Source organism: Macaca fascicularis, chromosome 8, assembly GCF_037993035.2.
Source record: "Macaca fascicularis isolate 582-1 chromosome 8, T2T-MFA8v1.1".
Lineage (NCBI taxonomy): Eukaryota > Metazoa > Chordata > Mammalia > Primates > Cercopithecidae > Macaca > Macaca fascicularis.
The window spans coordinates 14,732,646-14,999,790 of NC_088382.1; the positions used below are offsets into that span (position 1 = coordinate 14,732,646).

Consider the following 267,145-nt stretch of genomic DNA (forward strand, 5'->3'; position numbering starts at 1 on the left):
GCTCTGTCATCCAGGCTGGAGTGCAGTGACACTATCATAGCTCATTGGAGCCTTGAACAGATGGCTCAAGCGATCCTCCCATCTCAGCCTCCTGAGTGGCTAGGATTGCATGCACACACCACCATGCGTAGCTAATTTTAAAATTTTTTGTAGAGACAGGGTCTTCCTTTTTTGCCTAAGCTGGTCTTGAACTCCTGGGCTCAAGTGATCTTCCTGCTTCAGGCTTCCAATGTGTTAGACGTGGGCCACTGCATCTGGTCTAATGCATTTTTTAATTTGCGAGTTTATATTATTTAATATTTTTAAGTACTGAATGTGTTGAACAACCAACTTGCAGAATTCCTGAACAATGGACAGTCAGCTGTCATGTCCTGGTTCAAATTGCCCCAGCACACCACGGCTAGAAACCTTTCAGCCAACTTCCGCTTATGTCTCCCGGGGCAGGACAATGTCACTTGGCCAATCCCCACTAAGAGGAACTCTGGAAAGGCAAGAAACTATTCTGTTCTCTACAATGGAAGGTGACCAGGGAGAAGGCAGCTGGGAGGGCCAGCTGGGCCCTGCAACCAGCAGCGTCCAGCATCAACCAACTGCCCTAGAGCTACACCGTGCTGGGCATTTGGGGCACTGTTATGAGCAAGAGTTTCCATTTTTCTTCTCATGGGACCTTCATGCTGGTGGCAAGAGACAATTTTTTTTTTTGAGACAGTTTTGTTCTTGTCACTCAGGCTGGAGTGCAATGGTGTAATCTTGGCTCACTGAAACTTCTGCCTCCTGGATTCAAGCAATTCTCCTGCCTCAGCCTTCCGAGTAGCTGGGATTACAGGATTGCACCACCACATCTAGCAAATTTTTGTATTTTTAGTAGAGATGGAGTTTCATCATGTTGGCCAGGCTGGTCTGGAACTCCTGAGCCACTGCACCCAGTCAAGAGGGACATTTTAAATCAATAAGTATAATTGTGATGAATGCCAGAAAGCAGAATGTGTGTGATGGGGAAGGGACTTAAGTTATTGTCTCATATTTTAACACTTTCATAGGCAATAACTAAAAACTTAGAAGCTTAAAAAAACACACACCTTTAAGCCAATTTTGGCAAGCTAGGAGTTGAGCACATTTTAGCGGGTCCTGTGCTTGGGATCTCACGCTAAGCAGCTGGGCTGCATCCTCATCTGAGGCTCCACCAGGGCAGAATCCATTTCCAGGTCCGCCGAGGTTATTGGCCGAATTCATTTCCTCGGACCCGCTTGGCAAGGGCCCAGCGTTTTGCTTCCTTGCCTACGGGGCTCCTCCAAAGGTCCTTTCTCAGCACAGCATCTCCCTCCTGCAGCGCCTGCAGGCGGAACCGTTCTCTCTAGTGTGCGAAGGTGACGCACTGTGACATTGACATCCCATTGCTTTTGCCAGGCTCTATGGGTTAAAAGCCAGTCACCGGTTTTGCTCGTACCCAAGGTCAGGAAGACTATGCAAGGTCATAGGTCATTGGGGGGACAGTCACTTTAGGGTGTGGCTGCCACCACTGAACTTGGTGAGACTTTAAGAGTTGGTAGGAGCTGGCCAGGTACAGGGGTCAGGCAGGGGTGAGGGCATGGAGGCGGATGCAGAGGCCTGCACCCTGGAATGTCCTTTCACTCCCTGAGGTTTTGTTCTCCTGATCCCTGAGTACATCCCAGAACACGGTGGGGCCCTAGCAGGGGAGAGGTAGGGAAGCATGTGTTGTTCATCCGGGGACCTTGTTAGGCAAATCAGATTAGGGGCCAGGCTTTCAGTGGTGGGTGCGAGCGTGGGAGTAATGAGGGTGCAGGTGTGTGTGGGAAGAGCGATGGGGATGGGGTCAGCCCCAGCCACCATGAAGACTTTAACTGTGCATCCACCCATCCCAGCAGCCTCCCTGGGTGAGTGCCTTCAGGGTGCAGGTCCTGTTTTACACATGAAAGTGAATCAGAGTGGGACACTGCCTTGCCTTAGGTCACACTTCGTCTCCTTCTTCTTCTTTTTTTTTTTTTTTAAATTTGCGACAGATTCTCACTCTGTTGCCCAGGCTGAAGTGCAGTGGTGTGATTGGCTCACTGCAACCTCTGCCTCCCAGGTTCGAGCAATTTTCCTGCCTCAGCCTCCTGGGTGGGGTAGCCGGGATGATAGGCACGCATTACCATGCCTGACTAATTGTTGTATTTTAGTTTCACCATATTGGCCAGGGTGGTCCCAGTCTCCTGGCCTCAAGCAATCTGCCCGCCTCAGCCTCCCAAAGTGCTGTGACTACAGGCGTAAGCCACCACACCGGGCGAGAGGTCACACTTCATGCCATGTGGGTGGCAGCCACTCAGACAGCACCCCAGCCGGCGCTGGGAGTGAGGGGTGCTCAGTGTCCTAGGAAGGCAGAGGGCTGCATGAGAGGTTCTGGGAGGAAGGACTGGAGGAGGATTTGAGATTTTCACCTGAGCAGCTGGGTGGATGGAGGGGCTGTTTACAGAGAATCACAAGAATGTGGATGAGCAGGTTAGGGCACTAATAAAGCACTCTGTTTTGGCCTGTGGAAAATTTGAGATGCTTCCCTGCGTCCAGCTGGAGCTTTGGGAAGGTCAGGGCTGGGCATCTGATGGGATGGATGTCTCTGGCAGGCAGCAGAGCATGTGGATGGTTTGTGAAGCCCGGAAGGGCATGAGATTTCCTGTGGCAGTGCCCACTGCAAATGGAAGGGCATTTGGCCTGATTCCAGACATATACAAGTTGGGCAGAGAAGGGGGTGGGTCCCTGGGACCCACGGAGGAGCAGCTATGGAAGTACAGGGAAACCAAGGGTGTGGGGTCACATGAAGCAGGAAGCTCAAATAAGATGAGGAAAGAGGTTTTAAAGACGATCAGGGCTGGGGACAGTGGTTCATGCCTGTAATCCCAACACTTTGGGAGGCTGAGAGGAGAGGATAGCTTGAGGCCAGGAGTTTGAGACCAGCCTGGGCAACATAGGGAGACCTCATTTCTATAAATAAATAAATACCATTGGTACTTGCCATTTCAGGCGGGGAACAGCAAACACATGAAAGCTCTGAGGCAGGAAAGGGAAGTGATTAGTGCTCGCTCCTGGTTCCTTTATCAGACCTTAAAGAGATGCAGAGACATTTCAGGTACTCCTTGGCCGAGCTCCTTCAGGGAAGGCCTAAGTTCGCTTCTACTTCCCATCTATTAATTTTTTTTTTGGAGACAGAGTCTCACTCTGTCGCCCAGGCTGGAGCACATGCAGTGGCACCATCTCAGCTCACTGCAACCTCCACCTCCCAGGTTCAAACGATTCTCCTGCCTCAGCCTTCCCAGTAGCTGGAATCACAGGTACGCGCCACCACGATCGGCTAAGTTTCTGTATTTTTAGCAGAGATGGGGTTTCATCTTGTTGGCCAGGCTGGTTTCGAACTCCTGGCCTCAAGTGATCCACCTGCCTCGGCTCCACAAAGTGCTGGGATTGCAGGCGCGAGCCACCGCGCCTTGCCCTACTTCACTCCTAACGCCCACCATCGTGCTTCCAAATGTTTGCTGAATGACAAGGTGAACGAGTGAATGGGACTACGTGACTTCGGGCAGCAGGCAATCCTATTCCTTGGACCTCAGTTTCCCTTTTTGTAAAGCAAGCCTGTCTCTCTCTCTCTGCCCTAAAAGCCTGAGTTCTGGGCTTGAGATGAGCGCGTCCTGTAGAGCAGACTCCAGGTGGATGTTGAGCTGGGTCCTCTAGGAGGCCAGGATCTGGCGGGCTCTTGGGTCCCGTCCTCCCGCTGGACCCCGCACGCCCAGTCCCAGCGCCGCCCCGCCCAACCTCCCTTTGTTCCCCCAGGCCCCGCCCTCTCCGCGCAGCTCGCTCCGCCTTGGCCGGGGGACGGGCCCTGGGCGCCCGGCTCCGCTGGGGGCGGGGCGGCGGGAGGCGGGCGGGGCCGTGTGCACCTGCACGGTGTGTTTCCCGGCCGCAGCCCCGCGCCAGCTGCAGCTCCTTGATCCAAGCCGGATCCTGAGCGGGGAACACGAGCTGAAGCGGCGGCGGCGGCCCCGCCCCGGGGCTCGGTTGTTGAGGCTGCCGCGGCTCTGTTGGCTGCTCAGCTGCGCTCCAGTCGGCCCAGGCGCCCAGGTGAGGAGGGAGCGCTGCGAGGCGGCGGCTTGAGGTGAGACGACGCCACGGGCGACGGGGTCTCCGGACCGGGCGGGGGTCTCTGCCCCGGGCGTGGCGGCTCCAAGCTGGGCTCCCCAGGGTCCGAAGTCGGGATCCGGGGTCCTTGCGGCTGGGCTTTGTCTCGGCCTTGGGCGGCACCGGGGGCTTAGAGCCTGCTGCGATACGGCGTGGGCCCGCGCAGGGGTCCTGGTCGCCCTGCGTGTGGGGGCCGGTCCCCACTGCTCCCCGGCTCCCCGCGTCTGCCGCGGAGGGGACTGCATGGACCCGGGCGCTGGCTTCTGCCCAGTCCCCCGCGGCGTGGCTGGTCCCCGCGTGCGGCAGAGGGGGCCCTGCGAGGACTCACTCGTGGGGCGGGGTCCGGGTCACGGCGAGTGGGAGACTCCGCCGCCCTCCCCGCCCTCCATCGCGCAAGACTGCTTCGCCAGACTCACCGAGGGGACTGCGCGGACCCTCGGACGAGGGAGTCCGTGACTCTGCGTGGGGGCTCTTTCCCGGCCCCGCATGACGGCTTCCTGAGTGTTTTGTCACCTATATAGGTGGCTGCGTGGACCCGCGCGCGTGGGTCCTGGCCGTCCTGCTAGTGGGGCTGTGCGGCGCCCCGTGGCTCGTCTGGGTCGACCCCGCCTGGGACGCGCGTGTAGTGGAGGTCCGTGCGCGGAGGGCGCGGTTGGTGGGGGCGCACTGCCCCCGCCCCATGGTTTATCCTCTCACTTGCCTGGCGGGAGGAAGCGAGAGGCGCGGGCCCGGAGCTGTCGCGCAGCGGCCACACAGACCCCACTGACCTCTGCCCTGGCCGGCGGGTCCCCGGGGTGGAGGGGCTGTCGCCGCGCGTCCCACCGCTGCACTTCCTGCTCTGGCCCCGGGCTGGGCTCTTATTGGCGGGAGCAGGGCGCTTCTGCCCGGCGCTTCTTGATTTTTTCCGTTAGTAATGGGAAGAAAAAAAAAAATCTGTAAAGCCAGATTGAACTTTGTAGCTCTCAGCGCTTGGAGAGTGGAAGAAACTCTCCCAAGAATTTGGCGGGCTGGAAAATGCGTTTCAAGCAGGAGCATCCACACCCATGGAATGAGACCAAGGCAGTTACAGTTAGAGGTCAGATTTATGAGGGGAGAGCGAGGGTAAGGTCCTTGGGTGGGGAGACTCCGACCTCAGCTTGATGGGAAGACCTGATGCTGCCCCTCAGACGCTGTATTTCTCAGCCACCAAAGAAAGTGGAATCACTCCTTAGTGAATGCTTTCATCAAACTTATGAAAAACCTGTAATGTCCCGGGAAGCAAAATCGAACTGGACAGTTTTCCCCTTTTAAGAGTGTTAACCGTCGCGGAGACAAACAGCAGAAGGCTCAAGGAGTCCAAATACTCAACCTGAAGTTCTTTCTGAACAAGAGATGGTGTATAAGTAACAGGCATACAAGACAAAACTGAACTAATGACCGCAGCTGTGGCTCCTAGCCCTGTAGCGTGTCATGCAGGCCCTTTTGCCTTCTCTGCCCTCCGCTATCCCAGACCCCAAGGCTACCGCGCACCTCCAGTCATCAGCTCCTGCCGACCCATTGCTATGAACTCTGTTTCGGTGGCTCTCTTCTCTCTGAAGTTTTGCTTGTTCTCCTGAAGTCCTGGTCTTTAAGAGCTTATGATTTGCAGGGACAGATTGGCTTTGGGCAGTACATAGTTAACTGTAGCACAGCTTGAAAAATGCTCTGATAGAAGTGCGCAGGCAGTTTGTACATACGGGTAAATGCGAGGTCCTTTTTCAATACCATGAATCCAAGTATTCATGCTATTTTAAATCTGCGATTCTTTGACTCTCCAGAGGGTTTTTAGATTAATTTTTTTTTCTATTACTTCCTAGTGTTTGTTGCATAGTTCAGAATACTTGATTAAAACTTACCAGGTTGGCCGGGTGCGGTGGCTCACGCCTGTAATCCGAGGACTTTGGGAGGTCTAGGCAGGCGGATCACTTGAGGTCAGGAGTTGGAGACCAACCTGGCCAACATGATGAAACCCTGTCTCTACTAAAAATACAAAAATTAGTTGGGCGTGGTGGTGGGCGCCTGTAATCGCAGCTCCTCAGGAGGCTGAGGCAGGAGAACAGCTTGAACCCAGGAGGCGGAGGTTGCAGTGAGTGAAATAACTGCACTGCACCCCAGCCTGGGCCATAGAGTGAGACTTCCTCTAAAAACAAAAACAATGTACTGGGTCTACCTCCGGCTCTGGAATTCTCCTGGAAGGCCTTCACTTCTGGGCTTCATTTTTCTCACTTTTGAGGATCGTAAACTGAATAATTCCCAAGAATTTTTGCCCTACACCTTTAATTCTTTCAAGCAAATATAGCAGAGAAAAATTCTCTTCCCCGCAATGGTGTAAATAATGGAGGCCTTTGAAAATGTGGATTCTAAAGTGGAAGTTCTTTTTCTTCTTCCCCTTTGTTTGCTTTTAAACGAGTTTAGTTACATGAGTATATACTTTATCTCAGAGTTAAGGACAAGTATCTATGATGAAACCTTAAGCAGCTTTTTGGCAATATCTTGCATATTCTTCACAATTGTGTTTTATGTGCAGCATCTTCCCTATATCCAGTTGGTGTTTTTTTTTTTTTTCTCATTAATGGAGTTGTTGAGCTCCGAACTTTTCAGGAGCATTTTGTTGATCTTTTAAGTGTCGTGTGAAATATGTTCCAATTTAACATTTTATTTTGTCGAGTAAAATGGGAGTAAATGGAAACTTGAGAGTGCCTTGAGTAGATGTACTTGGCTTTGTGTAATGGTTTGAAGCATAGTTGAAAATTACCACTTGTGGCCGGATGTGGTGGCTCACACCTATAATCCCAACACTTTGGGAGGGCAAGGCAGGCAGATCACGAGGTTAGATGATGGAGACCATCCTGGGTAATATGGTGAAACACTGTCTCCACTAAAAATACAAAAAATTAGCTGAATGTGGCGGCACACACCTGTAGTCTCAGCTACTCGGGAGGCTGAGGCAGGAGAATCACTTGAACCCGGGAGGTGGAGGTTGCAGTGAGCCGAGATTGCACCACTGCACTCCACCCTGGGTGACAGAGTGAGACTCCATCTCAAAAAAAAAAAAAAAAAAAAACCACTTGTAAAAAATTGCATCACATGTTGAATGACCTATAAAGGAGTTACAATTCTAAGGAATATGCTAATTAATTCTTTAAAAGAGTCAGGCCGGGTGCTGTGGTTTACACCTGTAATGCCAGCGCTTTGGGAGGCTGAGGAGCGAGGATCACTTGAGCCCGATTAGAAGCTGCAGTGAGCTATAATCATGCCACTGCACTCCAGTCTGTGTGACGGAGTGAAACCCTTTCTCTAAAAAATAAAAAGGTAAATAAATAATTTAAAAATAAAATACTAAGCTCCTTTCCAATTTATCTGTTTGGTAAGGTGGGAATTTGATGTGCTTGAGTTTCTTAAAGCCACGTGTCTCTGTAGAAAGGAGATACAATTTTCTCTGCTATTCCTAGTTATTTGGATGATTATAGGGATTAAAAATAGCCATTTGGTCAAGTCTTGAGCTACTGAATTACAATTTTTGCTTCGCTCAGTAGGATTTTGCCTTTATTTTGATTTGCATTCTTATCTTAGTTTAGGAAAAGATCTTTGTTATATGCCCCATGCACTTTGTTCTTTTGGGGAATCTGATCTTAGGAGAGGGCGTCAAAACGCGACCAGATTTTCTTTATGGTTTTCTAGATTTTATTAATGTCTTAATAAAACTTAACTAGTTAATGCTGCTTCTGTGTCGAGGTATTTTTCATTTAGAGTAGGCTTGATTTTTATATGGTTTAAATGAAAGGAAGTCTCTCACGGAAGGGGACACATGGGTATGGAGAAGACAGAAGGTATATATATATGTTTTTTTTTTTTTTTTTTTTTTTTTTTGAGACGGAGTTTTGCTCTGTTGCCCAGGCTGGAGTGCAGAGGCAGGATCTCGGCTCACTGCAAGCTCCACCTCCTGGGTTCACTCCATTCTCCTACCTCAGCCTCCCAAGCAGCTGGGACTATAGGCGCCTGCCACCACGCCCGGCTAATTTTTTGTATTTTCAGTAGAAACAGGATTTCACTGTGCTAGCCAGGATGGTCTCCATCTCCCGACTTCGTGATCTGCCTGCCTCAGCCTTCCAGAGTGCTGGGGATTACAGGTGTGAGCCACTGCCTGTGGCCGACAGAGGATGTATTTCTGAGCTCTACATTTCAGAGTTCTTTTCTCTAGCCCTGGCCTGGGTCCCAAACAGGGAACTTAATTCACTCTATCACTGAAGTATACTCTTGCTTTGATGCCATTGGTATGTTGTCCTAGAGATTTGCTGTGGCTGCTAGGAGTGTTTCAGAGTTAAGAACTGATGCAACCTCTCTTTTGTCAGATTTTGAGCCTATAAACCATCTTGTTTCCTTTAGCGTTATCTCCCTGGAACTGGAAGGTCAGAGATGAAGTTTTGTTAGATTATAAGTCTCAGCCTTTGCTATCTACCTTCGTCTGTCTCCCATATCACCTGCTGTTTTTTTCCCCGTTTTTCATTTTAATGTTTTTATTGGATAGGTGTCTATTATTGCAGGCTACCTCAAAACATTTTTGGATATTGACAGGATATAAGTATGAATAATATGTAAAAGATAACTTATTCTAGTTCTTTTGAGCAGAGGATTTGGTTTCGATATGTGGCCCTATTAAAGCTTTTGTTAAGCCCAAGTACTTGCTGAACTTCATTTCCCTTACCTGTAAAATGGAGTTAGTTGTTAGTAATACCTGTTCTGCCTAACTCAGGAGATTGTTTGGGGATCAAATGAAATTATGAATGTAATGGAATTTTGTAAATTTTAAATGAAATATTGTATTACCTAAGATTTTTTTTTTAAACGTCGTATTAAGAATGGAATGAATCTGGGTTTTCCTTTGAAATCCCAAATGTTTAATGTACAGAGAAGTTTTAATGTGTCTGTCGGGGAGCTTCATTAGGATTGTTTTCTATCTTTAATTGGCCAGTATTGTTTTATATCTTAGCATTTTTGGGGAACATCAAAATTTGTGTTTCAGTTATCATTAATATTTTACAAAGTTATTGAATGTGCATGATTTAGTCTTTAACAATCTCTTCAATTATTTACATTCCCATGTAAAAAATGCAATAATGAACGTCCATGTAAATAACATTCCCATGGTTCAATGAAGCATAATTTCTTGACATCTCAGTTTCTAAGTGCCCTGTGTTGAGGTTGGGAAAGCTAAAGGGCAGTCAGAGGTCAAGGTCAGCAAAGCGTCACCTTTGACATTTGAAATCCAGCAGCAGGTATCACAGTGAACCCCTTTCCAGCATCCAGGAAGTTTCTCTGTCCTGCCTCTCCTCCAGCCACCTCCGAATCTGTGTCTGCGGTGTTGGTCCTGCTTTCCTCTCTCTCCTCTGCCTTTTCTTTCTCTTCACCAACTACTACCGAGTGCCTCTGATGTCTCAGACAGTGGCAGTGGGATTACAAAGGCTAATAAACTCAGCCCTGGTCCTCAAAGAATTGATGTTTTCTGTGCAGATATTAAGTGACACTGTCATACATAGTGTTGACAAACATTGATACAGATTTCCTGTGAAGTGCAGAAGCACCATCCTAGAAGCAGAGATGCGGAGGCAGCACTGGTGACTCACACATGGAGAGCTGGAGTTCTTGGTCTAGTGGGATAAACTGACATGGACATCATTTCAGTGCAGCGGAGTGAGTGCTGGGACGGGCTCCCTCGGGGCATCTGGGGCTGGGTTTGTCTGGTGTTTAGTCTCCTGCCTGGTACTTAGAGTTTATCAGTAAGATGAGCATTGGGAGGCTTCTAAGTGAAAAGAAAGGCAATCACTTACCTGAAACCTAAAATTTGTAGGTGTTCTGGGCCATTTATAATTCACTGAATCTTTTTTGTCAGAACAAGTCTATCATCTATTGTTTTGGATGGAGTGTGGCCAGCCCTGCCTTGCGATGTAAGGAAATCAGGAAACGCTTGTCAGGTGTCAACACTGTGCCAGACACTCTTCTAGGGGTTTCCACGTGAATCACTGTATTCATTTCTGTTGCTTTACCACATTTCCACAAATTTAGTGACTTAAAACAATTGAAATTGTATCATCTCACAGTTCTATGGGGCAGAAGGCTGACGTGGATGTCACTGGGCAAAAATCAGCATGTTGGCTGGGCTGCATTCCTCACTGGAGAATTGTTTCCAAGTGCTTTTGGCCAAATATAGTTCCTTGTGGTTGCAGGACTGAGGTGTCTGTTCCCTTGCTGTCCATCTGTTGGGAGCTGCCCTCAGCTCCTGAGGCCTCTATCTGGTCTTTGCACATGGTCCCATCAGCTCAGGACTAGCTAACCCAGGGACCTGGTCAGGCTCTCCAGTTCCCCTGTGTGCATTTCTCTTCTTGCACTCGGAGAAAGTTCTATTCCCTATTTTAAAATATTTTTTTGAGATGGAGTCTCGCACTGTTGCCCAGGCTGGAGTGCAGTAGCGTGATCTCAGCTCACTGCAACCTCTACCTCCCAGGTTCAAGTGATTCTCCTGCTTCAGCCTCCTGAGTAGCTGAGACTACAGGTGCCCGCCATGATGCCCGACTAATTTTTGTATTTTTAGTAGAGATGGGATTTCACCATTTTAGCCAGGATGGTCTCCATCTCTTGATCTCGTGATCCGCCTGCCTTAGCCTCCCAAAGTGCGGAGATTACAGGCATGGGATTAGATTGGACCTCCCTGGATAGCCCAGGATACTCTTCCTAAGGCCTGTGGCAAAGCCCTTTTGCTGCATGACATAGTCACAGGTCTCAGGGGTTGGAATCTCCCACCACAGTTACCGATCCACTTACTACAGCAGCCTGGGAGGTGCTTTTTATTGCCTCTGGTTAACAGATATGAATCTTTTTTTTTTTTTTTTTTTTGCAAATTGGCAGGAACATGAAGATCCTTCTTTTTTTTTTTTTTTTTTTTTTTTTTTTTTTTTTTTTTTTTTTTGAGACGGAGTCTCATTCTCTTGCCCGGGCTGAAGTGTAGTGGTGCAGTCTTGGCTCACCACAACTTCCACCTCCCGGGTTCAAGCAGTTCTCCTGCCTCAGCCTCCTGAGTAGCTGGGACCACAGGCACGTGCCACCAAGCCTGGCTAATTTTTGTATTATTAGTACAGACGGGGTTTCTGTATGTTGGCCAGGCTGGTCACAAACTCCTGACCTCGTGATCCGCCCACCTTGACTTCCCAAAGTGCTGGGATTACAGGTAAATACTCATTTTTAGCAAAGTTGTACAGGCCTACAGCTCTAAGAGTCAGAAATTAAGAAGGCTTAGGACAAAACCCAGCAATCTCCTACCTTACCCTTCTCCACTCTGATCCCTGCTCCTTGGAGGTTACTGTGTTTATGTTTTAGCTCGTTCTTCCAGATTGTGTGAAAGACAGGGAGATGTCCTACTATGGAAGGCAAGGATTCAGGCTGCTTACCTTCCCCGCTCCTCCTGTTGCCCATGTTTTTCTCCCCCATCCTCTCAGTATAATCATTGTGATAGTGAGGCCAGGCACGGTGGCTCGTGACTTATCCCAGATTTTTGGGAGGCCGAGGCGGGCAGATCACTTGAGGCCAGAAGTTGAAGGCCAGCCTGGCCAACACAGTGAAACCCCGTCTCTACTAAAAAATACAAAAATTAGTCAGTTGTAGTGTTGCACACCTGTAGTTCCAGCTACTCAGGAGGATGAGGCACAAGAATTGCTTGAACCTGAGAGGTGGAGGTTGCAGTGATCTGAGATCGCACCATAAGCTGAGATCACACCACTGCACTCCAACCTGGGCAACAGAGGTAGACTCTGTCTCAAAAAAATTTATTGTGATAGTGGGATACATAGTACAATAGTGTATATATTTAGTATTCTTCCTGGTTTTTGGCCCAGAGCTTCTAAAACCCTTGTAATTTCCTGAGTGATAGGAACATCATTGGTTATAATATTTGGTCTTAGGTTTCAAGACCTGACACAAGAGCTTCTAAGACTTTTGGAATCTCTGGGGTGATAGGAGTGTCTTTTGTGTGATAATGAGATGACAGGTGGCTTCGGCCCCTAGACAGGTTCAGGATCAGGGCTGGTTGCCAGAAAGATGAGTCATGAGTATAGAGTTGGACATGTCAGCCCCACCCCTACCTCTGGGAGGGGAGACGAGACAGGCTGGAGATTGAGCTAGTCACGGGTAGCCAATGACTTAATCATGTTGATGTTATGAAAACTCCATAAAACCCTCTAAATACTGGGTTTGGGGAGCTTCTGGTTTGGTGAACTCATTTGGTGCTGGGGAGGTGGCACTTCCAGGGATGGCATGGGAGCCCCGACGTCTCTGCTCCGTGGTGTGCCCTGTGCATCTCTTGCATTTGGCTGTTCCCGTGTTCTCTTCTTTGTAATAAACCAGTAAGAGTAGGTAAGTGCCAAGCACTTTGAGTCTGTCACCTCACTTACTTTTTCAGCAACACTGTGTGGCAGATAATGTCCTCATTTTGCCGGTGATAAAATGAGACTGACGCATTGAGTAACTTGCTCAAGGTCACATAATAAGCGGAATTCAAGCTCTGACTCCGAAGCCTGTGCTTTTAACCAGCATGCTGCATACGTGGCCTCTTTATTTGTTAGGAGTTTCGGTGTCTCTAGGGCCTGACACCAAGTTGACGTTGAGGCCTAGAGCTGTTATAACGGAGCTTTTAGCGGCCCTGCTGAGAACAGAGCCAGCACCTCCGGATTGGCAGGGCAGGGGCTGTTCCTGCTGGGAGCTGCAGGTCACTCCCTGTAGCCCTTGGCTGATCTTGCTCATCCACTCCCTCCCTCATTCAGTAGTTCCTGAGTGCGGCCTCTGTGTGGAGGAGAAGGAGGCAGCCTTCCAGCCCAGGTGGGGCCTGCAGGTACAACACAGGGAGACGCAGCTGTGCACTGAGCTGGCTGTAGGCTGGGACAGCGTGGCTCCAGACGTGGCGATAGAATGCTCTGGGGCTGCAGAGGGAACACGTGCTTGTGAAAGGGAGGAAGGGGCAGGCACCGCAGAGGAGGTGTACTTGAGTTAGACTTTGAGGGAGGAGTTGGATTTCCACAGTGGAACCGAGAAGCTGAGGCTTTCTCAGCAGCTGAAGATTACAGCCAGCCAGCCTCAAATGTTCAGTTTCTCCTGAATTCCCTTTTTTAAGAGAGTGCAGTAAGTTTTCAACAGAGATAAAGCGGTCACCTCCATGTCATTCATGTTCTGCGAATCCTGTGTGTAGTTTTTGATGCTTAGCAGATGGGAGCAACCTGGGCCATAAGAGAAGAGCCTGTGTGTCCACTTGTTTGGACATCAGTCAGGTGTGGCACAGGGCAGTGATCACTGCCTTCCCCTGAGGAACTCAGTTGTACTTTTATGTGGAGAAGACAAAGAAAGGTGTTGTACAGGGGGCAGGAGACATTTCACCTGCAAAGCAAGGCACAAAATACATAGTCTTTGCCCTGCATGAGAAACCTAGCAGAACTGTGTGCTGATTCCCACCCCTGCCTCCCCTGCTGAGAGCGAACCATCCATTGTACCATGGCGGAGGGCATATCTGAAGCCTCTGCAATCGGAGTGATCTGTTACTTGCCCATTGAGCCTTAGGGGCAGCAACCAGATGGGGTGGCTGAAACACAGGCCTTGGCCAGACGTGGTTGGGCATGTTGGTTCTGCCACTGATTGTGAATTACAAAACCTTGGAGAAGTCGTTGTCTTTGTCTGTGCCTCTCATGTAAGATGGGGAACACTGTGGCCATTGCAGAAAAGCAGATAGGTGGAGTGAGTATGGAGTGCTTTGTGTGTGTGTGTCATACGGTGAATGAAATGGCACTGATTGACATTATTGATAGTAATAACAGGTTTAATTCAGGAATAAAACTGGTAAAGTAGGCCAGGTGCAGTGACTCACACCTGTAATTCCAGCACTTTGGGAGGCCAAGGCGGGCGGATCATGAGGTCAGGAGTTTGAGACCAGCCTGGCCAATATGGTGAAACCCCATCTTTACTAAAAATACAAAAATTAGCTGGGTGTGGTGGTAGTCCTGGGTGTGCCTGTCGTCCCAGTTACTTGAGAGACTGAAGCAGGAGAATCGTTTGAACCCGGGAGGTGGAGGTTTCAGTGAGCCGAGATGGTGTCACTGCACTCCAGCCTGGGCTAGAGAGTGAAACTCTGTCTCAAAAAAAAAAAAAAAAAAAACCTGGTAAAGTATTTTACCCAGCCTAGGTACATGTGGTAGAGCCGAATGAAAGCTTAGAAAAAGATGACTTGAGAACTAGCCGAGCAGAGGAATCAGGCGGGATGTGTTGTTACTAAGTTAAATTTCCACCTGTTTTCTCCCAGGCCTTGCTGAGTTGTGTACAACAGAGAGGTCAGGTGTTGGGGGCAGTGGACCCGTTGAAGAATGCATTGCTATTATGTGAGGAACATTGGGCTTTGAAAAAGCAGAACTGGATCCACGTTCTTGCCTGGTAACTCTAACTATCATCTAGTTTGTAAAGGGGAATGCAGTTCACTGAAAAATTCTTATGACAGTGGGGAAAGGATTGGGGCGTCTGCATTGGTGTCTGTAATATAGTTCATATGAAAGAGCATTTAGGCTGGAGGGAGATTTTCATCTCTATAACTTTCACAGAACAATTCCATCATGATTTGAAGATTTTTGAGTCAAAACTACATTGTTCTGCTATGTGTTTTGGGGCAAATTTATATATACAATTTGCTTAAATATTTCAGATGATACAAGAATATATGTGTAGCATAAAAAGCTGAAATTTGCATTTCCCCTTCTCTAGAAGTAACCATTGTGAATAGGTAAGTCTGTATTCCGCTATTTTGTGTATTATAAATACACTGTGAATATATGATTGTATATATACATATATGTTACAGAAACACATTTTTAGAGATGGAATATTGCTGTGTTGCCCATGCTAGTCTCAAACTCCTGGGCTCAAGTGATCCTCTCGCCTCAGCCTCCCAAAGTTTTGGAATTACAGGCGTGAGCCACCGTGCCTGGCCTGCATGAATATATTTACTAATTGCTAAGTTACTCTGTTCATTACGTGTTTATTGAACTCCCCCATGTGCCAAGCATTGTTCTGAATACCTTATATGCACGAATTCACTTAACTTTGAGAGCAGCTCTATTATTGTGGCCCTTTTACAGTGAGGAAACGGAACCACAGAGAGGCTGGGGACGTTGTCTAACATCACACAGCCAGCGCTGTTGGAATTGAGGTTTGAACCCAGACAGCTGGCTTCAGATCTCTTAGCTGTTATCATAGATGGCACACCCAAACCTTAGGGCCGCCTCCCAAGCCTTGCCTGAGCTCTGCCTGAGCTCTGCGAGAGCCATATATGTGAGGTTTCTTTCCTCTTTAAGAACACAAGTTTTGGAATTGTCCCAGACGCTGGTAGGACCTCTTGAGGACCAAAAAACAGGGATTCTTCAAGCCTGCCCCAAGGCCAGAACTCTGATTTAGCTACTTGGAAGGTAGACGTGGAAGAGAGTAATTTTGCCAGAACAAAAAGTCAGGATGGCTGGGCTGACTCAGCCAGATGCAGTGGCTCATGCCTGTAATCCCAGCACTTTGGGAGGCCGAGGCAGGTGGATCGCCTGAGGTCAGGAGTTCGAGAGCAGCCTGGCCAACAAGTTGAAACTTCGTCTCTATTAAAAATATAAAAATTAGCTGGGTGTGGTGGTGGGTGCCTGTAATCTCAGGTACTTGGGAGGCTGAGGCAGGAGAATTGTTTGAACCTGGGAGGCAGAGGTGGCAGTGAGGTGAGATTGCACCATTGCACTCCAGCTTGGGTGACAGAGTGAGACTCCATCTCAAAAAAAAAAAAAAAAAAAAAGGGAAGGAGAATGGCTGGGCTGTCTCATCCTAGGGAAGAGACCCTACAGCAGCCGTAGGACCTTGGCCACTTGGGTGGCCTGCAAAACCACACTAAACAGTCTGCAGAAACTGCCGGGCGCGGTGGCTCAAGCCTGTAATCCCAGCACTTTGGGAGGCCGAGACGGGTGGATCACGAGGTCAGGAGATCGAGACCATCCTGGCTGACATGGTGAAACCCCGTCTCTACTTTAAAAATACAAAAAACTAGCCGGGCGAGGTGGCGGGCGCCTATAGTCCCAGCTACTCGGGAGGCTGAGGCAGGAGAATGGCGTGAACCCGGGAGGCGGAGCTTGCAGTGAGCTGAGATCCGGCCACTGCACTCCAGCCTGGGCGGCAGAGCGAGACTCTGTCTCAACAACAACAAAAAAAAAAACAAAAAAACAGTCTGCAGAAACCACACTAAACAGTCCACGTCCTGGAGCCTGGCCACCCCATTTGCTTCTCTTCTCCTTGGGTAGAGGGTGTGGGGAGATTTCTACCCTGGAGGCTGAGCAGTGCAGCTTCTAACCAGGGTAGGCATTTGTCTGTCCCTGGGAATACAGACAGCATTCTCATAAGCAGCCCAAATCCTCCTGAACAGCTTTTTGTAGGGTGGGGCAGGGCAGGGCAGAGGGTCATTTTGACTCATAGGTACCATTTCCACTTTCACTGCTGATAACTGTGTTACAGATTAAAGTTTTGTTTTTGATACTGAAGAGGATTTAAGAGAGTGAGGTATTATGGCACATCTGAGTCTGCTAAAATAGAACCACGGGGTAGTGTAGGAAAATCTCTTCTAAATTATGGATCATATATGGTGAACGTTAGAAGCCATGTGTACCTAAGTTGAAAAATCAAAACGTGGCTTGTATTTGGGCGACCCGGGTAAGTCTGGATCCCACTGCGCCTTGTGTGAACACAAGATGCTGAGGTGTAGGGATCAACAGGCTTTTTCTGGACATCTTGCGCTTCTCCCTTGGGGTAAAGTGGGGTGGCAGTAGGAGCACACAGCTGTTGGGTCCCTAATATTTGTCAGCTGTTTTACATGTGGGATTCCATTTAATGCAATCTTGGAAGTAAAATTATTTTATTGAAGATGAAGATAGAGGCTTAGACAAGTTAAGGAAATTGTTCAAGGTCACGTCATTTGTTTTGTTGTTGTTGTTGTTGTTCGTTTTTGTTTGTTTGTTTGTTTGTTTTTGAGACAGAGTTTTGCTCTTCTTGTCCAGGCTGGAGTGCAATGGTGTGATCTCGGCTCACCACAACCTCTGCTTCCCAGGTTCAAGTGATTCTCCTGCCTCAGCCTCCCGAGTAGCTGGGATGACAGGCATGCGCCACCACACCAGGCTGATTTCATATTTTTAGTAGGGACGGGGTTTTTCCATGTTGGTTAGGCTGGTCTTGAACTCCCAACCTTGGGTGATCTGCCCAACTCGGCCTCCCAAGGTGCTGGGATTACAGGTGTGAGCCACCACGCATGGCCAAGGCCATGTAATTTGTTAAGTGGGAAGATGAAGTACTTGATGAACTCAGAAGTTTGACTTCAAGGCCCTTGATCTTTCCATAACACGTGGTTCCTTCCCTGGTTGGTGGGGAGTGACTGAAGAACTCAAGGAAGCTGTGTTTTGTGGAAAGAGGACCTGAGGGGTGTATGGTCTTTCCAGGCTTGGAATTGCCATGCTGGGCTTCTGAATTGTATAGCTTGGCCATATAGAGAGAAGCCCCTCATTGAAGACTTATTCTTCGAGGGAAACAAAGGAAGGACGCCCACATGAGACAGGCAGAGGCAACTTTCTCAGTGCTGCTGTGGCAAGGGAGTCAGCACTGTCACTTGCGTGTGGCAGAGACTGACATGCAAGTGAGTGGCGGATGAGGAGTGGGGAAGCTTCAGGATGGAAAAGAACGACTCCCAGTGGAGGCTGTTGTGGGGGCTGGAGGCGGCTGTGCAGAAGTGGGGTATCCTATGTGATTGGTTAGGGGCGTATTTGGCTTTGTCTGAATTATCCTAACTGGAAATAGGGGCCAAAATTAGGGTGGCTGTCAGTTTTGAGTCAAGTCCTGGCCACGTGGGACAGAGTTGTGGTATAGTTTCTGGGTTGTGGAGAGAGAGCAGTCTGGCTTCCTGTCTGATGTGCTAGCCTGGCTGGCCTCCTGGCTGTTTACTGTAGATAGGGGATTGGTTTCCTGGGTGGGCAGCTACCGGTTGTGGTCTGAGTTCTGTCTTTATACATATGATCAGGCATGGTCTGTTTGTATATTCAGTCCCTCATTTTTCTTGTCAGTAAATATATCAAATGACAAATTGGATACATTGAGAACTTTTTAGATGTCTGCGTCCCCTGGAGGAAGTTTTCACGTTCACATTTAACCAGAATGAATATAAACAATTGGGCCATTTATCTTGAAGATGTAAAATAGGAAATCTTCAACAATACTACCTCGGCGCCATTGCCTGTCTGTCCATCGTTAGGGAATGTGTTTTTATCCCCCGCCGGCTCATCGTCCACCAGTTTGTGGTTGATCCACTTCTCTATACGTCTTGTCTTGTGTGCATCTCATTGTTTGCTAGTGTTAGCTTTCCCCTTCGTCAGTGTAGTTTATTTGTGTAGCCTCTGTTGGTAGGAAGTTATTTGTGGAATTTGTGAATGGAAGGGACCTTGGAGGTCTGCTAGATCAGCCCAGTGATTTTCAAGATAAACGGAAATACAGGGAAATGTTCCAGCTTCTTTGGTGGCAAAACCAGGAATAGAAAGCAGTGTTCTTTGTGCCACAATGTCATTGGAAGACAACTCAATGTGGGCCTATTGGAAGATAACTCAATGTGGGCCTAAATTGTAGAGTAACTAACTTTCATGTATCTCTGCTTCTGACTCTTGTTATCAGACATTTTAAATTGACCTTAATGTATTAGCAGAAATATGAAAATTCCTGACTTGTTTACATATAAGGTACTTCTTCGCCTACTCATTTGGTTGCTTTTTTCAACAGGATTGAAAAGACATCGTTATAAACTGAATGTTTATGTCTCCTCCAGATTCTTGTACTGGAGCCCTAACTGCCAGTGTGATGGTATTAGGGGATAGGACCTTTGAGAGGTGATTAGGGTTAGATGAGGTCATGAGCATGGTCCCTGGTCTGACAGGATTAGTGCTCTTAGAAGAAGAGAAACAAGGCTGGGTGTGGTGGCTCACACCTGTAATCCTAGCACTTTGGGAGGCCGAGGTGGGCAGATCAGGATGTCAGGAGATTGAGACCATCCTGAAACCGTTTCTACTAAAAATACAAAAATTAGTTGGGTGTGGTGGCACGTGCCTGTAATCCCAGCTACTCAGGAGGCTGAGTCAGGAGAGTTGCTTGAACCAGGGAGTCGGAGGTTGCAGTGAGTTGAGATTGTGTCACTGCACTCCAGCCTGGTGACAGAGTGAGACTCTGTCTCAAAAAAAAAAAAAAAAAAAAAAAAGAGAAAGCAGAGAGCTCCCAATGCCCTGGTGTGAGGAAACAAGAAGAAAGGTGGCTATCTGCAAGCCAGGAAGAGGTCCCTGTCCCAGAACTGAGTTGGCTGACACCTTGATCTTGGACTTCCAGCCTCCAGAGCTGTGAGAAATAAACTAATGTTTAAACCACACAGTTTTTACATTTTTTAATGGTATTTGCCTATAGTATTTTTATGGTGTTTTTTATGGTATTTGCCTATAGTATTATGGCCATCTGATTTGACTGATACAGAGATGGTTCCAGAATACTGTAGCCTGTATCTAAGTTGGTGATGCCATGAAAATAAATGTGGTAGTTTATTCCTTTATATAAAGATAGGGCTGTGAGCCCAGGGCCTTTGCTCGTGTCTTAGTTGAGTCTTGTCTTCTTATAATAGCTTCCTAATTTCTCTTTTCCCCCTCTAATTTATATTATATATCTGGATTAAATAATATATGGTATGATTTTATACTTTATGTCTATACAACCTTTAATGATTTTATTTCATTTCTTTTATTTTTGAGACATGCCCTTGCTCTGTTGCTCAGGCTGGAATGCAGCAACAGAATCACAGCTCACGGTAACCCTAAATTCCTGGGCTCAAGTGATCCTCCGGCCTCAGCCTCCTGAGTAGCTGGGATTACAGGTGTGCTATCCTGCCTAGCTAATTTTTAAATTTTTTGTAAGGACAGAGTCTTGCTGTGTTGTCCAGAGTGGTTTCAAACTCCTGGCCTCAAGCAGTCCTCTCGCCTCAGCCTCTCAAAGCACTGGATTAGAAGCATGAACCGCCGCACCCGGCCCAGTGATTTTTCGTTGTTAAGATCAAGGAGGGCTTCCCTGGCTTGGCATTCAAGGCTCATGATCTGGGCGTGATATGCAAGTTGGGTTTCAGTGTTTCTGTTCCCGCCATCAGCCTTGCATTCCAACTTGTTGCCTAAGCCCTGTTCTGAAGCCCAGCCTGAGAGCTGCATTTAGAATTTATACCTTCTCATTTCTTCATTTTCTTTGCCTATGTTCTTATCTCCATCTGGGACATCATCTTCACCTGTGTTCTTATTTCCGTCTGGGACATCGTCTTTGCCTATGTTCTTATCTCCACCTGGGACATCGTCTTCGCCTATGTTCTTATCTCCATCTGGGACATCATCTCCACACTTCTGCCTCTTTAAATCTTCTCCATCCTTCAAGACTTGAAATACTCACTTCCTTTACATGATCCCCGCTCTGATATCCAAGCTAGAATTAATCTTTCTTCCTTTGAACTCTGATAGTGATTAATGTTTTTCATCCTTTAATTATGCAGCAGTCCTGTGTGTTAGATATTATTATTTCCCCAGTTTTTCATAGTTACTCTGAAAATATTTACTGTAGTCATATATTTTGAGTATGTAATATGAGCGACATTCAAAAGGTCCTGGAGAGTGAAAGGCAGTCCTACTCCCATCACTGTTCTGTGACCACTGTTGACAGTTTTGTTTGTTTGTTTGCTTGTTTGTTTTTCCAAGATGGAGTCTTGCTCTGTCACCAGGCTGGCGTGATCTCAGCTCACTGCAACCTCCACCTCCTGGGTTCAAGCGATTCTCCTGCCTCAACCTCCTGAGTAGCTGGGACTACAAGCGCACGCCACTGTGCCCAGATTATTTTTGCATTTTTAGTAGAGACGGGGTTTCACCGTGTTGGCCAGGATGGTCTGGATATCTTGGCCTCGTGATCCACCTGCCTCAGCCTCTCAAAGTGCTGGGATTACACACGTGAGCGACTGCGCCCAGTCTATGTATCTTCTTTTTAAAAACACAGATGTTGGCATAAGATAAACAGTGTTCTTCACCAGTTCCCCACTGGTAAATATTTAGGTTATTCCCAACCGTTTGGATTAATCAATGCTGAGTTGTACGTAATTCTTGCATATTTGCGTCAATATACTCATAGGATGCATTGCTAGAAATGGAATTGTGGGATCCAGGGTTCTGCGCATTTTAAATGTTGATGGGTGTTGCTCGATTCCCTTCTGTTAGGGCCATACCGTTATCTCACTGTCAATGTGTAAGGACGTCTATTTCTATTTCCTTGCCAACAGTTTCTTCTGACATCACACACACACATAAAAATAGCCCTTTGTTCCAAAAACATGGACATTTTACGTTTCTACTTAAAGTGTGCGCACACTGACTGAAGCTCTGTGTTGCAGTGATATGTGCTGCTAGGATTGTGGCTCTGTTTTGAATTTGCTAGCCAGGCTATGGCTTTCCACTCAGGTATTTTTTGTTTTGTTCATGTTGTTGCTGCCGTTGGGCCCGGGTAACCTGTGTGAATTTCCTTCTACTGCCCAGCCAGATTTCCTTTCCAGTGGACGTGATTAGTGTCTCATCTGGCTGCCCTGTTTCCTGGTGATCTGGGCTGAGTGGCTCCATGAGAAGTTGCACCCATCTTCTCCAGTAGTGCGTCTTTTCACAGCAAGCAAAACATTTTCACCACGTTTCTAGCGGGACAGGCACTAGCTCTTTTCTGGGCATCAGGAGACCTGGCTTTGTTCTGGTTCAAGCAACAGCTGGTGAGTTACCAAAGACAAGTCGCATCTGGCCCCTGGTCCTTTGCTTTATAAGTAGAATCACAGTCCGAGTGGGCATCACTGCCCTGGTCTCTATGTGGTGCTGAGTGTTGTGGGGATGATGGCTAAGTGTCCGGGTGCATTTCCACCACTAGGGGATTACAGGCCAGCCAAAGACACAGGAGGAAAGCTAACAGCCCTGGGCAGGTACACACAAGGAGAGGAGCCTGGGCAACAGCGTGAGACTCCGTCTCAAAAAAAAAAAAAAAAAAAAAAAAAGGGGTGGTTCCAAGCTCCTTGGTGTGATTGATGTGATCACAATAAGTCTTTTATCTCTAAGTCTTGGGCCATTGGACCAAGAGAAGAGAGAGCTGGTGTTGAGTTGTAGTGAGAGGTGCGTGGTTCGTGAGCCTGCTGAGCCTGGCTGGGACTCAATTCCATTGAGTCCCATTCCATTTTACCTTCTGTTTCCACCTTTTTCGTGCTCCTGCTTGTTTCTCCAGAAAAAAATGCAATAAATTCCTTTCAAAAACTTTACAAAAGCCATAGATGCTTATTGAAAATAGTTCAAATGATTTGGAAGACAGAAAGATAGTGAATGTTTTTCTCCTGTGTGTTTGGATGAATGTGTCTTTGGCGTAGTCACTATTAACACTGGGTGTATTTCCTTCCAGATCTTTTCCAGTGTACCTACAAATATACATGTACACATTGTAAAAAACAAAATAGTACCTGATAAACATTGAGTTCCCCTACTCCCACTCCGCAGTCTACCTGGACATCCTTTCATGGTGATACGATGAGACTTGATCGACTCCTTTTGTTCGCTGGAGTGGCAGGTAATAATAGCTATAGATAACTCACCTTCAGTGGGCATTTACCATGTGACAGGGTCTGTGCTCCAGGCAGGCTACATGAAGTGGGTCTTAAGGCTTTTTACTACAATGCTATGGGTGAACACAGTAATTGTTAACATTTTGCAAATGATAGAATTGCAGTAGAGAGAAGCAAAGCTGCTTGCTCAAACTCATGGCATGATTCCTGAGAGACAGAGAGAGAACACTTTTAAAACAATTGTTGTTATAGTCAGGTGATTTATGATCATTCAAGAAATAGTGCATTCAGCGAATACATTTCAGGGTCTGGTACAGTCTGGGAGCTGGTCCTGGAAATGCACTGGGCTAGAGGTAAGGGAGCGGTCCATTGGCCTTGGAACCCTAGTGCAAGGAGGGAGGTCCCGGGGAGAGGGGTCATGGAGAGGAGGTCTCTGAACAAACCTTGCAACATCCATTTCGGCTGAGTCTGGTCCGAGGTCTGGGTCTTGACATGTACACTTTTCAGAGATACTTGGTTTTGATTTTTATCATGGCTCACCTGAGCAGCCATGGTTTCAAACTGCCTGGAGATGTGGTCTGGCAGGCCAGTGCTCTGCCCATCCTTCCCGCTCCTGCAGGAGGGGAGTCATCCTGGACTAGAGGGCTTCGCCTGTAATCAGCTATCTCATAATAAGTGGATTTGATGCTGGTTTCGCTAGGTCAGGAAATTTCCCATTTGGAAGGAAAACTGATACTTGTTTTTGGGTTTTGCTGAGGAGCCACAGGGTTTAGAGCAGGGACTGGAAGTTTGTTGAGACACATGTGAGTGCACTCAAACATCTTCCATGAGACGTGGAAATGAAGACAGTGTTCCAGAGAGGTCCCTGGCTTTGGGATATAAATATTTCTGTAACAGAATGGCACTGGATGTCTGCTGTATTTTTTTCTCTGCTATTTTGGCAAGTTTTACCTGGGTGTGTGTCTCCTGTACAGAAGGTATGACATCCGTTTTTGCCACCAAGGGTTTACAGCGGTTGGTCCCTCCTATGTGGGTCACTTTTGTGCCGTGGTTTCTTTGGGGAAATTGTAGGTCTCCTACCCAAAGCACATTGCCCATTTCAAGGTGTTCCTGGTTTCTGAACACCTGTGGCAGTGCCTTCCCTGTAGGTGAAGCCAGCGCAGAAAGTACCCCTCCCCAGGAGGTGGGGACTGGTGATTGCCTGAGTGAGGAGGCTGGGGATGAGCCCTGGACTAGAACTTGTGACCGGCTGCTTTTCCTTCCCCTCCTCTCCCTCCTATTTTGCCACCACCCCCTCTTTATAAAATTTATTAAAAATTAAGCAATTATTTTGGTTTCCTTTATTCGCTATTCCTTGCTAATCGCATGCAGAGTGAGCCTGGGACAGTGGAAAGGAAAGTTGTATTTGGCTTCAGATGATCCTTCCAGCCCCGCATTGAGGGGCTTCCGCCAGGCGGCATTGTCAAGTGGCGTTGTGGAGGTTCTCCTTTCAGTCCTCAGCGTTAACCAGCAGAGGCAGGTGGTACTTATTCCTGGTTAATGTTGAGGAAGTTGAGCTCAAAGTGGCTAAGGGAACTTCCCAAAGTCACATAGGAAGTAGCAGAGTAGAACCAAACACAGATTGTCTCTGAATCAGGCAGGTCGTCCGATTCCAAAATGGACTCTTAATTTTTGGAGGTCAAAAAGCTGAACAGGGTCAGGAGATCGAGACCATCCTGGCTAACATGGTGAAACCCCGTCTCTACTAAAAAATACAAAAAAAACTAGCCGGGCGAGGGGGCGGGCGCCTGTAGTCCCAGCTACTCAGGAGGCTGAGGCAGGAGAACGGCGTAAACCCGGGAGGCGGAGCTTGCAGTGAGCTGAGATCCCGCCACTGCACTCCAGCCTGGGAGACAGAGCGAAACTCCGCCTCAAAAAAAAAAAAAAAAAAAAAAAAAAAAAAAAAAAAAAAGCTGAACAGACACAGATATTTCTCTCTCTCTCTTTCTTTCTTTCTTTCTTTCTTTCTTTCTTTCTTTCTTTCTTTCCTTTCTTTTTTTTTTTTTTTTTTTTTTGCTAGGGTTTTGCTATGCTGCCTAGGCCAGTCTAGGGTCAAGCTGTCCTCCTGCCTTAGCATTCTGAGTGCTGGGCTTACAGGTTTGTGTCACCACACCCAACAGAGCAGACATTTCTTGAAGGAAGACATACAAATGGCCAAAAAATATGTGAAAAAAATGCTCAGTATCGCTTATAATCAGAGAAATGCAAATCAAAACCGCAGTGAGGCATCATCTCATCTGTTAGGATGGGTATTATCGAAAAGACAAAAAATAACAAGTGCTGGCGAGGATATGGAGAAAAGGGAGCGCTTACACACTGTAGGGGGGTGTAAACTAGAGCAGCTGGGTGAGGGGCGCACGCTGACATCCCAGCACTTTGGGAGGCCGAGGCGGGCAGATCACCTGATGTCAGGAGTTTGAAACCAGCCTGGCCAACATGGTGAACCCCGTCTCTACTAAAAACACAAAACTTAGCTGGGAGCGGTGGATCACACCTGTAATCCCAGCACTGTTGGGCAACTGAGGTGGGCGGGTCACTTGAGGCCAGGAGTTCAAGACCAGCCTGGCCAACGTGGTGAAACCCCATCTCTACTAAAAAATACAAAAATTTGCCAGGTGCAGTGGCGGTTGTCCGTAATCCCAGCTACTCGGGAGGCCAAGGCATGAGAACCACTGGAACCCGGGAAGCGGATGCTACAGTAAGCAAGCCAAGATTGCACCACTGTACTCCAGCCTGGGCAACAGTGAGACTCTGTCTCAAAGAGAAAAAAGAATAAGAGTGAGTAAGCTAGGGCACCCACTATGGCAAAGAGTATGGAGGTTTCTCAGAAAACTGCAAATGAAATTACAGTGTGATCCAGCAGTCCCACAACAGTGTAGATACCCAAAGAAAAGGAAATCATTGTCGAAGGGGCATCTGCACCTCTGTGTTTCCTGCAGCACTGTTCACCATAGCCAACATATGGAATCAGCCTCGGTGTCCAACAGCAGATGATGGATAGAGAAAATGTGGTCTTTATACACAGTGGAGTACTATTCAGCCATAACACAGGATGAAGTCCTGTTATTCTCAGCAACGTGGATGGAACTGGAAGATATTATGAAATAAGCCAGGGACAGAAAGTTACACAGCCCATGTTCTCTTATGTGGAAGGCAAAAGAGAGTGGATCTCATGAAAGTTGAAAGTAGACAGAGGATCCTAGAGGGTGAGAAGGGTGGGGGAAGAGGGAGATAGGGAGAAATTTGTTAAAGGATACAAAATTATAGCTGGATAGGAATAAGTTCTAGTGTTCTATAACATAGGATGACTATAGTTAACAAGAATATATAGTTTCAGGCTGGGCGCAGTGGCTCATGCCTGTAATCCTAGCACTTTGGGAGGCTGAGGTGGGTGGATCACCTGAGGTCAGGAGTTTGAGACCAGCCTGGCCAACGTGGTAAAACCCCATGTCTACTAAAAATACAAAAATTAGCCGGGCATAGTGGTGGGTGCCTGTAACCCCAGCTCAGGGAGGCCGAGGCAGGAGAATAGCTTGAACCTAGGAAGCAGACGTTGCAGTGAGCTGAGATCACACCACTGCACTCCAGCCTGGGCAACAGAGCAAGACTTTGTCTCAAAAGAAAAAATATATATATATATCTATATATATAGAGATATATATATAGTTTCAGATAATTGGAGGAAGGGTATTGAACGTTACCAACACAAAGAAATGATAAATGTTTGAGATGGTGGATATGCTAATTACACTGATCACATACATTACATGTATTATAACATCACTATGTGTACTCTATACGTATGTACGGCACACAATTATGTGTCAATTAAAAAAGAAAAAGCTGAACTTAGATTGGAATGGCTATGAAGTAGCTAGCTTTTTCATATTTTTGATATAGACCCTAGGCATTTATTTTGAGTTAACTACCCTTGGCTTCAGAAAATGTTTAGTATTTGAATTTTAGCCTTGCATTTTATAATACAGAGAAGTAAAACTGTAGGCTTGCTTTAGATACAGTCACAGGGGTTTGCTGTGATGACTTTTTTATGTAATAAGGGGGAAATATACCTCAATTAATAGGCATACATGCTCATTTTTCTCCCTCATACACATTTTTAGTTGTTGTCCAGACATTGTGATACTTATGTAAACAGTATGCGATATCTTAGGTCGGAATCAGAATTTTAAGTTAAGAATACTTATATATTTTTCAAGCTTTCAAACTGGACATTTTACATGTCCATTATATAACTGTAATTAAATTTTCAAAAAAACAATACCTGTCTTTAATATGGGTGATGCTCTAGCTTTTTTTTTTGTTTGTTTTTTTGTTTTTTTTTGGAGACAGTGTCTCACTTTCTCCCAGGCTGGAGTGTAGTGATGCGATCATGGCTCACTGCAGCCTCAGCCTCATAGGCTGCAGAGATCCTCCCACCTCAGCCTCCCAAGTAGCTGGGACTGCAGGTGTACAATACCATGCCCAGCTAATGTTTAAAATTTTTTGCAGAGACAGGGCCTCCCTCTGTTGCTCAGGCTGGTCTGGAATTCCTGGGTTCAAGTGATTCTCCTGCTTCATCCTCCCAACGTGTTGTGATTACAGTCATGTGCCACTGCCTGGCCCCATATAAGTGGGATGATGACTTTAGTCTAGGAGTTCCACACCAGCCTGGGTAACATGGCTCAAGACCCCGTCTCTACAAAAACTAAAAAAAATTAACTGGTCATGGTGACACCTGCCTGTGGTCCCAGCTACTCCAGGAGGCTGAGGCAGGAGGATAACTTGAGCCCAGGAGTCAAGGCTGCAGTGAGCTCTGATCCTGTCATTGCATTCCAGCCTGGGTGACAGAGTGAGACCTTGTGTCTTAAAAAAGTTACTGGCTACCTGATTATTCATAGGAAAAAAACCTGAACTCTGATCTAAACCTCATACCTCGCACAAAAATTAACTCACAATGGATTATGGACTAAAATGTAAAATGCAAAATAAAGATGAAAAGAGGAGCGAGAGACTGGGAGAAACTATTTGCAAACCACATGTCTGATAAAGGACTCATATCTATAATATATTTAAAACTATCAAAATTCAGCAGTGAAACCAAATCATCTACTTTGAAAATGAATAAAAGACCTGAAGAGACATTTCAGATAACATATAAGCACATGAAAATTTGTTCAACATCATGAGCCATCAGAAAAAGGCACACTAAAGCCACGTCACTATACACCTATCAGAAAGCCTAAAATAAAAAGTAGTAACAAGGCCAATGCTGGTGAGGATGCGGGGAAACGGGATCACTCACACTTGGCTGGTGGGAATGGAAGATGGTACAGCCATTCTGGAAAACAGCTTGACAGTTACTTAAAAAACTAAATGTGCAATTGCCATAGGATGCAGCACTCACATTCATGGGCAGTTATCCCAGAGAAATGAAGACTTATGTTCACACAAAAGCCTTTATGTATCTGTTCATAGCAGCATTGTTTATGAAGGCTAGAAACTGGAAACAGCCCGGAGACTGCTCGGCAGGTGAATGGTTAAACAAACTGGTGCACCCAGGCCCCAGATACCACTCTGCAGTAGTTAATGACATCCGTGTTCATCAGTCTTTCAAACTAGAAACCACCATCATGCTTAATCCCCTTTATTCCATCCTGGGTCTGAGTGGATTTCATTTTGCATTTCTTTCCAATGCATTTTCCCTCTGTCCTTTCTAGTTGCACCTCATGCCTCATTTGAACTGTTGTAAGAGCCACCGAATTGTTTCTCTGCCTCATCATGGAATCCTTTCCACACTTCATGCCCCGCATTGCCATTGGAACAATCTTTCCAAAACATGAACAAACTAACTTAAAAGAAATATCCCAGGTAGCCTTCCAAATAAGTATAAGCTTTCTGTTAGAAGTTTGACTTCTTGTCTATAGGGAACCCCAGGACTGTAGAGAGACAGATTTGCTGTCTGCATTTTAAGATCAGGCAGAAATCCCTGGAGGGGCCCATGTGGAACAGTGGCACAAATACTGGTTCTAGAATCAGAAGCCCTCATATCCTGGTTCTAACACTAGCTGGATGTTCTTGGGAAAGTTTTGGTTTCATAACCTCAGAAACTCCATTTCTTAAGAAATGGAGATGAGGAAGCATACTGAAGGGATCACATAAGGCTGCTGGGAGGAGCGGATGAGGGGCTTGGTGAACATGCTGTGTAATCCATGAAGCACGTCGTATGTGTGAGAAGTGGAGCTGTGTGAATAGCGGTTCTGGAATCATTGTATGAAAACGATGGAAAGCACATTCGTAGTTCTGCCTGATGATACCACTGGGCACCTGTGTTGTACATGCCTGCAACATGGGTGAGGCCCGAGTCAGTACAACTCCCAGTTTGGTTTTCATGCAGTTAGAAAGGCCCGAGAGGACCCTTCCCCCCTCCAGCTGTAGGAAGGAGGTGGCTGTCTCCTGCCTATATTTGGTGGGATTGTCTGTGGCTCCTTAGGGACAGGAATGCAGGGAGTGGGGGAAGAAAGCCGGCCTGACTGCTCGCTAGTCAGCCTTCCCCAGGGAGGCGTGGAGGATTCATTTCGTGGTAACTTGCCAAGTCTTTCTTAACCCATCTTTTAGAAATGACCAGCATGACAAGTAAAAGACCCGTTCGAGACAGATGGGCTGTGTGTCCCCTGCGTTTATGGCTTTGTGGCCTCAGAGCTGCCAGAACTCAATAGATTTCTGGGGAATGCTGTGTCAGCCAAGGGGCTGAAAATAGTGAGAGGAAGAAAATTCCCCCTCGCTGCTCTGGTCCGGGAGTGATTACTAAGGAGAGCAGCATGGAGGGTCCAGCCGTGGGGTTCCTCTCAAGCACGCCCTCACCGCAGTGGGAATGCGGTTCTCAACCTCCCTAGGCCTCCGTGATTTTCATCTGTCACATAGTCACCTCCAGCAGGGATGTCTATGGTGATGAGATGAGGGAGCATCATAGCACATGTGGCACTTAGTACGCTTGCGGTGAGTGGACGCTGGCGTCAGTGGAACAGGAGACTGGGCGCTGCGTGTGGACGCACTCACGTGCTGCTGGCATGGGTGGACAGAGGAGAGAGGGACGCTCTGCAGTTCTCCTTTTGGTCTGTCACCCCCGCTGTTGTGAACAGAATCCGTGAGTGTATTCTGTTGCCCTAGTTAACTTGGTAGGCTGATTGCTCAACTTTCTGCTTCCACCTTTGATTTCTTAAGAATAGGAAAAGGAATATTTCAGTTACTTTTCAGGTTGATGGCATACATTCCTTGATATCACCTTAATGCTTTTTAATTTCTATGTATTTTGGATGCTGGAGCTTCCCTGACATCTGTGTTTTTATGCCTCACCCTCTCGTGTAACTGTTGGCCACACCAGGACCAGAGAGAAGTGACCAGAGCGATTGGTAGCAGGGCTAGGACTGGTATTTCCCAGCCTTTTGCCACCCAGCAGGCTCTGTTTTCTGTATTGCACTGCTCTTCCCTATTTCGACCCCTGTTAGGACAGTGGATGTGAAATGTAGCTGGGCGCTTTTGGGGGTGTGCTAGGAGTGTGGCAGATGCCTCAGACTGGCATTTTCCCCTGATTCTGAATTCTCATGACTCAAAGTCAGTCTCTAGGCTACTGACCAGGAAGATACAGGAAGTTGTTTAGTGTGGCAAACTATGCCAGGGCATTTTTTTCACCCGGCAATTTATTTGGTTTGGACTGGAATAAATCTTTGATATTGATTTCTTTGCCAATATTATTAGGGAGTGGGGCCTGACTTGTTAACTTAGCCCAGTTCATAGTGCTTAGAATCTCAGTGAGTGCGTGTTGAACTGAGCAGAAGTGTGAGAGCCACTTGGACAGTGGTTTGCAAACCTAGCTGCATCTGGAGGGTTGTTAAAAAAGCATGCGTGCTTACTCCAGACCAGTTGAAATAGAATCTGCAGGAATGGAGCCTGCGCAGCTATAGTGCTGTTAAAAACCCCCAGGTGGTTCTGATATACCGTAAAGGTTGAGATCCACTGATCCACAGTGAATTGGAGTCCTGGATCATAAACATGCCTTATGCTTTCACCAGCTTATAATGGTTCTTGTGCTTTAGAACTGTGAAAAAAAGTGTTATGCAAACAAATGTGGAAATAGCCTAAATGCCACATCCTGTTACTACCTGCCATGAAGTATATTTACCAGTTATTCACTCTATTCTGATCTCTACCCATTCCACCTTTTCTTCATGGAACAATAATTTGACAGTTGGTTAGGCAGAACCAGAGTAAGTCTAGTTTGATTCGTGGGAAACGATTTTGGGTATGAAGTGCTCTTTAGGCATTTATTGAACTCTCGTTTGTACCACCGCTGTGGTGGACAGTTTATAAATATTACTTCTTTAAACAAGGCCTATGGATTCAGGCTGCCTGGGTTTTGCTAACTAGCTGTGTCATTTGGGCAAGTTTTTAAGCTTATATAAACCTGACTTTCATCTATGAAATGGGATGACAAGGGGTCATTATCATCTCACAGGATCGTGCAAATGTGTGTGTAAAGTGCTTAGTTTGGTGCCTAACACATAGTAACTACTCAGTAAACTTATTATTACATCATCATCATATTCAAATGTAAATATTAAGAGCTAATAAATTTGTAAAAGGTAGTATACCCTTACCCCTTGAACCAAAGACTACTTTAGTTTTAAGTGTTTGGGATAATTTATCACTTAAATATTGGCCTCTTGAATACCTTGAATTTAAATTGAACATAGCCAGAGGATTTCATAATTGGACCGTTGCCTCTGGAAGTTGGAGCTTTGTTTGTTTTTTGGTTTCACTTCGTACACTAAGCATGTGGCTGTGCGCACCTTTCTGGTGACTTCTGGTACTGGGGAATCAAAGCTTCATTCGCTTCTTTGGAGGAGATGATCTTACGCTATACGAAGCACTCAGACTTTGTTAACTATGTACCATCCAGACAAGACCAGGTGCTTCCCATGGCACCCTGTCCTTTTCTTAGCTCTCTCATCAATCTAGCCTGTTCCTTCTATTCCTCTTTATACTAGAACTTCTCTTTGAACAAGGAATGTTGTTTTGTCAGTGCTAGGTCCCCAGCAGTTAGTAATGCCCAGCACATACTAGGTGCCTCCTGAATGTTAATAGGTGATAATCTAGCAGAACACAAGATGAATCCGCAGGTTGAGATTTAAGCTGTGTGGTATGAACGCTGCATTGGCAGACTTACTGAATCAATTTTGTTAATACAAGTTTAAAATGTCTTAGTATCTGACTTAGTTCAGGAATCATTTACTGAGTGTCTTCTAGGCCAGACATTGGGGACAGAAAGGTAATAATATATGATCCCTGCCTCATGCACAGGAAGTCTAGTGCGATGGACAGACACATGCCAATGGCTGCCATGGAATATGGTGAGTATTAAGATAAAGGGGCACCCTGTGTGCCCTTGGAGCATAGAGCAGGGCTTGTGTTCTGGGAACATGGGCTCCATGTGAAAACACAATTTAAATTAATTTTCTTTTTTCTTTTCTTTTCTTTTTTTTTTTTTTTGAGACAGAGTCTTGCTCTGTGGTCCAGGCTGGAGTACAGTGGTGTGATCTCAGCTCACTGCAACGTGCTCCCCCCAGGTTCAAGTGATTCTCGTGCCTCAGCCTTCTGAGTAGCTGGGATTACAGGTGTGTGCCACCACACCTGGCTAATTTTTGCATTTTTAGTAGAGATGGAGTTTCACCATGCTGGCCGGGCTGGTTTTGAACTCCTGACATCAGGTGATCCTCCCGCCTCAGCCTTCCAAAGTTCTGGGATTATAGGTATGTATGTTTTCATCCTTTTAAATATCTGTGGGTAGCACTTAACTTTAAATGGGTACTAATTAAACTATTGAATGACTTTAGTATGGATTGAATGACTTTGCTCGGGCCTCGTTTTTAATTTCCTTCATTAGAGGAAAAAAAAAAAAAATGCGGGTTGAATATTCCTCATCCAAACTGCTTGGAACCAGAAGTGTCTCAGATTTTTTTACATTTTTGGATTTTTGAATATTTGTATTATACTTGCTGGTTGAGCATCCTGAATTCAAAAATCCAGAATCTGAGCTGCTCCAATGAACATTTCATTGAGCATCACGTCGGCACTGAAAAAGTTGTGGATTTCAGAGTTTCTGGTTAGGGAGACTCATCCTATATGGGTGCTGGATTGTCACAGGACTTCTGGACCAGAGGTTAGGTGACTAGGCTTTGGTTTTCGCTTTGTTACTAAACAGGCTGTTTTCTTCCATAAGCTCAGCTTTAGATCCCCCGGTTGTCAAAGAAGGGGATGGGCCATCTGATGTTTAAGGCCTCTGTTAGTTCTGACTTGGAGACACCTGGCTTCAGTTCATCTTCCTTAGGAGTGGACAAAGAATATGGGAATTTTGAAATTGTTAGTCAACATCTACAGGGTCGTTGCAGCCTGGTTTTGGGTAAAGGTCATCTTTAGTGAGCCCAGGGAGAAGCACTGGTTTAGCTGTCAGCTGAGAGGGGTAAGCGGTCCTATTAATTTTCCTCTGTGGTAGTGAAAGCATTGTTAAGGGTCACAGCGTTAGTGGAGCTGGATGGAAAGAGGAGGGGAGCTCACTGTTACAGGTTATACTGAATGTCTTTTCAGTCACTAAATGCTTTTTATGATATGTTTTTCAGGATTTCAGTGTTGCATGATTTCTCTGTGTTTAGCACAGGAAATTTAACATCAGCAAAAAAGAATGCTCTTTCTTTTTTTTTTTTCTTTGAGATGGAGTTTTGCTCTTGTCACCCAGGCTGGAGTGCAGTGGCATGATCTCAGCTCACTGCAACCTCAGCCTCCTGAGTTCAAGCTATTTTCCTGCCTCAGCCTCCCAAGTAGCTGGGATTACAGGTGCCCGCCAGCATGCCCAGCTAATTTTTGTATTTTTAGTACAGATGGGGCTTCGCCATATTGGCCAGGCTGTTCTTGAACTTCTGAGCTCAGGTGATCCTCCTGCCTCGGCTTCCCAAATTGCTGGGATTACAGGCATAAGCCGCCACGCCTGGCCTTAAATGTTCTTTCTATGGGAATCTACAAAAGCCAGCTTTTGAGCCTAGTGGCAGAAAACCTCTTCTCCGTTGTTTAGCTGTGCTGTGAGCTTGGAGGGCTTCAAGCCCAGCTGAAAAATCTGTAGTATTTTCTGTCAGTTGGCTCTCTTGGAGAACTTAGTGAGCACTGGGCTGGAGTGATACTGTCAGAGTTCATGAGCTGTTTGAGGCTCTCGAAGCCTAGATACTGGGGTTGCCCAAATACATCAGCTGGACTCACTATTTCTCTGGGGAGTCGGGGGGTGGAAAATGCTGTGGTCTTAACTCTGCTCTTAATTTGACAGTGCTGTTGTTAATGGTAAGAATGATGTCATGCGTTTGTATTTTGTTTCGTAATTCACAGAGAATTTAAAAATCCATTATCTGATTTTATTCCCTCAGCAGTTCTGTGAAAAAGGCAGAGCAGTTTTCATATCTTCTGTTTTCCCGTGATTCTCTTGTGGCTCACAGAAGCTAAGAGCCTTCACCAAGGTCATAGGGTGAATGAGTTGCAGAGCTGGGAGTAGAGGCTCAGGCTTCTAGTGACCCTGTTTCTTCCTGGATAGCTCGCTCTGGTGGCGCTATGCTCAGGTAACTGCGCATGCTCGGGTAACTGCGCATGCTCGGTTTGGTCTTTTGTAAATTCCTGCCCCATTTTGGGGGAGGTTCTTGGGAGGCTTCTATTCATTTTGGAGCATTTATGTATCTTGTCCTCTCTCCCTCCCAGATGCATGGGCATTTCTGCAGGCCTCCGGGCTGGCCCTTGTGCGTGGGGGTGTCTCCTGCCTCCACGTTGCTTGCATGCCCCCTTCTGAAGGTGCTCTTCCCCACATGAAGCCCCCTCGTGCCTGCCTCCACACTGCAGGCTGTTCGGTAAATGTTACTGACTCAGCATCGTTGTTTTCTAGAAATGGGACGGGGTATGGATGCCAAGTTCGTTTGTGTGTGAAGGCTGCGATGGTATCATCTTGCCTTCCCCGTGTGTGCTCTTTGAGGGTGTCGCTGTGCTGCAGTCATCTGTGTTCCCTAGGGTGCCTCCCTTGGAGTCCCGGCCGTAGCAGACATGAAGTCAGTGCTCATGGTCTAAATAAGAGGAAGGCCAACAGAGCCATTAAATCTGGAAAATGACAAGTGAGGGAAAGGAATTTTTATTGAAGGTATGTGAAAAAGAAACCTTTTTAGGAAATTTGACCTGTTTCTCAGCTGGAGCTGAATTTCAGCTCAGAAAAGCAGCTGTGTGCCCAGAGGGCTTTGGGATTTCAGTTTGGACAGATGAATTTAATTTGTTGTTGTATTACCCTTTGGGGTTTTATTAGACCTTTCTCCCAAATGGAATCGATTTTTCTATACAAGTCACACTTCCTTTTTGAGAAGTGTAACACTAATTGTATGGGATGGTCTCCCAAAAGATTACCTGCCAGGAACCAAACACACTGCCTCAGACTCACGGCCCCTGGTTTCTGCCTGTGCAGCTGCAGGGGAGAGATGCACGCTCGAGCTGAAATCAAGACGCATGTCTGCATCTTCTCTTTCTTGACTGCTGTTTCGTCTCTGAGCTGGCCTGCCTTCAACGTCTAGGAGCTTGGTGGGTGTAGACACATTACGGTATGGAGGAGGGATATGGTGTTGCAACAGCCAGGAGACTCACTGAAGTCTCTGTTCTCTTCCTGCTCACTGCTCTGACTTTGTACAAGTCGCATTTGTAGGGCTGTGCACAGTGGCTTACACCTGTAATCCCAGCACTTTGGGAGGCCGACCTGGGAGGATCTCTTGAGCCCAGAGTTCGGAACCAGTCTGGGCAACATGGTGAAACCCCATCCCTACAAAAAATAAAAATTAAAAAATTAGCCAGGTGTGGTGGCTCATGCCTGTAATCCCAGCTACTGTGGAGAGGCTGAGGTGCGAGAATCACTTGAGCCCGGGAAGTCGAGGCTGCAGTGAAACATCATCACTCCACTCCCTCCAGCCTGGTCAGAGCAAGACCCTGTCTCAAAAAAAAAAAAAAAAAAAAAAAAAAAAAAAAAAAACAAACAAACAAACAGAAACTCATTTGTAATAGTGGCAGTAGTTAACTTTTGGAAGTTTGGAGAAAAGTTCCTAAATAAGCTGTGACCATGGACAACTTACTTAGCCTTTCTATGCCTGAGTTTCCTCATCTATGAAAAATGAGAGAATATGGTACTGATCTTACCGGATTTCAATGAGAACTCAACGAGATCAAACTCAGAGCCTGGCACCTCGTGAGTGCACACTCAATGTTATTATTTCAACATTTTAGAGGAAAAAGAATGCTAATGGGTCATTATGGCCAAACGTAGTCTATCACTGGCATTACTATGGTATTGGAAGGAACTTGAAATCTATATAGATAGTGTGATGGAGAAAGTATTTTGGGGATTGGCAGCATTTATTCAAAGGACAAAGGACGTGTCTGTCCTGTGTGGAGAGCTGTTTCCGCTTGTTTCTTTAAATGCTATGGGAAAAGCAGTTGGCCCTGTGCTCTCTGCCGGACAGCTTCAGTCTCCATGTGTTGATTTGGCCAATTGTCGCTCGCTGTCATCATGGGAGCAGCAGTTGAAGGGACACCTTGTCTTGATTTGCATTTTTGGGTGTTTGTGCTATTTATAGACAATTAAGACATGAAAGCCTGTTTATGGTAAGCTGGCAAATTCAGCAAAACACGGAAAAACCTGTTAGCACAGTTTGCACGTGTGTGGGCACAGAGCAGCCAAATAAACACACATGTTTTCCTGTATTTTAAAAACCCTCTGGAAAAAAAAAAAAAAAAAAAAAGACATTAAACCATTGCCCAGATGGCTTATAGAGCTAGAGCTTTCTCCTTGAAGTACATGAGTATGGCTGTCCGACATCTGAAACCCAAAGCCATCTTAAAACATCACCATCATTTTGATGCTACCCCTACCCGCCGTGTTTTTCCATTTGTAAGGGACAAGGATCCAGGAAGGAAAGTATCAGCTTACAAAGGCTTTTGTTACAATTAATCGTTCATGTTCTTTCTTTTGGTATCTTATTCTCTGTTTACATTTTATTTTTATTTTTACTTTTTTTGAGACAGAGTCTTGCTCTGTCACCCAGGCTGGAGTGCAGTGGCACGACCTCGGCTCGCTCCAACCTCTGCCTCCCGGGTTCAAGTGATTCTTGTGCCTCAGCTTCCTGAGTAACTGGGATTACAGGTGTGTGCCACCACGTCCAGCTAGTTTTTATGTTTTTAGTAGAGACAGAGTTTCGCCGTATTGGTCAGGCCGATCTTGAACTCCTGAACTCAGGTGATCCACCTGCCTCAGTCTCCCAAAGAGCTGAGATTACAGGTGTGAGCCACCGCGCCCGGCCGCTGTTTCCATTTTGTAACGCTAGCCTCACCCCAGTGTAGGGTGGTTGGGGTATTGTTCTTCCTGCTTCCTGGTGTATTTTCCTCTGCAGCATTGATCACTCTTTAACATACTTTTTGGTTGTCTGTCTCTACCTACAAAACTATATGTTCCCTGGTATATCACCAGTGCCTGACACGTAGTCAGTCAATATTTGTTGAATGAATGAATGAATGAATGAATGGGCTGAAAGGACCTTCTTCTTCTTTCTTCTGTCACTTCACACCAAATGCTTTTGGAAAATGCTATGTGAACGGGGATCGTAAGCAGGAGAGGTTACACACATTGCTGTGGGATAGCCCATCATCCTCTGATACTTGTCTGGAAGGAGGTGGAGTGCTTGAGTAGAAATGATACAAGACAACTTCTTCAGGAAATCAGCCAAGTGTCACAGCTTTTCACATAGGTGTGTGATGTTTGCGTATGTATGTATGAAGAGCTGTCGTGTTCTAGAATCACGGGCCTTTAGATCCCTTGTACAGATAGAAAAGTAAAGGTCGAGGCCCAGGAGTGCTGCAGGCCACTGAGGTAGAGTCCCTGTCTGCCCTTCTCAGTGCCCGGTCACTTCTCACTGCACTCCCCTCTTTACTGCTAAAGCCACTTTCCCTGACTCTGAATGTGTAACCACGAGGGAGAAAATGTACTCCAGGCTCACAGTTTGTGGAGAAAAAGCCCAGCAGCTGAAAATCATGTTCACAAAGTTTGTACCTAGAAAAAGTGGCCATTTCTATCATGTCTTTAAATTTCCCTGTTTCTCGTACATTTTATGAACAAGACAGTAGAAGGAGATTCGGGAACAGCAACTTTAGAACAAGGGGGAAAAAATCAAATCTAGAACATTTCAGTTTCTGTTTTCTTCTCAGTTTAGGGCTGAGGCACTTTAGCTTTCTGTCTAAAGGACCACTCAAATCTGATTAGAAGCCATTGTGGGCTGGTAATTATCCATAATTTTAGAAAGATGCAGCACCAACTCTGTTCTCTAATAGCAGGCTTATTAATTTTAAATTTGCATGGCAGGAGAAGCAGATGGTGAGGTGGGATAAGCGTTCAGATGCTTGGTCATTGATAGTTTTTTACTTCCATGTATCACATGGGGATTTGGGACCCGGGAAGCCCCCTGAGAAGTGATGATTTTCTGTCCCCTAACCAGCTGGGTTCTTTTTCATCCTGAGCTCAGAAAGATTGCTCCTACTGCAGCCAGGGAAGACAGGTGGTTGACTGGTTAGAAATCACGGCAGGTTATTTTCTCCATGGGCAGTTCGCATTTGGAAAGCAGAGCTATCAAAAAGTTGTCTTCTCTATTGTATTTCAAATCTGGGTGTTTAAAACATTGTGTAAGCAAATTAAGCGTTTCTTTAATGGTAGTTGTGTGTGTTCTTGATGTGAATGAGAAGTGTATTCCCTTGTGAAATCCCTAGGACTTTATAGGAGGATGTGAGCCTTAGAACAGTAGTTGGTTTTCTAGATGATCATGTAGACATGATGCTGAGCACCAGACAAAGATGTCAAGTGATTTAAAAAATTTTTGTCTGAGTTCAGATTTTACACCAATATTTAGAAAATCAGCAAAAGAACTTGGAGGAATGTTCTCAGGCATCCAGTTCAGCCTCCTGCGCACATTGTCATAAAATCCGAGCGTGTGTACAGGGAGGCACATTCCTTTCTATTCTCATCACAGATCCTTCCCTGGCTCTGCACCTGCGTGTCATGCGCGTCCCTGTGAAGAGACCACCAAATAGGCTTTGTGTGAGCAATAAAGCATTTTAATCACCTGGGTGCAGGCGGGCTGAGTCCGAAAAAGAGTCATCGAAGGGAGATAAGGGTGGGGCCGTTTTATAGGATTTGGGTAGGTAAAAAAAATTACAGTCAAAGGGGGTTGTTCTCTGGGCAGGAGTGGGGGTCACAAGGTGCTCAGTGTGGGAGCTTTTTGAGCCAGGATTAGCCAGGAAAAGGAATTTCACAAGATAATATCATCACTTAAGGCTAGAACCGGCCATTTTCACTTCTTTTGTGGTGGAATGTCATCAGTTAAGGTGGGACAGGGCATTTGCACTTCTTGTGTGATTCATCAGTTACTTCAGGCCATCTGGGCATATACGTGCAAGTCACAGGGGATGCGATGGCTTGGCTTGGGCTCAGAAGCCTGACATTGCCCTCTTCCCTACCTTCCCTAGCTTTTCCCTCCTGTGCGGTTCTCTCACAAAGTGAATGGCCTCAGCCACAGCTTCTCTGCAGCTGCATCAGACTGTGGCGACAGGAGTGGTGGCTGCTGCAGGGTCTGCTGTCCCCACGGAGCCCAGTCTTGCTTGCCGCTGCAACCTGGTCACCATTTTGCCCCGAAAGTATGTAATTCTACAGAATGAGAGCCCACATGCTGGGGATGGAGGCGTCTTTATCACGGTGCTCTGCATATTTTAATCTTGGGTGGAAAGTATGGAAAAGTATGTGATACCTGTGGTTGGATGTCAGAAGGACGTTGTGAACTTGATGTGGACTGAGGATGTTAAGGTGCAACAGGCACCCCGGCTTCATTAAATGAGACTTCCCCATCTCCCTGCCAGGCACGCACAGGTGTATGGCCACGTCTTATGTGTTATCCTTATCTAGAGTACGCCTTGTCATCATGCTTAACATTACATGATGATATTCTGCCTCATAGAGTAGGTCCCAAACTGCATTCAACACAGAAATGTACTCTTGCTATTATACATAGAAAATGCTTTCATATACCAAGTGGGAGAGCAGTCCTAAAATCTGGGCTGAAATCGCAGAAGGAAGGCATTGGAAAGCAACAGATTCCCTAGTCCAAAGCTGGTTTTTGATGAACCTAGAAACAGGACCAAGAGAAGTGAATTTGCCTAAGGCCCTGACAGTGTCTCACGGTAGCATCTGAACCTAGCAGTTTCTTGACCTATTTCTTTAAATGATTAGTCAAGCTTCCTCTGATTCCTATATAAACATATTCCTCATTCATTCTTTTGTTTCAGTGAATTATTGCAGTGCTACCACGAAACAGTATTTGAGTCAAAATGTGGCAGTGTTGATCCCTTCCCAAGGATTTTAGTTGCACAGTTTTTCAAAGTTGTGCTTACAGTTTCTTGTTGGTTGCAAGGTGTCCTTTCAGAAGCCAATTGTGTGGTGTATTTATGTTGATTGTTGGAGGTAGTTTGGTTAGAACCTACTTCGAGTGGCTGGCGTGGGCCTGGGGGACAGTGACAGCTGCCTGCTTCATGGGCAGAGATGAAGTAATTGCTTCCTGGGAAGTACCATCCTCCTGGCCACACTCTCCAGCCCATTTCGTTTGTGTTGGTTTCCTTGGCATCTGCACATTTCTGGCTTCATGTGAGTCTCATTGATTTTAGCGTATGACTTCAGGCTGTGGGGAAGAATGGCCATTTTAGCACAGAGATGCACACAAAGGAACAACTGGCTAAATGTGAGTGAAGACATTTTTGGGGGGATTTCATTTCTTTTATTTTGTAACAGGCAGTCTGGGAAGCAGTCTGGACACGTGGCCTGCGCTGTCACAGTTCCTCCTTGTAGGATCACAGATGTTTGGAGATTGTAGTGATAACTGTTATCATTGAGAATGTCATTCTCACAGGCTCTAATAAGTCAGGATGTATTCAGTGTTAATTTGTTAAAGACAACTGTATTTCTAGCCAAATCCATGTGAGACGTTTCTCCTGGCAGTGTTGCTGGGGGGGTATTCCCGTGGCTTAGTCTTAGGGAAGCACACGCCTTTGAATACTGCTGAAGCTGTGAGTACCCAAAGCGCACCGGAGTACTTTTACCATACGGGGTGTTAGTCACTGATACACATCTCAGTCAGACCTGATGGATTCTTGACCCCTTCCTTTTTTAATTTTTTAGTTTTTAATTTTAATTTTTGTTTTTTAAGAGCACAACCCCTCAGGTGGCCACCATGAATCTCTGGTGTTTTCAGTTGGCTGCAGCCTATTTGCCATCTCTGGTTCAAACATATTCGAAGCCTGATGATGCTTTCCTCTGTTCTTCTGCTGTGTGACCCCCGCGCCCACAGGGTTCAAGACTGTCAGAGCTGGGAGCCACCTTCACAACTACCAGGGTTTCCAGAACCTCCTTCCTCTAGCCCTGGGGATGGAAGAGATGTCATCAGAGGTGAAGGCTTATTAGGTTTACATGCCATTGATAACGAATGAGGAGGTTTTCTTTTATATAAGGGGAGCTTCTTAGAACGTGCTTTAGTAGGGTAAAGAAGCTTTTGAGGTTTGCTTTCTCTGGAAAGATAATTTGTGATCCTGCCCTTGTTTTCAACAAAAATATAATTTGCATACCAGTGCATGTTATGTTACTGGGCACTGGCTGACAAATGGTTCTTAACTTGTCATTCACTCAGCCACTGTTTCTTGAATGGCATATGTGTGCCAGCTGTAGTAGGAACTCGCTGGGCTCTAGGACTAACCCTTATGAAACAGAGGTCCTGGGGGAAGCAAAAGCATATAACTATAAACGTTTGAGGTGATATCAGAGGGGGTGCCTATAGGTGCAAAACTTCGTTCATTCATTGCCCCATCTAGGAGGTTTTGTGTCTTAGCAGCGTGTTCCATAGCAACACATCCCTCGATCAAAATATTCATCATATTGTTTTGAAATTCTCTGCTTACGTATGTGTTTTTCCGACTAAGTTTAAAACAGGTTAAGGACAGGCTATGGGGTATGTACTATATATATCTACACACACACATATATTTATATTTATATACATTACCAATGTAAATATACTATATATATAAACACATAAGTATTTCTCCCTCTCTCTATATACACACACACACCACACACATATATACACACACACACATATATATGAAATACACACACACACACACTTCTACTGCCAAGCACAGAAAGTCAAAACTAGGCAAGGGTTCTTTTAGTGTTCATGAAAAAATAGATGTGTTAGTTGAGAGCGTCCTTCAGTTGCCAGGGGAAAGACAGGATGGGTTCACAAAGGGAGACAGTGTTTTAGTTTTGTTTTTGTTTTTGTTTTTTCTTTGTTTAACTCTTGAATTCAAAATACTCCAGACTTATGGAAAAGTTGAAAAAATAGTACAGAGAATTCCCATATACTCTTCCCTCAGATTCCCCAAACATTTCACCCCATTTCTACTTTCTCTTTCTCTCTCTGTGGATATAATTTTTTTTTTTCTGAAATGTTTGAGAGTGGAAGGTAGAATGCAGGGCAGGGTGAAAGGTGGAAGGAGAGACGTGGGTTGGGAGGCTTTTTTTTTTTTTTAACATTCTGAGATGGAGTTTCGCTCTTGTCACCCAGCCTGGAGTGCAATGGCACGATATCGGCTCACTGTAACCTCTGCCTTCTGAGTTCAAGTGATTCTCCTGTTTCAGCCTCCTGAATAGCTGAGATTACAGGCACCCACCACCATGCTTGGCTAATTTTTTGTATTTTTAGTAAAGGGGTTTCACCATGTTGGCCAGGCTGGTCTTGAACTCCTGACCTCTGATGATCCACCCACCTTGGCCTACCAAAGTACTGGGATTACAAGCATGAGCCACTGTGCCTGGCGATTTTGGAGGCTTTTGCAGTAACCCAGAGCGCTATGATGAGGGCTGGACCTGGTTGGAAATGATGAGAAAGGTGAGAAGTGGTTAGGTCTGGCATAGAGTTTGAAAGGAGAGTTTAAATGGGTTAGATGACAAGAGAGAGACGTGGCTCTGAAGGCATAGTAGCCCTTGCCCTGCTGGGCCGGACGAGACAGGCAGCCTAGGGCTACTACCACACCCTGCGGGCAGCTCAGGACCTGGGCCAGCGGAGGAACCAGGCAGTGGTGCTGGCCAACTTCGGGACCCTGTGCCTGCACGCGGGTGCCAGCAGCATGGCCCAGCACTACCTCCTGGAGGCCGTACGGCTGTTATCGAGGCTGTCCTGCAGGGAGTGTGGCCGGGACTTCACCACGTGCTCCTGCAGCTGGGCCACCTCTGCACCCACCAGGGTCCGGCCCAGCAGGGCAAGGGCTACTATGAGTGGGCCCTTCTGGTCACTGTGGGGATGGGCCATGTGGAGAGTGAGTGCCCCGGTTCCTCATGTGCTCCTTCCGGGGCCACTCAGGTCAGGGCACACCTGGGGTTTGTGATTCAGAAACAAGTGGTGGTTTTTCCACCATTGAAAGTGCTGAGTCATGGCCAGCAGCAGATGTTGGCAAGCGCCCTGGAGACAGGCGGTTCCCACACAGGGCTAGGCTGTCTGCCCTACTGGGGCAGCCAGCTCTTCCCAGTTTGCCCAGGGACCATGCTGCCTTGAGCACGGAAAGTCCTGCGTGCTGGGAATCCCTAGCCATAACCCTGGGATCAAGGCAGGCTCTGCTGAGCTGGGACTTGGGGCCCCTCCATGAGCCAGGCCGTGAACGCCGGTTCTTGTGCCCGTGTTATCTGCTTGGTATGTTGGCAGGCTGCGCACCTGTCATCCCACTTCACAGAGGACACGGGGCGGGTGATTGCCCAAAGCCGCAGAGCAGTTCATGCAAAAGCAGCTCGTTGTGCACTGTGTGCCAGGCCCCACCCACAAATGGGGCTTGTGGGGTCCTCGGGTGGCAGGGACTGAGCGTGGGAATGTGAGCTTTAGGCCAGAGAAGCCACAAAAGGGTAAGTGGTGTGATGGCGGGGCAGCACTTGGCCCCGGGTTAGGGAAGCCTCTTTAGTCTGGGACCAGAGGGTTGAGAGGATTTAGTCAAGTAATAGGTGGTGGGGGAGGGGCTGGTGGTGTAGCCTGTGTGAAGGACCAGGGATGAGCGAGTGTGGGTGAGTGGTGGTGAGTGAGTGGGGGTGAGGGAGCGGAGGTGTGATTGGGGTGAGTGAGTGGGAGTGTGAGCGGGTATGAGTGGGGTGTGAGCAGGGGTGAGCGAGTGGGGATGAGTGAGCGGGGATGAAGGGGGTGTGAGCGGGGGTGATTGAGTGGGGGTGGGTGAGTGGGGGTGAGTGAACGGGAGAGAGAGCGGGGATGAGTGAGTGGTAGTGAGTGAGCGGAAGTGTGATTGGGGTGAGTGAGCAGGGATGAGTGAGTGGGGGTGAGTGAGCAGAGGTGTGATGGGGGTGAGTGAGCAGGAGTGTGAGCGAGGATGAGTGGGGTGTGGTGGTGTGAGTGGGGGTGAGTAAGCGGGAGTGTGAATGGAGATGAGTGGGTGGGGGTGAGTGAGTGGAGGTGTGATGGGGTGAGTGAGTGGGAGCGTGAGCGGGGATGACTGGGGGTGAGTGAGCGGAGGTGTGATTGGGGTGAGTGAGCGGAAGTGTGAGCGGGGATAAGTGGGGTGTGAGCGGGGGTGAGTGAGCAGGGCTTATGCAGGGAGGTGCAGAGTTAGGAGTGGGTGGTTTGGGTGCTGGATGGTGAGAAGCTCTTCTGGAGAGCTAAGCAGGGCCTGGGGCCTCAGGCTGTGGCTTGGCCTTTTCCCCAAGAGCTCTGGGGAGCCATGGAGTGCAATCGAACAGTCACTGCAGACTGAGCAGTGAACAGACAGACAGTAGGTGGGCAGGGCTGTCTGAAATCTAGGCCGCAGAGGATAGATGAGGAAGTTGAGTCCAGGGAAATGGCCGAGACAAGGGATACTGTTGTGGGTCCCCTCTGCCTTGCAGCGGTTTGTCATGGCATAGTGAGACCACTCAGAGATGCCTCCTGTGGCCTGGACCAGAGTCCCAGGGGCTGTGGCCAAATCTGCCCATTTCCCAGCACAGGCCTGGCACCCACTCCTGGCCCTAGGAGGGATGAGATTTTGGAAAGGACCGTGTGAAGGGGCCCCGGTTCAGACCCAGGCTTCTTCCCCAGGGGCATTCTCTGACTGGAAGGAGACCCTCCAGGAATCCAGCGCCCCAGCCCCCACTGCAGCCTCCGGTTGCTCGTGGCATAATAGCCTGTGGCACCTCCTCCTAGGAGGCCCTCCCCAGGGTGCTGGGGGATTCAGACTTGGAAATGCAGGCCAGGGAACGGGGATCATGCTTTCCTGTCTCCCCACCCCGCGCTGAACGGTCGAGGAGACCGAGGGCGGGGCTGCTACCCCACATGCTTACTCGGGGTCATTTTTGAGTCACTTTTGGTAGTTTGTGTCCTTCTAGGAGCTTGGCTGTTGTGTCTAGATGGTCTGATTTGTTGGTGTACAATTGTTCGTAGTGTTTTCATGGAATCCTTTTATTTCTGTCAGGTCGGCAATAATGTTTCCTCTTTCATTTCTGATTTGAGAAACTTGGGTTTTTAATTTTTTATTTATTTCTTTTTATTAGAGATGGGGTCTCATCATGTTCCCCCAGGCTGGTCTTGAATGCTGGCCTCAGCGATCCTTCCACCTCGGCCTCACAAAGCTCTGGGATGACAGGCGTGAGCCATGGAGCTCAGTCTCTGATTTTAGTCATTTGTGTCCCATCTTTCTTTTCTTGGTCAGTCTGGTGAAAGATTTGTTAATTTTGTTATTTTTTTCAGTAAACTCACTTTTGGTTCTGTTGATTATCTCTTTTGTTTTTCCATTCTCTGTATTTTTACTTCCCATTTCCACTCTCATGTTTATTATTTTCTTCCTTTTATTTGCTTTGGGTTTAGTTCATTCTTTTTCTAGTTTCTCAAGGTGGAAGGTTAGGTTTTTGATTTGAGATTTTTCTTCTTTCTTTGAATGTAGACATTTACAGTTATAAATTTCCCTTTCAGCACTGCCTTAGCTGCATCTTGGAATTTTTGATACACTGTGCTATTTTTTTTTTTAAAAGGCAGAATTTTGCTCTAATGCCCAGGGTGGGATGCAGTGGTGCAATCTTGGCTCACTGCAACTTCTACCCAGGTACAAGCCATTCTCATGCTTCAGCCTCCCAAGTAGCTAGTATTACAGACGTGCACCACTGCACCCGGCTAATTTTTATATTTTATTTTTTTATAGAGACGGGATTTCACCATGTTTCCCAGGCTGATCTCAAACTCCTGGACTCAAGCGATCCTCCCACCTCGGCCTCCCACAGTGCTGGGATGACAGGCGTGAACCACTGCGCTGTCCCGGGCTGTGCATTTGTTTGCATTCTTCTCAAATTAGTTTTCAGTTTCCCTGATGGTCTCTTTGACTCACTGGTTGTTTAGGAGTGTGTAATTTCCACATATTTTTGAATTTCTCACATTTCCTTCACTGTTGATTTCCAGTTTCGTGCCAGTACAGCTGAAGAACACCTCTGCTTCGGTCTCAGTCCTTCTCCATTCACTGTGGCTCATTTTGTGGCCTGGCACATGGTCTGTCATGGGGAATGTCCCCTGGGTGCTCGAGAGGACTGTGTATTCAGCTGTTGTTGGGTGGCGTGTGTAACAGATGTCCATTTGGCGTACCTGGTTTCCTGTGTTAATCTCCGGAATGTTTCTGGCACTAGAAAATCAGAAACTTTCCACCGTTCCCAGCGCCCTGGCTTTGGGAGAGGCCAGTGAGCATGTGGCTTGGGAGCCTGGTTGCATGAGAGAAGCATGTGTGGGAACACCAGGGCCCGGCTTTGAACCCCATTCCCCCAACATGATGCCATGTGTGGCAGACATGACGCTTGGCTTTGCTCTCTCAGCGTTCCATCGGCGACAGGGGCTACTTGTGCCCCTGGCCTCATCAGCTCAGGCTGAAGGCAGCCCTGGTCCTGGCCTGAGGGGCTTTGTGAAGCAGAAATAGATGGCCTGGTGCAGGGGCCGAGCCTGGCCAGGACCTCGGCCCTGGGAGTTGTAAAGAAGGCTGGCCTCTACCATGAGCCTCTGCACCAAGGTGTGCCCATGTGACTGTGTGCTCGGCGTCTGCCCTGGCACGGGTGCATGGCCTGTCTGCGCTCAGTCTCCCCGCCTATGGGGCCCAGGCTCACAGAGGTGTGAAAGAGGCAAGCACGGCGCAGGGGCCTCCGAGCCCAGCCAGCCTCGCTTCGATGCTGGGAGACTAACGTCTTCCATTTTGTCTTCTGCCCAGGCCAGTTGCGGGCCGTCCACCGGCTGTGCTACTTCTACAGCACCGTCATGCCCACCGAGGCCCAGTGTGTCATCTACCATGAGTTCCAGCTCTCCCTGGCCCGCAAGGTGGCCGGCAAGGTGCTGGAGGGGCAGCTCCTGGAGACCATCAGTCAACTCTACCTGTCCCTGGGCACCAAGCGGTAAGGGCTGGCTTTGCAGTGGTGGAGGTGGGGGTGGGCAGGGCAGGGAGGGGGGCAAAGGGAAGCTGGCCCAGGACACCAGCAACCCCTCTCCTTTTGATCATTTGGTTCCTTGGCATCAGATGTTTTGAGCTGGTGGGCCTGGGGTCGTCCCAGGGCTGCTGCTGGCCCGTGAGTCCCAGCTTGAGCCTCCCTTGTTGGGTCAAAGGTCATCTCAACCCCAGCAGAGGCAGTACGTGCACTCTGGGCTGTTCTTCCTACTATGATGGCTTTTGTCCTCTGACCTCTGCCTGCCCTGAATCTTCACTCCTGGCCTTCATCTGTCCCCTTAAATGTGACCACAGCAGCCACCTGTGGCTTCTCTCCCACAGAAGACAGAGCCAGTTGTGTCACCTGCTTCCCTGGGACAGGGTTTCAAGGTCTCACGTCCCATATGTGGCCTACTCGGCTTCCCCCAAGCATCCTGACCTGGTGGGGTAACCATGGCCCTGGCCACCCCACCCACAGGGCCCAGTGACATTGCTGCAGTCACACCCCCTCGAGTGTCAGACTTACTGAGAGGGCAGGGAAGGAGCCAGATTCCATGGGGACCCGGGAGACTGCCTCCAGTCTTGGTCTCAGGTTCACAGAAGGAAAATGGGCCAGTGTGCTAGAGCCATGCTTCTCAAAGTGTAGTCCCTGGACCAGTAGAACAGCATCCATGTCACCTAGGAGCTTGTGGCAAGTGGGAGTTCTATGGCCTGCCCCAGGCCTGTGGAGCCGGAAGCTCTGTGGGCAGGGCCAGCAAGCTATAAGGACTGGCCTCCAGGTGACTGTGATGCCTGCACACCTTGAGAACCATCGGCCCAGATAGCCTCTGAACACTAACGGCTCCTGGTGCGTCTGGAGAAGACACAGGTCATGTCTGGGAGGCAGGGGAGATGGACTAGCACACTCCTCCTGCCACAGGGCAGCATGATGCTCGATTCCCTCTGAAGGATGTCCTTCATCTTTTCCATGCCATGTGTGTTCACCCTGGCCCTCCCAGCAGCCTGGGAAGAGCAGAACACTGCACACACAAGAGGGCCGTTCCCAGTCCGCACATTCTAGATTCATCTGTCACCAGACCCACGGGAGGAGGCAGACTGGTTCCAGGAGGATGAGAACCCTTGTTCTGACACCTGTGTCTGATTCCAGGGCCTGCAAATCCACTCTGGACTACACCAAGGAAGTCTGGGGATTTTCATTGACCTTCAGAAGGAAGAGAAGGAGGCGCATGCCTGGCTGCAAGCAGGGAAGATCTATTACATCCTGCGGCAGAGCGAGCTGGTGGACCTGTACATCCAGGTGAGTGGCAAGGGATGCAGGAGGACCCCTGTGTTGTTGACTCTCCATCCACCCATCCATTCATCCTTCCATCATCTATTTACCTGCTCATCCTTCCATCTATACATCCATCATCCATCCATCCATCCATCCATCCATTCTTCCGTCGTCTTCCCATACACCTGTGGGTCCTTCCATCCATCCATCCTTCCATCCTTCCATCCTTCCATCATCCATCCATTCACCTGTTCGTCTTTCCAAGCATCCATCCATCCATCCATCCATCCATCATCCATCCCTCCATCCATCTATCATCCATCCATCCTTTTATCATCCATCCATTCACTTGTCCATCCACCCATTCACCTATTCGTCCATCCATTCACCTGTTCGTCCATCCATCCATCCTTCCATCTATCTTTCCATCATCCATCCAACTGTTCATCCTTCTATCCATCCATCCATCCATCCATCATTCTTCTGTTCACCTCTTCGTCCATCCATTCACCTGTTCGACCATCCTTCTATCCATCCTTCCATCCATCTTTCCAGTATCCATCCAACCATCTTCCATACATCCATGATCCGTCCATTCACCTATCCATCCATCCCTCCATCCATTCTTCCATCCTTCCATCATCCATTCACCTGTTCATTCTTCCATCCATCCATTCATCCATCATCCATCCATCCATCTATCATCCATCCATCCTTCCGTCATTCATCCACTCGCCTGCTCATCCTTCCATCCATCCATCCGTCCGTCCTTCTAGCATCCATCCATTCACCTGTTCATCCATCCATTCACCTGTTCATCCTTCCATTCACCTGTTCTTTCTTCCATTCATCCATCCATCATCCATCCATCCATCCATCCATCCATCCATCCATCCATCATTCATCCATTCTTTTATCATCCATTCATTCAGCCACCATCCATCCACCTGTTCGTCCATTCATCCATCCATCCTTCCATCATCCATCCATCTTTCCATCATCCATCCTTCCATCATCCATCCATTCACCTGTTCATTCTTCCATCCATCCATCATCCATCCATCCATCCATTTATCCATTCATCCATCCATCATCCATCCAGCCATCATCCATCCATCTGTCCATTCATCCATCCATTCTTATATCATCCATCCTTTTATCATCCATTCTTATATCATCCATCCATTCATCATCCATCCATTCACCCGTCTATCCATCCATTCACCTGTTGATCCATCCATCCGTCCATTCATCCTTCCATCAACCATCCATTCACCTGTTCATCCTTCCATCCTTCCATCCATCGACTTGTTCATCCTTTCATCCATCCACCTGTTCATCCTTCCATCCGTCCAACTGTTCATCCTTCCATCCATCCACCATTCATCCATCCATCATTCATCCATCCATCACACTCACCTCCTGTTCATCCTTCCATCCATCCATCATTCATCCATCTATCCATTTATCCATTCATCCATCCATCCTTCCATCATCCATCCATTCATCTGTTCATCCTTCCATCCATCCATCATCCATCCATCCATCCATCCATCCATCCATCCATCATCCATCCATCCATCATCCGTCTATCTGTCCATTCATCCATCTGTCCATTCATCCATCCATCATTCTTCCATCCTTTTATCCATCCATTCACCCGTCTATCCATCCATTCACCTGTTCATCCATCCATCCGTCCATTCATCCTTCCATCATCCATCCATTCACCTGTTTATCCTTCCATCCATCCATCATCCATCCACATATCCATTTATCCATTCATCCATCCATCCATCATCCAACCATGCTTCCATTATCCATCCATGCTTCCATCATCCATCCATCCACCTGTTCATCCTTCCATCCATCCATCATCCATCCACCCATTCATTCATCCATCCATCCATCATCCATCCTTCCATCATCCATCCTTTCTCCCATCCATCCATTCACTGTTCGTCCATCCATCCATCATTCATCCATCCACCCACTACTCTACCTATTACTCCATCCCTCCATTCATCTATCTGTCCATTGGTTTATCCATACATTCGTCTATCCACCATCTAGCCATCAATATGCACATACATCATCTACCCTCCACCCATCCATACATTATCTACCCACCCATACATACATGCAGACATACATACATCATTCCACCCACCCACCCATCCATCCATCCATCCATCCACCCATCCGTCCGTCCATCCACCCATCCGTCCGTCCATCCACCCATCCGTCCGTCCATCCATTCATCCATCCATCCATCCATCCATCCACCCATCCATCCATCCCAAAATTAATCTATCCACACACCCATCTATCCATCCATGTGTCTACATCTCCTCATCCATTCATCCATCCATCCACTCATTCCTAAGCCACTGCTGAGCACCTGTTGTGTGCCTTTTCCCTCCCTCCAACTGGTTCCTGCACATCCTCCCCCAGTGGCCAGCATCTTCTCCCTGAGGGCAGAGGCGCGGCCCCTCACAGTGCCCAGCACCTGCTGGTGTACAGCACATGCTCAAATAATGTGACCACTCAGTTAACACACAGAAGAACTTGCTCCAAGCGACACGTGGCACATCTCCTTACAAAATGAATCTATCATAGTGGCTGTTTTCAGCGGCTTTCCCAAACACAGTGTGATCTGGAACAAATTGTGAAGCTCACCAGCCTGGTGAAGCTTTCGTGATTGAGCACCTGCTATATACCTCCTTGAGCTGAGGAGAGGGATCAAGAGCTCATGGCCAAGAGGGGACCAGGCCCACCCACAAACACTGTTGATGTGGCAGGGATGTGGCAACCCAGAAAGGAGCCAGGGGATGGGGTCCCAGCTATCTGGGGGCCACGGAGACTGGTTTGAGTACAGGCGGAGTGGGCTAGGCCTAGCCCTGGTGGTAGGATTCACGGGTGTCGGGCTCCTGGGCTGCAGCTGCTCAGTCACCTCCTGGCACTCAGGTGCATCAGTTCATTGTCCTCACGCCAGTGGTGGGGGCATCCCTAATGCACAGAGCCTGAAAAATGCTCAGGTGTACCTGTAGTGTGTGAGAGGAAGGAGGCTTGCAAAGGTGGGCGTGGCCACCTCGCCAGGTGTGGGTCTTGAGGGAACTTCTGTCTCCTTTCAGGTGGCACAGAATGTGGTCCTGTACACAGGCGACCCCAGCCTGGGGCTGGAGCTGTTTGAGGCAGCTGGAGACATCTTCTTCAATGGGGCCTGGGAGCGGGAGAAAGCCGTGTCCTTCTACCGGGTGAGTTGGCCTGTGGGCTGATGTGGGTGGGCCTCAGGGGAGCACCTGGAGGGCTGAGGCACAGGTGTGGCAGGGCAGAGGCCTCCCACCTGGAGGCAGGGCCACCCATGCACATGCTTAGTTTCCAAGTGGTCTCACCGGGAATGATATTGACCATGCCCCTGCCCGGGACAAACGTTTGGGGCCTGGATGTGACAATGGCTCTACCCTTGTACCTGATGATCTCAAGCAACCATGAGCTGGAAGTTCTGTCCCCATCTTCCAGATGAGGAAACTGAGGCTCAGAGAGGCACAGGGACATGTCAAAGGACACACAGCATGTCAGTGGGAGGCCCAGGTCTGCTTGCACCCCGAAGTGGGACGGCTTCTCCCTTCCTCTGAGCTCACGGTGTGGCTCAGCCCTGGGCACAGATAAATGCGGTGTTTTTAGAGCAGAGAGGAGTGCTGGCTCCCCCCAGCCAGACCCCCTGGTGCCCAGGTGGGAAAGGCTGGTCTGAGGCTGCTGGGTGTAGCTGGATGGGCCTCAGGTGACTCTTCAGCCCCCAACTTGGGTGTCTGAACTGTGTGTTATCCCAAAGCACAGAGCTGTGTGGAGGTGCAAGGGTAGCTGGGGCGTGGGAAGCTCCAAGCACATGTTTGAGCTCTGAGGAGGGCACTGGGCAAGGTGGGTGCTGTGGGAAACCTGAGCCACCTGCCTGTGTGGTAGGACCGGGTCCTGGCCCTGGCAGTGACTACGGGCAACTGCAAGGCGGAGCTGCAGCTACAGCTGTGCAACAAGCTGGTGGCACTCCTGGCCACACTGGAGAAGCCCCAGGATGGCTTGGAGTTTGCCTACATGGCCCTAGCACCCAGCATCACTCTGGGTAAGTCCCCTGAGCCCCCACCCTGCCAGGACCCACACTTTGCCAGAGCCCAGCCTCCAGGTCTGCAGGGCAGGAGCTGAAACAGCTGCTGGATTTTCCTGGTCTCCTGTCCAGGCAGGCAGATCTGCCCAACTGGCTTCCCCGTCTAGCTGTGGGGCACGGCCCGAGGTGTCTCACGCAGTGCAGAGCTCCCTGCCTGACTGAGCTCTGTTTCCTCTGCCTGTTCCCGCTGCTGACCACAAGGGCCGCCCAGTGTGCCCTCTGCCTTCCAGACATGCCAGGCATCTCGTTGGTCCCTGTATGTGCCAGGCTGAGTGGCACATTCCCTTTCTCTTGTGCCCTACCCAACCTCATCAACCACACGGCTCTCTGGCTGATAAAATCCCAGTTCTCCTTCCAGCAGTCGGCACCTTAAGGCCGGGCATCCCCTGGTGCTGTGCCAGGGTCGTCTGTCCCCCTCCAGAGACAGGGAACCCTAGGCAGGCCGCATGCCCCAGCACCTTGTGCCCCGTGGCCCAGTACACAGTAGGTGTGCAGCTGACTCCCCAAAGTAGGGGGCTCTGATTGTGACACACGCAGGAGGAGTCGGATGTCACGTCTGTGGGTTGCCTGGAGCCGGGGTACCCGGGAGCACCTGGACTGCATGGCTTTTGGGCTCCCCTGGTTAAAACCAGTGAGCAAAGGCAGGTGGCTATGTGTAGGCACAGAGCTGGGCCATCCAAGTCCGACTTTGCCAAAGCCTCACAGTAGACAGGGGCAGGCCTTATTAGTTCTGCTTTGCAGATGGGAAAGTGAGTCTGGGAACCTGGAAGGGACTGGCCAGAGCTGCCCAGGTGACTGCAGGTGCCTGGAGGCAAGCCAGGTGCTGCCCGGGGTCTGCATACCTGCTCCTGAGGGGCCTGTGCCCTCCCTGCCCCAGGGAGCCACTTCCTCACACCTGCCCCTTTGGCTTGCACCCCAGGGGACGGGCTGAACGAGCACGTGGCCTACCACCGCCTGGCCACCCTGCACCATCAGCTGGGCCAGGGCAAGCTGGCGGAGCACTTCTACCTCAAGGCCCTGTAGCTCTGCAACTCGCCACTGGAGTTCGACGAGGAGACCCTCTACTACGTGAAGGTGTACCTGGTGCTCGGTGACATCATCTTCTATGACCTGAAGGTGGGTGGGGAAGGGCAGGGCTCGGGGTGTTCCCGGCCCCCTTGGAGTGGGATCTCCACCCAGACCTCAGAGGCCTGGGTTCCAGCCTACCTTAGGAATGGCCCAGTGGCCTCCCTGGAGCTCTGCATGCGGCTGGAGGAACCGGCAATGTTAGCAGATACAACCCAGCTCCCAAGCTGGCCAGGCCCCACCCTCAAGAACTCAGTCTCAGCCAGGGAGGCTGACACATGAGTGGGCAATGGTGGCCCCTGGGTAAAGAAGGCGGATTGTAGTCAGGGGGACCCTCCTGGAGGAGGTGACACCAAAACTGAGTCTTGACAGTCAAGTGTCAAGTTGCATTTAACAAAGAAAACAGGGTCAGGAGAAGGACATTTCGGAGGACCACATCATCCTGACATTGAATCCACGTTGCAAGATCCAACCCAAATCCTGACGCCTCCTCTAGGAAGCCTGCCCAGGGTGCCAGCCTGTACTGAGCAACTCCTTCCTGGAGTCCCGAGACACCTTGAACCTTCACATCACCCAGGAAGGGTGGGGTGGGACCAGTGTCTTACCATCGGGTTCACAGACAGGGAAACCCCAGCTCAGGGCAGGTGCAGTGGGGCGGGGCCCCAGCCAGCCAGGCTGAGGCCTTGCTGGGTCGGGTCTGTCTGGAGCGGAGGTGCTGTGCTCCCTCTGCCCCCAGCCCTGCAGGGGTGGAGAGCTGGGACTGTCAGGTTCAGACCTGGCGTGTCTCCACCCCTCTGCCCAGCAGGCACCGCCCCTCCTCAGCATCGCACCGGCACCGCATCAGTGCTCCTTATGGGCTGAGGGGCCAGGGCACTCCAGTCCAGGGGCCGAGATCTTGGGGTCCTTAGAACAACATGAGGATCTGGGGCAGCCCTACGACCTCGCCCCGTATCCCCCACCCGCAGGCCTGGGGCTGCCCGGGAGGCCCCCGCCCAGTGCTGGCGACACCTGGTGGTCAGAAGTGGTCCCTGTGGCCTCCCAAGTCCCAGCCAGACAGGGAGGTGCCAAGTGTCAGACCCAGAGGGACGCTGCTCACCACTCAGGGGCTCGCCTGGGACCCAGGGGGACGGGCCTCCCAGAAGAGGCCTTTATCTCTCTTGGTCAAGGCTGCCGCCCACTCCGCCTGCCCAGGAGGAAGGAAAGGGCCAAGTAGTACCTGAGAGGCCAAAGTCCACGGTTGGGGTTGAGGGGCAGAGGCCTCCTTCACCTCCTTCCCATGCACAGCCCTCTGGGCCTCATCGTGACTATGCTGTCAGTGCAGGCCAGCTTCCCACAGGGAGGTCCCCTTGGAATTCCCTAAGGGCGGCTGTCTTTCCAAGGCTACACCCTCCTCCTTGTATAGGAGGCTCTGGACCCAGGGCCCAGAGGAGTAGGAGAAAACTCCGGGCTGCATGGGGCCTGGAAGGCTGGCAGAGAGGCAGGGGTAAATGGGCATCTTTGCCGATTGCCTCTAAAATGGGGTCGCCTTTAGTGTACACGTGAGAGTGAGCCCTGGAATAGGGAAGATTAGGTGTGTCCTGGCTCAGCCTGCCACTCACTAGCTGTTGCACACACTACAGGCACATGGAAATGCACACGCAAATGCACACGGGCACAGGCACACGCACACACAGGCATGCACACAGGCACACAAACGCACAAGCACACGCACAGGCACATGCAGAGACATATGCATTGGCTGGCTCCTTCCTGTTTAGTTGGGTTGCCCCCACCCCTTCAGGAAGCCTTTGCCTTCCACCCCCGGCTGAGTCTGGGGCCTCCTGGGCCCCCCACAGGCTCCTGGGCTTCCCTCTGCCACAGCCTGGGCCACCCTGTGTGGTCAGTGTTTACTCCCAGGTCCCTCAGACTGGGAGCAAGGACGTTAGGCTCAGCCACGCACCCAGCACAGAGTCCAGTGTTCGGCTGGGCCGGGGGCGTTGGATGAGCAGTGGCGGTGACTCGGGGCCTTCTCACGCCCCTGCTCCGTGTGTGGGGCGGGGCAGTGGGGGAATGGACTTGCTGCATCTTGGACTTTGTCCTTGACCCTGGGAGCCATCTTGAGATGGTAAAGAGGGACAGGCCAGGCATAGGTCTCAGAGAGGTTCCTTGGGTGACCCCCATGTGGAGGAGGCGCCTGGGGAGAAGCCGGGTGGGGGATGGGAGGGTGAAGGAGGAGGTCTGGGAGGCGGCATCCCAACCCAGGGATGGTGAGTTTGGGCCAAAGATGCATTGAAAATGGGACTGGATGTCTGGGGCGTCACACTCCGTCAATATTTCAGGGAACATTGCCAGAGAGGACACCTGTGAGATGGTTTTGTACCTGGCCTGTCCCGTGGAGGGCCTGGAAATGGTCAGCATGGACAGGGGCCAGAGGGGAGCCTGGGTCACTCAACGCTGTGCCCCTGCTGTGGCTCGGAGCCACGGGTCCTGCATGGAACTCTCAGAGCAGGCAGGATCTGCCCTGACCTCAGCCCATGGGGAAAGCAGCCACTGCCTGCGGAGAGGGTGGCACTGGGGCAGGACGGTTGGGGTGAGTGGGGCGTAGGGGCAGTCAGGAAGGCTTCCAGTGGTGTCAGGGTCATCCCCACTTCCTGCAGCTGAGACCACAGCAGTGTAACAGGTTTCGGGGCTCATGGGGTGAGCCAGCATTGGCTGGACACGTGGAATGACCTGGAGACAGGAACGGCCTCTGGGAAGACGGGCTCCGAGTCTCCCTTTTGCTGAGCATGACCTGTCCCCTTCAGGACCCGTTTGAGTACTACCAGCTGGCACTGGCAGCCGCCGTGGACCTGGGCAACAAGAAGGCACAGCTGAAGATCTACACGCGGCCGGCCACCGTCTCCCACAACTTCCTCCCGGACCGTGAGAAGTCGCTCCTCTTCTACCAGAAGGCCAGGACCTTTGCCACAGAGCTCAACGTCCGCAGGGTCAACCTGCCTCCTCTGCCACTCTGCGGGTGGGCCCCCTGGTTGGCCCCCAGCCACCCTCACTGAGGACGGCATCCGAGGGTGTGGGTTTTGTGCAAGGAGGACGGTCTCCTCCCTCTCCTGGTGTCTCCCGTGGCTCATTTTCTGGGAAATGGGGCATGAAAGCAGGGTTCAAATAGCAATAAATTTTTCTTTGCAATAACATACCGAAGTCCCCAGGGCATCCTTCCCTGTGTGCTTCCTGGGCTGTGTCTAGGGGCCAGCTCCTTCCCTGGTGGCAGCCCTCTGATCTTGGGGATGAGAAGGACCATGAGTCCAACAGACCTGGGCCAGGTCACCATGAACCTCGGTTTCCTCGGTGGCCAGAGGGGAGATGGTGGTGGAACTCTCTGGGCAGCTCCCTGCCCTCCCTGCTCAGAGCTTTTGCTGTAGGTCTCGTGCCGCCGTTGACTTTAACCTTCAGGCCACTGTGCCCAGATGTGGGGGCTGCTAGTGTCCCTGTTTGCCATTGAAGAAATAGAGGCACAGAGAGGTTAGGTGTCTGGCCCACCGTCACACAGCAGGTAGGGGCGGAGACGCAGAGCCCAGTACACTGACCACCACACCACCCTGCCAGCCTGCAGCCAGGAAGGTGTCCCCCATTAGGACCCAAGGTCAGCTCCTGGACCTCTCTTGTGGTGTCGGGAGAGCCACAGGCCAGTGACGGTGGCCCCGGGGATCCCTCACTCAGTGTCCTCTGCTCCCAGACTTGGTTGGGCTGAGCCTGGCCAGTCCCACCTCTGGCCACTGGTCATCCCTGCGGGAAGTGAGATGCAGGGATCTCTGCCTGTGTAGATGCTGCTGCCCAGTATTGAAAGCCTTATCTGGGCTGCCCCCAAGCCATCCCCACATACCCCTCCCCTTCCGGTCCCCGGCCCTCATCCCAGTCCCTGGAATCCCAGGTTTTCCTTGTTGGAATCTCTTGACCTTAGGGAACACAGCTCACACGGTCTCTTTGCCAGTTTACGGCAAGGAAACCGAGGTTCAGAGACTGTGGGTGTCCCACGTGATTCTCACATACACTGCACTCTCCCAGGCCCCCCTTTTAAACACTTTAAATGAGGTGACATTCACATCGCATGCAATGAACTATTTCAACGCGAATAATGTGGTGGCATTTGTGGATTCACAGTCCTGTGCAACCACTCACGCCATCTAGTTTCAAAATGTTTTCATCTCCCCAGAAGAAATCTGCCATCCTCACTAAGCTGTTACCCCTCCTTGGTATCCCCCAAGCCCCTCGTTTAATGGAAGGGGAAACTGAGGCCCGGAGAGAGACTTGCCAGTGGGCGGAGCTCTGATCATAAGGAATCAGGCAGCCATCTGCTGCTTCAGTCCTGGGTTGGTTTGCCACCCAGCAGAGGTGACAGAGCCAGGAGGTTCTGGGAGCGCCACAGGTGTCACTGGTTCAGTCCTGGGTTGGTTTGCCACCCAGCAGAGGTGACAGAGCCAGGAGGTTCTGGGACCCAATGCTTGCAGCCAGAGCCCTGCCCCGAGCCTCCCCACCAGGGGGCAGCAGAGAGCTTTCCAGAACTGGCCGCGGGACTGGCGGGAAGCAGCGGGTCAGAGCTGCTGACAAACCTCACGTGGACCCCAGATCGCTGTCTCTGTGGGTCGGGCTTGGGAATTGGAGAGGAGGCCGTATGATTGGAAACGTGAAGACGGCACGGCCTGGCTGGAGGAGTGGGAAGCGCCGTCACGTTGAGGACACAGACCTCCTGCCCGCTGGGCCGGGTCTGCAGCCATTCTTCTCAGGGTGGGGTCCGCAGGTCCGGCTTGCTCTCGGCCCCCGACCTGCCTCAGAGTCCGGGGGGCTTTGGAACTGTGCCTTCCCATCTCCACCCACCCTGGCTGGTGCCATGAGGGGCCTGGATCCTGGGATCCTGTTCCTCTTGGGCAGCAGAGACTGGGGGACCAGAGGAGATGATGGGTCTTCAAGCCCCACATTCCAACCCCAGCCCACCACTGACAGTCTGGGGGTTCGAGATGAGGGAGTTGATGTCTCTGAGCCCCAGTTTTGTCACCACTAAAATGAGGCCGACATACTGGGGCAGAGTGCCAGCCCCAGGACTAACAGAGGCCTGTTTCCTACTGACAATACCTCTTACTCCTAAAAACAGCTCCAACAACCACACACTAGGAAACACTCAACCCAGGCCAACTTGTCAGAGGCACGAGAACCAGAGCGACTCCATCTTGAATGGGGCCTGGGTAAAGGGAGGCTGAGAACTGCTGGGCCACATTCCCAGGAGGCTAGGCATTCTTCGTCACAGGATGGGATAGGAGGTCCCCACAAGATACAGGTCATAAAGACCTTGCTGATAAAGCAGGTTGCAGTAAAGAAGTTGGCCAAAGCCGCAAACCCAAGATGGCCACGAGAGTGACCTCTGATTGCCCTCACAGCTCATCATGTGCTAATTATAATGCGTTAACTGCTACAAGGCACTCCCACCAGCGCCACGACAGTTTACAGATGCCATGGCAACATCTGGAGGTTACCCTACATGGTCTCGGAAGGGAGGGCAGAAACTCTCAGTTCTGGGAATTGCCCACCCCTTTCCTGGAACACTCATGAATAGTCCAACCCTTGTTTAGCGTATGATCAAGAAATAACCATGAAAATGGGCAACCAGCAGCCTTTGGGGCCACTCTGCCTATGGAGCAGCCATTCTTTTTTTTTTTTTTTTTTTTTTTTTTTTTTTTTTTTTTTGTGAGATGCGGTCTTGCTCTGTTGGCCAAACTAGAATGCAGTGGCATAATCTTGGCTCACTACAACCTCCGCCTCGTGGGTTCAAGCAATTCTCCTGCCTTAGCCTTCCTAGTAGCTGGGATTACAGGCACCTGCCACCACACCGTTAATGTTTTGTATTTTAGTGGAGACAGGGTTTTGCCGTGTTGGACCAGGCTGGTCTCGAACTTCTCACCTCAGGTGATCCACCTGCCTCGGCATGCCAAAGTTCTAGGATTACAGGAGTGAGCCGCTGCTCCCGGCCATAGAAGCCGTTCTTTTATTCATTTTCTTTCCTAATAAAGTTGCTTTCACTTTAAGGACTCACCCTGAATTCTTTCTTCCGTGAGATCCAAGAAACCTCTCTTGCGGTCTGGATTGGGACTCCTTTCCAGTAACAAACTTTCTTAACCTCTCAGACCCGTCGTCTCTTCATCTGTAACCAAAGACAAAGCCTCCCCCGAGGTTCCAACAGTGAGGAGAGAACACATGGGAAACGAGGGGCACAGAGTTGGTGTGCAGAACCAATATCACAGACTGAGTGTCAAGCCACTGTCATATTGGAAGTAATATCATGCTCTCCCCTACAAGTTATGAGGAACAATATCACAGGGGGGTGTGTACCTTCTCCAGTAGTGGGAGTAGTATCATCATCTCTTCCTTTAGATGACAGGAACAATATCACAGGGTGGGTGTACACCCCGTGTGTTTTTGGAAGCAATGTCATTCTCTCTTGTTCTAGGTTTTATGATTCATGTCACAGGTGAGGTGTACACATCATCCACTCACCCCCTGGATATCAGCAACCATATCACAGAAGAGGTGTCCACCCCCTTCGATACTGTCAGCCATATCATCTTCCTCTCGCCTGGATATTAGGAACAATACCCCGGGGTTGGGGGCGGTGTACACCCACTGTGATATCGAAAGTAAACTCAGCCTCTTTCCCGCTGGATATTAGGAACTATATCACAGGTGTGTGTGCACCTTCTGGGATATTGGGAGTACTGTCAGCCTCCAACCCACTGAATATTAGGGATAATATACAGGGGACAGGGTGGTTACATCCCCTGCGATATTGAGAGCAATATTCTTCTCTTTCTCCTGTACATTAGGAACCACATCACAGGGGTATGTACACCTTCTTCGATATTGGGATTAATGTTTTTGTCTCCCCCAACTGACCGTCAAAAACGATATCACAGAAGGGTGTACACCCCCTGCGATATGGCCAGTAATATCATCGTCTCTACCTTTGGATACTAGGAACAACATCACAGAGGGTGTGCATACTCCCCAGCAATATTGGGCATAATGTTATCCTCTCTTCCCCTGGATATTAGGAACGATATCCCTGGTGGTGGGAGGTGGAGTACATTCAGAACAACATCACTGAGTGGGTGTCCACCCCCTGCGGTATTGGGTGTAATATCATCCTCTCTTCCCCAGGATATAAAGAACAATATCACAGGAGGGGTGTACAGCCACAGCCCCTGCGTTATTGGGAGTAATAGCTTCTTTTCCCACTCTCGATATAAGGAACAATATGCTAGGGTGGGTGTACATCCCCTGTGATATTGGGCATATTGTCATCGTCTCCCAACGTGAATATTGGGCGTAGTGTCCCAGGGGGATGTACGCCTTCTTCCATATTGGGAGTAATATCATCCTCTCCCCTCAGGATTGTAGGCAAAATATCGAAGGGGTTTTACACTTTGTACGATATGGGCAGTAACATCATCCTCTCCCTACCTGGATGTAAGGAACTATATCACAGCCGGCTGTACACTTCTTGCCATATTGGGAGTCTTATCATTCTCTCCCATCATGGATATTAAGAAAAATATTACAAAGGGGGTGTACACCCCCTGAGATATTGAGAGTAATATTATGCTCTCCCCTTCGGGATATTAGGAACAATATCGCAGGAGGTGTGTACAACCCTTGCGATATTGGGAGTCATATCATCCTCTCCCCCTGAATATAAGAAACAATATCACAGGAGGATGTACCCCCCCATGATATTGGGAGTCATATCGTGTTAGTCGGAACAATAGCACAGTGGGTGTGTACATCCCCTGCGATATTGCCACTAGTAACATCGCCTCCCTCCCAGGATATAAGGATGAATATCCCAAGGGGGTGTACACCCCTGCGATATTGGCGGTAATATCTTCCTCCCCCCGGCTGGCTATTAGGAACAATGTCACAGAAGGGGTGTACACCCCCTGCTTTATTGGGAGTGATATCATCCTCTCCATTCCTGGATATTAGAAACAATACCACCAGGGAGTGTACACCTCCTGCAATCTTCAGACTGATGTCATCCTCTCGCCATCTGGATATTAGGAAACATAGAACAGGGGTGGTGTACAACCCCTGCGAAATCGGAAGAAATATCACCCTCTCTACCTTTGGATGTTAGGGAAAATATCACGGTGGAGGTCCACGCCCACAGTGATATTGGGAGTCATATCATCCTCTCCCACCTTGGAAAGAAGGAACAAGATGTCCGACGGGATATACCCACACTACAGTAGTTTTAATACTATCCTCTACCCCCTGGCTACTAGGAATAACATCATAGAGCAGCGTACACTTTCTGCGACAAGGGGAGTAATATCATCCTATCCTGGCCGGATATCAGAAAAAAGGCTATTAATTACTAATATTAATAAATATAAATGATAAATATTAATTATAGATATTAAAATCACAATTAAGATACTAAAATTAACACTGCTTAAAAAAGTTAATCATGAGTATTAATAATTAATATTTAATAATAATAAGACAATTAATAATAAAATAATATCAACAATTAACGTTACTTAATACTAAGTGATATTGGCTATAAAATAATAATAATTATTAAGAAATATTATTATTGATAAATGACATTGATATTAAAAATTAATCCTTGGAGTAGATCATAACCTATTCAAACAATTATAATAATTACCAGCTGGCTATTAGGAACAATGTCACAGAAGGGGTGTACATCCCCTGCTTTATTGGGAGTGATATCATCCTGTCCGTCCCTGGATATTAGGAAAAACATCCCCAGGGAGTGTACGCCTCCTACAATACTGGGACTGATATCATCCTCTCGCCATCTGGATATTAGGAAACATATCACAGGGGTGGTGTACAAACCCTGCGAAATCGGAAGAAAGGTCAACCTCTCCGCCTTTGGATGTTAGGGAAAATACCACGGTGGAGGTCCACGCCCACGGTGATATTGGGAGTCATATCATCCTTTCCCATCCTAGATAGAAGGAAGAAGATGACCGACGGCATGTACACACACTGCGCTACTTTCTTTTTTTTTGTTTTGTTTTTTTTTTTTTTGAGACGGAGTCTCGCTCTGTCACCCAGGCTGGAGTGCGGTGGCCGGATCTCAGCTCACTGCAAGCTCCGCCTCCCGGGTTCACGCCACTCTCCTGCCTCAGCCTCCCGAGTAGCTGGGAATATAGGCGCCCGCCACCTCGCCGGGCTAGTTTTTTGTGTTTCTTAGTAGAGACGGGGTTTCACCGTATTAGCCAGAATGGTCTCGATCTCCTGACCTCGTGATCCGCCCGTCTCGGCCTCCCAAAGTGCTGGGATTACAGGCGTGAGCCACCGCGCCCGGCCACTGCGCTACTTTCAATGTCATCCTCTACCCCCTGGCTACTAGAATTAACATCATAGAGGACTGTACACTTTCTTCGATACTGGGAGTAATATCATACTCTCCCGGCCAGATATCAGGAAGAAGACTATTAATCATTAATATTAATAAACATAAAAATGTATATTAATCATAGACATTAAAAATCACAATTAAGATACTAAAATTAATACTGGTTAAAAATGTTAATGATGAGTATTAATAATTAATAATATTAACACATTTAATAATAAAATAATGATATCAACAATTGCTGTTACATAAATCAATACTAAGTGATGTTGGCAAAAAAATAATAATTATTCAGAAATATTAATATTGATAAATGATATTAATATTCAAAATTAATTCTTGGAGTAGAACATAATCTATTTAAAACAATAATTAAGAATTAATGGTAAACTATTAATTGATAGTATTATTGATAATTAATAAAATGGATCCTTGATGTTTAATAATTAATTATATTACTGCTCCCTGAGCAATACACTGAACGTGTACACCCGTCTGTGAAACAGTTCATTATTTCCAGAGAGGGAGACGAAACTACTCACAATATCGTCAACAGGCTGAGAATCCAACATGCCTCCCAATAGCCAAGGGGGGGAGAGGGGGTGGCTATTGGTCCCAACCTCGTGGGGGGTGGCTCACCCCCCCGCGAGGTGGCTCCCAATAGCCAAGGGGGGGAGAGGGGGTGGCTATTGGTCCCCACCTCGCGGGGGGGTGGCTCACCCCCCTGCGAGGTGGCTCCCAATAGCCAAGGGGGGGAGAGGGGGTGGCTATTGGTCCCCACCTCGCGGGGGGGTGGCTCACCCCCCTGCGAGGTGGCTCCCAATAGCCAAGGGGGGGAGAGGGGGTGGCTATTGGTCCCCACCTCGCGGGGGGGTGGCTCACCCCCCTGCGAGGTGGCTCCCAATAGCCAAGGGGGGGAGAGGGTGTGGCTATTGGTCCCCACCTCGCGGGGGGGTGGCTCACCCCCCTGCGAGGTGGCTCCCAATAGCCAAGGGGGGGAGAGGGGGTGGCTATTGGTCCCCACCTCGCGGGGGGGTGGCTCACCCCCCTGCGAGGTGGCTCCCAAAAGCCAAGGGGGGGAGAGGGGGTGGCTATTGGTCCCCACCTCGCGGGGGGGTGGCTCACCCCCCTGCGAGGTGGCTCCCAATAGCCAAGGGGGGGAGAGGGGGTGGCTATTGGTCCCCACCTCGCGGGGGGGTGGCTCACCCCCCTGCGAGGTGGCTCCCAATAGCCAAGGGGGGGAGAGGGGGTGGCTATTGGTCCCCACCTCGCGGGGGGTGGCTCACCCCCCTGCGAGGTGGCTCCCAATAGCCAAGGGGGGGAGAGGGCGTGGCTATTGGTCCCCACCTCGCGGGGGGGTGGCTCACCCCCCTGCGAGGTGGCTCCCAATAGCCAAGGGGGGGAGAGGGGGTGGCTATTGGTCCCCACCTCGCGGGGGGGTGGCTCACCACCCTGCGAGGTGGCTCCCAATAGCCAAGGGGGGGAGAGGGGGTGGCTATTGGTCCCCACCTCGCGGGGGGGTGGCTCACCCCCCTGCGAGGTGGCTCCCAATAGCCAAGGGGGGGAGAGGGGGTGGCTATTGGTCCCCACCTCGCGGGGGGGTGGCTCACCCCCCTGCGAGGTGGCTCCCAATAGCCAAGGGGGGGAGAGGGGGTGGCTATTGGTCCCCACCTCGCGGGGGGTGGCTCACCCCCCTGCGAGGTGGCTCCCAATAGCCAAGGGGGGGAGAGGGGGTGGCTATTGGTCCCCACCTCGCGGGGGGGTGGCTCACCCCCCTGCGAGGTGGCTCCCAATAGCCAAGGGGGGGAGAGGGGGTGGCTATTGGTCCCCACCTCGCAGGGGGGTGGCTCACCCCCCTGCGAGGTGGCTCCCAATAGCCAAGGGGGGGAGAGGGGGTGGCTATTGGTCCCCACCTCGCGGGGGGGTGGCTCACCCCCCTGCGAGGTGGCTCCCAATAGCCAAGGGGGGGAGAGGGGGTGGCTATTGGTCCCCACCTCGCGGGGGGTGGCTCACCCCCCTGCGAGGTGGCTCCCAATAGCCAAGGGGGGGAGAGGGGGTGGCTACTGGTCCCCGCCTCGCGGGGGGTGGCTCACCCCCCTGCGAGGTGGCTCCCAATACCCAAGGGGGGGAGAGGGGGTGGCTATTGGTCCCCACCTCGCGGGGGGTGGCTCACCCCCTGACAATATCACGGTTGCGTGTGCACCACCTGTAGTTCAATGAATGACATTATCTTCTCTCCCTTTAGCCCTGAGAACGATATCACATGACGGAGGACACCCCCAGCAATATTCGGAGTAGTGTCATTTTCTTTTCTTCTGGATAGTTGAAAAAATATGTCCGGCGAGTTGGACAACCCTTTTATTGAAGGTAGTATCATCCTCTTCCAAGGTGGGTATTTGGAACCATATCACAGGGGGCGTTTTGGCTTCCTCGGTATTCGTCGTGAAGTCATCCTCTCCTCACTGGGTATAGGAAACAATATGACAGCCGCAGTAGACACTCCCCGCGACCTGATGTGTAATATCTCTGCCTGGATATTAGAATCCACGATGGACCCACAGCGTTTTTACGATTTTTTGTGTAATGTCATGTCCTCCTCTAGACATCACGAACAGTATCAAAGACGGGTGTACACCCTCTCCAATATAGGGAGGAACATCATCCTCTTTCTGCCTGGCTATTAGTAGCAAAATCAAAGTAGTGTTTATAACCCCTGCGATATTCTGAGTAGTATCATCCTCTCCCAGGTGGAAATTATGAACAGTATCACCGGTGGCGTGTACACCCCCGGCGATATTGAAAATAGTATCATCCTCTTCCCTCCCGGGTCATGGGAACATCACTGGGGGGTGTACACTTTCTGTGATATTGGGTGTAAGATCATGTTCTGTGCCTTGGAATATCAAGGGCAATTTCACGGGGTGAGCGTGTACATCTTTTGCAATATTGGGAATGAAATTATCCTCTCTCCCCCTGCAAATTAGGAAAGATATCACAGAGTGTGTTTTCACCTCCTGCGATATGGGGATGAATACCATCTTCTCCCCTTCCGGATATCAGGAAGAGTATCACACGGGGATGTACAGTGTCTGCGATACTGGGAGTAATATGAACCTCTCGGCCTTGAGATGTTAAGAAGAGTATCACAGGGTGAATGTTCACCCCTGCCATATTGGGAGTAATATCAGCCTCTCCACTCCACGGATATTAAGAACAATATCCCGGGCTGGGTGTACGCCTCCTGCTCTATGGGGAGTCATATCATCCTCTCCCTTCCAGGATGTTAATAACAATATCACAGGGCGGTTGAACACAGCCTGCGCTACTGGAATTATTATCATCCTCTCCCCCTCCGGATACCAGCAACAATATCCGAGAAGAGTTGTACACTCCCTGCGATATTGGGAGTGATATCATATGCTTCTTCCGTGAATATTAGGAGCAATATCACCAGGTGGCTGTCCATTCGTTGCTATGTTGGGAGTCATGTCATACTGTATCACCCTAGATATTAGGATCGGTGTCACAGCGTGAGTGTACACATACTACGATATTAAAACTAATATCATGCTGTCCGTCCCTGAATATTAGGAACGACATCATAGGTAAGTGTACACCCCTTGCGGTATTAGGAGTAATAATATGATTAGTTATTAAACATCAATGATTGATTTTAATAATTATCAATGACAGTATTAATTAATAGGATACCATTACTATTTATGGATAATTATTTTACATACATGATTATGCACACTTAAAATTAATTATTAATATTAATGTCATTTAACAATATTATTAGTTCTTAATATTAATCATTATTTTATTACCAACATCTCTTACTATTGACTTAAGCAATATTAATTGCTGATATCATTAATTATTAATAGTGATATTATTATTAATTATTAATACTAATTGTCAACATTTTAACCAGTATTAATTTTTACTATCTTTTTTATGATTATTAATATTGATGATTATTATTAATTTTTATTATATTTATTAATATTAATAATTAATAGATTTGTTCCTGATATCCGGCGGGGAGAGGATGATATTAGTCCCAACATCGAAGAAAGTGTACACCCCTCTATGAGTTATTCCTAATACCCATCGGGTAGAGGATAACATTATTGAAACTATCACAGTGGGTGTATATCTCCTCGGTCATCTTGTTTCTTATATCCTGGGTTGGAGAGGATGATATGACTCCCAATATCGCAGGGGTTGTAGACCTCCCCCGTGATATTGTCCCTAACATCCAAAGGTGGAGATGATGATATTTCTTCCAATTTCGCGATGGATGTACACCACCCCTGTGATATGATTCCTAATATCCAGGGGGCGAGAGGATTAGTCTCAGTATTGCAGGAGATGTTCACTGCCTAGTGATATTGTTCCTAATATCCAGGGAGGGAGAGGATATCATCCCCAATAGAGCAGGGGGTGTACACTCCTGTAACATTGTTCGTAATAGCCAGCGGGGGAGAGGAAGACATTACTCCCAATATTGCAGGGGATGTACACCCCCTTGGGATATTGTTCCCTATATCCTGGGAAGGAGATGATGATACCAGTGGCAATATCGCAGGGGGTGTGCACCCTTCTGTGATATAGTTTTTCACTTTCAGTGGGGGAGAGGATAACATGAATCCCAATACCGCTGAAGGTGTACAGGCCCCTGTGATGTAGTTCCCAATGTACAGGAGAAAGAGAAGAATATTGCTCTCAATATCGCAGGGGGTGTAACCACCCTGCCCCCTGTATATTGCTCCTAATATGCAGCGGGGTGGAGGCTGAGAGTACTCCCAATATCCCAGAAGGTGCACATACACCTGTGATATAGTTCCTAATATCCAGCGGGAAAGAGGATGATTTTACTTTCGATATCACAGGGGGTATACAGGGCCACCAACCCTGGGATATCGTTCCTAATATCCAGGCAGGAAGAAGATGACATGGCTGACAATATCGAAGGGGGTGGACACCTCTTCAGTGATATGGTTCCTCTTATCCAGGGGGTGAATGGATGATATTACTCCCAATAAAGTAGGAACCGTACAGCCACCCTGGGATTTTTGTCCTTAATAACCACAGGGGAGAGGTGATATTACTACCAACGTTGCAAGGGGTGTACACCCCTCCTGTGATATTATTTCTTATGTCCAGGAAAGGAGAAGATGGTATTAGTACCAATATTGAAGGGATGGACAACCCCCATGGGATAGTTTTCTAAAGATACAGGTTGAAAGAGGATGAGATTCCATCCAATATAACAAGGGGTGTACATCCTGCCTGTGATATGAATCCTAAAACCTAGAAGAAGAGAGAATGACATTGCTTCCAAAAACACACAGGGTGTACGCCCACCCTGTGATATTGTTCCTGTCATCTAAAGGAAGACATGATAATACTACTCCCACTACCGGAGAAGGTACACACCCCCTGTGATATTATTCCTCATAACTTGTGGGGGAGAGCATGATATTACTTCCAGTATGACAGTGGCTTGATACCCAGTCTGTGATATTGCTCCTAATTTCCAGTAGGTAAAGTATGATGTTCCTGCCAAGAGAGTAGTGGGTGTACAACTGCCCTGTGATATGTCTCCGAATATTCAGGGAAACACAGGGCGACATTACCTCAAATCTCCCAAAAAGTGTACACTCATTGTGTGATATGGTTCCTAATATCCGGAGGTGCAGAGGATGGTGTTCGTTCTCCTGTCGCAGGCTGTGTATACACAACCTGTGAAATTGTTCCTAATATCCTGAATAAAAGAGACTGCTAATAATGGACACACATTGCAGGGGGGAGTAATTGGCTATTACGATCCACATCGCAGGGGGTGAGGCACTCCCCATGATATGGGGAGTAATAGCAACCCCCTCTCCCCCCTGGCTACTACGATCCACATCGCAGGGCAGTCCAGGACACCACCCCTGCCCCAACCTTGACCGAGACAGTGAGTGTCATGGGACCACCTCAGGGCGGGTGGCAGCTCAGCTTGAAGGTATCCCTGCTTCCAAAAACCAACTGCTCCTGCTAGTTTGAATCTGGCCACAGGGTCTCTGTTGGTGAGACAGGTGACCATGAGGCAGACATCGTGAAATCTAGCACGACAGAGCTCAATGCCCCCATGAGAGGCACCATAGCACTCAGACTTTGCAGACATACCAGCGAAGGCCACAGCAGGCCCTGAGGGAGGAACAAGCTGACCAAGATCCTGGGGTCCTGCCACACAGCCTTTAAACCAGGGACTGGAAACTGTTTCCCTAAAGAGCCAGGAGTCAGTATTTTCAGCTTTGCCAACTGATCTTTGCCTCAAGAATGCAACTCTGCCATGGCTACACCACAGCAGCCTTCTGCAGGTGGCCTGTGAAGAGATGGGCATGACTGCACCCACATCAAACTTTACTTATGGACATGGACACTTCTCAGTGTCATGAATTGTTATTTTTTTTATTTGTTCAGCCATTTGGAAATGTAAAATCCATTCTTGATTCACGGGCCACAAGAGCAGGCAGGTACGGGCTGCCCCTGGCCGACCTCTGGAATGAGCTTAGAGAAGGAAATGACAGGCTGGGCCAGTGCAGCCTCCTCACAGCAGATTCGCTGCAGGAGGGTCCTGCGTAGCAACCACTTCTCATCCTTCATCTTGGCTTCAAGTGCAGCTCAGGTGGAGAAAGAGGGAACAGAACAGGCCTCAGCAACAAGAAGGAAGGAGATGCAGGGTCAAGCAGCCGTGTGGATCCATCACACTCAACATTCACACCAAGCGGAGCACAGGCAGGACCAGCCCAGGGGGGGCTGAAGTGGAGGCTCTGTGGGGTGGGGGCTCTCTTGGTGGGCAAGATTCTCTACCTAAAACTCAAATAGAAGATCTACACAGCAGTAGTTACAGAAAACACACACCAAGAAAAAGGCCAAAATAAAAATAGGACACCAAGTTTGGCCAACCGGGTCTCACAAGCCAGTAGGTAAGAAAACCCAGGAGGGCCCACCAGAGGGGCTGGGGGTGGGTTCCTGCCTGCAGGGGGCCTGGGACACCCCATTCCCACAGACGAGGACCCAAGCTTTGGGGAGGAAGCTGTCAGAGTCATCAGTGAGCTGTTCAGAGCTGGAGCCATAGAGCAGGGGAGGAGCCCTGGCCACGTCCCTGTGCAGGCTCAGAAGCTGGGGTAGAGGCACAGCCCCAGGGGCCGATGCAAACAGTGGACCGCTGGCCCTCCTCCTGCCCAGAGGATACTCAGCTCCCAAGGGGCCACCAAAGTCTCAAAACCAGGGACACACCACCTGACCCTCATGCCCAGGCCTCCTGGACCAGGCAATGTCCAATACAGGCAGGCAGTCTGGGCTTGGAGCCAGGACAGGGATGGACGGTCCTGCTACGCAGGCCTCCTGTTCCCTACCAGCTGGGCTGGTTGCACTGTAGTTTTGTTCTGGCAACATATTGCTACCCACTTTGGCCACACCAGTCCTCGGCTCCCTGGCTAGGCCCAGTGCTGTCCAAACCACCTACACAGGCCCCACACACCCAGTGCCCACCAGTCTCCCATCAGCCAGGAGGACCCATGCTCACCCCCCGAAGTATCCGTGGGAACCTACATCCCACAGGGACCCACAGCTCAGGGCCAACCTCCATGGGGCCTCTTGGTTGTGGTGGTAGAGGTGGGGGGATTTGACCTCCAGCCCTCCCTTCCTGGCCACTGTGTTTTGTGGGGATCATTCAGTCCTGGGAGCTTCCTAGGGACCGCAGAAGGAAGAGAACAGGGTGGTCATGGCGGCCTCAGCCCCAGGCTCTGGGCCCAAGTGCAAGAGTCTTTCGCTTCTGGTTTGATCTGGGCGGTAACAACAGGTCAAGTCATTCATACAAGGATTGGCTTCAATATAACGCATCAAGGGACTGTGGAGGACACAGATCAGCCTCCAGGCCAGTTACACCTGGTGACTTCGCCAGTGCAGGCTGGGGAGTGGAAAAGCTGAGCCCTGACCTCCCCACCTACCCTGCCCACCAGATGCCAGTAGCGGCCAGGGATCCCTGACTTCAGGCAGAGGCAGACAGCACAGTTGCTGCCTCCTTTGATCCCATCCTAGGGCCCACAGGGCCTGGAGAAACCTGGCAGGGGCTGAATTGGGAGAATCAGGCAGGGAGATGCCAAGTGAAGAATGTGAGGGACTGGGTATGAGGGGCACTAGGGCACAGGGTCTGCTTCCCCTGGAGAGGTGGCAGTGAGACATAGAGTAGCCAAGCCTCCGCAGGCGCCACCCTGCTGCCCGGCACGTGTGGTGCCCAAACCCACCCCAACGGCTGCAGGAAGGTTCTTCATCAACAAAAGGGGAGGATGCACCCACACCTATATAGGCATTGGTGCCCACACACATCAGAGAAGAAAATTACTGCTGTGCTCAAGGTGTGGGGAAAGGGGCAATGTCCCCTTCCTCCCCATGGTGGGTCCAAAGTTACCTGCTCCTGCCAGCACCCCCACCCCCAACTCCACCGGCTGCTGACCTCCACCACAGTGCCATGTCACGTGCCAGGAACAGCTCAGCGGTACATCCCAAAGGGTGCTATCCTGGAGCGGCTGTGCTGGGCAAGTGACACCTTTCCTAGTCACAGAGGTTTTCTTTCTTTACCGCTCCTGGCCCTGGGCCTCGGTTTCCCCCACTGTGGCACAGTGTAAAAATCCCATCTTAAAGGCTAGGAACCCAGAAAGGTCACCACACCTGGTGAAATGGGCGGTGAAACTCCCTGCCTTGGACCTCTTGCTCCAGGACTGATGTCCATTGGGACACGGCCAGGCCAGCATCCTGGGGAGGGCTGCATTCCTTGCCTGGGGAACCTTGCTCCCAGTTAGGAATCACTGGAGTTGAGGCCCCTAATGGATTGGGGGAGGCACAGGGGTAGAATGGAGGTAGCCCCATCATATGGTCCTGTGTAGACCCCAGAAAACAAGCATTGAGTTCAGACTCTTGTCTGGAGGTGGCCACATGAAAGGATTTGGGCTTTGGGGTGTGATGAGGGTCTGGGGTCAGGGAACAAAGTATTCTGGTTTGGACACGCAGGATGTTCTCTGCAGCTCACTCAGGTACAGAGTGTGTTGCTAAGTATATGCTTTTAAAAACCCTAGGAGGAGGGGAACACAAAGGGCCCTGAAGTCAAGGGCATGGTCCAGTCTTTCCACCTCCCCAGCTGAAGACAAGCTGAGGACAATTCTCTGAGTTTCATAACAAAGAAGAGAAGAAAGAAATCAAAAAGACCTGGAGGATAGGCAAGCCAATGAGGGCTGACTGGGATTACCCTGCCTAATCCTCAAAACAAGCCTTCCCTATCTGTCCTCTGGGCCAGGTGAGGAAACAGGTCACAGTAGGACATTCAGACCCTGGGCAGGCAGTTGGCAGCCTGGAGCCCAGGAGGTGCAAACACATTTTTACTGAGGCACATCCTGCACAGCCCTAAATCCATTAAAACTTGAGGCAATACAGCACATGCTTCTGTGAGCACAGGGTTGGGGCTGGGGTTACAGATTAACAGCATCTCAAGGCAGAAGAATTTTTCCTAGTACAGATCCAAATGGACTTTCTTATGTCTTCATCTTTCTCCATAGACACAATAACAGTCTGATCTCTCTTTCTTTCCCCCACACAGAGAGTGTCACCACTGTATGTCCGCCACTAGGGGACAGGCTTCGGCCTCGCCATGCCGGAGACCTTTCAGGACAGACCTGAGGAAGGTGGGCAGAGTGGGTAGGGAGAGGAGGGCCTGGCCTGAGGAAAGAGCAGGCTGGGCCTGAGGTTGTCGGGGGCCTGAGGTTGTTGGGTGCCCGCATGGGCCTCTGGGCAGCACCAGGATCTGATGGGACCAAAGGACAGGCCAGTGGGCCGTGTGGGGCCTGTGACTCTGAGTCAGCAGAGAATATGCCTGAATTACATCCTGAAAGGTGCACCCTGACTCTGAAGCTGAGGACACCTAAGGCATGGAGGTGGGGTGGAGGTGGGGGCAGAGCAGGGGATGGGGAGGGAGCCTGTGCCGGTCCAGGTCAGAGGTGGTGGCTTGGCCCCAGTGGCTCCAGATGCAATGAAGAGCCAAGAGGGACTTTCCTGAGGGACTTAGATGCCGGGGTGGAGGAGCACTGCAAGGTTTCAGCCTGAGTCCCCGGGAGGATGGAGTCACCAGGAGCTGAGGTGAGGAAGACTGAGCGGTGGGGGGTTGTGCGGGGGTGCAGAGGCCTGAGCTCAGTTTGGCCCCTGCAGATTTGAGACGCCCACTCCATGCACAGGCAGAGACGGCAGGGGAGGGGAAGAGGCTGCAGCTCAGGTAGCCCTGGAATGTGCAGCCCGACATGCTGGGGCACTGGGTCCTGGTGCCCTCATGGCTGGGAGCTGCTTCCCTCCTGGGATGCCACAACTCCTTTCGGGCACATCTGCAGCTCCTGTGCCCACCACAGAGGGGAAGTGGGAAAGGCATCTGTGCCTATGCATGTTCTCCTTCACCTTGTCCTAGGCAGGTCCCAGGCAGCACCTCCCCTCCCAAGTGGCTCCCCTTGGCCCCTGCCCCTAGTGTTCACAGACAGACCCTCGAAGAGTTCTGGAGTCAGCGGCTCACTTCTAATGAATAGAACCAGGCAAAAGAGATGGCGGTCTCTCCTGAGATTGAACTGGAGGGGGGTGCCGCAAGTTTTGTCCACTGGAACTCTCCCCCTGGCTCTTGATAGGTGCTAGTTCTGGCAAAGCCAGTCACCTGCCCAGGGCAGAGGGTGGCCTGAAGCTGATGCCACGGAGAGACTGGGGCCTTCAGTCCAACAGCTTGTAAGCAACAGAATCCTGCCAGCAACACAGAAGCGAGCGTGGAAGCAGCTCCTCCCCTGATGAGCCTGAGCCTTCAGAAGACACGGCAGCCCTGGGCAGACACCTGCTGCAGCCGCGGAGAGCCCCTGGCGCAGAGGGCTCAGTGAAGCCTGCACTCCTGGCCCCAGGAGTAATCATTCCTGTGGTATAACTGTGTGCTGGTGTGGCTGGGCCACAGTTTGGAGTAATCTGTCAAGGGACAATAAAGAACAAACACACACCTCAGGTCCTACTGGGTGGAAGCTGTACGGTCAGCACGGCATGTAATATCTTCCTCTTGAATTAGAAGATTCATTGCTAAGGCCAACGATTAAAAAAAAAATACCTCTAGTTGTAGCACCATTAAAATACATGACTTGCAAAAAACAAAACAAAACAAAACAAAAAAACTAAAAAAGAGCCATAGCTATTCTCTTCCATCTTAGCTACAGGAATATATTAATATATGTTAATTCCTTGACTGACTGAGCAATGGGCCAAACTCATGAGAACAGATATGTGAGGACCGTCAGTGACCGCCCTGACCCCAGCCCTTACATACACACAAACTGTTCAACATAAGCCGTAACCTGGGGGGTCTTGACACTCTAAATTTTATTGTTTTTAATTAACTATTTCTATTCCCTAAACAATACCTGTTCATCGGAGAGAAAAATAGCATTACCTATACTAAGCAAAAGAAAGGAAATAAAATGCTCAGAAACATTCACATATGTATGCAGACTCTCACACACACACTCACACACCCACGCACAGGCTCACACTGTGTCTAGGACTGCCTTTTCACTTATTTCTATGTCCTGAACATATTTCCACGTCAGTAGACATTTATCCTCGTAGCAGTAACAGCAATTAAATATTATTACAGCGTCTATTTTTACCATCATTTATTTAACTCATCATGTTTGAACTGTTAGGTTGTATCTATCGTTTTTTGTAATACAGGCAATTTGATGACAAATGACCCATCCCCTAATGTTCAATATAAAATATCAATTATATAAGGAGATAAGGGGTATTTGGCTAAAATAAAATTCAGCGTGCCCCACCTTCTCCACATGTACTATGCTCTAAAAAGGCATGAGTAATTAAATTAGCCCTTCTATTCTCCAGCACAGATCCTGAGCCCAGCGGTGGGTGCGGGTGCTTAGAGCACCGGTCTCCTCTCCTACCCGCCAGAAGGCAAAGGCCACTCAACTGCCACCTTAAGACACCCAGGATTCTCCTCTTCTTTTTTATTAATAGAATAAAGCTCAGGCTCAGTGCATGGGAGCAGCGCTCTCCGACTTTGCATTCATCAGAGTAACCTAGGTGGCCTGTTTAAAAATACACATTCCCTGGCTGCGCTCGCAGAAACTGGACCTCAGTGGTTTAGTGGGGGTGTGCATAGGCCAGGTGATTCTGAGGACCACAAGGGGTTAGGAATTGCCCCGTTAATTCTGGCCAAGGGAGAGATCAGACCATCCAGTATAGTCCGCAGCATATTTCTTTTCCCTCTTTTGCAATGAATATTTGATTCTCAGCGGGATGAGCCCCAGGATGAGGCACACATCCAAGAAAAATCCATGCCTCTCCATCTTTTCCCCAGGATTGCCCTTTGGCGAGACTCTCCTTTGCGACTGCTTCACTTTCCCTGGTTCATAGAACAAACCTCTTCTTAGTCTCTTTTGTTGTCTCTTATCTGTTCAACAAACACCCACTGCACAGGACCATCCTCCGGTAAGCCGTCGAGTGGGGCCGTTTGGGAGCCCTTCTTCGTGGGGTGAGCCCTGAAGGAACCGGGGCCCCATAAGCCCGTGCTTTTGTGGGGGTTGCCCCCTCTCCCATCGCAGGGTAACTGGCACCAGGCTGTTAAGCTGCGGATGGGCAACCGCACATCCCATTGGGTGTGCGTATTTCAGCACGTGGAGTTGGCCAGTGAAGCCGGCCGAGGTCGGCACAGCGTACAGCAGCGGGCCTGTCCGTGGGGAGGAAGGGTCGTCCCGCCTCCCCTCCAGGCTAGTCCTGTTGCGCCTCCTCCTGCCTCACTCTGACTTTCGCGCACCCAGGCGTCTCTGAGGGTCGCGCCCCGATACCCTCCTCCACCCCAAGGCTTCTTCTCCCCAAGGGCCAGGTTGGGGGCCCAGGAGGGCCACAGCCTCCGTAGGCCCGGGAAATCGCAGCTTCGTCAAAGCTAAGCCCGCCGTGCTCAGCTTTTCCCACCACCTGGAGGATCCACTCTCCGTCCGTCCTTCCCGACCTCAGGCTGCACAGAAAACTTGGGGGCGGGGATCGAGGAAGCCGCGCCCCGAGGCTCCCAGCGCAGCCCCAGGAGGAATCCTGCCGGCAGCAAGAAGCTGTGCGCGCGGCCGGGCGCGAGCCTCCGCGTCCAGGTGGGGTCTCCGCGCCCCAATTCCACCACGCCCCGCCATCGGCGCTCCCCGCAACTGCGGGGTTTCCACCCGTCCTGGCGTTCGCGCCCACTCAGGGTCTCCCTCGCCCCCCCCCCGGTAGATGCTCCCCGCGTTCTATCCCGCCCCGCCCTGGCGCGCCCGGTAAACGATGTTACCCCGCCCCCCTGCAGTCTCCCCTCCCCAGGACGCTGCCCCTGCCCCCACTTGTGGTGCTCGGGGCATCTCTAAAGCCCCCAACCAGAGTCCTCCAACCCACCCGCGAGGGTCGCGCACCAGCAACGCGGCCCAACCCTCAGGGACCTCGCCCACCTGTGGCTCTACCCCCGCCTCTGCGGCCTTCCCCACCGCTAGCGCGGCCCCCACCTACGACGACCCCCGCGTAGGCCCTCCTGCCCACACGTGTCCCCCCGCTAGCCCTTGCCCCTACCCCTGCCCCTAGCCGTGCCCCTGCCCCTAGCCGCTCCCCCTCCCCCGCAGCCCCTCCAGTGCGCTCGGGCCCCGCCCATTGGCGCTGGGGCCGAGCAGGGGCGCTGGCCTGGCGGCGGTTCCGAGTCGGGCGCGCGCGGGCAGGGTCCCCACTGCCTGCTGCGCAGCCGGACTAGCGGCTGCCCTCCGCCTTCTCGCCATGGACGCGGACGACTCCCGGGCCCCGAAGGGCTCCTTGCGGAAGTTTCTGGAGCACCTCTCCGGGGCCCGCAAGGCCATCGGCATGCTGACCAGCGGCGGGGATGTTCAAGGTGCGCGCGCCCCCACCGGCGGCGAGGGAGGGACGGACGGAGAAGGGGAGAACAGGGCGAAGTGGATGTGGCAAGGGCCGCGAAAGACAAGAAACCTTTGGCGAGGGAAGAAGAACCGATCTCTGGAAGTCACCAGGGCGGGTGGAAGGTCAGGGGTTCAAGGTTATTTTGGAATTTAGGTGCTGTGCTTCCTGCACGGTGGCTCATGCTTGTCATTCCAGTGCATTTGGAGGCCGAGGCAGGAGGATCGCTTGAGCCCAGGAGTTCCAGAGCAGCCTGGACAACATAGTGAGACTCTGTGTCTACAAAAAATAAAAAAACAAAGAAAAACACATTAAGATGCTGTATGTATTGGAAAATATTTATAGGTCATTCTTTTGAGCTCCATGTCCAAAAGCTTGCTAAAATGCTTGGGAGTTTGTGTACAGGCACGTGAGATTAGGATACATTGGCAGAATCGCGGTGTTCTCTGTTACCCTGGTTTTGCCACCTGGGAGGAGTTACACATATTGAAGGTTAGTAAGTCCACGCCTCTTCTCTTCTGGGGAAAAAGGTACTTTGGAAACCAATATTATGTGGGAACGTGGCTTGGTTGGTACAGCCTCGGCTTAACAGGAGACAGCTGCCCTCAGCCCTGCAGGTGGCCTCAAATACTGTGGCCTCGAGCCCACATGGGTCACACCTGGGCTGTCCCTGGGGAAGCCCGCCACAGCGGGTCGCCTGGGCATTCTTTCCCTGGCAGAGCTGAAGTCACAATTTTTTTGTAGACTCTGTAAAGAGCTTTACCCTTCCGAGATATGATCTTGAACCTGTTGGAGCATTTGGACGCATTTCTTTTAAGGAAGTTCACCTCCAGATGTGCTCAGAGGGCCTGGTCTTAGCTGCCACAGATTTACAAATTCTTACAGTAAGTAGGTTATTCCTCGAGAATTTATCTGTTGTGCCCCCATTCTTTTTGCCATTTTATTCTGATTCTATATTAGTACTTGATTTTCCCTGACGTAGAAGACTATTGCCTGTAGCTAGAGATCAGAGAACACATTCCCATTCAAGTATTAACTTCAGGGGAATTATCTGTCAGATGTGAAATTATGGTAAAATTCCATATATTAAAATGACCATAGCTACCATTTTTTGAAAATATTTTGTATACTAGGAGCTTTACAATTCTTATCTCCAAGCCTAGATACATGATCCCAAGAGAGGCATGCCCTCATTTTGGAAGTGGGGAGAAAGACTCACAAAGAAAAATAACTTAGTTAAGGGCATGAGGTGCGTATGTGATTGTGGTAGGAGCAAAACAGATCCTAATTCCAAATATTGTACTGTCCCTTAGACCACCAAGAGTACTTATGTCTGGCTCTGTCACCCAGGCTGGAGTGTAGTGGTGCCATCATAGCTCACTGCAGCCTCAAACTCCTGGGCTCAAGTGATCCTCCTGCCTCAGCCTTCTGAGTAGCAGGGAAGACAGGAATGCACCATCATGACCAGCTAATTGTTATTATTAATATTATTATTATTATTTATGTAGAGACAGGATCTCACTATGCTGCTGAGACTGGCCTTGAACTCCTGGCCTCCTCTAGTGAGCGTCCTGCTTTGGCCTCCCAAAGAGCTGGGATTACAGACATGAGCCATCATGTCATGCCTCCACCATGCTTTTCAGGGGTGTTTCTTGGTGAAGCTCCTTAATCTAGTTAATGCTCAAAAGTGAGCAAAACCAACTAGCTCAAAATTACACAGATATTCTTTGGGTGGTTTTGTGAGGGGAACGGAAAGTAACTTTTTATAGCGATGGGAGTCAAGGTGGCAAAAATCATATTAAGGCTTAATACCAACGCCATGGGCTGCTTTTCTTCCCCCAGTAGAGTTCATATTATTTAATTATAAGATAAAATTGAAAATCTCTTTCCTATATTCCTGACTCCCCAGGCCTTGAATGAAGAAAGTGTTTCTCAGGCTAGTTTTTTTTTTTTTTTTTTTTTTCCCCTGCTTCTTTGGGTATATTCTGTTGTCCCAAGACATGTCTGGAAACTGAAATTAATTTTCGCTCAACCTAAAATAAGCTCCGCAGCTCTGGATCACGGACTGACCATGACTAAGTGCCCACCGCCACGTCACGCTGTGCCACACACCAAGAGTGACTCATTGTCTTCGTCACAGGTTGTGGCTTCTGCAGGGCCTGATGCCTGATGGAGCTGAGTGTACTAGGAAGTCCAGGTGCATCCTTAGGGTGGGCTGGATGCGAAAGCGGTGTCCTTTTTGCCTGTGGTGACATGAACATCAATACAGTATTTATAGAAAGTTCATATAAGTATCAACCTTTCCAATCCTAGTGAGAATAGCTAGCGTTTAGTGACTCTGTTATGTGGCAGGCCCTCAGTGATGCTGGTCACTGACTTATCCCGACTTTACACATGAGCAAGGGATGCCTGAGATGTTCCAGCTTCCGTGAGTTCACAGAGCTCCGTGGTGTGGCCAGGCCCTGTGGCTGCAGCAGGGATGTTCAGGGCTGCGTGTAGCTGTGTCTTCACTGGTGACCTTCCCTCGCCCAGCACCACGCCTGGCACTTGACAGGAAAGCAAGTGTTTGCTGCCTGCCTCCTGCTTGGAATCTCCACTGAGGAGCAGGAAACCAGGGGTTCTAGCTGTCTTCTTCATTTATGAAATCCTTTACAGGAATTCAACCCTCTCTAATCAAAAGTACCCAACATCCTCAGGTCTATATGTATAAACTGTTAAGACTTCAAGATTAGCACCTTAAAACCGAAGTCAGAAGTGTGAAGTTTCAATTGACTGAACATGCATTAGGTCAATGACACACATATTTATTGGACACCAGGCTTGAGCCCACATGGGCACCTTTGGTGTCTAAAGCAATATTCCTTGGGTGGTTTTGTGAGGGCAACGGAAAATGACTTTTTATAGCTATAGGAGTCAAGATGGCAAAAATGATATTAAGGCTTAGTATCAATGTGATGGGCTGCTTTTCTTCCCCCGGTAAAGTTCATATTATTTAATTATAAGATAAAATGGAAAATCTCTGAAGCAATGCTTCAGAGCCCAGTAGGAAGGAAGGGGAAACTGAGAACAGTGCCATTTCGCCTCACACAGCTCCGGCGCCCCTCACCATCCTGTGCACACACATTCTTTGATGGGATCTTTTCAGTGTAAAGTGCGGTAATTGATTTTGCGGAAATTACTGGGTCTGGGAGGCAGATGATGAGTGATAGTGTCACCCCGTGGCACAGTGGGAGATTTGTGTGATGGCATCATTTTCTATGAATGCAGACCGCTTTGTGTGCCATACTCGGAGGACCCTTCGAAGCTAGACAGTTTCTCATCTTTCAAAAGAAGCATGTTTTCCTTCTTGGTTACAGAAAACTAAAAGCTTTTGATACAGGACTCCAACTTTTTATCAGGGAGAATCAGGGCTCTTTAAATAAGCTCTACCAATCGGATGAGCCGTCAGAAACAATTAAAATTAGAAAGATGAAGATACGGTAACAACGTGGTCAGGGCAAACCTCAGGATACCAGATTGCACGTTCACAGTTGCCTTTCTGCTAAGAACGTGCGGGTGAAAATGGAACAGAGGGCCATGTGTCAGTAGTTGGGTTGTGTTTTGTGTTTCTTTTCTACAAGCCCTTTCTGGTGTGTTTGTGTATATTAGAGAGTAGCTGCCCAGAGGCTGTCGTTTCCCTCCCCACTCCTGGGTTCTCTCCATCTTCACCCCCAACTCCCAGTGCTTTGTTTGGAATTGCAGTCATTGTGCTTGTCAGGATGGAAGAGGCAGCCAGACACATGGCAGACCAGAGCACTGAGAGGCAGAGACTTACTTATAAGTCCCGCCCTGGCCCTGCAGTCTGGAGTGCTGATTAGGGTCTCAGTGTTTTCCTCTGCAGAATGGAGGCATCACTCGGTCTCTGTCTTCTCTCCCTGTCTCTTTCTTCACTCCCCTCTTCCCTAACACACATCCACAGTGAAAGTCTTCAGGAGCCAAAAGAGAAAAGGCTGGACTGTGCTGGGCCCCCCCGACCCCAGGGCCCATTTGCTGTCTTTCCAGCTTCCATGTGCCCAGAGTCGCCTGGGGCAGCCTTCGGAGGTGCAGATCCTGACTGTGTGGGTCTGAGTGAGGCTCCGACTCTCACCGGTAGGGGGAGGGCGCCGGTGCTGTGGGTCCCCCTGGGGCCAGTGTGGCGGTTTCCACATCGTGCAGATCAGCTTCTCCACTTCTCCAGATTTCTCCAACGTGAGATGCTCCCAGGAGTCCTTTGGGATTGTTTTCTGACTTTGACCAGGATTTTGACGGAGAAGATTCATTAATATAGGACCCCTTGTCTTAACGTATATATGTAAATGATCTGATCTGAAGTTTTCTGAATGGAAAATGATTGAAAGGTTGGCATGTAGTAGACTTGGGGAGTCATTCCTTCATATCTTTTCAGCTGTGTCTTACCACAATTAAGATTTTGTTTCTGTGTGTGTGGGGTTTTTTTGAGATGGAGTCTCCCTCTGTTGCCCAGCCTGGAGTGCAGCGGCTTGATCTGGGCTCACTGCAACCTCTGCCTCCTGGGTTCAAGCGGTTTTTCTGTCCCAGCCTCCCAAGTAGTTGGGATTACAGACTTGCGCCACCACGCCCACCTGGGTTGTGTGTGTGTGTGTGTGTGTGTGTGTGTGTGTGTGTGTGTGTGTGAGTGTGTATCTTTAGTAGAGATGGGGTTTCACCGTGTTGGTCAGGCTGATCTCGAACTCCTGACCTCAAGTGATCCACCCACCTTGGCCTCCCAAAATGCTGGGATTACAGGCCTGAGCCACCACACCTAGCCTTATTTCAGTGTTTCTGTAATCATTTCACACATTAACGGACCACCTTCGGTGAGTCAGAGCAGGCTTTAGGCAAAGGAACCAAGCCCTTTATGCCCCTGGAGCTCTCACTCCTGCGGTGAGATGCGGGTACAATGTGCCTGTAGCTGGACCTGAGAAGAAAAGTTCCTGTCTTATGAAAGGGCCCAGGGGAGCCTCTAGTTGGGGTCCTTTGACCTGACCCCACGGTGAGGGAGGAGTCAGTAGAGGAGGGTGGCCCAGAGGAGGACCTTGGATTTGCCTTAGGGGAACTGGGAAGCAGGTGGAGGGAAGCCAACTGACTGGGAAGCAGACTGACTGTCTCCGATAAGGGTGGCTCTGTGGAGAGGAGAGGACAGGACCGGAGGTCATGAGTTTAGGGTCTCACAAGGAGCGGCCACAGATGAAAGCTTATGGGGTTGGGGCATGTGGCAGGGCAGCCCTATGCCCACAGACACACCCTGCCGAGGAGACCCAGGGACTTGAGTGTGTTGGGGCGGCGGGTAAATGGGCACTCAGCTATTACCGCTGGAAGGCAGAGCGTGTGAGCTGCGGCAGACAAAGGCAGGTGGGGTAAAAGGAGAGTCTTCACAGCAGTGCTTAGAATAGTAGAAAGTGGGAAAACCAGCAAAAACCTATCAATAGGAGATTAATGAATCCATTATGACACCTGGAATGGAAGGAATTTTTGTCAGCGTTTAATAAGGAGCTTTGTGCTGGTCGAAAGTCAGGAGGTGCACAGTACACTCAAGGGCGGTATTGAAGAGCCGATTCCAGAGCAGCTCTGCACAGCAGATCCCCCTGGGGCCAGAGGGGCCGTTTGCAAATCCAAGCAGATCCGCTTCTTGGAGGTTTCTCCAACGGGAGCATCTCCCAGGATTGGGGCCTGCGTGGGTGGTTTGTGTTATTTATGCAATTTTAAATGATCTAGTTGCCACATTAAAGAAAGGCTGGCCGGGACAGGGGGACACTGGGTGCCATGACTCACGCCTGTAATCCCAGCACTTTGGGAGCCCAAGGCAGGTGGATCACTTGAGCCCAGGAGTTTGAGGCCAGCCTGGAGAGCATGGAGAGACTCAGTCGCTACCAAAAATACAAAACAATGAGTCGGATGTGGCGGTGCACACCTACAGTCCCAGCCCCGTGGGAGATTGAGGTGGGAGGATTGCCTGAACCCAGGAGTTGGAGGCTGCAGTGAGCTGTGACTGCACAGCTTCACTCCAGCCTGGGCAACAGAGTGAGACCCTATCTAAAGAAAAAAAAGTAAAAAAAAAAAAAAGCAAAAAAAAAAAACCTGTTTTATATTCAGCATTCAGCCCACTATTTTGATAACAATCAGTTATTGTGTTGATTAATATTTTACACCGTTTTCCGTACTAAGTCTTTGAAATCCATTGTGTAAAGAATCTTAAAGTTCATCTCCATGTGGACGGGGTGCACGTGGCCAGCGACTCCTCTGAGGGACAGTGTGGTCACGGCGATGGGTGGCGTGTCCTGCCTGTATGTAGAAGGTCCCCGTGTGGGTGTTTCTGCGAAGGCCCTGAGGGATGTGCAGGGGAGGGCTGACACCCTGCCACGCAGAGGACCCTGGAATGCAGCACGCTGCCAGTGCCCCCCCGCCCCAGCCCCTCTGCTGCCTGAGCTCTTTCCCAGATGTCCACTTAGCTAACCTCCCTTCCCTTCTTCCCTTTCCTTCTTTCCCCAAACGTCACTCTCAGGCAAGTCTGCAGGCTCTCCGATTGTCAATGGCAGCCCTTCCTCCTCCCCACCCTCTTAACACCCCCACCCCACTTGTTATTTTTCTCCGTAGTGCTTATGGCCATCCACCCCTGGGCATCATGCATTTGTTCACTGTGTTTCTTGCTTTCGGGTCTCTCCTGATCGGAAGAAGCTCCGCCGGGACCAGAGACTTTCTATTTTCTCACCGGCACATCCACATAGCGCCCGGCAGCGATGGCGCTTGGGGCACTTGAGGTGGACAGTGAGCCGGTGGTTGAGTGAAGGGCACTACAGATTTATCTCAAGCCCTCCCCTGACCCTACCGGAAGACACGGTGGTCTGCACAGTCCAGATAGTCAGAGAGGCCCCCGGCTCGATGACTTTGACCCGGCGGGGGTGGGGATGGGGGAACAGCACGTTGACAGAATAGCCCCTTGGTATCCCACCTCCCCATGCCTACATAATCCCTCCATTGTCAAAGGAGAGACCCCTAGAAAGAGCTTCGGCAGCAGGAGTGAGATCAGCGCAGTGCAAGTTCATTTTCTGACAAACCAGTGGCAGCAGTCGGCAAACTGACTTTATTTCTCAAAAAGAATGTTTGCATCGAAATTAACAAGTGAGTGATCAGCAGTGTGGGAAAATTCAGGAAAACCAGTTCAGTGCTGTGAGAGAGGGCGAGGTAGGGAGCTTTAGTACTCCAGACAACGGAGGAGGTAAAAGGATAGAACTAGATTATTTCATTAGATTTCATCTATTCTTACTTTTTTTTTTTTTTTTTTTTTTTTTTTTTTTGAGACGGAATCTCGCTCTGTTACCCAGGCTGGAGTGCAGTGGCGGAATCTCGGCTCACTGTAACCTCCGCCTCCCGGGTTCAAGCGATTCTCTTGCCTAAGCCTCCCAAGTAGCTGGGACTACAGGCGCATGCCACCACGCCCGGCTCAGTTTTCTTTGTATTTTTAGTAGAGAAGAATTTCACCCTGTTAGCCAGGATGGTCTCAATCTCCTGACCTCGTGATCTTCCTGCCTTGGCCTCCCAAAGCCCTGGGATTACAGGCATGAGCCATCGCGGCCAGCCTATTCCTTCCTTTTTTTTTTTTTTTTTTTTTTTTAAGTACAGTTTGGATTTTATCAGAGCAGAATCCCAGGAAACTGAGATTTTTAAACTGGGAAATCCAGCTCCTCCAAGTAGCCAGGAAATAAGGGTGACCTTGTTGGAACCGAACTGTCGATTCCCTCCTGGGCAGGGGTCGCTGCGAAGGATCACCGACACGAGATTCACAGCAGAGAGTTATTTATTACTAGCGCGCTAGGGTCCCAAGCTCTAAGTTGGCCCTGGGACCCCGAGTGCTTGTTACAGGTTGTTTATATAGGCAAACACAAGTTCAAACACAGCTTAAGGCGCGAAATTCAAACAAAGCTTTAGGCGCGTGGTAATTGGGTCTAGCTATGGCCTGAGCAAGGTGTCTTGTTCTAGTTGGTTAGAGCAGGACCTTATGAGGTTTTTTCTTGGAGTTGCTGATTCCGGGAACTTCGAGGCAGGGTGGGACCCCCGGAATTGGCAGGGTGGGACCCCATGAGGTTGTTTCCCGGAATCGGCAGGGTGGGACCCTATCAGGGTGGGACCCTATCGAGGCAGGGTGGGACCCTATCCAGAGCCACCTGGTGTTAATTTTTTCTATATGGGGCCTAGTTTCTAAATTTTATGAGGCCTAGTTTCAACCTCAGTCATTCTTGCTGGCCCTGGTGTGGGCCGGGGATGACTCTGACTCAAGGAAGAAGCGGTCTTGTGACTGTCTTACCCGCACTGTGGTTTAGTAAGAAGGTGTTAAAAAGTGTGTCATGTGAAGAAAGTGATTTAATAATTGGTCAGAGTAATGACCACGTATTTCCTATGTAACCACTCCCTCGTTATCTCCAACTTTATCTTTGGTTCTCATGACAAGATTATCACTTCCCTGAAAACCGGGGTTTTTGCAAATGACGAAGAGGTGCTTTTCCAAATGGTAAGGTTGTTATTTGGTGGGAAGATGTTTTCTCCTGGAAAACCTTAGGAAAGTTATTTGGTTCTGGGGTTGGGCTCCCAAAACCAAAACGAAACGAGATGGATTATCCCCAGGATACCTGAGATATAAGGACAATCTGTAGCTTGAGTGTGGAGTGAAAGACACTGAAACTGCCCTTTGTCCCAAATAGCTGTGTGCTGGGGCCCTAGAGAGCCCTAAGGAGATGGTGAAACAGGTGACGTTTGAAAGCCCGTACTGCAGGTGTGCATGTCTTCCTCCCTGTCCTGTGGGTGAAGAGCCTTCCAGTAAATGCTGGTGCATTTCCTTCTTACTTTTCATCCAACCATGTTCTCCTCCAACCTAACCCCTCACTGAATGTTCCTGGGGCTTCCTCAGGTTTCACCCTGCAGGGCCCAGCAGGAGGCAGCTGATTTGCCATCCTCACCATTCAGAAGTACAGAAGGAGGGCTTAGAACCACACAGGCTCCACCCCCAGGCAATGAAGTCAGCATCTGGCCTCACAGGCATTATTTTCCTTCAAGTTCCCATTGATGACTCTAAGGCACAGGCATTGTAATAGAGGAAATCAGGAAGTCTTGAAAGTTAAAATGAAATAAGACTAGGGTTTACACTGCAGCTTCAACACTTCACTAAGGTCATTACCTTCCAGTAATCAGTTTATCCCCCTCAGAGCCTCAGCTTTCTCATCCCTCCAGCGAGGTGTCAGGAGCTCTGCAGGCTTCCTGTGAGAATTATCCCGGTGAGGGCTCTGGCTGTGGGTGTGCAGTCAGCAAGGGACGCCCTACTAGGTCCCACCAAGTGCTGCCACCCCTTGAGCTCAAGGACGACACGTGAAGAAAAGCCCTTCGCAATGTAGGGCTCCATCCCACCAATGTGCAAGTGAATAGACGTCCTTTCAGGACCTAGTATTGTGTATTTTTAAGTGTGGTGCCCTGTCACCTGGAAATTGCTAGAAATGCAAGTTCCCAGGCTCCCTCTCCACCTGTGAAACCCTGGGGGTGGCCCAGCTACCTGGGGTGCGGTGGCCACCGCTGGTGATCTCCTGCTGTGGGGTGATGTCACTGTTCTTTCTGGGAGGGTGCAGGTGGACCCAGGGGTGGGAGGTGGGGAGAATCCCGCAGGGACTTCAGGGACTGAGTTTAGTGCTGGGGTTCATTTTTACTCTGCACAGGAGTCTCCTGGGGTCACCTTGTGTATCATGTCCAGCCTTTTTTTTTTTTTTCTTTTGAGAGAGTGTCTCGCTGTGTCACCCAGGCTGGAGTGCGGGTGGTGCAATCTCCGCTCACTGCCAGCTCCTCCTCCCGGGTTCATGCCATTCTCCTGCCTCAGCCTCCTGAGAAGCTGGGACTGCAGGCGTCTGCCACCACGCCCGGCTAATTTTTGTATTTTTAGTAGAGATAGAGTTTCACCATGTTGGTTAAGCTGGTCTTGAACTCCTAATCTCAGGTGATCTCCCCACCTCGGCCTCTCAAAGTGTTGAAATTACAGGCATGAGCTACCACGCCCAGTGGGCTAATTTTTAAGTTTTACAGATGGGTTCTCACTGTTACCCATACTGGTCTCAAACTCCTGGCCTCAAGCAATCCTCCCATCTTGGTCTCCCAACGTGCTTGGATTTGCAAGCATGAGCCACCACACCTAGCCAAACATTGATCTTTCATTTTAAACTTCATCTAGAGATGTGACAAAAACCAAATGAGGTATTTGTTAAAATACTTTATAACCCTAGTACAGTAATAGAGTAATCCAACTGACAGTTTCACAAAACTCCATTTTTGGCAACAAGTTCAAGGTTATACATGTTAATAAAGATAACATTTATTCAACCAGAGGAAAAAGGTTACAATGACAGAATTTATCTTTTTCTTTACTGTGTTGCCTGAGCTATGGTTAAGGTTTGAGGAACTGGTATCTTAAAGAACCTTCAGAAATTTCTCATTCTAGAATTTAGAAACAAACTTTACACTCTCGGGGTTGAGAGAATCCAGAAGCAATCACCACCCCTAGTGTCCAGATGCTACTCTCCAAAGGCCCTTCCCCACTAGCCACAGAAATCAGAGCTCCCTGGGAAACAGACAGTTGAGCCTCTGGAGCAGGGAGGGCCTGCTGTGCATGCTTTAGGGAGGTGGGAGTCGGGGTGTAGAAACCAAAGAAGTGAGACCAAAACGGGCGAACAGCTGGGGCAAATGTGGACATAAAACTAAATTCCATCTGATCACATAGTCTCAAATATGTACATATACAGAAATATTTCTGTGAGGTCACGGGGTACTAAAAAACAAAACAAAAGACTGGGCGGGGGGGGGAAGAAGAAAAGAAAGAACTCTCTTCCCCATGGTGGGCGCAGTGGCTTACACCTGTAATCCCAGCACTTTGGGAGGTCAAGGTGGGCAGATTGTTTGAACTCAGGAGATCGAGACCAGCCTGGGCACCATGGTGAGACTCTGTCTCTACAAAAAAATATAAGCACTAGCTGGGCATGGTAGTGCACACCTGTAGTCCCAGCTACTCAGGAGGCTGAGGTGGCTCAGGAGGCTGAGGCTGCAATAAGCTAAGACCATGCCACTGTACTCCAGCCTTGGGGACAGAACCAGACCCTGTCTTTAAAAAAAAAAAAAAAAAAAAGACAGCCTCTTCTGTCATCATTAGAGGTAGCTCCCGCACCACCCTAACTCCTCCTCAAACTGGACTTCCCAGGGAGAGCAGCCGCCCCTGCCTTTTCCACAGAACCATATTTCAAGATAACCCGACAGCCCCAGCTGATGTGGAGCTCTTCTTTGAAGAAGTCCAGCAAACGAATGAAGAATTACAGAATTTGAAAACTTCACAAACTTTAATAAATGATTCAGGCAATAATCCTCAATGAATATGAAAACCATTAATAGGTTGATGAGGAACTCATTATCACAGGACACCAGAAACTCAAGTGCACCAGCTGCTCCGTGGTTGAAGGGAGAAGGCAGATCTTCACAAGACAGTGGCCGACTCTCAGCATGCACCCCGCTGGCGTGAGACCCCCAGTGGAGGCAAGCAGGCCTCACACGAAGGTAGAATGTGGCCATCTATGCAGAACTCCCCACGAGGGACTCTGCCTGAAAAGGCACAGCCTGACTCAAACTAAGTCTTTGGATCTAACTTCCAGTTCTCAGGAAACACAGGAACATGGCACCCAACACCACACAGGAGCAGCCAGGACACCTGGAAAGTGAGAGCGCCCGGAGGAAACCCGGCCTGCACACTCCTCTGGCGTCTGAGAGGGGGCCCAGGAGAGACCCGGGCTGAGCAGCTGTGATCTGTGGGACCCTGTGCCACAAACACTTTGAGGCCAACTAGAAAATTTGAATATGGAATAAGAAATAGGCAGTTTTAAGAAAGTATGTTTTATTCTATTAAAACTGAAAATGGCATTAGCTCATGTAAGAAATAATCTTCATGTTTTAGGGTCATAAATTCAAATATTTAGGAGTAAATGATGACGTTTATAATTTACTTCCAAAAACTTCACAAGGAAAAGGATATCTATTATGTGATAAGTGTTTAGGGGCTCATTATCCTAGTCTACTTTTCTGTATGCTTGAAAGTTTTCATAATTCTTTTTATGTAAAATAATCTTGGAAATACGTTTTTACATTAGCATTTATATGGAAATTATTAGTATTTTATATAAAACATATAACTATATTATTATGATAATGACCTTATATTAGTGACATAAGAAACAAGCGATGTATCAGAAAGTGAGGATGTAATTAAGGTTCTGTGACTGCATCCACTATCGGAAGAGCACTTCTCCATGCCAAGGACAGGCTCGAAGCTTCACACACCCTGGGTCGGGGTGGGCACCATCCATGCACCCCCACTCTCCATGCAACAAAGCTGGAAGTGAGGCAAGAAGCTGGGGGCCAGGACCCTTCTCTGGGCTTCTCTAAACACCGTGTTTGTAACCACCATGCTGAGCCCACTGAAGGCTATCATTGTAAATGTCCAAAATTAATGTCCAAGTAAGATAGGCAAACTTAGGCCAAGAATCTTACCTACACTTAGATATTTCTTAAGCATCGCTAACTGTGAGAGAAGCCATGTCATGAAAATGTAAGAATACAAACAAGTCAACTTTTCACAATCCACCATCAAACTTTTCCAACAAAATATTACCTAGCATTGCTTGGGTGATCGTGAGTGGCATGAAATTGCTTCAGCTGCTCCCACGTAAGCTCCGGGATGCACATTGGGTCACCCCCAGAGACCACTGAGTACATGTGGTGGGGAAGAAGTCTGTTTTGAAGGTGCTGGGAGAATATCCTCTCATTGTCTGTCTTGAAATGTGAAGTAAATAAATAAGAATATGTACATATAAAATAATACACACATGCTACATTACTTACAATATGGCCAATTGATCATATTCTGGTGCATATGCCTGTAATACTTTGCAAATAAAACTCTTCTAATGGTAAACAAACAAACAAAAGACAACCCTGCAGGCATTGTTTAACACTGTATTCAATCACTCATCACCCACGCACAGGACCCAAGGATTGAGAACAATGGACATTTTGATGTGTGTTGCAACAACGCATAGCCGAGGGCTGTAAATCGGAGGGATCATCAGGTCTGCCTTCCAGCCACGAGGGAAGTGGGGAGAAGCAGTCACCCCAATTTGAGTTTCAAGAAGACTCCTTGGAAGAAAAGACCACCAAATTGAGAATGAAAAGCTAAGAAATAGTTCACCAGCTGAGGGGGGCTATGGAAATCAGAGAGCAGGCCACCCATGAGCCTCAGGAACACCAGCACAGGCAGGTTGTCAAAGTCACAAGGGGACATGAAGACACTGGCCCAGGACAGCAGCTCTTAATCCAAAATGGTCTCAAGATTCCTTTACACTCTGAAAAATTAACCCATTTATTCCTGAGGTTGCAAGTTTTTTTGTAAAAATCAGACTTTGGCAATGACCTTGAGCTGTAGGATATAAATAACTCCCAGAAGCTTAGGATTCCAATAATGGAACACTAGGCACAAATGGGTTTTAATGAGGACCCAAACAGCTTTTGATTATGTGGGCTTTTTTTTTGCCTGTGTAGGTACCTGTGTGTGTTTATATAATTTTTCTATATTCTAAATTAAAGTTGATTAAAAAATTAAAGTATTAAAAATACTTATGCATTAAGGTAAGCCATCATTACATGTTAATATAAATATGTTTGAAAAATACTTCTCATAACAAAGTAAAAAACCGACTACTTAGAGTGATGCTGTGTTGCCTTTTTTGCAAATCTCTGTAGTGTCTGGCTCAGAGGTGAAGCTGGACTCCCCCATCTGCTCTGTATCCAGCTTGCTGTGTGTCACACACCTCACCACGCAGCCTCTAGAAAGTACACCATGTACTTGGGCAAGAATGAGTGAAAAAGACAATGTGTTGATAGTGGTATGAAAATAGCATTTCTCTTACTGCAGATCATACACGGGGGTCATCAGACATGGTCTGAGACCTGCTGGGAAGAACAGCAGCCTGGCCCTGCTACCCCCTGGCTTCTGCTCACAGCACTGACCCCAGCTAATCCAAGAACATGTCACCTATAATGAGAATATTGAAGAAAAAGCAACCATCTTTCAGATGTGTCCATATCATGATACGGTACATGGGTAAGGTAAGCTGAACACAACATAAAAAAGAAAACTTACAAACCCTCCCTTCATCTCATTAAAGATGACTCCTTTAAAGACCAAGGGCATCTGGGGGTCGCTGGAGTTCTCATGTTCCAGCCGCCATCCTTCCTGCCTGAGGACAAATAATTATAAGCGGACAGTGACTCAAATACTAAAGTCTGTATCAACTAGTTAATCACTCATGACATACCAGAAATCCAGCTCACGTAAACCTGGGAAAAAGGTGGCATCCAAATACACTGAGAGGAGATTCTGAAAATCCTTGGGATTTTGTGTGGAAAATGGATCCAGAGTATAATCACTAGCTGGGTACAAAGGAAAAGTGAAATTGTAAAATTTAACAGATTTCTACTAAAATTATTGAATCTCAAGCCTCATTTCCCCTTTGTACTAGGACAGTAAATTGTAGCTATTCTTGAGATGGGGCAGTGGCTCCATGCTCTGGCCTCCGACCTCAGCAGCTGTCCCAGCTCATCACCCTGAGTGCCGGCTTTCCCATCCCGTCTCAGGATCTGCACTGGACGGGCACCAGGGCTTTCTTCAGCGAACATCTAAACTCTCTCAAGTGTCTCCAGAGACTTTCACACGTCTACAAAGATGACCTCATTCTGTAAGAGCGTGGATTTAACTTGCTCTTCGATGTCACTCCTTCACAGAGTGCACTGTTCATCGTCACCCTATCCACTAGCGTCAGTCTTACTAAAAGTCAAACATCAATGTTAGTGGTAACTCTGGAGGCCTGGCATTGTAATGATATCCCCAAGAGAAAATTGTTTTGAACCTTTCTAGGAAAAGTTCACGTACGTTTTATTCAAATGCCAGTTTTTATAATCTCGCTACCATGTGGCTTTCCTGAAGAATGAAATTTCTAACGTCCTTCAAGTAGAGAGAGGTAAAACTTTTTCTAGAACATGAATTGCCCACTCCTGTCATCCCTTCTCAGAAACTAACTGAATTCCAGTGGGTGCGCCTGGCAAACGCAAACACGGTTTTCCGTTCAGGATGCTGGTCTTACCTGTGAAGGCGTTCATGAACGTGGAGAGGGGCCGGTTCAACATTTTGAAGAAAGGGTCTCTGCACGGATATTTCCGAGACCCACAAAGGACGGTATGCTCAAGAATGTGAGGAACACCGGTGCTGTCCATGGGAGTGGTGCTGAACTGCACGCTAGGGAAGAAGGAACGGCACGCCAGGGAAGGGGGACGAATAAGGAACAGAAGGCCAGGAATGGGGAGGAACAGAACGCTAGGGAAGGAGAATGACTAGAATACAAAACGTTCATCTTAGTGCTGCGGACACAGTTCCCAGATGCATCATCACCTCAGGCTACTAGAAGTTATCATTCTGACACCACAATCCTCCAACACAGGGTTTCCCAACTCTAATGTAAATCATTGATTCAGACTATAACATTGTATTTTGATGAGATTGTAAGTCCGTGTAAGCTTTTCCTTATTTTTCAAGATGCTCTGTCAATAAAAATACTAGTGAGATGATATTTAAACCACGTAACATACAGTCAGTGCTTTAAACCAAGCTAGTCTAACCCACAGCCTGCAGTCCGCATGCTCAGGATGGCTTGGAATGCATCCCAACACAATCCCTACACTTTCTTAAAACATTGATGTCCTCTATTTATTTATTTTTTTTTTAGCTCATCAACTGTCCTTAGTGTTAGTGTATTTAGTGTGTGGCCTAAGACAGTTGTTCTCCTAATGTGGCACAGGGAAGCCAAAAGATTGGACATCCTTGATTTAAATAAAACTTTCAAAACCATGTTCTTAAAATGCACGACATACCTGAACAGATTATTCCTGTCTTCTCTGGCCAGGTGTAAATACCTGGCTCTTGTGTCATCGTGGCTGAGCTTCATGGCCATCAGGAACGGCTCGGGAACAGATGTCACCTGAGTTAACCAGAAAAACACGAGCAGTTAAACGTAGACGAAATAGCCTGTGAAATGGTGATCTTCGACACACTGAGAAAACTGGATTTTCTGCCTGAAATTAGATGATGCCGGGAAGCCAGTATTTCAGAGCTGGAGAGAACAGAACCATCCTGTCCAAGTCCCTTATCCTACAAACAAGGAAAGAAAGACCTAAAGAAGGCAAATGAGAATGTGTGTATATATATGTATATTTTTGAGTGCTTATTACTGGCTAGGTATTTTCCATTTTTTTATTTTTTAATTTTTTATTCTTTTTTGGCTAGGCATTTTCTAATCATGTCACATAGAATCCTGTGACGGAGGTATTCTCATCCTCATTTACAGATGAAACAACTGAGGCTCAGGGTGATGAAACAAGCTGCCCGAATCAGAGCCAGGATTCGCCCTGGTGTCTGCCCTTCCCACGGTACTGTGCTGCACCTAAGTAACACAGCACCCTTTACAACACCTGCTGAGTGCCTCCTGCTTTTGTGTACTGCACCTCAGTAACACAGCACCCATTCCAACATCGGCTGTGTGCCTCCTGTTTCTGTGCATATAATCTCCTGTAGTGCGAAGCACGGGCCTGCAGGACGGGCAATGCTGGAGTGGGCTAGCCGGCGACAGCGGGGAGAGGGTCCAGGATCAGTCTTTGCTTCTCCTAGTTTGGGATGGATTCTCGGTGGTAGCTGTAAGCACTAAGCTGGGGCTTCCAGAACAGCTGGAGGGGCTGGGAGGATAGAAATGCCCCCCAAAAAGATGAGACTCCCCACTCCTGGGGCAGGGTGGAAGATCTTCTCCTACCTTAGGCAAGCCTCCTGGTAAGTGTCCATACTCTTTGGTATGAAAGAAACTGTCTTCTCTTCCAGTCAGGCCAGCCGGCCCAGCCCTCTCCCGCAATCACATACCACGTCCCTGTGATCACCACGCCACTTGCCACTCCCTCCGTCCAGGTGCCATGAGTCACCTGGCCAAGCACACACAGCAAGTCACTGGCAGAGGTGAGACCTCGGGTCTCCTCAGCCCAATCTAGGGAGCCTGCCATCCAACAGTCATGCATAAAGCGGCCCACTACGACCTGCATTATCTACCGCTGTTAAATTACTTGTTTCCAAGCTTACCGTACTTTGTATCAGATGATCAATGCATTTAAAATCAGCAGATACAGTGAGATGTCTGCTTTCTAATAATATATAGCTTTAATAATAGCATTCATGGTAGCTATTTCTCAAACAAGAAACGTGACTTATCATAAGTTTCTATGGCTGGACACAGTGGCTCACACCTTTAATCCCAGCACTTTGGAAGGGCAAGGTGATATGGTTTGGCCACATCCCCACCCAAATCTCATCTTGAATTGTAGTTCCCATAATCTCCACATGTTGTAGGAGGGACCTGGTAGGAGGTAACCGAATCATGAGAGCGGTTCCCCCATGTTATTCTCATGACAGTGAGTATGTTCTCATGAGATCTGATGGTTTTATAAGGGGCTTCTCCCTTCACTTGTCATTCTCTTCCACACCACCCTGTGAAGAGGTGCCTTCCACCATGATTGCAAGTTTCCTGAGACCTCCCCAGCCATGCAGAACTGTGAGTCAATTAAACTTCCTTACTTTTTAGCTCATTCATTATAAATTACCCAGTCTTGGCTATTTCTTCATAGCAGTGTGAGATTAGACTAATACACAAGACAATAGGATTACTTGAACTCAGGAGATGAGACCAGCCTAGACAACAAAGTTTCCACCTACACCTACACCTACACCTACACACACACACACACACAAAATGAGCCAGGCGTGGTGGCACCTTGTCCCAGTTACTTGGGAGACTGAGGTGAGAGGATCGCTTGAGCCCAGGAGTTTGAGGGTGCAGTGAGCCAAGATCATGCCACCGCACTCCAGCCTGGGTGACAGGGTGAGTCCCAGTCTCAAAAATAAGTACATTTCTATAGAATTTGAAAAATAAAGGAGAAGAATCTACCACTCTGGGTGAGGCCCTTATTAATAGTAGCCAGTACTATAAACCCAGGTGTCTGCCCGGCCTTTGCAAGATTCACAAAGGCACTAAGTCTGTTGTCAGGACACCCATGCCTGGACATTGCCTGGAACCCCCTAGTCACTTCCCTGGCTCCCTTGCTGGAGCCCTGCCCAGAGGCAGCTGCTTTCTCACACCACCCTCTCCAGCTCTTCTCTCTCCCCCCAGCAGCAGCAGCTCCCACTCCTCCTCCCGCCCTTGTCCTTGGCCCTCTGCATGGCATCCACCATGTGCCTCCAGTCACAGCCGCATCAGTCTTTCTAGACAGTAAGCTGTTTATCTTTTACATTTGCTACAACATCAAGCATAGCACAGAGCCAACAGCTGGCCAAATATGTGAAGTGTTGTCATTTTTAGTTACTATACTAAAAAAAAAAAAAAAAAAAAAAAATGGAAAAGGTTTAAGCAAATAACAAAACAAAAAAACAAATGAATCCATTTTAATATAAACCCAAGTAAGTATAGGTCCACAATTTCTTCGTTATAATTTTGAAACCCAAATGGCTCAGAAAACTGAAAGATTCTGCAGAAGTTTAGAGCAAACTATTTGATGGCAAAACCTGACTGAACAGATCAGGACACTGAGTCTTCGTGCTCACACTCAGAGAATCATCAGGTTTGGCGGCAGAAACCCTAGTGTGTCTAGGGTTTCTAGAAGGGCGTGCTATGTTGGGCGGGGCTGTGCAAGTGATGGGAGGAGCTTAGTGAGGGGTGGCTCTTTGCAGGTGAGGAGTGAAGCCTAGTAGGTGGGGATGCAGGTGAGCTGGGCCTTGAGGATGGGGCTTGCAGGAGATGGGGTGGAGCCAGTGGGGCGGGGCTGCAGGCAAGCTAGGCCTTGGGGGCGGGGCTTGCATGCGAGAGGCGGGGCCTTGTGGGGGCAGGGCTGGCAGAAGAGGGTGGGGCTTGGTGATGGACCGGGCTGTTCAGGTGAGGGTAGTGGCCTAGTTGGGGGCTGCCGGAAGCTGGGCCAGGTGAACCTTGGTAATCCTCTGTGGCCTTGGTCCTGTGTCTCAGGCTGTGCCCAGCAGGGAGGCCGGCCCGATCGAGCTGCGGTCTCCTCCCTGAGAGCGAGGGCTCCTTCCCCCAGCGCGAGTTAAAGCACCGTGTGTCCACCTGTGCAGTGGCTGGTCCCCATGTGACCTGGAGGGCAGAATCCCTGGGTCCTGCCTCTGGTCCGGGGCTTCTGCTTCCCCTTCCTGCAGTTCCTGGGAGCGTCTGTGTGTCCAGGGGGCTCTGATCCCTGTCTAAGGACCACGGGTGAGGGGTCAAGATCGCCGGCTGTGGAGCTGGCCTGGATCTTGGTTCTGTGGATCCTCGCTGTGTGGTTCTGGAGCAGTTCTGTCCTCAGGAGAGGGATCCTCACAGCTGCCTCTTGGTGCCGTGAGAAGAATTAATAGGACGACCCCCGGGTACCTGCTCGTAGCCCTGGGCAGGGCCAGCCCTGTGTCTCCACCAGTTCCTTCCCTCTGTGCTCCCCGACACTGTCACATCGCCAGCCTTCATTTCCTTTTCCTTGGACCCAGGCAGCGAGTGCCCCGCTGGCCTTGGCAGCCCCTTCTCTAATCTGTCATCAAATCACTTCCTGACGGACAGCACTGACCAGCCATTGGCATCACCAAAGCCCTACAAAATAGAACCCAACTTTCGTATTAAGCTGTGCAGAGCTGTCCCAGCCCCACTTCCCACAGGCTGGCCTCATTCACCATGGGATCCGTGGTTCTCACCTGGGGCTGGGGGTGCCCCTGGCATCCGGTGGAGAGTGTCAGGGATGTCCCTCCAGGCCCAGTACAGTCCCCCAGCCAGTGGCCGGCAGATAGCAGCACCCAGCCTGATATCTCTGTGGCTTCCGGTTCCCCGAGGCCAGCTGTGCTTTGCTGCCTCTTCATCCTCTCAGACGGGCGCCCTCTCTCCACCTTCGCTGGTTAGCAGGTTCCATCCATTAGAGCTCAAAGCACTGCCTCCCGGCAGCGCAGCCCCTTCTCCTGGCCTGCCGTCTGCCTGTGCCCCGTGGTCTGTGACATGTCCTCGCGGGCCCATCAGAGCGAGGCTCCCAGGGACGGAGCGGTTCCTGTTTGTGTCTCTGTCCCACCTTCTCTGGACCTGGCACCGTGTCCTTTGCTGACAGAGGTCTTGGGTTGATTGTCAGCAAAGCAGACAATCTATATGGCTCTAAATGGCTGTAAACATGCTTGATTGGAGTATTTTAAAAATAATTGGATATGTAAACATTTGAGTGTGACACAGGTGGATTTTTGGGCGAATGGTCTTGTTCTTCAGGGAATAACCACAGGCCCATCCACAAGGACCATTTCCAGCTGATTTATGGAACACTGTTCTACCTAGTTAATTTTTAACCTTATCTCAGCCTGAGAGGTAGGTCAGCATGTGACGAAGATCACTGGTTTGAATACTATCCTGCTCCTTTGGAGCTAGACCTTCCATGCCTCTGTTTCTTCCTTGGTTAGGTAGGAAAGGTATGAGCTACCTCAGAATTGTGAGGCCTGCATCGAGTGACCACATTAAAGTGCCAAGAACTGCACCCAGAATGTTGGTACTTAAAGACCTTTAAACATTCCGATGTTGCATTTTAGTACCCGGGTAAAACAGCAAAGTTATGACAGAGGCAGACGCAGACCCTCGGTGAGGTGATGGCAGGAGGTGGATCACCGACCCTGGAACGAGGGCGTGGTCTGTTCGAGGCTGAACAAAGTGCATGTCGTTGTGTGTGCCACGGAGGTCCCTCTGGTGAAGTCCTGGAAGGGTCCATGTGGCTGAGCCGTGCAGTCTTTCCATGACGTCCGGCAGGAGCAGAGCTTTCGGGTGCAGCCTTGCTCTTGTGTGCACGGCCCTCAACTGTCTCAAAAGTCTGAGGCTTAAAGCAGGCTTGGGGTTTCCTTACACCTCCCAGACATCTAATTTGCCTGGCAAACATGTTTTTCTTGGGTGTAAAGGTGAAGGAGTGGGTGACTCTGGTGAAAGTGTACTAATTACTGCACTTCTGGGTCAGTGACGCTTGGTTGAAGACACTATCTGCCCTGGGTGGACATCTCTGGGGTGGTGAAAACCGGTGGCTGGATGTCACGGGGTTGCCAAGAAGATGCCAGCTTTTTCCTTTTTCCTCAGTAACAACACCCTACTTTGTTTAGGGAAGCAGCACACCCAGCTGAAAATCCAATTCTCTTGTACGGCGAAGCGGCTGGTGACACAGGTCCAGATGCTGGGATGCTGATGGGGGTTCCTGGAGTGGGAGGTGTCGGGAGGCTTTCTTGACCCACAGCAGCCCTGAGCCCTTGTCCGGCCGTCTTGCCTGGGGCATGATGCCTGGAGGGAAAGCAGCTTTGGGGACCCAAGTGCCAGAAGCCAGAGTCTTGGCCTGTGGGGCAGGCCTGGGCCAGGCTCCTCAGAGGATGTCACAGAGCTGCTGCCCATGCGGGGACCACCCACCTCTGAGCCCCATGCAGATTTTCCTCTGTAGCCAAGTGAAATGCTGGTACGGCGAGTGAGGCAGTCAGAGGCACCTTTTGTGGAAGGAAGACAAAGCTGGAGAGAAAGAGGTTTTCCTAAAAGGTAAAAGGAGCTGATACTTCGTTAGGGATAAGTCCTAGGAGTGTGGTTGCTGATGGGTGGAAAACTGTAGCCAGAGAATAAGTGGGAATAGCCCTTGTTGGTATTTAACTGATTGGTTCACGAATGGTCTGAACAGTTCTAGTGAAAAGAACATTTTGGAAACAGAAGTTTTCATCCTGCCTGACAAGCAGCATGACCGTGGGCTGTTTCATCCTTCCTGGGCAACAGTGAGAGGGTCTCAGGCCCTTCTGGCCCTGTGCTGGCATTTCCTCAGGGTGTGTGTCCCATCCCGAATAGGCTGGAATGCCTCTGGGTGCAGCTGAGCCTCTTGAAAAGGGAAGAGTCATGTGACGTGCTCTGGGTGAACAGGAAAATGAGGGAGGACAGGAAGAGGGGCCTGGAGGTGAGGAGGATGGTGAGCAACCTGGGGACAGGTGACGGAGGGTAGCGCAGGGGACAGGGGATGGAGGGTAACACCACTTCTCCAGGTGCCTTTGGGGGATGCTGCCACCTCTCGCACCCCAGAGTGAAGTCAACAGGATTCTGTTCCCAGGAGCCCCAAAGCCTGGCAGCTGGGATTGGCCCAGTATGAACCACCGTTCACTGGCTCTGCACCCTGAGACAGGCTCCCTGGTGTTTCCACCCTGGCTTCCCATCTGGACAGTGGGACCCTGAGTGTCACCTTCACAGCTGCGCCCGGAGTCCTGGACTCCAGCGTGTCGTCGGCACTCGTTAGCGTTTCTTTTGTTGTGGTCCGTGGATGAAGTGGCTCTTTCTTTATGTGTTCACAGCCCTCCTGCTCACTTTACCTTCTGGGAACACTTTTTAACATAGCTTCGTATGTGGGGAGGACTCGAGTGATTAATCGAATGTTTCGTCAGGTGCGGTTCTTCTGTTTCCCAGTTTTGACACAACATTTGGTGAAATTTCCAGGGACTCCTGTGGTCAGCCTCACAGTTTCACTCTGTCACTTTCTAATGCAGTATTCTTTGGGAGTCTTTTAAATTAAGTACCATCATTTCAAAATAAGTTTTATAATATGCAGTTTCAGGTTAATTCTTTACCTTTGTGTGTCAGGCAGTGGCTCTCCACCTGTGAGTAGTCAGAAAGGTTCGCGCAGTTTTCCAGGGCGGCCTTTGCATTTACTGGAACTATTAAGAACTGTTTCCTGCTTAGGCCGTGGTTGACACACAGTGCGCGTGAGGCCATGCGTGGCTTAGCGTCTTCTGCAGGCTTAGAGGTCACTTTCTGTTCTTCCCCAAGCCTGCTCTGCTGTGCCGAGTGTTCACTGCGGGCGACGGTCACACTGTCTGGCACAGGCCACCGAGGCCACAGGGCGGACTCCACCTAGCGGAGCCTGCAGAATGGCAGAGCCCAGCCCTTCACAGGGAGCAGAAAGCGCAAGCCTGTGATCAGAGCTGTGCTAGCCCAGAAAGCCTCCGAACAGGTTTAATTTAGGAATCAGCTCCTACCAGCTGCCCATGTTTAGGATGTGTTTGAGATTTTGTGATTTTTCCTGCACTGAAGCTACTGGGCTGGCTCTGAGTCACCGTCATGGGACTTCAGGTTGCCCCGACGGGAAGCGGCGGAGGCGGAGGGCCGCACAGAGGCTTGCTGCCGTGATAATGAAGGGCTTGTTGCCTCTTGGAACAGCGAGTTCAAGCTCTTTGTAATTGTCAGCGTAAATAGTGACCCGCTGAGGACATGGCTGTAATTCAGGGTGGCATGGTTGATTGTCATCATTGATATCAGGTACCTGCCTGTAAAATGATGGTACCCATAGTGCGGCTCCAGGAGGGCAGCTCCTGCCAAACACACGTGCTCCTGGGCCCCCGCAGGCAAGGTCGTGCTGCCAGCCAGGCCTGCAGCGGTGGGTGCAGGGGGTCTTCATGGCACTGAGGGCCTCCCTCGTTTGCTTGTGGGGCCCAGCCCTCTGTCCCTCCCTGTCCCCATTGCGGTTCCTCCCTGGGTTCTCCCAGCCCCATGCACACCTCCGTCTTCACAGCTTCCGTAGTTTTCTCGTGGGAGCCCCACGTGGGCGCCTGGGCAGGGATCGTGTGTTAGTCGAGTTCTCTCCAGCCATCCCTAGCTCATGGCTCAGCAGGTCCCTTCAGATGAGTCAGTCAGCTGTGTGGCTGCATGTTCAGGATACTTGTCAGGGGCCTTCCTCAGGTCAGAGCAAGACCTACGCTCACCTCCTCCGCGGGACTTTGGAGCCTGCCCTGGAGAGACGCCAGCCACGTCCAGAGGGGCCGCCCGGGTCCCCGCGGGCTGGTGGGAGTGACTTCTGAGCCACTCGAGGCCCCACTTTGTGTTCCTACACCCCACAAAGCCACTTAAAGCACCATATTCTGGTGCCGTGTGCCTCTCGAGTGTGGCACACAAGCCTGGACGGGGATGTGAGCGGGCACTGCCTTCCTCAGGCTGCACTTGTGTTTTGGGGCCCCTGGAGCACTCCTGCCTGTGATTCTCGCTGCTGTCTGGGCTCCCCTAGAGGGTCTCACCCGCAACCTGAGGGCCACATTGGCAGCCACTGAGGAACCGGCAGGTCCGGCGTTGGTCCCACTCAGTCCTTCTGGACTTTGGTGACAGAGGAGACAGCAAAGCTTCAGCTGGGAACCCCAGACCTTCTCTGCTTGGGACCCTGGGACTGAGATAGCACAGATCCTGCCATCCACGTGCTGGGGTCCCCCCTGTGCAGCTCCCTCCTCTGGTCAGGGGCCGCGCCCTTGGGCTGGGCAGCTCCGGGTCCTCACACTCAGGGGCTCAGGGCGGGTCCTGGATGCAGAGAGAAGGAAAAGGACGGCGGTTTGAGCCCAATTGTGTTGGCTTCATCTTCTGCCTCTTGTCCCTAAATACATTTGCAAAGTTTTCCAGATGAAAACTCAGAAGGGATTTTTAATGACTGGAATCTGTGAATTCCATGGAAGCCAAGTCTGTCCTCAGCTGGTCACTGTTTATGCTAACAGTTATAAACAGCATGAACTTGCTGTCCTGAGAGGCAACACACCCTCCATTCTCTCTGCAGTGCAGCTGTCTTGGTGGATGGAACATGCCCCTCCTCCCTCCCTCTCCCTTCCTCTCTTCCTCCCTCCCCCCTCCCCTCTCCCTCCCTCCCCCTCCTCTCTCCCCCTGCGCCCCCCATCTCCCTACCTCTCCCCTCCTCTCTCCCTCCCTCCCTCCTCCTTCTTCCTGTCTTCTCTCACCTTTCTCCCCTTACCTTCTCTTCTGGGTGAGGGACAGAAGAGAAGAGACCTCCGGAATCTTCTTCTTCATCCAAGCAGCTTGGGGGCAGCATCAACAGCTGCAATTTGCCTGTCCCAGCAGGTGCCTCAGGGCAGTCTTTCTAATGGGAATCCTGGAATCATGTCTTTCCTTAATGTGTCCTAAAGGCTGGAGGACATGAAGTGAAACAATGCTCCATGCTCAGTCCTGTGATTTTGTGTATTTATTGGACTTACTTTGAAATTAAACTAAATGATACCCAAGGTAGAGCATTAAAAAAAAAAAAAAAAAAAAAAAGAAAGAAAAAAACAGGCTATGGTGTTTGAAAAACAAACAAAACTGTTTGGTTTGTTGGTTTGTTCTTAGACCTTCACAGGCTCCTAGGTCACACGTTTCAGTTTCTCAGCGAGTGACTTTCTCTCTGGAAGCCATGTCAGCCTCTTGTTTGAGGATGTCAGCCACAGCAGAAAGAAGCACTCTATAGACCCTGTGCTCAGCACCTTGGCATGAGCTCCTGCCATCTTCTGTTCATGCTCATCACAGCTCTGTGCAGTGGGCGTCCTCCCGATCCATGTGGGAGGACAGAGGATGGAGGCGGAAGGGTGGGTGACGGCAGGATCACATGAGGCGTCTCTCCTGAGGTAGGGAGGGGAACCGGCCCAGGACCTCAGTGCCCATCGCGTCCTTCCTCCTCCTCTTCTGCCTCTCTGTGACTGTTTGACTCAGGCTGCAGGGACAGACATGAGTATGTGCAGAGCGTGTGTGCACCCCTGGGGGTGTGTGCTGGTGTTGGTGGGGACAGATGTGTACAGAGCGTGTGTGCACCCCTCGGGGGTGTGTGCTGTTGTTGGCATGGACAGATGTGAGCATGTACAGAGCGTGTGTGCACCCCTGGGGGTGTGTGCTGGTGTTGGCGGGGACAGATGTGTACAGAGCGTGTGTGCACACCCGGGGGTTGTGTGTGCTGTTGTTGGCACGGACAGACGTGAGCATGTACAGAACATGTGTGCACACCTGGGGGTGTGTGCTGGTATTGGCATGGACAGACGTGAGCGTGTACAGAGCATGTGTGCACACCTGAGGGTGTGTGCTTATGTTGTTTTGTAAGCGGCAAATATGTGGCCCTTGCGTCAGGCGGCCCTGCACCCATGCTGAGTCCATCAGTGGCCCTGGGGTTGGGGTCTCCATCTCCCCAGACAGCACTCGAGTGTCTTGAGGTTTCAGATTCTTCCTCTCTGGGTACTTGGGCCTCCTCAGGACCAAACATCAGAACCAGCCAACTGCAAACTGCGAGAATGTTCAAATCCATCTTCAGTAGGAAAACAAAAGCAATTGGAATAATTTTCCAACATGATCCCGTGGTTAAGCCATTAGATACTCCAGCCAACAGATTGAGTCACTTTAAAATTCACACCGATTAAAATGGTTTTGAGGGTTGCAGAGCTTTACCACTAAACCTTGAAATAATTGAAGCGTTCTGCTCCACTTGCTTACTAACTAGGGTTGGGGATAACTTTCAGTCCAAAGTAACAACCTTCTAAATCCAGCTTCGATGCAAGGCTCCCACTGACACAGGAAGAGACAGTGGCCCTTGTTTATTCTCCTGTGTTCACATACTTTGTCATTTTTTTTTTGTATCCTGATCATCACTTCTGCTTTTCCAATTCAAACTAAAGGGAGTTTAGTTCTGTTTTGGAGAAGCTGTGGTTAGTGGTTTCTTTTCATGGTTTGCTTAATCTCTTAAGTCTGGTGCTTACGTTTACCCAAATGCACTTTTCTTTAGTAGGACAGTGCAGTAGCCCAGGGCTTCTTCCTCCATATCTGCTCCCCAGGAGGCCCCCTAGGAATGGGCACTGGAGATCCAGCCGCTCTCCGTGTGCCGTTTTTTTTTTTTTTTTTTGAGACGGAGTCTCGCTCTGTCGCCCAGGCTGGAGTGCAGTGGCGTGATCTCGGCTCACTGCAAGCTCCGCCTCCCGGGTTCACACCATTCTCCTGCCTCAGCCTCCCGAGTAGCTGGGACTACAGGCGCCCACAACCGCGCCCAGCTAATTTTTTGTATTTTTAGTAGAGACGGGGTTTCACCGTGGTCTCGATCTCCTGACCTTGTGATCCGCCCGCCTCGGCCTCCCAAAGTGCTGGGATTACAGGCGTGAGCCACCGCGCCCGGCCCGTGTGCCGTTTTCTTTGAGTCCAATGTAGGTTTGGCTCAGAGAAGAAAAGAGGCCTCCAGGTTAGGTACCTCTGGCTGCTTGCTTGTGAAATGTTTAATTTTACACATTGATAGTTGTAGCTCGCAGTATTACTGCAGTCATAAGAACAAGAAACACTCCCATAAAGTAGATAGGCAGAAAAAAGCCATAAAAATTTAATAAAGTGCAAATAAAATGATGTTGTAAGAATGTACAGTGGGAAATGCTCTCAGTCCAGCCAGATTGGCTGCGGCGTCCTCTTGTAAATACATTCAGCCACGTGTGGCCCTGATTGCAATCACTACTGTGAATTGTGATCCAGAATGTTCTTGGGGGGCCGATGCCTGGACTGTGCCAGCAGCTGAGTCTGATTGGGTGTCACGGCGGTGATGTGCTTAGTGCGGCCAGCTGGGCTGAGGGGTGGCCACCCATGCACTCGCCACGTGCAGTCGTTATTCTGGTGATGGAGTTGCACGCGGCGCCGCTTGTCCACCTGGGCTATTTAAAGTACCGGGAACCCGACCGTGGGCGGGTGCCTCCTGATATGGGAGCTGTCTTTTTTATCCAGGGCCCTCTGGCGCTGCAGACCCCGGCTGCTGGTTCCTGAGCCCATAGGGAGGCACTGGAGGGCTCTGTTGGGCCATGGAGGTCCCCGAGCAGGTGGTCACTCATTGCTTGTGGAGTGGTCCATGGCCTGTGAGTTTATTCCCGGGGTCTGTGTGGGCAAGACTAACCATTTCACAGCTGGGCACTTACACAGGTGACACTAGTTAAAGTGGAATCTATATTAGCTTGCACGGGCGTGCGTGAGGAGCTGGGAGGGTGGGGGAGGCTTGGCCTTAGCACTGGAGACCGGGTTCCTGATATTTCTGCCAGGGCCCCTGTGGGTCCTGAAGACAGTGGGTGCCCTATGGACCAGGGGATGCGGAAGCCTCTAGAGGCTGTGGGAGGAAAGGAGACGGTCGCTTCCCCAGAGCCAGCCCTGCCGACACCTCAACGTTAGCTGGTGGGACCTGTTTTGGACTCCAGCTTCCAGAAATGTGAGAAAATAAGTCAGTGTTTAGGGTGCTAAATTTGGGGTGATTTAGTGGAGAAATAGAAAACTAGCCCACAAATGTGCACGCATTGAAATGTGCTCTGTCCCGGTGTTCACAGTGGTGTGAGGGGGATGACATCAGGTTTCGGGGAACTGTGCAGTTTTAGTGAAGGAAGGGGGCTCGCCACGCCTTTCCTCATATAACTGAAGGTATGTATGCCTGCCACACCGCCCAGGAGACAGGGACTAGAATTCTGACTTTATTTCTTATGGCAACCAAGCCACAGTCAGAACAGGGTGAGGGCTGAAATGAGCTTCCTGCAGCCTGAACTGGGAAGAGGAATCGCAAGTAGTTTGTTTTTCTACACAGACCTGTCCTTTCAGGTTTTGTTGAGTTCTGGAAAAAGGGAGAAGCCAGGCACACCTCGGCAAGGGACAGTGTTTCTGCAGGTGGGGCGGCTTCAGCCTGAATGTGGCCGTGTGGCTGGGAGGCTCAAACTGCCCTCCAAGGGCACTCATCTGTTCCTATTGCACTAATACCTCGTTTACAGAAATCCACAGAAATTCCAGAGAAGTGCGGGAGGCCTCTGGTCTGAATGGGTTTGTGTGGATCAAGGTCATGGGGTGTTGTCGCAAGTACTTATCCTGATCTGGCAGAAGCTCTGTTCCCAAATAATTATTCCACAGTTTCAGAGCCTATATCTGAGTGACAGTCTTTTAACTTTGTTGCATGAAAGCAAACAAAGTATGTCTTGAGGGTCTAAAATTCCATTTAGTAGTCACGGCTGTAAACTCATACATGGGGCTTTGGGATGGAGTGAAAACCACCGTCACCTGGCGTGGACGCTGCGTGGTATTTTTAGCGTGGTGGCCTGCTCGTGCCTTGAGTTCCATCTGCAGCATGAGCAACAGCTGTGCATTTGAGAAATGTAGGCAGGTCAGCTTGCTCCTCCAGGGGCCTGCGGGGATGCGGGTGAGGGGCCTGGGATGAGGCCACGTCAGTGGGAAGGAGCTTGGTTGTGTCAGCAGATATGGCTGCCTCTACAGGCCCGCAAGCCAGCCAGAACCCAGTTTTCCTTTGGTCATCTAATGCCAGAAAAAAACCTGTTTCTTAGAGATTCTTGTAATTTACATTAATGAACTATTTGACCATACATAAAGTGTTATAAATGCATGAGGTTTTACAACTTGGCAGATGTGTAACTCACATGTTAGGATTGAATCAAACTATTGAAGATACTTGTTTCACTTGAAGGTTTTTAGCATTTTATGCACAAACCAAATGCCAATAGCATTTTGAAAGCGTATTTTGGAATTTTAAACACAGAATGGGACAGTGCTGGGTCTCTGGGATGCTGGTGTGGTGGACGTGACCTCAAGTTCTTGGAGCTTGCAAGCAAGCAGGATTCCTAAATTGTCACACCTGCAGTGCTGGAAGTCAAAGTGGATTTCTGTAAACGAGGTATTAGTGCAATAAGGAACAGATGAGTGCCCTTGGAGGGCAGTTTCTGAGCCTCCCAGACACCCCAGGAAGAAGCGGGGGAGGGGGGGCAGTTACCCACCAGAACCTGGATGGTGGAGCCAGGTTTGCTGGGGTCCTGCGTGGCAGGTCATTACGTGCAATAAGGAACAGGCGAGCGCCCTTCGCAACCGCAAGTGGTAGACGCCCCAAGGTGGGGGATGGGGTGGGGTTCGGTTATCCACCAGAGCCTGGATGGTGGAGCCGGGTTTGCTGGTGGTCCTGCGTGGCAGGTAATTACGTGCAATAAGGAACAGGTGAGCGCCCTTGAGGGCGGTTTCTGGGCCCCCTTCGCAACCGCAAGTGGAAGACGCCCCAAAGTGTGGGGGAGGGGTGGTGGCCGGTTATCCAATGGGGCCAGATTTGCTGGTGGCCGCTGCGTGGCAGGTCACTGAGTGGAGCGATGGGAGGTGAGTGGAGTGGGAATAGAGGACGTACCCTCCACAGCTACTGCTGGGAGTTCGCTCTGGTGGCAGAGGGGGCATAGAGGGATTCCCATCAGGGGCAACACAGCTGGGGTCCCACGTGTGCTGGATGCCGAGGTGTGGCCGCATGTGATCTCAGTCTCCACAGCCGCTCTGGGACGTGGATTCAGTTACCTTCCCATCTCACATTTGAGAACTCTCAGGGGCTCACATCACAGCTGGGTGGGGTGGAACTAATGTCTCAGGCAGGACGTTGGCCCCAGAGCCCAGCTCTTAACCCACCCCTGCTGTTTTCAGTCCACCAAACTTGTAGAGAGGGGGGTGTGGTGGGGGGGGCAGAGGTCGTGCGTTTCAGGGGCAGCTGAGAAACCAACACAGTAGAAGAGGGGCAGGAAATAAACCAGGCAGGAGACACAGGCAGTGTTTGGGAGATCTGCGCGGGGTCTGGGGGCCACCTCTGGGCCTGTGAACCCCGTTCTGTGCTCTCGGCTTGCCCAACCTTGGCCCTCAGACACATGCTGCGCACTTCAGGTGAAATCTCAGTCCCTCGCGTGGTGCGGGCATCTTTTCTCCCTGGCTTTGTCTCTCCTTAAATCACAGAGTCTCAGTGGGGATGGTGGGGTGGTTGGTGGTCCATGGAATTTGCCCTCCACCTCCCCATCCTTGTCCTGTCTGGCCTGTTACCTGAATCTGTGTCTCTTCAGAGCCTGCAGATGTGTGGAGGCCACGGCAGCCTCTCGCTGACCGACCTCTCTAACTTTTGTATTCATCAGAATCATGTTAAATGCTGATTCCTAGGCACCCCATTAGACTCTCTACGCCTGCCTGGTGTGGGTACTTTGAGGAAGGTACAGAGGGTTGCTGGGCTGTTCCAGGAGGGAATTTGCATTTGTGGAATGTCCACTGTGCTCCTTCCAGCACTCTACTTTCCACACACGTGGCATTAAACCTGGAAGACCTCTGGGTGCTGTGCTGGGTGAGGAAGCCCCGGCTGGACGAACGGCTGCTGGGGCTCGGACTTGATTCCTGGGCTGGGGGCTGCGGGCTTACTCTGTTCAGTGGGCCTGCTGATGGGATGCCCTGGGAAGTCCTGCTGTGCACTCAGGGAGGTGCAGAGACAGGCTCAGGAAATACAGACCATGGATTTAAAAATTCCTACTGGAAAATCTTTTATGAGCAAATTTGCATCTGACTGAAGACAAGCATTGCTTGAATAATTGGATTGTTTACAAAACTGGTCCTATGAACAGATTAGTTTTCATTCATGCCTTGTGTATAATGTAAATAGGAACTATTACAGCAACCTATATTAACTTTCAATTTTGTATCAGATTGCATTCCAGATTACAAATGGCTGCTTGATAATCTAATTGATAAAACGGAGGAATTTGGTACTTGGAACCCAGAGTGAAGAGAACAGAATTGCTTTGGTTTCTCAAAAGCATGTGACAGGGGTGACCTGGGGTGAAGAGAAGTGGTTGGAGTCATTACACTCGAGGAGATGACCTGCCCCAGCTTTTCTCAGCTGTCTTCTCGATAAAACAAAAGAGTGATAAACGTGGAAAACTTCAGCACTGAGTTCGTCTATGCCCTGAGCTTCTCATACGGTCATTAATGTGACCGGGCTGTATCTGTGAAGCCTCCATACAGGCACGAAGGAATTAGGCTAGAGTAAGACAGCCGGCATCCTCTGGCGTCTGGGCCACGTGTCATTTCCTAAAGCCTTTTTGGATGAAATGACAGTCGCAATGTCTGATGTTCAGAGGAGTGTAATCTCACGTATGAGATGCAGATTTTAAGCACCAAAGCCAGGAAGCTTGGTGGGAGTGGCCATCTTCCAAGTGGTTTTCTGTGCTGCCATGGACGAGGTGTGGATGTGTCATCCGTTGGTGAGATCCACTAGTGAAAGGGCTAAGCAAACCCTTATGGGGGAGGGGGGTGGTGTTTGTGAAGCTACATCTCTTCTGGCATCCCAAGTAAATACATTTTATAAAACTTGTGAATTTAACCCTGACGCTAACCCTGAGTGTTGAAGTCTGGTGCAGTGTCTTGAGCCCTCTTCTGCATTGAGGGTGAGTGACTGTAAATGACCAATTCCTCAGTGGTGAAAGTTCAAATTTAGCTTCCCTGAGGAAGCCAGACCTCAGTCACCCATGTCTCCATTGTAAACACTGCGGCCTCTATATGGGTGGCTGCAAGTTTCCAGGTCCTCCTTGGAGAAGCAGCCGTGCGGTGCTTGGTGATTTGATAACATCAGCCACCTGCTGTCTTGTCTAATCATGGTACAAATGATTCTCCTACAAGGAAACATCTGGTTTCTTCCCCGATCCATGGAAGAAGCAGCCCACCTAGTAACTGCACCGTCCTCTGTACATTCACAGTGAAGTCAGTCTGTCTCTGTGAGGAGTGTCATGTATGTCGTGGGAATCACGGGAATTGCCTTAATTCTTCCTCTTTTTGAGGGCTCGAGCAGCTCTGCCTGTTTTACCTGGGATGAGCAGCGGGTGGTCTCTGGCTGCTGTGGGACTAGGGCTTGGGGTGCGTCATCACATCTGGTGGCCTGTCGAGGTGGGCATCAATGTCTTTTGCCTGTTGGCTGAGGCAGTTGTGATGCCATGGGGGTCATGCTTGTGTCGGGGCCAACCCAGTTCTTCCCATGCACACACCTCCTGCTGGAGTGCCTTTCCTTATGATGACGTGTTGAATTAGCGTGGAGAATGTGGAGAGGCTCTGGGCCTCTCCTTCCCATTCTTACTCCCTGGAGCTGTGATGCCCAACAAGGGAGCCCATAGCCAGAGGCTCCTTTAAATTTAATTAGAATAAAGATTTGATTATATAGCTAAACACATTTGAAAAGAACTTCACAGATTAAATTCCAGATTCAGCCCTTCAGGCCCAGTGGCCACGTTTTGGGGCTCAGCAGCTGTAGGTGGCTGTTGTCTTTCAGTGTTGACTGAGCAGATTGGGATGTTTCCAGTTCAGCAGGCAGTTCTCTTGCATGGTTATGCCTGTGGTGAGGGCACCTTGGCTGGAGAGCCTCGTGGGGATCCCTTAGGCCTCTGGCTGCAGCCAGGCTGCACGGTTCCTGTGCCCTGGGTCCTCTGAAGGCCCAGATGGATCCCACCACAGAGTCAGCACTGCTAGACTTGGGTACTGTGTGTAGACAGCAGAGGGGCATGTCCAGGCCTTGCTGACTGGCCTCCTTGGCCAGGCTCCCCTATCCAAGTCTTCAGGGGAAATGCATCCACCATCCACACCGTGCACCAGAAGAAAACTGCAGGCTTCTCTGTGGGTGGTGAATTGAGATCATGCAGAGTGACTAGGCTTGGGCTCCTGGCCAGCGTGGAGCCTGATGATAGCTTTAGGTGGAACCTGACATGCCTCCATGTGTACATGGCAAAGAGAATGCAGTGTTGTCAGCTTGAATCTAAATGTGCTCCCGTTTTGAGGTGGAAGGTTCTGGGATTATTGGAAATTGGTGATTGTCCTGCTGTGGAGTACTTTGAATGCAGGCACTGGTTTAGGATAACCCTGGTTTCCTGGTCCTGTATGTGGGCATCCCTGACTCTGCTGGGCTGGAGGAAGGCAGGGTAGACGGGAAGGTGACAAGAGGTCAGGTGTTTCCAGCTGTGGGGAGTGATGCCATCAGATGGCCGAGATCAGGAGGGTGGTGGCCAGGGGACCAAAGCGGAGGTGCGAGGAAATGCCATGTTTCCTGGGGCGTGGGGAGGACCTGTTGAATTCTATTCCTGGGCAACAGTTCTTCCATTCTCAGGAATCTCTGCCATTGTAATTGAGCAACAAATTCAGTAATTGCTCTAATCACTTACTGTTAAGTCCCCATTCCACTTACCATGAATTAGCAACAGTGACAACAGTTTGCCTGGTCAAGCCTTGCCAAGAAAAAACCGTGGAACTGGTTTTAGTTGCCTTGATTTCCTTCCAAATCAGATTCCTTAGCGGCTTGTGTCCCCACAGCTGCTGCAGTTCCTCCTGGGCCTGGCAGGCACATTCCACACATTCACATCTCAGCTCAGATGCAGGCGTGCACATTATTTACAGAAAATCGCACTGTGCTGTGATCGGCTTGAGCTGACATTTTCTAGGTGGGAGGTGGAGGCCGAGGACCTGTGAGGGACTGTCCGAGTGTCCTCTCATTGACTTGGAGCCAGGTGTACATTTGTTCTTCAAAAGTTCTAATGGTATGAAATTAGAAATATGAATTTTTAAAATTCACGTGTTATGAACTCTGTTCAGTGATTTCCTCTGAAATGAGAGACTATTTGCAGACAAGGCAGTTGGCCTGCAGCTCTCCTTAGAACTGTCCTAAGACCTCGATGCCATCCTATGGTCTCTTCTTGGATGTGGGGTGCGCTGCTTGAAGCAAAACCAAAGGAAAGAACGTGGTCAGTGAGCATCACTACTGCAGCCAGCTCAACGCGCACACCCACTGGGAGGGGGGCCGGATCACTTAACATTGTAAATGCATTTAACACTAAACCAGCAAGTCAGCCAGGACTTTCTGTAACCAAACTGCCTGGCTCATGGGAACCTGACACTTGACTTTTCGGAAGAGAATACTTGCTTCTGTGGAGTGTCAATATTTGTCTCATTTCTTGAGACTTTGCTCAAAGTGATGAACATGTGTAAATTTGGACCTTTTTCTGTAAATTGGGCCACAGAGCTCTCTAGGCACAGTCAGGGGAGTAAAAGGCTGTGAAAGATGCCACCTGATGTGAGCCATGGCCAGGCACTTTGGAACCTGGGATTCCATCTCCAGCCTTTCAAAGGACATAGAGGAATATAAAATGCAGATGGGAGAGTTCATATTTTGGGCATCTCTGTTCTTTTGAAATCGAAGTGCAAAGAAAAAGTTTTGCCTCGAGGTCTTACCCCACACTCGTTTTTCTCCAGAGGTTTTAAAATTTTCTTAACTGCTTTTTTCTCCCCCGAATCTTGGGGAACTTCTATCTTCATATCTTCTTAAAAGATATGGTTAAATTGAACACTGAAATTTAAAAACATGCTTTCATATTTTTCTTTTAACGATGTATCTGACATTGGTGAAGAACTAAGTGGGTGTATTGGTTTACTTTTTTTTTTTTTTTTTTTGAGACAGTCTTGATGTCTGCCCAGGCTGGAATGCAGTGGCACGATCTTGGCTCACTGCAGCCTCACCTCATGGTTCACGCCATTCTCCTGCCTCAACCTCCTGAGTAGCTGGGATTATAAGTGCCTGCCACCATGGCTTGTTCATTTTTGTATTAGTAGAGACAGGGTTTCAACATGTTGACCAGGCTGGTCTTGAAATCCTGACCTCAGGTGATGCTCTCACTTTGACCTCCCAATGTGCTGGGATTACAGGCATGAGCCACCACACTCGGCCTGGGATATTCTTGATTGTAATTGTAATAGATCCCTTTAATAAAAACAGAACAACAAAAAAGCTGTCTGAAAAGTCTCAAAATTAAAGAGCTCGCTTGGACAGGGATTTGGACACCAGTTGAATGGCCCAGCACAAACCATAGTTACATGGTCCACTGGGCCTGTTAGATCCTTAGGGGTATTTGAAGTGGTGGGGATATTTGCATTTCTGCCTCTGGATATCGTGTTAGTATGAATTCGACTAGTGTTTGAGGGCCAGGTTCAGATCCGGGAAAACAAGAGCCCCTGCTCTCACGGCACTTCTCTTCTATGTGTGTGTGTGAGGAAAATAGAAAGCATAAGATATTTTTTTCAATGAGCTGGGAAGATGGAAAAACAAGCTTAAGATGTTTACTTGTTCAGAAGAAGGAAAGTGCAAGGAATACTCAGCTTTGCTGCTGCTGAAGGAGGCCCCTGGCGGAGGCTGTTTCAGAGGTGGGGTTTCTCTGAGAAAGGCGGTAAGAGGCAAATAGGATGCCCCATCTGGTTTGCCAGAGATGGGGAAAGTTAATATCTCCAAAACAGCCTCAGCATTCTGGCAAAGGCTTCGGAAAATCAGCTAGGGTGTGGGACCCTTGTTGGCCGCTTGGTAGAAGGAAAACTTTGCTGGTCCTGAGGACTGTACTGTTCTTCCACTGCTATAAAGAACTACCTGAGGCTGGGTAATAAGGAAAAAAGGTTTAATCGGCATACAGTTCTGTGGGCTGTATAGGCTTCTACATCTGGGGACACTTACAATCATGGGGGAAGGTGAAGGGGAGGCAGGCATGCCTTCACATGGCTGGAAGGGGAGAGAGAGTGAAGGGGAAGGTGCCATGCACCTCCAAACAACCAGATCTCGGGAGAACTATCATGAGGACAACACTTGAGGGATTGTGATAAACCATTAGAAACCACCCCCGTAAGTCAATCACCTCCCACCAGGGCCCACCTCCAACACGGTTACAGTTCAGCATGAGATTTGGGTGGGGACACAGCCACACCACGTCAGGCTTCCCATTCTTCTCCTGCACATGCTTCGCAAATGGTTCTGTCATTTGTTTTTGTTTTTGTTGATACATAATATATGTACATATTTTCAGAGTGCATGTGATATCTTGATTCATCCCTATGTTGATCAAATCTGGGTACTTGGGATGTCTTTCACTTGAAATATTTTCTTTTCCTTGTGCTGGTAATGTTCAAATTATTCTCTCCTAGCTGTTTTGATAATACACAGTAGATGACCCATTGCCATGCCCCTGTTGATTTGTCAATAGTAGGTCTTGTGCTCCCATTAGGCTGTGTGTTTGTGCTTGTTACCAGCCTCTGTGCATCCTGCTTATGAGTGGGCTCTGCTGGGCCCTGTTGACCCACTCTTGGCCTCCATGAGATCTGCTCTCAGCTCCTGCTTATGAGTGAGAACATGCGCCATTTCTTTGCTTGGTTCGTTCGCTTAATGTAATGTCCTCCAGCTCCATCCATGCTGTCGCGGATGACAGGACTCTCCGCTGTGTGGTGGAGTATTGTTCCTGTGTATGTTCGGGCCACATTCCCTTCATCCCCTGTTGATGGGCACTCAGGTGATTCTGGACCTTGGCTGCTGTGGATGGTCCTGCATTGAAGCTGGGAGCAGTCACTGGCTTCATATTCGGGGACGTGAGCCACTTTGATGTTCTCAAGCAGCCTATCCCCAAAGCCCTCCGTGGAATGCCGCATTCCTTTGTGTCCATGGCTTCCACTAGGATGAACCGTTGGGAAGGGGCTTTGAACGCTTGGGTTTCTGTCTTTGGTAGCCCGCTGCACTGACCAAGCAGGGGTCCCAGTGACCCTGGACACCACCTCACATAAGGTCCAAAGATGTAGTTAGGTTCTTTTTTTAACTTAAAAACACTTTTGACCTGGTTAAGCTATAGCATTATCAGTTAGTGTTTTTCCTATTGGAAAGGTGTATATTTTATTTTCTAAGAAGGAAAGAAATCCTGTTAAATACTCTAACCACAGATTAAATCATGTCAAGGAAAGGTACTATTTTGGGGGAAAATTTTCCCTTCATGTCAAAGATCAAGGAGGTGACTTACATTATTTCATTGAGTTAATTATGAAATCTTAAGTGGTTTTGAGAAGACGAGCTGTGGATGCTGCAAGACATGAGACTGATGCTGATTTAATGTCAGTCAGCCCTGACAGAATGTGGCTAATATTTAAAGCTTGCTCCAGTATTGCTTGATAGATTGTAAGTTAATGTAAAGATCTGTTTGATGCTTTTATTATACAAAATACTATTGAGAAAAAGTTTGACAGCCAAGGAACCGCCTTCAACCAGTTTCTTCCTAATTTCTATCACAGAAAAACTTGTCCTGTTAATTCCAGGATTTACTTTTGAAAAGTTCCTGTAAGGAGAGCAGAGGTATTGGTGGTTGAATGGTGACTTGAATTTAGGTGAAGATCGTTAAATATTTCATAGTCATGTTTTTCTTGGTGATTTTAGCAATTTTATATTAAATTTAGAACTGCGAATCAAACCAAATGTGTTCTTTTGCTTTTGTGATACTCCTTTGTATGACTATAGTGGTAAAGAATAATAAAATGTGTATAGGGTATTTTCTCTGTGTAGATGTTAGGATTTTTAGGGGAACAAATTAGTCATTCTTCTAATAGACATTGTGCTGTGTGTTGGGTCCTTTGTGTATTAGTTGAATTACTATAATGAGGACCACTTGAAAGTATGTTTCTATACAAGATCTTTTATATGCTGCCTTGTGTTATGCAAAATCCTTCATCCTCTAAGAAGACTAAGTAATGGGTTGGAGGAGAGGTTTAATTCCCCATTAGGTCTATTCCGAATGCCCAGAATTGAATGCAAGTATGAATTATGTTTTTGAAGTGGGGAGTGTGTGGTGGACTCCTTTTTAGGTCATGGGAGGGAGATAAAGCAAAGATCAGATTTGCTGATGAACATTTGTGCATATTCTAGTGCGGAAGTCATATGATTTGACTGCACCTGCGTACTCTGATTTTGGTGTCATTAGTGTCCGTAGCCACAAGCCTCAGCCGCCTCTGGGATCCACTCTGAGGGACTGTGGTGAGGGTTATTACAGAGTCATGTGTGTTAGCGAATGGCACAAATGGCCTTGTGGGCCTACTTTGGCTTTGTTTGAACCTGTAGATTGTTAAACTAATTTTAGTTTAACATTCTGAGGATTATAAATTGATTCTTGTCTAAGAAGAGGTTTCTGTTGTCTTTGAAGACAGGAGCCACAATACAGGAGGTCCCTGGCTCACAATGGTTACATTTGTGATTTTTTTTCAACCTTGTGATGGTGTGAACTAGTCACACTCAGTGCATTATTTGGCCCGAGATGGGCTGCCTGTGGATCAACCCGTTGTAAGTTGAAACTATTATGTCAAATGCACTTTCTATTTAGGATATTTTCAGCTTACGTTGGGTTTATTGGAACAGTTTCATCCCATGGTAAGTCAGGGAGCATGTGTGCTCATAAAAGTAGAGACGATCTCATAGATACCATTAGGTATAAAGTCTCTGATGTTACAGAGATACGATGAAAACAATCAAGTGGGACTTGGAAGCCTTGGAGGGACTCACATGGTGGCTCCTGGAATGCAAACGTGAGTGCTACTGGCATCTGGATGTGACGTCTGTGCCTTCTGCTCAGCCCAGTGGGTTATCAGCTGCTCTCGAGGGCAGAGAGGTCCAGCATTCCTGTGTTTAGGTGTTTGAGCTGCCTTGAGGCTAGCTCAATTCTCACTGGTATCTTCAAGGCTTTAGGCCTTCTGAACAAGCAGGAGGAAGGATGACTTTGTAGAGCTTTGGAAATCTCAACGGACTTCAGGGCCATCCCCCTTGGCAGGAGAGAGCCCCACTGGAGGCGAGCAGGGTGCCGTGCAGGCCTGTGCTGGGCCCAGGCATGTAGGGACGTTGTGAGGGCCACAGGACACAGATCGGTCTTGGTTCACAACTGGTGTCGATGGCCACGCAGCATTTGTGGCAGGTACATGAGTGCAGGGACGTGGGTTTTGGGGTGTGTGTCCTGGTTGCCTAGTTGCTTGTAAGACTCCTATTCAGACCCCAGCCTGAGTCACCGTGACAGGCCTCCCGCTTCACACACCACACGGAAGCCGTGGTGTCGGTCACTGACGCACTCCAGATGTCAGAAATGCGTGTATATCTTCCCTGGTCTCAGGATGGGTCTTGTTTTGAGGTTATAGTAAACGTTCTTTAAGAGGGGTTTTGGATATTTTTTTGTTTGCAAGGAGGCAGCAGGGAGTGCTTGAGCAGTGAGATCCCCTTCCCAACCAATGAGAATTCAGATCACAGCAGGTAATTACGGCAGCGGGGCGAGTGGCCAATCCTGAACTGTGGCTATGGTTGGAGTGTTGCCCCGCGGACAGAGCTTGCTGGGGCCTCCGTGGTCCCCTGTGGGGTGTGTGGAGCGCATGAACTGGGTGCTGCTGGGCCGTGGCTGGTTCCCCAGCCTGGGGTTTATGCAGGACTCGTTCTGAAGACAACTTGAAACCCAGGAAGCAGCACGAGAACGGGTTTGTGCGTTTCTGGATACTTGGTGCTTCCTAGTCTCAGTCGCTTTGCAGGCTCTGAGGGATCTCCCAGGAAGACTTGCACAGTCGGCCCCCGGGGTGGATGGGGCTGCAGCGGGTCTTGCAGGAGCTGGAAGTGGGGCGGGGGGTGAATGTCTCACAAGCGGGACCTTTCAAATGGGCCCAGCAGGATGCATCTGTGGAAATGGTGCCACCTAATGCAGGGCTGCGGGCAGCAGGGCCTGAAAGGCTACAGCGGGCTCTGTTTCTGCTCTCTGGAGAGAGTCTCTGCATGGTTTTCCTTGGTTTTTGTCTGTCTGGAGGCTGCTTCCCCCTTTCTTGGGCTTACCTAGCCTTCTGAGCTTCCTTATTGAGTATGACAAAGCCCTGAGAAGGCATTTTTATCGCATAATTATGTTATCCTGGTAGCAGGATAAATGATCTGCAAATGTGGGTGACTCAGTAGCTCTGAGGGTGCTCAATATCCAAGACAGAGGTGGGAATGAAATGTTCAGGCAGGCGTCAGAGGATCTGTTCTCTGCTTCACACTGGGGCCCTGGTTTGCTGACAGTCTTCACACTCGATCCAAAATGGGGATAATGAAATCTCACGGATTCGGCTTCAGCTGAGAGCTCCCTCCAGCACAGTCTTGTGTGAGTAACAGTTTATATGTTTGGTGCGAAGGGCGGGCCCCAGTTGATCTTATTTGTGGTGGTGCTTATGGTGGCTTTTCCATAGGAATGTAGACTTTATTAGCTTTGGCAAGGAAATCCTGAGTAAATCTGAATAACGTTTCAGGAAATTCTGGAACCTGCAGTGAATCTGTATGAAATTGAGATTTGGATTCTCATGATTTCCTAATGCTACCCCGAAGCCCAGCAGTTGAGATAGTCGTAGAGCTTCAGTTGTGCTTCCCAGTTCCCCATTTTAAAAGGAACACGTTGATTTCATCTAGAATGTTCTGATCTCTGAGTGCTGCCGGCAGAGTGACCAGCTCTCTGCGTCAGAGGAGAAGCCAGGGCTGCGCTTACGTCGTCGCGGCAGCTGGGAGCTGACCCTGGACCTCAGGCACCTGTGATGCTGACCATTTGCTGTAAACTCCAAGGGTGCATTGGTCTCCTTGGCGCTTTACAGTCTTCTGAAGCTTTTGATGGGTCTGCACTTTATAGCTTTTTCAGGAGTAGATGGCCTTTTCCCACACCCTTGGGCTGAGTTTTGTCAGAGGCTGGTGTGTGGGAAGCACCACACCCACATTCTGACAGGGAAGACTCTGGTGCCCAACTGAGGTCAGAGTGGAAATTTGTTTTTCCTTCCCTGCAGTCTGGTCCAGCTGCTCCCTGCTTGGTCAGAAGAAAATCATGCTTATCCAAGTCATAGGCAAACCCGCTAAGTCAAACATTTGTCTTCTTTCTTTAGTATACCCATTTCATTTATATGGGGCAATAGATAGAGAAATGTCTTTTAGGGGAAAATTAATTTCTTTAATTACAAAGAACTTTTTGGATAAAAACTGTAATCAAGAGGCTATTTTTGTAGAAAGAGCTAGTTAAATACTATAGTTGGAAAGCTCCTTATATTTGATCTTAAACTTGGGCCTGGTGTGCATGTCCACACGCTCGTGCTCATGACACCAGGCTCAACTGTGAACTACAGGCACTGGTACATACTTTCTGGTTGCTTTTTGAAAGTCTTATTGCTTGGCCTCTCTGACTCAAATGTTGAGTTATGTTGATTCTGTTCAGAATGTTCATCCCTCCATCTAGGGTCCAGTCGTCTTTCAGGGAGGAACCGTCTTCCTCATCTTTGTCTCCTACAGTATTGTATATTTAATAGTGAAATATTTATAGGTTACATGGGGGACTGATCTGTTCATTAGGAAAACAATGCCAATTTTCACATCATTAGAATGGACTTGTTAAATGATTATGTTAGTATAATGAAGTTTACATGGCAAAAGAGGCTTTGCAGATGTGACTGTAACGGACAGTGAGATGGGGGAGGACCCTGGGTTGTCCAGGTGGGGTCCAGTGTCCTCACATGTGCCTGGTTGAGAGGGAGTATGAGGGTCTGCCCCAGAGGAGGAGACCTGAGAAGGAGATAGAGGCCAGAGGGCTGTGGGGCTGAGGGCGGCGGGGGTGGGGGGATGATGCAGGGGCCGGAGGGGCATGGGTCCAAGGGTGGGGCAGGGGCCAGAGGGGTGCAGGGCTGAGGCTGGGGCAGCGGTCGGAGGGGTGTGGGGCTGTGAGCCAAGCTGCATTGTGGCCTCTATGAATTGGGAGACTCCAGGCAGGAACACAACCTACTTGACCCCTTGACTTCAGCCCTGGCACTCCTGACTTCCAGGGTTGAGAGGAGGTTTGCATTTGTGGTAATTTGTTGCAGCAGCAATAGGAAGTTAATGCATTGTATCTGTTCTTCACTTCCAAATCTTTGAAAAGTAACCCTGTTGTATCGGCCTTTTGTGTGCTCTAAATTCTAATGAGATGGTTTGTAGGAAATAATGGACACAAACGATGGCAGAACACAAAGTTGGACAGAAGCGGTGTCTTCTGTGGTTCTGTAGTTTGGGTCTGTGAAGTTAGATTTCGGTCACAGAGTGTGTGGTCTCGTTCAGCGTATACCGGAAATACTTGTTCAGAGCTCCTGGGGAGTGGTCTTTAACACTGTTAGCATTAAAACTTCAAGCACATCAGGGACAGAGTTCCTGAGTCAGTGTTAGGTGACCTTTGAATAAGAGTGGGCATGTAGAATCTGCCCACTTTACTAGTATCAAGCAGCAATATCTTTTTTTTTTTTTTTTGAGATGGAGTCTCCTTCTGTCACCCAGACTGGAGTACAGTGGCACGGTCTCGGCTCACTGCAACCCCCGCCGCCTGTGTTCAAGTGATGCTCCTGCCTCAGCCTCCAAGCCTCAGCCTCCAAATTGCATGATTTATTTTCCTGTTTTATATACTTAGTATATGAAAACTCTGCAAACTTTATTAATACAAATGACATGCCAGAGCTTATGAGAATCCAGCATTTTCCCATGCAAAGTAGTAGTAATGTGGAATTCCTGGGCTGGTTTGGTTTTATAAGACGTAGGGGAGGATTCTTTGCCTAATTTCTGTGGAGCTAACAATTGTTAATCACCCAGCACTCTTACCTCCCCCAACAGCTCAGGTGAGGGGTGTTACCCCTGCTGTCGAGAGGCGGGAGACTGAGGCTTAGATGAGCAGGTGACAGGTTACTATCCAGCCCCACCCACCCCGTAGTTTCCTGCCATGGCTCAGCTGTCTTCCTGTGAGAAAGGACAGACACCTTGGTGCTGGGTAGAATTCCTTGTGAACCCTTTTCCATCCTTCAGGAAGTTCTTGCTTTACAGTGGTGGCTCATGGGGAGGCCTCTGGCCCATGGAGAAAGTGGCTAATGTAACATTACTGTCTCTGTTTGGCTGCTGTTGATTGGGTTATTTGTAAATAGACATTGCTCACAGCTCTGGAGGCTGGGAAGTCCAAGGTCAAGGCACCTCTGCAGATCTGGTGCCCCAGGGCCTGTGGCTCACAGACGGCAGCATCTGGCCAGGTCTTGCATGGCAGCGGGCATCTCATCAGGCCTCACATGGTAGAGGAGCAAGAGGGCTCCTTCAGGCCTCCCAACAAGGACACCAAACCCAGTCCTGAGAGCGGGACCTCCCAAAGGCCCTACCTCTTAATGTATCCCATCGGAGAGGGTTTCAGCATGAGGTTTTGGGGACATTCAGGCCAGAGCCATTGCTCTGCTGCTATGTTAGGGCTGCCATGGCATCATTACTGCAACAGAGCTGCAGCCTTCTCATCTGCATTTGCTGCAGGAGGAAGACGCAAGTGCCTGTGCAAGTTGGGGTTCGGTGCAAGAAGTGGAGGGCCCTCTGGGAATCTTAGCAGGAGGAACTTAAGGGCTTTGAGAACTGACACCTTAGGACTGTAGTTTTCTTCAGACTGTAAAAACCTTGGTGTGTGACAATACTGAACATTGCCTGAGCCCTGTGATCCTGTAAAACACTGATTGTTAAGACATTCTCCTTCCCCACAACTATGCCCCTACGTTGTTTACTGCAAGAAGCCCCTTCCCATGTGGCTTAGGCTGACTTGTGAATGACCATTTACTGAGGACAAGCCCAGGCACAGGCCTTCAAACCCCCCCATCTCTGCCTTTTTATAAGTGATTAACTAAACTGCCTGTTCCCACTGATCAATCAGGACAAAACGCTTGTTAGCCAAATCTTGGTTCCTCCTCTTCTCTCCTTACCTGAACCTGAGTCCCCTCTGAGGAAACCTCTGATCCCCAATCAGCCACCCCATCGCTTGCTTCCCCAACCGCTTCCTCCTGGCCTTGTTTCCCCTTTCCTGTGAAGGAGGGAGCAGTTCTGGCTGCTCTGAGATGCCAGCAGGCCTGCCGTTGGAGCAGTGGGCACCTCCCACCTTGAAATGGTTCTTCGTGGTGCAGTTGCACCTAGGTAGGTGGACTTGTCTTTGTGGCCTTCCACAGAGGACGGTTAGGGTGGGCAGGAAAGAATTATCTGCTACAAATCTGCATTCCAGGCTGTTTCCAGAAGTGGGAATTCTCATGCCCTGAAGTCTGGGAATGAATTTTTAGTTTCCCAGCTTCAGGTGGAGTTGAAAATGAGTGAGGCAACCCACCACACCCATCTGGAGCCAGGAACTAGAGCCGTTTTTAAAGTGGCAGTTTCTCCATAAGATTAGCAAAAAATGCACTCAGCACGTTTCTTTCTCATATGCATTTGGCCATCTGAAATGGGAATGGTGGTTTTTGAAGCATGGATGTAGTTTTAAATTTTGAGTATTATAACCCTTAATGTAGCTTGTTAGAATGTTGACCTGATTATCTGGAGATTTACTAAACTTTTGGAGTGGTAATAATGAGTTGATCTATATGACTTTGCTTTCTAGGATGCAATGAAAGTACTATAATTAAAACCTCTGCAGTTGGGTGCAGCAGGCGATTGGCCAAAACAAATTCTTCCTTTTGGTTTTCTTTAACCAAACAAGGAAGTAGAGTGTAGGCTGAAGTGGCAAATTCATTTCAGAGCACGCCAGAGCCCTCAACGATAGAGCAGCCTTCTCAGGTGAACGTGTAACGTGCCTTGAGTCTTGGCAAGCCTGGCTACTGATGTGTGCACGTGACACCACGGAGCCACACCTAGGAAGATGTGGTTTCTGTAGCAAGATTTGGAAAACCAAAGTGCAACTTAATTATCCAACTTTGTTACAGAAAGAGCTTTGACCAGATGGCCAAAGACCTGATTCTCTTATGATCGAGACTTGGTTATAAAATTGCCCTTACTTGGTGCCAATCAGTGTTGGTCCACAGTGGTACTCCTCCAACCTCACTGAATAGTTTGGAGACTGAACTGAGACTGTGAAAATCTCCTTAAGGTGAAAAGGGCTCTGGGGCACCCGGAAATATCCGCACACCCGTGGCCATTCCCCTTTAAGGTGGAAAGGACTGCTGGGTCACGCGAGAGCATCCGCACACCCGTGGACGTCCTCTTTAAGGTGGAAAGCGCTGCTGGGTTGCCCAGCAATATCCGTACACCCGTGGCCATTGTGGCTGTCCCTCTTTCTGCTCAGTCACCTCTGTGTTCCTGCATTTAGGCTTTGGGACACTCATGAGCAGCTTGTCCCCTGGGCTAGTGAGGAAGGAGTGGGAGGTTGTTCTGAGGCTCTGTCACCATCTGCCCTGTCGTGAGCTGGGCAAGGCAGAGGCAGTGACCCCGGAGGAGTCTGGTCAGTGAGGGCTCCGGCAGGAAGTGCGAGGCTTGGGGTGGCTCTGCCAGTCGTAACCAAATGTCTTCCCTCTTATTTCCATGATTCCTTCTAGTTCTGCGCCTTGCACTGCAGAGTCTCTGTGTGTCTATAAATACACATTAGTTACGATACAGGTGCCTCTTTCCCCTCTGGGGCTGGGCCTGGGGAGTAAAGTGCAAGACCCCCTTACTGCTGGATGCCCACCAGCACGAGGCACTGCCTGCCCTGCTAACTAATGCCTTCAGCGAGTCCTGGAAGTCCCCTCCTGAGCACCTGGCCTGTTGACAGTGTACACGGGAGACAGATGAGCTCCCCTTGCCCCACCCTGAGCAGAGACTGGGGAGGTGGCGGCAGCAATATCCCCCATGGTGTATCCTCGGTGCATGGAGGAAAAGTCTGTTCATGCTTAAAACAGCCCATCCTCTCGAAAGCAGGGGGACAACCACATTTCCATCTGGAATCTTAAAAAAGGGCCCTTCTCTTTGAGAGAAGAATGTGGCATGTATGTGTGTACCTCCTCTTTTTTTTTTTTTTTTTTTTTTTTTTTGAGACGGTCTCCCTCTGTCACCCAGGCTGGAGTGCAGTGGCGCAATCTCAGCTCATTGCAAGCTCCGCCTCCTGGGTTCAGGCCATTCTCCTGCCTCAGCCTCCCGAGTAGCTGAGACTACAGGCGCCTACCACCACACCTGGCTAATTTTTTGTATTTTTAGTAGAGATAGGGTTTTACCGTATTAGCCAGGATGGTCTCGATCTCCTGACCTCGTGATCCGCCCACCTCAGCCTCCCAAAGTGCTGGGATTACAGGTGTGAGCTACCGCACTGGGCTGTATGTGTGTACCTCCTTACAAGTCTTGCCCGACCTTTGCATTTAAAAATTATTGAAAAACTTAAGGATGTAACTGACAAGAACTTTATAGGTTTCTCCAAGTAAAAATTTGGAAAAGTTAAGTGAACCCATAATGTGTTTATTAGTCCCATACTTGGATTTTAAAGGTGGGTAAAACATCTCCCAGTTCTTCAACCTGATTTCTGTGGAATCATGAATGAAACGTGCTGAAGTTGCCGTGCGGATTTTGTTATGTGGCGGTGACAAGTGGGGCTGGTCACTAAACAACTGGAAGGATCTCTGTCCTTTCTGTGCTCCTGTTGGACACTAGGCACGTGCTTGGCTGTTTTCTGTGTGTTGTGTGGGCAAGATGAGGACAGAATTTTCAGAAGCTCCACACGGTGGTATCTTCTCCCTTTTCTGTTAAAACGTGTCTTCTGCTGCTTCTACATAGACCGTGTTTCTCTTGCCTGTCTACGTAAACACTGTTTAACAAAAACTGTATTGTAGACATGTGAAGCTGAATTCCACATTATAAAGCAGATAGAGATGACTGAACATTGTTTTGTGGAAGGAAGGTTTAAAATGATTTTTAGCTTTTTCCCTGAAAGAGGGAATAATTTTAACTTTTTCCCTGATATAGGGAATAATGAAATGGGAAAATAATTAAATTTTCCAATGTAATTGTTAGATTATATTTAATTATTTGTTAGATTATTCATGTATTGCAAGGGATAAAGGAACTAGATCACCTCATGCACCCAAATGAAAATTTAAAGGGTATGGGCGAATTCATTTGAACTCTTTTAATTTTTTTTTTTTTTTTGACAGTCTCACTCTGTTTCCCAGGCTGGGTGCAGCAGTACAATGACAGCTCACTGCAACCCCAACCTTCTAGGCTCAAGTGATTCTCCTGCCTCAGCATCCCCAACTGCTGGGATTTACAGGCATTCATCACCACACACAGCTTATCACCTCTTGGAGACTAGCTTTGAGTTTGGGCATTCAGTGAACTGTATTTTGGTTAATTCCCAAAGTTTCTCACTGTTTATCTTTAATTTGCTAGAAATCTAAATGTATTGTGAAATGCATCACATTTCCTTAGCATTCACGGATTCCCTGTTAATGGGGCAGAGACGGAGAAGGGCAGAAGGCGTTCGGACATCAGGGTTGCAGTTGAGTGCTTGCCCCGAGCACACTGGAGCTCTGGGCTCTGTGGCCCCACGGGGGTCCTCTGTCCACTGAGGGGGTCAGGTTACCTGGAAGGTCCCTCCAGCCTCTGCGATTTTGCCCTTTTCAGGTTAACATCTCGTCGTTGTCCTGGGCAGCATTGCCTTTCATTCACTGACCCACGACTGAACAGCTGGTCAGTGGCCATTGCTGCTTCCTTCAGCTGGGAGTTGGTGACGTGATTACATTTCCATGGAACTTGGTTCTTGGTGTATTAAGGGTTCAGTTGTGTCTTGATTTTTAATCTGCACCTCTGAATTGGTCTTTTGATTGCAAAGAGATTGCTTGCTGGATTTGTTTCTGAATATTTCTTGGATAAGAGAAGAACCTCGCTTATCTGTGTGTTCCTTTAATGTGTTTTGGCAGGCATTTAAATGGGTGTCTTAGCCCTTAGCCCATTTTCTGTGTGTGGTGGATTCATTCGAATCATTTATGTGAAGTCTCTCTTCCATTAAGGCCAGAGGACGTGGGGTGCTGTCTCCCTACACTAGGGGGAAATGGCATTGTTCTGCCCTCCTCCCTGGGAACCCTGGGGTTTCCAGGTCTCTGGACTTGGCTCCCACACTGCGAGAGGGGCTGTGGCTTCTGGAGCCCGTTTTGTGCGGAACTGACTCCTTCACTTGCTTTATTTCCCACCGTCTTTGCTGCTTTATGACACAGGGATGAGGGAGTCGGGCCCGGGGGCCACGCCTGTGCCTGAAAGGCTCGATGCAGAAACTCCTCATGGGAAGGATGTTCCTTGAGGGCAGCTTGGAGTCTTTTCCTACTTTTAACAGAGAAGTAGCTATTCACATAGTTCTATTCTGCTAGTGATGTTTCAAACTAATTGGTGTCGAGTTATGAAGATGTCCCAGACACCCATGATCCACTCCGGGGCAGTGCCGGGCATTGTGCTCAGATGCCTTCAGACCACATTCAGATGCCAAAGATTCTTGCTTGGTTATTCTTAAACTTACGAGAATCTAAAACAGGAGCCACGGTGTGGATTTTCTCTTGAGCCCCCATGCCTTTGCTTTGTATTTTGGGAATGAATGACTTCATCAAGGGGAAAGAATTTGAGGAAGGAGCCTCTGAAGCTAGGGAGGGAGTGGGGGGGCAGGGAGGCAGAGGGAAAAGGAGCTGTAGGGGGAGGAGCCAGGCTGGGGCTTCTCCCCATGATGCTCCCCCACCCCCTGGCGCGAGGCCCCAGGGATGGATTGACTTTCCCACAGGAAATGTGTATGAGGATTGCGTGTCTGTTTCATGGGCTGGCCATTTGGATTGAGGGAATGTCCGTCTTGTGATTCCTTATTGATTCGAATGTTGAAAAGCTTTGTGCTCAATACACAGGGGTCTCTTGGTGCGATGGGAAATGTGATCGCAGCCGCCTTCGGGGTGGGAAGGGCCCTCGAGACCCTCAGTGGTGGCCGGTGCCGGCCTTCGCCTCCCTGGGTGAGCTGCCCTCAGGGTGGGAAGGGAGGTCCTCGGTGGTGGCCGCTGCCGGGCTTCGCCTCTCCGGGTGAGTGCTGCTCCATCCCCAGTGTCTCCGACTCCTTGCCTGGCACCTTCCCGGTTGAAGGCCGTGATCCATCAGCCTTGTCCACGCATGTCCTGCAGACTAGTGCTGACTGCAGGTCCAGGGGTGGTCAGAGGAGGCCAGAGGAGGCCCTGGTGATGCGAAGCTATACGTTTAATGGTGGCGCTGCTGAGTGCATGAGCCGCCTCAGCCCAAGAGTCTGGGTAGGAGCGAACCGCGGGGTGGAGGGAAGACTGGACAGATGGGTGCTTTCCTCGGCCCTTGGGAGCATGGCCAGGTCCATGCTCAGACCTCCTGGCTTCTCCCATATTTCCATAAATAGCAAGGGAAGGACTTGGGGCACCCAGGGACCTCATGGGTATAAGCTGTGTCCTTGCGTGGCCCCAGCTGCAGCCAGTGACGTTATTCTCTTTAACCTCAGGCTTATTTTGTATAAAAACACAAAGGAACAGAAGTAGTTCAGGGGCCTCTAAAGACTTATGTAATTGTTAATAGGCCTACTTTTATGATTTCTTATGTATTAAGGGCAAATCATGAAACAAATTCACTTCTGTTTGAAGAAATCTTGACCGTTCTCATTTTTGTGGCAAGCAACGTTGATTCTTTGCTTAGGGCGTTAGTGCCCTCTTGCCAAGCGCCGCTGCCTGGCGTGTCCTCGGCACACACCTCTGTCCATTGGTTTCCGTCCACCTTTCCGCCTAGAATTGTAGGAGGGGCGCTGAGATCTTAGGGCTAGAAAGAAACTGTGAAGACCACTTTTAGGGGCGGCTTTTAGTCAGGGTTCTCCAGAGAGACAGCCAGCCGGGTGTGTGTGTGTCTCCAGAGGGAGGCTTGCTGCAGGGGCTACGGAGTCCAAGAAGCCCCAGGACCCACAGCCTGCAAGCTAGAGTCCTGGGAGGGCGTGGCTTGAAGACTTGAAAAGCGGAGGGTGCACATCCCACCCGGGTCTGAGGAGCTGAGACCCAGGAGCACGGGCGGCAGAAGACAGATGTCACTGGCCCATCAGCCAGACAGGTGGAGTCAGCTCAGTCTTCCCCCCCTTGCTGTTTTACTCGAGCCCTGGGTGGATAGGGTAGTACCCTCCATGCTGGTGAGGATGGGTCTCCACTCAGTCCAGAGGCAAACATGCATCTCACACAGAAATAATGCAGAATCAGCCATCTGGGCACCTGGGGCATGCTCAAGTCAATGCACAAAACCAACGCCGGGAGTGGCCCTGATGTCTGCGTGTTCACATCATTCCACGCACATTTCTCAGTCATCTCCTCAGTGAGTTTGTAAGGTCGTTGTGTGGTTCTGGGGGTCTTTGCCCCGGGTGGTGGTGGTGATGACAGGCTCCCCAGCGTCCCAGCTCAGGTGCGGTAGGTGATGCCACCAACAGCTCCTTATTTCTCAGACACTTGAGCGGGTGCTCTGTGCAGCCAGTTCCACCTGCAGCAGCATCTGTTCCCTACGCTGATTCCATTCGGAGTGTGTGCCTGCCTTCTGTTGGGGTGCAGCCTTCTTTCAGGGAGGAACTGTGTCCTGTTCGCCTATGTCTCCTGTGCTGTATCTCATGGCTGAATAAGTACCTATAGGTTACCTCAGTGGCTGAATGATAGGTTCATTGGAAGGAAAACTTTATACTTTTTTTTCTTTTTGAGATAGAGTTCCACACTTGAATGCCTAGGCTGAAGTGCAATGGCACGATCTCGGCTCATTGCAACCTCCCCTCCCAGGTTCAAGTGATTCTCCTCCCTCAGCCTCCCAAGTAGCTGGGGTTACAGGTGTCTGCCACCATGCCTGGCTAATTTTTGTATTTTTGTTAGAGACGGGGTTTCACCATGTTGGCCAGGCTGGTCTCAAACTCTTGACCTCAGGTGATGTATCCACTTCGGCCACCCAAAGTGCTGGGATTACAGCCATGAGCCACCACACCCAGCAACTTAATTCCTTTTTTTTTTTTTTTTTTAAATCATAATGGGCTTGTTAAATGCTTAAGTAAATGTTTATTTTTAAAAATGTCATCTGTGACCTTTCAGCTTTTCATAGCAATTCTCGAGTGAATATTTAAATAAAGGCCCTTTAGTTATGGGGGAGAAGCGGTTATCCCTTTCAGCAGAGGGAGATGGAGGAACGGGCCCTGGTGGGTCTGAGCACAGGCAGTCACCCCAGCCTTGGTGCTTGCTTAGGTCTGTTCTTCGTTCACCGTAGCAGCGCCCACTCTGATTGTCAGCTTAAAAATAAGCTTTTTCCTCTTTCTAATCAGAACAGTTAGTTTGTTAACCATCACGTTAAGGTATTGAGAATGATGGCTTTCAGGCCTCAGGTATGACACAAATAGTAAATGCAGCTGACCCTGAACGACATGGGTTTTGAGCTTCGAAGGATCACTTATGTTAATTTTTTTTCTAACCTAACCCTTATTGAAAAAGCCTGGCTTTGTGAAGGGCCGAAGTTTCCTACATGCGGTTCCATAGGGTGGCTGCGGGTCCTGTGGACACGTAGATTTGGGTAAACTCGGGGGGTGTTCTGGAATCCATGTCCCTGTGTATACAGAGGGACAACTGCAGCTTTTTAAAAGTTTGTGTCCTGCCTTGTCCTAAAAACGCTCCAAAGTGGATGCAAAATTATTTCATTTTTTGGTTTTCTTGGTGGGATACTGATGTTTATTCTTCAGGGTCTAAAATCTTGAGTGAACAGAGTTAGTGCTTCAGGAACAAAGCCAGTCTGGAAACACATATTGAGATATCCACCTTTTCTTCATGGTTTCACAAAATGTCGTGATCATGTTTTATTCGGTTGAACCGTAGGAAACTGCTAATATTTGCTGTTTTTGGCCTACAGAATGGCAAGTTCGTACGATATTAAAAAGAAAGGTTTTCTGGATGGGGAAAATAGGAATCAGTAAGAACCTGAAGTTGTCTGTCATGGCCTGTGAGTCACAGGTAAATAAACCTGCGTGAGGGGACGTTGGCTGTACAGTATTTTCCTTCTGTTTTAAGACTGTCAGAAAAAGGTCAGTTCTATTGCTTTGGGTCCCTGCACCTCACCTTTGCTGCAGAGGGGACTTGCCATTATACCTCTTGCCCCCAGTGCCCAGGAGGCTGATGCCACATAGTAGAAGACCTGCAAGTCAGTGGACATGAACAGGCACCGGACACGCTGTGCACCTTGGGATGCATCTGAGAAGTGCATGCTTGCAGCAGGTCTGGGGTGAGGGTGTGTTCCCTCTCCTCTCCCTTCTCTGGCTTTGCAGGCCTTTGAAATTGGTCCTGGAAAGTGAAATTAGTTAATGCTGATCAGCTCGGGGTCAAAGCCGGAATCAGGCTCATCATTTCCTGCAGTGATCACAGCAGCAGGTCCTAAACTCAACATGACCTGAACCCGGAGAGTCGAGGTTCCACCCTGCTTTGTGACTCGGTTGTGTGCGGTTTTGAGAAAGTGAACAAAGATTTTCTTGACTCTGAGGGGGTCGAAGAGACCCGCCCTTCACTAGGGGTCTGTGTGAAGCAGTGGACCCTCCAGTCAGGAGGCAGCAGGGACTCAGGAAAGCCCCACATGCCCTCCAGTTCCCTTATGTTGAAATGGTTTGTACTCGGCCATGCCGGGTCATTTTGGGAGGTAAGTGGTGGGTTCACATGGGGTACGCAGTATTCTTAGGTGTCAGGTGCGAGAGTTGAATTTGTAGAAGCTGTGCAGATAGGAAAGGGCCTGGCAGGGAGTGCTGTTTACACGGAGCCGATTTAATGCGAGGTCTGCGCTCTCCCTAGGTCCGCGTCTGACTGGTGTCTCCCAGTCTGCAATGGGACGTTTACGTGACTCGGCGCCATCGTCCCACTCTGTGTAGATGTCTGAGGATCTGTGCGTGGCTGCTCTGTTAGAGTGAGTTATGCTAATGAACTGAGAAACAGTGAACAAACCCTGAATTGGTCAGCACTGGTTCCATGGCCAGTTCTGCCATGGTTGGAGTCATTCATCGTAACGTGTGCTGGACTCCTATGCTGAGCTCTGATTTTCAGAGGCCCTTTAACTTGGCAGCTAACCAGCGGCTTCCTTCAGAAGACATTTGAGTCCCCTTTACCTGCCAGGGTGACCCTGGGAGTTTGAAGGTGAGTGAGACAAGCCCTCCCTGTCTTGTGGATTTTACTGTCCAGAGGGGAGACAGATGTAGATGGTGAAGGAGGCCCTATCAGAGGTCAGCACATGTCGGTTTTATTTCTGTAGCACTTGCTGTGTTCAGGCTGTGCCCCGGGCCATGTGCAGAGCATCTGGGGACCCTGCCCATGGCATCCCAGGCACAGCTAGCATCTGCACCATCTTCATACTTGACCTGAGTTTTGGGGGAAGTACCGAGGATGGCTTCTACCTTTGCTGGAGAGGGTTGGAAGTCAGGGCAGTCCTCCACAAAGAGATGATCGCCAGCTGATTCCTCAAGAAAGAGAGGTGGTTCTCACATGGGCGGAGCAGGGCAGCATGCACAGACCTGGGTGTGGGGTCTGGGGCAGGTGCATCTGAGTGGGGTCTGCTGGGAGACAGCGGGAGTGAGGTGTGAAGGCAGTTGGAATTTACAGGATAAATTATCACTAAGGCGATGCTGGGGAAACAGATAAAATCGGGACTCTCTAGGGTAAACGTGGACCTAGGGTTACCCTGGGCGTGGGTGTTTTCAGGCTCTGAAGGCAGAGATTTAGGAAATTGGGCAGAGTTGAGCCCCAGATGAGGATGAAGGCTACTCTTGGGGGGGATGTTGAATGAGACAGGGATGGAAACCCAGTGAATGTCCTGGGGTCAGTCTGGCAGGAAGGCAACAGAGGAGACCGGTGCCCTCAAAGGCCCTATGGGTCCTGCCTCTCAAAGTGCTGGGATTACAGGCATGAGCCACTGCTCCCTGCCGTTACTGGTAAAATTTCTAAGCTACTGTCTCATACCCACTCCCGTATTTTTTTTTTTTTTAAACCAGGTTTATGGCTGTATTTTTTCCAAGGGAACCAAACAGTTACCTGTTTGAAGTACAAATAACACGATGTTTAAAACCAAAAATGTCAATTTGCACAGAAGTTTCCAAATACCCAGTTGGTTTGAGCCTTGCCTTGCAGTGCCACTACCTGCTCTTAAATTTCTACACGATGTAGAGATAGCAAGGCAGGGATGACTCGTACATCTTCAAGTTTGATTCTACTAACTTGGGTATATTTTCAATTATTTTGGCACACCTGTGAGTGTCGCAAGCAATGCCAGGGTATTTGAAGTTTGTCAAAGGAAGAGTTGGGAAGATTTTCACATTTTTAGAATTTTCATAGTAGTTATAATTTACAAAGAATGTAAAATTGTGTAGTCATTATTTTACTTTTTTCTAGATGTGTCCCTAAACAGGGTTGATAACTAATTCTACATCACAGGATTCAGAACTGTACCCTGTTGAAGCCGATGCCTGTAATCGAGGAATTCTGCCTAGTCAGTTCACTTTAAGCGTGTTTAAAAGGTTTTCTTTATCCTAGTTGGAACCTGTGGCTATAGTTTGTGTTCACTGCTGAGGAACATTCCATGATGGAAACCATAATTCATCTGTTTTTCATATCGATGGGCATTTGGATTATTTTGGGAGGGTGTGTATGTCTATTCAGCCTTCATTTTTTCAGGATTTTTTGTAGAAGATAATGTAACAGTGTAACATCCTCTGCTAGGGAGCCAACACGAACCCTGATTACAGCCACACAGACACTCATGCCTTGTTACCAATACACAGAACAATTTTTTTAAGTTGAAACACAGTAGCAGAACCTGAAGCCATGTGAATGGGTCCTCCGATCTTACACTTGGAATTCACTTTTTATTACTCTGTCTGCTAATTAGGAAGCATATCAATTATACAGAAATCTGAGAATGTATAATTATACATTTATAACAGAAGAAAACTTATTTTTAATACCCCAGAACACATGGCTATGTTTTTCCCTCATGCCCCACCACTGTTTTCTTTGCTTGAAATGCGAAATGACACTTGAATGCAGTTTTCTAGTGACTGTTAGACTGGCATAGTTCTTCAGAGACAGAGGATGTAAAGCACATGGAGAATTTCTGTTTGTGGAATGTGATTTCCTGGTGGCCTCATTCAGGTTGCCGCCGCCTTCCCCTCTGGCCGCCTGCACCGTGGGATGTCTGAGGAGGTCCCTGTTTCATCCTCTGGAAGTTCTGAAAAGGAAGGAGAGGAGGGCGTGCAGGGTGTGGTACCTTTGTGTTGGTCCTTCGAGCTTTTATTTGGAGTCTCGGCTGCCTTCCTGGTTGCTGCCTTTATGTCCCTAGCTCGTGGCTTTGTCCTTGTGTCTAACAGGCAGACAGATGGAAAGGGAAGTTGTATTCAGCCAACAGCTTGATCTTATTCTCAAGGCTGAAATCGACTGGGTATTTGGAGATTTCTATGTAAATTGGCATTTTTGATTTTTAAACATGGTGTCTTATTTGTACTTCAAATGGGTAATGGGTTCTCTTGGAAAAAATATAGCCATAAAGCTGGTTTTTTAAAAAAGGGGGGGGGGAGTGGGTGTGAGAGAGCGGCTTAGAAATTACACTAGTAATCACAGGCCGTGGTGGCTTATGCCTGTAATTCCAGCACTTTGAGAAGATGAGGCAGGTGGATCACCTGAGGTCAGGAGTTCAAGACCAGCCTGGACAACATGGTGAAACCCTGTCTGTACTGAAAATATGAAATTTAGCCGGGCATGGTGACACAGGCACCTGTAATCCCAGCTACTTGGGAGGCTGAGGCAGGATAATCGCTTGTACCCGGGAGGCAGAGGTTGCAGTGAGCTGAGATCGCGCCACTGCACTCCACCCTGGGCGACAGAGCAGAAACTCCATGTAAAAAAAAAAAAAAAAAAAAAAAAAAAAAAAAAACCACCCCGGTGATGGAAACCTGACTGCATCATCTGTGATGGAGATGGCAGATTATGTCGTTTTTAGTGACAGGATGAATTGGATATATTTGCCTTCCCGTCTGAAGCCCCAGCACCTGGTCGGGGCACCCCTCCCTTCTGAAGTCCCCAGCACCTGGTTGGGGAACCCCTCCCCTTCTGAAGCCCCCAACACCTGGTCAGTGGCGCCCCTCCCCTCTGAAGCCCCCAACACCTGGTCGGAGGCGCCCCTCCCCTCTGAAGCCCAAAGACCCTCCTGGCCTGTGGTGCTGCTTCTTCAAATGCTGCCCTTGGCTGTTTTTGAGGAGTCACTGGCACCCCAGCAGTCTGTATGTGTCACTTCTTCATGGATCCGGGGTGAAGTCGGTGAAGCTCATTTGTCTCGTCTTCCTCCTCATGTGCCACATCTCATCTGTTGTCTGTCCAAGTTCGTGTGTGTGTGTGTTGTGCATTCTCAGGCTGTACTCAGTGCTTAGGTGACAAGAACGTCTTAGAGCAATGGACTGTCTGCTCTTAAAGAACGCTGTATGTTAATCGAGACACGGTTTACTTGTGGGGTTTAAATTTCCTGGGTGTGTTGGAGGCAATTAGGGGGAAACAAGGTCTAAATAAAGCCCCTGGGAATGAGGAAGGCAATAATGAAAACAATAACTTTATACACACTTAGCAGTTGATTTAATTTGAAGGTGAATTTTGCATTTTGGGGACTCCTAAAGCTACTGTTCGTAGGGATTCCTTGATGAGCTTCTTGTTTTCTGTCAAGTAGAAAGTAAAGTGGATCGGTTTTGCCTTTAATTCTGACTGACTAGAATCTACTTCCCTTTCCCCCCATTCACATTAGGGTGGGGATTGGACTAGAAGAGCTGTAGGATCTCTTTATTTCTGATGTTAAAATGAATTTTTTTCTTTACTCTTTTTATTGGTGAGCTGCTATTTTTCCCTTCAATGCACTGTTCTTTGGTTTGGGAAATGTGCTATATTTGTACCGTGCTTGAAATGTACACAATGGTTCTAAATTGCTACTTTAAAGTTAGATACAACATCTTAATCAAAATGTCATCCATAAATCAGGCACAGTCTGAGGCCTGGAGACCCCTCTTGTCACTTCCAGCCGTATCTCCTTCCCTGGCCACGTTGCCGCTGGCCACGTCTCCTCCCCCCACCATGCCGTGTCATCCCCCCACCACGTCACCTCTAGCCACATCACCTCTGGCCTCCCTGCCTGCCTCCCTCCCTCCCTCCCTCCTGGTGGCCTCCGTGGCTCCTGCTGACTGCCCTCCCGAGGGTCTGTTCAAGGCTCTTTCCTCGTTTTCTGCTCCTGAGTGGGTCTTGAGGCCTGGATATTTCACAGGATGCAAAGTTTTTTCCCTTCCAGCCGTGGGTCTCTGGGCAACAATTCCAGAGAGGGCACTAAGCTCTCCTTACCCACCTGGGGGCCCTGAGCCCTGACCGCCAGGGCTTTTCTGCAGGGTGTGGGACAGACTCATGCATGAATTGGACTGAAAAGGTGCTTCCAGGAATGCTTGTTTTAAGTGCACTGGAGCAGAGATGGGGAGAGGGGATCACTTGGTTTGCTAAGAATTTGGTCCTGCTCACAGCCAATAAGGCAACATAAGCACCTCCTAAATGAAGCATTCCACACACTGATTTTACACATGACAGTTGTGGTGGCTGGAAAAGGCTTCACACAATGAGTGAGTTTGAGCTGCGTTTGAAGGAAGAACAGGTCCCTGCTGGTGGAAATGAAAGATAAGGGTGACCCAAGCCATCAGCAGCAGCGGGGCTGGGGTGGTGTGGACTCCCCATGGATGGTGGGCATCATGGATGGTGGGCATGGCTGAAATGCAGGAGAGGGCAGGGGTGCGAAGGAACAGCAGGGCGGCATTAAAATCCCCCTGCAGAGAGGGGACGTGACTGAGATACTATCACAGGTATACAAGAGAGATGATTTGAGGATTTCTGGGAGCCTGTGGGAAGAGCACGTGGTCATCATTAGTTCTCTGGATCTCTTTTTATGAAGTAGTGAAAACAGTCATGCCTCTGCCTATCTTGTGAGCTGTTGCCAAGATCAAATCGGATAATCTTCAGCGAGCCTTGTAAATGCTAAATGTTATGACAGACTGTTCCAGCCCCCTTGTCTCCACGCTCCTTTCCTCCTTGGTAACGTGAACCCTGCTGGGTACCTCACTATCTTCCTGACTTCCCCCCTGTAACGTGAGCCCTGAGCACTTGCTGGGTACCTCGCTGTCCACCTTCCTTCCTCAGTAACATGAGCCCTGAGTATTTGCTGGGTACCTCGCTGCCTGCTGTACAGCTGGGTGTAGCCTTGTCAAACGCACTTGGCTGGCACATAAGCAGAAGTGCTCGCCGGGCCTTGGGAGTGCTTTCTGACATGTGGGTGCCTGCTTTTCCCTGTTAGGCTGGAGCTGCAGGAGCCCTCCTAGACCAGGCAGAGGACCAAGGCTATGGCCTTGGGGTGGCGACTGGGGGAGCTCCCTGGGTTGATTGTGTGGGCGAGAGCAAACTTCAGTCCCGCTGCAGCACCGGGATTCAGGGTTCCTTCTGGAATGTTCTGAGTGAGAAACAGGAATGGTGCACAGGTTCATCTTCTGAGGATTTTATGGTTATCTAGGGAGAGCACTGGTGCCTCTGAGCTATGAACCTGCAGAACCACTTCTTCCACTAACAGCTTTCTTTATGTAAAGAAAGACTTACAAACAATGCCACTTCAGATGGAGGTATTTGCAGGTGTGGCCTGAAAAATGAACAAAATGACTCTTTCATCTCAAGGAAAGCACCTTACATTATTCCCAGTGATAGACATTTGAGCTTTCCAGTGAATATTAAAGTATAAAAATCTTGTGTCCACCACTTTCTCATGTGATCAATGGTGATATTGACGTGGGTTGGTTGTTTTTTTTTTTTTTTTTTTTTTTTGGACACATAATGAAATGTGGAAGCTGCTCATAACTCTGAACCAGTGTTTTCTAACCAATGTGATTACAAAATAGTGTGCTGGTAAAAGCCAGCCAAGTGCAGGACGGGCCAGTCGACTTAGAAGGAATTGGGGCAGAAAAGCCCATTGACCAGAGCACAGACTCCGCATTGCAGACAGCCTGTACGGAAGTGCCGCTTGTTACATTTGGCAGCAGAGAATACCTAATATGTTCTGAAAACACAATGAAAATACTTCTAATTGTATATCAGCATGGGGTCAGACTTTCTTCATAAACTTCAACCACGGCTCTGCTGTGCATTGAATGCAGATGCAGGCATGAGAACCCTGCTGTCTGAGGTGCAGAGATGTTAGGGGTTTTCACAGCAGCACAAACTATTGCCACACTGCTGCTTATTTTGGAAAATGGTTTATTCTTTAAAACTGTTAAGATGTAATGACTTTATCATTGTAAAATGAACTAAATTATTTCTTTTTGTGACCGAGTCTTGCTCTGCCACCCAGGCTGGAGTGCAGTGGTGTGTGACCTCAGCTCACTTCAATCTCTGCCTCTTGAGTTCAAGCGATTCTCCTGCCTCAGCCTCCCTAGGTAGCTGGGACTACAGGTATCCGCCACCATGCCCGGCTACTTTTTGTATTTTAGTAGGTTTCATCATGGCCAGGCCGGTCTCGAACTCCTGACCTCAAGTGATCCACCTGCCTCTGCCTCCCAAAGTGCTGGAATTACAGGCATGAGCCACCACTCCTGGCCTCATGAGAAGGCTTTTTGTGATCTTCAATAAAGTGCAAAGGGTTCCTGAGACTCAAAAGTTGGAAAACCACTGGCTTAAACCAACAAAATTGTCCACGATTCTTCAGTGTGTCTTCTGTTGATGGAGAAAGGACGTAAGGGTTGCTTTACTTTTTTCCTTTCGCAACTCAGTGGTGCTGGGACAACTAGGGTATCCACATGGAAAAGGATGGCCTGGACCCTTCCTCACCCTACACACAAAGCTCAAAATGGATCCAACGTAAGGAGCCGATTGTGAGGGATCAGGGCCTACTCTTAAGATCTTGTGGGACCTAAATTGCCAAGATAAAGGCCCTGTATCTAAATATAGTGACATTTTGAGTTTCTGGGGTTGTGACTTTAACATGGGAATCTGGGGCATGAGGGGCAGTTCAGCCTATGACACCTTTAGGGGGCAAATCCTGGTGAAATTGTTACGTTGGATTAGGCAATGTTTCCTTAGGTGAGACGTCTAAAGCATAACAAGCAACGGATGGGAAAAAGACGGTATCAAAATTGAAAATGTTCATTTCAGAGGATACTATTAAAGTAAAAAGACAACCCACAGAACAGGATACATTATCCCAATAAGGGCCTGATATCAAGAATATATTTTAAAACTCTTAATTTAAAAAATCCAATTTAAAAATGGACAAAGGATTTGAATACATTCTCCAAAGAAATAAATGCCTTAAAAAGCACATGAGATGTTTAACAGAATTCATCATCTTAGAAATGGAAATCAAAACCACCGTGAGATACCGCTTCACAACCACCAAGATGGATAAAACCCCAGTATTGGACAGTGACATGTTGGTGAATTTGGGAAAACTGAAATCTTTAGTGGGAGGGGAAGTAAAATGGTACAGTTGCTTTGGAAAAGTCCGGCAGTTCCTCAGAAAAGTTAAGCATAAAATCACCATACGACCCAGCAATTTCACTCCTAGGCTTATGCCCAAGAAAATTGAAAACATTTTTACAAAAAAAAATCTTATGCAAGAATCTTCATAGCAGCACTATTGGTAATAGTAGAAACAACCCAGCTGTCAACAGATGAATGGATGAAGAAAATATGTACACAATGGAATATCACTCAGCCGTAAAAAGGAACAAAAGAACATGTGCTCCAACCCGAACGAGCCTTGGATGTGAAAGATGCCGGTGCCAAAGGTCGTGCACTGTGAGATTCCACTCACCTTGGACGTGAAAGATGCCAGCACCAAAGATCATGCCAAAAGTCACGCACTGTGTATGATTCTCCTCACAACAGGTGTCCAGAAGGGGCAAATCCAGAGAAACGGAAGACAGCTGGCGATTGCCAGGGGCTGGAGGAAGGAAGGAGCAGGTGCTGACTCATAATGGGTTCAAGGTTTCTTTGGCCGGTGGTGAAAAAGTCCCAGAACTACATACTAGTGGTTGATTGTTGTGCAGCTTTGAGAATACACTAAAAAGACTGAATTGTATCCTTTAATATTGGGGCTTTTATGCTTTGTAAATTGCATTTCAATTTAAAAAGGAACTCAAGAACTTCTTTGGTGTTGATATTTAGAATGTGAAAGAGACAGTATCCAAAACATGTTACTATGTAACTCACGTCCCCAGAGAGTTAAACTTCATTAAAGGGTGTGTTTGAGCCTAGGAGACACAACGATCCTATACTATACGTTATAGCTCATCTCACTGATTTCTATCTCTCATAACAAGCATATTCAGGGAAAACGGACACGTAAACGTGAGCTGAATGCTATGCAGAGGCACATTCCTCTTACCGGGATGGTCTTTAGTGGTGTAGTAAGAGATGCAGTCATAGCAACATTAGTTTAATTTCCATGGCAACAGGAATTTGGCACATTGATGAGTTAGATGTCCCTGCACAGCTCCTAACAGGGTTGCCCATTTCTGTGTGGTGTCTGTGTACATTCTTGCTGTGGAAATAAGTGATAGCACCTGCACAGACACTTGCTCGGAAACGCGCACGAAGCTGGTGAAAGCAGAGGACAGGCGAGAGGGAAGCATGGCTCAGCCCTGGCAAAGGAGACGGTTATTCCGAATGCGGAAGATTCAGGAACACGATCCTTGGGAAGACTGGTGATGTCCGTGGATCTCACCGCTGTCGGGTTGTATCTGCAGCCAGTTACTGGAGCTGTCAGAACCGCATGTCTTGATATCGGTGTCATCACTCAACGCTTCTGACTTTTCCTGTTGCTGAGGATGATTGCATGTGGTGGAAGCAAAGTGCTGACTTAGCACAGATCATCAGATCCCAGTTCTTTTCTATCAAGGGGGGCAGGGTTAGAACCTCCCTCCCCACTCCCCAATCCCATTGTTGAAAATAATAGTTAGCTTGGGAGGGTTTTTACTCCTAAGGTTGAAGCCGTGCATTTCTAGAGCCTGGGCTGTCAGCTGTGCTGGCTGGGGAATGCTGGGGCTGTGGTCGTCTGGCCGCTGGCAGCCCTGCTGGTGGGTCCTGCCTCTGACGCCGTTCATTTCTGAAGCTTGCTTTCCCTGGTGTTGGAAGTAGCAGCACTGGAGGAACGGCCTCCTTCCTACAGCGAAGCTCTGCCAAGAGAGAAGACACGGAGCGTCTGTTGAGGGATGTGACGTTTGGGTCACCGCACCATGCGTTCTGCTTCTCAGCGGTGCCTCCTGGTTGTTACCATCACCTGGCATTACCCAGGAGGTAACTCGCAGATGCCACACTGATGGAAAGCTACGGCAGCGTGGTTCGAGTCCAGGGCCAGCTGGAGCATATCAGCAAGGTTGGGCTTGGACATATGTGCTCCACCCAGTAGGTGGGTCTGTGGAGCTGGGGTGTCGTGAGAGCCAGAGGGTCCTGGTAGAACCCTGCCAGATGACAGGAAAGAACCAGTGGAATCGAGGCAGGGAGCCGAAGGAGCTCAGGAAGGAGCCAGCCGTCACAGGGCGGGAGGCTCAGGAGCCAGCAGGTGAGTGGGATGTGGCCTCAGGGTGCTGATGGGTTGGTGAAGAGCCTTCTGTGACTTTTCTGAGAGTGTAGTCGGTTGTACGGGTGGGTGCCGGCTCCCGCAGATAGAAGAGCCAAGCGTCCTGCAGGAGACCAACATGTGCACTGGGAGTTTCCAGGTGCGTGTCCTGGCACGTGGCCCAGAGGCCCCTGACAAGGTTCAGTGTACCAGGCACACAGTGGACTGTTGGTGCCTGACCCAACGAGGGAATGAGGGAGGGCCGAGACACAGGTGCGGAGATGCACGGGACGGGGTGCAGTCAGGTGGAGAGTCATGCTGTGGGGTCCGGGAGAGACGGGTTCGAGAATAAATGGGACGGGGGTAGAGTCAGGTGGAGAGTCATGCTGCGGGGGTCTGCGAAATGTGTTTTTGCTTCCATCTGAGAAGCTGGACCTGAGCATGTCTGTGCTTTGACATTTAATCTGTGCACTATCCTCGGCAGGGTGTGTATCTCTGTGGCAGAGGATACCCTGGGCACAGTGGATGTCAGTGGCCGTGCCTGGACTCGGGGTCCGTGAATGTTGCGTGATCGAACGTGTTTGGTACATTCTCAGTTCCTGCCCAGGTGCCTCCCAAACCTCAGGTGTTGTGGCTCCCCACGCCTTTCCCATCTGCGTGTAGCATGACCACCACCTTCCTACCATGTGTTTGTCCTACCACGGCTGCCGTGTCTAACGGACGCTTTGCTCTCCAGCTACTTTCCTATAATCAAAACCCTTGACTTTGCTTGTGTTTCAGAGACGACAGGGTATTAGTCTTTCATGATTGCTCTGAGGATTTCAAAAAGCAAATATACCTTACAGGATGCAAGATATTGGAGACAGTAATTATAGATGACTTTTCTCAGTCTTTTGATTGTGGTAAAATTACATAGCACTCGAACCATTTTTAAGTGTATGGTTTGGTGGCATTAAGAGTGTTCACACTATCATGCCGCGATCATCGCCATCCATCTCCAGAACTTCCCGGTCTCCCCACGCTTGAAACTCGGTCTACCAAACACTAGGTCTCCTCCTGCCCCAGCTCTGGTAAGCACTACAGATTGCTTGCAAAATAGGCTTTCTCAGTAAGAGAAGGGGCAAGGAGAAGAGCTCTCAAGACTATCTTGAGATTTGAGGAAGTGTTTTAGGTTTTGCTCACTGGTTCCCAGTGTAAAGAAACTATTGAAGACGTGGGATGGCGAAGGTAAGGTCTGTGATCTCAGGAAGTGCAGGGCTGGGCAGCACTTGAGGGCAAGTGATGGGGGCACTTGCCCTCAAACCCGCCTGAGATAATCACTTGAGGATGGTGCTGCCTTGTGACGGCTCTGAACTTGGTCTCCTTGAACGTTGCCAAGTGCATAAGCTTTGGCGGTTACCGTCCAGTGTCTGCGGGAGACCTAGAATTTGAATGTTGTTGACTTTAGAACACACTCATTCTTATAACACTCTACCTATTCTCATCAATAGGAAATATGCTGTGTCTTTTTTTTTTTTTTTTTTTTTTTTTTGCTTTAATATTCTGTGTTTCAGTAGCAGTAGTTGCAGCGGACGCTACTTCTAGTTCATGGTTATTGCCAAACACAAGCTTCTGGAAACTGTGAAAAATGAAGGGGGAAAGTGGTTTTCTGCATAAGGCTTTTTTGAACATCTTGTTTTTTTCTGGAATATCTGTCGTGGTATAAAACATTTCCATATTTAGGGGTTTGTAATGTGTTTGATAGTGGTTGGCTTTGAAACCCCATGTTTTTGCATGTCGTGGGGCTGCTTTATCCTGTTATTCTATGATATAGCTAGTTTTCAAAACTATTGGTTATTTCACTTTAAAAACCAAAGCAGCTTACATTATGAGTGTGATTCCTGTAAGAATGTAATTGTAAAATTGATTTGTGTTCAATAAACTTACTGGAATGACTAGTTAGATCAGTGGACAAAAAGATGATAAGAACATGTCAGGTCTCTGGGCCAGGAAGGACTTCCAAATAATACACGTGATACACAGTAATTTCTTAATAGAAGATTAGATTTAGTACATAACTGTTTAAAACCTCTGTATTTTCTATTATAGCCATTCCACAGTGCCCACGGGGTTGGGTTGCAGGACTGCCTATGGATACCAAGGTCTGTGGGTGCTCAGGTCCCTGGTATAAAACGGCATCGTGTTTGCATATGACATACGCACATCCTCCTGCAGACTTTGTCATGTCAGGGTTGCTCGTAACACCTATACCATGGATATGCCATGCGAGTAGTTGTTAAACGATATTGTTTAATGAATAATAAAGTCTGAATGCTTAGTACAAACACCTTTAAAAAGTATTCTTAAACTATGGTTGGTTGAATCCACAGGCCTGGAACCCTGGGATAGAGTACAAACTCTAGAAGCAAAATGAACAAATAAAGAACTTGAGGTCAGCAGTGACGGGTGTGGGATCACACTGAATCTAGTGTGTTCTGCTGTGTCACTACGGAGTCTAAATGGAAACCATTTTTAGCTTAAGGTAAAATAGGTAACAGGAAACACTACAGAATGGGCACGAAGGCTCGCCCCTCATTACCACGTGTTACAGCCAAGTGTCTGCCTCCTGGGGAAGGATCTGTCCTGTGAGGAGACTAGACGTTGATGATTTCCGGATGTGTGAAGGGAAACGCCCTCCGAGAAGCGTGGTTTTGGCCGGAGCACATCAGACGAGAGTTAGCGTGGCATGGAGTTGCCACACTGCCCCTCATGCCTGCTGCTTCTCTCCTCCTCACCGCTGGCCCTGACTCTCACCAAGGAGGAAAGTTCAGCTCCAGCTGAACCCCACACAGGGCTTGTCGGTCTCTAGGGCGGGTGCTGCCTTCTCCTGAACAGGCTGTGACAGAGGAAGGTCTGGCCGTACTTGAGCTGTGAGAGATGCTCTCAGAGATCTAGCATCCTGCAAACCCAGGTGCTGAAGGTTCCTCCTCCACCGTCCTGCAGGGAGAGGGGTCTGTTCCTGCTTCCCCTCAACCTGAGCTGACTTCTTGTCTGTTCTGTACACCTAGCTCTTAAGAGCAGTTATTGTTAAAAATAATCATCTAGCAGACAAACACCATAAGGTGACAGCCTGGGAGGGTAGATGGGGCTGGAGGGTGGTTTCCTGAGCAACAGGGTTCAGTTTTCTGTTTTGGCGTCACTCGACCCAAGGCCCCCAGATAATTGAAATATTGTCAGCAAAACACCCATGTTGTATCTAAGTTTTTTTTTTTTTTTTTTTTTTTTTTTTTTTTTTTTTAAGGAATGGGTGCAAACTTCTAACAGGGACCTGACAAAAGAGAAGGATTTCTTCTCTGCAAAGTGAAGGTCGGGGCTGGTTGGCATTTGCCATCTGTGACTAGCAGGGACCCAGGCTGCTGCCCGACTCCTGACCCTGCAACTCCTGCCCCTGTTCCCACCAGCAGGAAGAAGAGCGGGAAGATGCCTTTTCCCCTTTAAGGGGATGAGGTGAGAGTTGCGCCTGCCATTTCGCTGGTCCCTGGGGTGATTCTCCAGCATGGATGGAAGTTGGCTTTGGCGGCCTGAGCCCTGTGAAGCTGGGGTTGCTGTTCCTTGAGCAGCAGGAAGCCTGGACTCTGGGAAGTGGGGTCAGAGGGTAGCCTTTGCTGCATCCACAGGAGGGGGCCCCTCATTCCAGTTGACATCATCACTGCAGAGGGGGGTGTGGGCTTTCATGGTCCATTGATAAATAGAACGTTCCTTTTTTTTTTTTTTTTTTTTTTTGTAAATCACATCAAACCCTAATTCCTTCAGCCTTTACTAAAGTTGCATTTTGTAATTCCACATGATTGCATTATACCTGCAGGAGAGAATGCTTCCTGTAAACCAGAAGCCTCTCTGAGGTAATTCTTGGCCCATTCAGTGAGTTCATTTTCCCAAGGTTAAAAACAGCCTCAGGAGGGGTTGAGGACGCACCGTGACAGTCTCAGGAGGGGTTGAGGATACACCCGGGACACAGCCTCAGGAGGGATTGAGGACGCACTGTGACAGTCTCAGGAGGGGTTGAGGATACAGCCGGGACACAGCCTCAGGAGGGGTTGAGGACGCACCGTGATAGTCTCAGGTCCTGGACATGTGCCCAAGGTGTTTGGGGCACAACTTGGTCTAACACATTTTAGGGAGATGTGAGACATCAATATATGTGAGATGTACATTGGTTTGGTCCAGGTTTCCAGGTCACAGGTGGATCAGAGACAGATGCGTTTCCGGTGAGCCTTTCCGGAGAAAGCAGTAAGACCCGCATTTATCTCCGTGTGCAGATGGTGACTTTGAGTTCTGCCCTCTGTCCCTGAGGAATTTCCTTGTGGACCAACGGTTGTGAGGGAGGTACATGCCTTTTTTTTTTTTTTTTTCTTTTTTCTTCCAGTCTCTGTTAGGAGCCTGGGAGGCAAGTTTGCCCTAAGCCGTTCCCCACCTTGTCTTCCCTTTAGCTTAGTGATTTCGGGGTCCTGAGATGTACTTTCACTTCACATTTCTGAGCACACTGGCACTCTAAACAGTGTTGTACGAGGCCGTCTAACTGATTTAGAAGAAGAAACTATTTGGAAGGACTTGAGCACCTTTGTCCTTGAGAGAAACAAGCCTTTGTTTATTTACCCCAAGGCTGTTACGCTGTCCCAGGGCGGGCGGCCTTAGAAAGCTGTGCCTCTCTGAGTGCCTGCCTGTGGAATCTGGTGACTTTGAAGTTAATCCAGCAGCTACATGTTTTGGAAAGCAGATTGTCTCTTAAAGTGTTGATGATTATGATTCTAACACCGGAATTTCAACATGTACTTTCCACCCTTCTTTCTTTGTCTCCTCATACCCTGACATTTGCCCTTAGAGTTCATTGAGGGAGGGTCAGTTCTGGCCCTTTCTTTAGATATTGACCTTGAATGGACAGAATCGAGATTCAGAAAAATCCTTGAGCTGTGAGAGTGTGCCGATATCTATGTAAGTGGAATTCATGTGTTAAACTCAGTAAGAGTTTAAGAAATATCAATTCTAGGCTGGGCATAGTGGCTCACACCTGTAATCCCAGCACCTTGGGAGGCTGAGGTGAGTAGATTCAGTTTTGAGCCCAGGAGTTTGAGACCAGCCTGGGCAACATAGCAAGACCCTGACTCTACAAAAAAGTAGATAGTGGTGGTGTGCACCTGTGGTCCCAGATAGTCAGGAGGCTGCGGCTGGAGGATCACCCAAGCCTGGGAAGTTGAGGCTGCAGTGAATCGTGACAGCACCACTCTACTCATGATACACTGTGCCTGAGTGACAGAACAAGAACCCCTGCCACCACACCCACACACACACACACACACACACACACACAATCAATTCTAAATGGACAAAAATGAGACATTTTAAGTGGAAAAACATCCTGTTTGGTTGCTCTACTTAGGTAACTGTTGACTCACTTGCCAGTAAGAAAATGCAGTGACCAGTTCTGCTGGGACCACCTGTTAAGGCTACTCTGGGCCTCATGGTTTGAGAAGGATCTGTCCAGGGGAGAGTGGGAGTGGCTTAAGGGCCTAGAAGCCAGTTCTTGTGGTTCAGCATGACTGCGGGTGTGGAGCTGGGGGCAGGGCTCTCCAGGGCATGAGTGGGTAAACGGATGGGCTTCCAGGATGAGCCCCTGTGACTTTGCCTGGTTTACATCCATCCAATACAGATCCACAGGCTCTTACTCTAGAAGCTTCTGCCCGGGCTGATGGACTGGCCTGGGGCCAGAGGGTGCCTTCTGGTTTAGCAAGAGCACTTAGTCACCTAGATCTAGGATTTATGGCACTACAGGGGACTTGTCACACTCGGAGCAGCAGCCATCTGCATTCTAGACTTGGTTCTAGGCGAAGTATTTTGGAGGCTGTTGGTACTCTGTGTTCTGTTTATCTGTAAAACAAGTTAGAGTTGTAACTATTTTTAAAATTTTGCCACAGAATATGGCAGTTTTGGTAGAGCTTGTCCAGAGGCCCCAACGCTCGGACACTACCACGTGCTGGGGTTGCACGCTTTGTCTGCATCGGCTGCTCCTCCTGCCGTGTCTCTGTTCTTGACACAGGAGCCCATTGAGGCTCGGCCTGTGGGACTCGTGCAGCCATTTGTCCGTGTTCCTCTGAGGTTCCGCAGACTTCACGGTCCCGTGGCAGAGCGTACGGTATCTACTTGCATCCTGATTTCCCCAAACCCCAGGACAGGCCAAGAATTCCTTACACACAAATGCAGAGGGCCCCGTGGTGTGGATTTGCAAGTGACACAGCCTTTCCCCAGCTCGGCCTTCACCTCCAGAGTTGGCTTTAGGGCGATAGAAGCTTCCATCAGACTGGGGGGCCCTCAAGCTTTGGTGGTAGGAATTGGGTGACCAGCACGGATGATACTCCTTTTATATTTGTAGCAATAGTTGTTAACACGACCACGAGTTGTACAGAGAAAGGAAAAAAGGAGGTTTTATTTTCAGAGTAAGTCTGTGCTTTGGGAAATGTGGTCTCGGGGGAGCTGTAAGCACGCGCCCCTCAGGAGCGGGGGAGGTCGCGGCATTAAACGTTCCGGTTTTTGTTCGCTATGTGTGTTCATCGGGTTCATGGAATGTCTGAATACTTATGGGGAAAGTCTAGCACACGCGTAATGAGTTAACCTGTAACATCCATGTTTGCCTTGGGGCTAGCGTAACGTTAGAAATGAGGTGGACTCAGCGTGTCATGTACAAAGGTGAGCTTTTGGGCGCAGACGTTTATGCGCAGCCTCAGTCACAGCCAGGAGTGGCTCAGGGTCTGCGGCTTCTGGCGGGAAAGGACACTCACGAGGCCATTCTGTCCAGTCGGGGCTGCCGGCAGGGTCCCAGGGTGGGGTTGTCTGGTCGGCCAGGGTCGGAAGTGCACCCGGGTCCCGTGGGCAGCGTTCCTCTAAACCAGGTTTCTGTCTGATGGCGGAGGAGACTTCAGGCTGATTAACAAACTGTACAGGAGTTACTGTCGTGGGGCTTCAGGGTCGACCTTCCTCCCTGTGATGCCGGTTACATTTCTCTCCGGGCCTCATTGTAGCCACAGAGAACCCACCTCGTCTGACAGCAGGGGGTGCCATGTTGACATAGTAATTTATTGTATTAACCTTTTTATTACTATTTTAATAAAAGCCTTTTTTTTTTTCTTTTTAAAGAGATAGGGTCTTGCTGTGTTGCCCAGGCTAGTCTTGAACTCCTGGTCTCAAGCAATCCTCCCATCTCGGCCTCCCAAAGTGCTGGGCTTACGGTCGTGAGCCACTGTGCCCAGCCTACAGCCATGTTTTTAAAACTCAGCAGTTTAAAAACACTACTCCTTTCACCCCCTCCAGCAGGCTGGTTGGCCTTGTACAAACTGGGGTGTCAGGACCTTGGTCCTCCTCTTATTTTTCCCTTTCTTTGGCCTCAAGTTCTGATGAGAACAGCAGTTACAAAATGGGCATTAGGTGATTTTTCCTGTTACTAAAGCCAGAATTCTCACTAGTTAGAGATGTTTGTCCCCAGGATCCCAGAAAGCTGTTTTTGAATCAAGCCCATAGCAAATAAGTAAGGAACTAAAGCCTCAGTCCTCTGTTTAGTATCTGGGGAATGGGTTATTGCTGACACCCTTTGATCTGTGCTCACGTGCTGCATCTCGTCACGGGAAGCAGAGTCGCCCTGTGGAATAAAGCCCGGCTCACGGTGGCACGTCGGGATGCTCCGGGCTGTCAATCCCGTAGACGGCGGCAGACATGGAGACTCAGAATCGCGTGCAGAGCCCGGGCAACCGGGGTGCATCCTCCTTAGAGACCACACAGCCAGTCAGCAAGGTGGACATCCAGGCAGATGGCCCTGACGGGCTCGCCGCGCGGTGGTGAATTAGGAATTTGTAAGCAAAGAAATGAAATTCGCCTGTGGGTCCCAGCTACTTGGAAGGCTGAGGCGGGAGGATTGCTTGAGCCAGAAGGTCAAGGCCACGATGAGCCATGATTGTAATACTGCACTCCGGCCTGGGTGACAAAGCGAGACTCCGACTCAAAAAATAAAAGAAAGCAAGGTAAACCTTACTCTCCCTAGCAGGAGGGAGAATTTATCAAAGTAACTGCAACAAAAATCTTAGATGATGATGTAATTTCAGTGGCTAAGTGAGCTGTCCAGCCCACGTGGCTGGCTCACAATGCAGCAGACAACGATGCTGCTGCAGCTGCCCTCCCACCCGATCGCTCGTGTACATTTTCTGTTTTCCCATATCTCTCTTTTGGATACGTAGCTCGCTCCTTTATAGCTAAGCATCGGTAAAACAGGTTGCCTATTTTGAGACCTAACTATTGTGTCTTTTAAGGACAGAAAATGAAGCAGGTGACAGGAGCTTGGCAACGTGGTGAATGGAATTAGATGAATATTTAATACTTGGTACCCCTCGGATCCCTTCTTCCTCTCTCATGCTTAATTACAACTGCCACCTCCTAGGACAGACAGAACACTTTCAGTTCTGTGAGTAGGAATTAAACTTTTTCTAAATCAGAAGTTTCAGTTAAACAGTATTTTACATGAATGCCCAGTCCCTAAGTGCTCACTGTACTGGTGTGTGGTGTAGAGGAAGGAATGGGGGCTTGGGGCCGGGTCTATGGTGCAGTGTCCTGGTTCCTGCCTGTGAGATGAGGACCATGAGATGGCCTTAGAAGGTTCAGACTGTGGGATTGAATGGCTCTGCCCACTCCTGGGAAGCCTCGATTCTAACTCGACTTGGCCTGGTTTTAGGGAGATGCCGGCAGCGCTGTCCTCACAGGTCACTGGGAGGGGCTCTGGCACCATCCCCTTCAGGTGTCTCATGATCAGCCCAGCTTGCCCATCTCAGAAGCTGCTGGTCGTGTTCTCGTTCCTGTTGTTTCTTGCCTATTACTTAGGTTCTGTTCATGTGGGGACCTAGGAGTTCCACAGTGAGAGGAGAGCAGCTGAGCCGCCTTCCTGTCTGGACACCAGCCCCACGGAGGACCGTAACTGCTTGAGGTTGGCTTCTGCCCCCGGCCTCACCTGTGGACACATTGATGCAGTGGTACTTTCTAAGCTCCTGGGGTACACAGCGTGGTTGTGTGGATCCACAGGCCACTGTGGCGTCCAAGCACGTGCTCCCAGAGGAGAGGACCCTGTGGGCGCTGATGGTGGGAGCTGGCCGAGAGTCCAGCGTGTGAGACTCCCTGGGACGTGCACAGCTGCCATCTGCCCAGCCCCTCCTGACGCCCAGATGGTCGTGCGATAAATGCACAAAGTGCATCTCCAGCAAGAAGCCGCCAAGTGTCCACATCCGGGATATCCACCACGGTGGCTTTTTGGTGTTAATATGATGAATGTGAGCAGCAGGTGGTCTGCGTTCTGGGTGTGTGTGACTGTGCCACTGCAGTTTGGTTCTCATGTCTTAATGAGCATGAACGGCTCCTGACGAGGGTGGGTAAGGATGCTGTGATCAGAGACTCGGCAGTATTGTAGCTTGAGGAACCAAGGAGGTTTTCTCTCTTGCCAACCCTTCAAGGGGAGGAAGTTCCAGGCTGGTGACTGCTCCATGAAGTATTCAGGGATCCAGGTTCCTTCCAGACCCCTGCTTTGCGTTCCCAAGGACACGGCTGTCCTTGCTGTGGTTGGGACTGGGTGATTACCACGCTGCCAGGGTGGGAGGTTGGGGAGGCTTGGCTTAGGGTGAGAGTGGCCATGATTTACCTAATCTACACAATGACAGGGAGCTGGGAGTAAAGTGTAGCCATGTCCTGGAGGATGGATGATGGATGTTGGTGAACGACTGGCTGCACTCACCACAGCTGGCCCAGGGATGGGAAGGATGGCTGATTGTCGTTCAGCGGTACCTGGTTCTTTCAGATTTGACTTCCTTATGGATTTTCTGCTATAAAGAGGAGAGAGCCTGTGGTTCTAGGCCAAGCATCTCATCTCATAACATCTTGTATCCCTTAAGCCAACATTTATATCAAGTTTTAGAAGTCCTACAAACTGGCAAGCATTTCTCAATCTGGTTTAACCATTGGATTTTATATCTGTGTCTGCATCTCTATTTACATCTATGTGGTTATTTGACACTCTGTAGTACATTTGTAATAGGTTCTATTTGGTGGAAGTTACTTTCAACAAACCCTTGCTGCTACTAGAATTTTCAAGGTTGCAAGTTAGAAAGGAGAGAATAAAAACCACATCTTCTCTAATTTTAAAATTTGTTCCTCAAATCACACCAGAATTACAAATACTACAAATTACAAAAGCAGCCAGAATCAAGGTTAAGAGATTTCTGGGTGATTCTGGCTAATCAGCAGTATTTGCTGAGGTGTGTGCAGCAGAGCAACATGCCAAGAAGCCCGGGATGGAGGAGAGTTGGGAGGCCAGGCTGTGACTTCAGAGGTGCTGTTGCCTCAGGGAGAGGAGCTAGATGCAGAGAGGATAAGTGGCCACAGGTGCGACCACCGCCGTCCTTGCTGCGGTACAGGGGGCCTTAGTGAACTGAGTTAATGAAGTAGGTGAAGTCCATGCAGGTGTCAGAGAATCCAGGCCAGACGCGACGGGTGGAGGCTTGGCGGAGGTGAGGAGCCAGACAGCCTCGCTAAATGTGCGGTGGCTCACTGCAGACAGCACCCATCAGTCGCCAGACAGACGGGCTTGATGTTCAGTCCTTATGACAGCTGCCCTTATCCTGTCTGCCTCCACCTTCTGAGGCCTATAGGCGTCGCAAATGTGTGTTTTTTAAACAGATTTGGATGACTTGCTTTCTGCACAACACACCTGGACAGACGGAGGCTGGTTCTCCACAATGGCACCAGGGACTTGGCAGGGACTGGTGGGGCAGATCCTCAGGGCACAGCACCAGCTCCCTGGGAGAAGACGGTGCTTGCGGGATGAGGAAAGAAGAGGCACACAGTGCTGAGGCGTGAACTCTAGGTTGCTCTTAGACATGACACACATGCCTTCTGCAAGTTTCCACGAAGCACCGTTAAAGCCACCAGTGTGGACGGGTCCTGAGATCAGGAGACCCAGAACAAACTTGTGTTTGAAATCCTTCAGGTGCTGCAATCTCTTCAAAGAGGATCACAAGTCATGTCTAATAATGTTGTAAAATTATTTTTTTATTAAGTGCCATGGCGTTTTTTTGTTTGTTTTTTTTTTTGTTTGTTTGTTTTTTGTAGGGTAGGGCTGGTGTGTGACAGTAAAACAGATGCAGTGACACAGCTGGTGGGTGTTGGTTCTGGGCCCCAGTTGGGCAGTTGTATGAAAAGAAACTGAAAAGTCTCCACAGTGGTATGAACCGAAATACCTGGATTACGTGTTTTCCTGTATTGAACATAAATGCACACGTTTGTATGCGAAACACACATTTTTCTATATGTAATAAAATTCACACCTTCAAGTATTTAGCATAGAAACAGCTGTGCAGCATCTTCTCCCTGCCTACAGCCACCCGGACGTTCTGAGTGGAAACCGCGCTGCTGTGGGCTTTGTGAGTGGTGAGCCGTGCACAGCTATGTGCTGCGTTTGCTGTGTCCACTGACGTGAGCCCTGGTCATTCCTGTTTCAGGTGGATGCTTTCCCTTGTAGTTCCCTTCTCTTGTTCTGTTGGTAAGTTCAGTAAACTCGAGACCAATGGTGAGAGTAGATGTAGAGGAATACGGTGTCGGCAATTAAGGAAAATCCATGCCAGGTGTCACAGAAGGAGGAGGCATGTGAGGTCCTGCTGCCTGTGTGAGCCATGACTGGTGAGGGCATCTGGGCAGTAACTCATCTGGGCTACTTGGAAATGCAGATTCCTGGGCACAGACCTGAGAGGCCCTGGAGTGACCACCCTCCAGTGATTCCACCCAAACTTGGCTATCTTGTCTCTTGGCAGGTCACCCGTACCCGGCTGTCTCATTGACATGCCCGGCCATTGCAGAGTTAGCTGAGTCATCTGCACAGCTGGTGTGGGTGTGCCGATGGGTGTACGGGGCTGGCCCGTCTTCCTTTCTCCCCCTATGAAGTGTTTGAAGGTCTGTATCCTACCCTGTTCTCTCCCTGTCCTCAGTGGACAAGCAGGAGGTTCATTTTCACTTGCAGAGGAGGGAAATTCTGAAGTCTCGTAAAGAAGCCAGGATCTTCTTCAGAATCTTCTTTGTTCCAATCAGCTCTGATATTTTCACTTGGACAGACTTTTCCTCAAACACTTTGCCTTCGTTCTGTATGAGAAGTGCTGTAGACTTTCCTGTTGTTTTAGTAATTAGTATCTGTTGTGTTGTCCATCACAAATGTATATATTTTCATTCTGAGACACGCTGAGTCAGCCTTTGTAGTCCAGAGGGATTCCATGTGCGTTTGTAGAAGCTTCCATCAGAAACCACATTCCAAATAGCTGTGGACATACAACCTGCTTGTGACTTTGGGAATTGCCAAAGTCCAATTCTATCCCGATTTGAGGCTTTAGGACCTTTAGAAATTTTGAAATTACAAAAAGAAAATGTGACAAAATTAAGTGTATTTAAAACAAAAGAGATTTTATACTGTGGGTTTTAAGGGCTGTGATGCACTATTTGGTTATCTTTAAGGACGTCATGTTCCACTCAAATTACAAATACATTAAATAAAAGGTGATGCCTTCAGAACATCTTGGATTTCGTCTTGGTCTTCTGCCATTGAAAATGTGATTTCTTTTTTTTTTTGAAAATGTGATTGTCTTAAACTGTGTGTCTAGACCATCTCATCTGAATTGCTTTGGAAACATCTGCACGGGCATCTTTCTATTCTTGGGTATAGAGAGAGAGACATCATTATGCTTTAAAATAGCAAAAGTCCCATAGAGCAGTTTTTCTTGAACTAATGAGCTATGATTGGAAATCAATGTGTGTAGGAAGTTATAGAATCTCTCAGCGAAAGTGATTATTTAAAATAGAAATTGAGAGAATGCAGTACATTCTTGGTTTTTAAAATAAAATGCCAATAGAGAACATTTTGTTCGCAAGAATGTAAAATTTTACGTCCTTATTTAGAATTTAAGAATAGTAATTTGCTTGTGAGATCTTTGTGACTGAGGTTTGAAATCTTAACTATGGTTTATCATCAATGTTTTATACATATGCACGTATACATATGTAAGGTACATAAAAGGAAAATAAGCATGTATATATTTACATTTATATACACTTCTATAATGTGTATACTTCTAGCCACACATAGGTCTAAGTGACTATGATTTGATGACCATGAGGGTAATTAAATAATTTTCCTGCCCTTAGCCTTGCTTTTGCATCTGAGCAGGGACTCTGTGAAGTGCACCTCCTGCGTTCCAGGCCTCACACAGCCTGTGCCAGGTTTTGGAAGCAGGAGTTTGTCTGCAGCCACTTCGGAAAGCAGGTGGTTACCAGGATTGCCTAGAGCTCCAGGCTGTCTCCGGTCCCAGCCTCCCTGGGGTAGAAGCTGCCCCACCAGGGGCCTGGACATGGACGTTAGGGCCTGGAGCCAGGAACTGCTCTGGAAGGGAGGGCTCCTGTCACTGCTGAGCATGAGAACCGAGGACAGGAGCTGGAACCAGTCTCGGGCCACTGCACGGCCTCCCGGAAGTGCTTGCGGGAAGCCCCAGCTGCCCTGTCCTGACCCCACAGCCGGCACCAAAGTCTGAGATCCCCTTGGCCCACCCCTCAGGTTCTTAAAATGGTTAGGGTGTCCTGGGCTGTGAGTTTTTAAGTCTAGGCTAAAAAGTCCTGGGACAGACTCACAGGGTTCTTTATGTAGAAATGATGAGTGTGCTGGTGACTCAGAGCAGGCACTGCACCCTCACTCCAGGGTCCTTTGCGCCAGGTGGAAACGAGTGTGTGGGTCACGCAGAGTCCCTGCATCCTCACTCCAGGCATTGCTCTTTGATTTCTTAATTAAAAGCCTTGAGAACGAAAATGGGTTCTCCCCAGAGTAGAGTTTCCGGTTACGGAGGCTCACCTGTAAATGCCGTGCCAGGTCAAATATGCTGAGATCTAGGCCAGGTCCTGCTTCCTGCCCATGGCCAAGGCAGGTACTTCATTTGGGAAGTGACCTGGAGGGACATCTGAGAGGCCTGCGTGTCCCCGAGGGATGAAGCTGCTGGCCTTCTCATGCTGCTCCGGCCTCCATCAGCTCCTTCCTACCTGCAAACTGCCTGCTTTTATGTTGCCATCATTGGAGACATGTTAGGGACTTCGTATGGAGCAACCCCCACAGGACCAGCAGATCGTGGAAAGGTGGGAACCAGGGCTGGGAGGGTGGTGTCCATGGCCAAAATGAGAACCGTGATGGGCTTGGAGGTCCATCTTCTCTCTAAAGTGGTTTTTTTTTTTTTAAATAAAACACTGTCTCAGGAGCAGGAGAGGGCAGGGAACAGATGGGGAGAATGTATCTGTAAAAGACTCATCTGATAAAGGCTGTTATCCAAACCGTGCAGGACACTCTCAAAACTAAACAAAAAAATGAACAACCTGATTAAAAATGGACCAAAGACCTGGACAGATACCCCAACAAAGAAGATGCACAGATGACAAACCTACACGTGGAAAGATGGCCCGCATCTTATGTCGTAGGGCGAGGCGTCACTGTGCACCCAGCAGCCTGGTCAATACTGGAACTCCCACACCACCGCGTGCTGGCGGATGTGTGGGCATCAGGACCCTCACTCATCGCTGGGGGAAGTGGGGCAGCTGCTGTGGGAGGTAGCGTGGTGGTTTTCCGTGGAACTAAGCACTCCGACCACAGGAACAATCACAGTCCTGGACGTTTACTCAGAGGAGCTGAAAGTTTACTTCCATGTGGAAATGTCACACAGATGTTGACAGCAGCTTTATTTATAATTGCCAAAACTAGAAAGCAACAAAGATGCGCTTCAGTAGGTGAATGGATAAACTGTGGTATGTCAGAAACTGGGATATTAGTCAGCGCTAAAAAGAACTGGACCACTAAGCCATGAAAAGACACGGATCTTTTAAATGCATGTTGCCAAGTGAGTCTCCAATCTGGAAAGGCTGCCTGCTGTCTGAGTCCAACCACAGGACGGTCTAGAAAAGGCAAAGCTGTGGAGACAGTAAAACGGTCAGTGGCTGCCAGGGGCTGGGGAAGGGAGGGATGAATGGGAGGGAGTGTAGGGTGGAGAAGCAACTCCGGGTAGGGTTTTCATGGGGGAATCCATGCCGTTCCACGTCTGTGAAACCCACAGAATGAGCAGTAGCAGGCTCTGAGCCCTCTTGTGTGCTGTGGACTCTGGGTGGTGGTGCTGTGTTGATGCGGATCTGTCAGTCGTAAAGACGTGCTGGCCTGGTGGGGGCAGGAGAACGAAGGAGGCTCTGCCTGTGCTGGGGAAGAAGATATGTGAGGACTCCGTACTTTCCTCCTGATTTTGCTATGAACTGTAAACTGCTTTTAAAAATATCTACTGAAAAGGCAAACAAAAAAGAGTGCTAGCCAGATAACATCTGTGTGAGGGTGTGGCCTGTGTTCTACGTTCAGGATTTTCCTGTTAGGATACACGTATCTAAATTATTCAGAAGTTAAATTTTGCATTAAGTAACTCACTACAAAATTAATTACAGTATCAGCTTGAGCACTGCCAGGATTGCCAGGATCCTGTATCCTGACCAGCTTCTCCCCTTACAGGTACAGTGACGCCCATGGTCTCACCCCAGTGAGCAGCAGGGCTGGGACCAAGAGTCAGGCTTTGAGGGCCAGAGAGGAAGTGAGATCGAGGAGCCCGTGGCAGGGAGCCAGCAGAGTTTTTTTTTTTAACCAGTTTTCCTTATCGCTGAGGCCTTCTTAGACTTGGGGAGTCGGGAATCCCCACTCTCAGGCACCTCAGAAAGCAAAGGCTGCTCCTAATCCTCATGTTCCAGATGCCTCAGGGGAGGTACCTGGGTTGTTGGGTGCAGTTCCGTTATTTGCTGTTCAGTGGAATTTGCCCACAGCATTTCTGGTTGTTCTTAAGAGCTGATGCTTGAGCTGCTTAAAATCACATATGGATATTCATTTACCTGTAAAAGTTAAGAATGGAATTTGAGTTCAAAGATTTGTGAAAATGCTCAAGTTTGTGTACTAATATATACATTACATTTGTGAAAATATCTAAAAGTCCAGGATTTTTATTGAACACTTCTCTTGATTTTTGTAATGTCTACTTGTCATATTTCCATTTGATTAATAGATGTCAAAGGGCTTAAATTTTGAGTGCCTGAATTCACTGAATTTCAAACTCCTTACATCAAATGTAATTAAACTGACTATAGCCAACAGCGCATGCTTTTATAAGTATTGATTAAAATATATATAAAAACACATATCCATGAACATGCAGATGGGGGCAACATATTAAATCATGAAAGTAGAATTAGTGTTCTTTGTTTTCTGAAAAGACAAATTTTTAAAAAACAAGGGAGTCTTATAACTTTTTAGTTTCCAACTTATTTGCCCTAAAGCGAAAGTTTAGCAGCAGAAGATTGGCAGCAGCAGAAGAGGAGATCCTGGGCCAGTGCAGGCTTGGGGAGCAGCCAGGTGAGTGCCAGAAGGAGCTGGCTGGAGGCAGAGCAGGGAAATGCTCAGGCAGGTCAGGATGGCCTCAGGGCTCAGCGAGTGAGAAAGGGTTCACATTTCCTGGAGAGCCCTCGTCTCTACCCACGGAAAACCCAGACTCCTTCCAACTGGGATGTGCATCTCATGTAAAAGTAGTTACGCCCAGAAAGAAAGCCAGTGGATATAGAATTTTTTTGTATGCAGAAATTACTTTAAATTTGTTTCTAACCTTATCCTTTTCTTCCCCCATCTTAGCGTCTAGTAACTTTCTGCAGGTAACGCACACATCTTAGGAGAGCGCTGTATTTCAGTTGCTGTAGGCTCTGATGTGACTTTGTGGTGTCTGAGGTTCTGCCCAGAGCGTGGCACTCTCTGCTGAGCATTGCTTGTTGAAGGCCCGTGTGGAAACTTTCCCTGTAAGGTTGTCGACCCCAGCAGTCTTGGTTCAGAAACGTTTGGACATGCTGAGACTTCACACGGCCTTCTAAGCTTTCTTCCGTGACCTTTTCATTTTAGTGTTCCCCATAATTCAGATGTTTTCCAGAATGTAAGTAAGCTGCTGAATTCAGGGCAGTGGGTGCCCTCCATTGGTCCTGGGGAGAAGCATCGCTGTTTCTCCGGGTGGAGCTTCCTGCCCGCCATGGTGTGCTCCAAGATGGAGCAGAGTTCTTTGGCAGAAGTAACCGTCAAAGGCCCGTGTCTCAGCGGCAGTGTGGCTGTGGGTGTGCGGCCTCGCGGCCATACCTGCCTCTTCCCGTCAACGGCACCAAGGAGAGGAGCATGGGGGGAGGCCTGGGATCTGTGCTTCCAAGACTGCGTCATCTCTTTGTAACTAGACATGCCCAGAAAGTGTTGGAGATAAGCAGGAGACTGTGTCTGTCCCTAATGAGCTCAGGCGTGCCCTTGAGAGGGTCATTTTTCTGTGCGGTTGATCTGAATTCAGCCTGGCTGTGGCAGTGCAGGTGACTGCTGGGCTTTGGCAAGGCTGCACCCACTGTCCGTCTGAAACGGCCCCCTTCCCAGGCTCGTGGTGCCAGCTGGGCGCCCAGGCCTGCCTTCCCGCCAGGACGGAGGCCCCGTGTATGTGGGGGGGGGGGAGGTGGGTGGCCTGCTTTATTGCCATATCCAATGTCACGCGGGGTCAGCACTCAGGAAACATGTGCTGTGTGGGTCAGCGATTGAGTTCAGAAACCTGGAAAACTCAGCAGTGCAGGCTTTGGGCATGACCCGTCCAGCCCTGGGGCTCTTTCTCTGAATTTCCTTCCATGGCATCCTCCTCATCTCAGGGACCCCTGTCCCCGCACAGCTGTTGGCAGCTTCACAGCTTCCTCTGCCTCCCCTCCCAGGCCCTGGTGTGGCTGGGGCAGCTAGTGGCTGTGCAGACCCCACAGCCAGTAGATCGTTGGTGCCAATGGCTTGGGCCTGGGTTACCTGAGCCAAGGACTCCAGTGCACGGCTGAGCTCACCCTGAATGGCTGGATCGGAAGGCCTTGGGTTACAGAGAGGGTGGTTGGATATTGAAGGACAATCTGCAAAGGAGAAGGGGAAATGGGTGTGCTGGATGGACAGCTGGAGAAGTCTGTCCAGAGCCTGGGACCCAGTGCAGACACAGAGCTGGCATGGGGAATCCGGTGACACGGCCACCGTGGAAGTGGGCAAAGTCAAAGGCTTCAGACCGGCATGGAGGGGCTGGTCTAAAACGATCCTTTTCCTTTAATCCTAGCAACTGCTGGCTTACGGGGTGGGGGAATGAGATCTGTGGTGGCGGCGAGGAGAGACAGGGATTTTAATTAAAGCCCTCTTTCTGGGAGAGGGGAGTAGCCGTCTCTGTAGGACGGTGAGCATTGTCATCTCAGGCAGCTCAGGCTGCTGTAACGAAACCCCATTGACTGAGTGGCTTATGAACAACAGGAATTTGTTTCTCCCAGTTCTAGAGGCTGGAAGGCGGGATCAGGGTGCCGCATGGGGGGGTTCTGGTGTGGGCCCCTTCTTGGTTCGCGCACGCCTTCTCTCTGGCCCTGACACAGTGGGAGGGCAACGGATTTGCTGGGCTCCTTTCTGAGGCACAAACCCCATTCATGGGGCTCCAGCCTCGGGACATCATCACCTCCCAAAGACCTCCTGACAGCATCACATTGAGGGTGAGGATTTCAACCTGTGTTTTGAGGGACAGGCGGGCAGTTCGTAACCATCACCCTCTTTGTGTATTTCTGACTCAACATTGAGTCTGCATTCGGCTCTCCAGGGGACAGAACCTGTGTGGACACTGAGCGAGGTCAGAGCTGCAAGCATGTACACATCGCGGGCAGGGGAGCTGCCAGGGGTGCGAGAACGGGGTTTCAACGTCAATCGGAGCTGCTTTCCTGGCAGATGCACTCATAAGCTATCCTGGCAACATTTGCTTTTCACAAAGAGTCGATCAGGCAGTGGGGGCAGCAGGCGGTATTGCCGGAAGCTTGGAACTGATGGGCAGCAGAGAAGGGGCAGAGGCCACGACCTTGGGGTGGGCAGCAGTGCCAGGTGTCTGCCCTCCAGGCCTCACGCCTGTGACTGTAGAGACCAAGCCGACCGGGGCTTGCCGGCCAGTGTGGCTCTCATGCAGGTGATTATTGGGGCTTTCTATTTAATGTTCCCTCAGCCCCATTCCCACCCCACCAGTTTCTGTGCCTAGCAGAAATCATGCTGTGTCTCCTTGATGAAGCATTGAGTTTCCTATGAAGGTGTAGAAATAGCACGATTTGGCTCATGTCAAAATACTTTGCAGTGAAGCTGCACAGAAGAGGATTCTAGGCTTCCATTTGACGTTTTAGACAATGCCTGAGTGTTACAGGACCCTTTTGCTTGTTAAAAAGCACCAGATGAGAAAGGCTACTGGTTAATAAAGGAGACTTTTTACATTAGCGCAGAGAGGGTGGCTTGAGATAAACTCAGCGTAACGTAGGTGTGTTTGTAAGCCGTCTAAAGGACCATCTCTCTGCTGGCGACACATGTTTTCCGGTATTGGTTTTGTTCTGAAAAAGGATGACTGGCATTCGGTAGAATCATTCCAAAATTCACCTGCAAGGCATCTACATGGTGCCTTGTTTTCTTCTGACATTCTGGACAGCACAAGGAATTATTCTTGTCTTCAGCACTAGCAGGAGACTTCTCCTGAACTCCTGCTCCTCTTTGGCGTTGTGGGTGTGAAGGGGTCAGAGTGACCCTGTCTTCATGGAGCTTTCAGATACCATGGGGACAGTGTGGCATGAGTGTCAGGCTCGGGTGGGACGGAGGCTTTCCCCAGAAAACAGCTGCCGATTCCAGGACAGTCCTCGACCACTCCTCCCTCTGTTCCTCCACGTCATGTCTGAATTAAGGTGGTTCTATCATAGCTGGGGTGTCATGTTAACTGGAAGTGTGCTTTTGTTCTGGGAAGTAAATGAACTAATGGTACATTTGCCAAGGACAGTGAGATTTGATTTGATGAATCCAGTGGGGAAAAGGAGAAGGGGCTTGGCTGGGTGGGGACATGTGTGATGGGAGTAGAAAGGAGGAGCCATGCAGGCTGGTGGGATGTAGGGGCCACGCCCGCATTTCCATGGGATCCGTCGATGTTTGTGCCATTAGGCCTGAACCTCTGTGTCCACTTCTAAAACCTGCATAATGAGGAAACCCCTGATGGGCCTGAGTTGTTACTTCCCACGGCCATTGCTGGGAAGTGCCCCAGACGCCTCTCCTGGCTGGTGACGGCCCCGGACCTGGACACTGGGTTCGTCCTGAGCTCTGCGAGGGGCTTGGGCTCCACGCGCAGCAGGCACCTGTGCATCCCTTTGGACGTGAGATGTTGGCACTCGGCTTGGAGGCCACCGCGATCTGGGTGTGGTCAGGACTGGCTCATCCTTTGGGGAGACAGCACCTGCCCGGGGGCCCCTCTGAGGTGCGTAGCCCTGCACTGACCTCACAGGATGCCCTGTCCTGCGGGGACTTCCTGCCATTCCCCTGGACCCTCAGGCGTGGGAGCCAAGTGTGGTGTGTGTGTCCCGGTCGGGGGTGCTGAGGACACCACGTGCCTGCTCGTGTGAAGACCCGAGGCACCGCGTGGGTTCGTTTCCAGGGGGCCGTTGGCATCTGGGGGCCTGTGAGTGTCTTTCCACTGGCAGGAAATAATGGGTGGCCCATGTTACCTTTTTTGTCTATTTTTGCCAAAAAGCCCTAATGCCAATGTCGCTGTCCCACTGTGGGAACCGCCCGTCTCAGGCTCACTGGCCCTCCTGTTTCTGGGCTGTTGCAGGGTTGTGTTGGGATAACTGTGTTAACTTCGTTTGAATTTTCTTCTTGTTCCTTTGGAATAAGTGTTGATAGCTTGTGCTGCTTGTTCACCCCAGAGGTGACGGTGTCCTTTAGGCCTGGCAAAGCACAGCGGTGCAGGGAGGTGCTGGGCCTCGGCCTCTCGTGTCGTCCGCAGCCCTCACCGCACGTCTGCTCTTCGCTCCTCGTGCACACGGCCGGGATCACGGGCTGCTCGCTCTGCTGTTTGAGATCCTCAGAAAAGGTGGTGTTTACACTGAAGGGAGAACTGGCGGTGTGCGGCTGATTTTAAATAGGAGGAAAAGACGGTAACAGAATGAGCAATGCTTAGCACTTAGTCTTAGGCTTGAGAAATTGTGTTTTAGAAGCAAGGTATCCTCAACTCCGGTTTTCTTCAAATTAAATCTTTTAAAGGGTTCACAGATATAGCTAAAGCCTAAAACTATGCAACAGAGGGCCTAGAGCCCAAGCCACTGCCACCTCTGACTCCAAGACACCTCAGAAACTTGGTCCTCCTCCTCAGAGAACCCCCCATCTGCTCCTCCCTCCACACTCCTCTTCCTCCCCCTCCCTTTCCCTGGACAGCCCTCCCCTCCCCCCCCCATTCCCTGGACAGTTTTCTTCTTCTTCCCCCTTCCCCCTCCCTGTCCTTGGGCAACCTCCTTGGACCTCTGCTTGAAAGTCACTGGTCTGTGGGGCCGCCCATTTGACAGATGAGCATGCTGAGGCCCAGGCACAAGTGACTGACTCAGACCCACGCAGAGGCTGACCCAGCGCGGATGCCATCTCCGGCCTCCCGTGCCACCGGGTAGTCCCTAATGGAAGAGAATCAATGCTGCTGCTTCACTGATCTCCAGGGAAAGCTGGTCGATAACAGGTTATGAACATGGGAATGTTTTGGAAAAGCCGTCGTCCACTTGTCAGCTCCATCTCTCCTGCCCAGAAGATATAGGGAGAACCTGCCTTCAGCCCACCCTCATCCCGTAACAGAACAGAGGACAAAGGGGCAGTAGTCCCAAGCCCTGTCAGTGTCCTCTGGAAACCCCCGTTTCCCTCCTCATGGTGGAAGTGGAAACCATCCCGCTGGATGATCTTCCCGGGGAGACCCTCCACCCTGAAAGCAAGGAATCTGGTTTGAGCACACACACATTCTTGGTGCCATCACTTTCTGCAGCTGAACCCTGCATACGTGGCCCATTAATCTTGCTCGTCCGGTGTTACTGGGTCCTGGGAGTTTCTGTGGGCTGATGGCAAGTGTTTACCATTGTGTTTAGAGAGGAGAATAGAACTTTATTGTGTCAAAATCAGATGATAACCATTGCCATGTGATTCCTTGGGTTGGTTGGGGCAGGGGATGCTCAAGCTTCTTCTGAGGGCTAAGTGCTTGTTTGAGAGAGTCTCACTTTGTCGCCCAGGCTGGAGTACAGTGGTGTGATCTTGGCTCACTGCAACCTCCGCCTCCTGGGTTCAAGCAGTTCTCCCTGCCTCAGCTTCCCGAGTAGCTGGGATTATAGGTGTGTGCCACCACGCTTGGCTAATTACAAAAATTTTTAATATAGGCAGGGTTTTGCCATATTGGCCAGGCTGGTCTTGAACTCCTTACCTCAAGTGATCGGCCCACCTTGGCCTCCTAAAATGCTGGGATTACAGGCTTGAGCCACCGTGCCCGGCCTGATCCTGACATCTTTTAAAGCTGCCTTCACCTACCAAAAACCAGTCTATGCTTGAAAATCAGGCTTGAAGAGCCTAGGAAGGAGGAGAGGGATATAGTTCAGCTAGGTAAATAACTATGCGTATGTTAAAAATAGGGGCCAAAATCTACCCCAAATGTTAACTCTTCCGCTTTGCCTTTGCGTTTTATATCCATTTATGGTTATCCATTCAGTATCAAGATTTCTGAAGATTCTTTTGATAATTATGGACAAATTACTCTTAAAACTCAGCTGCATTTGTAACACTCTAAAGAACTAATTGGATGACATTATTTTTCTTGGAGGCATTTTGGATAGTTACATAATTAATGTTTATCTCTTTGCCAGATTTTTTTTTTTCCAGAACAGAAACCTGAAAAGAAACATTCCCTTGCATTAAGAGCTATTTCACTGTGTGACAACCAATTTTTGAATGTGAGAACAAGATCATCGTGTATTTTTGGGATAATTCTTGCTTAATAGTGATAATGCCAAGTGTTAAAATTATGGAACAATTTGATTCTTTGAAAATTACTATTTGCCTGCTCACCAGGTGGGAGCTGATGAGAACGTGGATGTAAAAATTAAACTGTTTTTAGCTTGTATAAAAAAAGTTAAAAAAAAAAAAAAAAGCTTTTTTGTTTTGTGCTACTACTGAAGTTGCTTAGCTGTGGAAATGAGGTTATTGCAGGCACCTAGAATTTTATCTCCTTCACTTCCACAATGGGAAGAAATTCTCCAACAAGCACAGGAATCTGACTTTCTGATATTGAGACTCCTAGGCGTCAAGCCCCATGGAAGGGGTGGTGATTACGTGAGCGTTGATGTTGATGTGGGCATCCTCTAAGCCGGACGCAGGGAGCAGGGAAGGGCAGAAAGAATAGGCCCCTCAGGAGCCATGAGAAAATAAAGTGTGGGCAGCAGTGGTGGTGAGGGTTGGTGTCAGGGGCCAGGAAGAGGTGGTGAAGGGAGCATGTGCCTCAAGGCAGCCCTGGAACCCGCGGTCCCTGCAGTGAAGTCTTGTCTGCAGGGGACGTGGACTGCCATGCAGCGAGGCCCACAGACAGCCTAGACTTGGCTGCCTCAGAACTCTGGTGGACGTTGCAAATGGCCCCACAGCGTTGCAGTGAACATTCTTCGGACAGAAGACGCTTGGAACTGTTCCCGGCACAAAGCCAGCACCCTGTGAACAGTGGCCACTGCTGTCGTGACTGAGTGCCATCCAACTGGGGGCATTTGCTCTGCTCAGTTCACTTAATTGGGCCAAGAATGGGGTTGCCCTGCCTTCAACAAGTTTGACGATTGAACGAGGACTCAGTCGATAATGTACTCTGTAAATATGCTCTCCGGGCTAGAGTGAGCAAAGCCCAGGGAGCGGGTGGTTTTTCAGTATTAGCCAGGTGTTTGTGGCGGGGCCAGCTGTGCGACTGCCAGAGCAAATGTGACCAGGAAGCCTCTGTCCCCCCAAGGTGGCCAGCGTTCCTGTTATACGTGCCGTAAGCAGAAGGTGGGCACTGCTGGGGAACTTGCTCATGTTCCTGTTTTCTGATTGGAAATTCAAGGTTTCTGAGCATCTTACATTGAATTTGTACATTGCTGAGACTGTACACATTTCAACACTTGTTTTTTTCTGCTTTTTGGATCCATACAACCTGGCATTTGGCCGTGGCTTCCAGGACAGGCTGGATGCAGAGTGAAGCCCTCTCCTCACTGTCAATGCCTGCCGATGTCTTTTTGTATAAACTTTGTATTTCTTGAGACTTTCAGTTAGGTTTTTACATAACTAGACTTTTAAAATTGCCATGCACATAACTCTACCAGTTACAATCGTGAGCTAACATGGCTTTTTGGTTTTACTTTGATGAATGTTTAACATTTGCATCCTGGATGTGGGGGTGGAGGTCATTTATCTGCTTTTCATTTCCTTCTTGGTTCTACTTACCTGAAAGTCACTAAGGTGTGGAAGGCGTGGTACAGGGTAAACTGCAGGCCGCACTGTGGCGCGGTGGACAAGAGGCACAGGCTGCAGTGGTGTGCACAGTGGATGAGAGAAAAGAGGAGACTTCCATCCTCGAGGGAAACACACAACAATTTAAAAAACTGATCATCTAGCTTACATGAGGTCCAACAAATTCAGTTTGCAAAGTTTAACTTCCAAGTTAATTTAGTAATTTTTCCCCTAAGTCATTAATTTAGTAGCTTACGTTTAAATATATTTCTTTTGTCTAAAGCAAGTCATAAATTCTAAAATGAATGACTAAACATGTAACAATTTAGGCATACAGCACCTGAAGGCAAAACCGCCAGTATGCTAAAACATTGGACATAGATGCTTTAAAAATATAATGTAGCATTCTTGCAGTGCATGTGCTGTTAGCATGTAACTTGGTGAGTAGTTTTGAGCTATGTTTGTAGGAATGTGTATCTTGAATACTTCAGGGCATCACTGCAGATGTGTGCGTGAGACGTATAAATACTGAATGTTCTTCTCCCTTCCCTTAAATGAAAAGCATTAGCTCCCTTTTATTTTTATTTTTATTTTTAATTTTATTTTTTTTGCAGTGGACTCTTGCTCTTGTTGCCCAGACTGGAGTGCAGTGGCACAATCTCAGCCCACTGCAACTTCTGCTTCCCGGGTTGAAGTGATTCTCCTGTCTCAGCCGCCTGAGTAGCTGGGATTACAGGGACCTGCCACCATGCCCGGCTAATTCTTGTATTTTTATTAGAGATGGGGTTTTGCCATATTGGCCAGGCTGGTCTCAAACTCCTGACCTCAGGTGATCTGTCCACCCCGACCCCCCAAAGTGCTGGGATTACAGGCGTGAGCCACTGTGCCCGGCCAGCTCCCTTCAGTAATGATTTATACAGTTGTTTTTGCTTTTTGTTTTTTTGAGACGGGGTCTCACTCTGTCGCCCAAGCTGGAGTGCAGTGACACAAATCCTGGCTGACTGCAGCCTTCACCTCCTGGGCTCAGGTGATCCTCCCACCTCAGCTTCCTGAGTAGCTGGGAATAGACACATGTCACTATGACCAGCTAATTTTTTTTTTTTTTTTTTTTTTGTATTAGAGACTGGGTTTTGCCATGTTTTCCAGTCTGGTCTTGAGCTCCTGGGCTCAAGCGATCTGCCCGCCTCGGCCTCCCAAACTGCTAGGATTACAGGCGTGAGCACCACATCTGGCCCATTTTTTTTTTTTTTTTTTTTTTTTTTCCCCCTTACAGGATTAGAAGTCGACTTTCGGAAAACTCTTCAACCTTGTAAACTTGATTTTCTACAATAATATGCCTCTAGGATTAAAACAAGATGGAAACAAAGAAGTATGTGTGGACTGCAGTTAAAAGTTTTCAACACAACATAGTTTAGGAGAGTTGACATTTACAAAGAGCAGGAGGCCCGTTCAGTGCCTTCTAGGCATTGGGAACGGCGGTCTGTGGGCGACCCTAACGTGTGCGGTGTCCTGAGACGTGATCGTGGTGCTCACGCTTTTACCGAGGGCCTCCCGGGAGTACCAGAGGCTCTTCTCCTGCAGTCGGCCAGCCGGGCAGCAGCTGCTGGAGAAGGAACAAACAGTAAAAGACAGATGTACACGGTGTTATTATGGCAGAGAGGTTAAAACCAGGCTCACTTTGTTCTCTCACTTTGTTCTTACAGTTTTAAAAAAACTAATAACGAAGTCCTTAAATATGTATTGCGTTTCAGGATTTTCAAGTAGTTGTGGGTGTGTCTGTCTGTCTCTCGCTCCCGTTCGGGTGCTCCCTGCGAAGAGAGCTCAGAGAGGCCACCTTTCCTTGTTGAGGTGACAGGGCCTGGAGAGGTGTGAACCCTGAGGTGGGGGGTTGACTGACTGGGGGGAGGCTGGGTCAGCGTGGGGATCCACCCCCACTCCACGTTCCTGTAGGGAATCCACAGTTCTAAGTCTTTGTGATATGGGTAAAATGAACCTGGAAGAGGTGTTATTTTTTCAGAAGTAAGTGCCATGCTATTTTTTCCTCATACTTCTCCGTGTTTAAGCAGCATTGAAAGATAAGGCACTAGTAGCATGTTGGTTTGGAAACAATCTTGTTGATTATTTTAAGTTGAATCTGATATTAAGGTTGTCTGGTAACGGAAGTTTTCCTTTAACAACATGGAACTCTGTTGAATCTGTTGCCCCATTGGCTGAGCCGTCTGAAGTCAGTGCGGTGGCACCTGAAGAGTCGGCTTCCCCTTGGAGGAAGCCGCTGGATTGGCAAGAGGCACCGTCCTTGATTGAGGGAGTGAGGCGCCTTTGCAGGGACCCCACTGCGGTTCTCTCCTGCCCCTGCAGCTCTCTTCTGCCCCCTGCTGGCTGGCCAAGCAGATACGCGACAGTGTGCTCAGCGTGAATGTTCACGGGGTAGGCCGAGGCTTTTGTTCCAGAAACATTGACTTCAGAAATGGCCGGCAGTGTGTGTTGAGCATGGCAAGAAAGACTTACGTGTGTCTTAAACCTCTTGAACAAAGCAAGTTGATGTTTCAAATGTATCTCGAAGGCTAATGACTTTGCTATGGTCAATATTCAGGAGAAAATAGGGTTTGATGAAATAGATAGGAGTGGCAAGTGAGGTGCTTGTGCCCCGTATGACTAAGCGATGTCCTGGCCGTTCCACACCACGGCCTCTGAGCAGCCAGCGTGCAGATACTGGATCAATTTAGATGGGACTCCTGGAGCTGTCAGCCGCCCGGGAGAAGCACGAGGAGTTCTGTGTGCCCATGATCATGGTTCCCGCTACTGTGTCCAACAACGTGCCGGGTTCCGATTTCAGCATCGGGGCAGACACAGCCCTGAACACTATCACCGACGTAAGTCCGTGTGCGCCCCGCCAGGTGGCGCTGGCTGACTCTAACCTGTGGGCCCCCGCCCTTTTTATCTACCGAGCGCTAGAAACAGCCTTTTACAAATATCCTGAATGAGAGCTTCTCGTTATTTCGCCGCCCTCCCCCCCCCTCCACGAAAAGTAGGATTTTAGACTCTGAACATTTTTGATCTCACTCCCAAAAAGTTTTATCGCCTCTTCTTCTGTGTGGCCACCGGCGGGGACGTAGCGTGGCCAAGACCCCGGGAGTGCCCGTGAGTACCTACAGCGCTGAGGAGAGCTGGGCTGCAGTCTCCTGTGATTGCACCAGCATTAAAATCTGCTTTTTAAAAATTATTATTAATGCTGAGCCTAAATTTTCTTTGAGCCTCCAATACCCATTATGATGAACCCCTGCCTTGATGCTGAGGGTAGAAATTGAACTGAATATTTTGTAATTGTAGTCATTGTCCTGAACGCACCATTGCATTTGTTTTCTCTTTGGTCTTGGCTGTTGACCTCATTTTCCCCTTTGTAAAGTGGGGATGTTAAATTACATCTAAGGCAATATTGGGGCTATTTTTTTTGCCAAAAGACAATAATAAAACATAGAAATATATTCTTCTGTTTTTTGTTTTGTTTTGCTTTGTTTTCTTTGTTTTACTTTTCTTTGTGAGACAAGGTCTTACTCTGTCACCCAGGCTTGAGTGCAGTGGTGTGATCTCGGCTCACTGCAGCCTCGACCTCCTGGGCTCAGGTGATCCTCCCACCTCAGCCTCTCGAGTACCTGGGACCGCAGGCACGTGCCGCCATTTCCGGCTACAAGAAATACACGCCTACCCCACGTTTGTGTGTCACACTTGGTGATTCACGTGAGAGTCTGAAGATCCGTACCTAATGCAGGAAGTATTTCATTTTTTAAAAATTTGATGTCTAAAATTTTTCACTAATTCTCAAGTTTTCATTTTTCTTGTGCGACTTAGTTCTCACGAATATTTTTCAAAGTTTTCTATTTTGTTTTTGTTTTTTGTAAACCCTTGGCATGAAACTTATTTCTAGCGCTGGTAAATAAAAAAAACAAGCTTTTAACATACAGCTCATATGGTAAGTAATGCTTAGCAGTCGTTTCTTGCTTTTCTGAGCGTCTTAAACTTTCTTCACTTCCTTTGTGAAGGAAACCTGTCCAGGTTTTCCCGTGTTCACTGGCTTTGGGGGCAACGTTCACCTTATTTTTGGCAGTCACTAATCTCTGACCTAGATGTTGCTTCTGCTCTGCTCTGCTGGTGATGGGCGTCACGGCTTTGCTGCTGCAGGGCTGGCCTGGCTCTGGGCTTACCTTCGTGCTGGGAATGTGAACATGAGTGTGTTTCACAGAGAGGATTCCAGCATGGCTTTCACTGCTCTTTCACCTGCTTTAGCTGGATTTTTGGGTCTGTGAAAGTTGGGTGTGCAATGGGAGGGATTGAAGCTTCTTTTTTCCCTAATTGTTACCTAATTGGAACTTACCCAGAGGGAATGGGTGGAGAATTTGAGAGCAGTCACTGCAGTTAGATGAGCATCTGAAGATGTGGGACAAAGCTGGTGTTGATCACCCTGTGACTTTTTTATTTTCAAGTTTCCACACAAAGCATAGATCCTTGTGGTGTGTGATGTACACTTTCAGGCAGGAAGAAAATCTCTCTTTAATTCCAGGGTCCTCCGCTATAAATAACTTTTTTTTCCAGATTGTAAATATGTAACAAACGTGTAGGGTCAAAATTTGAAAACCAAAATACGTGAGGCAAACACCCCGCAAATGATCAGTTCCACCCGCTTTGACTTCCCTTGGAGGGACTGTGTGATTTATTATGCGATTGTTTTAAATTCAGTTTTTCATTCATTCCAGTTTCTCAAAGCTAGGTTAAACAATTTCATTTTCTTTTCTTTTTTTTTTTTTTTTTTTTTTTTTTTGACAGGGCCTCTGTTTCCCGGGCTGGAGCGCAGTGGTGCAATCACGATTGACTGCAGCCTCGACCTCCCAGGCTTAGGCGATCCTCCCACCTCAGCTTCCTGAGTAGCTGGGACTACACGTGCTTGCCACCGTGCGTGGCTAATTTTTTGTATTTCTACAGAGACGAGGTCTCCCTGTGTTGCCCAGGCTAGTCTCAAACTTCTGGGCTCAAGCAGTCTCCCCGTCTTGGCCTCTCAAAGCCACAGGGGTTATAGGGATGAGCCACCGTGCTGGGCCTTAAGTTAACGGATTACAATAGAGAAAGAACTGGAGTGTGTAGTTCGTTGAGCCTCCCGTTGGCCAGGCACAGCCACCTTGGTAAGTGTATGTGTGTGTCCTCATTGCCCTTCTGATCCCGAGCTCCGAGGAATGAGGCTGTCTTGGGAGTGCCGTGGTTCTAGCCTCGTGATGGGTGAGTGACGCCGGCTGATTGAGGTCACCCTGGCGAATGCTGCAGCTGCTCGGGAGCCGGGGCAGGGACGAGAAAGCCGCTGAGGATCCCTCTGTGGACCCCTGAAGGGAGAGGGGTCGAGATGTGAACATGGCAGCTGTTTTCTCCAGAGCCCTGTTTACTGATGGCCAAACAGGGTGAATCCTGAGAAGGTTTGGATTTGGGTCTGAACTGGGCTCGCCTGGCTGTAGAACACAGGAGCTGGTGGCGAACTCAGGAAATGAGGGCGTGAGGTGACTTGACGTGGATGGCTCCGGGTCCCTCCAGCCACTGTCCTGAAGCCGTCGGAGCCTGAGGATGTGTGGGAGTGAGCGTCTCTTTCCTGTCTGGCCAACACCCTCTGTGACCCATGACTCATGGCCCGGCCCTGGGCAGCATTTATGTTTGAGGTCTGTGGATGGCTCCAGTTGTTCAGTAAATTTGGTGATTCTCATTGGGGTGATTGTGCCCCAGGGAATGTTTGCGCCATCCAGGGAGGTTTCTGGTTAGAACTGGGAGAAGGGATGCTCCCAGCACCTGGGACTGGGGACAAGGGACGCTGCAAAAAGTCACTCTAAGCACAGGGCGGGCTCCATAGCAGGAGTCTGGCTCAGGACGTGGCCATGTTGTGCTTCAGAAGCCCTGGGCGGATCTGATGTGGTGAAGTCGTCATCGTCACTCGTGATTTCCTTCTTGCCAGCATTGATGCTTAGCTGACGCCATAGCCCCTCAGAATCTATGCGGCGCTGGTGAGTGGGTCTTTCTGGCAAAACAGAATGAATGAAATACCTCAGAGCAGGTGTTACACATTCTCAGGATATGGCTGCAGGGAGTTTCGGTTGGACTCCTTTCACTCCTTAGTGCTGGCTGGTGCATTACTCTGTCCTGTAAGCTTGATCAGGTCACATCAGAAACAGTAGGTGCGTGCCACGCTGCTGTCAGGTTTCGCGAAGGTGGCGGTGACTACAGCCTTGTGAGTAATTCCTTGTCATAGTGGCCCCACTAAGGACCCAGGGGCCCGGCTGTGTTTGGTCTTGAGAGCTTTATGCTTTTCTGGGCAGGGTCTCTCCCCATCTTGAAGTCTTCCCTCCCCTTTTTTGGAGACTAAAGGAAGGAAAAGAGGAGCGACAGGGAAGAGGGGAGAGAGGATTTGCAGCAATGTGGCCATTCCCACAGATTTCAAGGCAGAGTTAAGGAGCCGAGACACCCCCACCTGCCCTCTTGTGTGCCTCAGGGCCCTCCTGGCCCCAGGTCACCCACACCCTCTGGCTTCCAGCGAGAGCTTCTTGGAGAAGCAGCCAGCTCCCCGCGGCCAGTCTTGGTTAGTCCTGGGCTAGAGTATTCCACAGTAAAGGAGTGACATCACCTGTCTGAAGAGCATAAGGAGCCCCCCACGTGGTGGTGCTGACAGGGCCACATCCTGGGCACCAGGCCAGCCAATATCCCCAGATGAGTGTTTCTGGCTTGGAAGCAGGCTGGCATTTGGATTGAAGTCCTGCAAAAACTGCCATGGCCAGAGCCTGCAAGGCAGAGCCTGTACAGAGCAGCCCAAGAGCTGGGCATGTGCTGGGTCTGGGTGGACGTGGAGTACATGCCATGGGGCACGGGGGCCCCTGCTCACAGCTCACCTCGTGGTCACCCAGCACTGACCCACCCATCTTACCCTGCTACCCACCATGCTGTGAACTCACCTGCCACGGATCTGCACCCACTGTCCGAAGCCCTCGGCCCACACGGGCTCCTGGCCTTGGGATGCTTTGGGTTGCACCAGGGCTGCAGAGCCTGGCTCTCTCACTGTCCAACTCTCCTGGGGAGATGTGGGCCCCGCCTTGCATCCCAACAGTAGCATTTCTGCAGCAGACGTGGGGATATTCACAGTAAGAGGGACACGTCCAAGTCCATAAATAGTTGATTTTGCCACCAAGTGGATGACAAAAACACCTTGCTGTGTGGGGCCGCTTGGAGCTGGGAACAGTGGGCGTGTGGACCTGTCCTGCTGTTACCTTGGTTAACACCCTGAGGTGGAGCCTGAAAAAGCCCGGTGTACACGGGCTCAAGAACCGCTCTCCTTTCTGACACCAGAGCCCATTTCCCAGTGGAACCTCAGAGCAGCAACTCAGGTTCTTGCTCGCCTGTGTGGCTTTGCGTGTGACTTCCAGCCGGAGAGCAGAGATGTGGCATGGGGCTGAGTGTGGCCCACCGGTAATCCAGCTGCTGGCCTCCTTCCCTGCCTGCGCGTGGAGGCTGCCTCTGCACGATGAAGGCAGTCACTTAGTGTGGTCCTTACAGCTGTGTGCCCCATCCCACTGATCGTGGACTGCCTACAGAAAGCTACAGGGACTGGCTTTGCCTTCAAATGTCCTGACTGCCCTGGCCTCGCTTACCCACGATGAGATGCCGAGAGCTGAGCTGTCCCGCTCGTGACTAACTTGCCGCTGCCTGCAAGCTGCTCTGTTGCCGGCCTCACACCCACCCTGCTGTGCTGCCTGCACGCCTCCCCTTTCAAGAGGACCTGGGCTGTGCCCAGGCAGTCCCCTGTGTTGCTAAGGCCTGTCCTGCTCCCACATGGCCTCCAGAGCTCCCCTTGGTCCCCTGACCCACATGAACCGGCTTCCCCTGATGACTCAGGTCCCTGCTGTCCCTTCCTGGACCTCAGTGGAGGCCCTGGGGCTGGCATGTGAGCACCCAGCACCCCCGCTAACTGCTTGGCCCTGCTGCTTCAGGCTTACAAGAGCACGTGCGACATGGCTGAGGCGCAAGGCCACCACCGGGAGCTTTGCATCCCCCTGTGTGTGGTGCCGGCCACGATTAACAACAATGTCCCAGGCACAGAAATAAGCCTGGGCACCGACACTGGCCTGACTGCTGTTGTCCAGGTAAGAGAACCCCGTTTCCTCCCATTGCTTTCTTTATTTTATTTTAGCAATTTGTTTCTTCTGTGCTAAGAATGAGCCAGATTTATTATTACTCTTCCCCCCCCCCCCTTTGTTAGCTTGGCTTTATGTCAGTCACACTGGCCAGAACAGGGTAAATTTTTTAGCTTCTCTGCCTTAGGGAGAACCTGTCTTTATTGATTAAAAGTGAGATGATATATCCAGTCCTTGGGGTTGTGTTTCTATCCCACCTAGACTAGGGGAGTTTTGAGCACCATTTCTCTGGAGCCGGCCTCTCCCGCCTGCGTTGAGTAGCGAGGCTGCAGGGCCAGCTGTGGGAACCTGCAGGAAGGGGTTTGAGTGCCTGGTACGTACGAGCTCTGGGACAGAGCTGTGCCCACTGGGGGCCGCTGCCTGGAACCACAGCCTTCCTGGTGAGATGAGAGGATCTTTAAAGAGCCGAGATCATGCCCTCCTGGGCAGGCAGTTTCACCAACATGTGCTTTGGGAGGAGTGGATTCTGCCGGTCATGGGCGTGGTGCTGACACCCGCATGGTGGCCCCTCCGGTCCCTGATAAGCTGACCCACCTCTATGGTCATGAGCTGGACATGAGGACCTGTGGGAGTTCCACAGGCCTTTGCTGCAGAGAGGGTCCTCACTCGGCTGCAGACAGGACAGTGGCCACCTTGGCATGTGGGGTCATGTCAGTGGATTGGCCGCCGGGTGTCTCCTGGAGAGCAGCCGCTGGCCTTTAGCTTCGATGTTCACGTCTGAACCAGCTCCGGAGTTTGCGGTGGAAACTCCCAGCCCTGTTTGGAGACTCCTTAGTTCAGCTTGGCACAGAACCTCGGAAAACAGCAGTTCTGTTCCGGGTTCTTCCTTCAGAACTGAGTTCCAGTGCAGGGAAGGGAGCGGAGGGGTCGTGAGGTCGGCTGCAGCCTCCTGTGCCTCCCACTCGAGTTGAGGGCCATCTCTCTCCTGGGCTTCTCCCTGTCGCCTTCCCTGGTGCTGTGCTGGCCTCGCAGAGGCTGGCCTTGGCTCGTTCCCTGGACTTTCTTGGGCCCCCGCGCTTGACCCCTGTTCACTGAATGCCATTAGGGTCCAGCTATCGCTGGCTTCGCTCTCCTTTAGCACCTTGTAGATGTCCACATATGCTTCCACCCTCGCACCCGGCACGCAGCGCAGCACTACCCCGGCCAGCGGCTGTGCTTTGCTGCAGGTCCCTTGCTGTAGCAGGGATGGGAGCCCCAACCCCTGCCCCGTCTGGCCACCGACTTCAGCAGAGGCTCGGCTGCCGTGAAGGATACCAGTCATGGGAAAACTGGCCTCCCTGCAGATTCACAGAGCAAGGTGGTTCTCACAGAGAAGTCAGTGGCTTTTTTCTACCTTAACACTGTAGCAAACGCCACCTTATCTTTCACCACCAATTGATATTTCTTAACACCCATGGAGCAAAGTGCTGGTGATGTTTGAACTGTAGCCTGGGGCTCTCGCTCCCATGGGACTCCTTGGGGAATTTCCTAGCAGGATCGTGTGTGTGCCCTTGCAGGGGGTTGTGTCTGCTGGGCACATCCCATTGTGTGGCAAGAATGGCTGAGGTCACAGGCTCTGCCTGACGAGTGCCACTCACAACTGCTGTCCACGCAGGGCCACGCTTGGGATTGGCCGCCTTCTTGTCAGTGCTACTTTGACTAATTGCCTGAGGCACGGCCGGAGTGACTTGCTATTTTTAGAAGCTAATTCAGGCTTCAGATGCCATCTAGGTAATGAGGAGAGTGTTCAGGAAAGCTGTATCTAAGCTCCAGCAACGGCAGACTCTTCCGTCCCAGCTGTCACTGCATTTACACTCAGAGGAGCACACGGTTGGGGGCATGGCTCAGCTGTCAGGGCTCCACTGTTCCACACACCCACAGCTGCAGCCTGGCGGGACCAGAACTCAGACACGTTTGGGCACAAATCAGCCTCTTGGGAGAGCTGCTTTGCCTGCAGAATTCTTTTGCCATTAAGCAGCTGTCATTCTTTGAATGAGTGACAGTAATTCCCCACCTCAGGGTGGGCTGTGGGGGAGATTCAGTTGGAAAAATAACCCATGAGGCTTTGTGCCTCTGGAGGTCCTGATGCCCCACCCACATTTTCCTTCCCATGCCCGGGATGCTCTAAGACAAAGGGCAAATCTGAAAGCCTTACTGCATCTTAAGTCTTAGATCACAATGAGAGAGAGACCCAGTACAGGTGGAAAAGTGAAACCCTCAGAATTCTGCACTGGCCCTTCAAGAAGGCAGTTACAGGTTCTTTGGACCCTTGACGGGTTTCTGTCCTCTGTCCTTCCTAAGCACAAAGACGGGAATTCTTCCCATTGCCTGTTTCTCCCCCCATCTCGGCTTCTACACAATGCAAAGTGGCCCTCTAACTAGAGCCCGTGTTCAGTTTTGAATACATCAACCAATTATTTTGGGAGGAAAAGAATCTTCCAGAGAAACGAAGTATAGGTTGGAATGGTTTAATCAAGCCTGTGTTTATTCAACAAAGTGTGCTTTGAAATTTCATTCGAAGTACTCAAGTGAAAATTTCCCGTGGGTGTTAAACTTTAGTGAACAGACTCTCATGTGGCTCCTAGTCTCAAGCCCACACCCCCACTTCATCCTTTTACTCTTGGCTGAGTCCCACGGAGGCCGGTTAGGGAATCCTGCAGGATCAGCCCTTGACCCAGATGGACGGACGGATGGCTGGATAGACGGACAGCTGGCTGGCTGGCTGGGGAATACTGTGCTTGTGTCATTCAGAGACAAGCATTTCTTGAGCGCCTTCTGTGGGGGGCTCGGCCGGGTCCTGCTGATGGTGCAGTGGTGTAAGCCCAGCCCACAGTTCCTGCCCTCATGGAATGTGCAGCCTAGTGAGGACTGCAAGTCACATAACCACGAGGTAACTGCAGGGAGAGACACCGGGGTGATTTCTATGAAGAGAGGACATGGGGTGCCCCGAGAGCCCCTGACAGAGGGAACTTTGTGGTCCTAGAAACCAGGTGATGTTTTCCTAAGGAAATGGCATTTCCCTCTGGGTCAGAGCTGAGGAAGGTGCCTGTGTGTGTCCCGTGGCCGCTGTGACCCTGACCACACACCTGGGGCTGGAAAATAATCATCACTCTCCCACAGTTCTGGAGGGCGGGAGCCATGGGCTGAGGCCAGAGTGTGTGCTCCAGGAGAGTCCCTCGTGGCCCATTCAGGTGCCCAGAGCCCCGGGCCTTGCACGCCTTGTTCCCTGGCACCGCCTCCTCCCATGTGGGTGTGCAGCATCCTACTCCAGGGCCTCTGCACCCCTCATCTGCCGATGCAGGTGGTGGCACTTAGGGCCCACCTGGGTAGTCCTCAGGATTCACCTTTATCACCGCATGAGGGAACATTCCCAGGTTCCAGGCATTAGGACCGGGATTCCTTTGGGGGCTGCTCTCCCGCCCACCACTGTGCCTGAATGTGATGCACATAGCGGCCAGCATATGCAGAGGCCCCAGGAGGACCTGGGGTGGCTGGAGCTAGAGCGGACCTGGTGTCAGAAGTGGGCGGGGCCAGGGATTCCAGAGAAAGGCTTAACGTGTACTTGAAGTGAGCAAAGGGTTTTGAATGAACCAAGAACTGGATCAGATTTATGCTTTTTATATAGATGGGTCTCCAGTCTGTGTGAACAGATTGGAGGGGGCCAGGGTGGGAGCTGAGGCCCAGGCAGAGGCTTTGCAGAGTGCCAGAAGAGGGCGCTGTAGCCCGGACTGAAGTGTGGGTGGGAAGGCGGCAGATGCATTTCTCTGCTGTTTTTCTCCCTGCTGAGCTTGGGTCCTCGTGGAGGGCGGATGGCAGACATTTCACTCTGGGACCTCATGCCTATGCATCCGAAAGACCCCCAGGCGCCTGGGTGTAAGAACCATCATCTGCCTTGGAGTAGAGTTTCTATAAATGTAACATTCACCGATGGATGGAAGACGGCCACAACTCTAAAATCACGCTTTTCAGAAGAAAATAGAAGAGCACAGCTGTTCCCATGGACAAAGCTGGCAGGTGACAGCCCCGTAACTTCTCAGCTCACACCTAACAGTGTCCGCGTCTGGTGAAAGCTGCTTCAGCAGGGACAGTCGAAGAGCAGCATGGAGTGAGCTGGCTTGTGGGGTCGTCTTTTCAGGCTCCTCCTATGGGGCCTGGGAGAAGGGAGCGGCAGATGGCCAGGTCCCCACCACAGGTCATCGAGGTCACCTCCAGGTGGCTGGTGGGGGGGGGGGGGGCATGTTCACATCCACTCCGAGGCACATCCCGGCTGCTGCACACCCTTCACCCCTGTGCGATGCTGGGACCGCATGCTCAGGTGCGGTGTGGGGCCTTGCTGCACTCACTGGTAGGGGAGCTCTGGGATGGTGGGTGCACCCTGGCCCTGGGCTGGAGTGACTGATCTCTTCTCTGACCAGACCTGCGACCGCATCAAGCAGTCCGCCAGCGGAACCAAGCGGCGCGTGTTCATCAAGACCATGGGCGGCTACTGTGGCTACCTGGCCAACATGGGGATCGCGGCCGGAGCCGATGCCGCATACATTTTCGAAGAGCCCTTCGACTTTGAGGATCTGCAGGTATGTGACGGGGCTGGCCTCAGGGGACCGTCCCCTTGGGATCCTCTCGGTGCTGCGGAGCAAATCATCGTGTCTAGGGTGGTTTGCTTTTCGAGGGGGCATGCAGACGGAGGTGCTACCGAACACGCCACGCTTGATGCCCTTTGCATCGACCAGGTGCCTCTCCCGAGTGTCAGGTGATGGCGGACGTGCCTGGTTGAGGACACCTTCTAGTCTCTTGTGTGAAACACAAGCTTGTTTTTTTGATGTAGTCTGTTGTGTAATGTTTTCTCCCTTCTGTCACAAACGATTTGAGTGCCTCCACTGACAGTCACCACCCACGTCTGCGACTGGCTCTGGAGCTGGCTGCAGCTTCTTTTAAGTCTTGAGGCCTTTGGTGCTGCATCTGCCTCTAAACTGACACAGACACGGCCGTGGTTTCTTGGCATCTGTGGCTCTTTTAGGGAAGGGTGTCGCCGACCCCGGGGTCTGCCCTTGCTTCGACGGCACAGCAGAATCCAGGCCTGGACCCTGCAGTGTTCAAAGTTGCTAAACTCCATGCAGGAGGACAGGCCTTGGCAGATAAAATGCAACTGAACAATTGTCTTTAGTTAGTTATATAAATAAATATATGTTACATATTGCTCTGTCACCCAGGCTGGAGTGCAGTGGCACGATCTTGGCTCACTGCAACCTCCGACTCCCAGGTTCAAGCCATTCTCCTGCCTCAGCCTCCCGAGTAGTTGGGATTACAGGTGCATGCCACCATGCCCACCTAATTTTTGTATTTTTAATAGAGATGGGGTTTCACCATGTTGGTCAGGCTGGTCTTGAACTCCTGACCTCGTGATCTGCCCACCTTGGCCTTCCAAAGTGCTGGGATTATAGGCGTGAGCCATCGTGCCCGGCACCGTTGTCTTTTAAAAAGTTAGGATATTACTTGTTTCTGAGCCAAATAGATCAAGTAAAAAGGGCCTTGGTGTTGTCACTAATTATGTGACATGTGAATCATGAATTTCTTCACTGTGTCAAAGTGACTACTTGTGGAGTCGTTCACTGCATTGTGATGTTTCTGTCAGCAGTGGGTCCCATAAGATGATAATGGAGCTGCCCCAAACAGGTGTACTGTTTTTTTAATCTTTTATAAAATTTATATATATATATATATATATATATATATTTTTTTTTTTTTTTTTTTTTTTTTTTTTTTTGAGACGAAGTCTTGCTCTGTAGCCCAGGCTGGAGTGCAGTGGCCGGATCTCAGCTCACTGCAAGCTCTGCCTCCCGGGTTCACGCCATTCTTCTGCCTCAGCCTCCCGAGTAGCTGGGACTATAGGCGCCCGCCATCTCGCCCGGCTAGTTTTTTGTATTTTTTAGTAGAGATGGGGTTTTGCTCTTTTCTGCTGAGAGCGCCGAGTAGAACATTGTCATGAAAATAAATAAGGAGCAATAGAGCCGTGAATGAGCGCTAGGCCAATCACGGAATTATCGTCTTCAGAGGGACCCTGTTGATTCTGGAAGGCGTTTCTAGTGGCTGCCATGAGGGCTGCTCACCGTGCCCTGCGCTCAGCATTCATCGCTGCAGACGTGCTCTCCCCGCCTGGGGGAGGCTCCCCGAGACCTGAGCCGTGAGAGCTTGCAACCTCCTTGGCCACACTCACCGCCACACTTGGTTGGCACTTCCCGCCCTGCAGGGCCTGGCACACAGTGGGTGCTTAGCATAAGTTTATTGTCTGATTAACAAAATACTCTTTTCCAGTCCAATGTGGAGCACCTGACGGAGAAAATAAAGACCACCATCCATAGGGGCCTTGTGCTCAGGTGAGTGAGAGACCAGGGCTGATCTTACGGTCACTGTCACACCGCGGTTCTTAGGTTCTGGTGACTTTGGGCTGGATGAGTGGTCATTTCTTTGCCGCTGGAGTGCACTACACACTGGGCATATGCAGAAGAGAGTTGTGGTGCGTTGCTCTAAAGACTTTCTTGCATTTAGACAACTAAAACTTTTGCTTTATAGTCTTACTCTATTAGATATCTCGCAATCATTTCTCTAACACCTGATGTTTATGAAGGAAGAAGGAAATACAGTCATCCCTCTTAGCCTCAGGGAATGTGTCCCAAGACTCCAGTGGGTACCTGGACCTGGGGATAGTACCCGCCCCCTGTATACATGAGGGGGTGGGTGCTGATAACCATCTGATAACCAAGGCGGCTACTGAGTGACTCAGGGGCAGGAGGCACAGACAGCATGGAGACTTTAGGGCACAGGGATGATTCACGTTCTGGGTGGGACAGCAAGACAGCACAAGATTTCATGACTCCCTGTTAGCCGGGCTTAGGTGAAATCGACATCCTGGGTCGGTTTGTTGTGTCGCATATGTTGTCACTATACAACAAAATAATCTGGAGTATACGCATACTCCCAGTTAGCTGGGAGACTTTTTTTTTTTGAGACAGTCTTGCTCTGTTGCCCAGGCTGGAGTGCAGTGGTGCAATCCTGGCTCACTGCAACCTCCACCTTCCAGGTTCAAGAGATTCTCCTGCCTCAGCCTTCCGAGTAGATGGGTGTACAGGCGCCCACTACAACGCCCAACCAATTTTTGTATGTTCAGTAGAGATGGAGTTTCACCACGTTGGCCAGGCTGGTCTCAAACTCCTGACCTCAGGTGATTCGCCCACCTTAGCCTCCCAGCATGCCAGGATTACAGGCGTGATCCCCACCGTGCCCAGCCAAAACATCTAAACTTTTAAGTCATGCCAAACAGCAGCAGCTTTAGGCTTCTTTTGTTGGTGCGGTTTGAGTAATGGGGATTTTAAGGGAACTGTCAGCTTTCATGAAAACAGTGACACCCCCATCACTTGGAAATGCTTATTCAAACTAAACATGGCATCAGGTTAAAAACTGGAGCGTCCTAAGATTTAAAAAGGATTATCAGACATGTAAGATACTTGACACTCACCCTCAAATCAGAATGACCTGGAATAAGCTGCATGCGGGCACACGCATGTTATGAGTTGAGCCTGGGACACAGCGGTCCAGGATTCCTAACTCCCACGCACTCCTCCTTCACCACCTCCTATTCTTTATACTTTTAAACCAGAGCCCGTGAACTTATTTCAGAGAGCTCATGAATCGCCTGAAATGATGAAATAGTAGGCGTCTGTGTGACTTTGTCAAAGAATCCACAACGGTTATCAGATTCTTAAAGCTGTGACCCATCCCCACCCCAGATGAGTTTACGAAATCTTGATTTAAGATTTTAAAATATTGGAGATGGTTAGTTGACTCGTTCCATTTATTAAAACCCTTCTCTTACTGGGCAGGGGGGAACACTTGATACTTTTGCTTAACAGGCTGAGTTCAGGCTACAGGAATCACAGATTTTGTTTTGTTCTGTTCCAGCTATCCCTAAAGACTTAGAAACAAAAACATGAATTCTGTGAAACAGAAATCATCATTTCTATTTCACAGCAAAGTGTTACTGTATAACTGATATTTCATATGACTCTAACCACCAACAGGGTGGGGCACCTTCTCCATTTGATAGAAACTTTGGAACCAAAATCTCTGCCAGAGCTATGGAGTGGATCACTGCAAAACTCAAGGAGGCCCAGGGCAGAGGTAAGGGGTCCGGGGAGGGAGGCCATCTGCCTTGGTGAAAATGCTGTCCTATCGGGGAGAAGTAGGCTGCTGGTTCCTTCTTCAGTTCAGTACCGAGCTGCGTGTGATGTTCTAACTCCTGCTGGTCTCTGAGCATTGCTATTTAACCAATCTTGGATTCCTGGGTGTGCATGACATGTTCTCTTTTATCACTGCTAGATTCAACCTGAAGTTCTTTTGTGCAGGCTTTTTGCTCTGGAAATCCTGAGCATCAGCCCACAGTTTCCCTCACAGTTGAAGTGGGGTCTTCTATTTCTTGGATGTTTGGTAGGACAACCTCCTTGTGACCCCATCCATCAGAACTTCCAGTTTTGAGGAAGATTTGGCTGCTGAATGAATTGTTCGTGTTTGTAGAACTATGCATGTTTTTCCTTAAATCAGTTTTGTAACTTACATATTCTAACAATCTTTAGATAAGCTGAAAAGTTTTAGAAAACATGACACATTACTCTTGTTAATGGTTCCAACGTGGCTGGTCCCTACTCATTCCTGAGTGGTTATTTGTGCCAGCATCTTTCTCACCCCCACCCCCCTCAGCTTTCTTCAGTCATACCAGACGTGTGCTTTTATTAGGGCAAACCATTATCACTGCCAATGTCCGAGTTAGAAGAATGACAGTCTACAAAAAACAGTGATGTGAATAGTTTCAATCGGTTTGTCTTTTTGAAGAACTGACTGATTCTTTCTACATCCATTTTCTCTTGCTAATTTAGCTACGGATGCTTCTCGTGCCTCAGTGTGTGTATATGTGAGCATCAATTTCTTATTAGTGTTTTGCCATAATTTAAGGTAATTTCCTTATTCCACTATTTAGTGAAAAATTCTCTCCACTGAGAGAAAAAACAAAAGCTGCTTTCCAGGAAGCCATCAGGGTGATCCCACAAGAGCAGAGCTCTGCAAGCCCAGGCCGGGCGCTGGCCACACTGCACAGCTGTTCTCAGCCTCCCCCAGGCTTCCAGGCCAGGTTCAGCACAGTGCCCAGGAATCTCACCCCGTGATTCTGCTCCCCCAGCTGCCCATGGGACAGGGCAGTGTTAATCTGTTTTTAAACCTTTTATAGGAAAAACATTGACCACCGATGATCCCGTTTGTGTGCTGGGAATCAGCAAAACAAATGTTATTTTTCAACCTGTGGCAGAGCTGAAGAACCAAATGGATTTTGGGTAAGTCGGGGTCTTATTGCCTTAGCAAACCCAGCCAATGTGAGTACAGGACAGGGGAATGGCCATTGCTGTTGCGTTCGGCAACTCATTCAGGGGTTTGAGGAACTAGCTTTTCTGAAGCTCAGTTAAAAAATACTAGGTCTTGGCCAGGCACGGTGGCTCATGCCTAAGATCCCAGCACTTTGGGAGGCCTAGGTGGGTGGATCACTAGGTCAAGAGATTGAGACCAGCCTGGCCCACATGGTGAAACCCCGTCTCTACTAAAAATACAAAAAGTAGCCTGGCGTGGTGGCGCACACCTGGAGTCCCAGCTACTCAGGAAGCTGAGGCAGGAGAAACCGCTTGAACCTGGGAGGCAGAGGTTGCAGTGAGCTGAGATTGCACCACTGCTCTACAGCCTGGTGACAGAGCAACAAACTACCACTAGGTCTTTGGGAAGAATTTTTAGAAATATAAAAACAATGGTTTTGTTTGATCTTGAAATTGGCTTTATCATCTAGTTGATTCAGCCGACCCTACAACCCCCGTGTTTCTGGCAAGACCACTTGCTGTGCTGGCCGTGGCATCTCCCAGCCTCACTGCTGTCCCCCCTTCCCTCCACAGGCACAGGATTCCCAAAGAACGGTGGTGGCTCAAGCTGCGGCCCCTCATGAAGATCCTGGCCAAGTACAAGGCCAGCTACAACGTGTGAGACTCAGGCCAGCTACAGCACGTGCAGCCCTGGAGCCTCTAATCCAGTCCCACCTGCACGTGCCTGCAACCTGGACTCACCGTGGACCATCTGTTTTTGTAATACTTAAGTTATTGATCAGCACTTTATGCAGGTATTGACATTAAAACCTAATCAGTGAGCACCTGTCACCGCCCATGTGCCCCACCAGCTCCAGTGTGTGCTGTCTGTGGACTGTCTCATGCTTTCAGATGTGCGTATTAAACATTTGCCTACAACTCCAAGTAGGGTGGCTACTAAGGGTTTTCTCAGCAGTTTTGTGGGCAAAGATTATCAAAATATTTTTATAGGGATCACTGAACTATGCGCAAGTCATAAAAGGAGAACAAAGCTAGTAGTTTACACAGGACAAGGGGAATGCCATGTTTACTTACTGTTACATATTTGTCACGTGTCAGTTTCCATCCAGAGCAGCAGGCCAGGACCCTGGGCCTGGACCCCAGGCTCCTGCTCTCCTTAGAAAGTAAAAGAGAACACATGAATCTTATCTACTCAGCCTCTTGATTGCAATCCTAGCTGCATGTTAAAACCACCACGGTGGGGGTTTGAAAAATCTGATAGCCAGCTTCTCGTCCAGTCCAAGCCACGGTCCTCACTGGGCCCTAATTTGGAACTCTCCAATGACTCTTGCCAGAGTAGACATGGGTGCTGGGGTGACAGCCCTGCCACCCTCGTGGGCCCCCCTCCTGTAGGGACAGTGTTTCTGCCTCAGTTCTAGACTGCAAGAGACCACAGCTGTACCTCAGAAACGTGGGCGGAGAGCTGTATGGAGGGAGAGGAGACACCAAAAACCAGCTGTTTGGGAAATCGGAGTCCAACGGCCAAGAGCTGGCGTGGAGGCTTTCCTTTCTGGCTCTGTAAAGACGAAGCGAGCACTTACTCACCCCAGCCCCTCTGCTTCTCAGGGACTGCTTCCATTCAGCCGCCCTGTTGAACTTCCGTCTGTTAGGAGGATGCTCCCACAGGGCCTCGGTGTGATCAGTTTCATGAATCAGCACAGGCGGAGGTAGGACACCTTTGTGTGCCTTTTCATTCTACTTCTGCTTTTTAATAAAGGCCCTAAATGCTACTTAAAATAATGACTCAAGCAGAGGTTAAGTCAGAGTTGCCCTTTTAGATTCTTAAATATTCTAGAACTAATGAGGTAAAACTAGCCTTTGTCAGTAGAAAGTAAATTATATGTGGTGCATCTTTGGCACTTTGTGCATAACTATTTCAATGAATGTCTTCCTTGTTGCTCTTAAGACTGACTTGCCAGTCAGTGGCAAAACCTTAAGAATGACATAATGTTCTTGGAAAAAGCAGTAGCATTTCTGACTTTTCATATTCAGCTCTAGAGGCCGATTTTCTCAGGGGCTCCTGCACAGTCGGGCGTGCCAGGGCCACTCATCTGATGATCCAGGATGGGTCCTTGGCGATTTTGGGGTTCTCGGGTCCGAGTATGGCCAGGCCGTGCATGCTCTTCCCAGTGCCGAGAACCCGAGGGGAAGGCAGGCGAGGTCAGCGAGGACTGGCTTCTGCGTCAGTGCCGTTAAGGCCTCCATTCCCAGACACCGTCTCCCCCGCTCCTCACTCACCTATAGCTGACAGTGAAGAGCTGCTCCCTGTGGGCCTGCTTCATCTCATCTGAGAGGCCGTACAAGAAGAGGTCCATTCCTAGAAGACAAACTACAGGCACAGTGGGCTGTGCATTTGTGTCCCGGAGTGAGGCACCCCCTGCGAGGTGGGGAGTAATAGCCACCCCCCTCCCCCCGCCTTGGCTATTAGGAGCCATGGTGGACTCACAGCCTGTTTAGGATATTGTGAGTAGTATCATCTGCCCCTCTGGAAATAATGAACTGAATGGGAAACATCCAGGCCCCGAGACCCACTCAGGAGCAGAAAACGGGGAAGGAGCCTTGAACAGACCCTCGGGAGGGCAGTCAGCAGGAGCCATGGAGGCCACCAGGAGGGAGGAAGGAAGGCAGGAAGGGAGGCCAGAGGTGACGTGGTGGGGAGAGGAGACGTGGCCAGAGGCAACGTGGCCAGGGAAGGAGATACGGCTGGAAGGAAGTGACAAGAGGGGTCTCCAGGCCTCAGACTGTGCCTGATGTATGGATGACATTTTAACTAAGATGTTATATCTAAAGTAGCAATTTAGAACCATTGTGTACATTTAAAGCACGGTACAAATATAGCACATTTCCCAAACCAAAGAACAGTGCGTTGAAGGAAGAAATAGCAGCTCACCAATAAAATAAAAGTGAGTCAAGAAAAAATTCATTTAAGATCAGAAATAGATCCTACAGCTCTTCTAGTCCAATCCCCACCCTAACATGAATGGGGGGAAAAGGGAAGTAGATTCTAGTCAGTCAGAATTAAAGGCAAAACTGATCCACTTTACTTTCTACTTGACAGAAAACAAGAAGCTCATCAAGGAAATCCCTACGAACAGTAGCTTTAGGAGTCCCCAAAATGCAAAATTCACCTTCAAATTAAATCAACTGCTAAGTGTGTATAAAGTTATTGTTTTCATTATTGCCTTCCTCATTCCCAGGGGCTTTTTTAGAGCTTGTTTCCCCCTAATTGCCTCCAACACACCCAGGAAATTTAAACCTCACAAGTAAACCGTGTCTCGATTAACACACAGCGTCCTTTAGGAGCAGACAGTCCATTGCTCTAAGACGTTCTTGTCACCTAAGCACTGAGTACAGCCTGAGAACGCACAACATGCACACACACGAACTCGGACAAACAGGTGAGATGTGGCACATGAGGAAGACGAGAAAAATGAACTTCACTGACACCCCAGATCCATGAAGAAGTGACACACGCAGCCTGCTCGGGTGCCAGTGACTCCTCGAAAACAGCCAAGGGCAGCATTTGGAGAAGCAGCACCGCAGGCCAGGAGGGTCTGGGGGCTTCAGAGGGGAGGGGTGCCCCCGACCAGGTGCTGGGGGCTTCAGGAGGGAAGGGCGCCCCAATCAGGTGCCGGGGCTTCAGACGGGAAGGCGCCCTGACCAGGTCCTGGGGGTGGCAGGACAAGCCCTGGGTCCCCTCGTCACTTTTCACTCCCTACCCCCGAATCTCGCCCTGAAGTTGCAGCAAGTCCAGGTATTCATTTACCCATAAAATTAAGTATCTGTGAGTAACACAAGTCACTAATCCACAGATATCCGAGTCCACAGATATCTCCCAGAGATGCCACCATCCATTCTGGTAGAAGAGCAGCCCAGGGGCCCACACTGCTAGGAAGGGAGACTGTCTTCAGCCTGACGCTGCAGAATTCTCAACACAAAGTCTACCTTCTGGAACCATGCATCTCCTACAGAAGCAACTAGCGGCATACAGGGTTTTTAAAAATCTGTTTTTTCTTAAGACAGTCTCACTCTGTCACCCAGGCTGGAGTGCAGTGGCACAATCTCAGCTCGTTGCAACCTCTGCCTCTGGAGTTCAAGTGATTCTCCTGCCTCGGCCTCCCGAGTAGCTGGGATTACAGGCGCCTGTCACCAGGTCCGGCTCACTTTTTGTATTTTCAGTAGAGACAGGATTTCACCCTGTTGGCCAGGCTGGTCTCGAATGCCTGACCTCATGTGATCCACATGCCTCGACCTCCCAAACTGCTGGGAATACAGGCAAGAGCCACGGTGCTTGGCCCATATAGCTGTTTAAATTTGACTAAAACTAAATGCAATTAGAAGTTCAGTTTCTCATTTGCACTTCAAGCATTCAGTTACCCACAGGCGGCCACGGACCAGAGGCTGGTAGAGATGTCACACTCCACACTGCAGAAGGATCTACGGACGAAGTGGCTCTAAGATCATCTCGGCATCTTTATATCGAAGCTACTGAAGTTTTACTCTGCTTATTATAGACATCAGCATTCTCTCATTTAAAAATGTCAGTGCTATTGCAATGATCAGATCAGTGACTTCCCAGCACCTCTTCTCTTCCTGTACAGATAACTGCAGAGCATCTGCACTCTGCCTCCACACTAAGGGACAGCAGAAGCCTCCGTGTAAAATCGGGGAGAAAAAAAAATGAATCCCTAGTCCCTCTCTCCCTACAATTTTGTGAAGCGTCTCTTAATATTCAGAATAACAGCCGGAGTTACAATAAACAAACATCCCTTGACCAGGAAGCAACAGGGAAGCAAGAAAAGGAAGATGCGAGGACCCTCCATTCCCTCTGGGACCCCAGGCCCAGCCAGGACTGAGAAGGGCAGCACAGCCCGGCAGACCTGCACACCTGATGCAAACCGTGCACATGGCTTCCCTGGGACTCGGTCCCCCACTCTGCCCTCACTGGCCGCTGTGGCTCTGGTAGAGGGAGCTCCCTGAACCCCAACACCCACAGTCAGTTTCCTCCTTGCAGGTCTCAGCTCTGCTGTGACTGCCTCAAGTGCCTCCCTGATGCTTCTCATCATCCGGGTACGGTGCCCCCTCTATCCCATAGCCCTTGCTACCACCCACCCCACCACGAAGCCTGGCACACAGCAGGTGCCTGAGATGCCCCAATGGGCGGGCATGCCAGGGTAGGGCTTGGAGTTCCAAGGGCCATGTCCCGCATACCACCACAAGCACCGCGGAGGCTGTGGAAGGGGTCCAGGCTTCAGGCCTGCACTCAGCTTCTCCCGCCTCCGAGGCCAAGAACCTAGCAAGGGAATGCAGCCGGAAGCAGGATTCCAAACCCCCTTCTTGTTCCTCAAGAGGAAAGGGGCCTCAGGGCAAAACCCCACAAGTGCCTTCCTCCTGCCATGCTGCCTGTCATAGCACCGACACTGTCACAGCAGGGAAACCACTCCTGTGAGGAGAAAACCAAGTACCACAGGAGCCACGTCCACTGGCAGCGTCTGCTGAGCCCAATTAGTGACAACAGCAGCCGGGCCCCCACGCAGCATGCACCGACTCTGACCCGCCTCGCACACCACAAGGTCCTGAAGCTCAGCTTCGACTCATCAGGGGCCTCTTCCAGGAGAGCTCGGCATGTCTACCTTCCCTGGGCTCACAGAAAGCTGAGGGACTCAGCCCCGAGTGTGAACAGAGTCAAGCTCCCACTAGCTGTGCAGACCTCCTTCCCAGCCCTGGCCTGGGAAGGGGCCAAGCAGAAACAGCCATCTTTTGCCCGCACAGGTACAGAATTCAGCCAGCTCTCTCAATGGAGTCATGACAGGTCAACTCCAGGCTCCTCAGGGCTCTGGGGTTCACCTCGGGCCACTGCACCTTTGAAATGTGGCTGCAGACTCCTCTAGGCTGCTCGGTGTCACAGCCCATTTCATTCAGACACTGCAGGCCCCAACCCGTGGTGTCACTACCCAGGACACCCCTGCCGGCATCCTCCGAGATGCTGCTGCAGCTGCTGTGATCTGAGAACAGCCACGTGCAGGCATCAAAGGGAGGGCTTCTCAAGTCTCCGAGAGCAGTGGCTACAGCTTCGGAAGACGTTGCACTGAATCCTCGGTGAGCCTGGCTCGGTCTGCAATCTAAGCCGGGTTGCTGGGGAGATGCACTCTGTTGTAACTGATGGAGGCTGTTGGTGGCAGCTCTACCAAGACCAAGGATGGCAACTAATCTGAGATTTACAATCCATACTTTCTATCTGATGTTTACAAGGAAAGCATCGTGCAAGTTCCAGTAGCAAGAAATTTTCTATAATCTATCACATCAGGATACAGCAGAAATGTAAGTTAATAGGGTCTATGCAGAAGAAGAGATGGGTCTATTTCAGGAAAAGTGCTTGCTGGCTTTTTTAGAAACAGAGTGAAGTCCCTGCCAAGTACAAGGTTGTTTATACTTTTGCTTTGGAAACAGAGGGAAAGTTCTTCCTTATTATTCAAATACATTAACTACATTTAAGTGTTCTGGTAGACTAAGTATTCAATATTCAAAAATAAGTAATTGTTTGGTCTATTTCATTCCTTAAATGTAGCTTTCAAAAACTGAAACACCTGGCCAGGTACGGTGGCTCGCGCCTGTAATCCCAGCACTTTGGGAGGCCGAGGAGGGCAGAACACGAGGTCAGGAGATTGAGACCATCCTGGCCAACATGGTGAAACCCCGTCTCTACTAAAAGCACAAAAAATTAGCTCGGCATAGTGGCGGGCACCTGTAGTCCCAGCTACTCAGGAGGCTGAGGCAGGAGAGTGGAATGAACCCTGGAGGCGGAGGTTACATTGAGCGGAGACAGCACGACTGCATTCCAGCCTGGGTGACAGAGCAACACTCCCGTCTCAAAAAAAAAAAAAAAAAAAAAAGTGACAAACACCCCATGTCTGCCCTGGCTCCCACCATCTTCATGGAGTGGACAGAGCTTGGGAAAAGCTCACTGTGGAGGCCCAGAAGGCCGGGCCAGGCCTTTGCTCAGCAGATGAGAGGGTCAGCCACCCTAGGGAAGAAGCCCATATTTGCTATGTTACTGACAATATCCACATAAGTTTCTATTTTGCCTCCCACACAGACCTGGGATCCATATTTGAGCAAGCGGCTCATGCCAATACACCCTCCATGCCATCGTTTTCCTGACCTCCCCAAGAAGAGCTAGGCCAGGCAGCGTCCCCACACAGGCGCTGGGGCCCAGGAAGAGTCGGGTCCTGCCCCCTTCTCCCTCGTCCCTGCACTTGGCTTGCTGTGGAAGCCCAGCAGTGCTGGCTGAACCCACGTTCACCTGGGGCATTCAGGAGAAGCCTCTGCAGAAATCAGCTGGGAAGCAGGGCTGTGTGTGCTGGCAGGTCACTTGAATGGATTTGTGCAACTGAGTTTTCAACACAGGTGCTGCCAACCAAGTCCCTCAAGCCCTTCGTGAGCCTAGAGGCACAGAGCCATTTGCTGCACTCTATCTCTAACCACCCTGCACAGAAGCCCAGTTTATCCAAAGGACCATAAAATTGTGCGTGGAAACACTTGAAGTTTGGCATAATGAATTAAAAGTGAAGTCACCACATCTATTTTCCATTAATCCATGTATTCAAACAAGTGTCTCTTGAGTATGTGCATTGAATACTGTGGAATTAGGATTTAGTCCATGCCCTCAAGAAATATACATCACAGAAGGAAAGGTATAGCTTGTAACTGTAACGGTGGTGAACAGGCAAGAAATAAACATCATAGAAGAAAAGGTACAGCTTGTAACTGTAACAGTGGTGAACAGGACAGAATTTCACAGGCTCATCAGGAACCACCAAGGAGGAAGCGATGATTCATTTCCATCTGCAGTAGATAAATGTTTCCTGGACAAAGTAACTTTTCTACAGTGATATCTGCTCCTTATTGTTTAGATCTTGCTTGATAGGGTATTAAAATTACCACTTTCTATGTGCTGCTTATATAAAATACATCATTGTCAAGGGAGGTTATAAGTTATAAAATAACTTAAATACTTCACACATAAGCCTGGGCTGTAAATGGTGGAAGGGAGTGGGATGATGTGTTCCCGTATTCTTGAGACACAGAAGGGGCAAGACCCTGGTTCCCTTCTCCTCCCCACTGCCCTGTTCCCAGATAAGGGGCAGAGGCAAGGCCGCCGTGCAGCCCTAGAGCTGGCTCCAGGGCCAGGACACCACGCCCAGCCTCTCTGCGCCCCATGCGAGAAATACAGTCTGGGGGGCAATCACCGAGTTACCTGGCGGTGGGGAGAGTCCTTCATCAAAACCTGTGCTTCCAGGAGCCAGGACAAAGCAGGAGCCCCCAGGAAAAGTGTTCCAGGTGCTCCTGAAACCTGGGCACAGGGTCACAGCCTGGCAGGAAGCACTAGCGATGCAGGTCTGCCCAAGACTGGGAGGATGGCCAGACGCTTGAAGGCCAGACTGTCCTGCAGGAGATGACCACTTCTCTCTCCAGTTCGTTAGAGTCAGAGTCTGGGCTTCAATTTTGTATCTGGAGTCTCACAGTACAGAAATATCACAAAGGGATTAGACTTCGTATACTTACCCCAATGTTTTTTCAGTTAAAAAAAATCGTGTTTCTTGTGACTAATTCTAAATCCAACAAAGAAAAATAATTAAGTGTAAAAACACATGCCTACAAAATGTCAACCACAATCTCTTTACCCATAGAGATCCAAAATTTAGTTTACGTTTTCTTCAGTATTGTCTGATTTCTTTTTTTTTTTTTTTAAGCCATTACTGAGGTGTCTCCTCACTGCCCCATGAGGAGGTTCATGGGCTCTTCAGGGCTCTTTGCTGTTTTATCGTTTCTTAGGTTTAAGGACAGGATCATTTTCCTACACTTCTTTGCTTCCTTGATCACCAATTTTTCACAAGGACGCCATTGTGCATCGGAAAACCTAGCAAGTGAACTTCATTAAAAGTGAAAACAATAAGGACATGTTGGCTGCTATGACAGCATCCTCAGTCACCGAATCTCCCTGGGGGACCACGCCCCAATCTCCTTGTAACCCCAGCATGCAGGTATCACTGTGGCTGACAGGACTGGCCCACCCTGGGGGAGGCATGAAAGCAAAGAGAAGGCAGGCGACTCATATTTAGGAAACTCGGGTGATCCTCTTGAGTCATGTTTCTCAGGGTGTCAGGGGACCAGCCACATACGGGGAACCTCCTGGCCTGGCAGGTGGCAGATTCCTGGAACCCGCTTCAGACAGGTTAATCAGAGAATCTAAAGGCGGGCGAACTCTGAAAAGTATCTGTAAAGGAAGGACTCAAGCTCTGCTGTGAGCCCACTACACGTGGGGTCACACAGGACGCAGCTCCCAAAAAGCCACCCAGCGTCCAGTCTCCATTCCACCCTCATGGGAGGAATACCCGTCAAGTCATAGAACACGGGCTTCAGTGAACGCCTTCCCGCGCCACCTCCACTGTCGCCCAGCCCTGCATGAGTAGCCGCTGAGTAGGGGACACAAGCCTTTGCTCCTGACTTTGCTCCTGACCCTGCCCCCGACACGCGTCACATTTCACGGAAATCCCAGTAGAGTTCAGTCGCAGCCGCCTTTCCCTCACAGCACCCACCTCTTCCACAATCGAATCCCAGGCTTGTCCTAGGCCCTGCTGCGCATGACACCATCTCTGGCACCCGGACCTCAGACTGTCCTCACGCAGCCACCCGCACCTTCCCGACAGAGGGATCCGCACGCCCCGGCAGCTGCTACCCGTCTCTACCAGGACATTTCAGAGATTACTCAGCAAACTCGATGCCCTTAGACTGAACACGGCTCTTCCCTCACAGACCCTGTCACTCCAACACGTCACCATCTACCGGCCACATGCAACAAGCCTCTCTCCCTCCACACTGTTGCCCGTTGGGCCTGGCCCTCCGCCCTGTCCACACTTCCATTCCAGGACATTCCTCTGGGATCAGCAGCCCCAGACTCATCCCCAACACCTACCGCACTGAAAACAAACTTCTTCTTGACGCATCAAACAAAACACAGAAAACCACCCTCAACAAGCACGTACCTTGAGTCACAGAGGAACACTGTGAGCCCTGACCCTGGAAGGGATCTGTGAATGTGAGTACTTCTAGCCCTGTCCCGACCTTCAGGGCCTGGCAAACCCACACGCAAGCTCTCCTCTCTCTCCAGCTCCCAGCCAGATTCTGCCATTTTCCTCAGCTTTAAGGCAACACCCAAGGCTTCTCACATGGCCCAGAAGCCAGCCCTCGATGGCCCCATGACCTCCCTCCTGGGGCTCATACGGCTGGATGCTCCCTCCCGCAGAGCTCAGGGCTGGTCAGTATGGCCCAGGGGACCGGCCACCTTGACACTGGGTGTAAGACCAGCACTCCCACGTCTCTGGGGAAAGGAGCGGCCCTGGGCAGGGATGCACCTGGCAGCCCCAGGGAGGGGCCGGGTGTGGAGGACCAGGCCTCCGCCCGCAGACATGTCAGCACAGCATCCTGGAGCAGAACCTCCAGCCCAGCTGAGCCTACAGATGGCCACAGCCCTGGACAGGGACAACATCTTCACAGTGACCCAAGGGGACTGGGCCAGAACCGCTCAGCAGGGCTGCCCTGAATTTGCAACCCGTAGAAGCTGTACAGTCATACGTGTATGTTGCCTTAAGCCACTAGGCTTTGGGGTCACTTGTCACACAGCGACGCACAGTGGATGCGCACGGGCTCCCAGGACACGACGGCCTCTGCCGGCCTCACCCGGCCTGTCTCATCTGTTCCCGCGACATCACGTTTCTCAGAGCCAAAGGCTGCCCGGGCCCCCTCCTTTCTTCATAAAGTCATTATAAGCTCACAATACAAAGTGAAAAGCAATCTGTAAAATACAATGTATGACGTAATACAGGGTGGTGAATGCACAGGTGTACACGTGCGAAACAGGCACATGCGTGAAACAGGTGGATGTACACACGAACAGGTGTACACACATGAAACAGGTGCATGCATGAAGCAGGTGTACACATGTCAAACAGGTGTGCATACATACGTGAAAGTACCAGACATGAAGGGCTGTCTTTGGGAGCCTGGTTTTTAGGCATCTCCCTCACCCTTTTAGCATCTGGCACAATCACAAACACAGCACACCACAGTACTGAGGGGAAGCCCCAGCTTCTCAGGGGGGCACATGAGGCTTTTTATGTATGCCACAGGTTGCATCACTACTTTCTAGAACTTCAAGGACCCCCACTAAGAGGACTGGGTCACCAGCCCACACGGACCTGCCCCTCGGATGGTGTGGCTGCTTGTAAAACAGAGGCTGAGCCCCACCCAAAGACCTGCAATACCTGTTATTCAATCAAGACTTGGCCATGGATGAATGTGAAGATTTTTATTAAATGTGACTCTGGAACATTCAAAGGACCGTAGCTGAATGCTTTCTGCAGCCCACGGCATGTCCAGATGCTCATGGAGAAGGCCAGGGCGTGGGAACCCACGGAGCCCCGACAAGGCAGACTCGGAGCTGTGTGGCGCAGTTAGCACCGATTTTGTTTTGACACTTGCCTTTTATATTCAGATTAAAATAAAAAACAAGACACACAAGTAGCTCACATTCTATTTCAATTCTCTGGATTTCTGTAGTAACTGGGCCCCTTTCCCTCTGGTTTCCCAGGCAAGAGTTAAATAGGCCCAGCTGGGATTTGTCAAAGTCTGGGCCTCTGTTGTAGAGTAAGTGAGGGGGGCAGGGAGGGGAGCGGGGGATAGGGAGGGACAGAGGGAAGCAGAGAGAGAGAGAGAGAGAAACCCCCGAGGGCTGGAGGCAGGAGGGATGCTCCCTGGCAGCCTCAGGCTCCCCCTTCCTAGGTATCTGAGGGCTGGCATCATGCGTGCAGTGCCGTCATATGATTCGGCTGACAGATGCCAGAATTACAATAAAATGCTTAAGGAGAAGAGTAAGCACTAGCATCTTCAGATTAGGATAGTGTCCAAGTTTCATGCTTGCCTTGTGTGACATTCTATAAATTGTAAAGATAATGCATTTTCTTACCAGCCACGCTGTTCAGCAAATACTAACTATAATAAAGGCCAGACAGCATCTGAGTACTGAGCGTGTGTCAAGCCCGGTGAGGTAGGATTCATTTACTTTGATAGAGAAAGAAACAGGCTCTGAGAGAAACTTCCTGAGGCCAGGCAGCCATCTCCAAACCCACCTCATGCCTCCTGACCCTGAATATAGAGAACCCAAGTCATTCACGTGAATAATTTACCCACATGCATGTCAGATTGAGATTCAGCCCCCAGATCTAATCATCTCTATACAGAAATGTGTCAAGGAAGGTACAATTCTATGACCTCGAGCTGGGGGAACAAAGGCAGGCACCCTCGACACAGATGTGCGGTGGAGGCGGGCGCCCAGCGCAGGGGCAGGCAGGAGCACGTCCAGCCCTGCCCAGTCACACAGCCACCCTGCCATGCCAGTGCAGGGGCCGCCACCGCGTCTTGGGGAAAAACAGCTTCTCCTGCACAGGAATCTACCCCTGAAAGTGTGTTCCTGAGAAGGTGTGGACCAACATCTCAGAAATCAGACACTGTAACACACTTATCTATACAGGCTGCCTGTGTCCGGGAATCACCAATAATTCCCATCTCACCATCAATTATTTCTGGTAAATATTGATTCAGTTAACTGAGTCAACACAGGAACAAAATAATGGAAATGTCAGTGAATCTGCTCCACCTGCTGAAGAGCTGGGACTAATGATGAAACGGAAGGAATCCTGGAGAACGCAGCAGGACCCCAGACCCCGCGGACCACCCGGTCCTCCCCCACGGACCACTCCAGCCTCCTTCCACAGCAGAGTTAGTCGTGGGGCCAAGGAGTAGTTTCCAAGGAATCTCAGAGGTTCTCAAGGTCTTCAAAGTTTAACGGGAATTGAATATTTGCATCTGAGTCCCAGGAGCACATTAAAAGTAAAATTTCTCCTTTACACTAGGATATTGAGCTTGGTTCGGTGGCACTGGCTATATCTCATGCTCACGAGATGTTTAGAGGCAGTCATGCATCTCAGGTGAATCATTTTAATAATGAAAGAAGTGCTTGGGCCCTCAATCCAGGATCGCAGACCCCATCAACGAGGGTCTAACCAGGACAAGCCTCAGCCTGGAACGGCTGGTGTCTGTGGGGGCAGGGAGGAGCACCAACGAAACGCAGGGACAAGCCCCACACAAGTTCGGCATGTCCTACCCCATGCAGTGGACATCAGCCACAGGGATCTTTTGTTTTTTGTTCAGGAAGGAACATATAAAAAAGCCCGGGGCCCAGGGCCTGGACTCCTCAAAGCTCCCCACAGAGCCGGGTTAATTGCCATCTTCCCTCATGTTAAAATCAACTATATATGGCCGCTGAGGGCATCTCGGAGCAGGTGCTTTCTTGCTGTCTGGGGAAAGCAGGAATTCCAGGCCTCTGCCTTCCTACCTCCCCGGAGGCTCTGGCCCAGGTGAGCTCAGCTTCTCCCAGGTAAGGAGCACAGACCAGCTTCCCACATGTCCCTCAGGTCACACAGGAGCTGTGCAGACCCTTGTACCTTGGCATGAGCCCTTGCAACCCACCCCAGAGGCAGAAGCCCAGCCCTGTGGCCCCGGCCTGGCAGGAGGCAGCTGCTGGGGCCCCTGCTCAGGGTTCAGCACAGCAAGGTCCAACCACAACGGGTGAGACATCTGTCACCCGGCCATTCGTCTTTAACCTAAAACAGACACAGGGATTCGGCAAGGGGTTCCTTCCCCTGACAAACCCGTCCTCCCTGTTCTCATCTCTCCCTCCTGCCCTGTCATGGCCACCCAACACTGCACACAAGGCCTGACTCCCAGTTTCACAGGGAATCCAAGATAATTATGATTTTGAGAAACTGGGAGCTACATAGAAAGTGAGTTGGGAAAGCCAGTGTCCACTGATCCTCCACTCCACACAACCGAAACCCCACAACCAGCCACTGCCTCAGCCCCACCCTCTGGAAACCCCGCATCCACACCAGCCACACAGGATCAGGACAGGGAACGAGCAGGACTGTGTCTTGGGAACTTAAACTCTGGAAGCTGAGTTAAATCAGTGCCGCTCAAATCTTGTCACCAACGATATTGTTAAATTGGGAGATTCCATCTCTGGGGATCTGGAGGGAACCTGAGGCTCTGCACTGAGTGAGGTGAGCGCTCGTGCTGGAAGGAGACATCAGGGAAAGCAACCGAATCTGGAGTCGCAGCTGTCTGAGGCTTGGGTTCCACAGGGAAAGTGGCACCAGGGCCCTCAGGCAGTGGCGGAGCTCCCAGGAGGCAAGTCCAGGCGCAGAGACTCGTGGATCCAAAGCTTGCTCCAGTGACAGGAGGGGCTGCTGCGCTGACAGCCACGAGGCAGGCAGCCTTCGAGCTCCTCCAGCTGCCATCCTGCAGGCAGGGAGGACAGTGCCCAGACCACCCCGTGGGCTCCCCCAGCCTGGCAGGCTGGTACTCTTACTCCAGCCACTGACAAGAGTCCCCATGTTCCAAGCTAGGTTGAAACAGTGCCCCAGGCTTTGGGACACATGCACCCCTGCAGGGCCATTCCTACCCAACACTGATGGCTATTCCCACACATCCCCAACCCACAGCAAAACTTAAAAATGAAAGTCGGAAGATACAGCCCGGAAACCAATGCTCAAGAAGCAACTCCAGGGTGACTATTCCTAGAGCTATCGCTACTGAACATCTTTACATTTCCAGGGACTTCCTAGAGCTATTGCTGTTGAAAATCTTTAAAATTCTTCATTTCAAAATTAGCTTTCATTACACTGTCTCCCTATTCTACCAAGACTCCAGAAAACAAAACCATTACAAATTCCAATTCTATCTTATAGCAAGTTAGAAATGCACACGTTTCCTCAAAGGATTCTATGTGTTTCTGTGGCAATATCCTTTCCATGCCCCACGCTACTGCCCGCAACAGGGAAGGCTTTTCCAACCCAACACAACCCAGGGGCCCTGAGACATGCCCCTAATGAATCGTCTGCAAACTCCATCTTCCATAAAAACAGTATTGAAAATGAGCTTACTCCAACCCAATCCGGGTAGCCTGAGACAGGCTTGCCCTAACGAATCGTCTGCAAACTCCATCTTCCATTAAAAACAGTACTGAAAATGAGCATATTACCACCTTTTAAAAATTACTGTAAAGTGGACAGTGTTCAGTTCTGTGAATTTCGGCACAAATATTCCCATCATCATCATCATCACACAAGCAGAACAGTCCCACAGCCCCAGACCCACTCACAAGGCCTCATAAGCACACTCGCCCATTCCCAGCAACCACCGTCTCCATGTTCTCCATTCCCACGGGTCTGTCTTTTGCGAGTATTGTCGGAGGGGCAGGTCACAGCACAGCAGGCTCAGCCTTTCTCTTTCCTGGGCATCGTGCCTGGAGGTGCACCCAGGGTGTCCTGTGATCAGCAGCCCGGCCTCGGGGCTGCTGGGTGTTTCTTATTCCACGTATGGCTGCAGCACATTGTAACCTCTTTTGGGCAACTATAGACAGTGCTATTAACATCTGGGCACAGTTTTTCTTCAACAACAGCTTCTGTTTCTCTAGGGTAAATACCCAAGAGTGGGGTCACCAGGCCCCACGTTTATGTGAGTTCAGTTTTGTAAGAAACCACCGAGCTGTCTGCACCATGCTGAACCCCAGCATCGCACAGGAGTCCCGACTGCCTGTCCTCACCAGCACCTGGGGCTGTCGGAAGACCTTACGTCAGGCGCTCCAGCAGGGGTGTGAACAAATTCACTGCGGCTTCGGTGCACATCTCGGTGCAACCAGTCACGCTGAAGGTCATTTCAGATGCTTTCGGGCCATCCTCCCGTCCTTCTCAGCGAAACATCTGTTCAGGTCTCTGACTGCTTTTAAGTCAGGTGATTTGTTCTCTGTCATGAGCCACGGGAGTCCTGTGCATTCTGGATACGAGTCCTTTGCCGGCTGCATGGTTCACAGACATCTTCTCCCCCTCTATAGAAAATGTGTCTCTTCAATTCCCTAGGGGTGTCTTTTACATTAAAAGTTTAATTTTGATGGGTCTTACCCTACTTGTTTTCTTCCTTGATTATGGATCATGGTATCATGGCTAAGAGCTCTCACCCTAGGTCTCGACAATTTCCGTTTCTTCTACAGGTTTTGTAGTTTGGCATTTTACATTCAGGGCTATGGTCCACCTTCATTTTCATACAGGAATTTCTCCTTGTTTTCACACTTTTGCATATGGCTGTCCCATAATTCCAGCAAAATTCGTTGAAAAGACTCAAATTCCACTGAATTGCTTTTGCTTCTTTGGGTCTGTTTTGGACTCCAGTCTGTCAGCTGACCCGTGTGTCTTCCTGAGCATAATTTACAACTTTAGTGGCCGTCTCTGGAAAAAAGTAATTCTGTCTGGAAGCAAAAACCACATTAGAAATGCTCTAATAAGATTCTTCCTCTTGTCAGGAGAGCAAAGCCACCGCCCTAAGCAGGGTGAGGCCTCAACAGCTCCCAGACAAAACCTTAACACACAATGGGGAACGCAATTCATTTCAAGATAGTTACCAATGGCCACAACCTGAGACCAGCGCAGCCATGAAAACTGCAATCATTTCACAACAGAATGAAATTCATAAAGAACCGCTGAGAAGCGTGTGATAAGTTACATAAATCACCGTACCTTAAATTCTGATGGTTGACTAGAACAGAAATAGCTTCACGGTACAGTTCAAACAGGAGAAATGCAGGTAGGGGTGGTTTCCACACCACACAGGGCCTGCAGGAAAGGGACCCTCTTCCTCTAAACGGGAAATCCCGGGAGTGATGAGATAAACCACGGTGACAGGCATGGAACTGTGCAAGCCGGAGTCGCGGCCTGGGACCCACCACGGAGCCTCTGTCCATGAACGATGAGGCTCGACTGTCAGGCTGGAGGCAACTGAGGCAGTTATCAGAGGACAAGAAAACGAGCGCACGGTGCAAGGCAAAGGTCTGAAACTGGGCAGCAACTTCGAGTCAAGTTGGACAAATGGACTCAAAGTACAGGTTCTAAAAACACCACAGCGAACTGTTCCTCGGCCTTGGAAAGGCTAAGTGACTAATGCCCAACACTGAGCGTCTGCTACCAGAGACGACTCTGGTGACACAAGGCCCAGCTCCTCCGAACCCGCGCAGAACCTCAGCGAGGAACTTTGCTGGTATCTTACGGCATATCGACATGTTCCTTTAAAATCTGGTATTTCATCAACAATGCAGGTGCCAGCTTTGACTCATTCACATTTCGATTAAACAAAATAATTTACACCCTGACCACGCCAGGTAAGAGTTTACTACGATCTTTAAACAGAGCCAGAGGCTACAGTTTGCTCCTACACAACACCACGTCTCTACAAGTTCGATGGGTTTATTACTTTCCATGTCTTCACTTGCCTAGTGCTAGAAAGCAGATTAAAAAGAGAAGGAACCCAGAAACACTACTGAATGAGACTCAAATATCTTGCAATCATCCTGATGAGATGTTTATTAAACAGAAGTGTTCTCACCTGTAGAAAGCAGCACACATCAACACGCACCGAGAACTGTTGCCAGCATTCCAGATCACTTTCCCTTCCATGGCCACAGTGCAGGGAGATGGACCACGCACACCTGCAGACCCACGGAAAGCGGGGTGGCACGGCGGATTCTTGTAGCGAGCAGGCCAGGGTGCACTCAAAGTGCATCTCTTTCCAGAGGGCCGCCATGGAAAGTTACACATTTATTCCAAGGTTTAGCGGCGCTGCACCAAACATTTCTGTAAGATTCTCTAAGCAAGCTTTTCCTTCTGCCTAAAATGGCCCAACAAACTGAAAAAGCTCTTGGAGCTGGCAAAGACTTCAGTATCTCCTTAACTACTGTCATGCGCGTCCGTGTGAAAAGACCACCAAACAGGCTTTGTGAGCACAACATGGCTGTTTATTTCACCTAGGTGCAGGCGGGCTGAGTCTGAAAAGAGTCAGCGAAGGGAGGTAAGTGTGGGAGCGTTTTATAGGATTTGGGTAGGTAAAGGAAAATTACAGTCAAAGGGGGGTTGTTCTCTGGTGGGCAGGAGTGGGGGTCACAAGGTGCTCAGTGGGGGAGCTTTTTGAGCCAGGATGAGCCAGGAAAAGGAATTTCACAAAATATCATCGCTTAAGGCAAGGACCCGCCATTTTCACTTCCTTTGTGGTGGAATGTCATCAGTTAAGTCGAGGCTGGGCATTTGCACTTCTTTTGTGATTCTTCAGTTACTTCAGGCCATCTGGGCATATATACGTGCAAGTCACAGGGGATGCGATGGCTTGGCTTGGGCTCAGAGGCCTGACAACTATAGTCTTCACTTTTAAGGTGTAGGGTAAGATTATATAATCCCCAACTAGGCTCCTGATGCTGTGTGTGGCATCCAGCAACAGCACGTTCCATTCCCAGATTAAATTTGAGTCAAGAGTCCACAGTGAGAACGATTTCTGGTGAATGAAACACCAGGCAGGACGGCGATTCCGCTGGGCAGCTCTTCAGACACAGCCCAGGAGCTGGGGGGAGACGAAGAGGCCGACTCGCGTCCACCGTGCTCACGTCCCCGTCGAATGCCCCCCACTCCTAGAGGCCAGGACCCAAGGGAAATCTGACCTGAAAATGGGCAAACCCTCACTTTGGCAGAGGGACAGGGACTCGGGGCCACACCTTGACCTCAGAGCAACACAAGTGCAGACACAGCACCCCAGGACACCCTCCCCACCCAAATTCAAGGAGGAAAACCAACGCCCCGCCCCCTTGCGGAAACCCAGGGCTGCTTGAGCAGACGCCTGCCGCGCACCGTGTGCAGCCTCTCCCGTCCACGTTCCGGTCTCAGCACCTGTGCCTCAGCCCTGGCACTGCTCGCCACATCCACAGGTGTGCCAGGAGAGGCAGGTCCTAAGGTCTCCACTGCACCAAAGCCTGTAAAGCCAGGGGACCGCTCCCTCCAGCAGGAGTCCAGAAGCAGTGACTGCAATAGCATCACGGCATGAGAATTTGCCCCTCAGTCTCTGAGTCTCCAGTCTGTTGCCCACCAGGGTCTTCTGCCAACGGCGAGGCCCAAGCTGGGCGTCACATTTGGTTCTGACCATTTCCCTTGTCAAGATCAATACTGCAAATATATCCAATTCATCCTGTCACTAAAAACAAAATAATCCGCCATCTCCATCACAGATGACACAGTCAGGTTTCCATCACCGGGGTGGTTTTTTTGGTTTTTGTTTTTTGTTTTTTTTTGACATAGAGTTTCTGCTCTGTCACCCAAGGTGGAGTGCAGTGGCGCGATCTCAGCTCACTGCAACCTCTGCCTCCCGGGTACAAGTGATTCTCCTGCCTCAGCCTCCCAAGTAGCTGGGATTATAGGTGCCTGTCACCATGCCCGGCTAATTTTCATATTTTCAGTATAGACGGGGTTTCACCATGTTGTCCAGGCTGGTCTCGAACTCCTGACCTCATCTTCTCCACCTGCCTCGTCCTCTCAAAGTGCTGGAATTACAGGCGTAAGCCACCATGGCCTGCCATTACTGGTGTAATTTCTAAGCCACTCTCTCACACCCACTCCCCCTTTTTTTTTTTTTTTTAACCAGCTCTATGGCTATATTTTTTCCAAGAGAACCCGTTACCCATTTGAAGTACAAATAAGACACCATGTTTAAAAACCAAAAATGCCAATTTACATAGAAGTCTCCAAATACCCAGTCGATTTCAGCCTTGAGAATAAGATCAAGCTGTTGGCTGAATACAACTTCCCTTTCCATCTGTCTGCCTGTTAGACACAAGGACAAAGCCACGAGCTAGGGACATAAAGGCAGCAAACACCAAGGCAGCCGAGACTCCAAATAATAGCTCGAAGGACCAACACAAAGGTACCACACCCTGCACGCCCTCCTCTCCTTCCTTTTTAGAACTTCCAGAGGATGAAACAGGGACCTCCTCAGACATCCCACGGTGCAGGCGGCCAGAGGGGAAGGCGGCGGCAGCCTGAATGAGGCCACCAGGAAATCACATTCCACAAACAGAAATTCTCCATGTGCTTTACATCCTCTGTCTCTGAAGAACTATGCCAGTCTAACAGTCTCTAGAAAACCTTATTCAAGTGTCATTTCGCATTACAAGCAAAGAAAACAGTGGTGGGGCATGAGGGAAAAACATAGCCATGTGTTCTGGGGTATTAAAAATAAGTTTTCTTCTGTTATAAATGTATAATTATACATTCTCAGATTTCTGTATAATTGATATGCTTCCTAATTAGTAGACAGAGTAATAAAAAGTGAATTCCAAGTGTAAGATCGGAGGACCCATTCACATGGCTTCAGGTTCTGCTACTGTGTTTCAACTTAAGAAAATGCTTCTGTGTATTGGTAACAAGGCGTGAGTGTCTGTGAGGCTGTAATCAGGGTTCGTGTTGGCTCCCTAGCAGAGGATGTTACACTGTTACATTATCTTCTACAAAAAATCCTGAAAAAATGAAGGCTGAATAGACATACACACCCTCCCAAAATAATCCAATTGCCCATCGATACGAAAAACAGATGAATTACAGTTTCCATCATGGAATATTCCTCAGCAGTGAAAACAAACTATAGCCACAGGTTCCAACTAGGATAAAGAAAACCTTTTAAACACGCTTAAAGTGAACTGACGAGGCAGAATTCCTCCATTACAGACATCGGCTCCAAAAGGGTACAGTTCTGAATCCTGTGATGTAGAATTAGTTATCAACCCTGTTTAGGGACACATCTAGAAAAAAGCAAAATAATGACTACACAACTTTACATTCTTTGTAAATTATAACTACTATGAAAATTCTAAAAATGTGAAAATCTTCCCAACTCTTCCTTTGACAAGCTTCAAAATAAATACCCTGGCATTGCTTGCGACACTCACAGGTGTGCCAAATTAATTGAAAATATACCCAAGTTAATAGAATCAAAACTTGAAGATGTTCGAGTGGTCCCTGCCTCACTATCTCTACATCGTGTAGAAATTTAAGAGCAGGTAGTGGCACTGCAATGCAAGGCTCAAACCAACTGGGTATTTGGAAACTTCTGTGCAAATTGACATTTTTGGTTTTTAAACATCGTGTTATTTGTACTTCAAACAGGTAACTGTTTGGTTCCATTGCAAAAAAATACAGCCATAAACCTAGTTAAAAAAAAAAAAACAAACAATACGGGAGTGGGTATGAGAGACAGTAGCTTAGAAATTTTACAGTAACGGTAGGGAGCAGTGGTTCATGCCTGTAATCCCAGCACTTTGAGAGGCAGGACCCACAGGGTCTTTGAGAGCACCAGTCTCCTCTGTCACCTTCCTGCTAGACTGACCCCAGGACATTCACTGGGTTTCCATCCCTGTCTCATTCAACAGCCCCCCCAAGGGTAGCCTTCATCCTCATCTGGGGCTCAACTCTGCCCAATTTCCTAAATCTCTGCCTTCAGAGCCTGAAAACACCCACGCCCAGGGTAACCCTAGGTACACGTTTACCCCAGAGAGTCCCGATTTTATCTGTTTCCCCAGCATCACCTTAGTGATAATTTATCCTGTAAATTCCAACTGCCTTCACACCTCACTCCCGCTGTCTCCCAGCAGACCCCACTCAGATGTACCTGCCCCAGACCCCACACCCAGGTCTGTGCATGCTGCCCTGCTTTGCCTCTGTGGGAACCACCTCTCTTTCTTGAGGATTCAGCTGGCGATCATCTCCCGTGTGGAGGACTGCCCTGACTTCCAACCCTCTCCAGCAAAGGTAGAAGCCATCCTCGGTACTTCCCCCAAAACTCAGGTCAAGTATGAAGATGGTGCAGATGCTAGCTGTGCCTGGGATGCCATGGGCAGGGTCCCCAGATGCTCTGCACATGGCCCGGGGCACAGCCTGAACACAGCAAGTGCTACAGAAATAAAACCGACATGCGCTGACCTCTGATAGGGCCTCCTTCACCATCTACATCTGTCTCCCCTCTGGACAGTAAAATCCACAAGACAGGGAGGGCTTGTCTCACTCACCTTCAAACTCCCAGGGTCACCCTGGCAGGTAAAGGGGACTCAAATGTCTTCTGAAGGAACCCACTGGTTAGCTGCCAAGTTAAAGGGTCTCTGAAAATCAGAGCTCTGCATAGGAGTCCAGCACACGTTATAATGAATGACTCCAACCACGGGAGAACTGGCCGTGGAACCAGTGCTGACCAATTCAGGGTTTGTTCACTGTTTCTCAGTTCATTATCATAAGTCACTCTAACACAGCAGCCACGCACAGATCCTCAGACGTCTACACAGAGTGGGATGATGGCGCCGAGTCACGTGAACGTCCCGTTGCAGACTGGGAGACACCGGTCAGACACGGACCCAGGGAGAGCGCAGATCTCGCGTTAAATCGGCTCCGTGTAAACAGCACTCCCTGCCAGGCCCTTTCCTATCTGCACAGCTTCTACAAATTCAACTCTCGCACCTGACACCTAAGAATACTGCATACCCCCATGTGAATGCCCCACTTACCTCCCAAAATGACCCGGCACGGCCTAGTACAAACCATTTCAACATAGGGGAACTGGAGGGCATGTGGGGCTTTCCTGAGTCCCTGCTGCCTCCTGACTGGAGGGTCCACTGCTTCACACAGACCCCTAGTGAAGGGCGGGTCTCTTCGGCCCCCTCAGAGTCAAGAAAACCCATGTTCCCTTTCTCAAGACCACACATAACCGACTCACAAAGCAGGACGGAACCTCGACTATCCGGATTCAGGTCATGTCGAGTTTACGAGCTGCTGCTGTGAACACTGCAGGAAATGATGAGCCTGATTCCAGCTTTGACCTCGAGCTGATCAGCATTAACTAATTTCACTTTCCAGGACCAACTTCAAAGGCCCGCAAAGCCAGAGAAGGCAGAGGAGATGGAACACCCCCTCACCCCAGACCTGCTGCAAGGACGCACTTCTCAGATGTGTCCCAAGGTGCACAGCGTGTCCGGTGCCTGTTCACCTCCACTGACCTGCAGGTCTTCTATGTGGTATCAGCCTCCTGGGCACTGGGGGCAAGAGGTATAATGGCAAGTCCCCTCTGCAGCAAAAGTGAGGTGCAGGGACCCAACGCAATAGAACTGACCTTTTTCTGACAGTCTTAAAACAGAAGGAAAATACTGTACAGCCAACGTCCCCTCATGCAGGTTTATTTACCTGTGACTCACAGGCCATGACAGACAACTTCAGGTTCTTACCGATTCCTATTTTCCCCTTCCAGGAAGCCTTCTTTTTAAGCTGAGGCTTGTGGCTACGGACACTAATGACACCAAAATCAGAGTAGGCAGGTACAGTCAAGTCATATGACTTCTCCACTAGAATATGCACAAATGTTCATCAGCAAATCTGATCTTTGCTTTACCTCCCTCCCATGATCTAAAAAGGAGTTCACCACACACACCCCACTTTGAAAACATAATTCATACTTGCATTCAATTCTGGGCATTCGGAATAGACCTAATGGGGAATTAAACCTCTCCTCCAACCCATTACTTAGTCTTCTTAGAGGATGAAGGATTTTGCATAACACAAGGCAGCATATAAAAGATCTTGTATAGAAACATACTTTCAAGTGGTCCTCATTATAATAATTCAACTAATATACAAAGGACCCAACACACAGCACAATGTCTATTAGAAGAATGATTAATTTGTTTCCCTAAAAATCCTAATATCTACACAGAGAAAATGCCTTATACACATTTTATCATTCTTTACAAATATAGTCATACAAACAAAGGAGTATCACAAAAGCAAAAGAACACATTTGGTTTGATTCGCAGTTCTAAATTTAATATAAAATTGCTAAAACCACCAAGACAAACATGACTATGAAATATTTAACGACCTTCACCTAAATTCAAGTCATCATTCAACCACCAATACCTCTGCTCTCCTTACAGGAACTTTCCAAAAGTAAATTCTGGAATTAACAGGACAAATTTTTCTGGTGATAGAAATTAGGAATAAATTGGTTGAAGGCTGTTTCCTTGGCTATCAAACTTTTCCTCAATCATATTTTGTAAAATAAAAGCATCAAACCGATCTTTACATTAACTTACAATCTATCAAGCAATACTGGAGCAAGCTTTAAATATTAGCCACATTCTGTCAGGGCTGACTAATATTAAATCAGCATCAGTCTCATGTCTTACAGCATCCACAGCTCGTCTCCTCAAAACCACTTAAGATTTCATAATTAACTCAATTAAACAATGGAAGTCATCCCCTTGATCTTTGACATGAAGGGACAATTTTCCCCCAAAATAGTACCTCTTTCCTTGACATGATTTAATCTGTGCTTAGAGTATTTAACAGGATTTCTTTCCTTCTTAGAAAATAAAATATACACCTTTCCAATAGGAAAAACACTAACTGATAATGCTATAGCTTAACCAGGTCCATAGCGTTTTTTTTGTTTGTTTGTTTGTTTGTTATAAAGTTAAAGAAAGAACCTAACTGCATCTTTGGACCTTATGTGAGGTAGTGTCCAGGGTCACTGGGACCCCTGCTTGGTCAGTGCAGCTGGGTACCAATTAAAGACAGAAACCCAAGCGTTCAAATCCACTTCCCAACGGTTCATCCTAGTGGAAGCCATGGGCACAAAGGAATGCGGCATTCCACAGAGGGCTTTGGGGATAGGCTGCTTGAGAACATGAAAGTGGCTCACGTCCCCGAATATGAAGCCAGTGACTGGTCCCAGCTTCAGTGCAGCACCATCCACAGAAGCCAAGGTCCAGAATCACCTGAGTGCCCGTCAACAGGGGATGAAGGGAACGTGGCCCGAACATACACAGGAACAATACTCCACCACACAGCGGAGAGCCCTGTCATCCGCGACAGCATGGATGGAGCTGGAGGACATTACGTTAAGCAAACGAGCCAAGCAAAGAAACGGTGCATGTTCTCACTCATAAGCAGGAGCTGAGAGCAGATCTCATGGAGGCCAAGAGTAGGTGGTCAACAGGGCCCAGCAGAGCCCACTCATAAGCAGGATGGGCAGAGGCTGGCAACGGGCACAAACACACAGCCTAATGGGAGCACAAGACCTACTATTGGTAAATCAGCAGGGGGATGGCAGTGGGTCATCTACTGTGTATTATCAAAACAGCTAGGAGAGAATAACGTGAGCATTACCAGCACAAGGAAAAGAAAATATTTCAAGTGAAAGACATCCCAAGTACCCAGATTTGATTAATATAGGGATGAATCAAGATATCACATGCACTCAGAAAATACGTACATATATTATGTATCAACAAAAACCAATGACAGAACCATTTGTGAAGCACGTGCAGGAGAAGAATGGGAAGCCTGACGTGGTGTGGCTGTGTGTCCCCACCCAAATCTCATGCTGAACTGTAACCCTGTGTTGGAGGTGGGCCCTGGCGGGAGGTGATTGACTTATGGGGGTGGTTTCTAATGGTTGAGCACAATCCCCCAAGTGTTGTCCTCATGATAATTCTCCTGAGATCTGGTTGTTTGGAGGTACATGGCACTTTCCCCTTCACTCTCTCTCCCCTTCCAGCCATGTGAAGGCATGCCTGCCTCCCCTTCACCTTCCACCATGATTGTAAGTTTCCCCAGATGTAGAAGCCTATACAGCCCACAGAACTGTATGCCGATTAAACCTTTTTTCCTAATTACCCAGCCTCAGGTAGTTCTTTATAGCAGTGGAAGAACAGTACAGTCCTCAGGACCAGCAATGTTTTCCTTCTACCCAGCGGCCAACAAGGGTCCCACACCCTAGCTGGTTTTCCGATGTCTTTGAAAGAATGCTGAGGCTGTTTTGGGGGTGCTAACTTTCCCCATCTCTGGCAAACCAGATGGGGCATCCTATTTGCCTCTTACCTTTCTCAGAGAAACCCCACCTCTGAAACAGCCTCCGCCAGGGGCCTCCTTCAGCAACAGCAAAGCTGAGTATTCCTTGCACTTCCCTTCTTCTGAACAAGTAAACATCTTAAGCTTGTTTTTCCGTCTTTCCAGCTCATTGAAAAAAAATATCTTGTGCTTTCTATTTTCCTCACACACACACATAGAAGAGAAGAGGCATGAGGGCAGGGGCTCTTGTTTTCCCGGATCTGAGCCTGGCCCTCAAACACTAGTCGAATTCATACTAACACGATATCCAGAGGCAGAAATGCAAATATCCCCACCACTTCAAATACCCTAAGGATCTAACAGGCTGAGTGGCCCATGTAACTATGGTTTGTGCTGGGCCATTCAACTGGTGTCCAAATCCCTGTCCAAGCAGGCTCTTTAATTTCGGGACTTTTCAGACAGCTGTTTTGTTGTTGTTGTTGTTCTGTTTTGTTTTCATTAAAGGGATCTATTACAGTTACAATCAAGAATATCCCAGGCCGAGTGTGGTGGCTCATGCCTGTAATCCCAGCACATTGGGAGGCCAAGGTGAGCAAAATCACCTGAGGTGAGGATTTCAAGACCAGCCTGGTCAACATGTTGAAACCCCGTCTCTACTAACACAAAAATGAACAAGCCATGGTGGCAGGCACTTATAATCCCAGCTACTCAGGAGGCTGAGGCAGGAGAATGGTGTGAACCAGGAGGTGAGGCTGCAGTGAGCCAAGATGGTGCCACTGCATTCCAGCCTGGGCAACACAGCAAGACTGTCTCAAAAAAATAAAAGTAAACCAACACGCCCACTTAGTTCTTCACCAATGTCAGATACATCAGTTAAAAGAAAAATAATATGAAAGCATGATTTTAAATTTCAGTGTTCAATTTAACCATATCTTTTAAGAAGATATGAAGACAGAATTTCCCCAAGGATCAGTGGAGAAAAAAGCAGTTAAGAAAATTTTAAAACCTCAGGAGAAAAACAAGTATGGGGTAAGACCTCGAGGCAAAACTTTTTCTTTGCACTTTGATTTCAAAAGAACAGAGATGCCCAAAATATGAACTCTCTCATCTGCATTTTATATTCCTCTATGTCCTTTGAAAGGCTGGAGATGGGATCCCAGGTTCCAAAGTGCCTGGCCATGGCTCACATCAGGCGGCATCTTTCACAGCCTTTTACCCCCCTGACTGTGTCTAGAGAGCTCTGTGGCCCAATTTACACAAAAAGGTCCTAATTTACACACGTTCATCACTTTGAACAAAGTCTCAAGAAATGAGACAAATATTGACACTCCACAGAAGCAAGTATTCTCTTCCGAAAAGTCAAGTGTCAGATTCCCATGAGCCAGAAAACTTGGTTACAGAAAGCACTGGCTGATTACTGGTTTAGTGTTAAATGCGTTTAAAATGTTAAGTGATCCAGTGCCCATCCCAGTGGGTGGGCGCGTTGAGCTGGCTGCAGTAGTGATGCACACTGACCACGTTCTTTCCTTTGGTTTTGCTTCAAGCAGCGCACCCCACACTCAGGAAGAAACCATAGGATGGCATCGAGGTCTAGGACAGTTCTAAGGAGAGCTGCAGGCCAACTGTCTGGTCCGCAAATAGTCTCTCATTTCAGAGGAAATCACTGAACAGAGTTCATAACACATGAATTTCAAAAATTTGTATTGCTAATTTCATCCTATTAGAACTTTTGAAGAATAGATGTGCACCTGCTCCAAGTCAATGAGAAGACAGTCCCTCACAGGTCCTCGGCCTCCGCCTCCCACCTAGAAAACGTCAGCTCAAGCCGATCACAGCACAGTGTGATTTTCTGTAAATAATGTGCACGCCTGCATCTGAGCTGAGGTGTGAATGTCTGGAATGTGCCTGCCAGACCCAGGAGAAACTGCAGCAGCTGTGGGAACACAAGCCTCTAAGGATCCGATTTGGAGGGAACTCAAGGCAACTAAAACTAGTTCCACTGATTTTTCTTGGCAAGGCTTGACCAGGCAAACTGTTGTCACTGTTGCTAATTCATGGTAATTTGGATGGGGACTTAACAGTAAGTAATTAGAGCAATTACTGAATTTGCTACTCAATTACAATGGCACAGATTCCTGAGAATGGAAGAACTGTTGCCCAGCAATAGAGCTCAACAGGTCCTCCCCACGCCCCAGAAAACATGGCATTTCCACCCACCCCTGCTTTGGTCCCCTGGTCAACACCCTCCTGATCTCGGACATCTGATGGCATCACTCCCCACAGCTGGAAACACCTGACCTTTTGTCACCCTCCCATCTGCCCTGCCTACCTCCAGCCCAGCACACTCAGGGATGCCCACATACAGGACCAGGAAACCAGGGTTACCCTAAACCAGTGCTTGCATTCGAAGTCCTCCACAGCAGGACAATCACCAATGGCCAATACTCCCAGAACCTTCCACCTCAAAACGGGAGCACATTTGGATTCAAGTTGACAACACTGCATTCTCTTTGCCATGTACACACGGAGGCATGTCAGGTTCCACCTAAAGCTATCATCAGGCTCCACGCTGGCCAGGAGCCCAAGCCTAGTCACTCTGCATGATCTCAATTCACCACCCACAGAGAAGCCTGCAGTTTTCTTCTGGTGCACGGTGTGGATGGTGGATGCATTTCCCCTGAAGACTCAGAGATGGGAGTCTGGCCAAGGAGGCCAGTGAGCAAGGCCCGGACGTGCCCCTCTGCTGTCTACACACTGTACCCAAGTCTAGCAGTGCTGACTCTGTGGTGGGATCCATCTGGGCCTTCAGAGGACCCGGGGCACAGGAACCGTGCAGCCTGGCTGCCGCCAGAGGCCTAAGGCATCCCCACGAAGCTCTCCAGCCAAGGTGTCCTCACCACAGGCAGAACCATGCAAGAGAACTGCCTGCTGAACTGGAAACGTCCCAATCTGCTCAGTCAACACTGAAAGACAACAGCCACCTACAGCTGCTGAGCCCCAAAACGTGGTCACTGGGCCTGAAGGGCTGAATCTGGAATTTAATCTGTGAAGTTCTTTTCAAATGTGTTTGGACATGTAATCAAATCTTTATTCTAATTAAATTTAAAGGAGCCTCTGGCTATGGGCTCCCTTGTCGGGCATCACAGCTCCAGGGAGTAAGAATGGGAAGGAGAGGCCCAGAGCCTCTCCACATTCTCCACGCTAATTCAACACGTCATCATAAGGAAAGGCACTCCAGCAGGAGAGGTGTGCATGGGAAGAACTGGGTTGGCCCCGACACAAGTATGATCCCCATGGCATCACAGCTGCCTCAGCCAACAGGCAAAAGACAATGATGCCCACCTGGACAGGCCACGGGATGTGATGACGCACCCCAAGCCCTAGTCCCACAGCAGCCAGAGACCACCTGCTGCTCATCCCAGGTAAAACAGGCAGAGCTGCCCGAGCCCTTAAAAAGTGGAAGAATTAAGGCAATTCCCGTGATTCCTATGACACACATGACACTCCTCACAGACAGACACAGACTTCGTTGTGAAAGTGCAGAGGACGGTGCAGTCCCTAGGTGGGCTGCTTCTTCCAATGATCGGGGAAGAAACCAGATCCGTTTCCTTGTAGGAGAATCATTTGTACCATGATTAGACAGAAGACAGAAGGTGGCTGATGTTATCAAATCACCAAGCACCACACGGCTGCTTCTTCAAGGAGGACCTGGAAACTCGCATCCACCCGTGTAGAGGCCGCAGTGTTTACAATGGAGACACGGGTGACTGAGGTCTGGCTTCCTCAGGGAAGCTAAATTTGAACTTTCATCACTGAGGAATTGGTCATTTACAGTCACTCACCCTCAATGCAGAAGAGGGCTCAAGACACTGCACCAGACTTCAACACTCAGGGTTAGGGTCTGGGTCAAATGCACAAGTTTTACAAAATGTATTTACTTGGGATGCCAGAAGAGATGTAGCTTCACAAACCCCCCACAACCAAGGGATTGCTTAGCCCCTTCACCAGTGGATCTCACCAACGGATGACACATCCACACCTCGTCCACGGCAGCACAGAAAACCACTTGGATGACGGCCACTCCCACCAAGCTTCCTGGCTTTGGTGTTTATAATCTGCATCTCATACATGAGATTACACTCCTCCAAACAACAGACATTGCAACTGTCATTTCACCCAAAAGGGCTTTAGGAAATGACACGTGGCCCAGGCGCCAGAGGTCGCCGGCCGCCTTACTCTAGCCTAATTCCTTTGTGCCTGTATGGAGGCTTCACAGATACAGCCCAGTCACATTAATGACCGTATGAGAAGCTCAGGGCATAGACGAACTCAGTGCTGAATTTTTCCACGTTTATCACTCTTTTGTTTTATCCAGAAGACAGCTGAGAAAAGCTGGGGCAGATCATCTCCTCGAGTGTAATGACTCCAGCCACTTCTCTTCACCCCAGGTCACCCCTGTCACACACTTTTAAGAAACCAAAGCAATTCTGTTCTCTTCACTCTGGGTTCCAAGTACCAAATCCCTCCGTTTTACCAATTAGATTATCAAGCAGCCATTTGTAATCTGGCATGCAATCTGATACAAAATTTAAAATTCATTTAGGTTGCCGTAATAGCTCCTATTTACGTTATAGACAAGGCATGAATGAAAACTAATCTGTTTGTTCATAGGACCAATTTTGTAAACAAACCAATTACTCAAGCAATGATTGTCTTCAGTCAGATGCAAATTTGCTCATAAAGGATTTTCCAGTAGGAATTTTTAAATCCATGGTCTGTATTTCCTGAGCGTGTCTCTGTACCTCCCTGAGTGCACAGCAGGACTTTCCAGGGCATCCCATCAGCAGGCCCACTGAACAGAGTAAGCCCGCAGCCCCCAGCCCAGGAATCAAGTCCGAGCCCCAGCAGCCCCTCATCCAGCCAGGGCTTCCTCACCCAGCACAGCACCCAGAGGTTTTCCAGGTTTAATGCCACATGTGCGTGGAAAATAGAGTGCTGGAAGGAGCACAGTGGACATTCTACAAATGCAAATTCCCTCCTGGAACAGCCCAGCAACCCTCTGTACCTTCCTCAAAGTACCCACACCAGGCAGGTGTAGAGAGTCTAATGGGGTGCCTAGGAATCAGCATTTAACATGATTCTGATGAATACAAAAGTTTGAGAGGCCGGTCAGCGAGAGGCTGCCGTGGCCTCCACTCATTTGCAGGCTCTGAAGAGACACAGATTCAGGTAACAGGCCAGACAGGACAAGGATGGGAGTGGAGGGCAAATTCCATGGACCACCAACCACCCCACCATCCCCACTGAGACTCTGATTTAAGGAGAGGCAAAGCCAGGGAGAAAAGATGCCCGCACCACGTGAGGGACTGAGATTTCACCTAAAGCGCGCAGTATGTGGCTGAGGGTGAAGGTTGGACAAGCCAGGAGCACAGAACGGGGTTCACAGGCCCAGAGGCGCCCCCCACACCCAGACCCCGCGCAGATCTCCCAAGCACTGCCTGTGTCTCCTGCCTGGTTTATTTCCTGCCCCCCTTCTACTGTGTTGGTTTCTCAGCCGTCCCCTGAAATGCACGACTTCCACCCCCCACCACCACACACCCCTCTCTACAAACTTGGTGGACTGAAAACAGCAGGGGTGGGTTAAGAGCTGGGCTCTGGGGCCAATGTCCTGCCTGAGACATTAGTTCCACCCCACCCAGTTGTGATGTGAGCCCCGGAGATTTCTCAAATGGGAGATGGGAAGGTAACTGAACCCACTTCCCAGGGCGGCTGTGGAGACTGAGATCACATATAGCCACACCTCAGCGTCCAGCACACGTGCGACCCTAGCCGTGTTGCTCCTGATGGGATTCCCTCTATGCCCCCTCTGCTACCAGAGCCAACTCCCAGCAGTAGCTGTGGAGGGTGCGTCCTCTATTCCCACTCCACTCACCTCCCATCGCTCCACGCAGTGACCTGTCACGCAGCGGCCACCAGCAAACCTGGCCCCACTGGAAAACCGACCCCCACCCCCCCACACTTTGGGGCGTCTTCCACTTGCAGTTCCGAAGCAGGCCGAGAAACTGCCCTCAAGGGCGCTCACCTGTTCCTTATTGCACGTAATGACCTGCTACGCAGGACCACCAGCAAACCTAGCTCCACCATCCAGGCTCCAGTGGATAACCGAACCCCTACCCCCCACCTTGGGGTGTCTTCCACTTGCGGTTCTGAAGGGAGCCGAGAATCCTCCCTCAAGGGCAGTCACCTATTCCTTATTGCACGTAATGACCTGCCACCCAGGGCCACCAGCAATCCCGGCTCCACCATCCAGGTTCTGTTGGGTAACTGCCCCCTTCCCCCACTTCTTCCTGCGGTGTCTGGGAGTCTCAGAAACTGCCCTTCAAGGGCACTCATCTGTTCCTTATTGCACTAATACCTCATTTACAGAAATCCACTTTGACTTCCAGCACTGCAGGTGTGACAATTTAGGAATCCTGCTTGCTTGCAAGCTCCAAGAGCTTGAGGTCACGTCCACCCCACCAGCATCCCAGAGACCCAGCACTGTCCCACTGTGTTTAAAATTCCAAAATACTCCTTCAAAATGCTGTTGGCATTTGGTTTGTGCATAAAATGCTAAAAACCTTCAAGTGAAATATCTTCAACGGTTTGATTCAATCCTAATATGTGAGTTACACATCTGTCAAGTTGTAAAGCCTCGTGCATTTATAACATTTTACATATGGTCAAATGGTTCATTAATATAAATTACAAGAATCTCTAAGAAACAGGTTTTTTTTTTTCTGGCATTAGATGACCAAAGGAAAACTGGGTTCTGGCTGGCTTGAGGGCCTGTAGGGGCAGATATATCTGTTGACACAACCAAGCTCCTTCCCAATGATGTGGCCTCATCCCAGGCCCCTCACCCGCATCCCTGCAGGCCCCTGGAGGAGCAAGCTGACCTGCCCACATTTCTCAAATGCACAGCTGTTGCTCACGCTGCAGATGGAGCTCAAGGCACGAGCAGGCCACCACCCTAAAAATACCACGCAGCGTCCACGCCAGGTGACGGTGGTTTTCACTCCATCCCAAAGCCCCATGTATGAGTTTACAGCCATGACTACTAAATGGATTTTTAAAACCTCAACATACTTTGTTTGCTTTCATGCAACAAAGTTAAAAGACTATCACTCAGATATAGGCTCTGAAACTGTGGAATAATTATTTGGGAACAGAGCCTCTGCCACATCAGGATAAGTACTTGGACAACACCCCGTGACCTCGGTCCACACAAACCCATTCAGACCAGAGGCCTCCCGCACTGCTCTGGAATTTCTGTAAAGGAGGTATTAGTGCAGAAGGGAACAGATGGGTGCCCTTGGAGGGCAGTTTCTGAGCCTCCCAGCCACACGGCCACATTCAGGCTGAAGCCGCCCCACCTCCAGAAACACTGTCCCTCGCCGAGGTGTGCCTGGCTTCTCCCTTTTTCCAGAACTCAACAAAATCTGAAAGGACAGGTCTGTGTAGAAAAACACAAACTACTTGCGATTCCTCTTCCCAGTTCAGGCTGCAGGAAGCTCATTTCAGCCCTCACCGTGTTCTGACTGTGGCTTGGTTGCCATAATAAAGTCAGAATTCTAGTCCCTGTCTCCTGGGCGGTGTGGCAGGCATACGTACCTTCAGTCACATGAGGAAAGGCGTGGTGAGCCCCCTTCCTTCAGTAAAACTGCACAGTTCCCCGAACCCTGATGTCATCCCCGTCACGCCACTGTGAACACCTGGACAGAGCACATTTCAATGCGTGCACCTTTGTGGGCTAGTTTTCTATTTCTCCACTAAATCACCCCAAATTTAGCGCCCTAAACACTGACTTATTTTCTCACATTTCTGGAAGCTGGAGTCCAAAACAGGTCCCACCAGCTAACGTCGAGGTGTCGACAGGGCTGGCTCTGGGGGAGCGACTGTCTCTTTGCCTCCCACAGCCTCTAGAGTCTTCCTCATCCCCTTGTCCATAGGGCACCCACTGTCTTCAGGACCCATGGGGGCCCTGGTGGCCCCTCAACAGGAAGACGCAGAAATGTCAGGAACCCGGGCTCCAGTGCTAGGGCCAAGCCTCCCCCACCCTCCCAGTTCCTCACGCACTCCCATGCGAGCTAATATAGATTCCACTTTAGTGTCACCAGTGTAAGTGCCCAGCTGTGAACTGGTTAACCTTGCCCACACAGACCCCAGGAATAAACTCACAGGCCATGGACCACTCCCCAAGGAATGAGTGACCACCTGCTTGGGGACCGCCATGGCCCAGCAGAGCCCTCTGGTGCCTCCCCATGGGCTCAGGGACCGGCGGCCAGTGTCTGCAGCACCAGAGGGCCCTGGATAAAAAAGACAGCTCCCATGTCGGGAGGCATGCGCCAGCAGTTGGGTTCCCGGTACTTTAAGTAGCCCAGGTGGACAAGCCGTGCCGCGTGCAACTCCATCACCAGAATAACCACTGCACGTGGTGAGTGCACGGGTGGCCACCCCTCAGTCCAGCTGGCCATGCTAAGCACATCACCGCCTTGATGCCCAATCAGACTCAGCTGCTGGCACAGTCCAGGCATCGGCCCCCCAAGAACATTCTGGATCACAATTCACAGTAGTGATTGCGATCAGGGCCACACGTGGCTGAATGTATTTACAAGAGGACGCCATACCAATCTGGCTGGACTCAGAGCATTTCCCACTGTATATTCTTACAACACCATTTTATTTGCACTTTATTAAATTTTTGTGGTTTTTTCTGCCTATCTACTTTATGGGAGAGTTTCTTGTTCTTATGACTGCAGTGATACTTCAAGCTACAACTCTGAATGTGTAAAATTAGTTTGGAAGGCGCCTTATCGTTAAACATTTCACAAGCAAGCAGTCAGGGGCACCTAACCCGGAGGCCTGTTTTCTTCTCTGAGGCAAACCTACATTGGACTCACAGAAAATGGCAAACGGAGAGCGGCTGGATCTCCAGTGCCCATTCCTAGGGGGCCTCCTGGAGAGCAGATATGGAAGGAGAAGCCCTGGGCAGTGGCATCACCATACTAAAGAAAAGTGCATTTGGGTAAACATAAGCACCAGACTTAAGAGATTAAGCAAACCATGAAAAGAAACCACTAACCACAGCTTCTCCAAAACAGAACTAAACTCCCTTTAGTTTCAATTGGAAAAGCACAAGTGATGATCAGGATACAAAAAAAATGACAAAGTATGTGAACACAGGAGAATGAACAAGGGCCACTGTCTCTTCCTGTGTCAGTGGGAGCCTCGCATCTAAGCTGGATTTAGAAGGTTGTTACTTTGGGCTGAAAGTTATCTCCAACCCTAGTTAGTAGGCAAGTGGAGCAGAACGCTTCAATTATTTCAAAGTTTAGCAGCAAAGCTCTGCAACTCTCAAAACCATTTTAATCGGTGTGAATTTTAAAGTGACTCAATCTGTTGGCTGGAGTATCTAATGGCTTAGCCACGGGGTCATGTTGGAAAATTATTCCAATTGCTTTTGTTTTTCCTACTGAAGATGGATTTGAACGTTCTTGTAGTTTGCAGTTGGCTCGTTCTGATGTTTGGTCCTGAGGAGGCCCAAGTACCTGGAGAAGAAGAATCTGAAACCTCAAGACACTCGAGTGCTGTCTGGGGAGATGGAGACCCCAACCCGAGGTCCACTGACGGACTCAGCACGGGCGCAGGGCCGCCCGACGCAAGGGCTACTTATTTGCCGCTTACAAAACAACATAAGCACCCACCCTCAGGTGTGCACACACGCTCACCTCTGTCCGTACCAACACCAGCACACACCCCCAGGTGTGCACACACGCTCTGTACATGCCCACGTCTGTCCGTGCCAACACCAGCACACACCCCCAGGTGTACACACACGCTCTGTACACACTCACGTCTGTCCGTGCCAATACCAACACACAACCCCGAGGTGTACACACACGCTCTGTACACATCTGTCCCAGCCAACACCAGCACACACCCCCAGGGGTACACACAGGCTCTGTATACGCTCACGTCTGTTCATGCCAACAACAGCACACACCCCCGAGGTGTGCACACATGCCCTGTACACATCTGTCCCTGCCAATGCCAGCACACTCTGTATGCGCTCACATCTGTCCTTGCCAATGCCAGCATACACCACCAAGGTGTGCACACACGCTCCGTACACGCTCACATCCCTCCCTGCCAATATGAGCACACACCCCCAGGGGAGCACACACGCTCTGCACATACTCATGTCTGTCCCTGCAGCCTGAGTCAAATAGTCACAGAGAGGCAGAGGAGGAGGAAGAAGGATGCGATGGGCACTGAGGTCCTGGGCCGGTTCCCCTCCCTACCTCGGGAGAGACCCCTCACGTGATCCTGCCGTCACTCACCCTTCCGCCTCCATCCTCCCACATGGATCAGGAGGACGCCCACTGCACAGAGCTGTGATGATCATGAACAGAAGATGGCAGGAGCTCATGCCAAGGTGCTGAGCACGGGGCCTACGGAGTGCTTCTTTCTGCTGTGGCTGACATCAAACAAGAGGCTGATACGGCTTCCAGAGAGAAAGTCACTCGCTGAGACACTGAAACGTGTGACCTAGGAGCCTGTGAAGGTCGAAGAACAAACCAACAAACCAAACGGTTTTGTTTGTTTTTCAAACACCACAGCCTGTTTTTTCTTTTTTTTCTTTTTCTTTTTTTTTTTTTTTTTTTAGACGGAGTCTTGCTCTGTGGCCCGGGCTGGAGTGCAGTGGTTGGATTTCAGCTCACTGCAAGCTCCGCCTCCTGGGTTTACGCCATTCTCCTGCCTCAGCCTCCAGAGTAGCTGGGACTACAGGCACCTGCCACTTGCCCGGCTAGTTTTTTTGTATTTTTTAGTAAAGGCGTGGTTTCACCGTGTTAGCCAGGATGGTCTCGATCTCCTGACCTCATGATCCGCCTGTCACGGCCTCCCAAAGTGCTGGGATTACAGGATGGAGCCACCGTGCCCGGCCCTTTTTTCTTCCAAGAGAAGGGGCTGCGCTGCCGGGAGGCAGTGCTTCGAGCTCTAATGGATGGAACCTGCTAACCAGCGAAGGTGGAGAGAGGGCGCCCGTCTGAGAGGATGAAGAGGCAGCAAAGCACAGCTGGCCTCGGGGAACCGGAAGCCACAGAGATATCAGGCTGGGTGCTGCTGTCTGCCGGCCACTGGCTGGGGGACTGTACTGGGCCTGGAGGGACATCCCTGACACTCCACCGGATGCCAGGGGCACCCCCAGCCCCAGGTGAGAACCAGGGATCTCATGGTCAATGAGGCCAGCCTGTGGGCTGTAGGCCTGGGACAGCTCTGCACAGCTGAATAGAAAAGTTGGGTTCTATTTTGTGGGACTTTGGTGACACCAATGGCTGGTCAGTGCTGTCCGTCAGGAAGTGATTTGATGACAGATTAGAGAAGGGGCTGCCAAGGCCAGCGGGGCACTCGCTGCCTGGGTCCAAGGAAAAGGAAATAAAGGCTGGCGATGTGACAGTGTAGGGGAGCACAAAGGGAAGGAACTGGTGGAGACACAGGGCTGGCCCTGCATAGGGCTACGAGCAGGTACCTGGGGGTCGTCCTATTAATTCTTCTCACGGCACCAAGAGGCAGCTGTGAGGATCCCTCTCCTGAGGACAGAACTGCTCCAGAACCACACAGCGAGGATCCACAGAACCAAGATCCAGGCCAGCTCCACAGCGGGCGATCTCGACACCTCACCCGTGGTCCTGAGGCAGGGATCAGAGCCCCCTGGACATACAGACCCTCCCAGGAACTGCAGGAAGGGGAAGCAGAAGCCCCGGACCAGCGGCAGGACCCAGGGTTTCTGCCCTCCAGGTCACATGGGGACCAGCCACTGCACAGGTGGACACGCGGTGCTTTAACCTGCGCTGGGGAAAGGAGCCCTCGCTCTCAGGGTGGAGACCGCAGCTCGATCGGGCCGGCCTCCCTGCTGGGCACAGCCTGAGCCACAGGACCAAGGCCACAGAGGATTACCAAGGTTCACCTGGCCCAGCTTCCAGCAGCCCCCGAGGAGGCCACTACCCTCAGCTGAACAGCCCGGTCCATCAACAAGCCCCAGCCTCTTCTGCCAGCCCTGCCCCCACAAGGCCCCGCCTCTCGTATGCAAGCCCCGCCCCCAAGACCCAGTTGCCTGCAGCACCACCCCACTGGTTCCACCCCATTTCCTGCAAGCCCCGTCCCCAAGGCCCAGCTCACCTGCATCCCCACCTACTAGGCTCCACTCCTCACCTGCAAAGAGCCACCCCTCACTAAGCTCCTCCCATCACATGCACAGCCCCGCCCAACATAGCACGCCCTTCTAGAAACCCTAGACACACTAGGGTTTCTGCCGCCAAACCTGATGATTCGCTGAGTATGAGCACGAAGACTCAGTGCCCTGATCTGTTCAGTCAGGTTTTGCCATCAAATAGTTTGCTCTAAACTTCTGCAGAATCTTTCAGTTTTCTGAGCCATTTGGGTTTCAAAATTATAAAGAAGAAATTGTGGACCTATACTTACTTAGGTTTATATTAAAATGGATTCATTTGTTTTTTGTTTTGTTATTTGCTTAAACTTTTTCCTTTTTTTTTTTTTTTTTTTTTAGTATAGTAACTAAAAATGACAACACTTCACATATTTGGCCAGCTGTTGGCTCTGTGCTATGCTTGATGTTGTAGCAAATGTAAAAGACAAACAGCTTACTGTCTAGAAAGACTGACGTGGCTGTGACTGGAGGCACATGGTGGATGCCATACAGAGGGCCAAGGACAAGGGCGGGAGGAGGAGTGGGAGCTGCTGCTGCTGGGGGGAGAGGGAAGAGCTGGAGAGGGTGGTGTGAGAAAGCAGCTGCCTCTGGGCAGGGCTCCAGAAAGGGAGCCAGGGAAGTGACTAGGGGGTTCCAGGCAAGGTCCAGGCATGGGAGTCCTGACAACAGACTTAGTGCATTTGTGAAATCCTGCAAAGGTCAGACAGACAGACACCTGAGTTTATAGTACTGGCTACTATTAATAAGGGGCTCACCCAGAGTGGTAGATTATTCTCCTTTATTTCTCAAATTCTATAGAAATGTACTTATTTTTGAGACTGGGACTCACCCTGTCGCCCAGGCTGGAGTGCGGTGGTGTGATCTTGGCTCACTGCAACCTCGAACTCCTGGGCTCAAGAGATCCTCTCACCTCAGTCTCCCAAGCAACTGGGACAAGGTGCCACCACGCCTGGCTCATTTTGTGTGTGTGTGTGTGTGTGTGTGTGTGTGTGTGTGTGTGTGTGTGTAGGTGTAGGTGGAAACTTTGTTGTCTAGGCTGGTCTCAAACTCCTGAGTTCAAGCAATCCTCTTGTCTTGTGTATTAGTCTAACCTCACACTGCTATGAAGAAATACCTAAGACTGGGTAATTTATAATGAATGAGCCAAAAAGTAAGGAAGTTTAATTGACTCACAGTTCTGCATGGCTGGGGAAGCCCAGGAAACTTACAATCATGGTGGAAGGCACCTCTTCGCAGGGTGGTATGGAAGAGAATGACAAGTGAAGGGGGAAGCCCCTTATACAACCATCAGATCTCGTGAGAACATACTCACTGTCATGAGAATAACATGGGGGAACCGCCCTCATGATTCAATTACCTCCTACCAGGTCCCTCCCACAACATGTGGGGATTATGGGAACTACAATTCAAGATGAGATTTGGGTGGGGACGAGGCCAAACCATATCACCTTGCCCTTCCAAAGTGCTGGGATTAAAGGTGTGAGCCACTGTGTCCAGCCATAGAAATTTACGATAAGTCATGTTTCTTGTTTGAGAAATAGCTATCATGAACGCTATTATTATTAAAGCTCTATATTATTAGAAAGCAGACATTTCACTGTATCTGCTGATTTTAAATGCATTGATCATCTGATATAAAGTACGGTAAGCTTGGAAACAAGTAATTTAACAGCGGTAGATGATGCAGGTCATAGTGGGCCGCTTTATGCATGACTGTTGGATGGCAGGCTCCCTAGATTGGACTGAGGAGACCCGAGGTCTCACCTCTGCCAGTGACTTGCTGTGTGCGCTTGGCCAGGTGACTCATGGCACCTGGACGGAGGGAGTGGCAAGTGGCGTGGTGATCACAGGGACGTGGTATGTGATTGTGGGAGAGGGCTGGGCCGGCTGACCTGACTGGAAGAGAAGACAGTCTCTTTCATACCAAAGAGTATGGACACTTACCAGGAGGCTTGCCTAAGGTAGGAGAAGATCTTCCACCCTGCCCCAGGAGTGGGGAGTCTCATCTTTTTGGGGGGCATTTCTATCCTCCCAGCCCCTCCAGCTGTTCTGGAAGCCCCAGCTTAGTGCTTACAGCTACCACCGAGAATCCATCTCAAACTAGGAGAAGCAAAGACTGATCCTGGACTCTCCCCGCTGTCGCCGGCTAGCCCACTCCAGCATTGCCCGTCCTGCAGGCCCGTGCTTCGCACTACAGGAGATTATATGCACAGAAACAGGAGGCACACAGCCGATGTTGGAAGGGGTGCTGTGTTACTGAGGTGCAGTACACAAAAGCAGGAGGCACTCAGCAGGTGTTGGAAAGGGTGCTGTGTTACTTAGGTGCAGCACAGTACCGTGGGAAGGGCAGACACCAGGGCGAATCCTGGCTCTGATTCGGGCAGCTTGTTTCATCACCCTGAGCCTCAGTTGTTTCATCTGTAAATGAGGATGAGAATACCTCCGTCACAGGATTCTATGTGACATGATTAGAAAATGCCTAGCCAAAAAAGAATAAAAAATTTAAAAAATAAAAAAATGGAAAATACCTAGCCAATAATAAGCACTCAAAAATATACATATACACACACACATTCTCATCGGCCTTCTTTAGGTCTTCCTTTCCTTGTTTGTAGGATAAGGGACTTGGACAGGATGGTTCTGTTCTCTCCAGCTCTGAAATACTGGCTTCCCGGCATCATCTAATTTCAGGCAGAAAAGCCAGTTTTCTCAGTGTGTCGAAGATCACCATTTCACAGGCTATTTTGTCTACGTTTAACTGCTCGTGTTTTTCAGGTTAACTCAGGTGACATCTCTTCCCGAGCTGTTCCTGACGGCCATGAAGCTCAGCCACAATGACACAAGAGCCAGGTATTTACACCTGGCCAGAGAAGACAGGAATAATCTGTTCAGGTACGTCGTGCATTGTAAGAACATGGTCTTGAATGTTTTCTTTAAATCAAGGATGTCCAATCTTTTGGCTTCCCTGTGCCACAACTGTCTTAGGCCACACACTAAATACACTAACACTAAGGACAGTTGATGAGCTAAAAAAAAAAAAAAAAAAAAAAAAAATAGAGGACCTCAATGTTTTAAGAAAGTGTAGGGATTGTGTTGGGATGCATTCCAAGCCATCCTGAGCATGCGGACTGCAGGCTGTGGGTTAGACAAGCTTGGTTTAAAGCACTGACTGTATGTTACGTGGTTTAAATATCATCTCACTAGTATTTTTATTGACAGAGCATCTTGAAAAATAAGGAAAAGCTTACAGGGACTTACAATCTCATCAAAATACAATGTTATAGTCTGAATCAATGATTTACATTAGAGTTGGGAGACCCTGTGTTGGAGGATTGTGGTGTCAGAATGATAATTTCTAGTAGCCTGAGGTGATGATGCATCTGGGAACTGTGTCCGCAGCACTAAGATGAACGTTTTGTATTCTAGTCATTCTCCTTCCCTAGCGTTCTGTTCCTCCCCGTCCCTGGCCTTCTGTTCCTTATTCCTCCCCCTTCCCTGGCGTGCCGTTCCTTCTTCCCTAGCGTGCAGTTCGGCACCACTCCCATGGACAGCACCGGTGTTCCTCACATTCTTGAGCACACCGTCCTTTGTGGGTCTCGGAAATATCCGTGCAGAGACCCTTTCTTCAAAATGTTGAGCCGGCCCCTCTCCACGTTCATGAACGCCTTCACAGGTAAGACCAGCATCCTGAACGGAAACCGCGTTTGCCTTCACAGGTAAGACCAGCATCCTGAACGGAAACCGTGTTTGCGTTTGCCAGGCGCACCCACTGGAATTCAGTTAGTTTCTGAGAAGGGATGACAGGAGTGGGCAATTCATGTTCTAGAAAAAGTTTTACCTCTCTCTACTTGAAGGACGTCAGAAATTTCATTCTTCAGGAAAGCCACATGGTAGCGAGATTATAAAAACTAGCATTTGAAAAAAACGTACGTGAACTTTTCCCAGAAAGGTTCAGAACAATTTTCTCTTGGGGATATCACTACAATGCCAGGCCTCCAGAGTTACCACTAACATTGATGTATGACTTTTAGTAAGACTGACGCTAGTGGATAGGGTGACGATGAACAGTGCACTCTGTGAAGGAGTGACATCGAAGAGCAAGTTAAATCCATGCTCTTACAGAATGAGGTCATCTTTGTAGACGTGTGAAAGTCTCTGGAGACACTTGAGAGAGTTTAGATGTTCGCTGAAGAAAGACCTGGTGCCCGTCCAGTGCAGATCCTGAGACGGGATGGGAAAGCCAACACTCAAGGTGATGAGCTGGGACAGCTGCTGAGGTTGGGGGCCAGAGCATGGAGCCACTGCCCCATCTCAAGAATAGCTACAACTTACTGTCCTAGGACAAAGGGGAAATGAGGCTTGAGATTCAATAATTTTAGTAGAAATCTGTTAAATTTTACAATTTCACTTTTCCTTTGTACCCAGCTAGTGATTATACTCTGGATCCATTTTCCACACAAAATCCCAAGGACTATCAGAATCTCCTCTCAGTGTATTTGGATGCCACCTTTTCCCCAGGTTTACATGAGCTGGATTTCTGGGATGTCATGAGTGATTAACTAGTTGATACAGACTTTAGTATTTGAGTCACTGTCAGCTTATAATTATTTGTCCTCAGGCAGGAAGGATGGCGGCTGGAACATGAGAACTCCAGTGACCCCCAGATGCCCTTGGTCTTTAAAGGAGTCATCTTAGATGAAGGGAGGGTTTGTAAGTTTTCTTTTTTATGTTGTGTTCAGCTTACCTTACCCATGTACCGTACCATGATACAGACACATCTGAAAGATGGTTGATTTTTCTTCAATATTCTCATTATAGGTGACATGTTCTTGGATTAGCTGGGGTCAGTGCTGTGAGCAGAAGCCAGGGGGTAGCAGGGCCAGGCTGCTGTTCTTCCCAGAGTCTCAGACCATGTCTGACGACCCCCGCGTATGATCTGCAGTGAGACAAAAGCTATTTGCATACCACTATCAACACATTGTCTTTTTCACTCATTCTTGCCCAAGTACATTGTATACTTTCTAGAGGCTGCGTGGTGAGGTGTGTGACACACAGCAAGCTGGATACAGAGCAGATGAGGGAGTCCAGCTTCACCTCTGAGCCAGACACTACAGAGATTTGCAAAAAAGGCAACACAGCATCATTCTAAGTAGTTGGTTTTTTACTTTGTTATGAGAAGTATTTTTCAAACATACTTATATTAACATGTAATGATGGCTTACCTTAATGCATAAGTATTTTTTAATACTTTAATTTTTTAATCAACTTTAATTTAGAATATAGAAAAATTATATAAACACACACAGGTACCTACACAGGCAAAAAAAGCCTACATAATCAAAAGTTGTTTGGGTCTTCGTTAAAACCCATTTGTGCCTAGTGTTCCATTATTGGAATCCTAAGCTTGTGGGAGTTATTTATATCCTACAGCTCAAGGTCATTGCCAAGGTCTGATTTTTTAAAAAAAAAAATTGCAACCTCAGGCATAAATGGGTTAATTTTTCAGGGTGTAAAGGAGTCTTGAGACCATCTTGGATTAAGAGCTGCTGTCCTGGGCCCATGTCTTCATGTCCCCTTGTGACTTTGACAACCTGCCTGTGCTGGTGTCCCTGAGGCACACAGGTGGCCTGCTCTCTGATTTCTGTAGCCCCCCTCAGCTGGTGAACTATTTCTTACCTTTTCATTCTCAATTTGGTGGTCGTTTCTTCCAAGGAGTCTTCTTGAAACTCAAGTTGGGGTGACAGCTTCTCCCCACTTGCCTGGTGGCTGGTAGGCAGACCTGGTGATCCCTCCGATTTACAGCCCTCCGCTATGAGTTTGTTGCAACACACATCAAAAAGTCCATTGTTCTCAATCCTTGGATCCTGTGCATGGGTGATGAGTGATTGAATACAGTGTTAAACAATGCCTGCAGGGGTGGTTTTTTTTTGTTTTTTGTTTTTTGTTTTTTACCATTAGAACAGTTTTATTTGCAGAGTATTACAGGCATATGCACCAGAATGTGATCGATTGGCTATATTGTAAGTAATGTAGTGTGTGTGTATTAGTTTATATGTACATATTCTTATTTATTTACTTCACATTTCAAGACAGACAATGAGAGGATATTCTCCCAGCACCTTCAAAACAGATTTCTTCCCCACCACACGTACTCAGTGGTCTCTGGGGGTGACCCACTGTGCATCCCGGAGCTTACGTGGGAGCAGCTTAAGCAATTTCATGCCACTCACGATCACCCAAGCAATGCTAGGTAATATTTTGTTGGAAAAGTTTGATGGTGGATTGTGAAAAATTGACTTGTGTCCTTACATTTTCATGACATGGCTTCTCTCACATTTAGCGATGCTTAAGAAATATCTAACTATAGGTAAGATTCTTGGCCTAAGTTTGCCTATCTTACTTGGACATTGATTTTGGACATTTACAATGATAGCCTTCAGTGGGCTCAGCATGGTGGTTACAAACACGGTGTTTGGAGACCCCCAGAGGAGGGTCCTGGCCCCCAGCTTCTTGCTTCACTTCCAGCTTTGTTGCATGGAGAGTGGGGGTGCATGGATGGTGCCCAATCCGACCCAGGGTGTGTGAAGCTTCGAGCCTGTCCTTGGCACAGAGAAGTGCTCTTCCGATAGTGGAGGCAGTCACAGAACCTTAATTATATAATCACTTTCTGATACATCGCTTGTTTCTTATGTCACTAATATGAGTGCATTATCATAATAATATAGTTATATGTATTATATAAAACACTAATAATTTACATAGAAATGCTAATGTAAAAACATATTTGCAACATTATTTTATGTAAAAAGAATTATGAAAACTTTCAAGCACACAGAAAAGTAGACTAGGATAATGAGCCCCTAAACACTTATCACATAATAGATATCCTTTTCCTTGTGAAGTTTTTGGAAGTAAATTATGAATGTCATCATTTACCCCTAAATATTTGAATTTGTGACCCTAAAACATGAGGATTCTTTCTTACATGAGCTAATGCCATTTTCAGTTTTAATAGAATAAAGCATACTTTCTTAAAACTGCCTATTTCTTATTCCATATTCAAATTTTCTAGTTGGCCTCAAAGTGTTTGTGGCACAGGGTCCCACAGATCACAGCTGCTCAGCCCGGGTCTCTCCCGGGCCCCCTCTCGGACGGCAGAGGAGTGTGCAGGCCGGGTTTCCTCTGGGCGCTCTCACTTTCCAGGTGTCCTGGCTGCTCCTGTGTGGTGTTGGGTGCCATGTTCCTGTGTTTCCTGAGAACTGGAAGTTAGATCCAAAGACTTAGTTTGAGTCAGGCTGTGCCTTTTCAGGCAGAGTCCCTCGTGGGGAGTTCTGCATAGATGGCCACATCCTACCTTCCTGTGAGGCCTGCTTGCCTCCACTGGGGGTCTCACGCCAGCGGGGTGCATGCTGAGAGTCGGCCACTGTCTTGTGAAGATCTGCTTTCTCCTTTCAGCCACGGAGCAGCTGGTGCACTTGAGTTTCTGGTGTCCTGTGATAATGAGTTCCTCATCAACCTATTAATAGTTTTCATATTCATTGAGGATTATTGCCTGAATCATTTATTAGAGTTTGTGAAGTTTTCAAATTCTGTAATTCTTCATTCGTTTGCTGGACTTCTTCAAAGAAGAGCTCCACATCAGCTGGGTCTGTCAGGTTATCTTGAAGTATGGTTCTGTGGAAAAGGCAGGGGCGGCTGCTCTCCCTGGGAAGTCCAGTTTGAGGAGGAGTTAGGGTGGTGCGGGAGCTACCTCTAATGATGACAGAAGAGGCTGTCTTTTTTTTTTTTTTTTTTTTTTTTTTTAAAGACAGGGTCTGGTTCTGTCCCCCAGGCTGGAGTACAGTGGCATGGTCTTAGCTTACTGCAGCCTCAGCCTCCTGAGCCACCTCAGCCTCCTGAGTAGCTGGGACTACAGGTGTGCACCACCATGCCCAGCTAGTGCTTACATTTTTTTGTAGAGACAGAGTCTTGCCGTGGTGCCCAGGCTGGTCTCGATCTCCTGAGTTCAAACAATCTGCCCACCTTGACCTCCCAAAGTGCTAGGATTACAGGTGTAAGCCAGTGCGCCCACCATGGGGAAGAGAGTTCTTTCTTTTCTTCTTTTTTCCCCCCGTCTTTTGTTTTGTTTTTTAGTACCCCTGTGACGTCAGAGAAATATTTCTGTACATGTACATATTTGAGACTATGTGATCAGATGGAATTTATTTTTATGCCCACATTTGCCCCAGCTGTTGGCCCATTTTGGTCTCACTTCTTTGGTTTCTAGGCCCCCACCCTCACCTCCCTAAAGCATGCACAGCCAGGGCCCCCCTGCTTCAGAGGCTCAACTGTCTGTTTCCCAGGGAGCCCTGATTTCTGTGGCTAGTGGGGAAGGGCCTTTGGAGAGTAGCATCTGGACACTAGGGGTGGTGATTGTTCCTGGATTCTCTCAACCCCGAGAGTGTAAAGTTTGTTTCTAAATTCTAGAATGAGACATTTCTGAAGGTTCTTTAAGATACCAGTTCCCCAAACCTTAACCATAGCTCAGGCAACATAATAAAGAAAAAGATAAATTCTGTCATTGTAACCTTTTTCCTCTGATTGAATAAATGTATTATCTTTATTAACATGTATAACCTTGAACTTGTTGCCAAAAGTTGAGTTTTGTGAAATTGTCAGTTGGATTACTCTATTACTGTACTAGGGTTATAAAGTATTTTAACAAATACCTCATTTGGTTTTTGTCACATCTATAGATGAAGTTTAAAATGAAAGATCAATGTTTGGCTAGGTGTGGTGGCTCATGCTTGCAAATCCAAGCACTTTGGGAGGCCAAGATGGGAGGATTGCTTGAGGCCAGGAGTTTGAGACCAGCATGGGTAACAGTGAGAACCCATCTGTAAAACTTAAAAATTAGCCCACCGGGCATGGTAGCTCATGCCTTAATTCCAGCACTTTGGGAGGCTGAGGTGGGGAGATCACCTGAGGTCAGGAGTTCAAGACCAGCCTAATCAACATGGTGAAACTCTATCTCTACTAAAAATACAAAAATTAGCCAGGCATGGTGGCAGGCACCTGCAGTCCCAGCTACTCAGGAGGCTGAGGCAGGAGAATGGCGTGAACCCGGGAGGAGGGGCTTGCAGTGAGTGGAGATTGTGCCACCCGCACTGCAGCCTGGGTGACAGAGCAAGACACTGTCTCAAAAAAAAAAAAAAAAAAAAAAGCTGGACATGATACACAAGGTGACCCCAGGAGACTCCTGTGCAGAGTAAAAATGAACCCCAGCACTAAACTCAGTCCCTGAAATCCCTGCAGGATTCTCCCCACCCCCCACCCCTGGGTCCACCTGCACCCTCCCAGAAAGAACAGTGACATCACCCCACAGCAGGGGATCACCAGCGGTGGCCGCCGCACCCCGGGTGGCTGGGCCACTCCCAAGGTTTCACAGGTGGAGCGGGAACCTGGGAACGTGCATTTCTATCAATTTCCAGGGGACAGGGCACCACACTTAAAAATACACAACACTAGGTCCTGAAAGGACTTCTATTCACTTGCACATTGGTGGGATGGAGCCCTACATTGCGAAGGGCTTTTCTTCACGTGTCATCCTTGAGCTCAGGGGCTGGCAGCACTTGGTGTGACCTAGTAGGGCGTCCCTTGCTGACTGCACACCCACAGCCAGAGCCGTCACAGGGATGATTCTCACAGGAAGCCCGCAGAGCTCCTGACACCTCGCTGGAGGGATGAGAAAGCTGAGGCTCTGAGGGGGATAAACTGATTACTGGAAGGTAACGACCTTAGTGAAGTGGTGAAGCTGCAGTGTAAACCCTAGTCTTATTTCATTTTAACTTTCAAGACTTCCTGATTTCCTCTATTACAATGCCTGTGCCTTAGAGTCACCAATGGGAACTTGAAGGAAAATAATGCCTGCTGAGGGCAGATGATCACTTAATTGCCTGGGGGTGGAGCCTGTGTGGTTCTAAGCCCTCCCTCTGAACTTCTGAATGGTGAGGACTGCAAATCAGCTGCCTCCTGCTGGGCCCTGCAGGGTGAAACCTGAGGAAGCCCCAGGAACATTCAGTGAGGGGTTAGGAGGGAGGAGAACATGGGTGGATGAAGAGCAAGAAGGAAATGCACCAGCATTTACTGGCAGGCTCTGTCACCCACAGGACAGGGACAAAGACCTGCAGTGTGGGCTTTCACAGCCTGGCAATGAGTGCTTTCAGCCTCACAGGTAAACGTCACCTGTTTCACCATCTCCTTAGGGCTCTCTAGGGCCCCAGCACACAGCTATTTGGGACAAAGGGCAGTTTCAGTGTCTTTCACTCCACACTCAAGCTACAGATTGTCCTTATATCTCAGGTATCCTGGGGATAATCCATCTCATTTCATTTGGTTTTGGGAGCCCAACCCAAGAACCAAATAACTTTCCTAAGGATTTCCAGGAGAAAACATCTTCCCACCAAAGAAGAACATTACCATTTGGAAAAACACCTCTTCGTCATTTGCAAAAACCCCAATTTTCAGGGAAGTGATAATCTTGTCATGAGAACCAAAGATAAAGTTGGAGATAACGAGGGAGTGGTTACATAGGAAATACGTGGTCATTACTCTGACCAGTTATTAAATCACTTTCTTCATATGACACACTTTTTAACACCTTCTTACTAAACCACAGTGTGGGTAAGACAGTCACAAGACCGCTTCTTCCTTGAGTCAGAGTCATCCCCGGCCCACACCAGGGCCAGCAAGAATGACTGAGGTCACCCTTATTTCCTGGCTACTTGGAGGAGCTGGATTTCCCAGTTTACAAATCTCAATTTCCTGGGATTCTGCTCTGATAAAATCTAAACTGTATTTAAAAAAAAAAAAAAAAAGTAAGGAATAGGCTGGCCGTGATGGCTCATGCCTGTAATCCCAGGGCTTTGGGAGGCCAAGGCCGGCAGATCACGAGGTCAGGAGATTGAGACCATCCTAGCTAACAGGGTGAAACCCGTCTCTACTAAAAATACAAAGAAAATTGAGCCGGGCGTGGTGGCGTGTGCCTGTAGTCCCAGCTACTTGGGAGGTTTAGGCAAGAGAATCGCTTGAACCCGGGAGGCGGAGGTTACAGTGAGCCGAGATTCTGCCACAGCACTCCAGCCTGGGTAACAGAGCGAGATTCCGTCTCAAAAAAAAAAAAAAAGGAAGAATAGATGAAATCTAATGAAATAATCTCGGTCTATTCTTTTACCTCCTCCGTTGTCTGGAGAAATAAAGCTCCCTGCCTCGCCCTCTCTCACGGCACTGAACTGCTTTTCCTGAATTTTCCCACACTGCTGATTGCTCACTTGTTAATTTCGATGCATAAATTCTTTTTGAGAAATAAAGTCAGTTTGCCGACTGCTGCCACTGGTTTGTCAGAAAATGAGCTTACACTGTGCTGACCTCACTCCTTCTGCCAAAGCTCCTTCTAGGGGTCTCTCCTTTGACAATGTAGGGATTATGTAGGCATGGGGAGGTGGGATACCAAGGGGCGATTCTGTCAACGTGCTGTTCCCCCCTCCCCACCCCCGCCGGGTCAAAGTCATCGAGCCGGGGGCCTCTCTGACTATCTGGACTGTGCAGACCACCGTGTCTTCCGGTAGGGTCAGGGGAGGGCTTGAGATAAATCTGCAGGGCCCTTCACTCAACCACCGGCCCACTGTCCACCTCAGGTGCCCCAAGTGCCATCGCTGCCGGGTGCTATGTGGATGCATCCGTGACAAAATGGTTCTGGCGGAGCTTGTTCTGATCAGGAGAGACCCGAAAGCAAGAAACACAGTGAACAAATGCATGATGCCCATGGGTGGATGGCCGTAAGCACTGAGGAGAAAAATAACAAGTGGGGTGGGAGGTGTTAAGAGGGTGGGGAGGAGGAAGGGCTGCCATTGACAATCGGAGAGCCCTCTGCGTGGCTGGTACGGTGTCGGCCCTCCCTTGCACATCCCTCAGGGCCTTCGCAGAAACACCCACACGGGGACCTTCTACATACAGGCAGGACACGCCACCCATCGCTGTGACCACACTGTCCCTCAGAGGAGTCGCTGGCCAAGTGCATCCTGTCCACATGGAGATGTACTTTAAGATTCTTTACACAATGGATTTCAAAGACTTAGTATGGAAAACAGTGTAAAATATTAATAATCAACACAATAACTGATTATTATCAAAATAGTTGGCTGAATATAAAAGTGGTTTTTTTTTAACTTTTTTTTTTTTTTAGATAGGGTCTCTCTCTGTTACCCAGGCTGGAGTGAACCTGTGCAGTCACAGCTCACTGCAGCCTCCAACTCCTGGGCTCAGGCAATCCTCCCACCTCAATCTCCCACGCGGCTGGGACTGCAGGTGTGCACCGCCACATCCGAATAATTGTTTTGTATTTTCTGTAGAGATTGAGTCTCTCCATGTTGCCCAGGCTGGCCTCAAACTCCTGGGCTCAAGTGATCCACCTGCCTTGGGCTCCCGAAGTGCTGGGATTACAGGCATGAGTCATGGCACCCAGTGTCCCCCTGTCCCGGCCCGCCTTTCTTTAATGTGGCAAGTAGATCATTTAAAATTGCATATATAACACAAGCCACCCACGCAGGCCCCAATCCTGGGAGATGCTCCCGTTGGAGAAACCTCCAAGAAGCGGATCTGCTTGGATTTGCAAACAGCCTCTCTGGCCCCAGGGGGATCTGCTGTGCAGAGCTGCTCTGGAATCGGCTCTTCAATACCGCCCTTGAGTGTACTGTGCACCTCCTGACTTTCGACCAGCACAAAGCTCCTTATTAAACGCTGACAAAAATTCCTTCCATTCCAGGTGCCATAATGGATTCATTAATCTCCTATTGATAGGTTTTTGCTGGTTTTCCCACTTTCTACTATTCTAAGCACTGCTGTGAAGACTCTCCTTTTACCCCACCGGCCCGTGTCTGCCGCAGCTCACACGCTCTGCCTTCCAGCGGTAATAGCTGAGTGCCCATTTACCCGCCGCCCCAACACACTCAAGTCCCTGGGTCTCCTCGGCAGGGTGTGTCTGTGGGCACAGGGCTGCCCTGCCACATGCCCCACACCATAAGCTTCCATCTGTGGCCGCTTCTTGTGAGACCCTAAACTCATGACCTCCGGTCCTGTCCTCTCCTCTCCACAGAACCACCCTTATCGGAGACAGTCAGTCTGCTTCCCTCCACCTGCTTCCCAGTTCCCCTAAGGCAAATCCAAGGTCCTCCTCTGGGCCACCCTCCTCTACTGACTCCTCCCTCACCGTGGGGTCAGGTCAAAGGGCCCCAACTAGAGGCTCCCTGGGCCCTTTCATAAGACAGGAACTTTTCTTCTCAGGTCCAGCTACAGGCACATTGTACCCGCCTCACCGCAGGAGTGAGAGCTCCAGGGGCGGAAAGGGCTTGGTTCTTTTGCCTAAAGCCTGCCCTGACTCACCGAAGGCAGTCCGTTAATCTTCGAAATGATTACAGAAACACAGAAATAAGCCTGGGTGTGGTGGCTCAAGCCTGTAATCCCAGCATTTTGGGAGGCCAAGGCAGGTGGATCACTTGAGGTCAGGAGTTCGAGACCAGCCTGACCAACAAGGTGAAACCCCATCTCTACTAAAGATACACACACACACACACACAGAAAAAACCCAGGTGGGCATGGTGGTGCAAGTCTGTAATCCCAGCTACTTGGGAGGCTGGGACAGGAAAATCGCTTGAACCCGGGAGGTAGAGGTTGCAGTGAGCCCAGATCAAGACACTGCACTCCAGCTGGGCAACAGAGGGAGACTCCATCTCAAAAAACCCCCCACACACAGAAACAAAATCTTAATTGTAGTAAGACACAGCTGAAAAGATATGAAGGAATGACTCCCCGAGGCTACTGCATGCCAACCTTTCAATCATTTTCCATTCAGAAAACTTCAGATCAGATCATTTACATAGTTGAGACAAGGGGTCCTATATTAACGAATCTTCTCCATCAAAATCCTGGTCAAAGTCAGAAAACAATCCCAAAGGACTCTTGGGAGCATCTCACGTTGGAGAAACCTGGAGAAGTGGAGAAGCTGATCTGCACGATTTGCAAACCGCCACACTGGCCCCAGGGGGACCCGCAGCACCGGTGCCCTCCCCCTCCCCATGAGAGTCGGAGCCTCACTCAGACCCATACAGTCAGGATCTGCACCTCCGAAGGCTCCCCCAGGTGACTCTGGGCACATGGAAGCTGGGAAGACAGCAAATGGGCCCTGGGGTCGGGGGGGCCCAGCACAGTCCAGCCTTTTCTCTTTTGCCTCCTGAAGACTTTCACTGTAGACGTGTGTTAGGGAAGAGGGGAGTGAAGAAAGAGACAGGGAGAGAAGACAGAGACCGAGTGATGCCTCCATTCTGCAGAGGAAAACAGGGAGACCCTATCTCAGCACTCGAGACAGCCGGGCCAGGGCGGGACTTAAGAGTAAGTCTCTGCCTCTCCGTGCTCTGGTCTGCCATGTGTCTGGCTGCCTCTTCCATCCTGACAAGCACAATGACTGCAATTCCAAACAAAGGACTGGGAGTTGGGGGTGAAGATGGAGAGAACCGAGGAGTGGGGAGGGAAACGGCAGCCTCTGGGCAGCTACTCTCTAATAAACACAAACACAACACCAGAAAGGGCTTGTAGAAAAGAAACACAAAACGCAACCCAACTACTGACACATGGCCCTCTGTTCCATATTCACCCGCAGGTTCTTAGCAGAAAGGCAACTGTGAACTTGCAATCTGGTATCCTGAGGTTTGCCCTGACCACGTTGTTACCGTATCTTCATCTTTCTAATTTTAATTGTTTCTGACGGTCCATCAGATTGGTAGAGCTTGACAAAGATGACAAAATGTCTAGCTTCGAAGGGTCCTCCGAGTATGGCACACAAAGCGGTCTGCATTCATAGAAAATGATGCCATCACACAAATCTCCCACTGTGCCACGGGGTGACACTATCACTCATCATCTGCCTCCCAGACCCAGTAATTTCTGCAAAATCAATTACTGCACTTTACACTGAAAAGATCCCATCAAAGAATGTGTGTGCACAGGATGGTGAGGGGCGCCGGAGCTGTGTGAGGCGAAATGGCACTGTTCTCAGTTTCCCCTTCCATCCTACTGGGCTCCGAAGCATTGCTTCAGAGATTTTCCATTTTATCTTAAAATTAAATAATATGAACTCTACTGGGGGAAGAAAAGCAGCCCATCATATTGGTACTAAGCCTTCATATCATTTTTGCCATCTTGACTCCTATCGCTATAAAAAGTCATTTTCTGTTGCCCTCACAAAACCACCCAAGGAATATTGCTTCAGACACCAAAGGTGCCCACGAGGGGCTCAAGCCTGGTGTCCAATAAATATGTGTGTCATTGACCTAATGCATGTCCAGTCAATTGAAACCACACTTCTGACTTCGGTTCTAAGGTACTAATCTTGAAGTCTTAACAGTTTATACATATTGACCTGAGGATGTTGGGTATTTTGATTAGAGAGGGTTGAATTCCTCTAAAGGACTTCACGAATGAAGAAGACAGCTAGAACCCCTGGTTTCCTGCTCCTCAGTGGAGATTCCAGGTGGGAGGCAGGCAGCAAACACTTGCGTTCCTGTCAAGCGCCAGGCGTGGTGCTGGGCACGGGAAAGTCACCAGTGAAGACACAGCTACACGCAGCCCTGAACATCCCTGCTGCAGCCACAGGGCCTGGCCACACCACAGAGCTCTGTGAACTCAGGGAAGCTGGAACACCTCGGACATCCCTTGCTCATGCGTAAAGTGGGGATAAGTCAGTGACCAGCATCACTGAGGGCCTGCCACATAACAGAGAGTCACTAAACGCTAGCTATTCTCACTAGGATTGGAAAGGTTGATACTTACTCCATTTACATGAACTTTCTATAAATACTGTATTGATGTTCATGTCACCACAGGCAAAAAGGACGCCGCTTTCGCATCCAGCCCACCCTAAGGATGCACCTGGACTTCCCACTACACTCAGCTCCACCAGGCACCAGGCCCTGCAGAAGCCACAACCTGTGACGAAGACAATGAGTCACTCTTGGTGTGTGGCACAGCGTGACGTGGCGGTGGGCACTTAGTCATGGTCAGTCCGTGATCCAGAGCTGCGGAGCTTATTTTAGGGTGAGCGAAAATCAATTTAAGTTTCCAGACATGTCTTGGGACAACAGAAGATACCCAAAGAAGCAGGGGAAAAAAAAAAAAAAAAAACCCACAGCCTGAGACACAAGCTACCCAAAGAAGTAGGGGGAAAAAAAAAAAAACTAACCTGAGAAATACTTTCTTCATTCAAGGCCTGGGTAGTCAGGAATATAGGAAAGAGATTTTCAATTTTATCTTATAATTAAATAATATGAACTCTACTGGGGGAAGAAAAGCAGCCCATGGCGTTGGTATTAACCCTTAATGTGATTTTTGCCACCTTGACTCCCATCGCTGTAAAAAGTTACTTTCCGTTCCCCTCACAAAACCACCCAAAGAATATCTGTGTAATTTTGAGCTAGTTGGTTTTGCTCACTTTTGAGCATTAACTAGATTAAGGAGCTTCACCAAGAAACACCCCTGAAAAGCATGGTGGAGGCATGACATGATGGCTCATGTCTGTAATCCCAGCTCTTTGGGAGGCCAAAGCAGGAGGCTCACTAGAGGAGGCCAGGAGTTCAAGGCCAGTCTCAGCAGCATAGTGAGATCCTGTCTCTACAGAAATAATAATAATAATATTAGTAATAACAATTAGCTGGTCATGATGATGCATTCCTGTCTTCCCTGCTACTCAGAAGGCTGAGGCAGGAGGATCACTTGAGCCCAGGAGTTTGAGGCTGCAGTGAGATATGATGGCACCACTACACTCCAGCCTGGGTGACACAGCCAGACATAAGTACTCTTCATGGTCTAACCGACAGTACAATATTTGGAATTAGGATCTGTTTTGCTCCTACCACAATCACGCACGCACCTCATGCCCTTACCTAAGTTATTTTTCTTTGTGAGTCTTTCTCCCCACTTCCAAAATGAGGGCATGCCTCTCTTGGGATCATGTATCTAGGCTTGGAGATAAGAATTGTAAAGCTCCTAGTATACAAAATATTTTCAACAAATGGTAGCTACGGTCATTTTAATATATGGAATTTTACCATAATTTCACATCTGACAGATAATTCCCCTGAAGTTAATACTTGAATGGGAATGTGTTCTCTGATCTCTAGCTACAGGCAATAGTCTTCTACGTCAGGGAAAATCAAGTACTAATATAGAATCAGAATAAAATGGCAAAAAGAATGGGGGCACAACAGATAAATTCTCGAGGAATAACCTACTTACTGTAAGAATTTGTAAATCTGTGGCAGCTAAGACCAGGCCCTCTGAGCACATCTGGAGGTGAACTTCCTTAAAAGAAATGCGTCCAAATGCTCCAACAGGTTCAAGATCATATCTTGGAAGGGTAAAGCTCTTTAGAGTTTACAAAAAATTGTGACTTCGGCTCTGCCAAGGAAAGAATGCCCAGGCGACCTGCCGTAGCGGGCTTCCCCAGGGACAGCCCAGGTGTGACCCATGTGGGCTCGAGGCCACTGTATTTGATGCCACCTGCAGAGCTGAGGGCAGCTGTCTCCCATTAAGCCGAGGCTGTACCAACCAAGCCACGTTCCCACATAATATTGGTTTCCAAAATACCTTTTTCCCCAGAAGAGAAGAGGCGTTGACTTACAAACCTTCAATATGTGTAACTCCTCCCAGGTGGCAAAACCAGGGTAACAGAGAACACCGCGATTCTGCCACTGTATCCTAATCTCACGTGCCTGTACGCGAACTCCCAAGCATTTTAGCAAGCTTTTGGACATGGAGCTCAAAAGAATGACCCATAAATATTTTCCAATACATACAGCATCTTAATGTGTTTTTCTTTCTTTCTTTTTTTTTTATTTTTTGTAGACAGAGTCTCACTATGTTGTCCAGGCTGCTCTGGAACTCCTGGGCTCAAGCGATCCTCCTGCCTCGGCCTCCAAATGCACTGGAATGACAAGCATGAGCCACCGTGCAGGAAGCACAGCACCTAAATTCCAAAATAACCTTGAACCCCTGACCTTCCACCCGCCCTGGTGACTTCCAGAGATCGTTTCCTCTTCCCGTGCCAAAGGTTTCTCGTCTTTCGCGGCCCCGGTAAAGTCACTCAAGATGTTCCCTCTGCTTCTGAAGGCCTTTTACTGAGAAGCCACTCTGGGTCCTATCCCGACCCCAGGCGGTTCCATTCGTACTCGCACATCTCGGGGCTGGTTTAAGTCACGCTGGCCAGGCTATTTCCACTTCACTCTGGTAATTTCTCCAATCCCAGCGTCTGCTGCATCACCTTTTTTTTCTCTGAGAATCCAACCCTACAGGAGGAATGCTGATGCTGGGGGGGGGGGGGGGCGGGGGGTCCTTTTACTAAAACGCTAACGCCAGAGCACTTCCCAGGGGCGCTGGGGGTCGGGCTGCGGGGCGGGGTCTGGCGCTGCCACCGGGGTCTCCCGCGGGGGGCGCTGGGCCTGGGGAGGTTGCGCTGCGGGCTCGCGGAGCGCGCGGCATACGGATGTCCGGGCCTGGGCACAAGGAGACGACGGACCTGGCATCACGTAGGCGCTCGCGGCGGGCGGGGCGGCGCCCACAGCGCCCCAACCTACAGCACCCGCGCCCGCCCCGCGCACTCAAGGGCGAAGGGAAGGTCACCGGGCCCGTGGGCGGGGGGCTCATCCCCGCTCCATCCTTGTGCAGTGCGCGGTCCCGAAACGGCAGGAAATCCGCCATCCGGGCCTTTCCATGCATCTGCGGCAGGAGGAACCGGGAAAATAAAAATCAAAACCCAGCTCGGGGTGCGTCGCGTCTCCAGCCCTCGCGATCGCTAAGGCTCCCAGGTAGCGTTCGCCTGGGAAGCGCAGATCTACCCGCCAGGGGCTGCAAGGATCGGGGCGCTCCACCGTCCAGGCACAGGCGCCCCCACGTGCACCCGGGGCCTGGGGCGCGCAGTCTCCACCACCTCCGGCCCGTCAATGGTAAATGTCCTCCCGGCGCGCCCGCGTCGTGGGCCCAGACTCTGGCCCCTCCTGGAGAGCCGCCTCTACATTGCAGGGCAGGGGAAGCCCAGAGCCCGCGCCGTGGCGCCGCTGACGTCCCGGAGTCCCCGCTTCCTGGTCCTTCCCGTCCGCGGAGGCTGGCGGGGAGGGCCTGGGACCCATTTTAGTTTTCGGTTTTGTCACGAGCCAAAAAGCGACAGCACATGCGAGGGCAGGAAACCCTTTTTTAAACTCTTCCAGCGGAAAAGCGACGGGCTGCCGGACCGCCTCGGAGTCGCCAGGCGGGAACCCAGAGCACCCCCGCCGCCAGCCGGGACCCCACCCACGTCGCGCAGGGCATGAGGCGACAGAAGGCGCGCGGAGACCTGGCCGTTTCTTCCTCGACATGCTGGGAGGTGACGTGGGGAGGAGTTAGGGGGCGGGGGCTACTTAGGAAGTGATCGCGCTGTACCCACGCTTCGGAAGGGAAGCCCGGCCCCTTCCTACAGCTCTGAGGGAGAACGACCCCCGAGGGCGCTCCAGGCGATCCCCTCTGCCAGGCTCAATTTAAAACATAAACTGGAGGGGGTGGAAAGCTCACTCTCTTCCGGATGGAGGTTCCTACTGCCGTGTCCCGTCCTCCTCCGCCCCACTCGGCAAGGACCCTGGGGCTGCCTTGCCGGCTCAGGCCGCCCCGCAGGGACCCCTGCCACTCCGGGTCACGGGCTTCACCCCAGTTCTCCCCATCGCTTCCCCGCTCGTCTCCCCGGTTCTTCCCATCGCTTCCCCACCTTTCCTCGGGTCCTTCCATCGCTTCCCCCCTTCTGCCCGGTTGCCACATCCACTTCGCCCTGTTCTCCCCTTCTCCGTCCGTCCCTCCCTCGCCGCCGGTAGGGGCGCGCGCACCTTGAACATCCCCGACGCTGGTCAGCATGCCAATGGCCTTGCGGGCCCCGGAGAGGTGCTTCAGAAACTTCCGCAAGGAGCCCTTCGGGGCCCGGGAGTCGTCCGCGTCCATGGCGAGAAGGCCGAGGGCAGCCGCTAGTCCGGCTGCGCAGCAGGCAGTGGGGACCCTGCCCGCGCGCGCCCGACTCGGAACGCCGCCAGGCCCGCGCCCCTGCTCGGCCCCAGCGCCAATGGGCGGGGCCCGAGCGCACTGGAGGGGCTGCGGGGGCGGGGGAGCGGCTAGGGGCAGGGGCACGGCTAGGGGCAGGGGTAGGGGCAGGGGCTGGCGGGGGGACACGTGTGGGCAGGAGGACCTACGCGGGGGTCGTCGTAGGTGGGGGCCGCGCTAGCGGTGGGGAAGGCCGCAGAGGCGGGGTTAGAGCCACAGGTGGGCGAGGTCCCTGCGGGTGGGGCCGCGTTGCTGGTGCGCGAGCCTCGCGGGTGGGTTGGAGGACTCTGGTTGGGGGCTTTAGAGATGCCCCGAGCACCACAAGTGGGGACAGGGGCAGCGTCCTGGGGAGCGGAGACTGCAGAGGGGCGGGGTCACATCGTTTACCGGGCGCGCCAGGGCGGGGCGGGATAGAACGCGGGGAGCATCTCCGGGGGGGGGGGGGCGAGGGAAACCCTGAGTGGGCGCGAACGCCAGGACGGGTGGAAACCCCGCACTTGCGGGGAGCGCCGTTGGCGGGGTGGGGTGGAATTGGGGCGCGGAGACCCCACCTGGACGCGGAGGCTCGCGCCCGGCCGCGCGCACAGCTTCTTGTTGCCGGCAGGATTCCTCCTGGGGCTGCGCTGGGAGCCTCGGGGCGCGGCTTCCTCGATCCCCGCCCCCAAGTTTTCTGTGCAGCCTGAGGTCGGGAAGGACGGAAGGAGAGTGGATCCTCCAGGTGGTGAGAAAAGCTGAGCACGGCGGGCTTAGCTTTGACGAAGCTGCGATTTCCCGTGCCTAAGGAGGCTGTGGCGCTCCTGGGCCCCCAACCTGGCCCTTGGGGAGAAGAAGCCTTGGGGTGGAGGAGGGTATCGGGGCGCGACCCTCAGAGACGCCTGGGTGCGCGAAAGTCAGCGTGAGGCAGGAGGAGGCGCAACAGGACTAGCCTGGAGGGGAGGCGGGACGACCCTTCCTCCCCACGGACAGGCCCGCTGCTGTACGCTGTGCCGACCTCGGCCGGCTTCACTGGCCAACTCCACGTGCTGAAATACGCACACCCAATGGGATGTGCGGTTGCCCATCCGCAGCTTAACAGCCTGGTGCCAGTTACCCTGCGATGGGAGAGGGGGCAACCCCCACAAAAGCACGGGCTTATGGGGCCCCGGTTCCTTCAGGGCTCACCCCACGAAGAAGAGCTCCCAAACGGCCCCACTCGACGGCTTACCGGAGGACGGTCCTGTGCAGTGGGTGTTTGTTGAACAGATAAGAGACAACAAAAGAGACTAAGAAGAGGTTTGTTCTATGAACCAGGGAAAGTGAAGCAGTCGCAAAGGAGAGTCTCGCCAAAGGGCAATCCTGGGGAAAAGAAGGAGAGGCATGGATTTTTCTTGGATGTGTGCCTCATCCTGGGGCTCATCCCGCTGAGAATCAAATATTCATTGCAAAAGAGGGAAAAGAAATATGCTGCGGACTATGCTGGATGGTCTGATCTCTCCCTTGGCCAGAATTAACGGGGCAATTCCTAACCCCTTGTGGTCCTCAGAATCACCTGGCCTATGCACACCCCCACTAAACCACTGAAGTCCAGTTTCTGCGAGCGCAGCCAGGGAATGTGAATTTTTAAACAGGCCACCTAGGTTACTCTGATGAATGCAAAGTCGGAGAGCGCTGCTCCCATGCACTGAGCCTGAGCTTTATTCTATTAATAAAAAAGAAGAGGAGAATCCTGGGTGTCTTAAGGTGGCAGTTGAGTGGCCTTTGCCTTCTGGCGGGTAGGAGAGGAGACCGGTGCTCTAAGCACCCGCACCCACCGCTGGGCTCAGGATCTGTGCTGGAGAATAGAAGGGCTAATTTAATTACTCATGCCTTTTTAGAGCATAGTACATGTGGAGAAGGTGGGGCACGCTGAATTTTATTTTAGCCAAATACCCCTTATCTCCTTATATAATTGATATTTTATATTGAACATTAGGGGATGGGTCATTTGTCATCAAATTGCCTGTATTACAAAAAACGATAGATACAACCTAACAGTTCAAACATGATGAGTTAAATAAATGATGGTAAAAATAGACGCTGTAATAATATTTAATTGCTGTTACTGCTACGAGGATAAATGTCTACTGACGTGGAAATATGTTCAGGACATAGAAATAAGTGAAAAGGCAGTCCTAGACACAGTGTGAGCCTGTGCGTGTGTGTGTGAGTGTGTGTGTGAGAGTCTGCATACATATGTAAATGTTTCTGAGCATTTTATTTCCTTTCTTTTGCTTAGTATAGGTAATGCTATTTTTCTCTCCGATGAACAGGTATTGTTTAGGGAATAGAAATAGTTAATTAAAAACAATAAAATTTAGAGTGTCAAGACCCCCAAGGTTACGGCTTATGTTGAACAGTTTGTCTGTATGTAAGGGCTGGGGTCAGGGCGGTCACTGACGGTCCTCACACATCTGTTCTCATGAGTTTGGCCCATTGCTCAGTCAAGGAATTAACATATATTAATATATTCCTGTAGCTAAGATGGAAGAGAATAGCTATGGCTCTTTTATAGTTTTTTTGTTTTGTTTTGTTTTTTGCAAGTCACGTATTTTAATGGTGCTACAACTAGAGGTATTTTTTTTTTAATCGTTGGCCTTAGCAATGAATCTTCTAATTCAAGAGGAAGATATTACATGCCGTGCTGACCGTACAGCTTCCACCCAGTAGGACCTGAGGTGTGTGTTTGTTCTTTATTGTCCCTTGACAGATTACTCCAAACTGTGGCCCAGCCACACCAGCACACAGTTATACCACAGGAATGATTACTCCTGGGGCCAGGAGTGCAGGCTTCACTGAGCCCTCTGCGCCAGGGGCTCTCCACGGCTGCAGCAGGTGTCTGCCCAGGGCTGCCGTGTCTTCTGAAGGCTCAGGCTCATCAGGGGAGGAGCTGCTTCCACACTCGCTTCTGTGTTGCTGGCAGGATTCTGTTGCTTACAAGCTGTTGGACTGAAGGCCCCAGTCTCTCCGTGGCATCAGCTTCAGGCCACCCTCTGCCCTGGGCAGGTGACTGGCTTTGCCAGAACTAGCACCTATCAAGAGCCAGGGGGAGAGTTCCAGTGGACAGAACTTGCAGCGCCCCCCCAATTCAATCTCAGGAGAGACCGCCATCTCTTTTGCCTGGTTCTATTCATTAGAAGTGAGCCGCTGAGTCCAGCCCTCTTCGAGAGTCTGTCTGTGAACACTAGGGGCAGGGGCCAAGGGGAGCCACTTGGGAGGGGAGGTGCTGCCTGGGACCTGCCTAGGACAAGGTGAAGGAGAACATGCATAGGCACAGATGCCTTTCCCACTTCCCCTCTGTGGTGGGCACAGGAGCTGCAGATGTGCCCGAAAGGAGTTGTGGCATCCCAGGAGGGAAGCAGCTCCCAGCCATGAGGGCACCAGGACCCAGTGCCCCAGCATGTCGGGCTGCACATTCCAGGGCTACCTGAGCTGCAGCCTCTTCCCCTCCCCTGCCGTCTCTGCCTGTGCATGGAGTGGGCGTCTCAAGTCTGCAGGGGCCAAACTGAGCTCAGGCCTCTGCACCCCCGCACAACCCCCACCGCTCAGTCTTCCTCACCTCAGCTCCTGGTGACTCCATCCTCCCGGGGACTCAGGCTGAAATCTTGCAGTGCTCCTCCACCCCGGCATCTAAGTCCCTCAGGAAAGTCCCTCTTGGCTCTTCATTGCATCTGGAGCCACTGGGGCCAAGCCACCACCTCTGACCTGGACCGGCACAGGCTCCCTCCCCATCCCCTGCTCTGCCCCCACCTCCACCCCACCTCCATGCCTTAGGTGTCCTCAGCTTCAGAGTCAGGGTGCACCTATCAGGATGTAATTCAGGCATATTCTCTGCTGACTCAGAGTCACAGGCCCCACACGGCCCACTGGCCTGTCCTTTGGTCCCATCAGATCCTGGTGCTGCCCAGAGGCCCATGCGGGCACCCGACAACCTCAGGCCCCCGACAACCTCAGGCCCAGCCTGCTCTTTCCTCAGGCCAGGCCCTCCTCTCCCTACCCACTCTGCCCACCTTCCTCAGGTCTGTCCTGAAAGGTCTCCGGCATGGCGAGGCCGAAGCCTGTCCCCTAGTGGCTGACATACAGTGGTGACACTCTCTGTGTGGGGGAAAGAAAGAGAGATCAGACTGTTATTTTGTCTATGGAGAAAGATGAAGACATAAGAAAGTCCATTTGGATCTGTACTAGGAAAAATTCTTCTGCCTTGAGATGCTGTTAATCTGTAATCCCAGCGCCAACCCTGTGCTCACAGAAGCATGTGCTGTATTGCCTCAAGTTTTAATGGATTTAGGGCTGTGCAGGATGTGCCTCAGTAAAAATGTGTTTGCACCTCCTGGGCTCCAGGCTGCCAGCTGCCTGCCCAGGGTCTGAATGTCCTACTGTGACCTGTTTCCTCACCTGGCCCAGAGGACAGATAGGGAAGGCTTGTTTTGAGGATTAGGCAGGGTAATCCCAGTCAGCCCTCATTGGCTTGCCTATCCTCCAGGTCTTTTTGATTTCTTTCTTCTCTTCTTTGTTATGAAACTCAGAGAATTGTCCTCAGCTTGTCTTCAGCTGGGGAGGTGGAAAGACTGGACCATGCCCTTGACTTCAGGGCCCTTTGTGTTCCCCTCCTCCTAGGGTTTTTAAAAGCATATACTTAGCAACACACTCTGTACCTGAGTGAGCTGCAGAGAACATCCTGCGTGTCCAAACCAGAATACTTTGTTCCCTGACCCCAGACCCTCATCACACCCCAAAGCCCAAATCCTTTCATGTGGCCACCTCCAGACAAGAGTCTGAACTCAATGCTTGTTTTCTGGGGTCTACACAGGACCATATGATGGGGCTACCTCCATTCTACCCCTGTGCCTCCCCCAATCCATTAGGGGCCTCAACTCCAGTGATTCCTAACTGGGAGCAAGGTTCCCCAGGCAAGGAATGCAGCCCTCCCCAGGATGCTGGCCTGGCCGTGTCCCAATGGACATCAGACCTGGAGCAAGAGGTCCAAGGCAGGGAGTTTCACCGCCCATTTCACCAGGTGTGGTGACCTTTCTGGGTTCCTAGCCTTTAAGATGGGATTTTTACACTGTGCCACAGTGGGGGAAACCGAGGCCCAGGGCCAGGAGCGGTAAAGAAAGAAAACCTCTGTGACTAGGAAAGGTGTCACTTGCCCAGCACAGCCGCTCCAGGATAGCACCCTTTGGGATGTACCGCTGAGCTGTTCCTGGCACGTGACATGGCACTGTGGTGGAGGTCAGCAGCCGGTGGAGTTGGGGGTGGGGGTGCTGGCAGGAGCAGGTAACTTTGGACCCACCATGGGGAGGAAGGGGACATTGCCCCTTTCCCCACACCTTGAGCACAGCAGTAATTTTCTTCTCTGATGTGTGTGGGCACCAATGCCTATATAGGTGTGGGTGCATCCTCCCCTTTTGTTGATGAAGAACCTTCCTGCAGCCGTTGGGGTGGGTTTGGGCACCACACGTGCCGGGCAGCAGGGTGGCGCCTGCGGAGGCTTGGCTACTCTATGTCTCACTGCCACCTCTCCAGGGGAAGCAGACCCTGTGCCCTAGTGCCCCTCATACCCAGTCCCTCACATTCTTCACTTGGCATCTCCCTGCCTGATTCTCCCAATTCAGCCCCTGCCAGGTTTCTCCAGGCCCTGTGGGCCCTGGGATGGGATCAAAGGAGGCAGCAACTGTGCTGTCTGCCTCTGCCTGAAGTCAGGGATCCCTGGCCGCTACTGGCATCTGGTGGGCAGGGTAGGTGGGGAGGTCAGGGCTCAGCTTTTCCACTCCCCAGCCTGCACTGGCGAAGTCACCAGGTGTAACTGGCCTGGAGGCTGATCTGTGTCCTCCACAGTCCCTTGATGCGTTATATTGAAGCCAATCCTTGTATGAATGACTTGACCTGTTGTTACCGCCCAGATCAAACCAGAAGCGAAAGACTCTTGCACTTGGGCCCAGAGCCTGGGGCTGAGGCCGCCATGACCACCCTGTTCTCTTCCTTCTGCGGTCCCTAGGAAGCTCCCAGGACTGAATGATCCCCACAAAACACAGTGGCCAGGAAGGGAGGGCTGGAGGTCAAATCCCCCCACCTCTACCACCACAACCAAGAGGCCCCATGGAGGTTGGCCCTGAGCTGTGGGTCCCTGTGGGATGTAGGTTCCCACGGATACTTCGGGGGGTGAGCATGGGTCCTCCTGGCTGATGGGAGACTGGTGGGCACTGGGTGTGTGGGGCCTGTGTAGGTGGGTTGGACAGCACTGGGCCTAGCCAGGGAGCCGAGGACTGGTGTGGCCAAAGTGGGTAGCAATATGTTGCCAGAACAAAACTACAGTGCAACCAGCCCAGCTGGTAGGGAACAGGAGGCCTGCGTAGCAGGACCGTCCATCCCTGTCCTGGCTCCAAGCCCAGACTGCCTGCCTGTATTGGACATTGCCTGGTCCAGGAGGCCTGGGCATGAGGGTCAGGTGGTGTGTCCCTGGTTTTGAGACTTTGGTGGCCCCTTGGGAGCTGAGTATCCTCTGGGCAGGAGGAGGGCCAGCGGTCCACTGTTTGCATCGGCCCCTGGGGCTGTGCCTCTACCCCAGCTTCTGAGCCTGCACAGGGACGTGGCCAGGGCTCCTCCCCTGCTCTATGGCTCCAGCTCTGAACAGCTCACTGATGACTCTGACAGCTTCCTCCCCAAAGCTTGGGTCCTCGTCTGTGGGAATGGGGTGTCCCAGGCCCCCTGCAGGCAGGAACCCACCCCCAGCCCCTCTGGTGGGCCCTCCTGGGTTTTCTTACCTACTGGCTTGTGAGACCCGGTTGGCCAAACTTGGTGTCCTATTTTTATTTTGGCCTTTTTCTTGGTGTGTGTTTTCTGTAACTACTGCTGTGTAGATCTTCTATTTGAGTTTTAGGTAGAGAATCTTGCCCACCAAGAGAGCCCCCACCCCACAGAGCCTCCACTTCAGCCCCCCCTGGGCTGGTCCTGCCTGTGCTCCGCTTGGTGTGAATGTTGAGTGTGATGGATCCACACGGCTGCTTGACCCTGCATCTCCTTCCTTCTTGTTGCTGAGGCCTGTTCTGTTCCCTCTTTCTCCACCTGAGCTGCACTTGAAGCCAAGATGAAGGATGAGAAGTGGTTGCTACGCAGGACCCTCCTGCAGCGAATCTGCTGTGAGGAGGCTGCACTGGCCCAGCCTGTCATTTCCTTCTCTAAGCTCATTCCAGAGGTCGGCCAGGGGCAGCCCGTACCTGCCTGCTCTTGTGGCCCGTGAATCAAGAATGGATTTTACATTTCCAAATGGCTGAACAAATAAAAAAAATAACAATTCATGACACTGAGAAGTGTCCATGTCCATAAGTAAAGTTTGATGTGGGTGCAGTCATGCCCATCTCTTCACAGGCCACCTGCAGAAGGCTGCTGTGGTGTAGCCATGGCAGAGTTGCATTCTTGAGGCAAAGATCAGTTGGCAAAGCTGAAAATACTGACTCCTGGCTCTTTAGGGAAACAGTTTCCAGTCCCTGGTTTAAAGGCTGTGTGGCAGGACCCCAGGATCTTGGTCAGCTTGTTCCTCCCTCAGGGCCTGCTGTGGCCTTCGCTGGTATGTCTGCAAAGTCTGAGTGCTATGGTGCCTCTCATGGGGGCATTGAGCTCTGTCGTGCTAGATTTCACGATGTCTGCCTCATGGTCACCTGTCTCACCAACAGAGACCCTGTGGCCAGATTCAAACTAGCAGGAGCAGTTGGTTTTTGGAAGCAGGGATACCTTCAAGCTGAGCTGCCACCCGCCCTGAGGTGGTCCCATGACACTCACTGTCTCGGTCAAGGTTGGGGCAGGGGTGGTGTCCTGGACTGCCCTGCGATGTGGATCGTAGTAGCCAGGGGGGAGAGGGGGTTGCTATTACTCCCCATATCATGGGGAGTGCCTCACCCCCTGCGATGTGGATCGTAATAGCCAATTACTCCCCCCTGCAATGTGTGTCCATTATTAGCAGTCTCTTTTATTCAGGATATTAGGAACAATTTCACAGGTTGTGTATACACAGCCTGCGACAGGAGAACGAACACCATCCTCTGCACCTCCGGATATTAGGAACCATATCACACAATGAGTGTACACTTTTTGGGAGATTTGAGGTAATGTCGCCCTGTGTTTCCCTGAATATTCGGAGACATATCACAGGGCAGTTGTACACCCACTACTCTCTTGGCAGGAACATCATACTTTACCTACTGGAAATTAGGAGCAATATCACAGACTGGGTATCAAGCCACTGTCATACTGGAAGTAATATCATGCTCTCCCCCACAAGTTATGAGGAATAATATCACAGGGGGTGTGTACCTTCTCCGGTAGTGGGAGTAGTATTATCATGTCTTCCTTTAGATGACAGGAACAATATCACAGGGTGGGCGTACACCCTGTGTGTTTTTGGAAGCAATGTCATTCTCTCTTCTTCTAGGTTTTAGGATTCATATCACAGGCAGGATGTACACCCCTTGTTATATTGGATGGAATCTCATCCTCTTTCAACCTGTATCTTTAGAAAACTATCCCATGGGGGTTGTCCATCCCTTCAATATTGGTACTAATACCATCTTCTCCTTTCCTGGACATAAGAAATAATATCACAGGAGGGGTGTACACCCCTTGCAACGTTGGTAGTAATATCACCTCTCCCCTGTGGTTATTAAGGACAAAAATCCCAGGGTGGCTGTACGGTTCCTACTTTATTGGGAGTAATATCATCCATTCACCCCCTGGATAAGAGGAACCATATCACTGAAGAGGTGTCCACCCCCTTCGATATTGTCAGCCATGTCATCTTCTTCCTGCCTGGATATTAGGAAAGATATCCCAGGGTTGGTGGCCCTGTATACCCCCTGTGATATCGAAAGTAAAATCATCCTCTTTCCCGCTGGATATTAGGAACTATATCACAGGTGTATGTGCACCTTCTGGGATATTGGGAGTACTCTCAGCCTCCACCCCGCTGCATATTAGGAGCAATATACAGGGGGCAGGGTGGTTACACCCCCTGCGATATTGAGAGCAATATTCTTCTCTTTCTCCTGTACATTGGGAACTACATCACAGGGGCCTGTACACCTTCAGCGGTATTGGGATTCATGTTATCCTCTCCCCCACTGAAAGTGAAAAACTATATCACAGAAGGGTGCACACCCCCTGCGATATTGCCACTGGTATCATCATCTCCTTCCCAGGATATAGGGAACAATATCCCAAGGGGGTGTACATCCCCTGCAATATTGGGAGTAATGTCTTCCTCTCCCCCGCTGGCTATTACGAACAATGTTACAGGAGTGTACACCCCCTGCTCTATTGGGGATGATATCCTCTCCCTCCCTGGATATTAGGAACAATATCACTAGGCAGTGAACATCTCCTGCAATACTGAGACTAATCCTCTCGCCCCCTGGATATTAGGAATCATATCACAGGGGTGGTGTACATCCATCGCGAAATTGGAAGAAATATCATCATCTCCACCTTTGGATGTTAGGGACAATATCACGGGGGAGGTCTACAACCCCTGCGATATTGGGAGTCATATCATCCTCTCCAACCCAGGATATAAGAAACAAGATGACCGAGGAGATATACACCCACTGTGATAGTTTCAATAATGTTATCCTCTACCCGATGGGTATTAGGAATAACTCATAGAGGGGTGTACACTTTCTTCGATGTTGGGACTAATATCATCCTCTCCCCGCCGGATATCAGGAACAAATCTATTAATTATTAATATTAATAAATATAATAAAAATTAATAATAATCATCAATATTAATAATCATAAAAAAGATAGTAAAAATTAATACTGGTTAAAATGTTGACAATTAGTATTAATAATTAATAATAATATCACTATTAATAATTAATGATATCAGCAATTAATATTGCTTAAGTCAATAGTAAGAGATGTTGGTAATAAAATAATGATTAATATTAAGAACTAATAATATTGTTAAATGACATTAATATTAATAATTAATTTTAAGTGTGCATAATCATGTATGTAAAATAATTATCCATAAATAGTAATGGTATCCTATTAATTAATACTGTCATTGATAATTATTAAAATCAATCATTGATGTTTAATAACTAATCATATTATTACTCCTAATACCGCAAGGGGTGTACACTTACCTATGATGTCGTTCCTAATATTCAGGGACGGACAGCATGATATTAGTTTTAATATCGTAGTATGTGTACACTCACGCTGTGACACCGATCCTAATATCTAGGGTGATACAGTATGACATGACTCCCAACATAGCAACGAATGGACAGCCACCTGGTGATATTGCTCCTAATATTCACGGAAGAAGCATATGATATCACTCCCAATATCGCAGGGAGTGTACAACTCTTCTCGGATATTGTTGCTGGTATCCGGAGGGGGAGAGGATGATAATAATTCCAGTAGCGCAGGCTGTGTTCAACCGCCCTGTGATATTGTTATTAACATCCTGGAAGGGAGAGGATGATATGACTCCCCATAGAGCAGGAGGCGTACACCCAGCCCGGGATATTGTTCTTAATATCCATGGAGTGGAGAGGCTGATATTACTCCCAATATGGCAGGGGTGAACATTCACCCTGTGATACTCTTCTTAACATCTCAAGGCCGAGAGGTTCATATTACTCCCAGTATCGCAGACACTGTACATCCCCGTGTGATACTCTTCCTGATATCCGGAAGGGGAGAAGATGGTATTCATCCCCATATCGCAGGAGGTGAAAACACACTCTGTGATATCTTTCCTAATTTGCAGGGGGAGAGAGGATAATTTCATTCCCAATATTGCAAAAGATGTACACGCTCACCCCGTGAAATTGCCCTTGATATTCCAAGGCACAGAACATGATGTTACACCAAATATCACAGAAAGTGTACACCCCCCAGTGATGTTCCCATGACCCGGGAGGGAAGAGGATGATACTATTTTCAATATCGCCGGGGGTGTACACGCCACTGGTGATATTGTTCATAATTTCCACCTGGGAGAGGATGATACTACTCAGAATATCGCAGGGGTTATAAACACTACTTTGATTTTGCTACTAATAGCCAGGCAGAGAGAGGATGATGTTCCTCCCTATATTGGAGAGGGTGTACACCCGTCTTTGATACTGTTCGTGATGTCTAGAGGAGGACATGACATTACACAAAAAATCGTAAAAACGCTGTGGGTCCATCGTGGATTCTAATATCCAGGCAGAGATATTACACATCAGGTAGCGGGGAGTGTCTACTGCGGCTGTCATATTGTTTCCTATACCCAGTGAGGAGAGGATGACTTCACGACGAATATCGAGGAAGCCAAAACGCCCCCTGTGATATGGTTCCAAATACCCACGTTGGAAGAGGATGATACTACCTTCAATAAAAGGGTTGTCCAACTCGCCGGACATATTTTTTCAACTATCCAGAAGAAAAGAAAATGATACTACTCCGAATATTGCTGGGGGTGTCCTCCGTCATGTGATATCGTTCTCAGGGCTAAAGGGAGAGAAGATAATGTCATTCATTGAACTACAGGTGGTGCACACGCAACCGTGATATTGTCAGGGGGGTGAGCCACCCCCCGCGAGGTGGCGACCAATAGCCACCCCCTCTCCCCCCCTTGGCTATTGGGAGCCACCTCGCAGGGGGCTGAGCCACCCCCCCGCGAGGTGGGGACCAATAGCCACCCCCTCTCCCCCCCTTGGCTATTGGGAGCCACCTCGCAGGGGGGTGAGCCACCCCCCCGCGAGGTGGGGACCAATAGCCACCCCCTCTCCCCCCCTTGGCTATTGGGAGCCACCTCGCAGGGGGGTGAGCCACCCCCCCGCGAGGTGGGGACCAATAGCCACCCCCTCTCCCCCCCTTGGCTATTGGGAGCCACCTCGCAGGGGGGTGAGCCACCCCCCCGCGAGGTGGGGACCAATAGCCACCCCCTCTCCCCCCCTTGGCTATTGGGAGCCACCTCGCAGGGGGGTGAGCCACCCCCCCGCGAGGTGGGGACCAATAGCCACCCCCTCTCGCCCCCTTGGCTATTGGGAGCCACCTCGCAGGGGGGTGAGCCACCCCCCCGCGAGGTGGGGACCAATAGCCACCCCCTCTCGCCCCCTTGGCTATTGGGAGCCACCTCGCAGGGGGGTGAGCCACCCCCCCGCGAGGTGGGGACCAATAGCCACCCCCTCTCGCCCCCTTGGCTATTGGGAGCCACCTCGCAGGGGGGTGAGCCACCCCCCGCGAGGTGGGGACCAATAGCCACCCCTCTCGCCCCTTGGCTATTGGGAGCCACCTCGCAGGGGGGTGAGCCACCCCCCCGCGAGGTGGGGACCAATAGCCACCCCCTCTCGCCCCCTTGGCTATTGGGAGCCACCTCGCAGGGGGGTGAGCCACCCCCCCGCGAGGTGGGGACCAATAGCCACCCCCTCTCGCCCCCTTGGCTATTGGGAGCCACCTCGCAGGGGGGTGAGCCACCCCCCCGCGAGGTGGGGACCAATAGCCACCCCCTCTCGCCCCCTTGGCTATTGGGAGCCACCTCGCAGGGGGGTGAGCCACCCCCCCGCGAGGTGGGGACCAATAGCCACCCCCTCTCGCCCCTTGGCTATTGGGAGCCACCTCGCAGGGGGGTGAGCCACCCCCCCGCGAGGTGGGGACCAATAGCCACCCCCTCTCGCCCCCTTGGCTATTGGGAGCCACCTCGCAGGGGGTGAGCCACCCCCCCGCGAGGTGGGGACCAATAGCCACCCCCTCTCGCCCCCTTGGCTATTGGGAGCCACCTCGCAGGGGGGTGAGCCACCCCCCGCGAGGTGGGGACCAATAGCCACCCCCTCTCGCCCCCTTGGCTATTGGGAGCCACCTCGCAGGGGGTGAGCCACCCCCCCGCGAGGTGGGGACCAATAGCCACCCCCTCTCGCCCCCTTGGCTATTGGGAGCCACCTCGCAGGGGGTGAGCCACCCCCCCGCGAGGTGGGGACCAATAGCCACCCCCTCTCGCCCCCTTGGCTATTGGGAGCCACCTCGCAGGGGGGTGAGCCACCCCCCCGCGAGGTGGGGACCAATAGCCACCCCCTCTCGCCCCCTTGGCTATTGGGAGCCACCTCGCAGGGGGGTGAGCCACCCCCCCGCGAGGTGGGGACCAATAGCCACCCCCTCTCGCCCCCTTGGCTATTGGGAGCCACCTCGCAGGGGGGTGAGCCACCCCCCCGCGAGGTGGGGACCAATAGCCACCCCCTCTCGCCCCCTTGGCTATTGGGAGCCACCTCGCAGGGGGGTGAGCCACCCCCCCGCGAGGTGGGGACCAATAGCCACCCCCTCTCGCCCCCTTGGCTATTGGGAGCCACCTCGCAGGGGGGTGAGCCACCCCCCGCGAGGTGGGGACCAATAGCCACCCCCTCTCGCCCCCTTGGCTATTGGGAGCCACCTCGCAGGGGGTGAGCCACCCCCCCGCGAGGTGGGGACCAATAGCCACCCCCTCTCGCCCCCTTGGCTATTGGGAGCCACCTCGCAGGGGGGTGAGCCACCCCCCCGCGAGGTGGGGACCAATAGCCACCCCCTCTCGCCCCCTTGGCTATTGGGAGCCACCTCGCAGGGGGGTGAGCCACCCCCCGCGAGGTGGGGACCAATAGCCACCCCCTCTCGCCCCCTTGGCTATTGGGAGCCACCTCGCAGGGGGGTGAGCCACCCCCCCGCGAGGTGGGGACCAATAGCCACCCCCTCTCGCCCCCTTGGCTATTGGGAGCCACCTCGCAGGGGGGTGAGCCACCCCCCCGCGAGGTGGGGACCAATAGCCACCCCCTCTCGCCCCCTTGGCTATTGGGAGCCACCTCGCAGGGGGGTGAGCCACCCCCCCGCGAGGTGGGGACCAATAGCCACCCCCTCTCGCCCCCTTGGCTATTGGGAGCCACCTCGCAGGGGGGTGAGCCACCCCCCCGCGAGGTGGGGACCAATAGCCACCCCCCTCGCCCCCTTGGCTATTGGGAGCCACCTCGCAGGGGGGTGAGCCACCCCCCGCGAGGTGGGGACCAATAGCCACCCCCTCTCGACCCCCTCTTGGCTATTGGGAGCCACCTCGCAGGGGGGTGAGCCACCCCCCCGCGAGGTGGGGACCAATAGCCACCCCCTCTCGCCCCCTTGGCTATTGGGAGCCACCTCGCAGGGGGGTGAGCCACCCCCCCGCGAGGTGGGGACCAATAGCCACCCCCTCTCGCCCCCTTGGCTATTGGGAGCCACCTCGCAGGGGGTGAGCCACCCCCCCGCGAGGTGGGGACCAATAGCCACCCCCTCTCGCCCCCTTGGCTATTGGGAGCCACCTCGCAGGGGGGTGAGCCACCCCCCCGCGAGGTGGGGACCAATAGCCACCCCCTCTCGCCCCCTTGGCTATTGGGAGCCACCTCGCAGGGGGGTGAGCCACCCCCCCGCGAGGTGGGGACCAATAGCCACCCCCTCTCGCCCCCTTGGCTATTGGGAGCCACCTCGCAGGGGGGTGAGCCACCCCCCCGCGAGGTGGGGACCAATAGCCACCCCCTCTCGCCCCCTTGGCTATTGGGAGCCACCTCGCAGGGGTGAGCCACCCCCCCGCGAGGTGGGGACCAATAGCCACCCCCTCTCGCCCCCTTGGCTATTGGGAGCCACCTCGCAGGGGGGTGAGCCACCCCCCCGCGAGGTGGGGACCAATAGCCACCCCCTCTCGCCCCCTTGGCTATTGGGAGCCACCTCGCAGGGGGGTGAGCCACCCCCCCGCGAGGTGGGGACCAATAGCCACCCCCTCTCGCCCCCTTGGCTATTGGGAGCCACCTCGCAGGGGGGTGAGCCACCCCCCCGCGAGGTGGGGACCAATAGCCACCCCCTCTCGCCCCCTTGGCTATTGGGAGCCACCTCGCAGGGGGGTGAGCCACCCCCCCGCGAGGTGGGGACCAATAGCCACCCCCTCTCGCCCCCTTGGCTATTGGGAGCCACCTCGCAGGGGGGTGAGCCACCCCCCCGCGAGGTGGGGACCAATAGCCACCCCCTCTCGCCCCCTTGGCTATTGGGAGCCACCTCGCAGGGGGGTGAGCACCCCCCCGCGAGGTGGGGACCAATAGCCACCCCCTCTCGCCCCCTTGGCTATTGGGAGCCACCTCGCAGGGGGGTGAGCCACCCCCCCGCGAGGTGGGGACCAATAGCCACCCCCTCTCGCCCCTTGGCTATTGGGAGCCACCTCGCAGGGGGGTGAGCCACCCCCCCGCGAGGTGGGGACCAATAGCCACCCCCTCTCGCCCCCTTGGCTATTGGGAGCCACCTCGCAGGGGGTGAGCCACCCCCCCGCGAGGTGGGGACCAATAGCCACCCCCTCTCGCCCCCTTGGCTATTGGGAGCCACCTCGCAGGGGGGTGAGCCACCCCCCCGCGAGGTGGGGACCAATAGCCACCCCCTCTCGCCCCCTTGGCTATTGGGAGCCACCTCGCAGGGGGGTGAGCCACCCCCCGCGAGGTGGGGACCAATAGCCACCCCCTCTCGCCCCCTTGGCTATTGGAGCCACCTCGCAGGGGGTGAGCCACCCCCCCGCGAGGTGGGGACCAATAGCCACCCCCTCTCGCCCCCTTGGCTATTGGGAGCCACCTCGCAGGGGGGTGAGCCACCCCCCCGCGAGGTGGGGACCAATAGCCACCCCCTCTCGCCCCCTTGGCTATTGGGAGCCACCTCGCAGGGGGGTGAGCCACCCCCCCGCGAGGTGGGGACCAATAGCCACCCCCTCTCGCCCCCTTGGCTATTGGGAGCCACCTCGCAGGGGGGTGAGCCACCCCCCCGCGAGGTGGGGACCAATAGCCACCCCCTCTCGCCCCCTTGGCTATTGGGAGCCACCTCGCAGGGGGGTGAGCCACCCCCCCGCGAGGTGGGGACCAATAGCCACCCCCTCTCGCCCCCCTTGGCTATTGGGAGCCACCTCGCAGGGGGGTGAGCCACCCCCCCGCGAGGTGGGGACCAATAGCCACCCCCTCTCGCCCCCTTGGCTATTGGGAGCCACCTCGCAGGGGGGTGAGCCACCCCCCCGCGAGGTGGGGACCAATAGCCACCCCCTCTCGCCCCCTTGGCTATTGGGAGCCACCTCGCAGGGGGGTGAGCCACCCCCCCGCGAGGTGGGGACCAATAGCCACCCCCTCTCGCCCCCTTGGCTATTGGGAGCCACCTCGCAGGGGGGTGAGCCACCCCCCCGCGAGGTGGGGACCAATAGCCACCCCCTCTCGCCCCCTTGGCTATTGGGAGCCACCTCGCAGGGGGGTGAGCCACCCCCCCGCGAGGTGGGGACCAATAGCCACCCCCTCTCGCCCCCTTGGCTATTGGGAGCCACCTCGCAGGGGGGTGAGCCACCCCCCCGCGAGGTGGGGACCAATAGCCACCCCCTCTCGCCCCCTTGGCTATTGGGAGCCACCTCGCAGGGGGGTGAGCCACCCCCCCGCGAGGTGGGGACCAATAGCCACCCCCTCTCGCCCCCTTGGCTATTGGGAGCCACCTCGCAGGGGGGTGAGCCACCCCCCCGCGAGGTGGGGACCAATAGCCACCCCCTCTCGCCCCCTTGGCTATTGGGAGCCACCTCGCAGGGGGGTGAGCCACCCCCCGCGAGGTGGGGACCAATAGCCACCCCCTCTCCCCCCTTGGCTATTGGGAGCCACCTCGCAGGGGGGTGAGCCACCCCCCCGCGAGGTGGGGACCAATAGCCACCCCCTCTCGCCCCCTTGGCTATTGGGAGCCACCTCGCAGGGGGGTGAGCCACCCCCCCGCGAGGTGGGGACCAATAGCCACCCCCTCTCGCCCCCTTGGCTATTGGGAGCCACCTCGCAGGGGGTGAGCCACCCCCCGCGAGGTGGGGACCAATAGCCACCCCCTCTCGCCCCCTTGGCTATTGGGAGCCACCTCGCAGGGGGGTGAGCCACCCCCCCGCGAGGTGGGGACCAATAGCCACCCCCTCTCCCCCCTTGGCTATTGGGAGCCACCTCGCAGGGGGGTGAGCCACCCCCCCGCGAGGTGGGGACCAATAGCCACCCCCTCTCCCCCCCTTGGCTATTGGGAGCCACCTCGCAGGGGGGTGAGCCACCCCCCCGCGAGGTGGGGACCAATAGCCACCCCCTCTCCCCCCCTTGGCTATTGGGAGCCACCTCGCAGGGGGGTGAGCCACCCCCCGCGAGGTGGGGACCAATAGCCACCCCCTCTCCCCCCTTGGCTATTGGGAGCCACCTCGCAGGGGGTGAGCCACCCCCCCGCGAGGTGGGGACCAATAGCCACCCCCTCTCCCCCCCTTGGCTATTGGGAGCCACCTCGCAGGGGGGTGAGCCACCCCCCCGCGAGGTGGGGACCAATAGCCACCCCCTCTCCCCCCTTGGCTATTGGGAGCCACCTCGCAGGGGGGTGAGCCACCCCCCCGCGAGGTGGGGACCAATAGCCACCCCCTCTCCCCCCTTGGCTATTGGGAGCCACCTCGCAGGGGGGTGAGCCACCCCCCCGCGAGGTGGGGACCAATAGCCACCCCCTCTCCCCCCCTTGGCTATTGGGAGCCACCTCGCAGGGGGGTGAGCCACCCCCCCGCGAGGTGGGGACCAATAGCCACCCCCTCTCCCCCCCTTGGCTATTGGGAGCCACCTCGCAGGGGGGTGAGCCACCCCCCCGCGAGGTGGGGACCAATAGCCACCCCCTCTCCCCCCTTTGGCTATTGGGAGCCACCTCGCAGGGGGTGAGCCACCCCCCGCGAGGTGGGGACCAATAGCCACCCCCTCTCCCCCCCTTGGCTATTGGGAGCCACCTCGCAGGGGGGTGAGCCACCCCCCCGCGAGGTGGGGACCAATAGCCACCCCCTCTCCCCCCCTTGCTATTGGGAGCCACCTCGCAGGGGGGTGAGCCACCCCCCCGCGAGGTGGGGACCAATAGCCACCCCCTCTCCCCCCCTTGGCTATTGGGAGCCACCTCGCAGGGGGGTGAGCCACCCCCCGCGAGGTGGGGACCAATAGCCACCCCCTCTCCCCCCCTTGGCTATTGGAGCCACCTCGCAGGGGGGTGAGCCACCCCCCCGCGAGGTGGGGACCAATAGCCACCCCCTCTCCCCCCCTTGGCTATTGGGAGCCACCTCGCAGGGGGGTGAGCCACCCCCCCGCGAGGTGGGGACCAATAGCCACCCCTCTCCCCCCCTTGGCTATTGGAGCCACCTCGCAGGGGGGTGAGCCACCCCCCCGCGAGGTGGGGACCAATAGCCACCCCCTCTCCCCCCCTTGGCTATTGGGAGCCACCTCGCAGGGGGGTGAGCCACCCCCCGCGAGGTGGGGACCAATAGCCACCCCCTCTCCCCCCCTTGGCTATTGGGAGCCACCTCGCAGGGGGGTGAGCCACCCCCCCGCGAGGTGGGGACCAATAGCCACCCCCTCTCCCCCCCTTGGCTATTGGGAGCCACCTCGCAGGGGGGTGAGCCACCCCCCCGCGAGGTGGGGACCAATAGCCACCCCCTCTCCCCCCCTTGGCTATTGGGAGCCACCTCGCAGGGGGGTGAGCCACCCCCCCGCGAGGTGGGGACCAATAGCCACCCCCTCTCCCCCCCTTGGCTATTGGGAGCCACCTCGCAGGGGGGTGAGCCACCCCCCCGCGAGGTGGGGACCAATAGCCACCCCCTCTCCCCCCCTTGGCTATGGGAGCCACCTCGCAGGGGGGTGAGCCACCCCCCCGCGAGGTGGGGACCAATAGCCACCCCCTCTCCCCCCCTTGGCTATTGGGAGCCACCTCGCAGGGGGGTGAGCCACCCCCCGCGAGGTGGGGACCAATAGCCACCCCCTCTCCCCCCCTTGGCTATTGGAGCCACCTCGCAGGGGGGTGAGCCACCCCCCGCGAGGTGGGGACCAATAGCCACCCCCTCTCCCCCCCTTGCTATTGGGAGCCACCTCGCAGGGGGGTGAGCCACCCCCCCGCGAGGTGGGGACCAATAGCCACCCCCTCTCCCCCCTTGGCTATTGGGAGCCACCTCGCAGGGGGGTGAGCCACCCCCCCGCGAGGTGGGGACCAATAGCCACCCCCTCTCCCCCCCTTGGCTATTGGGAGCCACCTCGCAGGGGGGTGAGCCACCCCCCCGCGAGGTGGGGACCAATAGCCACCCCCTCTCCCCCCCTTGGCTATTGGGAGCCACCTCGCAGGGGGGTGAGCCACCCCCCCGCGAGGTGGGGACCAATAGCCACCCCCTCTCCCCCCCTTGGCTATTGGGAGCCACCTCGCAGGGGGGTGAGCCACCCCCCCGCGAGGTGGGGACCAATAGCCACCCCCTCTCCCCCCCTTGGCTATTGGGAGCCACCTCGCAGGGGGTGAGCCACCCCCCCGCGAGGTGGGGACCAATAGCCACCCCCTCTCCCCCCCTTGGCTATTGGGAGCCACCTCGCAGGGGGGTGAGCCACCCCCCCGCGAGGTGGGGACCAATAGCCACCCCCTCTCCCCCCCCTTGGCTATTGGGAGCCACCTCGCAGGGGGGTGAGCCACCCCCCCGCGAGGTGGGGACCAATAGCCACCCCCTCTCCCCCCCTTGGCTATTGGGAGCCACCTCGCAGGGGGGTGAGCCACCCCCCCGCGAGGTGGGGACCAATAGCCACCCCCTCTCCCCCCCTTGGCTATTGGGAGCCACCTCGCAGGGGGGTGAGCCACCCCCCCGCGAGGTGGGGACCAATAGCCACCCCCTCTCCCCCCCTTGGCTATTGGGAGCCACCTCGCAGGGGGGTGAGCCACCCCCCGCGAGGTGGGGACCAATAGCCACCCCCTCTCCCCCCCTTGGCTATTGGGAGCCACCTCGCAGGGGGGTGAGCCACCCCCCCGCGAGGTGGGGACCAATAGCCACCCCCTCTCCCCCCCTTGGCTATTGGGAGCCACCTCGCAGGGGGGTGAGCCACCCCCCCGCGAGGTGGGGACCAATAGCCACCCCCTCTCCCCCCTTGGCTATTGGGAGCCACCTCGCAGGGGGGTGAGCCACCCCCCCTTGGCTATTGGGAGCCACCTCGCAGGGGGGTGAGCCACCCCCCGCGAGGTGGGGACCAATAGCCACCCCCTCTCCCCCCCTTGGCTATTGGGAGGCATGTTGGACTCTCAGCCTGTTGACCATATTGTGAGTAGTATCGTTTCCCTCTCTTGAAATAATGAACTGTTTCATAGACGGTTGTACACCCTCAGTGTATTGCTCTGCGGACAATCATATAATTAATTATTAAACATCATTTTAATAATTATCAATAATACTCTCAATTAATAGTTAACCATTAATTATTAATAATTTTTTGAATAGGTTGTGATCTACTCCAAGGATTAATTTTTAATATCAATGTCATTTATCAATATTAATATTTCTTAATAATTATTATGTTATAGCCAATATCACTTAGTATTGATTTAAGTAACGTTAATTGATGATATTATTTTATTATTAATTGTGTTCAGATTATTAATTATTAAATACTAATACTCATCATTAACTTTTTTAACCAGTATTAATTTTAGTATCTTAATTGTGATTTTTAATGTCTATGATTAATATATATTTTTATGTTTATTAATATTAATAATTAATAATCTTGTTCCTGATATCTGGCCGGAAGAGTATGATATTACTCCCAGTTTCGAAGAAAGTGTACAGTCTTAATTCTAGTAGCCAGGGGGTAGAGGATGACATTGAAAGTAGCGCAGTGGCCGGGCGCGGTGGCTCACGCCTGTAATCCCAGCACTTTGGGAGGCCGAGACGGGCGGATCACGAGGTCAGGAGATCGAGACCATCCTGGCTAACACGGTGAAACCCCGTCTCTACTAAGAAATACAAAAAACTAGCCGGGCGAGGTGGCGGGCGCCTATAGTCCCAGCTGCTCGGGAGGCTGAGGCAGGAGAATGGCGTGAACCTGGGAGGCGGAGCTTGCAGTGAGCTGAGATCCGGCCACCGCACTCCAGCCTGGGTGACAGAGCGAGACTCCGTCTCAAAAAAAAAAAAAAAAAGAAAGTAGCGCAGTGTGTGTACATGCCGTCGGTCATCTTCTTCCTTCTATCTAGGGTGGGAAAGGATGATATGACTCCCAATATCACCGTGGGCGTGGACCTCCACCGTGGTATTTTCCCTAACATCCAAAGGCGGAGAGGGTGACCTTTCTTCCGATTTCGCAGGGGTTGTACACCACCCCTGTGATATGTTTCCTAATATCCAGATGGCGAGAGGATGATATCAGTCCCAGTATTGTAGGAGGCGTACACTCCCTGGGGATGTTTTTCCTAATATCCAGGGACGGACAGGATGATATCACTCCCAATAAAGCAGGGGATGTACACCCCTTCTGTGACATTGTTCCTAATAGCCAGCCGGTAATTATTATAATTGTTTGAATAGGTTATGATCTACTCCAAGGATTAATTTTTAATATCAATGTCATTTATCAATAATAATATTTCTTAATAATTATTATTATTTTATAGCCAATATCACTTAGTATTGATTTAAGTAACGTTAATTGTTGATATTTTATTATTAATTGTCTTATTATTATTAAATATTAATTATTAATACTCATGATTAACTTTTTAAAGCAGTGTTAATTTTAGTATCTTAATTGTGATTTTAATATCTATAATTAATATTTATCATTTATATTTATTAATATTAGTAATTAATAGCCTTTTTTCTGATATCCGGCCAGGATAGGATGATATTACTCCTCTTGTCACAGAAAGTGTACGCTGCTCTATGATGTTATTCCTAGTAGCCAGGGGGTAGAGGATAGTATTAAAACTACCGTAGTGTGGGTATATCCCGTCGGACATCTTGTTCCTTCTTTCCAAGGTGGGAGAGGATGATATGACTCCCAATATCACAGTGGGCGTGGACCTCCACCGTGATATTTTCCCTAACATCCAAAGGTAGAGAGGGTGATATTTCTTCCGATTTCGCAGGGGTTGTACACCACCCCTGTTCTATGTTTCCTAATATCCAGATGGCGAGAGGATGACATCAGTCTGAATATTGCAGGAGGTGTACACTCCCTGGTGGTATTGTTTCTAATATCCAGGGATGGAGAGGATGATATCACTCCCAATAAAGCAGGGGGTGTACACCCCTTCTGTGACATTGTTCCTAATAGCCAGCCGGGGGGAGGAAGATATTACCGCCAATATCGCCGCAGGGGTGTACACCCCCTTGGGATATTCATCCTTATATCCTGGGAGGGAGGCGATGTTACTAGTGGCAATATCGCAGGGGATGTACACACCCACTGTGCTATTGTTCCGACTAACACGATATGACTCCCATATCACGGGGGGGGGGTACATCCTCCTGTGATATTGTTTCTTATATTCAGGGGGAGAGGATGATATGACTCCCAATATCGCAAGGGTTGTACACACCTCCTGCGATATTGTTCCTAATATCCCGAAGGGGAGAGCATAATATTACTCTCAATATCTCAGGGGGTGTACACCCCCTTTGTAATATTTTTCTTAATATCCATGATGGGAGAGAATGATAAGACTCCCAATATGGCAAGAAGTGTACAGCCGGCTGTGATATAGTTCCTTACATCCAGGTAGGGAGAGGATGATGTTACTGCCCATATCGTACAAAGTGTAAAACCCCTTCGATATTTTGCCTACAATCCTGAGGGGAGAGGATGATATTACTCCCAATATGGAAGAAGGCGTACACCCCCCTGGGACACTACGCCCAATATTCACGTTGGGAGACGATGACAATACGTCCAATATCACAGGGGATGTACACCCACCCTAGCATATTGTTCCTTATATCGAGAGTGGGAAAAGAAGCTATTACTCCCAATAACGCAGGGGCTGTGGCTGTACACTCCTCCTGTGATATTGTTCTTTATATCCTGGGGAAGAGAGGATGATATTACACCCAATACCGCAGGGGGTGGACACCCACTCAGTGATGTTGTTCTGAATGTACTCCACCTCCCACCACCAGGGATATCGTTCCTAATATCCAGGGGAAGAGAGGATAACATTATGCCCAATATTGCTGAGGAGTATACACACCCTCTGTGATGTTGTTCCTAGTATCCAAAGGTAGAGACGCTGATATTACTGGCCATATCGCAGGGGATGTACACCCTTCTGTGATATCGTTTTTGACGTTCAGTTGGGGGAGACAATAACATTAATCCCAATATCGAAGAAGGTGTACATACCCCTGTGATGTGGTTCCTAATGTACAGGAGAAAGAGAAGAATATTGCTCTCAATATCGCAGGGGATGTAACCACCCTGTCCCCTGTATATTATCCCTAATATTCAGTGGGTTGGCGGCTGACAGTACTCCCAATATCCCAGAAGGTGCACACACACCTGTGATATAGTTCCTAATATCCAGCGGGAAAGAGGCTGAGTTTACTTTCGATATCACAGTGGGTGTACACCGCCCCCAACCCCGGGGTATTGTTCCTAATATCCAGGCGGGAGGAAGATGATATGGCTGACAGTATCGAAGGGGGTGGACACCTCTTCTGTGATATGATTGCTGATATCCAGGGGGTGAGTGGATGATGTGTACACCCCACCTGTGACATGAATCATAAAACCTAGGAGAATGATATTGCTTCCAAAAACACACGGGTGTACACCCACCCTGTGATATTGTTCCTGTCATCTAAAGGAAGACATGATAATACTACTCCCACTACCGGAGAAGGTACATACCCCCCTGTGATATTGTTCCTCATAACTTGTAGGGGAGAGCATGATATTACTTCCAATATGACAGTGGCTTGACACCCAGTCTGTGATATTGGTTCTGCACACCAACTCTGTGCCCCTCGTTTCCCATGTGTTCTCTCCTCACTGTTGGAACCTTGGGGGAGGCTTTGTCTTTGGTTACAGATGAAGAGACAACGGGTCTGAGAGGTTAAGAAAGTTTGTTACTGGAAAGGGGTCCCAATCCAGACCGCAAGAGAGGTTTCTTGGATCTCACGGAAGAAAGAATTCGGGGTGAGTCCTTAAAGTGAAAGCAACTTTATTAGGAAAGAAAACGAATAAAAGAATGGCTACTCTGGCCGGGCGCAGCGGCTCACTCCTGTAATCCTAGAACTTTGGCATGCCGAGGCAGGTGGATCACCTGAGGTGAGAAGTTCGAGACCAGCCTGGTCCAACATGGCAAAACCCTGTCTCCACTAAAATACAAAACATTAACGGTGTGGTGGCAGGTGCCTGTAATCCCAGCTACTAGGAAGGCTGAGGCAGAAGAATCGCTTGAACCCACGAGGTGGAGGTTGTAGTGAGCCAAGATCATGCCACTGCATTCTAGTTTGGCCAACAGAGCAAGACACCATCTCAAAAAAAAAAAAAAGGAAAAAAAAGAATGGCTGCTCCATAGGCAGAGTGGCCCCAAAGGCTGCTGGTTGCCCATTTTCATGGTTATTTCTTGATCATACGCTAAACAAGGGTTGGACTATTCATGAGTGTTCCAGGAAAGGGGTGGGCAATTCTCAGAACTGAGAGTTTCTGCCCTCCCTTCCGAGACCATGTAGGGTAACCTCCAGATGTTGCCATGGCATCTGTAAACTGTCGTGGCGCTGGTGGGAGTGCCTTGTAGCAGTTAACGCATTATAATTAGCACATGATGAGCTGTGAGGGCAATCAGAGGTCACTCTCGTGGCCATCTTGGGTTTGCGGCTTTGGCCAACTTCTTTACTGCAACCTGCTTTATCAGCAAGGTCTTTATGACCTGTATCTTGTGGGGACCTCCTATCTCATCCTGTGACGAAGAATGCCTAGCCTCCTGGGAATGTGGCCCAGCAGGTCTCAGCCTCCCTTTAACCAGCCCCCATTCAAGATGGAGTCGCTCTGGTTCACGTGCCTCTGACAAGTTGGCCTGGGTTGAGCGTTCCCTAGTGTGCGGTTGTTGGAGCTATTCCTAGGAGTAAGAGGGAATAGTAGGAAACAGGCCTGTTAGCCCTGGGGCTGGCACTCTGCCCCAGTATGTCGGCCTCATTTTAGTGGTGACAAAACTGGGGCTCAGAGACATCAACTCCCTCATCTCAAACCCCCAGACTGTCAGTGGTGGGCTGGGGTTGGAATGTGGGGCTTGAAGACCCATCATCTCCTCTGGTCCCCCAGTCTCTGCTGCCCAAGAGGAACAGGATCCCAGGATCCAGGCCCCTCATGGCACCAGCCAGGGTGGGTGGAGATGGGAAGGCACAGTTCCAAAGCCCCCCGGACTCTGAGGAAGGTCGGGGGCCGAGAGCAAGCCGGACCTGCGGACCCTACCCCGAGAAGAATGGCTGCAGGCCCGGCCCAGCGGGCAGGAGGTCTGTGTCCCCAGTCAACGTGACGGCGCTTCCCACTCCTCCAGCCAGGCCATGCCGTCTTCACGTTTCCAATCATGCGGCCTCCTCTCCAATTCCCAAGCCCGACCCACAGAGACAGCGATCTGGGGTCCACGTGAGGTTTGTCAGCAGCTCTGACCCGCTGCTTCCCGCCAGTCCCGCGGCCGGTTCTGGAAAGCTCTCTGCTTCCCCCTGGTGGGGAGGCTCGGGGCAGGGCTCTGGCTGCAAGCATGGGGTCCCAGAACCTCCTGGCTCTGTCACCTCTGCTGGGTGGCAAACCAACCCAGGACTGAAGCAGCAGATGGCTGCCTGATTCCTTATGATCAGAGCTCCGCCCACTGGCAAGTCTCTCTCCGGGCCTCAGTTTCCCCTTCCATTAAACGAGGGGCTTGGGGGATACCAAGGAGGGGTAACAGCTTAGTGAGGATGGCAGGTTTCTTCTGGGGAGATGAAAACATTTTGAAAGTAGATGGCGTGAGTGGTTGCACAGGACTGTGAATGCACAAATGCCACCACATTATTCACGTTGAAATAGTTCATTGCATGCGATGTGAATGTCACCTCATTTAAAGTGTTTAAGAGAGGGGCCTGGGAGAGTGCAGTGTATGTGAGAATCACGTGCGACACCCACAGTCTCTGAACCTCGGTTTTCTTGCTGTAAACTGGCAAAGAGACCGTGTGAGCTGTGTTCCCTAAGGCCAAGAGATTCCAACAAGGAAAACCTGGGATTCCAGGGACTGAGATGAGGGCCGGGGACCGGAAGGGGAGGGGTATGTGGGGATGGCTTGGGGGCAGCCCAGATAAGGCTTTCAATACTGGGCAGCAGCATCTACACAGGCAGAGATCCCTGCATCTCACTTCCCACAGGGCTGACCAGTGGCCAGAGGTGGGACTGGCCAGGCTCAGCCCAACCAAGTCTGGGAGCAGAGGACACTG

The 267,145-nt window shown here is 50.2% G+C and overlaps 3 protein-coding genes, 1 long non-coding RNA gene and 2 pseudogenes across 24 annotated transcripts; 3 read left to right on the top strand and 3 right to left on the bottom strand.

The window, feature by feature from the left end:
* Positions 1–3,719: 3,719 nt before the first annotated feature.
* Positions 3,720–4,958, bottom strand: LOC141407489 (uncharacterized; annotated as a pseudogene).
* Positions 4,959–20,047: 15,089 nt separating this feature from the next.
* Positions 20,048–57,236, top strand: LOC135964653 (uncharacterized). Of its 11 annotated transcripts, none has more exons than XR_012417073.1 (8): positions 35,320–35,596; positions 37,088–37,205; positions 46,313–47,537; positions 48,714–48,863; positions 51,974–52,096; positions 52,803–52,959; positions 53,921–54,117; positions 56,850–57,236. XR_012417073.1 is itself a non-coding variant. In XM_074000300.1 (6 exons), the coding sequence occupies exons 2-5, from the start codon at positions 47,404–47,406 to the stop codon at positions 54,093–54,095; spliced, it is 582 nt and encodes a 193-aa protein (XP_073856401.1). In that variant the 5' UTR covers positions 20,048–20,173; positions 47,357–47,403; the 3' UTR covers positions 54,096–54,117; positions 56,850–57,236. The 11 variants fall into 11 exon arrangements, 6 of the variants coding, with proteins under 6 accessions (XP_073856401.1, XP_073856399.1, XP_073856398.1 ...); XR_012417074.1 differs by lacking the exons at positions 35,320–35,596; positions 37,088–37,205 and adding an exon at positions 41,422–41,540 and having other exon boundaries at positions 46,313–46,407; positions 47,357–47,537; XR_012417072.1 differs by lacking the exons at positions 35,320–35,596; positions 37,088–37,205 and adding an exon at positions 22,748–22,914 and having other exon boundaries at positions 47,357–47,537.
* Positions 57,237–91,597: 34,361 nt separating this feature from the next.
* LOC135964654 (presequence protease, mitochondrial-like) lies at positions 91,598–94,110 on the bottom strand. The gene is made up of 2 exons (XM_065518857.2): positions 93,515–94,110; positions 91,598–92,882 (listed from the first exon to the last, which is right to left on the bottom strand). The coding sequence occupies exons 1-2, from the start codon at positions 93,592–93,594 to the stop codon at positions 92,645–92,647; spliced, it is 318 nt and encodes a 105-aa protein (XP_065374929.1). The 5' UTR covers positions 93,595–94,110; the 3' UTR covers positions 91,598–92,644.
* A 6,903-nt stretch (positions 94,111–101,013) lies between these two features.
* Positions 101,014–101,905, top strand: LOC135964499 (uncharacterized; annotated as a pseudogene).
* Positions 101,906–118,145: 16,240 nt separating this feature from the next.
* LOC135964655 (ATP-dependent 6-phosphofructokinase, platelet type-like) lies at positions 118,146–185,775 on the top strand. Of its 7 annotated transcripts, XR_012416902.1 has the most exons (6): positions 163,659–167,848; positions 177,583–177,741; positions 179,480–179,541; positions 181,243–181,342; positions 182,442–182,544; positions 183,148–185,775. XR_012416902.1 is itself a non-coding variant. In XM_073999965.1 (5 exons), the coding sequence occupies exons 2-5, from the start codon at positions 173,006–173,008 to the stop codon at positions 181,472–181,474; spliced, it is 585 nt and encodes a 194-aa protein (XP_073856066.1). In that variant the 5' UTR covers positions 118,146–118,253; positions 169,797–173,005; the 3' UTR covers positions 181,475–182,264. The 7 variants fall into 7 exon arrangements, 5 of the variants coding, with proteins under 5 accessions (XP_073856066.1, XP_073856067.1, XP_065374932.1 ...); XM_073999965.1 differs by lacking the exons at positions 163,659–167,848; positions 182,442–182,544; positions 183,148–185,775 and adding exons at positions 118,146–118,253; positions 169,797–173,137 and having other exon boundaries at positions 181,243–182,264; XM_073999966.1 differs by lacking the exons at positions 163,659–167,848; positions 179,480–179,541 and adding an exon at positions 139,428–140,524.
* On the bottom strand, positions 164,971–240,874 carry LOC135964656 (uncharacterized). Of its 5 annotated transcripts, none has more exons than XR_012416905.1 (7): positions 240,687–240,874; positions 226,429–226,616; positions 225,497–225,688; positions 218,864–225,088; positions 184,016–184,942; positions 183,649–183,729; positions 175,622–179,655 (listed from the first exon to the last, which is right to left on the bottom strand). It is a non-coding gene; the product is annotated as an uncharacterized lncRNA (long non-coding RNA). The 5 variants fall into 5 exon arrangements; XR_010577177.1 differs by having other exon boundaries at positions 184,016–184,129; positions 184,852–184,942; positions 218,864–225,688; XR_010577176.1 differs by lacking the exon at positions 175,622–179,655 and adding an exon at positions 164,971–165,097 and having other exon boundaries at positions 218,864–225,688.
* Positions 240,875–267,145: the final 26,271 nt, after the last annotated feature.

Coding starts and splice junctions, on each gene's coding strand:
- LOC135964653 (XM_074000296.1), top strand. CDS start 41,396: ATGATGCTTTCCTCTGTTCTTCTGCTGTGTGACCCCCGCGCCCACAGG. Junction 41,541..47,356: donor TGGAAGAGATGTCATCAGAG/GTGAAGGCTTAT, acceptor TCTTCTGCCCAG/GCCAGTTGCGGGCCGTCCAC. Junction 47,538..48,713: donor CTGTCCCTGGGCACCAAGCG/GTAAGGGCTGGC, acceptor GTCTGATTCCAG/GGCCTGCAAATCCACTCTGG.
- LOC135964654 (XM_065518857.2), bottom strand. CDS start 93,594: ATGGCCATGAAGCTCAGCCACGATGACACAAGAGCCAGGTATTTACAC. Junction 92,883..93,514: donor GACAGGAATAATCTGTTCAG/GTATGTCGTGCA, acceptor CTTCTTCCCTAG/CGTGCAGTTCAGCACCACTC.
- LOC135964655 (XM_065518858.2), top strand. CDS start 167,702: ATGGGACTCCTGGAGCTGTCAGCCGCCCGGGAGAAGCACGAGGAGTTC. Junction 167,849..177,582: donor CCCTGAACACTATCACCGAC/GTAAGTCCGTGT, acceptor TTCTCTGACCAG/ACCTGCGACCGCATCAAGCA. Junction 177,742..179,479: donor TCGACTTTGAGGATCTGCAG/GTATGTGACGGG, acceptor ACTCTTTTCCAG/TCCAATGTGGAGCACCTGAC.